Raw genomic sequence first — 288358 nt, forward strand, 5'->3', positions numbered from 1 at the left:
TCATTGATGATTATTCAAGATACACTATTGTATATTTTCTCACAAGGAAGTCACAAGTCTTCTCCAAGTTCCAAGAATACAAGGAAGCAGTTGAAAATAAACACAAGTTACGACTCAAAGCTCTTCATACAGATAATGGAGGAGAATACACATCAAATGAGTAAGAAGATTCTTGCAAAGCCTTGGGCATTCAACATGAGCTTATCACACCACATCATCCACAGCAAAATGGAGTTGTTGAATATAAGAATCATACTCTACTAAATGCCGCAAGAGCTATGCTATCACTAGCTTGTCTTGGAAAAGAATATTGGGAGGAAGCAATTGCTATAGCAACATATCTTCAAAACAGGTTGTACTCAAACTCTCTACACAATAACACTCCTTATGGATTGTGGTATGGTCACCCTCTTGACCTATCACATATAAATGTTTTTGGTTGCACTCCCTTTCTTGTAAATAAGGATCACAAATCCAAATTCTCTCCTAGAGCCACACAATTAATTTTTATGGGATATGGTGAGCCCCATGGTCATAAAGCCTATCGATTTCATGATCCACACAACAAGGTCTTCATTTATGGTAGAAGCGCCATATTTCATGAAATCAATCTCTTTCCCATAGGGTCTACCACCACACAACCTCAATCTCTGACACTTTATCCCATTGCCCCATTTGCCACCATCATCCAATTCAACATTCGACAATACTCAACCCGGGCCCACTATATCTTCTTCAACACAATCTTCTCTTCTTGTTCCCTTCCATCCATGTTCTTTAGCATACTCCTCTCCCTTATCCCATATAAATCATCCCACACCACCTACCACATGTGGACAAGCCCCAACTCAAATCAAATCTAACCTTAATCACTCCAGCTCACCACTGCAGGCACACGCTAGAAATTTGGTGCCTTCCTTTGCGTACAAACTAGCGCTAATCACACCTGTACTAGCTAAAATTGTGTTTGCTTCTTCTACCACACAACTATTGCAGCTCTTGCTTGAAAGAAGGTCACCATATCTTCAGGAATAGCTACCACATCAGCAGCACACGCTATCCAATAGCCGCCTTGCTGCTACTCCAGCTCATCCACACTCCACGACTAATACTCTCTCTCTCTCCCTACAATTTCCAGCTCACTACCAACATATGAAGAAGTACTTAAATCTCAGCATAGCAGCAACAAACTCCTGTCCTTCCATTCTCCCAATCACAAAATCCTACAGCCAAGTCAGTCTCTCTCAATACCTTCTCTTCTCAGAAATCTACTCTAGAACTCTCCATTGAAGGTCACACTGATCCAACATCCTCCAAACTTTGAAGGTTTGCTCGCATAGCTGCAATGTCCTCACTTTAAGTAATTCTTCTCCTACTGCTCTCATTGTAACCACTCTTAAACCTCCATCTCCAACTTTCCCTTCAATGCACATTACTCTCTTCAACTCTTCCGGCTCCGACACTGATGAAGTTCACTCCCAACCAACTCCTTGTTACAAAAGTTTACATGACCATCTCCAAGCCAACATTGCCCTCGAACAAGCTCGACACTCACCTCCACCACCATTTCCAAGCCACCAAACTGCCCTTATGTCACTCAAGCACTTCGAAGTCATGAAGCCTCTCAATGGCAAGTTGCAATGCTCAAAGAATACAAGGCTCTTCTTCATAACAACACTTTGGACATTGGTTCCACTTCCTCCTAGAGAATTGATAGGGGCAAAAAGCTACAAGTAATGATGGTACTATCGACAAGTATAAAGCCCGACTTGTAGCTTGTGGTTTTGAAGAAATTGAAGGCCTCCATTACGAAAGTACATTCTCTCCCGTAATATCTTTAACCTCCTTATGGGTATTACTTTCCATGGCTGCTCATTTCAAATTAATCCTTCATCATGTTGATGTCAAAACTGCCTTCTTACATGGTCACTTAGAAGAGAAAATATTTATGTCTCAACCCCCAAACTTTGTTGATCCAACATTCCCTACTCATGTTTGTTTATTGCATAAAGCTCTTTATGGCTTGCAACCAACAGGGACCAAGGCAATGGTACACTCGCATTCATTCTCACTTAATACACCATGGCTTTAGGTGGCTAGACACTGATCATAACATTTATATTCTTCTTCAGGGAAACACCATTATTATCCTAGGCCTCTATGTCGATGATATTCCCATTCTTACCAACTCTCCTCATGCCATGTCCAAAGCTAAATCTATTATATCCTCACAGTTTACTATAACAGATTATGGTCCTATGCATTACTCTATTGGCATTGAAATTGAACAGTCACCCACATCTATCAAAATGCATCAACATACCTACATTATGTCTATTCTCTCACGTTACTCCATGCTCCACTGAAAGCACTGGGATATCTTCAGTATCTAATTACTTATACCCGTCCAGATTTATCTTATGCAGGACATATTCTTTCCAAAGCCATGCAACAATCCACTTATGAACATTGGAAGTAGCTCAAACATGTCTTACGATACCTCAAGGCCACATCTCATGTGGGGATATGTTTTACAAAAGAAAACAATGATTTTCTTTTAAGAGCATATTCAGATGCAGATTGGGGTGGTGATCTTGCTACCTGAAGATCTCTCAGCAGTTTTATCATTATACTAGGAGGAGGTCCCATCTCATGGAACACCAAACAACAACACTTAGTAGCACTTTTTACTACGGAAGCTAAATATATGGCATGCAACATGGCTGCCTAGGAAGTTATTTACCTTAAGAAACTCATGGAAGATATCAGTTTTGGATATCAGCCTCATCAAACTCCCATCTTCACCGACAACAAACCATCAATCTCTGTCATTCAAGGCCCTAAATTAAGTCTGAAACTCCGCCATATTGATATGAGATATCATTCTATACATGAATTAGTTGAAAATTTCTATATCATCCTTCAATATGTACCATCATGTGATAATGCTACTAATTTCGTCACCAAATCAGTTTCCCACTTGAAGCATAAAATTATCATGCAAATCCTTTGCATGCTTTGATGGGGAGGGGAAAATAATCTAGTTGAATTGAATGTAATCCTTTATTTCTCTACAAATTTCTTATGGAATCCTTTTGAGCAGGGATGTAAGGATAAAAGTTTGGATAAGATAAGGATAAGCAAATATGTGGACAAAAGGATCCCATAGATATCCACTTTGTAAATATCTCTCAAATATTTAGAGAAGAAGCTCACCTACCTCATTTAGTGTACCATATATATATACAACTACTAGCAATGAAATGATCAATTGTAGTTCATTCCATTTTCTACATTGTCTCTATCTCTTTTATCTTATTGTGCACAATATCCTTTCATCTACAAATCCTCTAATTCCTCGTTTTCACTACATGTCCCCTGTCCTTCATCTCAAAACTCTTCTTGAGCTGACCTTTCAAGGCATCCAACTCTTTGTGAGCACTCCCAATAGTCAATATATCATTCACATAGAGGATCAAAATCATAAGGCTCCCATCACAAGCCTTTTTCGTGTATAAACAAGGATCCATATCACTGCAGGAGTATCCCTGTGAATGCATAAAGGCATCAAACTTGTGATGCCATTCCCTAGGTGCCTACTTAAGGCCATAAAGGCTCTTCCTCAATTTGCACATTAGGTGTTCCCTGCCATGTTCGAAAAATCCCTCAGCTTGCTCCATGTAAATCTCATCATGCAAGTCCTCATGAAGAAAAGTTGTCTTGATATCCATTTGATATAGATCTAAGTCGAGCTGACCAACCAAAGCGAGTGCCAAGTGTAGGGTAGTCATCTTCACAATAGGAGAAAAGACTTCATCAAAGTCCACACCATGTTCATGCTTGAAGTCCTTAGCAACCAATTTGACCTTGTATCCTAGCTTAGGATGTCCAGGGTACTTTTCAACTTGTACACACACTTGCATAGCAAAGCATGCTTACCACTAGGCAACAGAACCAAATTCCATGTATAATTTTTCTGCAATGAGTCATACTCTAACTGCATGGCCCTCTCCCAAGAGTGAATATCACCTTTACACATGGCCTTATCATATGTAAGAGGCTCATCTGTCACCATAACATAATCCATAGAGGGCTCAAACCGCACAAGTTTATGAAAGGGAGCAACGGATCGAAGGTTAGACTCGAGAGCTATGGTGGGAGAGCAAGAGTAAGAAAGGGAGAGACTAGAAATGGGAACTCCAATAGTCACAATGTGTGACCGAGCCTTCCTTTATTCAAACTATCACTAAAAGAATAAAGAATAAAGTGACGGTGATGGGCGCCCGCCACCTGCAGTGTGCAATGGCGGTGACTGTTAGTGTAGTAATACACGGGCGAGGGCGCCTTTACCCCCAACAACCTCCCACTTAAAGGAGAATCTGCCCCAGTGAGGAGTGAAAAGAAAAAGAAAAAAGACAGTACAACATGTACACATGTACAACAGGATGAGGAAAGAGGTCATCTCATCCCACGGCCATCATCAACCTCTTGAGGAAGGCAAAGCGCTATGTAGAGAGGCTTTTCGTGAGCAGATCTGCAGGATTCTGGTTAGTCGAGATCTTGACAAGATCAACAGACTTGTCCTCAACGGCCCCACGTATGAAGTGATACCTCACCTCAATGTGTTTTGTCTTCGCATGGAAGACCGAATTCTCGGCTAACTCAATAGCTCTCATAGAATCCAAATGCAGTGTAGGGATGGCATAAATACCAAGGTCAGCAACTAAACGACCCAACCAAATGGCCTCCTTGCAAGCCTCAGTGGCTGCAACATACTCGGCCTCTGTAGTAGAAAGGGCCGTGCATTTCTGCACCCTGGACATCCAAGAAACAACACCTCTAGCATAGGTGAATACAAAGCCGAAAGTGGACTTCCTACTATCTGCATGTCCTGCATAATCAAAGTCAGTGTACCCCACGACTCCTGTATCTTGGCTGCCATAGCATATGCACATACCTGCAGTGCCCTTCAGGTACATCATGATTCCCTTCACGACATCCCAATGCTTCTTGCCAGGTGTAGCCATATAGCGTACCACAACACCAACTGCAAAGGCAATATCTGGACGAGTGGCTATCATGGCATACATAAGACTGCCCACTGCGAATGCATAGGGAATCTTGGCCATCTTGGCCCTCTGCTCATCTATCTGTGGACAATCAGCCTGTGATACCTTCACATAAGAAGGTAATGGATAGCCAATAGGCTTTACGTCCTGCATGCGGAAGTGCTCAAGGACTTTATGAATGTACTCCCTCTGTGACAAGTAGAGGAGTCCCTGATGCCTGTCGCGTCTAATGCGCATACCAAGTATGTGAGTGGCCTATCCCAGATCTTTCATCTCAAAGCTCTTCTTGAGCTGAGCCTTAAGAGCATCTAGCTCATCATGAGTTTTCCCTGCTATCAGCATATCATCCACATAGAGCACCAAAATCAATAAAGAACCATCACGGGCTTTCTTCGTGTAAAGACACGGATCCATAGCACTCTGGCTGTAGCCCTATGATTGCATAAAGGCATCAAACTTATGATACCACTCCCTAGGTACCTGTTTCAAGCCATAATGACTTTTTTTCAATTTGCACATTAGGTGCTACCTGCTAGGTTCTACAAAGCCCTTAGGCTGCTCCATATAAATCTCATCATGCAAGTCCCCATGTAAGAAATCCATCTTGACATTCATCTGGTATAAATCCAAGTCAAGCTGAGCAACCAAAGCCAAGACGAAGTGCAAGGTGGTCATCTTAACCACAGGAGAGAAAAGACTTCGTCAAAGTCCACACCATGCTCCTGCTTAAAACCTTTTGCTACCAATCTAGCCTTGTATGCCGGCTTGGGGTGTCCAGGGGTACTTTTTAGCTTGTACACCCACTTGTATGGCAAAGCCTTCTTGCCCGTAGGCAAGGAAACCAAATCCCAAGTGTCATTCTTATGCAAGGAGTCTATCTCAGACTGCATAGCCCTCTCCTAGGAGTGACTGTCACCCCTGCACATAGCCTCATCATAGGTGAAAGGCTCTCCTACATCTGTAACCAAGACATAATGCATTGAGGGCTGAAATCTATCAGGTGGACATTTGTCTCTAGTAGACCCAGACTCTACTGCCTGCCCAGTTGCCTGTCCAATACCCTAACCATGAGCATCTGTTGCAGTTGTAGGCTATCCAACTGGCTGTGCGGGAGCTCTTGGCTCCTCTTGAAATATGACCCTGCGGATCTCAACAACTCTCTCAGGCTGGCTATCCATTTTGTCTTCATGGAAGACTACATCATGACTGTGGATGACTTTCCATGCCTACGGATCCCAGAGATGGTAATCCGTCTCGCCTGCATCCCCATAACCAAGGAAAATGCATTTGGCACTCTTAGGATCCAGCTTACTTCTCTTGTCCCTAGGCACATGGCAAAATGCCTGACATCCAAAGACACGGAGATGCGCATAAGAGGGAGGTTTTCCAGTCCATACCTCCTCTACAACCTGGAAATCCAATTCACTAGAGGGTGATCTATTTATGACATGCACAACTATACTAACTGCCTCAGCCCAAAAGCTCTGTGGTAGGCCTGCATGGCTAAGCATACTGCGTACACGCTCCTAGATGGTTCTATTCATCCGCTCAGCCAAACCATTCTTGGGGGGGTGTAGGGGGCAATCAACTGACACTTAATACCCCTCTCATCACATAACTACTCAAAAGCATGTGAGACATACTCAACCCCCATTATTTGTCCTTAGGCATTTTAGCCTATACTCAGACTGGTTCTTAACTAATGCAAGCCATCTCTAAAACACAACCAAGACATCGGATTTCAGCTTAATGGCATAAGCCCAAACTTTTCGTGAAAAATCATCTATGAACGTAACAAAATACTTTGCACCACCCATAGACTGACAAGGCATGGGCCCACAGACATCCGAATGTACCAATGCCAAGGGCTCACTCATGTGTGGCCTACCAGACTTCTTATGCGTAGACCTAGTCTGCCTGCCATAAAGACAATGCTCATATGAATCAAAACATGCATAATCAAGGGGCGGTTAGTACTGCAAACCAGAAAGCATTTTCATTTTCTTCAAAGACATATGGCCCAAACGGGCATGCCAAAGAGATACATGTGGGATAGAACCCACAGACAAAACATGTTCAAGGGAAGAAGCTGATACAATCAAGGGGTAGAGACTGCCAGCCTTGGCACCTCTCGCAATCACAAGTCTACCACGAGTGATCTTCCATGCAGAGTCTCCAAAACATACATGATATCCTGCATCATCAAGCTGTCCAGCTGACATGAGACTGCGTATCAAAGCAGGTACATGACGTACATCCTGCATAACAAAACTGTTGCCAAAACAAAACTGCAGCCTAACATCACCAATGCCCACAATATCAAGAGAGCTGTCATCACCCAAGCGCACCAAACCCGAAACAGTACAGTATGAATGAAACCACTCTCGACAAGGTGTCACATGAAAGGACGCACCTGAGTCCAAGAGCCAACACTGTGCATACATAGAGTGTATCTTTGTCATCTGCGAAGCACTAGAAGAAGCTGCTAGGATATAATCATCATCATCAACATTCTCAGGCTGCATAACATTGATCTCTTCAATTTTAATACTGGACTTTGCAGGTACTATGCTCCGATCAGAAGACTTATCCTGCACTTTGTCTTTCCCCTTATCTTTGCACCTTTCATTGCACAATTCATGGCATTGTGGCCTAATATGGCCCTTTTTCCCACAATTCATGGCATTGTGGCCTAATATGGCCCTTTTTCCCACAATGGTGACAAGTAACATCTGTATTCCTACCACGAGATTTGCTACATGACTTTCCACAAGACTTGGACCGAGATTTCTGAGAATCCCGTCCATGGCCAGTACCACTACCATGCTTTCCATATCCATCATTCCTGCCTCTAACTGTCATAGCATGAGACACATGAGAGGCATCCGAATTCTTACGGTTAACCTCTTCCTGCAGAAGAGCACTCTCAACATCAGATAATTTCAAGGTAGCACTAGAGGCACATAATGCAATGCGGAATACATCCCATGACTCATTAAGAGTACCAAGCAAGAAAAGAGGAGTGACATCCTCTGCAAAAGTGATGTCCTGCGAAGTCAAGTTCTTGAGTATAGCATGGAATTGGCTCAAGTGAGTAGACATAGTCACATTCTTCTTCATGCGTAGATCCATAAGCTACTTTAGCCAATACATCTGACTCGCTGGACTTTTCTTATCATAGAGATTTTTTATCTTTTCCCACAACTGCCATGCACTCTGTCCTTCCTCAAAGACATTATAGTGAACCTGTTCTTGAGAGACAATACAATAGTGGACTTGCATAACTCATCAAGCTCAAGCCATTCCTCATCTGGCATAGTTGCAGGCGGATGCCCGCTTAACCTCAAGGGTTTGATCTGCGATTTCTATACCAACACCTGCCAAATCTGGCTCTTCCAATAAGAGTAATTTGTACCATCAAGCTTAGTGATGTTGAAAATAGCATGATCAGTGGACGAACTCGCCATAATGCAGGCTGGAAGACTGTAGACAGTTCAAAACTGCTTGTTATTTACTATAGAAAATAACCAAAAAATCACCAAAATCGAGAAAAAATAGCGAAGAAAGTGGAACCAAAGCTGCTGCCCACCAAGTACTAGTGAAAGTACATCATTTCAGAGCGTTTTAGCATGAAAAATCCATGTCAGTCCATACATATATGCTTGCTGTAATAAATTTCAGATTTTAGTAAAAGAGAGCTAACAATGCAAAAATCGGATCCCAAGGTAATCAGATACTGCCAAGACCAAAGCCGGCATCATGCGGGCATAACAAATGCACATGACGATCAATAAGCATGAATCCAACACCCAAGTATGTCATACAAACATCTGCCAGTGAGTAGGCACATCCCCCAGGCAACGGGGCAAAGTGTTCCTGCCACTACCAAAACTTGACACAACTAGGTGTCAGTTCACAAAGATACGGATCGAAAACTGAGACTTAGCTCATAAGCATACAGTGGACCAAGACATATGATGTATCATCCCAAAAGGTAGGAAGTCCCAAAGTCTCAAGTGTTTGTAACTGCTCAAAAGCATGTAACGACTCAATGTATAAAAGTACCACCTGCTCAATGTCTGATAAGCATTCAAGAATGCTTCCACTGGCACAAAAGCCGTATGTACGAGCTCAAGAGCTCAAGCCAAGGCAAGACACAGTGCCAATGACATAAGTCCAAGACAATACATCAATAGTACATCCCGAACATGTAGGCGGTAGAGCATCCGTATGTAGCATCCATAAGCATGTAAGACATCACGTACATCCCAAGATACAACTCTGGAAAGCCAATAAATAGTTCAAGTAAGCTCTGAGAATCCAAGGTCAAGCCAAGACTGAGCTCTAGTAGCAATAGGCTCCAAACAATGTAACTAGCATGTAGTAATGGCATAGGCTAAGCATGTCAAAACCGATCAGACATAAGCAACATACATGCCATAAGTGCATCCAAGATGGAGCATCCAAATGCTTTGCAAAGTGAGATCAAGCTCAATCAGCAATCTCGAATCAAAACTAAGCTCTATGTCGAGTCCCAAGTGTCAATACATCACTATATATGCCCGAAACGTAGCCCGAAAAGCATAGGCATAAGTATACATTAGTAAAATGACTTCAGCCCAACTATGTACATCAGTGATTTACTGTTCAAAACTGAGAATTTCAGCACCAAAATCATCTCCAAATGGTTGCCAAACAATATGCATACATTCCCCTAACATCCACGCATCAAATGGGACCAACAAGGTATCAAATGACAATGCCAAACAAGCTGTAGCATCAAATGTCAGTGTAACACTGTCATAAACTGCCTGTGGACAGTTATGATAGTCCCAAAACACTGTTAAATCAGTCCAAATGCTATGCCAACACATCAACCATCAAAACCAAGCATCAAAGCATGTTCATATGCTCGAAATGGAGCCTTTCCAAGTGCCAATGGAGGGGGAGAGCTGCTGTTGTGACTGTCAATGCTGAAGACACACATGGGAGGGCTACATGATTCTGCCAACTGTAAATACTGGTTATGGGGCTGCAAAAAATGGTGGCCAAGCTTCGGAGGGGTCCAATAAAAGCCAAGGAAGGCCTCAAACAAGCTCCAGCAAGTCTTGTTCAAAGGCAAGTGAGATATGAAGCAAGGGAGCTTCAATAGTGGCTGCCCCAATCTTGTTTACAGCCTGTGAGACCTGAGAACTGAAGTAAATCCTGAAGAAAATGATCAAATACCTCTGATGTAATGCCCTGAAGGTGCCCAACAATGCCGGGAAGGTGCTCGGGAAGCCGGGGAGTGACGGGAGCTCGAAGGAGTTGGATATGGCTGCAGGGAAGGAGACCCAATGCAAGTAGGAAGTCGATGGGATGATGAGAATGCCACGAACCAAGCTCAAGAGTCGAAAAGCAAAGCTCTGATACCAGTTGAAAGGGAGAGACGGATCGAAGGTTGGACTCGAGAGCTATGGCAGGAGAACAAGAGCAAGAAAGGGAGAGACTAGAAATGGAAACTCGAACAGTCACAATATGTGACCGGGCCTTCCTTTATTCAAACTGTCACTAAAAGAATAAAGAATAAAGTGATGGTGACACGCGTCCACCACCTGCTGTATGCAATGGCGGTGACTGTCAGTGTAGTAATATACAGGCGTCTAGGCAGAGGCGCCTTTACCCCCAACAGTTTATGTCTATCTCTAGTAGACCACCTCAAAGTTGCTGGTTGTGGGGCCTATACAAGGGTTATAACATATGTATCCCTTTTGCTAAAGAGAATATCCAACAAATACATGTTTTTGTACTTTGGGATCCAATTTACTTCACAACTCATCATGAATATATACATAAGCAATACATCCAAATACTTTCTGATGGGACAGATTTGGCTTTCTACCTATAAACTTCTCTTCAGGTATCATACCATATATTGGAGCATCAGGGACTTGGGCCACTGGGGGATTAGCTACCTACTATTTGAAGGGGATGCAATGGCAGTGGAGAGAAGATACCTCATGTAGATGCCTGGAAGAGCTCGCGAAGGAGTGGCTCTGATACCAGTAGGCATCAGATAGCCATGAGTCATAAGCATTACAGACTCAAGAATTGTGCTGCCCTATTTCCAACATGTAAAAAACCTGTTGAACTGAGCAAAATGTTCCTCAATCCAAGATCAAATTGATGTCTAACGAAGAAGCATATATCCCCATATGTATAGGCAGCCACTGAGCACAAGTGAGCATCATCTGACCACCTCTACTGATTCCAAACAAGGAGCAGGGGGCTGCCCTGTATGATAGCATGTGTGCTGTAGATACTGTCAATAAATTGAAGTGGGGAGTGCTTATGTTAGTGGTAAGTCCAAGATCCAATGCTTAGGACACAATAGAGACATTGAAGTCCATTACTCATGGAATAAGAGAGCTGCCCAAGGAGTAAAAGTGGGAGGGGGGGCTGGAAAAACTCATGTGTTGCTGTAAAAACAAGCACAGATTTTGCGCAGACCTGCATGGGGGTATTCAGCACATGGCTGATCATCAAGGAGCCCAAGGGGGGCACCAATAAGGGCCAAAGATGGCCTACACAAGCCTCAACCAAGCCATGGTAGGCAGCAAGTGAGATAAGAGGGGAGGAGCTGCTAATGGAGTCTGAAATCAAGCTGAAATAGACCTGCATGCCATCACTTGATGAAGCCTCATGTAGATCCTTGTCCTAGGGCTGCTGTAGATGTTTGCCAAGGTCGGGGGGTGTTGCCAAGAAGCCAAAGAGGACTCCAAATCAAGCTAGGTAAGCAACCAAGCTCTCCAATGGCTACCACAAGCTCAAACCCTGCTATGAACTTGTGAGCTGAGAACTGAGTGAGAGAAGAACTCCCATACCTCGTGTCGATGTTGCCGGGAAGAGGCTAGGAAGCGCTTGTAAAAGAACCCACTCTGATACTAGTTGAAGGGGATGCAATGGCAGTGGAGAAGGAGAAGAGGAAGATGCGGGAGAGAAGAGCACACACAATGTAGGTGCAGTCCAACTGAATTGACAGTCTTATTGCACTATCATATTATATCTGAATAAAGAATGGGCGGTCATAGTGTACACGGGCAGGCCCAGAGGCCTTTTACCCCAACACTACCCTGCAGACTATCTAGCTAGCTGTACAATAACATGAGGTTTCTCATGAAAGATCACAATGTGGACCTCAATGACATGCAAAGGTTGCTTATGCATTTACTCCTCATGGAAAACAACATCATGGCTACGGATAACCTTTCGAGCCTGCGAATCCCATAGGCGATAGCCCATCTCACCTGCATCCCCATAACCAAGAAAGATACATTTCCTAGACTTAGAATTTAGCTTATTGCACTTGTCCTTGGGTACATGGCAGAAAGCCTCACAACTAAAGACATGAAAATGAGCATATGTGGGAGGTTTTTTAGACCATATCTCCTCTACAACTTAATAGTCAAGAGCAGTGCATAGGGACAATTTGATCAAGTGTATGATAGTAGTAACTGACTCAGCCCAAAAATGTTGTGGCAATCCTGCATGGCTAAGCATACTGCAAACTCGCTCTTCACACCTTATGTGTATAGTCATCAATGAAAGTGATGAAATGCTTCGCACCACCTAACAACTTGCAGGTCATGAGACTACATACATTGAAATGAATAAGCGCCAATGGCTTACCCATGCATGTCATACTAGACTTTTTATGCGTATTATATATTTACCTACCATATAAACAATGATCACAAGACTCAAAGCATTTATAGTCAAGGAGCGGAAGATACTGCAAATGAGTAAGCATTTTTATTCCTTTCAAGGACATGTGTCCGAGGCAACATTGCCAAGGAGATACATGTGGAATGACATCCACTATCAAAATATAGTCAATTGACCCAAATACAAGCAAGGCATAAAGAGTATGAGTGATGCCAGGAGGCATATTATACGGTGGATTCCATGCCACGGTGGATTCCGTGAGGTTTTACGGTGGATTCCGTAAACTTTTATCATCAGGCCTCATACACAAAGTGGATTCTTTGTGCGAGAAGTTGATAGGGACGCCTATCCTTTTCGAGCGTTTTGTTAATTTTATGTGCACATGGGTGATTCCGCAAAATACATATTAAATTAATAAACGTTTATGAGTTTAGAGTGCACACTCGCGATAAATTAAGGTTAGGATTGATTTCTAACAAATTAATTTATTTATGTAGCTGAAGACTGCTAGGTATTCACTTTTGTCAGTTTAATTGTATTATTTTACTAACGATTGTGAATGCTTCAGTTGATGTGTAGAGATAGCAGTAGTGGCAATGGAAAGCATTGGAGGATAGCATGTATTCGAGTTATTATCTATATTTTGATGGGCGCATACCTTAGGCATGGCGCCTATATTTTGTCGCACCTATTTATTAAGGCGTTGGATATTTATTTATTATTTCTGTATGTGCATGGGCGCACGATTTAGATATTTGTATTTGGACATTGTATTGGATATGCCTGACTTCTTGGGCGCCCGCCCATTAGCTTTATTTCTATTTGGCACTAAAGCAAACTCAAAAGCCAAAAGCATGCTATTTTGTAATTTGGGCTATTATTTGAGCTTGAAGATGATTAATACATAAAATACATGCTTTGTGGAGCACTCACACAAGGCATGGGGGGAGATTGCACCCAATTGGTCTCTTCTTCATGTCGTGCAAGTCTTCTACATTGATTTGTGTGCAAAAAGTAGAGTTCTTTTGTTCTTGGGGACCTTTTGACGCTCACTACGCGCGCTTACGGCATCCGATCTATGCATCAATGGTATGAGAGCGAAGCTGAGATCGAGAGCTTCCAATCGCTACCCATCTTGCACGAAGGCAGAGCTCCTGGAACGATCGAGCTCTACAATGAGTTTCATCGCGAACGGTCGATACGGGTGGATTCCTGGTGGTCAAGAACGTTTGTCTGCAGCTTCTAATAGCGAAGGACTGGCCTGAGGAGGCGCAAGATCACTCCTACATCTCCCTCTATAAGTAGTTTTTCCACAGTACAGTAAGCTTTACTTCCATAGACAAGAAGTTTAGAAGATTTATCTTAAAGCTTAAAAAGCTTATTATAAAGCTAAAGCCCCATAAAATTCAAGGACTGTGGTCGCGGCATCTTCTGAATGGAATCGGCGGCGCAAAAAACGCCCCCCCTCAAAATTCATCGATCAGCTTAAGTCCTCTCTTAAGCCTAAGTCACTTAAGCTTTAAACAAGCTTAATCACTCAAGTTCTACAAGTCTTCATACTTCTGCAAGTCCTGTAAGTCACAGAGGATCAAAACCGACTTATTTCAATTACTCCCATAAAGACTGTTCCTATGTAGAAGCACAGAATTACGGAATTGCTCCATCAAAGACTCTATTCACACACGCAGACTTGCTGAACCAGTTTTAGCACAAGCAGCAGGTCATACGCAGTTTCTATGAAGACTAGGAACACCGCAACCGCAAAAGACAAAGACCGTAAAAGCCAAACAAAAATGTATAAGCCTTGTATACCCGACTTTGAGCTACACTCATCCCGCTAATCAGATTTTGAGAGTGTGAGGTCTTTTGGATTTTTACAGGATGACAGAACAAAATATGGACGATTTAATGGCTGAAGGCAATCTTCCCGAACCTACGATGGAACAAAAATTGGATTTGATTATGATGCAGCTTGATGAAGAACGAAAAGCCCGACAAGATTTGCAAGTTCAATTGGCCAATTTGCAACGATCTACCATCGATAAAGATGGACCACAACCCAAAGATCTTATACGACATACCATCGATGCAACACTCGAAGCTCAATCCATCCGCAAAGAAACAAAGATAAGTAAAAGAAATTTTAAATTTCGTACTTTCAATGGATCTCGAGATGGAAAGACTGTACTTGCATTTATTAGTTAGTTTGATGATTACTTTCATTAAGAGACATACGTTGAAAAAGACAAAATTAAATGTGTCACTAATCATTTAGTCAATCGAGCATCTCTTTGGTGGACTGTGATTCGCAAGAGCATTGATTGTCCTACTACCTGGGAGAGTTTCCAAAAGAAGTTTTTGCAGAATTTCCTTCCTCCTCAATTCCATGAAAAAGCCATAAAGTAATGGGATCTTCTACAACAAAGAGATCGTGGACCTATTTCCCAATACACTGAACGTTTTTGGAATGCCTACTGCAACTACGCATGCTAGAAGACGTACTTGAAGCGACTCACAAACGCAAGTTTATGTCTGGCTTACTTGGACATTACTATGCTGAAGTTAATATGTTCAAGCCAACAACCCTTGAAGATGCAATTTCTTTGGCTCATGACACTGAAGACAAGATTCGAGGAAGAGACAAGCGTCCACAACAATTTCAAGCAAATGGTAACTATGGTTCCAAACAATTCAATTCAAATTTTAGAAGATTCAATCAAAGTCGTTTTCTTCCATCACCATTCCGTAAGTCTTGGACACGACCACCTGCTTTGCCATCAAATACCAATTCAAACCCTAAGCCATCCTCACAGCCCAATCCCAATATTCCTAGACTTCCTGCCATTGCCAACAATGTATCTAAAGCCAAACCCAGAGTTTGTTACAAATGCCATCAACCTGGACATCTAGTAGCCAATTGCCAATCGAAGAAACCACCTGTCCATATCAATTATCTTGGAGCAATGGAAGATGAAGAACGTGAGGAAATGCCTCTGACTTTACAGAAGATGAAGACGACATTACTACTTCTTCAGATACTTTGCCAGGTATGCCAACTCCACATTCTTTGTTGACAATGAAATGTTTAGTGCGTGGTAAAGAAAAGATTATTTTGCATAATGATGGTAGCACACATGATTTTATTTCTGCAAAGTTAGTGAAAGAATTGAAATTACAAACTGTTTCTACACATTATCGCATTGAAGCAGGATTCTTAGGTACAAGATATAATGGAACACAAGAGGTGCATAACTTAGAAATTAAAATTGGTGAATACACTAAACGTAGAAATTTCCTAGTTGTACCTTTGCAGTCTAGTGATATTATCATGGGTATGCCTTGGCGTCATCAGTATAATCCTGACATAGATTATTCCACGCATTCAATTAAAATTTATTTTCAAGGAAAACAAATTACATTGCATGGTATGCACGCATCTAATAATTTTCCACTGCTTACTCATACTCAAGCTAAACGTGCATTACGTAAAAATAGCAAATCTTATTTAATTTGGGTCAATGAACTTCAAGCTAAAGAAAAACATATGCATCCTAGGCATAAACAATTTCTTGCTCAATTTAAAGATTGTTTTGCTGATGATTTACCACCTGGACTACCGCCTTCATATCCTGAAGATCACAAAATAGATTTAATTCCTAGTACACAACCACCATGTAAAGCACCATATAGGCATAATCAAATTGAACAGAAAGAAATTCAAAATCAAGTAGAGGAATTGTTAAACAGAGGATTAATTAGACCTAGTAGTTCTCCATTTGGCGCACCTATTTTATTAGTAAAGAAGAATAATATTACTTATCGCATGTGCATTGATTATCGTGCCCTAAATAAGATTACTGTTAAGAATAGATATCTGATTCCTAGGGTAGATGATCTTATGGATAAACTACAAGGTTCTGCCATATTCAGTAAGATAGATCTTAAATCTGGTTATCATCAAGTGAGATTAGATAAATCTGATATATTCAAAACTGCATTTAGAACACAATTTGGACATTATGAATTTCTAGTGATGCCTTTTGGTTTAACTAATGCACCTGCTACATTTAGTCGAATGATGAATTGCATATTTCTGAAATATCAGTATTGTGTTATAGTATTCTTTGATGATATATTGGTATTCAGTAAAAATGAGAAAGAGCATTATGAACATCTGTCTTTAGTTTTCAAGTTGTTGAAAGATAATCAATTGTATGCTAATCCAGAAAAGAGTGAATTCTTTCAAACAGAAATTGAATATCTAGGTCATATTGTTTCATCAGAAGGTATTAAGGTTGACCCTAAAAAGATAGAAGCAATATTGAATTGGCCCATACCCAAAAATGTGCATGAGTTACGTTCTTTTCTAGGTCTTGCTAGTTTTTACAGAAGGTTTGTGCGAAATTTTTCATTACTTGCTTTGCCTTTGACTAAACTTTTAAAGAAGGGTATTGTGTATAACTGGACTGATAATCAACAAAAATCTTTTTATTTATTAAAACATGCATTAACCCATGCTCCTGTATTACAACTACCTGATTTCAATAGACCATTCTTTTTAGTAGTTACTGATGCTAGTGGATCTAGAATATGAGCTGTATTTATGCAAGATAATCATCCCATAGCCTACTCTAGCTGTAAACTGAAACCATTTGAACTTAAATCTTCTACATATGATAAAGAATTGCTAGCTGTAGTACAAGCCTTACGTCAATGGAAACATTACTTAATGGGTTCTGAGTTTATGATTAAGACTGACCAACAAAGCATTAGACATCTCCTTAGTCAACCCCAAATATCTAACAGACATATCAAATGGGCAGCTTTCATTCAGAGTTTGCATCCCCTTATCCAATATCAACCACGAAAAGAAAATGTAGTAGCTAATGCTTTAAGTAGAAGAATGACCATTCATAATATTTCTGTGATATCATTTGATTCCCTTCCCTATGAAAGATACTTATCATCAGGATATTACTTTTCAAGCTGACTGGAATAAATTAGTTGCAAATAACTGGATTCCTATTGATTCACTGTCTTTCAATAATGGATTCATGTTTTATGAAAAGAGATTATGTGTTACAGTTCCATTTAGATCTTTTGTTTTGAATGAGATTCATTGTCCTCCATATCAAGGTCATAGAGGTATTATATCTACTTTGCGTACATTGACTGAAGATTTTTATTGGCCACATATGGACACTGATGTATCTAACTTTGTTTTTGAATGTTTAGTTTGTCAACGAGTTAAAAGACATCATGGTAAACAGTATGGTTTACTAATGCCCTTATCTATTCTATCGCGACCATGGGAACAAATTTCTATGGATTTTATTACTAGTTTACCTAACACTAAAGCTAACCATGATATGATTTGGACTGTTATAGACAGGTTTAGCAAACAAGCATATTTCATTCCATGCAAGAAAACTTTAACTGCATCTCAAGCAGCTCAATTCTTTTTGAAAACTGTTTTTACTAATCATGGTTTACCAAAAGTTATTATTTCTGATCGTGATTCTAGATTCTGTAATAATTTTTGGATTACTTTGTTTGCTAACTTAGGAACAAAGATTGATTTTTCATCTGCATTTCATCTTGAAACTAATGGTCAAACAGAAGCTACTAACAGTACTATTTTAGATATTTTACGTGCCTACACTATTTCAAAACCACACACATGGGATACACATCTACATTTACTTCAGTTTGCATATAATAATACACTGCATACAGCTACAAAGAAAGCATCATTTGAAGTTATTTATGGTTATAGATTGCCTACACCTGTTGCATCTTTATCAAATAAATTTTAGACTGCTGATGATATTGCTAACATGCACGCTACTATTTTTGATGAAATTAAAGATATGATTGCCAAAGCCCAGCAATCATATACAAAACAAGCCAATAAGAAAAGAAATGCCATGAATTTCAAAGTTGATGACTATGTTTGGTTAAGAATAGAAAAACGTAGATCACAAAGTGTAGATAAATACCCAGTTGTAAAATTAGCACATAGATTCTATGGACCATTCAAGATCATTCACAAAATCAATGACAATGCATTTAAACTAGAACTACCACCACATTGGAAAATTCACAACACTTTTCATATTAGTTTATTACGACTCTTTAGAGGCCAATTACATGTACACCTTGTTTATGAAAACCCACTTTTGTTAGATGAAGAGACTGAAATCCTTGAACCTGAAGCTATTATAGATACTGACTTTATGACCACTGGAACTGGCCGTAGATATTCTAGATATTTGGTCAAGTTTAAAAACCATCCTGTTGAAGAAGCCCAATGGATGCACGCTAGAGACTTAAATGCTTTCCCCACTCTGTTAGCTCCACATTGAGCTAATAGCAATGGAGGACAATTGCTATCCCACCCCGAGTGTATGATGCCAGGCACGGTGGATTCCGTAAACTTTTATTATCGGGGCTCATACACAAAGTGGATTCTTTGTGCGAGGAGTTGATGGGGACGCCTATCCTTTTCGGGATCGGGGCTCATACACAAAGTGGATTCTTTGTGCGAGGAGCTGATGGGGACGCCTATCCTTTTTGGGCGTTTTGTTAATTTTATGTGTACATGGGTGATTCCATAGCGGGTGATTCCACAAAGTACATATTAAATTAATAAATGTTTATGAGTTTAGAGTGCGCACTCGTGATAAATTAAGGTTAGGATTGATTTCTAACCAATTAATTTATTTATGTAGCTGAAGACTACTAGGTATTCACTTTTGTCGATTTAATTGTATTATTTTACTAACAATTGTGAATGCTTCAGTTGATGTGTAGAGATAGCAGCAGTGGTGATGGAAAGCATTGGAGGATAGCGTGTATTCTAGTTATCATCTATATTTTGATGGGCACATACCTTAGGCATGGCGCCTATATTTTGTCACGCCTATTTATTAAAGCGTTGGATATTTATTTATTATTTTTGTATGCGCATGGGCGCATGATTTAGATATTTGTATTTGGACATTGTATTGGGTATGCCTGACTTCTTGGGCGCTCGCCCATTAGCTTTATTTCTATTTGGTACTAAAGCAAACTCAAAAGCCAAAAGCGTGCTATTTTGTAATTTGGGCTATTATTTGAGCTTGAAGATGATTAATACATAAAATACATGCTTTGTGGAGCGCTCACACAAGGCATGGGGAGAGATTGCACCCAATTGGTCTCTTGTTCATGTCGTGTAAGTCTTCTACATTGATTTGTGTGCAAAAAGTAGAGTTCTTTTGTTCTTGGGAACCTTCTGACGCTCACTACGCGCGCTTACGACATCCAATATGTGCACCAATCAGACTTAGCACCACATGCAATAACAAGATATCCACGGGTAATCTTGCATGATAAATCATCAAAAGAAACTAGACAACTTGTATCATCCAAAGTGCTAGCAGAGATAATGCTCTTCCTGAGAGTCGATACATGGCGTACATCATGAAGAGTAAACATGCAACAACGTCACCAATACCAACTATCCCCAATGCTAAGTTGTTACCCAGATGGATAGATCCAGTCAAACTGTGATAGGAGTGAAACCACTCCCTATGAGGTGTCACATGAAAAGAAGCCCTTGAATCTATCCATCAACATTGAGTACACCTTGACAAAGCATTCATCAGCAATGAAGTATCAAAAGAAGAAGCTGCAAGTATGAAATCATCATCAAAATCAATCTATACAATATTAATCTCTTCAATCTTAACACTGGACTTGCTAGGGACAATGATGCGATCATCACTTTTGTCCTGTGCTTTATCCTTGCCATTTTCTTTGCCCTTGTCTTCATGCATTTTATGGCATTGTGGCCTAATATGTCTTGCTTTCCCAAGTAATGACAAGTCAAAGAGGACTTATGACCACGGGACTTACTGCAAGATTATCGACGAACATGACATAAAGCGAGACTGCTTTCTGAGAGTCTCTGTTGTGGTGATCATTACCACCCCTTTCATTATTGCCTCTAACTGTCAAAGCATGAGAGATGCAAGAAGCATCGGCATTCTTTTTGTTAACCTCTTTAGTCAAGAGTGCACCCTCTACATCCTGCACAAATATGACCCATCAGTAGGTATGTTGGTACACATAGCAGTACAAAATGCATCCCATGATTCAGGCAATGTAACTAAGAGGAACAAGAGAAGAAGAGTGCCCTTGAATTCAATCCCATGTGAAGGTCCATGAGTTGCTTCAACCAATACATCTGAGAAGAAGTGGGGCTCTATTTGTCATAAACTTTGTGAATCTTTTCCCATAATTCCCATGTGGACTACCCATCGGAGACAACATTATAGAACACTCGCTTAGAGAGGGATAATATGATGGTGGACTTAGATAGCTCATCTAATTTAGCCCAATCATCTGTATCAATAAGTTTGGGCTTCACACCCTTATGTTTCAAGGATCTAACCTGCATTTTCTGCACTAAAACTTGCCAAATTTGGGCCTTTTAGTAGCTGTAGTTGGTGCCATCCAACTTTTCAATATTAAAAATAGCACTATCAGTGGAGCCACCAGCCATAATGAATGCAAACAAGTGCACAAATTGTCAAGGCAAGCTGTTGTAATTACTGTAGATAGCCCTAAAACCACTACTAAATCAGGTTGAAAACAAAGAGATATTGACCAAGTAATGAGCTATTCATAAACTCAAGGCAAATAATTGTCAAATGAAGGTGACTGCTTGCATAAACAGTGCAAGAAACTGCAAGTACAGCATGCTGAAGATAAAGTACATGAGCAAGAGATCAACGCAAAAGAGGGGCAATCATTGATATAAGATAAACTGCAACTGCTAGGGAATAGCTCCAACTAGCATTGAGTGAATATGCGACTGGCACTGAGAACTGTCAAAGAATTAGTGTGTTAGATTGAGATACATCCCATAGGCATAACCATCATGCATAGGGTGGTTCTCAGTGGTAACATAAGAGACCAACTAGAGGCACAATGGATTGAGTAATGTAACAGAGGCTCAGTACATAACCAACCAAGATACATACATCTCTGACAACGTCACGACAAAGATAGTTGCCGTCCCAAAAGTAATGTGAGATCAGCCCGCTATCCATCAACTGCGTACACATCATGACAAGAGCATGTGCATGTCACTAAGTCCCATGGTCTCAATGTAAGGCCCTCAAGCTCAACTCTGTAACCAAATGCTCAATGTAATATCCAAATGTCTAAAAGTGACTCCCATTGGAATGAAAGTCGAATGTGAGACAAGCAAACAAAGCTCAAAACATCATGTGGAAGGCATCCATACATCCAAGATCCAAGTAGCATACATCTGGGAGCATCCGACCAAAGTATCTTGCAAAGTTCTTACTAGAGCATCAAATAACCATACATAAGAGTGAATGACAGTCAATGTCAAGATTCAAAGCTCCAATCTTAGCTCAAAAGCAATCCAGAAGCATAACAAAGCATGTAACATGAACCATAAGTATCGGTATATCATCCCGAATAATTGGTAAGCACTCGGGAGCAATAGGCATATGCTTTTATTGATGAAATAGCATTCAGTCTTGCTTATTACAAGAGTTAAAAACCTCTGTAAAATTGAGCAAAAGAGTGCTCAAATCAATCCAATGCCATCTCAGTGTCTCACATCAATGCCACGTCATCCCCTAAGTATCAGGCATCAATACATAAGCATATAGAGATCTCGGGAAGCATATACGAGCTCCAATAACTAAGAAGACTTTGTTTAGACCTGTATAACAATATGTTTGCTGTTTATAACGGCAAGGCATGGAGGTTAGGAGCTTCAAGTCTCGATTAACCAATCACGGGGAGTATCGAGGATGATTGCCCAAGTGCCAAAGGCCACATGGGAGGTGGGATGAAGCTGGAGAAGGAGCAGGATAGCCAGGCGCAAATCACAATGGGGGTTGCTCTACTAATGGTGTTGAAGGCTTGGGGAAGCTCAATAGGTCCCAGGGAAGCCTTGGGGTAAGCCTCAGCTATCCCTGATAGTAGAAAGAAGTCAGGGAGAAGGTAGAGCTCAATGCATACCTCAGGGTGAAGAATCCATGGCTATCATTGAATTTGTGAGCTGAAGCTTTTCTCCACAAGCTGAAGCAATGTCGGGTTGAGCTCCTCAATACCGGTGCAATGGGTTTGATACTAGTTGAAGGAAGTGAGCTCTGAATTTGTGAGCTGAAGCTTTTCTCCTCAATACTGGTGCAATGGCTCTGATACTAGTTGAAGGAAGTGAGCTCTGAAGTGGAAGCACAGAGTGGAAGCAAGAGCTATGGTGGAAGGAGCAAGAGCAAGAGAGAAAGAGGTGCACAATGTGGGAACTCCAACAATCACAATGTGTGACCGGTCTTTCCTTTATTCAAATATCACTGAAAGAATAAAGAATGAAGTGACAGTGATTGGCGCCCACCACCTGCAGTGTATAGGTGTGCGGATATGTGGGTATTGTCAGTGTAACTAATACGTGGCCTCAGTTCAGCTATGTATTCTTGTTAAAGTCCATTTTTATTGCTTTTTATAAGAGAAACACACAAAAAACCCGCTCTTTATACCTATCAACAATGCAAAACCTAAACGGTAGGGCAGAAGAGGGGTTTTGATGCTGATTAGTAGCTGAAAATATATAAAATTCTGGTCTATTTGTTTGTGTATACCATATAGGACGTTTATGAATTAAGTTAAAAGGGGGTTAAGCCACATGAGAAGGCTCGGGGCTAACCCTTAGCATAGAAAGGTAGGTTTGCTATATGCTAAAGCTATTATGGATAACTAGAACAAAGATTTGCAACAACAATTGCTATTCAGTGAGGTACAATTTGTAACTTGCAAGAAGTATCTATCACAAGGGAGAGGAGAGATGACCAAGATTGACATCAATGTCCCACACCATCCATTATATTACATATGTTTGGCATTATATTCATCAAATGCATGTTCAACCTTAGCCTCACCATTATTTGTTTTAGCATCATCAACATGGGGAACAACGAGATGATTGTTCAATGCCATACTCTCTTGGAGAGAGAGAGAGAGAGAGAGAGAGAGAGAGAGAGAGAGAGAGAGCTTTGTCCTCTACCTCTACCCATAGAAGTACACCTGCACACTTGGGCTTGTGGATCCCTCCCCATCATTGAGCATTAGATTACGTGCATGCCTCCTGTCCTCCACTATCACCTTTTGAAGTTCCATTAGCTCCATTGGCTGAGTCACCTCCATAATTAGTGATGACTAACAACAACAAACTTGTCTAATAGATAGTGTAAGTCTATAATTGGTAACATTGGACAATTCAATTAGTTATTCAAAGCTATTTTGGATTGATTTAAAGCATGAACCCATGTTTTTTTACCCCTTATATTGTTTATCCCTACATATTATCTATTTATATACATTAATAGTGTTCGTAAGTGCACATTGTTGTAATTTTGACCATGTTGCTTTCCATAGTGCAATTGATTTATATCACACTAGCTAAATTTGTTAGTACATGGCAATTCTTTGGTTTGCTCCTTTGTAAATACTTTGCACACTTAATGATAACTAAACTGGATGGACACATCATGGCTTTGATGTTTGCATGCGAGGCAATGCTCAGGTGTACCCTATTGATGTACACATAACAAGTTTTAACATTTCTCCTTGTATGAATCCCCCATCTTATAAACTCTAGGAGCTTTGATAGTGCCTTTGATCGTGTTTGAATGTTGATTTTGCTACATGGGAATAGCATGGATTTCTACACAACCCTAATGTTTTGATCCCCATCACAAAACCACATACATTCTAGGTATAAGGTGGCTCCTTTGCATCCTACCAGAGCTCATGATGTCAGCAATACTACATGGGATAACATGTGAGATTCATGATATTGACATTAGTGCATGTGAATAATATGGAGTTTTCTCACATGGCACTACTACAAGGGAATAACATGGGGAGTTTTCCATAATGAAGAATCACAAAATCTTCTTGTGAGAATGCATGTATAATGCCAATTGTCTAGTCAATGATAAAAAGTGGCATGCGTCTAAACTCATTATAAGCATATGAGGGGGAGAGAGAAGGTGTGATAGAGCAAGGATCCACCAACACTTGAGTGCAAAGTTGTTCAAATTGGTAGAATAATGGGTACTCCTTAATATAATGTGCACATGATGAACCGAGTCATCGACCATCGTAAGGTAAAAGGCAACTATGCATAACAAAAAATTTAAGGAATGTGCATATGCTAGCTATGTTCCATTGTTGAGCATGCTATTCATTTTATTTTCTAAGCAATCACAAGTTCAAGGTTAAGCTCAACGATGTTTGTAGCCATTTGCGACACTATTTCCATTAGATAGCTATGCGATGGAAGAGTTTGTAAAAAGCCAAGAATATTCCACAAATATGCTTACTGGTGCCTTGTTTCCCTGTGATGTGTGCATTGTATCAAAGGGGGTACTCCCATGACACCACCAAGTTTCCCTTTGTGAGGAGTTTGAAGTTCAACTCCCCCATTCGCACGAGGTTTTTTTTATACCATGTGCAAGGCCCAAAATTGATGGATCTCATGCTTGCTTTTGGTTATTTTGCCCATGAAAATAAGTAAAAGAATTTCCATCTATCAAATGGCACATCTTGTTGAAGAGCATATTGCCAATTTGCACTATTGCTATAAATAACATACCTAAATTTCTAGATAGGAGGAAGCTTAGTCTAGATAAATGAAAGGCACTTCAAAAAACTTAGTTGTCAGATGAAACCTAAGTTCATATACTAAGTGCAGAGGGGCTTTTACCCAAAAATAATGTGGCCATGCCTAGGTGAAGACTTGTGCGGACCTTACAATCTAGGTTAGAAGTTCAGGGGTGCATATAGTGAAAAAATCATTTTCAAAAGAGAGAGAGAGAGAGAGAGAGAGTAGAACTTGCTGAAGCACACTAGCTTCACTTGCTAGAGTCCTATTTTTCTAGGACCACAAGTCAAGTTCCTTAGCGACACTCTCTCTAACTTGACCCTACCAGGTTGAATGGACCTAAGCGTGGCGTGGATCGTCAAATTTCACTTGTTTGAAAGATACTATCGAGGCTCAATATACACTTGTTGGTAGAGACTAGCTGCGTCGGTGGTCTGGGAAACGTGTGTCGTAGGAGAACATGGGTGCAAGTGACGGTTGCCACCCACGAGAGGCCCACGAACCCACCATTCATCTGCCAACCAACGAGCTTAAATAAACCAACAAGAGCAAGTAAAAGAAAACAAATAGGAGGAGGCCGGAGCTCTCGCTCAAAGATGAAACGATGCTAACAATTCGTTGAGTGAAGTGGGTCTTCGCCGAATTGGGAAATTGTGAGCTGACGTTCATCAGAAATATAAAAAGAAAATATGGGTAGCATTGTAAATTTGTAATAAATGTATCAAGCGAAAGAGTGGGATAGTAGTACATACTACAGAATATGTGGGTAGTATTGTAAATTTGTATTTGTAATTGTAATAAATGTATCCAGAGAGACAGTAGGACAGTAGTCCATCCATCTGTCAATTATTTTAACAAAATCTAACATTACGAAAGAGGAGTAGCAAATTGCAATACTAAATAAGTAGCCTAGTACCAGAGCTATTAATATGGGCCTGATGTCTCTGTCAATCGAGACGAATAATTAGTCGGAACCGAGATATTGGAAGCGGATATAGTCAAACATGTACTGTGGATTTGATCTTCAAATATAAAGGAGATAGAACATACTCAAGGAGGAAAATCGAAGAGCAGAGCAGAGTAGTTGCAGATCTATGAAGACGACACGTGGTGACGTGGGTCTCTCGCAATTGCGTAGAAGCTCTACACGTATGAAGTGGATTTTATCAGAAATATGTCAATGTAAATGAAAGTCTGTGTTTAAAACACCCAAAAAACATAAAAGAAATTAATCTATCCAGACTCCGGGAGGTAGGACGTAGCAGGGGTAGCAGTAAATCTATGGAAAGCCGCAAGAGGGTTTTTGAGAGTCTCTCTCAATTACGAGAAATCACTGAGAACACATGCTGGTCTTCTCTCTCAATGTCCGACTCCTGAGCTGATTGTGTGATCAACAACTGAGACAGGTCTTTAAAGAGGTAATAGCCGGGGTAGTAAATGTATGGAGACCACAAAAGGTCTCTGAGTCTCTCTCATTTATAGAGAAATACTGCCGACTGGGCTTTCCTCAGCTTCTGATTCCTGAGCTGGTTTTGTGATCAATAATTGGGACAGGTCTCTAAAGACGACGAAGAAAATGCAAGTGCTCAGAGCTTAAGTGTAGATCCTTTGGGTTTTCCTGGTTCGGATATTCAAGCCACATTGTGCGAAGGCTTGCTTGGGTCCTGCCCTGCTTCATCCATATCAAAATGGAGGATCCACTCATCGACAATCCCACCAGTAATAAACAGGAGATCTCTCAGAGCTCATCCCTCCTGTCCAGTGTTCTCCATATACCCTCTGGATCCTTCGTCTCAGGTGATAGATATCACAAGGCTGCCGCCCTTATTGATCTGGTAATGCTGCACAGTTCCCACATGTACATGGCCTCCATTGAAAATCATGAATTTTGGTCTATTTTTCATACGCCAATTTATAGAGAGAGAGAGAGAGAGAGAGAGAGATGTGGCTGGGTAAACTCCCATATAATAGGAGGACTGCACCAACCTTTGCATTGAAGTGGACTAAACCTGAACGAATGCTTTGGACAAAAGTATCATATGGCTGGGTAAACTCCCATATAGTGGAAGGACTGCGCCAACTTCTGCCTTCACAAGCAGGACTGAACTAAAGGCCAAATGAACCAATGTTTGTCACCCAAAACCTACATGTGATGCACAATAAGTGGCTGCCTTGTGCACTTTTGAAGATTCAAAGAAGTTACCCCCAGACTAGGTTGCATGAAGCTGCTGTATGAAGGTCAAAGCCTTCAGCCGCTGCCCCTCCTTTGTAGTCCTTAACCTTGCCCAAATGTGTTAGATAACGTGTTGCTGCAGAAATGGCGCCCTAGATGGTTCCATAGTTGCATTTGCATTTGCCACACCATAACAAGGTTTACATTACTGGTCACTGCATTGCATTCCAATTTGCCTTGCAGGACCTCCCAACTGACCAAACATACAAGTTTGCATACCTGGCTACATCCCAATGTTATGATACATGCCATTATGTGTTTTTTGCTCCAATGCCTTGCAAAGATTCGCTTGAAAACTTTGCACAGGTGGTCAAAAACAAACTTCATTATTATGTATTCAAACATTGCTAGGTGTACTTTAGCCATAGCCTTGAATAACGAACCACCCCCAAAGCCATGAGAGTGCGTAGCAGAAAAGAACAAGAACATGGAGTGAGAAGAGAAGACGGTGACAATGGGAACATAGTGGAATTGAAAGAACAAAACTAATTGAAACTAAAGGTACAAGTTTGGACTCCACCAGCCCCTACATGCAACAAAGAGTCCTAGTGAGGGTGCTAGACGAAGATAGGAGTATGATGACAAGAAAGAAAAAGGAGGGCTGGTTGAATGAATAGAATTGACATAGTGGAATGGGGGCTGCCATAAATAGGAGGTATGAAAGTTGGTGTCACAAGGATGTGGATTTTTGACTTAATGCTCATTGGACACTTAAGTTGGGATCCTTAAGTTGTGCACATGTGAGGTTAAGTTAAACGTGTAACACAGTGACAGATAATCCCAGCTTTGGTAATAGGGAGACATTGGTAGAAGTTGTGGTGGATGGGTGCTAGTGGGTGCCGAAGTTGAGGACATTGAATTTCCCATTGGAAATGACTCGTGGTGTCATGGGGGTTAGAGATTTAATTGAAAGTCGAGGTTGGGCATTTTTTAATGTTATTTTAATGACAACAGTGCGAAAAGGGCTATGTTGCTTGAATTCACATGTGGAGGTCTCGAACAAAATGGAATTTTGCCAAATTTCAAGTTTGGGGTGCATGCAAGTGTATCTTCCATGTTGGGCTCTTTTTCTCCAATTCTGGCTATTTGGGGCAGATCTCAGGGTGGAGAATTGTGTGATGGGCTGAGAGAGAGCAGCTGAACCATTAGGGACAGCAAAAAGACCTGATATATAGCACATTTTGGGATTGGAACAGCTGGGGGATTGCTGTGCAAGCATCTCTCTCATGGAAAAGTTGGAGGATTTTCTCTAATGGACTGCTTATCTTTTTCTCTTTCAGCAGATTTGAGTTTTCTGAGCCCTAAAGCACTGTTATGACTCTAAATTTTTGTAGAAATTAGGATTCCATAATTGTCTCAAGAAGCATGGCTTTAAATATCAGCAATGTACGTAAGGATTTGATGGACATTTGAGAGAGAACAATAGATCTGAAGAAGATTGCGCATTTACAATCAAAGTGGCTTGCATGCAAGAGGAGAAGACCCAATTTGTGCTTGGATGTGTTTGTAATCAAGGGGCAATTTCAGGATAATTGCTACTGGTCATTAATTGGAGCTGAATTTGCAGAATTTTCTCTCTTCTACCTCTTCTTTCTCAATTGATCTTAATGCATGTGCCATCTGGTAAAGAAAATCAAAGATTTGAGCCTGAGATGTGAACTTAATTGTGTTATGGTTGCAAGTTTTCTGATCTCAATGTGTAGCTAGCAAGGATTAGGGTTTGCATGGTGGCATTGGAATGTGTGCATGCGTGCCTTAGCGATTCAGGAAGGTTGTTAATGTAAATTCAGCTAGTGGATGGCAAAATAGGTGAAGATTCTGGATCTATAGGAGTGCTGATTTGCATGCAAAAATACAGGGGCAATTTATGGCTTGATGTTGTTGTTTATTTGGGACTTATATGCAAGTACTTCGGACTCAATTTGGGGTTTGATACGGCTAGTTGTTGGAGACTTGCATGCATGTGTTTAAGTCCCAATTTGTACCTAGTTGCACATTGGGTTAAGGGGCAAATTAAACTTGGTGGTTGTTGGTCACAAAGGACAGCTTATTATTCCAAATGTTTTTGGAGAATTGGCTTGATCAATTCTTAGTTGTACAATAGGTCTTTTGGAATTGTAATGTAAAAAGAAATACTGCAAGGAGCACCAATGTTTTGGGGCCACTCATGTTAATTTTCTTGAGAGCATTGTAGCCTGAAGTGTCGTAGAGCTGAATATTTCAGTTTTCATTTATTTTGTGAATTTATTGCTTGCTGAAACTCGTTGTAAAGCAGTGTATTTTAGGGTTCCACCACCTTTTTGCCAAGAGATAAGCTGGTTTTAGGTAGCCAATTGGCAAATCACTGCAGAAATTTTGGGGCTTTTCACATTGGTGATGTATTTTTGAGTCGTTTTGAGACTGGATAGTGAAATTTGCGTGGGATTTTTTAGAGTTTTGTATGCTTCAAATGTTGAAAAAGGGCAGCTTCTCTTGGTACATGTATTGTTGAATACTCATTATGCAGTGAAACAGTGTTAAATACAGCATTTGGGTCATTGCATTTGGAAATTTTGGTGATGTATTACTAAAGTGGGAGCTATCCTTAATGCAAATGTATTAGATTTGATTCGTGCATATGCTGTAATCAGTACTTGAGACTGAAATTTGTAGCTAAACATCTGCTTCTTGGACACCCTGGAAGTACAAGAGTGTGTACTTGCTGTTACAATTCAACAACCTTGCTATTGGCTGAAAGCATTCAGCCCTTTATTGCAGTTGTGTATTGCTGAGGATGGCTGGTAGTGCATCTACATCTGACACAAAAAATCTGTTTGAGATTCGTAAATTCAACAGCAATGCTTTTGATCTTTGGAAAGATCGTATGCAGGGTATACTCTTTCTAAAGGATTGTGATGATGGTTTAGAAGAACATAAGCCTGTTGCTTTGTCAGATGAGGGTTGGGCTAAAATGAATAAAAAGGCCATTACTTACACTAAAATGGCCGTCACAGATGATATCTTGGTTGATATAAAGGGGCTTGATATCGCCTATGTAGTTTCGGAGAAACTCAAGGCTACTTACGAGAATACAACTCCTGTCAATCAGGTATATCTCATGTGGAAGTTGGTCAACTTGAAGCTTGATGAGTCCAAACTTGCCTCAGAGCATTTGAATGCTTTCATTGGCATTTTGAGTCAGTTACAGGATGCAGGTTTGCTAGCTTTTGATCCTAAATTGAGGGCTATCTTCTTGCTCATGACCTTGCTCGATTCATGGGAAGCATTGGTTGTGTCATTGAGCAATAACCCCAACTTGACATTTGATGGTGTGCGTGGTTCTATTCTGAATGAAGAGATTAGACGCAAGGCAAGTGGGGAAAACAGTGGATCAGCCTATAATGTAAGAGGAAGAACTGAAAAAAGATATAATGTTGCAAATAAAAACAAAAATCCCAGCAAGAGCAAGGAAAAATAGCAAGACGTAACTTGCTATCAATGTGTTCGCAAAGGGCATAAAAAGCCCGATTGCAGGTACTTTAAAAAGGAGCAAGAATGTAAGAAGCAGGCTAATGCAAAAGGCAAAAAGAATGACAAGGATGACAGCTCTATCCCTAAAGAGAGAGAAAAAGCAAATGTGGTATCTAGTGTTGTTATTGAGGAAATAGAAGATGATAAAGATGTTGATTTACTGGTTGCATTTTCAGATCCGCTTGCTATGACAGTGGAAGACATGTATATCACTAAAACAGATGTGATAGATGCTTTGTTGTCAGCTCATGATGGTTTGTCATAATCGTGGATTCTTGACAGCGGTGCTTCTTTTCATGTAACTCCATCTCTGGAGTGTTTTTTTACTTATGCAGAAGGTAACCTTGGAAAAGTCTACCTTGGCAACAATCGTGCATATGATATTGAAGGGATGGGCACCATACACCTGGCTCTAGAAAATTGTCAGGAATTGATTCTTCATGATGTTAGGTATGTTCCTAGCATCAAGAAGAGCTCGCTTTCTGTTGGGCAGCTAGACAACAAAGGTTACTTCACTACTTTTGGTGGTGGTATGTGGAAAATACAGAAAGGATCTATGCTAGTCACTAGAGTTGGTAAAAAGGGGACTCTGTATTATCTCTACTGCAAGGCACTTCCTGGAAAGTTTATTGCAGTTGCTGAAGTACAGTCACACATGGAGTTATGGCACAAGCGTCTTGGACATATGAGCCAAAAGGGTTTGCAAGCACTCTCTTCACTTGGAAGAGTTGATGTGAAAAGCTCAAAGCTTGACTTTTGTGATGATTGTGTTTTTGGTAAACATGTAAAGAGTCCATACTCTCATGGAGCCTCTAGGAAGGCATGTATCTTGGATTTTCGATGTTTGCACCATGCCAATAAAAACTCATAGTGGTTTCTGTTATTTTGTGTCTTTCATTGATGACCATTCTAGGAAGCTATGGGTCTACTTGCTTAAGTAGAAAAGTGAGGCATTGGATGCTTTTAAAAGGTTTTATGCATTGGTTAATACTCAAAAAGGCTTAAAGTTAAAATGCATAAGAAGAGATAATGGGGGAGAGTATGTGTCTAAAGAATTCAATAAGTTTTGTGATGACAATGGGATTAAACGAGAGCTTATAGCTCCTTACAATCCATCATCTAATGGTGTGGCTGAGCAAATGAATCGCACGTTATGTGAGAAGATTCGGTGCATGCTGTCCACTGCTAATCTCTCCTAATCGTTTTGGGAAGAGGCACTTAAAACCGTGGTGCATATTTGCAACCGATCTTCACATCGTGCACTTGAAAGTGGCATTCTTGAAGAGGTTTGGTCTGGCAAACCTGCTTTATATGACCACTTAAGAGTCTTTGGCTGCGAATGCTATGTACATGTACCTGTTGATAGCAGAACCAAACTTGACATGAAATCTCATAGAGGCATCTTCATGGGTTATGGAGATGAAGGTGAAATGGGCTATCGAGTTTGGGTTCTAAGCATAAAAAAGGTGCTACGCAGCCGGGATGTGATATTTAATGAGTCAAAGCTGCTGAAAAATGTCACATCTAATGACTCAAACACAAAGAAAGTTAAATTTCAACATGATCAGTTACTTGAGCAGCCATCAGCCACTGAAAATTCAGCTCATTTTGATGTTGATTATGACAATTAGCATATCATTATTGAGCTAGCAGCAAGGGGATGTTGAACATCAGCTTGAGCACCAAAATTAGCATGCTGAAAATGAATTACAGCAGCCTGAAATTGTATTATAGCAACCTGAACATGCAGTTCAACAGCCAAACAATGAGGTCATTGACATTCCCTTGGATGTGGATCCATTACCTGATAACATAGATCATTGGGTAAGGTCTACACGTGTCAGAAGACCTATAGAAAGATTTGATTTTCTTTGGACTGCATTTTGCTCATAGATGAAGGTGAGCCTCTTACGTATAAAGAGGCTTTATCATGTGAGTTAAAGAAAAAGTAGGAGCTAGCTATACAGGAAGAAATGAAGTCATTGTATTAGAATGACTTCATCATGTGAGTTAAAGAAAAAGAGGCTTTATCATGTGAGTTAAAGAAAAAGTGGGAGCTAGCTATGCAGGAAGAAATTAAGTCATTGTATTAGAATGATACTTGGGATTTGGTTATATTGCCCAAAGATAGGAAAGCCATTCCTAACAAATGGGTCTATAAAATCAAATGTGTGGATGGCAAGCCCAAATACAAAGCAAGACTTGTGGCTAAGGACTATACACAAAAGGAGGGCATTGATTTTCAAGAAGTGTTTTTTCCTGTTGTCGAAATGACCACTCTTCGAGTGTTATTTGCCATTGTAGCATCTATGGATCTTAAACTTGATCAAATAGATGTTAGAATTGCATTTCTGCATGGTGATCTGGAAGAAGAGCTGTACATGAAACAGCCCGAAGGCTTTGTTATACATGGAAAGGAGCATTTGATATGTAAGCTTAAGAGAAGCTTGTATGGTTTGAAACAAGCTCCTAGACAATGGTATAAAAAGTTTGATGCCTTCATGCTCTCACATGGATTTAAAAGTAGTGCAGATTACTGCTTATATATTAAGAAGAATGATGATAGAAGCCTTATTATACTTGTGCTTTATGTGGATGATATGCTTATTGTTGGTAAGCATAAAAGCCAGATTAATGCATTGAAAAGGTAGCTGAATTTTGCCTTTTTTATGAAGGATTTGGGTGCAGCTGAACATATTTTGGGCATGCGTGTAATACGAGATAGAGAGCAACAACTCTTATTTCTCTCACAAGAAAAGTACATTAGCAAAGTACTTGATCGTTTTCTATTGGCTGATGCTAAGCCTCTTGTGGTACCTTTTCCTCCTTATCTTAAGCTTAGCAAAGCAGACTGCCCAAAAGATGATAAGGCAGCCAGTACTATGAAAAGTGTTCCTTATGCTTCAGCTTGTGGTTCCCTCATGTATGCTATGGTTGCCACTAGACTTGACATTGCTTATGCAGTGGGAGTTGTAAGTAGGTTCATGTCAAATCCTAGCAAAGCACATTGGGAGGCAGTGCAATGTATCTTACGGTACCTTAAGGGCACACAAAGAAAATATATTTGCTATAGCAAGGGTACGTTAGATCTGCAGGGGTATTGTGATGCAGACATGGCAGGTGACTTGGATACTCGCAAGTCTACTAGCAAGTATATCTTTACCTTATCGGGTGGGGCGGTTTCTTGGTGCTCTAGATTGCAAAAAATAGTAGCACTCTCTACCACTGAGGCTGAATATATTTCAGCCCACTGAAGCTTCAAAAGAAGAAGTTTGGCTTGGTCATTTGGTCAAGGATTTTGGGCTGCCCACCAAAACATCTGTACTTAGATTTGATAGTTAGAGCGTTGTATGCCTGGCTAAAAATGCCATGTTTCATGCACGTACCAAACATATTGATGTTCGGTATCATTTTATCAGACAGGTTCTGGATGATGGTCTAGTCACCCTGACTAAGATCAAATCACAAGATAACCCTGCAGATGCTCTCACTAAAAGTCTTGCAAAGGCTCAACATGAGCATTGTATTAGACTTGTGGGAGTTGGTTAAAGGTTCGCTTAGGACCTTTAAGTGGGAGGTTGTTGGGTGTAAAGGCCCTTTACGCGCTCTCTCGTGTATATATTACTTCATACACGTGAACTCACCCTAGTGGGTGTAAGTGTACCGTACCCTAAGTATTAATACATTCTTTTATTCTTTGTGTGTACCACAATGGTACACACCTATCCGTCGACTTACTCTCACTCTATCATTGTCAAACACTGTTCAGTTCTGAGTCATTGAGCTCCTCGATTAATGTGCCTGCTCTCAGCGCTCTTTCTCTATCTGCTTCCGTTTCAACTCTACACCTTGAATGTCCACAAGCTCGCCTGCTTAGAGGAGAAGGTGATGTCCCAGCAATGGAACCATGAAACTAGCGTTTGACAACCCAGAGGGCAGTGTACCCTACTTATGCACATTCAAATTACAGCAAAGCAATAAATTTTAGCACCTTAAAAAACTCTCACAGTGGGAGCTAGAATGCTTGTGGTCAAGAAGACGATACTAATTGGCCCCAAGCTTGGTGCTGTTTTTGGTATTTCTTTGTATTACACAAGGATTCTCAAAATTGGGATTTGCTGAAATTTCCAAGTGATCTGAACTTGTTTGTGGGAGCTAGAATGCTCCTGTCCAAGAAGATGATCCTGGTTGGTTCCAAGCTTGTTGCTTCTTCTGGTATTTATTTAAATTACACAAAGATTCTCCAAATTGGGAGACAAATTTGCTATGATTTGAACTTGCTTCTTCAATAATTCAGTTAAGGGTGCCACACTCAAGGGATAATCCTTGATAAAAATACAGTACTATTCCGTTAGCCCTAGAAACCCTCAGAATGCCCTCATTGTTTGAGGTGGTGAATATTCTAGGACGTCTTTGATTTTAGCTGGATCAATTGCAACCCCATCTTCTGAGGCCATATAGCCTAATACTCAAATTTCTTTTGGAAGAAGTTGGATTGTTATTCTTGGCATAGAGCTTATATTTTGGGAGTGTATCTAACATTACCTGTAGAAGCTTTATGTGCTCCTCATGATTATATTGTACGCCAATAGAAGCTTAATATGATGCCATAATTGATCTACCAATGTGCATTGACCTTGGCAATGTCATAATTCGAGGCAAACAAATTTTGGACCCATTGAAGGTCCATTTTTAGACTTTAGCCCACTAAACCTAAAAATGGTAGAAATGATTTTTTCCCAATATTACGGATCAGTCTCATATAGGGCATCTAGGTTTGACCTCTTGAACCATTTCATTGTTTTTGAGGTTTCTCATGACAAAATTGTCCCAAAATCAGTTTCTTTGTGAGACAGAAGTGCCTAGTAAGTGCTCCACTATTGAGAATGTTGAGAGCTAAAAGAGTTTGTTTGCCCTGTGGTAGCTGGATAATCTACCTTTCCATTGTAGTTGGATAGCGTGCCTTGCATACTTCTTGGGCTCCTTGGTGCAATGCCTATTAGATTCATAGCGGAAGACGGAACAGACGAATAGAAAATAGGAACATTGAAAAGCAAGACAAAGGTGATGAAGAACTCAGACTGATGGTGAAGGCTGAATACAAGAGTCTTGCACGCGCTACAATGTGTAACCACAATGAGGGCTCTAGAATGTGGGAAACTAAAAGTGGGAGATAGAATAAAGTCGTGGAGACTGATGGATTGTGGATCAACCAATAAACTAGCTATAAATGGACACACAACCTAAAAAGCCTAGAAAAATGTAAAGGGAACAAAAACATGGGTGGGCTCCTAGCTCCTAATGTCCCTCGTTGACTCAATTAGGGCTTCTCAACCAAGGCATGACCACGATTGCTAACACCCCCTCTTTGATCCTAGGTGTGCCTGAACTCCCAAGAAGCACAAATGAGGAAAAAGCAAAGGAAATGGAAGAGCCTTCGTAAGGATGCCTATCACATTGTCCATTGTAGGACAATACTCCATTTCCATCTCTTGATCCAAGATCCGCTCTTGAATAGTAGTAGTGGACCTCAATGTGCTTCATGCAAGCATGAACACAAAGTTCCTGATTATGGCAGATCGCTCTGAGTGCACAACAAATAACAAAGTTATGGCTCAAAGAGGCTGCCAAGGAAGATGGGACAACCACTGAGTTAGATGCTATGGTAGTTTGATTGTTCTCTCAATGCACATTTATCTCTGTGTATTTGGGTAGTGAGCTTTTATATTTGTCTTCTTGTATTTTTTCTCACAAAGCTTCTTGTCTTCTCTGGTTTTATAGTTATTTGGCCCCTTGAAGAACTTTCAATACTAATTTTTTTGTCTTGTCAATCTTTCTACTAACCATACTGCATTATGTTATGCTCAACCTTTGTTGTTTTTCTCTTGAGACACTTTGATTTATTTTATGATCAGTGTATAGTGTAATGCTGTGTATGTTACATATTCTCAATGTTCAACACCATTTTGTGGCTCTAGTTAGGTTTCTTAGGTTATCTGGAAAAAGGCTCCCCTTAGAAGTTTGGATTTTGCTATCTTTTGCAGGCTGAGGATGACGTTGGCTTATCAGCAGAAGTACTTGAATTGCCGAATTTTGAACAAGCAGTGCGTTTATATTTTATTGACATGAGGTTGAGCATCCTTTGGTCCTTAAATCTCACGGTTTTGATCCTTCTAAATTTTTTTGAGGTATGTATATATGCTGCTTTCCTTAAGTCGATTATCAAAAATGTTCATACGGAAGAAAATATGTGATATGCGTGGTCATTAATGCTACTCAAGATGCATTCTAGATGATTAAAATTTTAAATTTATTTATCTCCTATTGAGAAACTAAAATTATAGGCCTCAATTCACACAACATTATCATGCATTTGGGCCTAATTTAACTCCACAAAATGGCCCCAAAAAAGAATTATTTATGAAAAAGTCATTGTATCTTGGCAGTAGGAAAAATGCACAAACCACCTCAGGAAAAATGCACAAACCCCCCCCCCCCCCCCCCCCCCCCCATATAAGGACATGTTGTGGGCATCCATATCTATACTTCATTCTCACATTGTGCCAGCCCTCCATCACTCTCATCATCATCACGTTCATTGTTACCCTTTGTCACCGGCTGCTATCCCTCTCTCCTTGGGTTGTTGCCCACCCCTTGGAGCTGCCACTCTGTCCTGAGAGCTGCTTCCAGCCTCTGCTGCTGCCACCCCTGCTGCTGGTGGCACCATCTCATTCTCCTCTACTGCTGCCAGCCTACAAGTGGTGCCATCCAGCTGTCAGCTCTCCCAGGCAGCTGCATTGTAATGTAGGGCTACCACTAGGTCACTCTTGTAGTCCCTATTCCTTTCTCTCTCCTTCTAGGTGGCTGTGTTGTACACTCTAGAGCTGTTGCCCTCCTGCATTTTGTGCATCCTCCAGCACTTGACAGCAGTTGTCTTCATCCTTACCTTTGACAGTTTGTCGCCAGGCAATACATTGCTGTTTTGATATCCAGCCAGCTTCCTTGGTGTCTTCAGCCCTCTACATCAGATATCTACTTTGGCATTGGTGGTTTTCTGCACTCGGGATCCATTCACAGAGGATGACTTTTCGCCGGCACTCTCCCTTGGCTTGCTCCCATGAGAGACCATGGCTGTTGGACAGCCTTGGCTCCTTGTGCATGCATCATCTATACGTCTTCCTTTCATCAATTTCACTACTGCATTCATTCATTCATTAAATTCTTCTTCTCCTTTTGCGTTTTGCATTCTTGATTGAGTTCACTATATGCTAGTTGTGTTCATACACTCTTAGCGTTTTCTTTGCAAACCCTAGCATATCTGCACGTGGTGTTAGAGATGGTGTTCTTATAAAGAGTATCTTGCATGGCTATCATGAAAACCTTGGTTTGCCTTAGCCACTCATAGTAACTAACTCGTAAAATCTTAGATACTTTCGTATTGGGAGGCTATAGGATCTGGTTAGACCTCTTCTTCATTGGAGACCTTGAGGAAGCATTATTCTCACTAAGGAGGAAAATACATTATCTCCCTCTTCTTCAAGTCTATTAGATGTTGAGTAGATGATGGATGTGGAGTTCACAGAATACTCCCGGAGAGGGTGGACCAAAGTACACTCCTCAATCTTCTCTCTATACTCTTGCAGACATGATGGTAGGAGGTGCACATGAATCCCGACATTTAGCTAGCAAGGATGGTAACCTCTTAGTTTAGGAAAGACATGCTAGTTTTGAGATGGTTAGTGATCCGTCATCTTTGTCTTGGCCAAGCCCGGTTTTATTGGGTATTTCATTCACGCCTCACTTACGCCTACGCTCACATGGGAGTGTCGGTGATCGGTAGGACACTGGGGCACTTTTTACTCTCGGTAGGAGAGGTTTTTTCCCCAAACTTATGGTATTATTTCGTATGTGCTTATGACACACACTTACGGGCACTTACCGTGTTTAGGTGTGAACACCCCCCTACAACCCTAAGGTTTAAGGGTTGTACCTTGTACTTTTAGTTTACACTCTTTCAATCTATAGCATTGGGTGTCGTGCTTCACTCTCTACAATCTATTTTTTTCTGTGCTGAGCTTCGATCCTGCCGTCCTCTCTCACAGGTTTCGGGTTTGTATAATGCACTCGATTTATATGAGCCAAAACCCCTCTTTATTGCTCCTTTTGTTATGTAGGAAACAATTGTAAGTTAGTCCAAAGTATAAGAGCGGTTCCAGTATGTAAATGCAAAAAAAGGACCTGTATAAGTGAAAGCATGCATATAGGTCCACTTGCTACTTTACCCTTTGTTTCATTTGAGCATGTTATTGGTGCTACTCATTCACAAATCCCTTCTACCCCTCCTCATCAAATGCACATTTAGGTTCTTTTTCTCATGCTTTTAGCAGCTTATAATCACACTGCACTTATAATCACACTATACTGTTGCATTTTCCTCTTTAGGTCCTATCTCATCTTTGTCTAACATTGTAGGTTTAGGATCTTGTGTCTCAAGTCCAGGCTCTTTTGTGTTCCCCCATACTAATTTAGATCTGTCTTCCCTAGGTATTCAACCTCTTTAGGTTTAACCCTTTCTCCTTAGGTGAATGCTATTCTGCACCCTGATTTTACGTTGTTGGAAATGTCAACTATGCACACCATGCCTTCCATCTATCCTCAATTAAGTACACTTGTCTACCTTAGTGGGATTGTTTTGGGTATCCCTCTTTTGTCCCCTAGGACTTTACATTGGGCCACTTACACACAAGGATCTTCATCTCATGGTGCATATATCTACACTTCTTGGGCCATTGTGATGTAGGGGTACCCATCTCGTGCTTTTAGTGCCCCCATCCCCCCTCCTAGGGATAAGTTCAAAGGTCTTTGGGACCTAGTTGTTGATCTAGAGGCTATGCCTGATCCTTGACTTGCCAACACTGATCTTGTCCATCAATGAAAGGCTCACAATGCCACACTGAATGTCAAGTTAATGTAAGGGTACTATCCGAGTTTCATTCACACCTACAATACTTTCCTGCAGTGTTTGATTGATGGAGTCGTTTGATCGACTGCTGTGTGACAAGAGATCAAACCCGACATCAATCTCGATCATGAGCTCCGAGAGTTCTCCATTAAGGAAGGGGATGGTCTGAAAGTCAAGATGGCTGAATATATATACATTTGCTTACCAAGTGTCCATCATTGGATTACTCAAGTCACATGAAGATCCGGTCACATTATTCTTAAACAAGCTTCCACCTATCTATTTTCATTTTATGCAGCAAATTATTTTGTTCCTACGATTGCCAACTTTCTATGAGTTTGAATGCCAGCTGTCGTGTTACATGTGGCTTCATGAACAAGCTCACAAAATGATTGCTTCTTTGAGGGTGCTCTAGTGTCCAATTCAATAAACAGAAAACCTGGAGGTGGCAAGAACTCATAAAAGTGAAAGGCAAGTCCTAAAAAGGGTGACATTCAAAGAGAACCAAAGACAGTGGACCAATTTGGTGGAACATCTCTAAAAAGAATATATATTGCATTCATTGACAGCAGAGATCATGTGGATGAGGAGTGTCGTTCCAAGTGTAAAGAAGTGCTAGGGCACACAAAGAGAAACACAAAAAGTAGACAACAGTGGAACAAAATTTGTAGAATGCTAATAGATAATGAATGAATGTATATGATACAACGGGTGACTCAAATCTCAGTGCCTTGAGGCTTGGGGATGAAGTGAGCTGAGAATAGTGTTGTAGATGCTGAGAATAGCTTCAAGAGTGTGTCGTACTCATTATGGATCCCAAAATACAACAGCAGCAGGCCATGGAGGCTGATTATGATGTGGGCAGGCCGCAGCAATAGAGGGAGTGAAATACAATCCCATGAATAAGCCAAGATGTCATTGATGTCTCCACGCAGCAAAATGCAGGTATCATGCGAAAAAACAGCAGCTCCACGTGTGGCAGACGATGGCCATTGAGCGATTCAGCTGGCAGCCTGTCGTATGCATAAAATTCAGCCTGATCTGGTGAGAATGCAAGTACAGTGAGTAGAAGGTGTAGCTTTTTGATGATGGCGATGGGATGGCTGGCAGCAGAATGATGGTTTCTAGTCAATGGTGATATCCTCGAGGCAAGGCAGCAGTCAATGGATGTTGGCAGCAACTGAAAAGTAGGGTGGCAGCAGCTCTGAATGGGGTATGGGCAGCAATGGAGATGATTGATGGTTGTATACTGAAGGTTTGATGATAAATGATTCGGGATTGATGAGGATGCTCACGACATGCTCTATTTGTAGAGGTTTTTTGGGCATTTGTCTTATTGTTAAAAATTTAAAGCCCTTATTAGTTTTGGTAATTGGCATTTAATTGCTTTTTGGTGTTGTTTTAAGGAGAATAAATTAAGCACTATTGCACAATAATTTTTTATTAGTGCATACCTTAATTTTAGTACCTCAACACCCCCTCTCAACCTCAAAAAGGTCCCAAGATGGAGCAAGAGCTATTTCTAAACTCTCTTTTGTACCCAAGAGGTCCCACCCCAAAAACCAAGGCATTGGACCAAGGGTTTCTCGACGTGTTACCTAAGGAGTCAAGTACCTGCCATGATTGGAGAGGCAATGTATATCTTCTTTTGAGTTGCCCAATTTATTGGGTCTTAGATTTTGTTTGTTCTTCTTTTCATGTCAATATATGAACAACAACATATTACATAGGTATCTCCTATAAAAACAACCATTGCGAGGATGTATTTCAGTAGTGAAATATAGGAAAAGGAACATGGTGAGGTCGATGACAGCAAGATGTTGTAGAATTACCACTGTTTGTTTTTGAGTTTTGAGTTTTGCGTTTAGGGTTTGAGTTTTGCTTTCTGTGTCTGTGTTTGTCTCGTTGTGCTTCTGTCGTGGATACACTCTATGTTTCCTCAATGCAAATCCTAGCAGTGCCTCCACATTCTTCTTTACATGGTATCAGAGCTGGTGCTCTTATAAAGAGTATCCTGTGGATATTGTAGAGTGCTAGTCTTTGCACAAGGCACACAATACAACTCGTAACCGAATCATAATGTCATAGATTCCTTCTTCTCGTGACCCCATGATGTCTTATCAAGCTTCTCCATCACTAGAGGCCCTAAGGAGGCATTATGGACTCAGTGAGGAAGATGATACTCCATATTCACCCTCACCATCACCCTCTATGTTTACACCCATGCTAGATATTCTAGATTTCATTAACCTCACAGAGGAGGAGTTTGAGGAGTACCTACGCAACAAGTATGGACCGGAAGACATCGCTTCTTCCAGTTTTGCTACTCCTTGCGGACCGGTTGGTGAGGCTGGCCACCTTTTTGATCATGGAGGAAATACGACATTTGGGATGATTGGCGATCCATCTTCATCATCTTTGCCAAGCCCTGTGTCAGGTTCGTACAACCCTTTTGAGTCGTTCGAATCAAAACCCTCTCCTATTTTGCCTTTTGGTGTGTAGGATCTGGATGGTCACACTGTGGGACTTTGTTATAGGCATCCCCTAACACAGTTTCCTCTACCTTTCCTCATGTAGGTACATCTTTTCCTATTGGGACAGCTGTGATGGGCATCCCCCTTACTACCCTCAGCTACACACATCCCATGACCTCTCAGATGCAGGGATTTCCTTTCTCTACCTATGGTGCATCGTCACACTTTCCATGGGTCACTCCTATGCAGGGATTTCCATCCTCTGCTCCACGTGTCCCTATCCCTCCACCATGGGGTCCTCATGCGGCCGTAATGTCCAACCTTCCAACAAGTAACTAGAGTTAGGCTAACTTACTCTAGTCCCTAGTTGTCAAAATAACATGTATGCTCTGATACCATATCAAAATATGTGACGGTGCAGAGAGATAGTGGGGTTTGCGGGGAGAAACACAAAGTGTGTACAACAAACACTAAGAGAGAAGAGAAACTCAGAAACACAAGAAGAACATAGTGATGATGCACTGAATCATGCTATGAGAAGAAAAGCTGACATAGCGGAGCTGAAGCTCAAAAGATATCTGCAGTGTCCTGTTTGAATCAGGCAGTAGCACCTGTGGAAAATCTACACAGTGAGGGGAGCAAAATGCAATCCTCTGGGCAATGGGCTATCAAAGTAATCACTAGAAGGTGAAAGACAACTGTCAAGGGAGCACACCGCAGTTCTCTGATGCCGTCGGAGATGTGGAAGATGATCACCATCTGTCAAGGAAGCGAACTGCAGTCCTCTGATGCCTAGGAGTAACTTGGGCAACAAAACACAAATCCCAGAGTGTCGGAGTTTTCAAAGGAGAGTAGCCCAAATACTGGCGCCAGGTAGATAATGATGATGCCAGATGATAGAGGCTGAGCGAAGCTACAAAAATGCAGGTCCTAGCCTAGCAACCTTTGTGACAAAGGAGTGAGGCCAAGTGATGGAGCAAGAGCCAAGCTGCAAATGTGAAGAAGGGTGTGGAGGTATTGCTAGGGTTTGCACTGAGAAAACATAGAGTATACGACCACGACAGAAGCACAACAAGACAAACACAGACACAGAAAGCAAAACTCAGACCCTAAATGCAAAACTCAAAACTCAAACACAAACAAAAGAAGGGATAGAAAGAACACAACTCTGAAGTGAATGAATGTTGTAAATGAACGTAAGAGTATACAATGTGCCCAAGGGGAGAGTAGTGTGTCGTAGAGTGACGTCCACCTTCTTACTTCGGCTCACTCACTATCATTTTCTCTGGTTTCTCTCTTCTACATAGCTAGTGCATTTTCTCACATTTGTTATCAGAGAAGCTCCCATGCGGGTTCCGTTCAGCCATCACTAGCCAGTGCAGCTCCGCTTGAGGTCTTGCTGCCACCAGCCTCCTCGTGCTCTATGCGAGGAAGAGAATAGGTGTTGAAGATTGAGCTGTTGTCTATATAGCTGCCAACACCACCCGTCTGTGCTCCCTTGAGCCGGACATTTACTAGCTCAGCCAAGAAGCAACTAGGCAAGTGCTGCCTAGTAGCGCTCAGGCCACCGTCATAGGTCTCAGCCACTTGCGTAGGTCTTCAAGTTCACAGACGTGTTTTTTCAGCTTCTATTGCTCCCCAACAGCCACCCAGCTCAACCCAGCTCACCTAACATCTTCTAAAATAGTCGGCTACCATCTAATACCCGCATTTGGTTGTTAGGACGCTTGGCCCAGTGCTGTCTTTGGATTTTCTCCTCTAGTTGGTTGCCTAGGATTCGCCTCAATAGTAGTCATCATTTTGGAGAAATTTTAGCATCTTCTTCACGATAGCTTTTGAGGACCATGTTTTGTTCCCTCTACTATTGTTCTTCATCATTTGGTGTTTTCTATGACCGCACTACTGTTTGATTAGCTTGGACAGTGCACATCTCCAAGCTCTGATTGGTATCATTGACTTAACTTTGCTTACCTTAGTACCGGTCCTAGAGATGCAAAACCTTGCAGCTCTCACTTCATTGTATCAACATTCAACATGATTTATTGAGCATGATTCATTACTCCATTCTTCTTTTGTGTTTTTGAGTTCTTTGTCACAATGTTTGTTGTATGCACTTAGTGTTTGTAAGTGAAGGTGAATAAAGGGTTACGGGAAGTGCTTCTCCAGATTTTTCTTTATTCCACTACGTCATTAGGAAGATACCATTATCTTTTTCTCCCTTGCATGCTCCCTTTACAAGTTTGATATATTGGTGCTATGGCTTCTCTTCCAAAGGTGGAAGCACGAACCACTAGGTACACCTACTGTGGTAAGAATGCTCATTCGAGCAAAGACAGCAGTCACCCACCTTTGCTCCCTATGCTACTAGAATACCATCCCTAGGAACTCCTTGTGCCACCTCATTGTTCTAGGTGAGAGAGCTCGTTTTGCATTGGCTATTGAAGTTCTATGCTCAAGGCAATACGCTGCATATGACATGCACTAACCCCTTGTGATCAAAAGGAGGCTCCAAGACCTCATGAGGCGATAAGCCCTCTTTGAGACCAATGCAACAAGGTATAGCAGTTTCCCCCTCCTACTTTTAGGTTTGGTGGCTTCCATGAGCCTCAGCTTTGCAATTTGATCCATCAAGAAACAATGGTTGTTCACCACCACCTTCAGCTTCATAGTCCGCTCCGTCAAGAGAGAGGCTATTGTCCAACACTAGTGGCTCCATTGCAGTTGCACATTCCTATGTGTATGACTCCAGGGACATTGAGTCCAATGAGGGCATCGAGGAGATCATTTGTGATACCCTTCCCTCTGTTTTTGCATGGATCCATGCAATCCCTTCCTCCCATCCCTTATCTAGTTAGTTTTGGGAGGACACCTCTAGGTTCTGTCTAGCCATTGTTCCATTGCAGCCTCAAGTGGATTCTTTGGCACTATTGGTGGTCATTCTTTCTTTTGTCAGACACATCGGAGGTTGTGATTCATGATCTTTCAGATTTTCTCTCTCTTTTAGAGGGGGACTTAAAGGGGACTTGAGAGAGGGATCTTGTTCCTTTAGGTTTAGAGGGGGTCACTCTTCAGCCTTGGCCTACTTCTCTACTATTTAGGACATGGTCACCCAAGATTTATAGGTTTTGTCAAAATATGACTATTATGAAAGCAAACTAAAGAGACAGTAGGGTTTGCGGGAGAAACACAGAGTCTATATGACAAACATTGAGAGAAAAGAGAAACTCAAAAAACACAAAAGAAGAAGAATGATGAATCATTGAATCATGCTAAGTGAATCCAGCTGATACAGCAAAGCCAAAGCTCTGAAGATAATTGCACTGCCCTTTTTGAATTGGGCAGCAACACCTATAAAGTATCTGCACAGTGAAGAAGCGAAACTTGTCCTTCGGCAATAGGATATTGAAGGTTAATGCTGAAGGGTGAAGGAAAGGACAACCAGTTGTAGAGGGAGCGAAATACAACTATCAAGAGTTGTCACAAATGAAGGATATGCTGAGATCTCTTCGAGATGATGGCTGTTATCAAGGTGATTTGCTGGGCAGCCAACTAGAGAAGAAAACACAAGGATATCTGACGGAGATCTTTCCGTGTAACTGGCTGCAAACATGCGGTTGTTGGGCATCCCTTTAGGAGTAAAGAAAACACAAAAACGCAAGTATTTGATATAGGGCTGATAAAAAGGGTGTAACCTGCTGTAAATGGCCTGAATCTGCTGCAAACGAAGCTTGATGATGACGCCAGGTAAGGAGGGCTGATGCCAGATGATGTAGGCTGCAAAATGCTAGGTGGAGATGGATGCAGAAGCCATGAACTGTAAATTCCTCCTCGCAAGGTGTGAATGGTAGTGGAGAGGATGGAGAAAGGAGAGAAGAATATGGAAGAGATGTTAGAATTTTCCAATTTTGAGCAGTGCCCATGTAGTTCATGTGGTGTGGACACTTTATAAGTGTCAATTTAGTGTGTGTGTACTTAGTATCTTGACATTAAAAGTAGTGACAGTAGTGTTGAGAAACCACTTCTTTAGTTTACACACTTTATTTAGGTTTTCGCACTAACAACCCCAAAAAGGGCTGGTGTCCACATTTTGGCCACTTTTTCAGTGGCGCCCACACAATGGTGCGCCACCCTAGACAGCTTATGCCTATAAATAGGTAGTCACTTCATTCATTCACACCACTCTCTTCAGTCATTCTTCACTACCTTCTTCGGTCACCACCACCAATTTCCTTCTTTTCCCAATCCGTGTTGGAGCTTGACGGGGAGCTGAGAGTGAACGTGATGGATATAACACACACACAGAATAGAGAGAGTAGTAGAAAGGAGAGTGAGCATGACACCTTTGATGTTGGGTACAAAAAGACTAGTGTACCTCTTTAGGTTTTAGATAGATATATATGAAAGTACAAACGATCTAAGGGTGTGTTCACGCCCGTGCACATATAAAAGGCACGATAGCCCTTTATTCCCAACAACCTCCCATCTAAAGGCAATGTGCAAAGAATCAACTAAGTCTAGGTATGTACAAAGCTGAAATACATATATCTATTCAACTCCCATCATCTGTCGGCAATGAGCAAACCGCTCTGCTAGAAAACCCTTCGTGAGAAGATCTGCAGGATTATCATCTGTATGCACTTTGACAAGCTCAATGCTCTTGCTGTCAAGTACATCTTTAATGAAATGATACTTCACCTGTATGTGCTTCATCTTTGCATGAAAGACGGGATTTCGTGCTAGCATGATAGCACTTTGACTATCACAATGGAGAACAGGTAACTCTGTAATGCCAAGCTCTCCCACTAGACGTGAAAGCCATAAAGCCTCCTTGCATGCCTCAGTGACAGTCACATACTCTGCCTCTGTAATATTCAATGCAACACACTTTTGTAGCCTGGAGATCCAAGAGATTGCTCCTTCTGTGAAGGTAAACACATACCTAGAAGTGGACTTTCTGCAGTCCGCATGACCAGCATAGTCTGCATTCGTAAAGCCAACGACAGATGCCTTCTGCTTTCCAAAGCAGATGCACAAATCCTTTGTGCCTTTGAGGCATCTCATAATACCTTTCACTGCTTCCCAATGCTTTTTACTAGGGTTTGCCATGTATCTGCTAACCACTCCCACTGCAAAGGCAATCTCAAGACGTGTAGCAACCATAGCATACATCAAACTGCCAACAGCTGAAGCATATGGTATCTTGGCCATTTTAGCCCTGTCATCATTAGATGTAGGGCTGTCCTCTACACTGAGTTTCATATATGGAGGCAATGGAACCCCAATTGTTTTACCCTCCTCCATATTGAAACGCTGCAAAACCTTGGAGATATACTGCTACTGAGATAGATAGAGTAATCCTTTTGACCTATCTCTGAGTATTCGCATGCCAAGAATGTGATTTGCATCACCAAGATCCTTCATGTCAAAGCTGCCATGAAGACTTTGCTTTAGTGAGTCCAAGGCATGAGTATCCCTGCCAGCAATCAGCATGTTATCAACATACAGAACCAAGATAATCAGACTGCCATCTGCTGCCTTCTTGGTGTACAAGCAGTGATCCACTTGACTTCTATGAAAACCTTGAGACTACATAAATGTATCAAACTTATGATACCATTCTCTTGGTGCTTGTTTCAGCCCATACAAACTCCTTTTGAGTTTACATACCATCTTTTCTTTCCCTTTTGCCACAAATCCTTCAGGCTGCTGCATATATATGTTTTCATGCAGATCACTATGTAAGAATGCATTCTTTACGTCTATCTATATGAGCTCCATATCTTCAGCTGCAACCAAGCCCAAAATGGTTCTCAATGTAGTCATCTTGACTACAGGAGAGAAGACCTCATCAAAGTCAACTCCATGCTCCTACTTGTACCCCTTCACAACCAATCTTGCTTTGTACTTTGGCGAGGAACCGGAAGTGACCTTCATATTGTAAACCCATTTGCATGGAAGAGTTTTTTGCCCTTTAGGCAACTGCACTAAGTCCCAAGTACCATTTTTCTTAAGAGATTCCATCTCTGACAACATGGCTTTATACCATTTCCTGCTGTCTTGTCTGTCCATTGCTTCCTTGAAGCAAGATGGTTCACCACAGTCTGTCAACATGACATAATCAGCCACACTGTTTGCACTAGGAACGAATCTATCAGGTTGTCTAGTAGCCCTAGACGATCTCCTAATCCAATGATCATTGTTTGCTGGTTGTTGAGCCTGCAAATTTCCATTTTCAGCTTGCTGTCCTGGCATTTTAGCCTGCAAATTAGCATTAACAGCTTGCTGTCCTGGCTGTTCCCGCACATCCAGTGGCTCATCATTATGGGCAATGACTGGCTGATCATTTCCAGCATTTTTTTAGCGTTTGCAGGTTCATTTATAGCTGGTATTTGTTGCTGTACAGTGGGAACATTTTGCTGTCCAAAAGGTATTTTTTCGCGGAATACAACCCTACGGACCTCCTCAATCTTTTCGGGCTGTTTATGCATGCGATCTTCTCGGAAGATAACATCGTTGCTGCGTACTATTTTCCTTTTCTCGGGATCCCATAATCTATACCCCATTTCACCCTCGTCACCATATCCTAGGAAAATGCATTTACAGGACTTTGGCTCAAGTTTGCTGCATTCTTCTTTACGAATGTGCACAAATGCTTCGCAGTCAAACACTTTCAAGTGTGCATACGAAGGTGGCTTGCCCGACCACGCTTCTTGGGGAACTCCCTCCCCAAAGACCTGTTTGGTGACCGATTAATCAAGTGTACGGCTGTCATAACAGCCTCTCCCCAAAAACCATGAGGTAAAGCAGCATGTGACAGCATTGTACGGACCTTGTCTTGAATGGTCCGATTCATATGCTCTGCAACACCATTTTGGGGCAGATTATGAGGGGCAATGAGCTCCGTCTTTATCCCTTTGCTGTCACAAAATGCCGGAAAGGCCTTGGACACATATTCCCTACCATTGTCAGAGCGAAGACACTTAAGTGTCTTGTTAGTTTGATTCTCAACCAATGCCAAGAATTTTTGAAACTTGTCAAGCACATTGTCCTTGCTACGAATAGGGTAAACCCATACCTTCCGTGTAGCATCATCAGCAAAGGTGACAAAGTATTTATTTCCCCCTAAAGATAACCTTGGCATTTGACATACATCGGAATGTACTATCTCTAGAGGAGAAGATTTCAGCGAAAGAGACTTTTTATGAGGAGTCTATGCATGTTTACCATAAACACAATGATTACAATGCTCAAAATCAGCATAACGAAGACAAGGCAAGTAACCCAAACGAGAAAGTACTTTCATTCTAGTTTGACTCATGTGCCCCAACCGGCCATGCTACAAAGAAACACTTGGCTGCTCGGTCACGGCAACAACATGGTCCCGCACACTAGATACATGGAGAGGATACAAAGTATCACTTTTGCAACCTCTGGCAATCACTCTAGATCCCTTACAAATCTTCCACTTTCCATTACCAAAGGTGGTATGAAAACCATCGTCATCTAGCTGCCCTGTGCTAATCAAGCTCTTCTTGAGCTAAGGTATATGCTGTACATGCTGAAGTGTGAAGACAGAGCCATGATAAAACTACAATTGCACATTGCCAACACCTGCAATGTCACATGCATAGTTGTCCCCAAGTTGGACAACACCATGTCTACCCCCTGTATAGGCAGAGAACCACTCTCGATGAGGGGTTACATGAAAGGAAGCACCTAAATTGAGAATCCAGGTATGCATGTCCTCATCTATATCTGCAAGTAAAGCATGTGCACCAAAGTGTGAAGAGACCAAGAGTACGTCATTTCCACTGTTCTCATTGTCATGAGTGACTACATTCACCTCTTCAATTTTGGCAATGCTCTTCTTGGGTTGACCCTCTTTCTTCTCTTCCTTGCTATCATCTGTCTTCTTGCCCTTTCCTTTCTCTTTCTTCCATTTGTAGCAATCATGTTTAAAGTGACCCTTCTTACCACAATGGTGGCATTCAACATATTTATCACGTGATTTACTGTATGCCTTGCTATCAGATTTGCCTTTCTGCTATGATCTGCCCCTAGTATGCAAAGGACGAGAAGACTTACTAGATGCATTCTTCTGTCGATTCATTTCTTCCATGAGTAGAGCACTCTCTACATCAGCATACAGAAGGAGTGCATTAGAATTGCTGATAGCAGTCCTGAATGTATCTCGACTCTCTGGCAAAGTGCAAAGCAAGAATGTAGCCTTAAATTCTTCATCAATCATGAACTTCAAGGCAACCAGCTGGCTGAAAATGGAGTTAGACTCACTGAAGTGAGTAGACATTGCTATACCCTCTTTCATACGCAAATCCATAAGCTTTTTCAGCCAATAAGCTTTGCTTGCGGCACTCTTCTGTGCATACGGTTCTTCCATTTGAGTCCAAATAGCATAGGCAGAATCCAAACCTTCAATGTTAAATAGCAAGGCGTCAGAAATCGATAGCTCGATGGTTGAGCATGCAAGCTCATTTAACTCATCCGAGTCTTCCTGTTCCATATCTGCGGGCTTTGCCCCTTTGGTCTTAATCGGCCTTGCCTGCTTCTTCTGCAACAGGATACTATAGCACTGTTTTTGCTAGATTGCAAAGTTATGTGCTTTTTCAAGCTTCTTAATGTGCATGAGATGATTGCTGTCAGTGCTGCCAGCCATGATTTTCAGCCCAAATGTGACCAAAAAATTCAGCAAATGGAGGTCCAAATTGTCACTCAAGTGACCAAGGTACAAACAAGTACCAACCAGCAATAAATGACCACGTAGAAGTAGAAATTTCAGATCTGCAAATAAATTTTCAGAAGCACTAAACCTTGTGCTACAACACTCCACAGCTGATTACAGTTGTTCCAAGGACAAATACATCACATTACATGAGAAGTCTCAAATTTTAGCTGCAATTTCTGTTGTATATGCGCCCACAGGCACAAAATTTGACACGCACGGTCAAAAGCCCCAAAATTTTTGTGATCAAAGCATCAACCGTCTTTGACATGCATAGAATAGACCAATTTTTGCCAAAATAGAGCAATTTCAGCAAAACCTTCAAATTTTTCCAAGTGCTAGATGTCCAAATTGCATGGAATTAAACCTGCATGTACAAAAAATGACCAAATGGCGCACAAATTTTTCCCAAACAGCAAAAGCCCCAAATTGCACAGGGTCCAATGTGCATTGGGTAAATTTCAGTCCAATTCTTGCATGTACATTTAAAGCCCCAAATTTTGGAGGCAAAATGTTGCAAATTCCTGCAATTTCTGAGATAAATATCACTGTTGTGTCTTCCTCGCATCAAATCTGGACAAATCCCTAAATTTTTGGCAGAAATCTGCCCAAAACTCTGAATTGTGCTTGCATGCACGAACACCCACAAAGGAAAGGGGTAAAAGGGATTAAACAAAAAAGAAAAAAGAGCTGATTTTTGAGAAAAATATGACGGGGAGGGGGATCCGTTGACCCGCGGACTTGGGATGTGACCGTGCAGCTGGCAGTTGCCACGCGCTGGACCTGTCTCACACGCTGGAGTCTTAGGCGGCGTTTGTCTGGTGTCGTTCGTGCAATTGCAGACCTGGTCCACCTTCGCCTACTCTCCAACAACAGCTATCACTTGTTGCCTAGCTGCCACGAGTATTGCCCCATCATGCACAGCTGTTGCCGTCGCCTGCTCGTATGACCTGCTCGCGACCTATAAAGACAACGTTTTGATGTGTGTGCAATGTGACGTGGCATGTTGGCTTGCGACTGACTGAAAACGACGCTTTTGACCTACGCTTGACTAAAAATGATGTTTTTGACCTTTGTGTGACTGCACGAGCTGTCGCTTGTCTGTCCAGTGAAAGAACAATGACGAGCTCACCTGCACGGACTCCGAGAAGTGCGAACCCCTTAACGGCAGCTGTGATACCAGTTTGTTGGAGCCTGACGCGGAGCTGAGAGTGAACGTATGGATAACACACACAGAGAGTAGAGAGAGCAATAGAAAGGAGAGTGAGCACGACACCTTTGATGTTTGGTACAAAAAGACTAGTGTATCTCTTTAGGTTTTAGATAGATATATATGAAAGTACAGTTGTGCTAAGGGTGTGTTCACACCCGTGCACATATAAAAGGCACGACGGCTCTTTATTCCCAATAATCCCTTCCATTGCCCTCACACCCCTTCAAGAGGACATTGCAATTCGTGGCTCGTGGCCGCCTTTACCCTTCCTCTTTTGCTTCAAGTGCCTTGTTTCATCATCAGGCCTTGTGTTTGGAGCATCTTCCATTGGCATCACCATCATCTGCTTGGTGTCAACACCCTTCTTCTTCAAGCTTCACCTTCAGGTGCGTTTTTCAATCTGAAGGCCTTCTCCTTGCTTGGCATCAGCATCCTAGTCTTTGGTGATAGTCTCCATCACCGAGCCTCACTGATTTCATCACTTATATGTGACAGGGGCTGTTGGGACCTGCGTTTTTGCAGTTTGTCTCTTGCTCCATCACCTTGTGTCACTCCTCTGTGACAGAGGTTGGTGGGACCTGCGTTTTGCCAGCCCGGCTCATCCTCGATCATTTGGCGTCATCATTATCTACCTGGCGTCAGTATTTGGGCTGCTCTCCCTACGTCTGATAGCTCCGACACTCTGGGATTTGCGTTTTGCTACCCAAGTCACTACCTAGCATCACAGGACTGCGGTTCGCTTCCTCGATAAGTGGTGATCATCTTTCATATCTTTGACGACATTAGAGGACTGCGGTCCCACTCCCTTGATAGCTGTCTTTTACCTTTCAGTGATTACTTTGATAGCCCATTGAGTGGAGGATTGCATTTTACTCCCTTCACTGTGCAGTTTTCCCATAGATGTTGCTACCTAATTCAAATAGGACAGTGCAATTATCTTCTGAGCTTCGGCTCCTCTATATGAGCGTTTTTTCTCATAGCATGATTCAGTGCATCATCACCATGTTCTTGTGCTTTTGAGTTCTTCTTCTCTCTCAGTGTTTGCCGTACACACTGTTGAAGTGGGAGCTCATGCTCGACCGCCAAGGCCTGCCAAGGCCTACAGATCGCTTATTGTTTCAAGCGTTTTAAGTGTGCTCTAATGGCTATCTCTTACTTAGCTGACGCGCTTCCGAGATCCTACGAGTGTAGTGAGCTTACCTTGATGCCCAAATGAGTAGCCTCCTCCCTTGAGCACTCCGGTAGCTCCATGATTTGTGATACGAGCTTAAGCAAGCTCAACCCTCTACCTTCAAGCTCCATGCACCATAGCCACGTGCGCGAGACAAGAGAAGAGAAGAGGAGAAGAAGGGAGGAGAAGATGGAGAGCTTTTCCACCACGGTCCCTCACCCTCACACACTCACTCCCTCACACTCTCACACCCTCTTTCAAGTACAAACACAAGCACAAGCAAGAGGAAGGGAATAAAAAAAGAAGAGAGTTGTTGGGATAAAGGCCCAGTTTAACCTTCGTGTATAGTATACGCACATTGTACATGTGAATGCACCCTTACGTGCCCTAAGTATAAATACATTTTATTCTTTGTGTACCAACACATTGTTGGTACACTCATATCAAATCGTACTTCACTCTGCTCTCTCTCACTCCAGCCATCACACTCTTACGCTCACTCCTTCTCGAACTTCCGTCACTCTCAGCTGAGCTGCCTAACAATTGGTACTAGAGCTTAAGGTTCTGTGTAGGCAATCCCAACGCTTCCTAGTCCACAGACATCAGCAGGTAGATGACGGGCGTCAAGCGACAAGTAGTCCATAGACGTCAGCAAGCAGCCGACGGGTGCTAGGCGACACGATCGGGACCAGGCAGGCTACAACGGACCAACGGGGCATTGACGCAGTGCACAGTTGATTGGCTGTGCATGACGAGGTAGTAGTCGTGACGAGGTAGTTAGGCGACAAGGCAGACGTAGGCGCAACGTGACGGGGAAAGATCGGCGGCGGGCAGTGATGACGGCCGCAGGTCACCGGTAGATAGGCCACGCGACCTGCCTAACGGATCAACGAACCCCCACGTCAGTTGTTTTTTTTAAAGTAAAAAAATTTCCCCTAAACCTTTTCAATTACCACTTACTCTTGGCGAGAGTTTACGCGCTGGAGGCATAGGTCATAGTTCTGTGCAAATCTGGCCTGAAAAATTGGGGCTTCTCTCAGATTTGACATTGTTTATGCCCGTCAGTGATTTTCAAGTCAAAAATTGCAGACATTGCGTTTGGTGACCTCAATTAATTTGGGGATTTTGCCAAATTAGTCAGAATTTTTTGACATTGCATCCCAAAAATTTGGGGCTTTTCATGTATTGGCAAAATTTTGCTCAACTCGGTTAGATTGGCTGACATTTATGCATTTTTTGGACTTGAAATTTTGGGGATTTGTGTAGAATTTGGTAAATTTCTGCATTTTTGCCCATGTGGTGGGTGGTTCTTGTACAAATAACAAAGATTTATTTATTTCTGGTTGAGAAAAAACAGCAGTGTATTTTGCTGGTTCAGCTTGTGCTTCTGCAATTTAGTGCATTTACTCTTGTGTTCGTGATAAAATGGCTGCAACTTCTTCCAGTTCCAGACATCAAGAGTTTGATGGAAATTAAACGGTTTGATGGTCATGGCTTTGACCTTGGAAAGACCGTATGTAGAGCATTTTGTTCCTAAAGGATTGTGAGGATGCTTTGTAGGAAGATAAACCCGTACTAATGTCTGATGCAGATTGGGCCAGAGTAAAAAAAAAGGCTGTGCTTACATAAAGATGGGTGTCACTGATGACATCTTGACAGACATTAAGGGTTTAGATACAGGTTATGCAATATGGGAGAAGCTGAAAACTACCTATGAGATCACCACACCTGCTAATCAGGTGCATTTTAACGCGCGAGTTGGTGAATATGCGCTGGATGAGTCAAAGCCCAGCTGAGCACTTGAGTGCATTTATAGGGATTTTAAATCAGCTTAAAGATGCAAATTTGGACTTTGATGATAAGTTGAGGGCGATATTTTTGATCATGACACTGCGTGACTCTTGGGAGACCTTGGTGGTTTCACTCAGCAATAACCCCAATCTCTCATATGATGGGGTGAGGGGTTTTATCTTGAATGAAGAAATTAGACGTATGTCTAGTGGAGAAGGCAGCAACTCAGCTTATAATGTAAGATGCAGGGTTGAAAAGAAAAATGCAAATGTAGGATAGAGCAAAGGAAAGGAAAAGAATGACATTACTTGCTATCACTGTGGTCGGAAGGGCCACAAGAAACCTGATTGTAGGTATTACAAGAAGGAACAAGAGAGAAAAAAGAATGTAGGAGATATAAAGAAGAAGGAAGATAAGACAGATGCATCTGAGGCAACCAAAGGCAAAGAAAAGGCCAATGTGGCCTCTAGTGTAGTCATAGAGGAGCTTTCAGATACAGAGGCTGATGTATTATGTGCAGTTGATTATGATGCCCTTGTATGTCACATGCAGGATATGCAGATTACCAAGGCTGATGTGATTGATGCACTTTTGTCAGTTGATACTGGTGTCACTCAGACTTGGATTGTAGACTCTGGTGCCTCTTTCCATGTAAGTCCTTGCTTGGAGTGTTTTGCTATGTTTCATGTAGGCAGTTATGGAAAGGTGTATCTTGGAAATAACCATGCTTGCAGCATTGATGGGATTGGTATTGTATACTTGTCTTTAGACGATGTTCAAGAGCTTGTGTTGAAAGATGTCAGATATGTGCCTAGCATTAAAAAGAGTTTACTATCTGTTGGTCTGCTTGACTTGCACGGTTACACCACACTGTTTGGTGGTGGTTTGTGGAAAGTGAAAAAGGGTTCCATGCTGATTGTAAAAGGAACCAAGAAGGGCACTTTGTATTGTTTGCACTGCAAAGCCTTGAATGGCAAGTTTCTTGCAGTTGTTGAAATTTGCAGCCACTTGGAGTAATGGCATAAGAGATTAGGCCATATGAGCCAAAAACGACTTGATGTCCTTACCTCTCTGAAGAGGGTTGATGGAAAAGGCTCTAAACTTGATTTTTGTAACGAGTGTTAGTTTGGAAAGCAAATAAAAAATTCCTTTTACTCTGGTGTCTCATGTAAGTCCAACATGTAAGTCCAATGTCTTAGACTTAGTGCATTGTGATGTATGTAGTATATCTGTGAAATCGTTGGGCGGTGCTGTATACTGTCTCCTTTATTGATGACTGTTCCAAGAAGATTTGGGTATACTTGCTGAAAAAGAAAAGTGAAGTGTTTGCTGTTTTTAAAACTTTTCAAGCATTTGTGACTACTCAAACAGGCAGAAAGCTGAAATACTTGAGAACTGATAATGGGGGTGAGTTCACATCAACTGAATTCAAGTCCTTTTGTGACTTGCATGGTATTAAGAGGGAGCTTACAGCCCCTTACAGCCCTTCTTCAAATGGGGTGGCTGAAAGATATAACAGGACTTTATGTGAAAGAGTGCGGTGCATGCTATCCACTGCTCATCTCCCTCATGAATTTTGGGGAGAGGCACTCAAAACCACAGTTCACATTTGCAACTGCTCTTCAAACAGGTCCTTAAATAATGGCATCCTTGAGGAGGTTTGGTATGGCAAGTTGGCCTCATATGACTATTTACGTATATTTGGCTGTGATGCTTTTGTGTATGTTAGGGATGAGCTGAGGAACAAACTTGACCCAAAATCCACCAAAGGCATTTTCATGGGCTATGGTGATGAGGGTGAATTTGGCTACAGAGTGTGGTTACCTCAGTCCAAGAAAATTTTTCGTAGCCGTAATGTTGTGTTAAATGAGGCAAAATTGCTGAAAGGTACTTTAGCCTCTAATGAAGATATGAAAAAGGTGAAATTTCAGAGTTTGCAGCCACCTATTATTTCAGAAAATGAGCCTCATGGTGCTGTACCACAGGCTGAAACTGATGATCAGCCGGTTACTTTTGAGCCAGATGATGATGGAAAGCAAATAGGAGCACAAGGAGGTCACGGACAACAAGATAGGCTTGCTGATTATGAAAATGCAGGTGCTGGTAATGAAAATGAAGGTGCTGTACAACATGAACAACATGCTGAAAATGTCTTACAGCAGCCAATAAATGTTGAAAATAATTTACCTCCAGATGTAGGCCCAATTCTTGAAAATGTTGATCATTGGGTACGCAGGTCTACATGCGTAAGAAGGCAACCACATAGGTTTGACCCCTCCTTGCATTATGTGATGCTTACAGATGAGGGTGAGCCTCTTACATACAAAGAGGTCAAGTCATGTGAATTCAGCAGTAAGTGGGAGCTAGCTATGTAGAAAGAGATTAAATCTCTATATGGAAATGATACTTGGGATCTTGTGCCTTTGCCCAAAGGAAAAAAGCCTGTTCCAAACAAATGGGTATACAAAGTCAAGACAGTTGATGGGAAACCCAAGTATAAGGCAAGGCTAGTTGCCAAAGGGTATGCACAAAAAGAAGGGATTGACTTCCAAGAGGTCTTCTCACCTGTTGTGAAGATAACCATCTATGTGTGCTTTTTGCTCTCACTACTGTATTGGACTTAGAGTTGTATCAAATGGATGTAAAAACAGCTTTTTTGCATGGTGACATTGATGAGGAACTTTACATGAAATAGCCCGAGGGCTTTGTAGTTCTTGGAAAAGAGCAGATGGTGTGTAAGCTAAAACACAGCCTGTATGGGCTGAAGCAAGCACTACGGCAGTGGTACAAAAAGTTTGACACTTTTATGCTATCTCATAAGTTTACACGCAGCCATGCAGATCATTGCTTGTACATGAAAAAGGATACACATGGCAGCCCCATCATACTTGTTTTGTATGTGGATGATATGTTGCTAGTTGGGAAAAGAAAAACTAGCTTGGATGCTCTCAAAAATCAGCTGAAATCAGCCTTCTCCATGAAAGATTTGGGGAATACAGAGTATAGTTTGGGCATGAGGATTTGTAGAGATAGAATGCAGAAATTGATGTTTTTATCTCAAGAAAAGTACATTGAGAAGGTACTGGACAGATTTAACATGGCTGAAGCTGCCCAAAAGATGACGTGGCAGAAAATGCTATGGAGTCTCTTATGGATCGGCTTGTGGCTCTCTTATGTATGCTATGGTTGCTACTCGTCCAAACATTGCTCATGCAGTGGGAGTTGTTAGCAGGTTTATGTCAAATCGTGGCAAAACACATTGGGAGGCTGTCAAGTGTATTCTTTTATATATTAAGGGTACACAAAGAAAGTGTATTTGCTATGGGCAGGGTGCACTTAGTTTGCAGGGTTGGCGGAGTGCACTTAGTTTGTAGGGTTATTGTGATAAAGACATGGCAGGTGACTTGGACACTCGTAGGTCCACCAGCGGGTATGTCTTCACAGTTGCTGGTGGGGCTGTGTCTTGGTGTTCCAGGTCGCAGAACATCGTTGCATTGAGTACCACTGAAGCTGAATACATATCAACTACTGAAGCTTCTAAGGAAGCTATATGGTTGAGCAGACAGAGGATCTTGGCATGTCTATGGGTATTGCAATTTTGGGATGTGATAGCCAGAGTGGTGTGTATCTAGCTAAGAATGCCATGTGTCATTCACGCACAAAGCATATAGATGTGCGATATCACTTCGTCAGATAGATTCTGGAAGATGGTCAAATCATATTGACCAAGACTAAAACACAAGACAACCCTGCAGATGTTCTCACTAAAAGTCTAAGCAAAGCTCAGCACGAGCATTGCATACGACTAGTGGGAGTTGGTTAGAGTTTCACATCGGACCTTTAAGTGGGAGGTTGGTGGGAAAAAGGCCCGATTTAACCTCCGTGTATAGTACATGCACATTGTACATGTGAATGCACCCTTACGTGCCTTAAGTATAAATACATTTTATTCTTTGTGTACCAACACGTTGTTGGTATACTCATATCAAATCATACTCCACTCTGCTCTCTCTCTACAACTGTCACACTCTCACGCTCACTCCTCGAACTTCCGTCACTTTCAGCTGAGCTGCCCAACAGAGAGCTACTTTTGCCATATACCAAGAATGAGCTTCTCATTCATTTGAGTTTATATACAAGCTCTAAATCCTTTGGGCACCCATTCCATTTTTTACATGACCGGATATCTTGTCAAGGTCCTCTTTTCCTATTCCCTTCTATTTACCTTATTCCTTCACCTATGCCCGTCTAGATTTTAGAATTTGCATAGGAGGGAGCTTGACACTCTTTTACAAAATTTTAGGGGTGTCTTTCATTTAAAAATGCGCCTTCCGTCTTTTGTATTTTTCCGAGGTTGCCTTTGCGCCTTTTGCATTTTCTCCTTCTTGTTGACTTTATTGGGTTTGCATTTCGGAATTTTCTTGTGGATTTATTTTTGCTTTTCTTTTTTCTTATGCTATTCTAGGGTAAACATTACCTCCCTCCTAGTCGAGTGTCAACCCCATGGCAGTTGGAGGTCTTTGTTGATGAGAGCTCGGTGAGTTAAAAGGTGGTGGTGTGAGCAATGATAGGGCCTTGTGGGGATTGGTCATGGAAGAGAAGCTTATCGAATGATTGAGGTGGTGGAGGCTGAGGATACGTTCGAGTGGATGACGGGGCCTCCGAGGTCGGTGGTTGGTCACCTTCGTCTTTACTTGAAAGGAAAAGAAAACTGCATTGCCTAGGGGGTGTGTCTACCTTACTGTGGGGTGTGATGTGTTCGTGCTAGTGGAAGTAGGAGTTGGGTCACAGGCAAGGTCACAGGCAAGCCTGGGTGTTGTTCCACACTTGAGGACCGAGTTTGTGCATAAGGGAGGGGCGATGGTGAAGCTTAGGGAGACAAGTCTGACCATAGGTGAGTGTGACCTCCCTAGGTATGTCCTGTCCTTGATGTGTCCTAAGCGTGAAGTGGGGAATCAAAAAGGAGCTAGGGGGTTAGGGACAGAGCCGGCCGACCGAGGCCACCGGACGCATCTAACTTGAGGATCCCTAGGTGCAGTGACTATGGCGCACATATAGTGAGTTTCTTGCTTTCTCTTGTGATTTTCTTCTCTGTTTTCTTACTCTTTTCTTTTCCTTTTTTTTTTCTTTTTCCTTTGTCCTTTTTTTTTTTGTGAAAGTAACGAAGAACTAATCTTTATCATCATGGTCATGAGAAGAAGTTGGGGGCTTAAGGGACTTGCTAAGAAAGCCTTTTCCTTGTATATATCCTTTTAGGTTCATTCTAACTTGGAGAGGAGTTGTGGACAAGAATGGGTGATTGCACCTAGTAAAGTGGGTGTCGTTCATGTCCTCTAAGAGGGCCATGCAAAAGAATGGTCCATGGCTCTTCTCCTTTTTGGACTTTCTCTGCTTCTTTTGTTGCGAGTTGATCCATGGCTTCTTGGATTTTGTCCATCCGCCCTGTCAGCTCTTCATTTTGCACAATGAGGAGTTTGTATTGTCTTTGTAGGCCAATGAATTCCTAATGCTCTTCCTCAAGCCCTTTTCGCCACTTATTCTCTTCTTTGGAGATTCTTTCGCCTTGAGCTCTGCCTTCAGCTCACTTATCTCTTTTTAATAGCGAGCAACTTGGTGAGTTTTCTCGAGTTGGTAGGTTGCTAGTGTCTCCTTCTCAGCCTCCAACTTGGTTATTGCTATCTTCTTATCCTTCTTTGCTTTCTCTAGTTGTGAGAGAAGCTCTTTGACGTATTCATTGTAGCCTATGGAAGGCGGCATGGTAGTGGGGATGGAAGTGGTAGAGGTCTCTATCTTTTGCCTTTTAGGGACTTGTTTTGACTCGGCATCTACAGTTGCCAGTCTCTTAGTTCCACTCACTGGGGTTCCTACACTTACATCTAGGGCTGTCTCCTATGCCTTGTCCACCAGGAACTGCACCCAGGCCATGAGATTGTTGGCATCTACCTTGGGTGTAGTGCTTTGGGTAGTTGTGGTAGCTGGGGTAGTCGGCACGAGAGTGGGTGAGATTGGATGAAGCAAGCCCTTGCCCTTGTCTTTTGTCACTGGGGGTGGTATGATGTCTGGCACTTGGGCACTAGTTCTTGGGCCTTCTCCTCTAAAAGGGCTCATGGTAGTCAACTCCTCCCTGAAGCGCTACTCTACCGGCTTACGGATGGCCCTAGCCATGTCCTCATCTTCTTTCCTCCTAAGCTCGTCGGCCTCTTCATTTGTCTTTCTTTTTCTCTTCTCTTCGGCTCTCTTGGATTCCTCTCCTATCTTCTCCAATTCAGCTTTTTCCTTTCTCCTTTCTTCTTCAGTTTTCTTCGACTCTTTTTGCGCCTTTAGCAAGTCGGATTTTTCTTTCTTCCTTCTCTCTTCTTCAGCCTTCTTTTGGGGAGTTTTTTTCTTCTGCTTCTTAGCCCTTTCCTGGCTAGATTGTGTCTCGTGCTCTTCTTCCTCACTCACAGTTCTCTCGCTAGATTGTTCCTGCTCATGGAACAATGACCTGTTGGGTGTCTCTCCAACTTGTTCTTCACCTTGCACCTCTCCTATTGCCTTTTGGATGATGGCTGTCAATATCCCACCAAATCCTATGGTTGAGGCCTCGGAGGATGACTTCTTTCTTGCCTTGGAGGCGGGGAATGTCCACCTGTGGCTAGTGCTTTTGCTGAGGTTTTGATCGTTTTTCGCACAAAGCCATTCAAGTTCACTTCGTCTAGGGATTTGACTGCAATGCTTTCTAGCATCGGTACGTTGATCCTGCTCATTAGTGCGTTGTACCTTTGACTGGAGAACAAGGCATGCATCATCTTCGCTTGCAATTGGACTTTCGGATCTGGGATATCGACGAGGTTGATGCCATCATTGGTGTGGATTAGAATCTTGTCCATTCCTAGCATGTTATACATATCCCTTTTGGGCCGTCTCTCAACTTTGTTGGCCAAGCCCAATGCTCTCTCCACCAACTCGGAGCTCAGCTCAATCTCCACCTGGCGGGTTTCCTCTCCTTGCCACACAGTTACAGTGCCGCGGTTCCTGTTAAAGGTTTAAAGGAATTCCGCGCACTTGCCGTAGTCCACTGGTTGCTCGACTTTCTCCACATACTTTTGCAGATTGCATTGCTCCACAATCTGTTTCACGGCCTGTTCTTCCATGGCTACATCTTCCAAGTTCAGGATGTGCCTGATCTTGAATTGTTCCTCTTCCGAGAACGGAAGTTTGCTGCTTTTCTCTCGACTTGCCATTGTGGATCCCTGTCATAATACCACAACTCACCATTAGCTTTCTTAAGAAAATTCCTTGCAGGAAGATGAGTAGAGAATGATTATGCACTTATAGAAAAATGAAATGCTTAAGTACAGAAATAGAATTTTTCTTCAAGTAATCCGTAAAATCCAAAAAATCCATGAAATTTTTTCTTAAAGTATGTTTTTTCACCTTACTCCCTCCCCCCTTGGAAATGAGAAGAATCCTTCCTAGGATTAGAGGTTGAAGGGTTAAGGGCAGTCAGTGCACATTCACGGTGCTTTACTTCTGCATAAGCCAAGTGTAGAATTGTGGGTTGTATTCCAAGTAGGCGTGGCAGTCCATCTCGAAAGGTTGAATGCCAACGTGTGTTATGTATGTTAGGACATCCGTTAGAAAGTCATCAGAGGCGATTCGGCTAGCAATATGTAGTTCCTCTTCAGTCACGACGCGGTCTAGGTAGGGATGGGTGAGTTCATGATCATTTAAAGTCCGACTGCGATGGGTGATGGCTAAGACTCTTAATGAGGTAGGAGCCGTGTAAGCTGGATCATACTCTGAGGTTTTGATTGCACGTCTTTGCTCGGCGTTGGTCATAATGCGGCAGTTCTCTTGTTCCCATTGGAGTCAGAGAGCATACCATTTACGCAAGAATGTAGACTCAGTGTTGGTTAGGGCTTTTAACGCTTCTGTCACAACTCTATAGAAACAGAATTTGTATCCTTTTTCATTAATTTGTCTATATAATGATTTATTAAATTTGTTTCCTTTGCACTAATTAGATATAAATAAAAGTGCATTGGAGCTGGCCACTGATGAGTGGTCACAGGTTATGGTGGACCCACGCGGTGGGTTCGAGAAAAGATAGTTCACACTTTCACCTATATGGCCCGATTGGGCGCCTGTGACCAGAACTCACGCATATCAGGGTTAGACTCGCACACAGAAAGGATTGATGCCTTGAAGTGTGGGCTAGATTTGCCAGAACAGATAGTTACAATCAACAAGATGACATGATCATGAAATGCTTGTACAATGTGCATGTGTGGACTGAAAGCTTGAAATGCAAATTTCTTTGCATAGGAAAGTCACATGAAGATTCTGATACTGTTTTTGCGATGTATACGGAAAAAGCTTTCATACGACACCCATATTGGGGGGGTCCCTAAATTTTAGGAGGTCCCTAAATTTTAGGAGCCTCAAATTAGTCTAAAAATGCTAGTCCTAAAAAATAGGGATGACATTCTAAAAATAGTAAATTCTGTACCCTGACTGTGCTTACTAAATTTGGTTGTTTCTATTCTTGACAGTATTTAGCCCAAAAAGAAAGGCCATAGAGAAGAGACAAGTGTCAAGACACTTGTCACACAAGTTTCCAAGTGTCCCACCACTTGTCACATCTCATGACATGTGGATGGACACTTATCTTGTGCTACTCCACTTTCCCCTTTTATACTAGCTCTTCCCTCTCCTATAAATAAGAGCTCGTTTTTCTTCGTTCAGTATCATTTTTCTTTGCTGTAAACTCATGTACAACACCCACAGATAGCCAGAAACTGGCCCCATCCATCCCCCACTTCTCCATTATCAAATTCCTCCATATTTCCTCTTCTATCACTGCTGTTTTACATGACAACAAGCCTGTAAATTCATTACAGCACCTCCTTCTCGAGCTCTTTCTTCCATTTTAGCAACAAGAAGCAAGCCCTATCCATATACTGCTAATCAACGATGAAGAAAGGCTGATTTTCCCTCTTTCTTCTCTCATACTGTAAAGAAATCAGTTCTTATCATTGCATAATAGATAATGCATGTGTGTTTGTACATCTTTGCATAATCTTGTGAGAGTGAGAATTAATTCTCCTTACTCTCAGGTTGATTGTAATTGAGCTCTTCCTTAAGGGACTTGGGTTGAGCAGAAATACATTCCTTCGGGGGGGGGGGGGAGGGGGTTTGCCCATCTTCAACCCTCAATCTTGTCTCCATTACTTTTACATTTTCATGGCTGTAATTTTGTGAGTAATTTTTATTTTCAGCTTTAAGTGTTCATTCTCTTTTGTACTAAATCTCGAAAACAAGTGAATATCATAATTGTTAAGCATACTACGTTGTTCGGGGCGTTTACAGTAGTATCAGAGCTTTGGCTCGGTCCTCACCCCAACACTGGTAGTGCTTACAACTATAAGTTTGTTTGTTTTCAGCCCTTGCATTGAGTGCTTGAGCATATTTTTCTTAGAGTCTCAATGGATCAGTCGAGTGCTATCCTTCAAGCCATTCAAAGTCTTAGAGAGGACAATCAGCAAATTCGTGAGCAACTTCTCAAACTAGAAAAAGTTGAGAATCCCAAAGAATTCAAGGAAAGAAGTTCATCTGCTTCAAGGAGACAAAGCCATACCAATGAAAGGAGCCGATCAAGAAGTTCAACTACTTCTAAGAGGCAGTCCCATTCTACTTCAAGACAAAGAAAGAGATCGCGTCGAAGCTCATCCTCTTCTTCAAAGTCATTTGGCGCCTACTCAGATGGACCCTCTTCTAGTGGCGAAGAGTCACACCCTTCTCGTGGAAGACCTCATCATCGTCAAAGGCGTCGACATTCTTCACCCTCGTCTCCATCTTCATCCCCATCAAGCAATTCATCATCTTCAATCTCAAGATCCGGGCATGGACGAAGGCATAAGAAGAAGAAGAAGACTAAGTCACTATCTCAACTTGAAAAGAAGATCAAGTTTAGTATGTATGATGGTTCCCAAAATCCTGATCTTCTTCTGAAGTTTATTCCTCAATTTCAAATTTTGTATGGTCGTGACAAGTATAAAGAAAAAGAAAAGATTAAGTTTGCAGCTTTACATTTGACTGACTTAGCCCATACTTGGTGGACGGGGTTGGAATATGATCATGCTGCCCCAAAATCATGGCGGTCCTTTGTTCGCATGATACAAAGCCAATTTCTTCTTGTTCATTTCAAAAGAGATGTAAAAATGGAATGGGATCGGCTTTGGCAAAGGAAAAATGAGTCACTTGGTGACTATACCAAGAGATTTTGGGAGCTACTTTTGAAGGTCCAACATTTCAAGAAGATCAGCAGTTCGTAAAAGCTTAGGAAGTTTCAAGGAGGTTTGCATATTAAACTTCGTACTGCTCTTAATCATTATCATTGTTCTAGTCTCAGGGAACTCATTGACCATGTTGAGACATGGGAAATGGAGCACAATGGCAACAAATCATTCCAAAAGAATGATAAGAAGAGAGTAGCTGATTATGAGGAGTATTCAGCCCCAAATGAAAGACAAAAACAGCGGCAAAAGCAGCCATCAAATCAAAAGAAGATGAAGCCCTATGCACCTTCTAATGCTCCTCAATTTCGCTCCAATCTATACCCACAAAGCAACTTTCCGAAGAAGAAAAGCAACGCTTCATGAAAGAAGGGAAGTGCTTTAAATGTGGACAAACAGGCCACATAGTGAAGCAATGTCCAAACAAAGGACAAAGCAAGGTTTCTGACAACAAGCCTAAGTCGCCAGTGAAAATCAATGCTATCAGTGATATAGTTGCAAACACAACTCACACTCCAAAGATGCGCAAATTATTAAAAGCTTGGGGACAGTTGCAAGGTAAGCAAGCACTATTCTTGATAGATCTTGGGGCGAATGAAAATGTCATTTCCTTGTAATTAGCTAAAGAGCTTGGATTAAAGAATGAAGAGATGGACACTCCGGCAGAAGTTCGCCAAGCTTTAAATGCCGATGAAGGTGACACAGTGAAGACTGTGACACCCTACATTGGCAAGCTCAAGTTTCAAATTCAAGGCTACAGTGACGAAGGTACCTTCTGTATCGGAGACCTTGATGGTTGCGATGTGATTCTTGGCATGCCTTGGAATCATAGAGTAGATTCAACCATTTTCTCTTAGAAAAAGAAGGTAGAACTCACCAACAAAGGCAAGAAGTACAAGATCCAAGCTGGAGTTTCTGGAGATACCATACCAATGGTAAGCCATATGCAAGTCTCTAGAGCAATTAAGGATTGTGTTCAATGTTGTTTGTTTTATGTCACTGATGTAAAAGATAATATGAATGCTGAAAACCAAGAGCGACTTCAGCTCTTGGAAAAGTATAAAGATTGTTTTTCGGAAGATCTTCCTTATCAGCTTCCCCCAGAAAGGCCAGAAGACCATCATATTGATATTATTCCGGGCAGTTCTCCTCCTAATATAGCACCATACCGTGTGAGCCGTTCTCAACAAGAAGAAATCAGAAAGCAAGTCGAAGACCTACTCAACCGTGGGCTAATTAGGCCAAGTAGCTCACCATTTTGTTCACTGGTTCTTCTTGTTCAAAAGAAAGATGGCACATTCAGGATGTGCATTGATTATCGAGGCCTCAACAAAATCACTGTGAAGAATCGGTTTCCTATTCCCAGAATTGACGACATTTTGGATCGTCTAGGAGGCTCAAAGGTTTTCAGCCGCATTGATCTAAAGAGTGGTTATCATCAAATTAGGGTAATATCACAAGATGTACACAAAACTGCTTTCCGTACATCATACGGTCTTTATGAATTCTTGGTGGTTCCTTTCGGATTAATCAATGCACCAGCCACCTTTAATCAAATGATGGAGCGTATCTTTAGAGAGCATCGACAATATGTCGGTACTTTCTTTGATGATATTCTTGTCTTTAGCAAGAATGAAGAGAAGCATCATCGGCACTTGGAGATTGTTCTACAATTACTTCAACAAAATCAACTCTTGGTAAATGGTAAAAAGAGTGAATTTTTCATGCATATAATAAATTACCTTGGGCATGTCATCTCTTCTGAAGGGATTTAGATGGATCCTGAAAAGATCAAGATAATCCAAGAATGGCCTCATCTTCATGATGTACATGACGTGCTATTGTTTCTTGGCTTATGCTCTTATTACCGCAGCTTCATCAAGCATTTTGCACATATGGCTTCTCCACTTCATGACCTTACAAAGAAGAAGACCTCTTTCCAATGGAAGGAAAAAGAGAAGGCAGCCTTCACAAGGCTGAAAACAGCTCTTACTTCTGGACCGGTTCTTATCATTCCAGATTTGGTAAAACCATTTGTGTGGAAGCACATGCTTGCGGTGATTGTATTGGTGCAGTGCTAAATAAAAAAGGCCATGCCGTAGCCTTTGAAAGCTGCCGTCTAAATGATGTGGAGAAAAGGTATGGCATATATGAAAAGGAGCTCTTAGCAGTGGTTCATGCTTTGAAGATATGGAAACATTATCTTTTAGGCAATGAATTCCTTATTAAAACTAATCATCAGAGCTTGAAGTATTTCAAGACTCAAAAGCATTTGCAGGAGAAACATGCAAGATGAGAAAATTTCTTGTCTATGTTTCATTTTCAAATTATGTACACTCCAGGGAAACAAAATGTAGTTGCTGATGCACTTTCTAGAGTGCCTCGCATTGCAACTATTACAGTGGCTCATCATGAAGATTTTCAAACGATGAAGAATACTTATGATGAAGATACTGATTTTGCAGCAATTTGGTCAAATTTACAGCAAGGAGGTTCTCATCCAGATTATTCCATCAAAGACGGTTACCTTCTCATGAACAATCGCCTTTGTGTCACTCTTCCTGTTCGACAAAAGGTGCTTAAAGAAAGTCATGAACCCCCTTATGCAGGGCATAGAGGGAGGGCAGCCACTCTAAGTGCAATTGAGCGCTACTTTTATTGGCCAACATTATGAAGAGATACACATAACTTCATTGAGGCTTGTCTAGTATGCCAAAATCCAAGTATGATAGGCAGAAGACTCTAGGATTGTTGCAACCTCTTCGAGTGCCCAAAGATCCATGGGAATCTATCACAATGGATTTCATCTCAGGTACTCGAAGAACACCTCAAGGTCATGATATGATTTGGGTCATAATTGATCGATTCAACAAGCAATCACATTTTATTCCATGTCATAAAACATTGAAATCTGCACAAGCTGCAAGACTTTTCATTCAACATATCTTCAGATTACATGGTATGCCTTCTGAGATCATTTCAGATAGAGACTCCAAATTCACAAGTAACTTTTGGCGTGCTTTATTTGAGAATTTAGGAACCACTTTAAAGTTCTCAGCTTTTCATCCTCAAACTGACGGCCAAACAGAGATGATGAATCTCACTCTTTTGGATATGTTGAAAGCTTATGTTAGTGAATATAAGTCACAATGGGAGAAATATCTTCCATTATTGGAGTTTGCTTATAACAATATAGTGCACTCATCCATAGGGAAAGCTCCAAATGAAATAGTACAGGGTAAAGTGATTCCTCCTCCAATTATTCGCACTAAAGATAAGATTTTTGCTGCTGATGAGTTTGCTTCAGATTTAAAAACAGCAATGGATCAAGTTCGAGCCACTATCAAAGTTGCCCAAGAGAGACAAAAGAAGCAAGCAGATAAACGAAGAAGACCTTTGGCTTTTGAAAAATGTCAATATGTCTTGCTAAAGTTTGATAAAAGCAGGCTCAAACAAGGTTCCGGTCAAAATTTATCTTTTCCAAAGCTCTCTAGTAGATACTTTGGACCCTTCAAAGTGATTGAGAAAATAAATGAAGTTTCTTATCGACTTAAGCTTCCTGCTCATTGGAAAATACACAATGCTTTTCATGTAAGTTTGCTAAAACCTTATATCGGACCAGAACCAAAGGAACCCATTACTGAAGATTCCCCAGAAGTTGAAGAAACAGAGCAACTCTTGGAAGGTGAACATATTTTGTTTCACAAGGATCGAACCATGAGAAGTGGCTTTGTGACATGAAAATTCTTACTAAAATTCAAGAATCTACCCACAACAGATGCACAGTGGGTAGATGAAAAATTCATGAAGGATTACCCAGGCATTCTTTAGCCATATCAAGAAGCTTTTCAGCTGAGGACAGCTGAATAAAAGCCAGAGGGCTGTCACAACTCTATAGAAACAGAATTTGTATCCTTTTTCATTAATTTGTCTATATAATGATTTATTAAACATGTTTCCTTTGCACTAATTAGATATAAATAAAAGTGCATTGGAGCTGGCCACTGATGAGTGGTCACAGGTAATGGTGGATCCACGCGGTGGGTTAGAGAAAAGATAGTTCACACTTCCACCTATATGGCTCGATTGGGCGCTTGTGACTAGAACTCACGCATATCAGGGTTAGACTCGCATACAGAAAGGATTGATGCCTTGAAGTGTGGGCTAGATCTGCTAGAACAGACAGTTACAATCAACAAGATGGCATGATCATGAAATGCTTGTACAATGTGCATGTGTGGGCTGAAAGCTTGAAATGCACATTTCTTTGCATAGGAAAGTCACATGAAGATTCTGATACCGTTTTTGCGATGTATACGGAAAAAGCTTTCATATGACACCCATATTGGGGGGGGGGGGGGTCCCTAAATTTTAGGAGCCTTAATTAGCCTAAAAATGCTAGTCCTAAAAAATAGGGATGACATTCTAAAAATAGTGAATTCAGTACCCTGACTGTGCTTACTACATTTGGTTGTTTCTATTCTTGACAGTATTCAGTCCAAAAAGGAAGGCCATAGAGAAGAGACAGTCATACAAGTTTTCAAGTGTCCCACCACTTGTCACATCTCATGACATGTGGCTGGACACTTGTCTTGTGCTACTCCACTTTCCCCTTTTGTACTAGCTCTTCCCTCTCCTATAAATAAGAGCTCGTTTTTCTTCATTCAGCATCATTTTTCTTTGCTGTAAACTCATGTACAGCACCCATAGATAGCCAGAAACTGGCCCCATCCATCCCAATCATCATCCCCCACTTCTCCATTATCAAGTTCCTCCATATTCCCTCTTCTATCATTGTTGTTTTACAGGACAACAAGCCTGTAAATTCATTATAGCACCTCCTTCTCAAGCTCTTTCTTCCATTTTAGCAAAGAAGAAGCAAGCCCTATCCATGTGTTGCTGATCAATGATGAAGAAAGGCTGATTTCCCCTCTTTCTTCTCTCATACTGTAAATAAATCAGTTCTTATCATTGCATAATAGATAATGCATGTGTGTTTGTACATCTTTGCATAATCTTGTGAGAGTGAGAATTACTTCTTTTCACTCTCAGGTTGATTGTAATTGAGCTCTTTCCTAAGGGACTTGGGTTGAGCAGAAATACATTCCTTCGAGGGGGGGGGGGGGAGGGGGGGGGGGATGTTTGCCCATCTTCAACCCTCAATCTTGTCTCCATTACTTTTACATTTTCATAGCTGTAATTTTGTGAGTAATTTTCATTTTTCTAAGTGTTCATTCTCTTTTATATTAAATCTTAAAAACAAGCTAATATCATAATTGTTAAGCATACTACGTTGTTCGGGGCGTTTGCAGCTTCAGTTTCCTAGGTTGTGGCAGAGATCGTGTACGTGTCATAAGATGTGATGAGTTGTCGTTTGCATGCTTGCTCGCAAGAGATTTCGTTGTCGATTAACTCTTTAGCTATCGTGGAAGCCTTAACGAATAAGGATTTAGATTTCTCTCGGGAGCAAGGTAGCGTACACACTTGAGTTGGCGTACACACTTGAGTTGCTAAAGGCTTTTCTAAAAGACCTAAGTCTAATCGGTCATAGCTTTTAGCAAGCATAGCGAATGTAGCATCTAAGCGTCGAATGCAAGTGACCAGGTCATCCCCCGTATTCTCAACTAAGTCCGAGGCCAAGGTAAGCATAGATTGCCGCTCGTAAGAGGGTTTAAGGCTTGCAGGAGGTTGGGGTTTGACTGGACTATATTGCCCAGCAGCTGATGTCTACGGCTTCTGTGTATTCGGAGGGGTCGGTTTAGATACTTGTTCAATAGGCGTGGTTTGCAATTTTGTTGTTGTGCTGCTAGATGCTTGTGAGGCTCTGGGAATACTAGCAATGCTAGGTTGAGGTGGTTTGGAGGTAGCAAGTTGCGTGTCCAGTGGATAGACTTATTGAGGCTCTGCAGGCTTAGTGGATTTGGGCTCTATGGGCTTTGCAGCTTGAGTCTTTTGTGGCTTTAGATTCTTAATTGTTGTGCTGTCTTGTTTAGATAAGTTTGAGGGTTGCGCTTGAGTAGTGCCCTTGGCAGTCTTGGCTTTAGGCACCCATATGTTGGTATTGCCCTCATAATAGCCTCGTGCTTGCAATAAGATTTTGAAAACCCAACGTGGCTTGACCGTGCGTCGATGCCTATAGTGCCTTTTTTACCTCCTAGATCTTGAGAATGAGTTTCTAGCATTGCGAGATCGTGTCTGCTTATTTCTAGGTGGCAGTCCTCGGTGTTTAGGTACCCATTTGAATTTGGGCTCATTGGCTTTGGTTGCACTCTCGATCGCTTGCTGGCATTGAGGCTTGGTGGGTTGTGACAAGTCACGACCCCCCTCCTTGGACTTGGTTGTAGGTTTCTCTATTGGTGGCTTTGCGGGCTTTGGTGTGGCTGCGCTGCCCTTGCTGAAAGCTGTCACTATGCCTACATTGCCGATGGCAAGATGAATGCACTGTGACTCGTAATCGACATTGCAATGTGTTTGCTTCTTAAATGCGCGTCTGAACAGCGATTCCTTACTGGCTTTCTTTGTGTTTGGCAACACATAAAAGACCATGGATATGCTCCCAGACTCGATAGAGACTACGACTTTGCACTTTCCCAAAAGAGCGTATGATTGACCCCCAAATGGGGTGAGTTTAGCGTTCGTGGGTTGTAGTTGCAGTTGCAGTTGACCAATTAGAGTCCAATGATCATGAGTTAAGATATTAAAATCGGCTCCCTTATCCATCAAGGCATCGAAGGTATGCGTCTGTTGGGCAGTGATCGTTATGCGTAGGTAAGTAGGTGCTACTGCTTTCTCATCTTTGTCCTCAATCTCTGTGATTGTGGCAACTCGTACGTTTATAGGGGACTCTAGCATCGGAGGCTTGTGGGATGGATGCATGGGGGGGTAGCACTTCTTTATGCGGCTACCGTTGAAGAAGCCTATGCCCACTCCGTCTAGGGTCTCGAGCTCTACATTGCTGGTCCGGCTAATGGTGCGGACTCTAAAAGGTCCTAATCGCCTAAACTTCATCTTCTGTTTACGGGCTTTCACTGAAGTATAACAACACTAGGTCGCCTTGGTGGTCGAAGTCTCGCTGCTTGACGTGCTTGTCAAACCAGCTCTTACGTTGTGCCTATTTGCAAATTAACGCATGGGTGGCTAGAAGTTGACTCTCTGATGGGCGTTCTAGCTTAACTAGGCGTTCGGTCCATGCCTCCTTTCCATCCCATCTCTCTTGGATGGCCACTCTCAGGCTAGAGACAGAGAATTCTACTGGTAGAATGGCTTCAGTTTTGTAGGTTAGCTTAAAGGGAGTCTGCTCCACAATCATTTTATAGGCTGTTTGATAGGCCCATAAAGTTGCCATCAGCTTGTTTTTCTAGTCGCTGCGAGAAGCAGAGACTACCTCAGTCAAGACATTCACTAAGATCTTATTTGTGGATTCATCTTGGCCGTTAGCTTGAGGGTAGTAGGGTGAAGATTTTCTATGGATGATTAGGAAGGTAGACAGGAGGTGGGCAATTACTTCGTTGATGAAGTGGGTGCCTTGATCATTGACTAGTTCAATGGGGCAGCCGAATCTTGGCTGTGGTCCTAGCATTGCTTTTCCTAGTGGCTCGTGCTTTTGCCCACTTTGTGAGGTAGTTTGTGGCGACTATGATGTACTTGGCCTGTGAATATTGTGATGCAGGACTAATCGGCCCAATGAAGTCAATCCCCCATTTTTCGGATGGTTGTCTTGTGATGATTGGAGTGAGCTCCATCTTGTCCTTGCGAACAGGGACCTTGGTTCGTTGGCACTCATCATAGTGCTTCATGAATAGTGCTACATCATGGAAGAGCGTGGGTCACCACAGTTGAGACTGTAGCACCTTGCGTGTTGTCTTGTCTTCGCTGAAGTGTCCTCCTACGATCCCATTGTGTGCCTCCGCAAGTATGTCATGCATCTCATGTTCGCACACACATCGTCGTAGTAAGCCATCTTGTCCTAACCTATAGAGCTGATCGGCTACCAAAAGATAGGGTTGTATCTTGTGGATAAGTTGCCTAAGCCGTGCCTTCTCGATAGGTCTTTTGAGTAGTCCGTGCTCTAGTACTTGGACTATGTGATCCGCCCAGTATGGTGTCAAGTCGGCTCTAAACAAGTCCTTTTCGCCAGATAGGTTGAAACGATGCGCATCTCGTAGCATCCCATCAAGCGTTAAGCGTCAGACTTGTGGATTAGGGTTTCGACTGTCAGACCCCACGCTTCTTGTTTACACGCCGTAGTTGCACCCCTTATCTGTGCACCTACAGTCTCCTGTTGTCTGCAGATCGCCCACATCAGAGACAGAGCACGCACGTGAGAGTAGGATGTCAGTGACAAGGTGCAGTGTGCAGGGACTACCCTGACGTTGCTGTGCCTGCACCCCTTCCTATTGCACGTGTCTCGTTTGTCCTACGCCCCTCTTGTCTGGTTGCCCTGCCTGGGTGCACACTGCCCTGGGCCCAGCAAACGACTTCTTCTGTGCAGAATTGCAGGGGGGCTGGATCCGACAAGACCTATCATCAATTCATCAGGCACCAACCCCTCGCTTTGCAGCCATGGACACTTCCTCAGCCTCCTCATCCACCCTTGCAGCCTTCGTAAGATTCCTTGCACAAGCAACATCCATCTCCCCTTCCCCCGCACAACCCCAACCGGCAGACCAACGGCTATACCCTGCGCCAACAGACCAGGAAGCACCCGCACCACTTGCACCACTGACACATGGAGCTAGCGTTTCGCCCGAGATTGCAGCTGGTCCTTCCTTATCCCCAAGAGGTTCCAGTGCAGCCCCCCGCATACACTTGGCCGATGCCTTCCCACCGATCCGCTTTGCTCCGGACACAGAGCTGGCACTTAGGGAGAGAGTGACAGCCCTAGAAGCATCATCCTTGGCCTATAGAATGGTTGGAGATTGTCCGCCTATCCACAGTCTTAAGGACTCCATCCAGTCTGCTCTTAACGGCACCCCAGTCAGGATCGTGGTGCCCCTTGGAAAGGGATGCTTCAAACTCTAGTTCAGCTCACCCAAGTAGATGGAGGCAGCGCTTGCTACCAGCCCGCTTGATGTGAGGACCTCAGTAGCATATTTTGATAGATGGATCAAGGGCCGGGACTATTCATTGCTTGGAGATGGCACTGACATCACCATCTCCTTTCCTGGCCTTGATGAGTATTTTACGCCATACCTTTCTTAGATTGGCAGTGCATTCAGCCACGTCATATAGAGGGATAGGACTTTTGCTGACGCAGTCTCAGAAGGCCCACATAGATACCCATCGGTCCGAGTGATAATACGCACAAAGTCTTTGCAATGCCTTCCCCAGAATATTAGAATTCCCTCCACTCACGGGGGCTTTCTTATCTAGCCAGAGTCTTATACAGGCCTCCCTGGTCAGTGCTTTGCTTGTAGGATGATTGGACATCTTGCAGCTGAATGCCCCAGGACATGCCGACGCTAGACTCCCTTCAGGGATGAGGGAGATGGTAGACCTGAGACGCGTTAGAGGAGTGGTGCAGAGCGCCAGAGATGGCGCAAGGCTAGACAGAGGAGGAGACAGCGCCAGTGAAGAGAGCGCGCTGATGAGAGGTAGAGGCACGAGGGCCTAGAGCCAAGATGGTTGAGAGTGATCAGGGACCTCAGGCCGTCAGCCCATGTAGAGCCATTGCAGCCCCCCACTGCTCCCATAGACTCTCCTATGGATGCCCAAGAGCCAAAGGTCCCACAGCCACCGATAGGGGCAGCACTGCAGCTGGATGTGATTCAGCCCATGGAGGCAGCGACACCAGTAGCTTCTCAGGAGCTACAACAGGCTTCAGATATGCCAATGTCCCCCAGACCATTGCTCCATCAGGTTGAGCTTCCCGAGCTTAGCCCATCTCAGGTACGACACACAGCAGGCAGGGGAGGCCGTGATAGCCCAGGACAGTGAGCAGGAGGTAGAGGACTCAGATGCCTACTCTGAGGACTTCCCCCCATTACACCCCGCAGCAGGGATAGCGGAGAGGACACACGATCGGGTATATACTAGGAGGCAGCAGAGGCAGGCATGGACTGCACAGCCACGCCGGTCCGAGAGGTTGAGACACACTCCATGAGGATACTCTTATGGAATGTACGAGGCTTCGGAGGTCGTCACTTTAGGCAGGGCCGGAGCCTCATGCGACAGGATCTGCACAAAGCTCTAGTAGGAGGATCGATTGATTTTCTGATGTTACAGTAGCACCATCTTTTGGCAGACAGGATATCCCGATGTTGCGGGAAGCTATTGCCAGGTGAGAGTCACAATTACTGGGCAGCAGCTGTAGGTGCTACCGAGATACAGGCTGGAGTATGTATATGTGTTGGGGAGCAGTGGACTCAGTCGCTACAGGGCTGGGGTATTCTGATTCCAGGGAGAGCCATGTGGGTCTCGGTGAGAGTGGAGGAGGCACTCATTGGTTTGTTGGCCATTTATGCCCCGAATGGCCAACGAGACAGGAGACAGTTTTGGACCACCCTCAGTCAGTCTCTACCACAGGTTGATCACTGGATAGTAGGGGGTGACTTTAACATGGTGGAGGCTCTTGAGGACAGGAGAGGCAGATGCACAGAAATCATTAGGGGAGGAGAGCAGGCTTCTTGGGAGGAGTTCTTATTCCAGATTAGAGGCCAGGACCCATGGTTCATAGCAGAGTTTGGCAGGACCACAGGCTCACTTCAGTTCTCCAGGAGAGACAGGGCGATAGGAGCCAGGACTTTCTCCAGGATTGATCGATTTTATGTGGATGACTGGGCCTGCGACAGAGGCGGCCTTACAGGCATTATACCTGGCACGACCCTCTCGGACCACTCACCGATTCAGATACTTCTTCTTGAGAGAGTAGGGGGACCCCATTCGAGTGTCAGGATTCCAGAGCACTTGTTTTATGAGGATGATCTTAGAGAAACAATCACACAGTGTTGGAGATCTAGACCCTTCTCAGCTGGACGGGCAGCTAGTGACTTGGATGAGAGCCTACAAGAGATTAGTTCCCTCTTCAGAGAGGAGGCCACAAGGAGGAGAGAGAGCCTTCTAGAGAAGGAAAGAGCTGCTACGGCATCATTGGTTGCCTTACAAAGGGAGGAGGAGAGATGGCCAGGATGCAGATGGATAGTTGAGAGGATGCATACCGCCAGGGCAGAGATTGATTCCATGAAGAAAGCTAGATGAGGGTACATATTTCATGCGAGAGCCTCTTTTTGGACTCAGTCTGGGGACAGGGTTAATAGGGATTTTTTCCACACCACAGGGCCTAAACACTCTAGACAGGGTGTTCGGAGACTCAAGAGAGCTGATGGATCCATTGCACAGGGCCCTCTAGAGGCGAGACAGGTGGCCACACAATACTATACATCCCTACTAGGATCCACCACTAGACCCCTTGGATATGAGAAAGATAGAGAAGCAGTTTGGCAGAGCACGCAGAGGGTGGTTACAGACAGGATGAGCAGAAATCTGATGGCCCATTTTACAGAGGAGTTGGAGGAGGCACTTCGGGCACTACCCTCAGGCAAGTGTCTAGGGGAAGATGGACTGGATAAATCCTTCTTTGTGAGCTACTGGGATCTTATAAAAAAAGGCCTTCACTCAGCCTTTCAGGAGATTATGGCATCAGGGACTATGCCAGAGAGACTCTCTAAGGGGCTGATTCATCTTTTCCCGAAAGGAAGTGGAGATAGATTGGAGATCACACAGTGGAGACAGATCACCTTGCTTGGAACTGCCTATAATATCCTCGCAAAGGCGATTAGTCTCAGGCTGGCCTCATTGATGCCAGATATTATACACCCCACTCAGACAGGATTTGGTTGAGAGTGCAGCATCTTGGACAACATCTTCACCTTCTGGGAGACCACAGCTTTGGCTAGATCCAGGAGACAAGACCTTATTGTACTCCTTCTCGACTTTGAGAAGGCATATGATTGCGTGGATTAGGAGTTCCTGGAGGGCACAATGCTGAGGATGGGCTTTCCAGAGCAGTGGGTCAAGGGTGTAGCGGCTCTCTATTCTTCAGCACATAGCCAGGTCATGACTAGAGGAGCAAGAGGAGATAGATTCAACATCCATAGATCAGTTAGACAGGGATGTTCACTTGCTCTGTTCTTGTTTCTATTTGTAGCAGAGGCCATGAGTTCCTTCTTGAGAGATAGATCTACAGGTATTAGAGGCATCAAGCTACCCATCCTTGAATTTGAGGAGCTTCTTGATGTGGAGTTTGCTGATGATACAACAGTTTACTTGGATGGGAATGAGGGCAACTTTAGAGCCTTTGTAACAGCCATGGAGACATTTTGCAGAGCATCAGGAGCACTAATTAATTGGCACAAATCCTTTGGATTTTGGATATGCGACACTAGACAGCTAGAGTGGCGACCACATGAGGATTTCACATGGGTTTCCCACGGGACCGTTGTGAGGTATCTTGGATGCCATGTGGGGATTGACATTACCTCAGAGGAGCAGCTGGCACCCCTCCTTTTGAGCATCAGATAGAAGCTTTTGTATTGGAGCTCGGCGAGACTCTCGTTGGCAGGAAGAGTAGTGGTTGCCAACCAAGTTCTTCTTTCGACCATGTGGTACATCACTTCTTGTTGGGCATTCTCTAGGTCGTGTATTGGCCAGGTGAAACGCCTCAGCAGGAACTTCATTTGGTCAGGAGGAGATGGGAGTCCAGCCAGAGCAAAGGTGGTTTGGGATGTCATCGTACAGCCTAGATCCAGAGGAGGATTGGGGATCATAGACCCAGATAGTCAGAGCAAAGCCTTATTGGCCAAGCTCATTGTTAGGGGTCTGCTTCCAAGAGAGGAGCCCTGGAAGAAACACTCGATGGGGAGGCTAGAGGACTTGACACCTATACATGGAGGACCATGGCAGCCCAACATTCACTGGATATTTCAGGAGATCAGCACTAGAGATTTAGGGAGGAGCTTCGAGGTCAGATTTGCAACTGCCATTATTAGAGCTTGGAGATTTGTATCTCCAGGGCTCCACTAGCTCCCCCCGACTACTATTGAAGAGAAGAGGAGACAGCCTCTTCTCTTTAATCATTATTTGAGATTAGAGTCAGGCCACACCATTCATCGGCAGCGGACACACTTATCATGGGGGAGATTCTCTTTATAGGTCGCTACATCAGTGGGGGAATGGTTTGCATTTTCAGAGTTACCACACGAGACCCAAAGGCAGAGATTACATGGTCTTAGGGGAGCCAGGGCTATGATTGAGGCCGTGATGGAAGGGGTTCCACCAGATTGGCAAACTGAAACATCTTCCTCTCAGACTTGGATTGGTCTTTTCTTTAGAGGGGATATCCTTCTAGCAGTCATTGCATCTAGCAGAGACAGGACATTCACTTTCACAGCTGAGGAGGATGGCCGTCTCTAGCGAGAGGACCTTGACCTTACAGCTCTCAGTGGCTACTCCAGGCAGAGAATCAGAGTAGTGGCACACTTTCAAAGAAAATGTCACATAGACCGAGACCCAACCACTTGTCTTATAGATGGATGGAGATATTGGGCTTACCAAAGGAGGCCTCTACAGAGACTTCAGTGGGATCTAGGAGAGTGGGTGTGGAGGGATTCCTTCCTTGATAGGCCATCCGACATCCCCTTCTTTGGCTATACTACTAGATTGAGACGGAGGATACAGATGAGCAAGATTAGAGCATAGCTTGCAGCCATCCCTCATTGGCATAGAGAGGGAGTCTCAAATGAGTTCCTATACGACTTTTGGAGGTGGCTACATGAGAGCTTCAGGTTGAGGAAGATATCTCTCTTTCTATGGCTTCTAGCCCATAGGAGTTTAGCAGTTGGCACTTGGCTTGGATATAGCAGGGACCCAGTAGCTTGTGTGCGATGTGGTGAGCCAGAGGAGACACAGAGACATTGCCTCTGGGACTGTCCTAGAGCCCAAGAGATTTGGAGGAGAGCTCTTAGGATAGTATTCCATGGTACAACAGAGTCCATGGTGGCGACATGGGGGGCTGCAGCTTGGGTCACAGACAGAGGTCCAGCTTGTGGCTATGAGGACACTCAGGGGAGCATTTCTTTTCTCATCATTGGACAACATCTGAGCAGGATCCCTACCCCAGACTACTCACAGACACAGTGGACTCAGGGACATTGTCATAGATGGGAGCTGATTTCCAGCATTATAGCTTGGTACATATGGACTGTGAGATGTAGCCAGGTCATTGATCTTCAGGATATACCCATTGGGGAGTCTTTATTGAGGATTTGGACAGAGATAGTCCATGCGCTCCATGGGAGATGGGAGAGGTTGCAGGGCAGCTCTGAGAGGATGAGGAAGAAAAGAGAGGCTTTCCTTAGGATTTCGGATTCAGACACCTTCTTTCACACTACTCCTTAGATGGTCTGGCACTTTAGCCCACCAGATTGGTTGTTTACACAACCATTGTATCTTTGATGTACTTAGTTACTCTTCACAGAGTTTCTTGTACTTTGTATTTACCTTAGGGGAACTTTCTTCAAGGTGTTATTAATAGATTTCTCTTTTCTTGAAAAAAAAAGATGCGTATTTGGTAAGTCGTCTACTATACCCTGTCCAGTGGCTTCTCCCGTGGGGGTATGCGGAACATGTGATCAGCCATGTAGTGCTACTTGCCTTTGCGTACAACCACGGAGAAGTCGAATTCTAAAAGCAGAAGTAACCATCGAGCAATGTGTTCTGTAGTGCAAGGTTTATTCTTACAAGATAAAGCAAGGCTTGATGGTCAACAAAGAAGGTGAAAGGTGTAGCCAGAAGACAATGTCAAAATTTCTTTACGGCAAACACCATGGCCAAACCCTCTCCCTCAGTCGTGGAATAGTTCATCTCGGTATCCGTGAGCTGTCTGCTAGCAAAAGTCACAGGATAGTCTAGGTTGTGTTCTCTAGGCTGACACAAAATAGATCCCACGGCAAACTTTGAGGCGTCAATGTGTACGTGGAAGGTGATGGTCCAGTCTGGGGCTCGTAGAATGGGTGCAATTGTCAGAGCCTTTTTCAACTCTTCGTATGCACGTTGGTATTTCTCAGTTTATTCAAATATTATCAACAGTTTGTAGATTGGTCTAGTGATTAGGGCATAGTTCAACACGAATCGTGGATAGTATTCCATATGTCCTAGGAAACACTGAACTTCCTTGTAGTTGGTTGGTGATGGAAGGTCGACAATAACCTTGACTTTCGAGAAGTCGGTGGCAATGCCGTTCTTGGACACCACGTGCCCTAGGATGCATCCATGTTTCACCTAGATATGGCACTTACGGGGGTTCAATGAGAGATGATACAATCTACATCGTTCAAAGACTGCACGGAGTTTGTCTAGGTGTTGCCTCCAACTTGAGTGAACACACAGATCATCAATGAATGCTTCTGACTCTCGCCTAAGCATGTCCTTGAAGATGGCACACATGAGCCGTTGGAATGTGACTGGTGCGTTTGTTAGCCCAAAAGGCATGACTATGTAGACGAAGACACCCTATTTGGTAGTGAATGCGGTCTTATGGCTGTCATTGGAGTGGACTTGCACTTGATTGTAACCTGAGAAGCCGTCCAGGAAACTGTAGGCTTCTTTGCAAGCCACTCTCTTGAGCATATGTTCAGTGTACAGTAGTAGATAGTTCTCTCTCTTCTTAGCAGCGTTTCTTATAATTAACACACACTCTGATTTTTTCGTTTTTCTTTAGGACGATTACAATGGGCGAAACCTAGTCCATGTGCTCAATTTTATAGATGAATTCCACTTTTAACAGCTTGTCTATCTCTTCCTTGATTGCATGAGCATGCTTTGGGTTCATAGGGTATATGGTCGCTACTTGATCGGCGTTGCGTTTGGTATCATGGGAATATTAAGTCACTACACTCAGTTCCACTTCTTTCAGCTCATCGAGGGACCAAGCGAATATGTCTATGTACTCTTCTAGCAGCGCAATGAGATCTGCTTCTTCCTGCGGTCTAGGTCGTCAGCTATGAAGACAGGTTGGGGCTTCTCTCCTTCCCCAGCCAAGTTGACCTGCTTGACCTTGGTAGGCCCTTCTACGGGTTCCTTCGCTTGTCCTTGCCTCTTGGCACCCAGCACTAGCAATCCTAAAGTGATTCGCTTCGATTTCCTGGTCCTATCCTACTCTAAATGCAACAAAAATCAAAGCTCAAGTATTGAAATGATTTATCCTCTTGCCTAATTATTAAAAACTCAAAATACTTACTTGCTTCGAAGATTAAACTCCCAAATCTCCTATCTACATCAAGTATTGGTTTGGGGATGAGACCCTACTTTGATGCTCGATTTGAAGCGTGCAAGTGCTCAAGCTTAAATCCGTTAGTCCCGGCAATGGGATCAAAATGAAGTGGGAGCTCACACTCGACCGCCAAGACCCGTGGATTGCTTATTGTTTCAAGCATTTCAAGCATGCTCTAATTGCTATCTCTCACCTAGCTGACACGCTTCCGATCCTACGAGGATAGTGAGCTTACTTTGATGCCCGAATGAGTAGCCTACTCCCTCAAGCACTCTGGTAGCTCCACGATCCCTTATGTGAGCTTAAGCAAGCTCAACCCTCTACCTTCAAGCTCCATGCACCATAGCCGCGCGCACGAGATAAGAGAAGAGAAGAGGAGAAGAAGAGAGGAGAAGATGGAGAGCTTTTTCACCATGGTCCCTCACCCTCACACACTCACTCCCTCACACTCTCACACTCCCTCTCTCAAGTACAAGCACAAGCACAAGCAAGAGAAAGGGAAGAAAAGAAGAAGAGACCTACTTTTGCCATACACCAATTCACTTTTTGAGTTTATATAGAAGCTCTAAATCCTTTGGGCACCCATCCCCTTTTTTACACGACTGGGCGTCCTGCCAAGGTTCTCTTTTCCTATTCCCTTTTATTTACTTTATCTCTTCACCTGTGCCCGTCTAGATTTTTCAATTTGCACAAGAGGGAACCTGACGCTCTTTTACAAAATTTTAGGAGCGTCTTTCATTTAAAAATGCGCCCTCCGTCTTTTGCATTTTTCTAAGGTTGCCTTTGTGCCTTTTGCCTTTTCTCCTTCTTGTTGACTTCATTGGGTCTTCATTTTGGAAATTTCTTGTGGATTTATTTTTGCTTTTCTTTTTTCTACTTGTCTTGCATTGGGGTTAACAACTCTGTTTCTCCTTGCAAACCCTACTATCCCTTTGCAATGTCATATATTTTGACATGGTATTAGAGCATACCTATTATTAGAGAGCTAAAGACCTTGTTCATCAAAGAAGGCAAAGATAGGTTGCGGGTTCGGCATCATCTACTGATTTCCCCCTTTATTTATGCTGCATCACCAGGAGATAGAGATACGCTTCTCTTTCTCTCCCACCCACCCACCCTTTTACAGGTTGACACTCTGGTTTATGACTTCTCCATAGGCAGATGGACAGATCACTGAGTGCTTCTCTTCCGGCATCACTGGAAACCCCACTGATGCTTGCTACAATGGATCTTTGCTCCCTACCTTGCCAAATTATATGCGTCTACCCCTAGGCACTCATTGTGCCACCTCTTTCTTTTGGGCCACAGTTTATTCTAGGCCATAGAGTTTATTTTGCACCAACTTCTAGATTTTTATGCTCAAGGCAATAAGATGCATCTGATGTGCACTAAACCCTTTTGAGCCATAGGAGGATCGATTGGTACAACGGCCTCCTCGTGATCGCCGCGATGCATTATTGAGGTTGCTTCTACTTCTTCTAGGGTTTGATGAATGCTACCTCAACAACTCACGGTTCTGCAGCTCGCTCCCTTGAGAGAGAGTGATAGTTGGACACCGTCTCCTTGGCAATCTGCTCCTTCACGAGATAGTAGCTATTCAACCCCTTCCATTACTTTATCTCTACAGTTTGCTTCACTGAGAGACTATGATTGTTGGCTACCCTTGGCTTAGTCTTAGCCTCCCTTTTTCCCACCCTTGACTACTGAGGTTTGAGAGACCGCCTTTGGGAGTTCTTCGACATCTTTGCTACCCTAGATACCTTCTTCGGCACGACCGACATCACTTTCTTTGTCATTTGATGATTTGGAGTCCTTGGTCCATGAGTTTTTAGATTCCTTCTCTCTCATACAAGGGGATTCAGAGGGGGCTATACTCTCTTTGCCCTCAGAAGGGGCTTCTAGTTGTTTGGCTTTAGAGGGGGCCCCTACGTCTCCACCCTCTGGGGGAGGGGGGGGGGGCACCTACTCATCCTGAAGTTTGTCACCCTCCATTTTACTCTTTGGGGATGGCTGTCTTTGAGCAGTCATTTCTCCTATTGATACCTAGGATCTTCAGAGACCGCCTAGATTGGGGCCTTAGAGGTTTAGCCGCGACTTGGTGACGAGGCCTTTGAATTCCTTCCAGCATGGAGTTACGGAGCTAGTGGCTTCTTTCCCGAGGTGGAGTCAGGTTCTACACTTCATCCCATCTGCTATTCCTTACTACACGTTACCTTTTAGGTGAACATCTTGGATCTCCGGGCTCCTCTACATCTTCTTATCACTCTTTGCTCCTCTTTCTTCATCCCTTTTTGGGCGTGAGAGGGGGTGTTGAGAAACCACTTCTCTAGTTTATACACTTTATTTAGGATTTTGCATTGACAGCCCTAAAAAGGATTGGTGTCCACATTTTGGCCACTTTTTTAGTGGGCGCCCACACAATGGTACGCCACCCTAGATAGCTTATGCCTATAGATAGGCTGTCACTTCATTCATTCACACCACTCTCTTTAGTCATTATTCACCACCTTCTTTGGTCACCACCACCATTTCCCTTCTCTCCCCAGCCCCTTCCACTGCCCTCACACCCCTTCAAAAGGACATTGCAGTTCGTGGCTCGTGGCTGCCTTCACCCTTCCTCTTTTGCTTTAGGCGCCTTGTTCCATCATCAAGCCTTGCATTTGGAGCATCTTCCACCTGGCTTTACCATTATCTGCTTGGCTAACACTTCTCCTTGAGGCTCCACCTTCATATGCATTTTTCAGTTTGGAGGTCTTCTCCTTGCTTGGCGTCATCATCTCCAGCTTGGCATTAGCATCCTAGCCTTTGGCGATAGTCTCCATCACCGAGCCTCATTGATTTCAATACTCGTTGTCAGAGGGGTTGTTGGGACTTGCATCTTTGTAGCTTGGCTCTTGCTCCATCACCTGGCATCACTCCTTTGTCATAGAGGTTGCTGGGACGTGCATTTTTGCAACCCGGCTCATCCTCCATCATTTGGCATTATCATTATCTACCTGGCGTCAACATCTAGGCTGCTCTCCTTGCGTTTGACAGCTCTGACACTCTGGGATTTGCATTTTTCTGCCCAGGTCACTCTTAGGCATCAGAGGATTGCAGTTCACTTCCTTGACAGCTGGTGATTATCTTCCACATCTCCGACGGCATCAGAGGACTGTGGTTTGCTCCCTTGACAGCTGTCTTTCACCTTCCAGTGATTACTTTGATAGCCCACTGCCTGGAGGACTGCATTTTGCTCCCTTCATTGTGCAGATTTTCCACAGGTGCTGCTGCGTGATTCAAATAGGACATTGCAGTTATCTTCTGAGCTTTAGCTCTGTTGTGTCAGGTTTATTCTCATAGCATGATTCAATGCATCATCATTGTGTTCTTCTTGTGTTTCTGAGTTTCTCTTCTCTCTTAGTGTTTGCGATACATAGTTTGTGTTTCTCCCTACAAACCCTACTGTCTCTCTACACCGTCACATATTTTGACATGGTATTAGAGCATACATGTTATTTTGACAACTAGGCTAGAGTAAGTTAGCTTAACTCTAGTTAGTTTTTGGAAGGTTGGTTAGGTTAATTCTTTAGATAATAAATACTGCTTCCCTCTTCCTCGATTTGTTGACTATTAAATGCTTCTTATTCTTGTTAACCTTATATTAATACTGCAGATGCCACTTTGGTGTAATGGATCAACTACAGGGCCATGTGGTAACCGGCAGGACTATTATCTAGGAGAGTTACCATATCTGACTAGACAACAATCTCTTTACATTGAGGTATCGATGAAGGTTTTCTTGTTATAATAGAAAGGTTTTATGCATTGTGAAGATTCCTAATGCCTTAAGTCAGGACTATTTAACCGTCCCCATTGGAGAGTGGTCAAACATTTTATCTGTTGTACTATTTCTGATTCTTCTCTGCAGACTGACACACACGCTTTTTTTGTTCTAAATGTATGCTTTTCTTGGGTGTATGGGATTCTCAACAGATAGCAACATGGATCATTCTTGGAACCCATACATTTTTTCCTATAATTTATTTAGGAAATAGCATTTTTTGGAAGAACCGCGTTAATCTACTGAAGGTATTTGGAGCTATGGTCTTATGTTGATTAAGCACTCTGATTTCAAATACAAGTTTGATGGTCTCAGATATTGCTTTTAGTGTAGTGTTCTTAAATTTTTGCTCTTTTCAAAGTATAGTGTTCAACACTTTGAGTTCTTCACATTTGAGCTTGGTAAGTAGGCTTTGGTGAGGTTGAGAGGAACATCATTATTTGGTGAGATGGCTGTGGTCAAACAAAAGAAGGTTGTACCTTCTGTCTTACAGTTTTGCAATTCTGATGTACAACTGTGCAAAGAGCCTATAATGGTCTTTCAAGGATTCCAGTCCTTCATATTTCAGCTCTGTAAATAGACCATGGTCGTTTTGGAATAAAACATCATTATGGTGGTGCAATGGATGTGTATAGCATGAAGTTGTACCTGCTTTTTAAAAGCTTCACATACTGGATTTATAACTGGCTGTCAAGAATAGTATATGTTAAGTGACATGTCAACAGAATAGGGCATATATCTGTGCTTAACATGTGATGTCAATAGTTTAGATTTTGTTCAACATATGTATGTTGTTGAAATAACATAATGGTTCATGATAGTTAAATTTGAGGCGTGTCTTTTTTCCCCCCCTTTCAGGTGTGCTTATGGGGACTTTTGGGAGTCGACATTTTGGTTTATGCACTTTATGCAATTTCATCTGGACCTATTGAAGCTCTCCCTTTTCGAGTTGCACCATACCTTAGAGTATTTATTCTTATTATTGATGTTAGGTATTATGACTTATATGTCACATTTTTCTTTATGTTTCTGTACTGGGAGGGGCATAATCATGTGCAGGTACATGAGTGCTTGTGTGGGGTGTGGAATGATTTGCAGATGTAAGGACCTGATTAATTTTCATAAAGAAGCAAATATATATGCCTTTGAATGGAAATACACGCTTATGCAAGGCCTTGTGTTGGAAATGGACAGAACATAAGCTTGGATTGGAAGCCACTAAAAAATGGGTTGGAAGGCCTTGTGTTGGAAATGGACATAACAAAAGCTTGGGTTGGAAGCTGCTAAAAAATGGCTCAGAACAGTCAGAAACAGTTCAATGGCCAGAGTTAACCTTTGGAAGCTGTCCTTAGATCAAAAGACGGCAGTTTTCTTTTTAAACTTGAGCATGAAACGATTGCTTCCATCCATGTTTCTTTTTCCTCCTTTTAATTATTTCTTTCCATTGGATGACTGCTTTAGGGGTTTCTAGGGAGGCGCTGATAGTGGATCCTCTCAGCTCTTGTACATACTGACTCTCTGATGTCTCATATGTTTGTAGCCTAGATAAAGGCACCTCATGTGGCAACCCATTGGGGCCAGTAGATTTATGTGTGGGGGTGATGGCCCACACATGCCATGTGTGGAAAAGTCCTCTACTAGTGCCCTGAATATTCTGCAGATTTCACACTGTGCAGTCTCCTAATAGCCTGCTTGAGGTAGGTAGGTAGATGGGGAGGGAGAGAGAAAGTCATGTTAATATCCATTAGATGCCAACAATACCCATGAGACAAAAATGGTGTGTACAACTGATCCATCGTATGCCTTGTCATGGAAGCCTCCCCAAAGTAGAGGTGTGCTGCTGCTCTATTGCCTTGCTGCATCTTGCTGTCCAGATGTAGCAGGCAATGATGCTACCAATGATCTCCCATCTGTGACAATGGCCTATTGTCATCTTTGTCCGAAAAAATGCTACCAATGATCTCCTATCTGGGACAATGGCCTATTGTCAATTTTTTTTTGAGAAAAGTATGGAAAGGGACAATGCTCTGCTATTGGTCTCATATCTGATAAGGCATACTCTCTTGGTACATGGCCAACTTCCAAGGATGTTACAGTTATCGTATTCCTCTTGGTTGTTGTGGTTGAATGGTCTCTTACACATGGGTACCTTTTACCCTCGTGCTGGGAAGGGTTTTTGTCGTGTAACTGCTTGGAGAGTACTTTAGTACCTTAGAGATATTGTGTACTTTCACTTCCACTGAGTATGTCTGTGTCAGCGTTCTGTGTGTGTGTGTGTCTGTGTAAAGGGTAATTGTATTAATCACTAGAAAATTACAACAATCACAAATAAACTAGATGGATGGCACAGGGACTGAAGAAACTACTGTATGCCAAGAGACCAAATCATCCCCAGGAAGAACACTTGCATACTAAATGATACCGAAGTGCTAGTGAAGGAGGTCTCTCAGACGAGCAATGTGACTTTGCACTCCGAATGGGAATAAAAGTTGAAGGCGTTTTGGGTAGTCCAATTATGCCAACAGCCCCAGAAACATAGGAAGTGAAACATAGTCTTCATATATGATAATGCTCCATCTTTCTATCGCTCTTTTTATTTTTCGTAATCAGTAATTATACTGTATCAAATGACAAAAAGAGTACAGAAGTCACATGAGTAATAGAGTACAAAAGTCACAACAAAGAAGTACCGGAAATTGCCATATGCCAAGGAACCAAGTCTCCTCCTTGAAAGAAGATCAGTGTGCTGAATAAGATCCAGCTGCCAATGTAGAAGACCCTTCGGCCTAGCAAGATGTCTTTGAACACTACAAGTAGAATTAAAAACAAAAGCATTTTGGGTGACCCAATTGTGCCAACAGTCGCAAAATTGGAGAAAAGATCCAGCTGCCAATGTAGAAGACGCTTCAACCTAACAAGCTGTCTTTGAACACTAGAAGCAGAATGAAAAACAAAAGCATTCTAGGTGACCCAATTGTTCTAATGTAGAAAATTCTTCAGCCTAGGAAGATGTCTCTAAACACTAGAAGCGGAATAAAAAACAAAAGCATTCCGGGTGTCCCAATTGTGCCAATAGTCCCGAAATTGGATAAATGAAAACAAAATCTTCATGTGTGGTTGTGCCAGAGTGGGGTATTTGGGCTTACCCTCCAAATATTAGACAAAAGGGTCCAGATTTTTCCGGCCAAAGGGCATGAAAGAAAGTGATGGTGAGAGGATTCTGCATTGGTGAGAGAAAAAAACAATTACCATTATTCGATGTTTTGAAAGGGCCAAGGCAAGGGGAAACCCACCAACCATCACATGCCAAAGGAAGACTTTACATTTATATGGAGTCTTGTTGAGCCAACCCTCCACGACAGTCGGTTTCCAACAAACATGAGATTTATGTAAGCCCCAAATAGTATTGGTCTTAGTGACCAAGCCAATGGTGGTCCTTTATTATAAGATGATACACTTGGTTAATGGAAGCCTTTTCAAGATGGAGCTGTCCACAAGATCCCAATCCTGCCATGGAGGATCAAAATCAAGGGCAGGGTTGGGCTTGGGCTACAATACCATCAAAAGCTGGTCCGACAGATCCCAATAACCTTCATGGGTCCAAAAAAGCCTCCTAGTAGTGCGGAGAGACATCAACCCATTGTGACTCACTAGAGTGACATCAAGAACAGAAGATAAGCCTAGACGTGCCATACGATTAAATTTAGGATGGTCCTCTTGTTTCCCATCCCATGAGAGCAGCATTGATATAGCCAACGATTCCATTTGCAAAGAATTAGTGAGCAAGTGATCCTTTGCAGGATGCCACCGCACCTTTTGAAGAACCAACTTGCATGAGTAGACTAACTAAGTCACCAGGAAAGAGGAAGATGATGAGAAAGGGGCATCAACATTCAGGACATGCCACTAGAAGTTGTGAATGCTTGTATTACCGTGCACCGCAACCTCATCTTCTTGAAACAAACAACCTCATCTTCTTGAAACAAACGGGCAATAAAGACCCAGGGGTGCTGATCAATGTGCACATAGCATGAAAGAAAGACCAATGAAGAGCAACCATGTGAGTTTGCATATTCAGAATAGCCCCACCACCCATACTTTTAGGGTTGCAAACATGGCTCCAAGAGATCCAAGAGATATCGTCATGCAAAGAGTTCTTTCTCCATAGCATAAAATGAATGTGTCTAGTAAGATCCTTCAAGGTAGAGGTAGTCCAAGGCAAAAGCGGCAAAAAATAAGTGAGGGTAGGTAGCACGATGGACTGTGACACTCTTAAGGCACACATGGAAAGGCCAAGCTTGCAATTTCTAGTAAACAAACTTGGCTTTCAATCTATGAGAAATCCATTGGAGCAAGTGCTTTGGCTGAATATCAACGCCCAAGGGATAACCAGATGCCTCACAACATTACCACGAAGAATTAGCATACCTTGTCATTGTGATTTAGTACAGCTAATGAGGGAGGATTTGAGAGCATTAATATGAAGCCTAGAAGCATGTCCGAAAAGATTGTAGATGTCCAATGCCTTGTGGAGCTTATCTAGTTTTTCTTTGAGAATCATAAAAGTATCATTTGCTAATGATTGGCCAACAAAATGCTAGCCAAAAGGAAGAGAACACCAGCCTACTATCATGTGTCCAGAAAATGAGATAACACGGAGAGGACCAGATGGGTCAGCAAGGCAAAGAACAAGGGGCTCAAAGGGCAGCCTTGTTTGACTGAGCATGCAAGAATGAATGACTTAGCGACCCCACCATTCAACATGACCTGCGAAGGGGCATTTGAAATAGCAGTGTATATCAAACAAGACATGCACGGACCAAAACCTTTAATCCATGATGTGCATAAGTTCGACCACGAAAGACCAATCCAAGTAATCAAAAGCCTTTCTAAGATCCAATTGAATGTTCAATGAGCATGACTTCCTACTTAGAGTGCTCGGCATACTCAGAGAGTGCTCATTGAATGTTCAATGAGCACAACTTCTTGCTTAGAGTGCTTGGCATAGTCAATGCCCATCTAAACATTCAACACATTATGTAGGATATTCTTGCCCTTGATAAGCTCATGCTAATTAGGGTGCACAATGCTAGGGAGATGTTATGGAAGCGACTAACCATCAATTTGAGAAGATCTTATATATAGATACCATCAAAGAGATTGGTCCTCAATATTTCAACATTGAGGGTGAGGGTACTTTCAGGATCAGCTTGATAGCTCTTACCTTCCATGATGCAGGCATGATTCCAATCTCCCAAACCTACTGGCACATGGTTGTGAAGGGTTTCAGGAAGATCACATGCATAAACAGCCCGAAAAGACTAACAAAGTCAGAAGGGTTGTGTTTTGAGAAGAGATGCTTGTAGGACAGTAAAAAGTACCCACTATACAGCAGCGAATACCTGCTGTAAATGACCCTATAAATGTAGGGAATGATGCTGAAATTGATTACAAGAAGTTACCCATGATATACCATAGTTTCACCAAGAAAATGTGCCATTAGAACAGCTGGAATAGGCAAGATAGCATGTTGAACCATTTGAAGAGTAAGCTGTTAATGCAGATTTGCAGGTTGAACAGCCAGCAAACACCGATCATTGGGTTCATAGATTGGCCAAAAATACAAAACAACCAGATCGGTTTGTTCCTGGTGCAAATTATGTCACTAATTATGTCATGTTGACAGATTGTGGTGAACCTTCATGCTTCAAGGAAGCAATGGATAGAGAGGATAGTGAGAAATGGCATAAAGCTATGCTATCAGAGATGGAATCCCTAAAGGAGAATGACACTTGGGATTTGGTGCATTTGCCCAAGGGGCAGAAAGTCCTACCATACAAATGGGTTTACAAGATGAAGGCCACTTCTAGTTCCTCGCCAAAGTATAAAAGCACGACTTGTTGCGAAGGGTACAAGCAGGAACATAGGATTGATTTTGATGAGATCTTCTCTCTTGTCGTCAAGATGAATACTTTGCGAACCATATTGGGCTTGGTTGCATGTGAGGATATGAAACTCATACAAATGGATATAAAGACTGCTTTCTTACATGGTGATTTGCATGAGGTCATATTATGCAACAATTAGAAGGTTTTGTTGCAAAAGGGAAGGAAAAGATGGCATGTAAACTAAACAAAAACTTGTATGGGCTGAAAGGTACTGTGTGAATGGTATCATAAGTTTGATACATTTAGGCAATCTCAATGATTTTAAAGGAGTCAAGTGAATCACTGCTTATATACCAAGAAGGCAACGCATGGCAACCTTATTATGTTGGTCTTGTATGTGGATGACATGTTGCTTGTTGCTGGTAGGGATGCTCATGCTTTGGATACATTGAAGTAGAACCTACACAGCAGTTTTGACATGAAGGATCTTGGTGAGGCAAATCACATTCTTGGCATGTGTATACTCAAGGAAAAATCGAAAGGTCTTCTTTATCTGTCACAGCACGAGTTGTATCCAAGATTTTACAGCATTTCAATATTGAATGGAGCAAAGCAATTGGCATACCATTGCCTCCATATGTGAAACTCAATGTAGAGGACAGCCCTACATCTGATGATGAAAAGGCTGAAATGGCCAAGATTCTGTATGCTTCAACTATGGGTAGCTTGATATATGCTATTGTTGCTGCACGTCTTAACATAGCATTTGCAGTGGAAGTGGTTAGTAGGTACATGGCATATCCTTGCAAAAAGCATTGGAAAGCAGTGAAAGGTATTATGAGACAACTTAAGGGCACAAAGGAATTGTGTATCTGTTTTGGAAAGTAGAAGGCATCTGTTGTTGGCTTTATGGATGTTGACTATGTTGGTCATGCTAACTGCAAAGAGTCTACTTCAGGGTATGTATTCACCTTCACAGGGGAAGCACTTTCCTAGATCTCTAGGCTAAAGAAGTGTGTTGCATTGTCTACTACAGAGGCAGAGTATGTGGTTGCCACCACTGAGGCATGCAAGAAGGCTTTATGGCTTTCACGTCTTGTGGGAGAGCTTGGCATTACCGAGATCCCTGTCCTCCATTGTGATAGTTAGAGTGCTATCATGCTAGCATGGAACCTCATCTTTCATGCAAAGATAAGGCATATATGGGTGAAGTATCACCTTATCAAGGATGTACTTGACAGCAAAAGCATTGAGCTTGCCAAGGTATATATAGATGATAACCTTGCAGATCTTCTTAGGAAGGGTCTTCCAACAAAGAAGTTTGCTCATTGCCGACAGATGAGGGAAGTTGGATAGTATATGTACTTCAGCTTTGTACATACTTGGACTTAGTTGATTCTTTTTCTCAACGTTAAGGCACGTTGCCTTTAGGTGGGAGGTTGTTGGGAATAAAGGGTCACCATGCCTTTTATATGTGCATAGGTGTGAATGCACCGTTAGCACTTGTACCTTTATATATCTATCTCAGAAAACGTAAAGGAGGTACACTCTATTGTACCCACACATCGTGCATCTCTCTCACTCTACTTCTCTCTATTGTTGCTCACATTTTTGTCTCTATTTGCCATTGCCATTGCTGAGCATTGCATCTCTACTACGTATCACTCACTTCATGGCGGAAGGCAACTAACTCTTTTCTGTTGGAATTGTTGGCTGTGTTAAGGCTGCTCTCTTGGGATGGAAAATATGAGGATCAAGTGGCACGTTTGGGCTTGGCTTCTATTGCAGATGCAATTGTGATGAGTTGCAGTGTGTTGATGTCTTTTTGCATAGCTAGGATGCTATTTTGGATCCCTCATGGCTATTGTGATTTATAGGGCCAGATTGAGATGGTGTTGAAGCCGAGATAGCCCTTTCCCACTCTTGATTTTGATCGTCCTTCGGAGGATTGAGATTTCACGGGCCGTCCTTGGGAGGAGTGAGATTTCACGGGCCGGCTCAATCTTGAAAAGGCCTTAGTTAATCAAGTCTATTATCTCATGATTAAAGATCTTCAATGGATAGTCACAAAAGCCGATTTTGTTTGGGGCTTGCATAAATCTAAGGCTTGGTGGAAAATGACTCTGATGGAAGGCTAGCTAAACAAGGCTTTGCTCAAATGCAAGGTCTTTCTTTGGGGAGTGCTGGTTGATAGTCTTTCCCTTGCCTTGGCCCTTTCAAAGTGCCAAAATCTCCAATTGGAATTGCTTCTTTTGCACTGCTAGTGTGGAATCAACTTGTCATAGATTTATTTCCTGCCTTTTAGCTAGGAAAATCTAGACCCTCTTGTTAGGTATTTGGAGAGGTGTGGTTGGCCCATCGCTGTGTCCCTTTGATTGGGTTTTTGCTAAAGCAAAATATCCCACTACGGCCACATATAAAGATCTTATTTCACTTTTTGAGATTTCGACTGTTGGCTTGGTCTCTAATTGTGTCACAGATTGCTTGAGGAGTGCAACAAATGACGCTTTTTATTACTGAAAATTCATTTGCAGATCTGAAAATTTCTGCAATCTTGGGATTTTCATTGCTGGTTGGTATTCTTGTGCATTGTGGTCACTTGTGTCATATTTGGGCTTGCCTTTGGTGATTGGTTAGTCAATTTGGGGCTGCAAATTATGGCTGGAAACAGTGACATCAGTAATCTTTTGCACATTAAGAAGCTTGAGGATGCCCATAATTTTGCAATCTGGCAGAAATAATGCTATAATGTCTTGGTGCAGAAGAGACATGTAAAGCCCATCAAAACAAAGGGAATCAAACCAGCAAACATGGAACAAGACGAGTGGGATGACTTGGACGAACTTGCTCGCTCTACCATTGAGCTCTCAATGTCAGACAACTTGCTCTTCAACATTGAGAAGCTGAATTCAGCATATCCAATGTGGCAAAATTGTATGCTCAGAAAAGTGCAGCCAGGAAGTCTTATTGGCTGAAACTGATGGACTTTCGCATGAAAGAGGGTACAGCCATGCCTGTATATTTGAATGAGTTTAACTCAAATTTCAGTCAGCTGATTGCTTTGGATTTTCATATCGATGAAGAGTTCAAAGCTACCTTCTTGCTGTGCACCCTACGTGAAAGTTGGGATACTTCGAGGACAGCTTTGAGTAATTCAAATGCTCAATTGTTATACTCTGATGTGGAGAGCTCTTTGTTGATGGAAGAACTCAATAGGCAGAACAATTCAGCAAACAAGTCTTCAAATGCATTACACACTAGAGGCAGATTTAAGCATAAGAGCAGTTCTGAAAATAGAGTACGTAGCAAATCTCAGGGATGGAATGCGGAGTGCCACCATTGTGGCAAAACGGGGCACTACAAAAGGGATTGCTTTCAGCTAAAGAAATAAAAGGGCAAAAACAAAAACAATGAAGCCAACGAGGCTGAAAACAAGGACAGCCACCCTGTCAAAAAGAGCAATGTAAAAATAGAAGAGGTTAATGTAGTCACTCATGATAATGACAGTGATGGTGATGTACTTCTAGCTTCTTTTTTGGATACACATGCATTGATTGCAGATTTTGAGGATGACATTCACTCTTGGATACTTGATTCAGGTGCGTCCTTTCATGTCACACCACATCATGAGTGGTTCTCTGACTACAATGGTGCAGTATGTGGTGTTGTCCACTTGGGGGATAACTATGCATGTAAAATTGCAGGTATTGCCAGTGTGAAACTGGAATTTCAGCATGGCTCCATGTTTGTGTTGCATAATGTGAGACATATACCTCAGCGCAAGAAGAGCTTGATCAGCACAGGGCAACTAGATGATAAAGGCTATCACACCATCTTTGGGGATAGCAAATGGAAAATATGTAAGGGCTCCCGCATTGTTGCGAAGGGGTCCAAAAGTGATACTCTCTATCCTTTGCATATATCTAGTGTGCGTGACCATGTTGTCGCCATTACAGGAGTCAATCTGGAATGAAAGTGCTCTCTCGTTTGGGTTATTTACGGTGTTTGAGATATGCTGATTTTGAACAGTGTGATAATTGCATCTATGGTAAACATGCTCAAACATCACACAAAAAATCTCTTTCTCTAAAGTCTTCATCCTTAGAGTTAGTACATTCAGATGTATGTCAAATGCCAGGGTTATCTTTAGGGGGGAAGAAGTATTTTATTACCTTTGTTGATGATGCCACATGCAAAGTTTGGGTTTATCCAATCCGTCACAAAGACGACGCCTTGGTTTAATTAAAAAAATTCCTGGCACTTGCTGAAAATCAGACAAGCAAGACATTAAAATGCCTTCGCTCTGACAATGGTGGGGAATATGTGTCCAAAGCCTTTCAAGACTTTTGTGACAGCAAAGGCATTAAGAGGGAGCTTACTACTCCTTATAATCCGCCCCAAAATGGTGTTGCAGAGTGTATGAATCGGACCATTCAAGACAAGGTTTGTACAATGCTGTCACATGCTGCTTTACCTCATGGTTTTTGGGCAGAGCCTGTTATGACAGCCGTATACTTGATTAATTGATCACCCAACAGGTCTTTGGGGGGGGGGGGGGGGAGTTCCCCAAGAAGTGTGGTCAGGCAAGCCACCTTCATAGCACACTTGAAAGTGTTTGGCTATGAGGCATTTGTGCACATACGCAAGGAAGAACACAACAAACTTGAGCCAAAGTCCTGTAAATGTATTTTCCTAGGATATGGTAATGAAGGTGAAATGGGGTATAGATTATGGGATCCCGAGAAAAGAAAAATAGTATGCAGCAATGATATCATCTTTCGGGAAGATCGCATGCACAAACTGCCTGAAAGAACAGAGGAGGTCCGAAGGGTTGTATTCCGGGAGGATGTACCAATAGGACAGCAAAGATTGCCAGTTAGACAGCAGCAAATACCTGCTGAAAATGTCCCTGAAAATGCAGGGAATGATGCTGTAAATGATCAGCAAGATCTTGCCCATGATGTCCCACAAATTCAGCAAGATCATGTGCACCTGGAACACCCTGACCAGTGATACAGCAAGCTGTTAATGCAGATTTACAGGCTGAACAGCTAGTAAATATTGACCAGTGGGTCCGTAGGTCGACCAGAGTGCAAAAACAGCCAAGTAGATTTGTTCCTGGAGGAAACTATGTGGGTGATTATGTCATGTTAACAGATTGTGGTGAACCGTCATGCTTCCAGGAAGCAATGGACAGATAAGATAGTAAAAAATGGCAAAAAGCAATGCTATCACAGATGGAATCTCTCATGAAGAATGGCACTTGGGATTTGGTACTTTTGCCAAAAGGACAAAAAGTGCTACTCTGCAAATGGGTTTACAAAATGAAAGTCACTTCTGGTTCTTTGCCCAAGTACAAGGCATGCTTGGTTGCTAAAGGGTACGAGCAAGAACATGGAATTGATTTTGATGAAATCTTTTCTCCCGTAGTCAAAATGATTGCTCTATGAACCATCTTGGACTTGGTTGCATCTGAGGACATGGAACTCATACAGACGGATGTAAAAACCGCCTTCTTACATGGTGATCTGCATGAGGAAATCTATATGCAGCAGCCTGACGGTTTTGTTGCAAAGGGAAAAGAGCACATGGTATGTAAACTCAACAAAAGTTTATATGGGCTGAAGCAGGCACCACGTGAATGGTATCACAAATTTGATACATTCATGCAATCTTAGGGATTTCATCGTTCTCAAGTTGATCACTGCTTATATACCAAGAAGGCAGCAAATGGCAGCCTTATTCTCTTGGTATTGTATGTGGATGACATGCTAATTGTAGGCAAGGATGTTCATGCCTTGGACACCTTGAAGCAGAGTTCACACAATAGCTTTGATATGAAAGATCTCAATGAGGCAAATCACATACTTGGCATGCGTATACTCAGAGATAGATCAAAGTATCTGTTACAGCAGGGGTATATTACGAAAGTTTTGCAACGCTTCAACATGGAGAGGGGGAAAGCTATTGGTGTACCATTGCCTCCATATGCGAAACTTAGTGCAAACGACAACCCTACATTAGATGATGGTAAGTCTGAAATGGCCAAGATACCTTATGCTTCAGCTGTTGGTAGCTTGATGTATGCTATGGTTGCTACACGTCCTGACATTGCATTTGCGGTGGGAGTAGTTAGTAGATACATGGCATATCCTGGCAAAAAGCATTGGGAAGCAATAAAGGGTATCATGCGATATCTTAAGGGCAGAAAGGATTTGCATAGCTGCTTTGGTAAGCAAAAGTCATCTGTTGTTGGTTTCACGGATACAGACTATGGTGGCCATCCTGACTGCAAGAAGTCTACTTCAGGATATGTGTTTATGTTCACAGGAGGAGCAATCTCTTGGATATCTAGGCTGCAAAAGTGTGTTGCATTGTCTACTACAGAGGCAGAATATATGGCTGCCACAGAGGCATGCAAAGAGGATTTATGGCTTTCACGTCTAGTGAGAGAGCTTGGGATTACAGAGGTTCCTATCCTCCACTGTGACAGTCAGAGTGCTATCATGCTAGCATGGAATCCTGTCTTTCATGCAAAGACAAAGCACATACAGGTGAAGTATCACTTCATTACGAATGTCCTTGACAGCAAAGTCATTGAGCTTGTCAAGGTACATACAGATGATAATCTTGTAGACCTTCTCACGAAAGGTCTCCCAGCCGAGTAGTTTGCTCATTGTGGCAAGATGATGGAAGTTGGATAGTATATATGTCTTTCAGCTTTGTACATACATACACTTATCTGATTCTTTCCTCTACCTTCAGGCATGTTGCCTTTAGGTTGGAGGTTGTTGGGAATAAAGGGTCACCGTGCCTTTTATTCTGTTGTGTGGTAGGGCCTCCGCAAGGCCCTAATTCAGAGCCCCCCAGGTTGCCAGGAGGAGATAGATCGCCAGCCGGTGATTTGGAACCCCCAGGGACGGGACACAGATTGGCGAGCTGAGGAGAAGGGAGATTGATGCAACGATATCTCAAGAGTGGCTTGATCCCCTGATACGAGAGTCAGTAGAGCTTAGTGAGGTATGGGCCGCCAGATTTTCACCAACATGTATCCCCCTACGGGTGACAGGTAGAGTGGGCGGCGCCCCCTACGGGACTTTCTTCACCGTGCAGGAGGGGGGGCGTGTGGTCACCTTGCGGTTGGACCCTTATGTGTTCTGGGAGGAGTTACGAGAGTGGTACCTCTGGATATGGGAGAGCAGGCCACTTGATGAGCTAGAGTGGGACCCTGGAGAGTGGCTATGGCTGGCCATTGCGTTCGCCAAGAAGCCATCGAGGTTCTTGGAGTATACAGCCAAGATAGGCAGACGTGTACTGATGTAGGAGGACATGGACTGAGCGCTTTCGTGTAGCAGATACTGGGCGGAGCATAGCATCACGGATGCCTTCCGTCGGACTTTCTGGCGCCGCCTATGGGACAGCTGGAGGCCGAGGAGGGTATCGAATTTCTTATGGCTTTTGGCACATGGAGGTCTGGCGGTGGGGAGTTGGCTAGCCCAGATGCAATAGGATGGAGGGTGCAAATGTTGCACACAGCAGCTTCTGGAAACTCCAAAGCACTTCCTTTGGTCGTGCGAGATAGCACAGCTCATGTGGAGAGGAGCATGCCGCACTCTCCGCCGTCTGGCACCCATCCTTGGATGCATCTCGTGGGGAGCTTTGTGCTGGCAGGCAGTTAGCCAGGGTCATCACCTTTTGTATGAGGCCGAGATGTAGGACATGATTTTCATCATTGAGGCCTTGCGCAGTGGTCATCTTGGAGGCTTTACCCAACCGCCAAGTATTGGAGTCCACAGCAGACCGCTTTGAGGTATGGGAGATCGTAGGAAGTCTTATTGGATGGCACATCTGGAAGGCGCGATGCCAGGAGGTTTTTGGCGGAGATAGCCTCTCATTACAGGCGACTTTGGCAGAGCTCTGGACCTCCATCATCCACTCTCTCCGCAGACGGTGGAAACAGGTGTAGGGCGAGTCTCCTGCTCGTCAGGAGCTCCGTTTACACTTCATGCAGACCTGGGGAGGCCAGGACCGGCTCTTCATGATGGAGGCAGGCAACTCCAGATGGTGATACACCCCCCCTCCATGGCTTCTTGCCTCCATCCCCCCGATACCGCCTTGAGAGGCTTGTATACATGATGTATTTGTGACTTTGCATCATATCCAGCTAGTCTGTTGAGCATGAGCACTCTGTTGTAGTCAAATTTTTTGAGTAATATAATTAGCCACACTTTATTTGCAAAAAAAAAAAAAGCATCTCGTGTGTCCCGAGCCTTTTGTGTTGCTAATCTTTGGGGAAGTGGCTGAGCTAGAGCTGGCCTTTGACTATGTCTTCCTGGAGGAGATCTTGCAGAAGCCACAACTCCAGGATGGACTTCTTCACCACTAACATAATCCCAAAGATTTTTTGCAATCAGCACATTCTTCATCATGAAAGACCATAGAGAATAATTATTGCCGTCCAATCTATCCTCCTTGGATTCATATGTGAATACATCACTCTGTCCCTGATTGACCATATTAAATGTCACTGTTTCAAAGAACACAAAAGCAAGAGCTAAAGCTGGAACAACTTGGAAATTTGGAAATTTTCAGAAATTACAGCATGCACCATGCTGTAATTATCAAATTTGTGTCACACTTTGTCAAAACTGTCAATGTACATGCTATCCAGTGCATAAACAGCGCTCAGCAACACAACCAATGCAAAAGGCCCAAAATTTTGCTGTCTAGAATACACGATTTCAATCTATTTCAGGCTGAAGCGGTAGTACATGTGCTAGTGTCTGCAGTAAACCCAAAAGCCCCAAAATTTTTGGCCCACTTCCCAAGAAATCTCTGCAATATGTGTGTTCAAGACACGTCCAGGAGCAGAAATAGACTGCCTAGGCAAAAGCCCTCTGTTGTAATTCAGATTTTTGAATTTTAAAAAAATGTGTCTGTGTTACCTCTAATGCTGAGCTGGTAGAGGGACAGTTTGGTGGCGTAGACTGAACCAGGGCAGAGTTGGGCAGTGGTGGGCTGCAAGTGGGCTGGTCAGTGCTGTAGGTGGGGGACCAGGAGGCAGACAACGCCACACACAGAATGTAGGCGGCGTTGCAAGTGGCAACGGCGCTGGGAACAGGTGGCGCACAAGAGGTGGACTTGCCGCAGGAGCCAGTAGAATAGGCGGAGTTGACTAGGAGGTGGGGGAGCTGCAGCTGGCGACTGGTGGAGCTGACGGGCGCTGCAGGTGCCAACAGCCCTTTGGGCAGTGCGCTGGTGGCACTGGCGCTGCTGGCCAACTTCTGGTGGCACGAGTGACCCTGCTGGCGGTGGTGGGGGGACTGTCTAGTCCATGGGCTAGAAAAGGACGAGCTGAAGCTGGAGCTATTCTATTGCTTTGATACCAAATGTGAGATATGGAGGATCGAAGCTCAGCTGAGAGTACACAATTGACAGTGGAGAGTGAGAGAGTGAAGACATAGCATGACTTCCAATGCAATTCTCAAGAGTATAATGAAAGTACAAAGTACAACCTTTAGACCTTAGGGTTGTTAATGTGTGTTCACACCCGAAAGGTGTAAAACACGATAAGTGACCGAATTGTGTAACATAAGCACATAAAATAGAAGATAATGTAACTAGGGGAAAAAATCTCTCATAAGGAGAGTAAAAAGTGCCCTAGTGTTCTATCATGGAACACCGACATTCGTCTGTGATTGTAGGCGTGAGTCAAACCCAACAACGCCTGGCAACAAGGATGGAGACGGTGGAAGGAGAGAAGAGAGGGATGATGGTCTCATGAAGTGAGTGAAAGAAGTAGATGAAGAATGTATAGGAGCTGCCATATTATATATAGGCATGAATAGTCTCAAGTCTCGCCCACACTGAAGTCTCTCGTACCGCGCTACGACACTCTCGGAAGGCCCTAGAAAACCTTTTTGGGGCTGGAAAATGAAACCAAAAATGGGAATGGAGAAGGGAAACTGTACAGAATGATGTGGTTTCTTAGCACTATTACCATAACTTATCATACTGTACCATATTGTATTTTCCGTACGTGACAACCATGATGCAGATTGGTATGATTTTTCACTCCAGCTCTAAAACTATATATTTGCATCGGTTTGCATTAGTTTGCATCAATGTATGATCATCAAAGATTGATTATCAATTGCTTATTTTCAGTTGATGATTATCAGTCCTTAGTGGTATCCAGTTGGTTTTGTGGACAATAGTATTTTTTTGGAACGCCATTGATAGTTCAACCATGGTTTATGCTCAGTTAATTGACTAGAATAGTTGAGATATGCTAATGAAAGATGCATCCTATTGGTTTCTGGTAGAAGTTTTAGATTTTTTACGACTCTTATGTTATGGTTTTTCCGGCTAGAAATTTTCAGCAAGTGTTTGGCATGAGCATGGTTGAGCAATAGCAGTCGATGTTGTTTTGACTTTGATGCCTTTTGGGAAATTCCAATGCTATATACTTTGCTTTGGCAACAAATAGCAATGCAATCAAGGACCATTGCAAGGATTCCAAGGGTGAGGTCTCCCTTGAGGATGTGAAATTTTTGTGCTTTGCTTAGCATTTGATTAATGAGTTAATCAAATATGCAAATGTGACTTGCACATGTGAGGTGCAGGTTAGTTATCTCACAATGTGGGACCTAGGACCCCCAGATATTAGTTGGTACCAAAGGCAAAAGCTGTAACAAGTTATACCCGGCACATATGATGGCATGGGTGGAATCAGCAAACTGCAGGTGGGAGCCATTGAGAAATGATGGCAACTGCAGTAATAATGATGCGAAGGGCTGCTGGCTGTAGATGTCAGCTTGCAGATGATGGCAGATGTGAAAATATAGGTGGGCAGCTACTCTCGGATAGGGCGACAGTTGGGCAGCAACCAATAGACATGGGTGGCAGGTCTAGCTGGGTGGGCAGCAGCTCAAGGCAGCTCCAAGGTAGGCAGCAGAACCTCCAGTTGGGCAGCCTTCACTAGGCATGGGGGGGAAGAAGAGGGACAACATTCAGTGAGTGAATGGGGGAATGATCTCAAAGTGAGAAATAAGGAGTGATAGTGGGATGCCCACAACATGCCCTTTTACAGGGATTTTTGGACATTTGTCCTACTATGTAAAATATAAGCCTTAAGGATTAATGCATGTAAATTGAATATTATTGCTAGCTTGATTTTGGTTGCTCAAGACTCCCTCTCAAGCCAAATTGTAACATATATGGAGTCCATGGGGGAAAATAAGTGTATGCAACATACATATCATGGGCCAGTCAGTCAGTACTCATAAAGCAAGCCTCCTCATGTCTGCTTGATATCAGTACTGTGTTGCGACTTCTGCTTGTATAGAACAACTTATCCTCTTGACCCTCTGGTCCCTCCCAAGTCCTTGTAGCTGTGGCTGAGTACCACAAGTTGACTGCCATGACCTGTCTATAACCTCCAACCCTGATAGACGAGTTCTTGGTATTTGGTGTGTGATGATGTGTCTTTATTATTGAGTTTGATGTGATCTCCCCTCTAAAGGTCTCCTCAAACAAGCTCATGTTTGCCCACATTGCTCTAGTCATTAGTGTAGTTCAAGATTGTGAATCTTGAACATGTCTGATAGTGGTGCCTTGCCATGGGCACGTCTATAATAATGACATGACTCTATGTAGACTGCCCACTTGCCCACCTTGTTGGTCTGGATGAGACTTCAATAATCCATGGCACACACTTTTGTTAGTGTTAGGTCATGCTGAAGGTAGATCTTCCTCGCCCTCCTCCGGGTTTATTATCATTTGGGGACTGATTTACTACATCCCTATTTATGGTCATATATTAGATATACACCATGTCATTTGATTTCTTTTGAAAATTGATAGTATAAAGAAATCCACAAAAGTGATATAAATTTTCTCCTGCACCCCTATTTTTAACTGCTTCAAATAGTTTGTTTATATGGTTCCACTATTAATTTATTGACAACATGAGCTGTTAAGTCCCAAGTATTCTACCATCTTCTATCAATGGGCACATGTGGATCTGCATTTGATCCATATCTGGTCTTTCATGTGGTCCAGCCAAGCTGCTTGTATGATCGAAGTAGCATTGTTGCCTTGCTACCTCAAACTATATCCTTTCATCTCAGAAAGACCTTCCTAGAGCCATCAAACATTTTGCATGCCCATAGGCCATGCCTTACACATGAACTCAACCCCTTATCCTTCTTGGACTATGAGATTGGAGAATGTCTACAACAGGTCATATGTCATTGAGCTGGAAGGCTGCCTGATCTTGTAAATTTCTGAAAGAGGAAGCCACACAGTGGTCAGAAATGCTTCTAGACGGTTTTGTTGTTTTATTGGGCTCCCAAATTATGTTGACAGTATTTCCATATCAACACATTATAGAATCACTAATTATTGTTAGAAATTATGTGGGAGGGTGGAAGGCACATACCATCGGATAAAATTACATTAATGATCTGTAGCTTGGTTTGTGTAGATTAATTATTTCACCTCCATGATTAGATTTTCATGCAAATTAGGCTGGGGTCCCTCAATGGGTGAAGAACTGGCATGCTGTTGCTTATTTCATCTTCCCGCTTTGTTTGTTATTCAAATTAAGCTCAGGTCATCCCAACAAGGAAAGGACTGGCCTGTCATAAAATCGGTTCACTAAACCCTTTAGGAATGATCAAAATGCATGTGTAAGTGTTTCTGAGTTAGAGTGAATCATGGATGTGCATGCCATTTTTGAAAATTATGATGCATATTCCATCATACTTGGTAGTGTTTGTGCTGTTCATGCATGCAGAAATAGTCAGCCATATACTCTCAGGCTGCAACCATAGTAGGGGTTTAATCTAGATTCTCTTCCATATAGTGACTGGCTGCTAGGTTTGCTGGTAGCTGGTAGTTATCAGGCAGAACGAATTTGTATTCTCTTTGCTTCATTTTATTGGCTCTTCAGTGCTCTGGACCGTTTTGACAGAGGGAGTTCAACAACAAACTGAGAATATGTTATCAGTATTGTCTTGGGAAGCTGCTTTATAATTTCAACACATTAGATGATCATATGACTTTCAGATGTTTCACTTGAATCACATGTTACTGGATTCTTTAAGAGTTTCACCTTGAGCTTACATATATCAAAATGTTCTGACCTTGCTTGTTGAGGTGGAGCATTTTAAATGCATTGTCATATTCTTGGTACTAGAACACCCCCATACCAAGGGCATAATTATTCAGGTGTATGAATCTTGCAGGGCTCTTAGAGAAAATGTCAAGACGATGGTTGCTTTAACAAGGGTTTTGGACATTGTGGTAAGCTTCAGCTCAACATGCTTTAATTGCACTTGGATATGCATGAATTGAAAAATACTGGAGGGGTTTTTTCTTTCTTGCCATCTAAATGACCAGTACAAAGTTTTGCAAGTCTGTTAAATCTTTTCAAGTTTCAATATTTTTGTGTGTTTATGTTTCAGTAATGCCTTCATAAAAATTTGAAGTTAAGACGAAGTTTGTGTAGCTCATCTTTGTGTGGGTGGGCTTTCATATTGCTGTCACAAGTAATAATTTTGATACTCGATCTTCCTTAGAAGCTGTCACTCAAGATCATGAACACACCTGCTTTTCCCATTTGTATCCTCACGTGTTTCTCTTTACAGTCGGTTACAACAGTCTATGCTCTGCTATCATGAAGAAACTTGCTCTGATACAGTGAAAGAATGAATAGAAGGAGAACTATACTCCCTTATGTACAGAAAGCAAAGAGGTGCATAAAAGAACACAAATGACTATGACATGGAAGAGATATACATGAAGTAAGGCAGCCTGCATTGAAGTGTGGTGTAGATAGATAAGAGTGTGAATGCTAGTCCAAGTGGAAAATGGTGATATGCCATACAAGAGAAACAGGGTGTGTGCCTAGCTGATGTGGGCAAAAATAAAGTAGTCAATGACCCAGAGAAGAAGTCCAACTCTTCGTAAAGAAATACTCGTCTTTAGATAACAAACACAATCGTACGACAAGGCATTGATTGATAAAAGAGCTCAATAGGTTTAGGATAACTCGGAGACAATGAACGCTCAAGATGAATGAAGAATAATGAATAAATACAATGCTCATGCAGTAAACAGATTTGTAGGGTGTATACAAAACCTTGAACTCTTGTGTCTCTAGGACTGGGGCAGGGAGAGTGAGCTAGAAAGTGTGCTGTCCTCTGTACGGATCCCAAAACGCAGAAGACAGCCCCTGAAAGTGTATGGCAACAGCAAATGCAGATCTATAGAGTTTGGATCAATGCTGGACTGGACTAGAACACCTTGAATAGTGGGCAGCAGGCTAAAATGTGTCTGAAGAATGAAATTGACAGCTGCAGACTGTAAATGCAGCAGTCAAGCTGCCCCTAGAGAGATGGCGATTGCAAAACAACTGCAAATGCAGCCAGCTGAGGGTCTGGATACAGCAAACACAGCTATGTGAAGCCTTTTTGACATAAGGCGATGGCTAGCAATAGTGTGAACAGGCTGGAAAATTGCCACTTGCAGCAAATGCTGGATGTAGAGGGCTGTAGACTCTATTCACTAGGTGCTGAAGAAGAGGTGGATCTAGGTTGCTGCTGATGGACAACAACTTGAACCGAGATATCCACTAGAAGGGGTGTGGACAGCAGAGAACTGGGCGCCAACAATTTGCAAAATAGGAATAGGCTGAGTGGTGGGCAGCCTGTCTGTTTATAAATGAATGGATCCTCCCAAATTAGGGTTTGGTTTATGGGACATAGATGCTCTAAGAACGCATTTCTTTTTAATGAAGTTTGGTAATTTACATGTTTTGGGGCTGTTTTAAATAGCTAATCAGTTGATAATGCATTTTTAGCTCAACACTCTTAAACATGCCATACATGTTCATAAGACTCAAGGAGGAAGAATGCCTTTCACATGCTCAAATGATGCGTTGCAATGAATTGTTTCCATTTGCCAAAATAGTCTACATCTAATAAATACATAGAATGATATTTTGTGCATATGCATTATTCCCACCCTCATACAAGATTCCACCATGTGGATGATTTTGAATGTTCCAATTTTCCTAACGCTTTGTACTTGGTTTTTACCTTGGGACACTTTGTTCTGAGGTCTGTTAATAGAATTTTTACTTTTCTCTGAAAAAAAACGTAATAGAAATATCTATATACTTGGGTCACACAGTCATTTTTACCAATCCGGAAGATTATGTGCAATGTCTTCCAATAATTGTGGAGGTTTGCAGTCCATGTTTTGTCATTTTTTAGAGAAGGGATGAGTCACCTATTATATATGCCATTTGAAGGATAAGTAAAAATTGCATAAAGCAGTGCATTGAATGATGTTTTTCTATCCTACAAATTATTCTGACATCTTATCATTGGTTAATGGTCTACTTTGGGGCAAGGAGCCATGGAAGAAGCTTATGATAGGGAGGCTTCAATCTATCACACCTATACATGGAGGACCATTGTAGCCTAGCATTCACTTCATTTTTCAGGAGATCAGGACCAGAAACTTAGGGAGGAGGAGCTTTGAGGTTCGATTTGCAGCAGGAAATATCAAAGCATGGAGATTTGTTTCATCTTGCCTTCATTAGCTACCATCGACTATAACCAAAGAGAGGAGAAGGCAGGCCCTTCTCTTCAATTACTATTTGAGATTAGAGTCAGGCCACACTTTCAGGCAAAGCACTTACCTATCTTGGGGGAGGTTCTCGATACATGTTGCTGTCTTAGTGGGAGGCTCGAATCGTGATTGCATTGCAGGAGCTGTAGCAGGAGATTCAGAGATAGAAGACTACAAGGTCTTAGGGGAATCAGGGCTATGATCAATGCCATGATAGAGGGAATACCTCCTGATTGGTGGATGGATACAGATACTTTTTAGACCTTGGACGTTCTCTTCACAAGTGGAAATCCTTCTAGCAGTCATTGTGACTAGTAGAAATAGGACATTCACTTTTATGGTTGAGGAGAATAGTTGCCTCCAACAAGAGGATTTGGATCACACAAAGCTTACTAGGATGCTCAAGACAAAGGATTAGAGTAGTGGTAGATTGCGAGAAGAAGTGCTACATTGATGTAGACCCAGCCACCTGCTTTGCACATGGTGGAGATATTGTGCTGATCTAAGGAGACCTCTTCAGAGATTATAGAAGGGGTCTAGGAGAGTGTGTGGGAGGATCCATATAGGCCATGCGATGTTAGGGAGGAGGATTTAGATTAGTACAATCAAGGCACAACCAACAGCCTACTCCTATTGGCACAGACAAAGCATCTCAAACCATTTCTTATTAGACTTTTGAAAGAGGCTAGGTGAGAGCAAGCCTAGGAAGATATCCCTTTCCTATGGCTATTACCTCCCAGAAGCTTAGCAGTTGGCACTTGTCTTGGATATGCCAAGGACCTAGTGGCAAGCGCAAGATTTGGCGCGCTAGAGGAGACACAGAGACACTGCCTATGGGATTGTTTGAGAGCTCAAGAAATATGGAGGAGAGTCCTTAGGATGACATTCCTTAGAACAATTGAGACCACGGTGGCAACTTAGGGGGTTGTTGCGGTCATAGATAGAGACGCGATATTTGCCTATGAGAATGTTTAGGGCAGACTTTCTTTCCTCATCATTGGACAATATTTGAGTAGGATCCTTGCTCCATATTACCAGTATTATGGCCTGGTACATCGGGACTGCAAGGTTCAGCCATGCTATAGACCTTTAGGATGTATCCACAATAGAGTCTTTTTAGGATTTGGATAGAGATTATCTGCACTCTTCCTGGGAGACGGGAGAGGATGTAGGGTAGATTTGAAAGAGTGAAAAGGAAAAGAGAGGCCTTTGTGTGGGCCTGGGACTCCAGCACCTTTTTCAATACTGTCTCTTACATGGTCTAGCATTATAGGCCATTAGATTTATTGTTCGCACAACCATTGTATTTGTAATGTACTTAGATACTCTTTGTAGAATTCCTTGTACCTTGACTTGAGGGGGATTTTCTGTGAGATGTTATTATTGGAATTTTCTTGGAAAAACAAAGACCTTTGCCTACAGCACCAAGCTGATTCATCCTTGCAAACTTTAAACAAAAAATTTGATCAGGCATTTTAGGGAAAATAAAAGCATCATGTCAATCATGGGAGACCAGCGTTTCCATTTGGCATTCAAAGGACCCCTCTATCTTACCAATCATTATAATAGCCATGTAAGAACTTAACCATTGTTTAATATACATTGACTTGAGCTATCTTATAAAGCCCAAAAGCAATACTCTCCTTAAAATTTTTGGTCATTATTGCTAATGCAACTTTGTTGAATTATATTCAAAGAAACCTGGTCACATGATTTACACATTTCTTTGTCTTAATGATTGGAATGTTCGTGAGGATCCAACTTGCACATGAGACATGGCACAAGCCATATGCAGGGTAAAGAACATGAAGGGAATGAAGATGAGATCATCTCCTAGCGAGAGAGCCAAACGGGATCACCTCTGAGCTTGGAAGCTAGCAATGCACAAAGTCCAAACCATGTCACAAGAGTTGGTGTCATATACCACTATCCCACAATGTCCCAATATATAGATGCATCTATCTATGGCCAAGACTCTAAAAGTGGTGATCACACAATGATGTGCACAATAGGGCCTTGAGTCCTATAAATAGGACTCGGTTGGCCCTAATTGTAAAGTACCTTTAGTGCATTCACATTAGCACTTTATGACCACAATGACCAATACTACTGGTGCCCATCTAGAGTTCCAAGAATATGGCACTTTTCCACTTATGAATTAAGGCTGTCCTGAGCAATAACTTAAGGGATGAAGTGGGGAAAATAACTCTTCAATGAATATTTTGACTGCCGAGTTGCCTCTACCTCCAAGTAGTTATTGCATTTTACTGAATACTTGGAATAAATGATTCGATGGAATAGTTTAGAAATTAGTTCTATAGTCAAGAACCAATTCAGGTTTGAGTGGATTGTAATGAGCAGTATCTTCGAGCTGCAGGACTTCTTCAACAGGGACAATTATGTTACCTTTATATAGTTGTTATTTCGAATGACTCATGTGGAACACTAGATAAACTCTGATGTTTGGAGGTAAATCCAACTAGTTAGACATGTTACTAGTCATTGGAAGGTCCACAATGCCTCGACGGTAACTAATAGCATTTTCCGGTTGTTAATGAACCAGGCTTCCTTAGGACTTTAAGGTGAACCCACGTGCCCTCTTGGAGCTCTTTAGTAGTACGGTTTTCATTAGCATAAAATGTAGCATGATCTTGGCCTATTTTAGTGCTTTTCTTTGCAATCATCAACATCTCTTGCATATTGTATGAGAAGTTGAAAAGAGGTTGCATTTTTACTCCCTTGAGCTAGATGACAATCAGTGGTTTCGGTTCATAACCATTTATCAACATATACGGGCTATAACAAATAGCTGAATGCTTAGCACTTTATTAGGAATCTCAACTTGTGGAAGATAATACTCCCAATAAGATTGTTTATGGAAGACGTGTACATAGTATGTCCTCCATGGTCTAATTGGCTTGCCAATTTGTCCATCGGTCTGAAGACACTTTAAGGATGACATGGATAATTGGGTCTCCAACCTTTGGAAGACCGCTTGCCACAAATGGATAGTAAACTTAGGGTCCTAGTCTTTGGCTATTTTTTTCAAGCAAACCATAAAGTTAAAACAGGTGATCGATAAATAGACTAGGAAACTTACGGCTTGTAACTATGGTCTTTATTGGAATGAACGAGGCCATCTTTGTCAATTGGTCTACCACTATGTGTCATGATGCAGATTTGTACAGATGAATCCTACCACAAAATCAATGGAGATATTATGACACTTTCTATAAAAAAATTATAAAGTATGTAAAATCCCCACTTGTTTGCACAATTTAGCTTTATTAAGTTGACATTGGAAGCACCCATGCATGTAAGGCTCCATCAAAGTCTTCATGTGTAGCCAATAAAATAATTGGCTAGCCAAGGCGAAAGGCAGGTGCATCATGACATTCATACAAAATCATCTTTCAGGTATCCTGATCTTTGGGCACACTTCTAATAGGATTTTCACTTTGGTAGCTTTGCAAATAAGCATACTTGCCTTAAGAGAGAAGACGAAATGCAAATGATTTAGATGATCCTCCAACAACTTACTAGAAATAAGTACGTCATGAAGGGAACAACTATCCACTTTCTAAGTTACAAATAAAACAAATTGTTCATCATCAACTTGAAAGTTGTAGGAGCATTTGTTAACTCAAAAGGTAGGATCGAAAATTCAATGTCCGTATTGCATACGAGACACAATTTTAGGGACATCCGCAAGAGCTATCCATATCAGATGGTATTTGGACGACTTGATCTTGATGAAGTAGCACAAACCACAAAGTTGATGAGTAAGGTCATCCATATGAGGTAACAAACATTTATTTTTGATGTTCACCTTATTGAGACCTTTGTAATCAACACAAAAGCACATCATGCCATCCTTCTTTTGCGCATCCCATAGAGATTTGTACTAGGTAAAGAAACCCTTTCGCTAGATAGTCTTGTAATTTCCTAGCTATTTTAGAATGTTGATATCATATTTACATTAAATTTCCAGCTATTTTCAATGGTGATATCATATTTGCATTAGATTTGGCGATCTCAAAGGGTGGACAACCCTGGAGAACATAGAAACGACCATTAGAGACTTGAAGAAATTGCATGAGATTTATTGTCTATACTAGTAAAAAAAGCATGGTTTATCAAGGATGACATCCACGTGGCCTCATGATAAGGTTGAATAGAAAGATTAATCTAACCTAGTTTTTTCCCTCCTACTTTATGCATGATGGGTTTTGAGGTGCTATGCCCACCACATTGAACTCAATTTGATCCTAGTAATTGACACACACTTTAATCATCCAATCTGGTAAGATGTGAAGCCAATTAATGAGTGTGTAGATTCCATCCAATGTCTTGCCAATGGAACCAAATGTTTGAGGCAACGGAAGCTCAGCATTAAGGGACATGGATGAACCTATTTAGTGATTTAAGAGCTTCTTCACACTCATTCAATATACTATTCTCAAACGATCCAAATGATCCACACCTGAGATCTCTGTATAATAGACATGACAACAATCAAGAAGAAAGAAAATTGAGTAGAGCTAACACCGCAATAGATTAGCCGTTTGTAGTATCAATATCATTTACAAGGTCATGCATGCCAAATATAGTGTTATTCACAAGACAACCAAGGAATTACTCACATTGAGGAAACAATCCTCTCTTCAAAAATCAAGAGACATAAGAGGAGCTTCAATGGTATTTATTATCAATGCCTTGGAGCTCATCTTCACCTTTTTATTTTGTGATAATCCTTGTCTCCATGAAAGAGGCTGGTCTAGTGGTACACAAAGCAGCAACCTCTTAATGATCTTTGCTTCAAGTCACCTTGCATTTACCTTCCTGATTCGATGAATTTGGAGTCGAGTGATGAGAAGTTTCTCTATTGTGGGGGCTTTCTTTGCCTCAAAGCTAGAAGTGGCTCGATGGGACCACTTGTCGATTGGCCATCCTCGTTGAAGATGTTTGTGTGCGTTTAGATATTCTCCAACAAGTTCAAAGGTTGTAAAGTACCTTGTTTTGATACTCTAGTAGTAGACCAAGAAAAGTAACCTGAATAGAGCAATGCTTATGCATTGTCCAAGGCCTTCATTTGTGCAAGAGTGTTGGGTATTTCACTCACGCCTCACTTATGCCTACGCTCACATAGGAGTGTTGATGATTAGTAGGACACTTGGGCACTTTTTACTCTCGGAAGGAGAGATTTTTTTCCCTAGACTTATGATATTATTTTGTATGTGCTTATGACACACACTTACGGGCACTTACCGTGTTCGGGTGTGAATACCCCCAACAACCCTAAGGTTTAAGGGTTGTACCTTGTACTTTCTGATTGCACTCTTTCAGTCTATTGAATTGGGTACCGTGCTTCACTCTCACACTGTCTACTGTTTTCTGTGCTGAGCTTCGATCCTGCCGTCCTCTCTCACATTTGGTATCAGAGCATTGGCTCTGCTCTGCTCAGCTCCACTCAGTCTTTGGGAGCTTCTGGCTTAGTCCAACACTATTCCCTATCGCCACTGCCTCACCAACAGCGCCTCAGTGGAAGACCACACCAGCTCTCTGCAGCAGCTCGACTTGCTCCTTGGAGCTGTCTAGCCAGACACTTGCTGTCCCGCCAGTCCAGACTACACACGCTCCGCTCGTCAGCAGTCACCTCGCTTGGACCAGCGCCTGCCTGGACCAGCCCCCTTGTTTTGCGCCCACATGGGACGTCCCGCCCGACAATCCTCACGTCATCAGTCGCACGCCCCGCCAGTTGTCGCCAGTCGCCGCTGTGCCCGTCAACCGTCGCTAGCTCGGTCCGACTGAAGCACCCGTCTGAAGCGCTGCCTGTACCCGACTGGACCCGCCTGACACTTGCCGACGGATTTGCGAGAGTAGTCAACCCGTAAATTTTTTCTGGTAAATGTTTTTTTTAAAATTTTAATTTCCAGCATCAATTTCTGGAAGTAGGGGTTCCTATGCAACAAGCACAGCATTCGGAAACGTGTTTGGGACACTTTGGATGCAAATTTTTTGGGCATATTCATAAAAAATTTTGCGGCTTTCATGTTTTTTGAGGACATTGGCATACACACTGCAGTTATAGTCACAGAAAGACTGTTTTGAACAAATTTGAGGCAGGAAATTTTGGGGATTTTGCTGGTACAGTGTTGTTGAACACTGATTGCACATTGAATTGTGTGCATTAAAGACAGTTTTGATAGAGTGCACCTCTGCATACTAATTGCAGAAAGTTATTTCCTACAATTTTTGGTAAATTTCAGATTTCCAGTTTAGTTCCGCTTCGACATTGCTCTTTTGCCTCTTTTGGTAATTGATTATCATGGCAAATCAGGGAGGAGATGTTTTCACCTATGTATCCAAGGAGGACAGATTGGATGGAAACCCTAAACTATTCACTTTGGTCCTTCATGATGAAGAATGTACTTGTGGCAAATTTTTTTTGGGATTATGTCAGTGGAGAAGAAGCTAGACTTGGAGTTGTGGCTCCAGCTACTCCTCCTCCAAGAGGACGTGCACAACGGGCATCTCAGCCTGCTCCACTTCAGCCACTTCCCCAAAGAACAGCAGCTCAAAAAGCATGGAATACACGGGATGCATAGCTTTGTCGCTGATTGCATTGGCAGTTCAACGGTCAATCATCCCCCACATTTGTTTAGCAGCTTCTTCATGAGAAACTTGGCTAACTTTGGAGCAGATGTTTGCAGGCAAGAATAAGACTCGCATCTTTTTCTTAAAGAAAGAGCTAGAGATATTGAAAATGGATGGAGGTGATTCTAATCAGGATCACTTGAACAAAATTCAGGACTTGTGTGAGCAACTCATGAACGTTGATGAGTACTATTCGGATGCATAGATGATATCTACCACTTTGAACTCATTACCTCCTTTATACTTGGCTTTTCATATGGCCTTAAACCTCACCATGAGGATTGCCGCACAGCCAATCACTTTTCTTCAGCTAGTGAGTTTGCTTCTAGAGGAGGAGCAAACAAGAAGTAGTGGTGTGGATGCTATAGCCTCTGAGCAGGCTTTTATGGCTAGAGAGAAGGGCAAAGGTAGCCAAGTGAAGAATGCTCCGTAGAGTTCTGGGACTTTTGGCACATCACAGACAAATAAAAAACAAGGAGGCATGCAAGCCAAAAAGGGTAAATGCCATTATTGTAAGAAGCCAGGCCACTACATCACTGAGTGCAGAAAGCGCATTGCCAAGGAGAAGGAGTTAGGAATGTCTATTTCTGATGCTCCTTCCACTGCTACTGAGTCTGTGTCCTTTGTTGCAGATAGGGACTATTGTTTTTACACATGCAATTATGACACTTCTTGGGCTGATGGAGCATTTAGCTCTACTGAGAATGGAGGCACTTGGTTTTTTGACAGTGGTGCTTCTAGGCATAGTGCATCTCGCAGAGATTCATGTGCTTCTGTTAGTGCTGCTCCAATTGGCAAGTCTGTATAGTGTGCCAACAATGCATCATACCGTGTTCGAGGTATTGGGGAGATTGTACTCACAGTCATTGATGGCTCTATTCTCCGCCTACAGGATGCTTTACTTGTGCCAGGCATAAAGAAGAATTTGCTCTCTATTTCTTCTTTGGCACGTTGTGGATTGCAGGTCACATTTGATGATGACAGATGCATGGTGAGAGACAAAGAACACATGACTTTGGTCTTGATAGGCACTTTATGTCATGGGTTATACGAGTTGGATGCTCTTTTAGTTGATCAGTCAGTGTATTTGACATCCACTCTTACTCCTGCTATGATACAGGCAGAGTTATGGCATGCTAGGATGGGGCATTGGAACTTTGGCAGCTTGATGCTTTTACAACGTACGCAGATGCTAGATGGATTACCTCTACTGGAGAGACCTTCTGAGCACTTGTGCAAATGATGTATTTTGGAAAAAATGCATCTCTTTTCATTTTCCCGTGATGTTGCTTTTAGAGCAACAGCCAGGTTGCAGTTAGTACATTTAGATGTATGTGTGCCTATGCAGACAAAGTCATTGGGAGGATGTTACTATTTTGTGAATTTTATTGATGACTTTACTCGATTTTGTTGGGTCTACTCTTTGGTCAAAAAGTCAGAAGTGTATGATGCATTCTTGGCTTTCATTGCACTTGTTGAAAACTAGTCTGGTTGTAAAATTAAGACTCTCCCTTTGGACCGAGGGGGGGGGGGGGATACATGTACTCTATGCTGAATTATTTTTTGAAGCAGAAGGGCATTGTCCATCAGAACATTACTGCTTATACTCCACAGCAGAATGGGATTGCAGAGAGGAAGAATCGGTCACTCATGGAGATGGCTAGATGTATGCTGAAGGCAAAGAGCTTGCCTCGCAGTTTTTGGATGGAAGCAGTCATGCGTGCTTGCCATGTTTTGAACAGATGCCTCACCAAAGCTTTGAAGAAAATTACACCTTTTGAGGCTTGGAACAGCCGGAAACCTTCTGTTGGACACTTTCGTACCTTTGGGTGCCTTGCATATGCACATATTCCAAAGGTGCTTAGAAAATAGTTGGATGACAAGGTTGTCAAATGCATTTTTGTGGGTTATAGCAGTGCAAGCAAAGGCTACAGACTCTATGATTTTGTTTTTAAAAAGGTGTTTGTTAGTAGGGATGTATTATTTGATGAAAAATCAGAATTGTCCTTGGTTGGTTTAGACACATATCAGGGTGCCCGTGATGTATTTGAAGGGCTGCTGCCCATTACGTTTGGTGATTCAGCTGGAGTTTCAGCAAGTGAACTTAATGTTCAGCCAGCTGCTCCATTGGAAAATGCGAGAAATTAGCCATCGGCTGATTTGAATATTCAGCAAAGTGCTGAAACTGAAATTCAGCAAGAGCTTATGCACAGTCAAGAGGCAAGACAAATGCCTAGATGGTATTTACAGACTATGAAAGATAGTCATCTAGATGCACCCATGGCTGGTCGTACTAGAAGGCAAGCTCGTATGCTTGATACTGCACATACCATGGAGTTTGTTATGGCAGCAAGTACCCTTGATGAAGAAGAGCCTGAATGTTTTGAAGATGCACAACAGAGTGTGCATTGGATGGCAGCAATGAAATCTGAATTGGATTCTATCACTAAGAATCAAACATGGGATTTGGTATCTTTGCCATTTGGGAAGAAAGCCATTGGAACAAAATGGGTCTACAAGCTGAAACGGAATGCAGATGGATCCATTGACAAATACAAGGCAAGGCTTGTAGCCAAAGGCTATGCACAGAAGAAAGGCATTGACTATGAGGAGACATTTGCTCCTACTTCCCGCATGGCGACCATCAGGTCTATGGTTGCTTTGGCTGCTCATTATGGATGGACTGTGCATCAGTTGGATATTAAAACTGCATTTTTACATGGGGAACTTCATGAGGAAGTATATGTACAGCAACCCATTGGTTTTGCAGTTGAGGGCTTGGAACACTTGGTTTGCAAGCTGAAAAAAGCTTTATATGGTTTGAAACAAGCTCCTAGAGCTTGGTATGCAAAGATAGATGCTTTCTTGGTTAGCCAAGGGTTCATAAACAGCTCATCTAAGTCTACCCTTTACGTATGTAAAGAGGGGGGATCCATGCTGATCATTTGTCTTTATGTTGATGATCTTTTTCTTACAGGGACACATGCTGATCAGATTTCAGCATTTAAACAAAATTTGCAGCAAACTTTTGACATGTCAGACTTGGGTTCTTTGCATTATTACTTGGGCATTCGGTTCATGCATGATACTAGAGGTATTGGGTTATCACAGTCAAGGTACATTGGTAAACTTCTTGAGAAGTTTGGCTAACAGGATTGCAAGCCAGTCTGTAAACCAATGAAACTTGGACTAAAGCTGTCATTACATGATGACAGTGATTTGTTTGATATACACTCATATGCTCCAACAGTTGGATGTCTTATTTACTTATGCAACACTAGGACAGACATACAGTTTGCAGTTTGCGCCCTTAGTACATACATGCATCAGCCACGCATGTCACATTTGCAAGTTGTTAATCGTGTCTTCCGTTACTTGCAGAGTACTAGATCTCTTGGATTGCTTTATGCCAAGGGGGGACCACTGCAGTTACATGCTTACAGTGATTCTGATTGGGCTGGTGATTATGATTCACGTCACTCCACTGGTAGTAATTGTTTCTTTCTTGGTTCGTCTTGCATATCTTGGCTTAGCAAGAAACAGTCCACTGTTGCCACATCCTCATGTGAAGCTGAATACAAGGCAGCTTTCATTACCACAATTGAATGCGTATGGATTAGACGTTTGCTAGCTGATCTGGATGTATCTATTACGGAGCCTACTCCTTTATTCACTGATATCAAAGTGCCATTGCAGTGGCACGGAACCCAGTGTTTCATGTACTTATGAAACACATTGAGATACATTATCAGTTTGTCAGAGAGAGGCTACATGCAGTTGATATCAGCCTTGTCTATTGTCCTACCACCACTAATGTGGCAGACATCTTCATCGAAGCTCTTCCTTGTGAAAAAATTGAAGCATTTCGCCATGCTTTAAATTTGATCTCCTTTGGTGGCGGATGATCCTTGGACTCTTGATCACTCTTGACTCCACGGGGGTTTGTTGGGTATTTCACTCACGCCTCACTTACGCCTACGCTCACATAGGAGTGTTGGTGATCAGTAGGACACTGGGTCACTTTTTACTCTTGATAGGAGAGGTTTTTTCTTCCTTAGTCTTCAGATGCTTCGCAATACGTGAGCCATGAGTGGTTGGATTCCCTTTCTCTCTCAAACTGGGATTCAGAGGGGGATTTTGATCCAGAGAGGGACCCTATGTGTCATGCAGTTCTTCCCATACCACCACCTTTCACTTTCGAGGAGTGGCTCTCCTTTGAGCAGTCATTTCCTCTACTCATACCCAGGATCTAGAGGATCTACCTTGATTGGGGCCCTTGGGTCTTCAGCAACGACTTGGTGGCTAGGCCTTCGTATTCCTTCTAGCATGGAGTCACGGAGCTAGTGGTTTCTCTCCCGAGGTTGAGTTTCGGGTTTTACAGCTCATCCAGTCTCTTGACTATCTTCAAAGGTCTTCTTTCAGGTGGTATTCTCAGATTAGAGGGTGGATCTTCTTCATCCCTTGGTCATCATGGAGCCACCTCCCAAGATCGAGGACGGGCATATCCTTATGGTTCCGGGTACCACATAAAGTCCGACATTCCTCTTATGCATTGCATGTTTTCATCATCTTTGTACTAGGGCGCTTGGGCAAGTGAACAATTTCCCCACGAGGGACATTGTCCAAGTGGCACCTACTGCATGAGCATTCTTCAGTATGTAGCATTACATCTGCACCTCACTCTTCCCTTGTTCCCCTTTTTGGGCCTAAGAGGAGGTGTTGGGAAACCCTTAACCTTCACCCGCTGTTTGCGTTTTTGCGTTTTTGCGTTTTGGGTTTAGGGTTTGCAGCCCCAAAAAGGGGCGTCATCCTAGACTGACTGTGCCTATTTATAGGCCACTCTCTCATTGATTCCTTACGGCTGATTCATTCAGTCCGTCACCTCTTCTCTCCAGCCTCTCCACTACCTTGACACCCCTTTAGGAGGACATTGCGGTTCGTGGTTCATGGCTGTCTTCATCATCTTCCTTGTGCTATGACACCCTTGTTCCCTTGTATCACATTCACTCCATGATTCAGATCTTCATCACTCCATTCATCACAAATTCTTCTTTCTTCTCTTCTCTTCTCCATGTTTGCTGAGTTCACTCCGTGTTCCTCCCCGCAAACCCTATTGTCTCGCTGGTACGTCATCTTTTGACAATGGTTGCAGGTACAAATGGAATATTCGAGAGTGCGAAATTCCTCGAGTAGCAATTGTTTTTCTCTGAGCTATGCTTATAGAGTTGTGATAATGGATGAATCAACATCAAATATAAAGGAAGAAGAACCTTTTGGACCAGAACCATGCCTATGCTAGGACCAAAAGAATTTAGGCATCCTCCATGCATTGGGATTTGCTCATGAGGCGTGCCTCAAAGAGAGGTGAGTCATGAGAGGCCATGGTGATGAAAGAGAGTAGTAGTGCTGAGAGCAAGGAGAGAGCGTGAGTATGGGTGAGATAGAGTGAGAGAGGAAGAATTGTTTCAATGTGCGAGTGTCTGTACTGATTCAACTGGACCTGGAAAAGGCTTTTGACTATCTGGACTGGTCTTTCGTTGCTGACCTTATGTCTGCTATGGGCTTTGGTGCTCGGATGTCTCGTCTGATCTACACCATTAGTGTTGCGGCGTCTTCGCGAGTCATGCTGAACGGAGGTGTTACTGAGCCATTTGTCCTTGCCCGTTCTGTCAGACAGGGGTGCCCTTTGAGCCCTTTATTCTTTGCCCTTGCGACACATCCAGTTCTTTCCATGTTATCACATATGGCCGCCTCTTCCCAGTTGGCCGGACTGTCGCTTCCTACAGGACAACACTTCATTAGCCAATCCCTGGCGGATGATACTTTTATGATTTTGCGTGCGGACAAGGATAACCTTCGAAAAGCATTGGATGTTTGGGGTCTCTTTGGGCAGGCGTCAGGCCTTCGTATCAATGCCCTCAAATCAGCCATTCTAAGCTGCACGGAGTCGGATTTGCAGTCCTTGGACTGGCAGGGTCTGGTTGTTCCTTGAGGTTCCATTGTCAGGCATCTTGGATACCCTTTGGGTATTGATGTTCCCCCAAAGCAGCTTTTGCAGTGGATTTCTCAGAAAATGGTGGCCAAGTTTATGTATTGGAAGTCTCAGGCCTGGCCTTTTCATGTTCGCCTCAAAGTAGCCCAGATAATTATGTTGCCAATGCTCATATATTTCTTGCCATTGTTGCCTTGGACTCCTACGACTCTGAATGCTCTCACTCAGTCTATTCGCTTCATGCTATGGAAGAAGGACTCATTGCATGCAGGTATTTCCTGGATCTCGTGGTCGCATGCGTGCACCCCCAAACGCATGGGTGGCGGAGCTATTTTAGATGCCCAAACTCACATGCAGGCGCTTCGTTGGTCCCTTTTCCGCGCCATGTGCTCGGATGATCATCATCCGTGGGTCGCTATCGCCCGTTATTTCCTCGAGGGCCATGGGCTTCGGCATGGCAATACCCAACTCCGGAGTTCTTGGTGGCACGTTCTTAATGCTTATTCGCGGTTTTCCAGTTCTTCTTCATCGCTGCTTACTCATTTGGTGTGTTCCTGGAAACACGTCCTTCAAAAGGCTCAGTGGCACCCAACGGAGGATCGCTTGGCTACTAACTCTTTTCAATTCGAATTACTGGCAGTCTCGCGTTTACTTTCGTGGGAAGGTAAACATGAGCTTAGACCACAATTCACTCGGATGGCATGTTTGGGCTGGTCTTCAGTTGCGGATGCCACCCTTGCCAGTCGCAATGTGCTTATATCGTTTCGTACTGCTCGGAGGCTTTTCAGGATCCCTCATGGATATAGGCCTTTATGGGAACAGCTTTTGACGGTGCTCCAGAGCAGACAACCCTTCCCTGCTCTTGCTTCGGATCATCCCTTGCAGGATTGGGACCTACAAGGCCGGCTGCATTTGAGCAAAGCTTCTGCTAACCAAGTGTATCATCTTCTGATTAAAGATAATCAATGGCTAGTTACTAAAGCGAATGCTTTATGGGGATTGCGTAAATCCCGGTCATGGTGGAGGGCAACTGTGATGGAGGGCTGGGTCAACAAGACACCCTTTAAATACAAAGTCTTTCTTTGGAGAGTGATGATTGGGGGTCTTTCTCTTGCCTCGGCTCTTTCCAAGCGACGAATCTCCAATGGCACCTGTTTCTTTTGCACCACTACTATGGAATCCGCTCGCCACCGATTTCTTTCTTGCCCCGTCGCTCAGACAGTCTGGTTATTTTTGTCGGCCGTTTGGCGAGGGGTGGTTGGTATCACACTGCGCCCCTTTGATTGGGTTTTGGGCCAGCCCAAATACCCTACTCCCGCACAGCCACATATGAAGCTCATGTATCACTTTCTTCGATACTGGGGCTGTTGACATAACTGGACCATTCGGAATGCTTTTCTGTTTGACTCCGCCCATAATGTTCAGCGGCATATTGTGAGGCTGAAGGGCCTCTTGTATTGGCAGTTAGCTCTTCTCCATCGTTCTAATTTGCTCTCTACGGTGGACTTCCGTCCTTGGCATATGGCAATTTCCTCCGCATCCTTGCCATGAAATTGTAACTTGTAGTACTTAGCACCTCTTCACATGATGGCTTGGATTGTCGTCATGTATCTTGTAATCAAGTAATCTTGTATTTTTTTCGTAATTAATACAATTACCTTTTACAAAAAAAAGAGAGAGAGAGAGAGAGGGAATTACGTTTTACGAGAAAAAAAAGAGAGGGCATTACGTTTTATGAAAAAAAAAGAGAGAAAGAGAGGAAGCAGAAGATGAAGGAAGAGTACTCCATTGACTGAAGAATGCTGATACAATGATGATGGACTGCTGCACACGGCCCAAAGTGTTAATGAGGGCACCATATTAGACTGGTGACGATGGTAGTATCAAGCACGGAGAGTCGGAGTGTGCACTTGCAAAGGGAAGACCGAAGACTGAAGAGTGTGTGTGTGCCAAGTTTTTTTTTTTTGGGAGGGGGGAGGGGTGCTGGGCTATAAATAGCCATAAATGCCCAAAATTGGCCGACTTGTACAAGGGGAGTCCGTAAGTGCTGGTCACTGAAGAAAAAAATGCCAAAAAAATAGGGGTGACCCCAAAATTTTTTTAGATGACAATGACAATGTCTAGCAGGTGTAGCAAACTGTGGAAAGCAGTAACTGGCCTAGGAATGCACACATGAAGCGGAAAAATAAACAAAATGCACCTAAACTAGTAGAGCTCCTGTGTCTCCGTCAAACTTTGACAAGAGCTCACAACCAGGAGATGACAGACTAACATAACTAACATAGGCAGGCTAACATTTAGATCTACCTTCATCATGGTTCTCGGCACCACACAGAGAACTGACATCAAGTTCCTCTTCCTGCTTCGGCATCAAGATCCATGGCTGAGAGGGGGTTCCTACACTTCCTTGGAACTGGTTAAGAATGGAACTTCAGAAATGTCATTATGACCTGTAAGCTGTTTGTTGACTTTCTATTGACTATGGATAAAAGAGATTTCTTTAATGATTGACATAGTAACCATGGAGGGTGGGACGATTGCAAATGTAGTTATTTTCGTTGTTTCAGAATCCCAACAGTGGGGCCTCTTTTTAATTCTGTTCTTTTGTTTATGCTGTTTTATGGAGTCCATTGCTGCACCGTCCAGGGCATTATTATAAAAGTTGGAATGTTTTTGATTCCTTGCTTATTATTGAATTGACTAGGCATCGGAAAGGCTTAGATGTGATATTTCACTTGTTTATACGATTTCTGGACGTAAAGAATGACAAATTTTCATGTCCCTTCTACAGGCCCTTTTTGTAGTCTTCCTTTTATTTTCAAGCTGCCTAGCTTTTGTTCTCTTTGAAGACACTGAACAAGGAAGAGAGGTCTTCTCAAGTTATGGTACCACACTGTATCAGATGTTTGTTCTATTCACGACATCAAACAATCCTGATGTATGGTTACCTGCATACAAGTAAGCTACCTTGATGCCTCATTTTAAATTGATAATAGTAGCCTCAATTATTAGTTTTCCTACACTCTATTTTAACAAAAACTTTACAGTTTTTCTTTTCTCTCTGTATAGCAAGAATGTTACTGATGGTAAAGTTAATGTCTTGGAAATCCAGTAAGGTGCGGAGACAACTTTTTACTGAGAGAGAATTAGTTTGAGAAAACATGCCCACCATCAACATATGCATCATGATTGTCAGGTGGAGCTCTGCCCATGAGTGAAAAGGTGGGTGAAGCAAATTAGTGAGCCCATTTTCTCAAGTGCTTCAGGATACAAATAGCCGACATCTCCTCTTTTTGCTAATTGATTTGAGGATGCTATTGGCATTCAGGGCAATCAGGCATGGTCCCTTTCACAAACTGTTCAATGTATGAGATTGTTTTGAATGTTGAAGTGTTTCAAATGTGGGGAGTCAGCCTGATTCAGCCCTCCCTATCCCATGTGGTGTTGCTACTTGCTTTGAGCGTGAGCACATCACTACCCTATTTGGAGCTGCTCATTATTTCTTAGTAATTCGTCACCAAATTGCCAAAATTTGTCACCAATCATCATCTATTTGGGTTTTTTCTTGGAAGGTTTTAATTTCACTCCAATTCCACCACCAAATTTGGGGCTTTTTATTGAATTGGCCAGATTTTGCCCAAATTTCACAAAAAATTTTGGACCTTTCAAAAAATTTGGCATTCTTTATTGAAGTTGAGTCCAATTCAGGTGTGACATTCACCATTTTTCGGCAACATTCAATATCATGTGGTAAAGATTTCAAAAAATTCTTCTAATTTCTCTTCAATTTCTTGATAAAATTTGGGATATTTCACAATCGAACTCAATTTCAGCCAAATTTCTTTGTAAAATTTGGGGCTTCTGAAATTCAGCAAATTTCATCAACTTCAAATAGTAGAGTTAGTTTCAGTTGGGTACTAGTTTAATCCAATTTCTTCAATTTCTCTTTAATTTTTGGGAAAATTTTGGGGCTTTTGTCGAGTTTCACCTTTGAGGAAAATTTGAGTGTTTTTCCTCAAATCACTTTCTTCGGTCTGGACGTACGCAAAAATCATAATAATTGGTTTGTTGGTCTTGTTTTTTCCCGACATTGAAGAAAAAATCTATTATTATGTATTGGGCGAATATTCTCAAAGTGTACTGTTGTTCCCATAATTGGAACATCCTCAGCCAATGACTGCATTGAAGCATTTAGTAACACTTCTATCCGTAATTTGTCACTCGAGGATTATTTTCTTTCTTCCTCTGGAAATTACTATTTTGTGGCTAATTTGCAGTCATGGCCTATAATAACAATGATTTATTGGGCATGCTTGGTGCCAATGAGAGGCTCGATGGCATCAATCATCCCATGTGGGCATATATGATGCAACATGCTCTTGTTGTGAAGAATTTATGGAATATTGTGAATTGCACTGAGGGAAGGCCAGCCTCTCCAACATCGACACCACATCTCGCCTCACATTGAGAGGTGGTTCTCATGATGCCCAATCATCTTTCTCTTCCACACTGGGCCCTACTCGAGCAAATTGGATGGGATGGCCGAGATGCCCAAGGGCATCCCCTAATTGTTCTTTTAGTGGAGAGACATTATCTCACACATCCAATCATGCAAAACAGCCAAGAAAGCATGGGATCAGTTTGCTTCCTTGTATCAAGTGCGCAATGAAGCACAAGTTGCTTACTTATGTAAGCAATTGAAATATGTCTGCATGGAAGGAGGTAACATGGATGCCTATCTCATTGGCATCAAAGATCTTGGAGAACAATTGTTACATATTGATGATGTAGTGCTAGATAATCAGCTTGTTTCTATTACTTTGAATGGTCTACCTGAATCATGTTAGGATTTTGCTACTACTTTGTGGTTGGTAACTATGGGCAGCCAAGTTACCTATACCTTCGACCAGCTTGTCTCTCTTTTGTTTAAAGAAGAATAAATCAATCTCAACTGCAATGCTACTTGTAAAAATTTGCTAAGTAAGGGGAGACAAATATGAGGCTCAAGTGAAGCCAATAGGATAGTGGTAACAATACTAATATAGTGACAAAAGCATTTTGAAAAAGTGATTTTTATAGATACAAAAGCGTTTTTCCAGATACAAGAGGTCTTTTGTAGATATGAAAGTACTTTTAGTATTGATAATATAGTGAACTCTTTAATATGGAAAAAAACTCCTGCCATCGCGTCGCGTCTGCTATCCCGCCTGCCCCCTCGCCATCGCCATCGCCATCGCCATCACATGATCCCCCATCGCCATCACCATCGCCTGCCCCCATCCCCATCGGCTGCTCCATTGCCATCGCCATTGCTTGCTCCTATCGCCATCGCCTGCTCCCCCTCGCCCGCCCCACCTGCTCCTGGCCGCCGCCAACCTGCCTGTCGCCTGCTCCTAGCCGCCGCTAGCCCCCACCCGTTGCCTGCTTTTGCCCTGAAGCCCCCCCAACCGTCGCCCCACCTGCTCCTGGCCGCCACCAGCCTGCCCATCGCTTGGTCTTTGCCCTGCAGCCCCCCGGCCGCCCCCCCACCTGCTCCTGGCCGCCGCCAGCCCGTGTCGCTTGTTCCTGCCCTACACCCCTCGGACCTATTTGATAGACCCACCACCCGCCCGGGGACCTCCCTCTAGTTGTTCCCTCCCCCCTGCAGCAACTCCCCCCTCCGATAGCACAGCAGCGTGATAGGTAGGTTCTCAGCAGGGACGCGCAATGGAAACCTCTGGTCAGACGTTGGCGCATTTGGCGAGTCCCCCCTAGTCAAACACGTTGCACATCATCCTCTTTGAGGAACATCTCTTAGCCGTCCGCGCCACATTAGTAGTTGAAAGAAACAACGATCTTTGGTCAGGTCGTTGGACACCCCCCATCGAGGGCCCAGTTGCGGAATCGGCTCCACTCCACGTTGCGCATTGGCACAACGCAAATCGCGGAGGCAGTGCTCATGGGTCAAGGAATATTTATGGTTTGACTCACCTTTGCGGACGCAGCTCGTGAGTTAGTGGAGAGATCGCCCTATGCCTCCACGAAGGGGGCCATTTACATGGTTCCCTGGTATAGCGGCTTCATAGTGGAGACATTTGCGCTCCATAACAGATTTCTCAGACATCCAGTCACCTTACTTTTCCCCAGATTGGCGGTAGAGTACTGCCAGTTAGTGGACGACTTTGGATGGTTCTTTGGCATAGTTCTTCCTGCCTCCTTTGCGGATGTAGTGACAGCTACAGGAGTTCCAAAGGTACGAGTGGCCGTGAAAGACACAAAGAGTATTTCAAAGTTCCTGGAGATTGAGGCAGGAGGTCACTCCTTTGGGCCTGGTACACTGCCTCCTCCTAGTGATGGCCTGGTACACCGCCTTGTGTTGGTGCTTCTCCTCATCTTGCGTAGTGCAGCTTCGCCGCCTAGTGCGGAACTTCCTTTGGTCCGGGTCAGACGGCTCAAGGGATTCTAGGGCCAAGGTGGCATGGGCAACCATCATACGGCATCCGTCAGAGGGAGGGCTTGGGATCATAGACCCAAAGTATCAGAGTATGGCCCTCTTGGGCAAGCTAGTTGTCCGTGGCGTCAGATCAGAAGGGAAGGATCTTCACGTCAGCCCAAATCCCTACCCCCTACTACCCTACCCCCCCCGGGCCCCCCCAGATCACCTTTCCTACGCAGCTTGCTCCGCGTGTGGTAGGGCCTCCGCAAGGCCCTAATCCAGAACCCCCTAGGCTGCCAGGAGGAGATAGACTGTCAGCCGGTAATTTGGAACCCCAAGGTCGGAAATCGGGAAGGGGCACAGATTGGCGAGCGCCCCCACATTTAGTGGGCTGGTTGGGAGGCTTGCCCGGCTCGTACCATCAAGACATGGCGAGAGGTGTACAGGATGGACGAGAAGGTGTTGCAGCGAGTGTCAGGCGGCCAGAGAGGAGTAGAGTTGAGGAGAAGGGAGATAGACGCAGCAACACCTCAGGAGTGGCTTGCTCCCCCAAACCGAGAGCTGATAGAGCCCGGAGAGGTATGGGCCGCTAGGTTTTTACCACCAAGCACCCCCCTATAGATGGGAGGTAGAGTGGGCGGCGCTCGACTTGGGTTCTTTTTCACCGTACAGGAGGGGGGGTGTCTGGCGCGGCTGATGGGATCAGGTGCAGGTCGATTCTAGGGCTTGTCAGGAGCTTTGATGTCATTTCATGCGCACTTGGGGTGGCTAGGACCTGTTTTTCATGATGCAGGCAGGCAGCCCCAGATGGCGATACACCCCCCCTCCATGGCCTCTTGCCCCCATCCCCACCAGACCGCCTTGAGAGGCTTGTATACATGATGTATTGGTGACTTTCATCAGCTCTAGCTTGTCTGTTTAGCATGAGTACTCCGTTGTAATCAGTTTTTTTGAGTAATATAATTAGCCACATTTTACTTGCAAAAAAAAAGACCCCTTCACAGAGAAGGAACTAAAGGAGGCTTTCCACGCACACGACGGGCAGAAATGCCCTGGAGAGGATGGCCTTTCCAAGGCCTTCTTCACTACCTATTGGGAGGTGGTGAAGGACCCCCTACTGTTGGCCTTCCAGGAGATCTTTAGCTCAAGATGGATGCCAGGGAGTCTATCGATTGGTCTTATCAATCTCCTCCCCAAAGGGGGAGACTGGTTGGAGCTATCCTAGTGGAGACTGATCACCTTGTTGTCAGTGACCTATAAGGCACTGGCCAATATGATTGGTAGACGACTCCGCCCTGTGCTTCCAGACATTATCCATGATACACAGACAGGCTTTGTCCGGGATAGGAGCATCCTAGACAATGTCCTCACCTTCTTTGAGGCGACGGAGTTGGCCTAGCACAGTGGTTTGGATGCTAGGGAGTCTATCGACAGGTCTTATTAGTCTCCTCCCCAAAGGGGGAGACCGGTTGGAGCTATCCCAGTGGAGACCGATCACCCTGTTGTCAGTGGCCTATAAGGCACTGGCCAATATGATTGGTAGACGACTCTGTCCTGTGCTTCTAGACATTATCCATGATACACAGACAGGCTTTGTCTAGGATAGGAGCATCCTAGACAATGTCTTCACCTTCTTTGAGGTGACGGAGTTGGCCCAGCACAGTGCTCAGGTATTGGCGGTACTACTCCTGAATTTTGAGAAAGCCTATGACAGGGTTGACAGGGACTTCTTAGAGGGTACCATGGTGAGGTTGGGCTTCTCCCACGCATGGATCCGTGGGGTCTTTGCACTTCACAGATTGGCTACCAGCAGGGTTCTCATAGGTTGCAGGTGAGGAGAGGAGTTCCGGTTGGAGAGATCCGTCCGGCAAGGCTGCCCTCCTCTGGCCCCGTATCTATTCCTACTCTTTGCAGAGGTGATGTCTTACTTCCTCAGGTCACGTGTGAGCGGGTTACGTGGCCACCGAATTCCGGTGAGAGGAGATCGAGCTGCTAGGCTCAGAGTATGCAGATGATTCATAAAGTTTAACTTGGGAATTATTAAAAATTTTCCAGAATTTCGCACCCACAATAATTTCCAACGAAGCCCAAGAGAAAAGGAGTCTTTTGAAGCGAGTCAAACCTCCGAAATTTGACGGGAGAGTTGAGAATGTGGAAGCCGATGTAAAAATTTGGATCAAATCCATGGAATATTATTTTATGCGTAGCAGGTACTGGGCGGAGCACAGCATCACGGATGCTTTCCGGTGGATTTTTTTGGCGCCACCTATGGGACACCTGGAGGCTGAGGAGGGTATGGTATTTCTTATGGCTGTTGGCACATTGAGGCCTGGTGGTGGGGAGTTGGCTAGCCTAGATGTAGAAGAATGGAGATTGTAAACGTTGCCCACAGCAGTCTCTAGAAACTCCAAAGCATTGCCTTTGGTCGTGTGAGATGGCGCAGCTCGTGTGGAGAGGAGCATGCCGCATTCTCTGCTGTATAGCAAAGCCAGTGAACATACAGTAAATTAATTAATAGAATAGAAACGAGTCTAATTGAGAATCAAGATAAGGAAATACTCAAATGTATGATGATAATGAGCAAGTATGAATGAAAGTGAATCAACATTTTACTTAAGAGTAACAATGAGCTGATTCATTGTAACTATCCACTGTAGCTCAAACAGACCAATGAGTTTAATGGCCATTACAAAACTCTCCAAATGTTCTCTATGAGTTCTTCCACTTATTGTTTAGTATATTAGCTATATATAGAGCTGATTCAGTCATGAGAAAAGATAGCTAAAGTTTCTGCTAACTTTCAGGTAAGTAATAGCTTGAGTGGACAGACTGGACACCCTAATTTGTAGGAGCCGTAACTTTTGGTACAGAACTCCAATTTGGGTGATGAAGTAGTCTAAATCTATCTAGGTGAGCTGAACTTTCCAAATGAATAATAATAATAAGATTCCGAGGTTGTTAGAATAAGTTATTTCAGTTCAGGTAAAACTGAACAGTTTATTACAGCATGTAAATACAATTCACGTGCTAGTTGAAGTGGACTTTTGATACTTTGACATTCCCCTCAAAATCAACTTTATAGCTAATGAAGACCTGAAAACTTATCAATCATTTCCCCTTAAATGTAAAGGTCTTTCTTTAACTTAAAGATTGAGTCTTTGCTGCTTGAAGATTTATCCTGGAAGTGGATTTGTGAAGATGCCTGCAGTCAATTTCTGGAGGAGATATGCTTCAAAATGACTTCATGAGAGAGAACCTTTTCACTCTTTTAGCCATAGTCCAATAGCTTTTTGTAGGTGCCTACATGAATTGACTCAGCTTGCTAACTGCATCACTAATGTCTGGCCTTGTGATAGTAAGATGAGTCTCCCACTCACCTTTCTATACAATGTTACATCCTTCAAGAACTTTGAGTTAGTTGCATTTTGCAGCATTTCAAGTGATTTCCATCGGTGTCAAAACTGAGTTAGAGTTGTCCAATCGAAACTTCTATAACAAAGAAGTAGCAGATTTTTGTTGAGAGATAAAAGTTTTTTGTTGAGAGATAAAAGTAGCGTGAGTTGCATACTCTTCATACATTGCATTAGACCACTCTGTTTTGCTGATTGCATCTTCATAGAACAAAGGTTTCTCTTCTTGCATGACAGAGGTCATCAAGGCAAAGTTAGATTGTTGAAATCCATTGTCTTCATTCTTGGTATATGCAAGCCTGTTAGGAGACTTAGGTTCTCTTTGAAATCTCCTCAAATTGGGTGTTTGGGCTGATTCTTTAGTAGTACCTTGATTGCTATCCAAAATTTCTTCAATGAGAACTCCATGTGAGTTGGGAGCTTCATGAGCTCGCTTCCCACCTACAGAACCATCATTATTGAGTTGAAGGTTTTGTCTCTCATTAAAGAAGACATCTCTATAGATAAAAAAGGATTTCTTTTGTGGATCATAGAGCCTATAAGATTTTCTTATCTCACCATAGCCAAGAAATATGTATTTTCTTGATTTCACTGCTGTTTTATCTGTCTTATCGAGGAATATGAGAATAGTATATACATCCAAACAATTTCAAATGATGAACTTTGGGTTGTTAGCAGAGTATTTGTCAGCTCATGTGTGAGTCTGAGCTTGATTTGGGCTGGGCATTTTTATTAGGTATTTTAGGTATTTTTTTGGTGTGGCATTTTATGCCAGTCGAGCATTTTATGCACCAGTTGGCCAGCATTAATGCTGGCTGACCAGCATTTATTGCTCCCCACTTTTTAGCCTATTTATACTCAGTGGTTCCTCCTCAGTCAGTATCATCACCTTCACCATCTGCAGACTCTGTGGAGAGAGGAGCCAGTGCCAGTGCCAGTGCCCACGCAGCCAGTGACTCACTGTTGTATGCGACTGTCTCATGTTCAGATATATGGATTCCATTTCCCATGCATACATTTGAGTTCTCATCTGTATCGTGTTCTTTTCTTTTCTCTTTTTGTCTTGTGTTTCAGCAGTTTATTTCAGCACATGTTTATGCTTCCACCGTTGCTCCACTTCTGACATGGTATCAGTTTTCAGGATTTGTGTTTCTGCTGTGTTTTATTGCTGATTTCAAGACTGTTTTCCCCTTTTCTGCTCAGGCGGCTGCTGCTCAATACAGGCGACCTGTTTGACCTGCGTTTTCTGCAGTTTTACCATCACCTGCTGCCTCCGCACCCTCTGCTGCCTGCGTTCTCCATCAGTAGCTGCTGGCGACAGTTTTCTACCTGTTTTTTCTGCAGTTTACAGCCTGCGTTTTGCTGATTCAGCATCTCTCGTGGCTGGGTGACTGTTAATTCAGGCTGTTTTTGCTGTTTTTGGCAGTTTTTGACTGATTTTTTGCCTTTCTGCAGCAGATTTTGTCTTCTCTTGATCAGATTTTGGGTTATATTGCATGCGAACTCTCATTTTCTGCAGTCTGTGCTTGTGTTTTGGCTGTGTTTCCTCTCTAAATTCCATCTCTTCTCTACTTCTCTTCTTATCCTCTCCATATGGCTCCTCCGTGCACTTCCACTGATGATAAGTTACATGGACCTGATTATCTCACATGGAGTGCTGTCATGAAAGCTTGGTTTGTGCAGAAGCGGTTATGGTACATCATCTGTGGAGCTATTCCTCGACCTCTCCGTCCATTTCCTCTTCGTGACGACTCTGATGAGGACAACCATGAGGAAGCGGTGCTCACATGGGACTCGAACGATGCTCGTGCTTACTCGGCGTTGCTTCGGTGTATTTCTAAAGCGGTCTTACCGGCGGTTACCTCCTGTAGGACATCTCCTGAAGTATGGCAGAAGTTGTAGCAGATGTACGAGACACCTTCCACCATGCGGGCAGTCACACTTTATGGCCAGCTCCAGCAGATGAAGTTTGAGCTGAAAGATACTATTCAGTCTTTTCTTCTTCGTGTTATGCAGGTACAGGACCAGCTTCAGCACATGCAATCTGCTCTTCCCGAGGCGCATCTCGTCGGGACGGTTCTCTACAAGCTCCCCTTGGAGTTTGATGGAGTGGCCAATGCTTTGCGGGCGCAGACATCATTGACTCCTGTGAGTTTTACACTTATGACCTCGATGCTTCTTGAGCATGAGACATCCTTGAGATTACAGGGGCGGCTTCCGGCACATTATGGAGACGAGGATTATGTAGCTTCAGAGAGGGGTGACGGGAAGAAGAAGTTGAAGGCCCAATGTTACCACTGTGGCAAGAAGGGACATTTGCAGAAGGACTGCAAGACGTTAGCGGCTTCCAGGAAGGAGCAGAAGACGAAGCGGGATGTTGACTCTACCGATGAGTTCTCTCCTTCATCAGACTCCGACTCCGATCCTCCGCCCAAGGTGAAGTCCAAGGTGCGGGAGGGATTCTCTTCTTCGGATCGCGGGAAGGGCTTGGTGGCCCCTTCCTCGGCTGCTTTCTAGTGGTGGTGATGAGGTCATCCCTCACGACTCTCTTGTGCCAGAGAGGGAGTGTAAGCGGGTGTTCAAATGGGGCAGCCGCGCCTCATCTATACTTTTATACAGGTGCACAAGTTCCAGAGAGGGACGTCCTTGACGCATCGACTTCAGTCTGGCGGAATCAAATCCTAGAGCTGGGATTGACATCCAGGTTCATGATGAGCTGGTTATCTGACAGAGAGCAGGAGGCTTTCATCTGGAGCTCACATGAGGGGACACTTTGGCGGTCTGGCCACAGGCGGGGAATCCATGGTCACATATATTCAGGGGCATTTTTGACAGGATGGTCTTGTATGCTACTGCGAGACATTGGTGATGGACACAGAGACATGCTATGATCTTCTCTATTTTCAGGTGTTTGGTACGATCGACATCGACATCAGGTTTTCTCCGAGGCACCTTGGTGGTGGCTTGATCACCCACTGCTTGGGTATCCATGGTTCTACTTGGTGGTTCTATAGTTTCTGATCCCTTTTCATTGTACTATTGTATTGTATCAGATCACCCATGATCTGAGAGAGGGTGTTAGCAGAGTATTTGTCAGCTCATGTGTGAGTCTGAGCTTGATCTGGGCTGGGCATTTTTATTAGGTATTTTAGGTATTTTTTCTGGTGTGGCATTTTATGCCAGTGGAGCATTTTATGCACCAGTCAGCCAGCATTAATGCTGGCCGACCAACATTTATTGCTCCCCACTTTTTAGCCTATTTATACTCAGTGGCTCCTCCTCAATCAGTATCATCACCTTCACCATCTGCAGACTCTGTGGAGAGAGGAGCCAGTGCCAGTGCCCATGCAGCCAGTGACTCAGTGTTGTATGCGACTGTCTCGTGTTCAGATATATGGATTCCATTTCCCGTGCATACATTTGAGTTCTCATCTGTATCGTGTTCTTTTCTTTTCTCTTTTTGTCTTGTGTTTTAGCAGTTTATTTCAGCACATGTTTATGCTTCCACCGCTGCTCCACTTCTGACATGGGTTTCCTCTTGAAAAGTTTCTCATATGGGGTCTTACCATGTAATGGTTCAGTTGGTGATCTATTACCAAGGTAGGCTGCTGTGTTCATTTCTTCAGCCCAATACATGTTAGGAAAATACTTTTCCACAAGCATAGATTTTGCATACTCCACAAGTGTCCTATCTTTCTTTCTACAATACCATTTTGTTGAGGTGTCCATGGGCATGTCAGCTGCCTCAATCACAGGATGTACCACTTTAGGTTTAGATAATATATAGAGTAGAAGAGTGTAGGGGTGCATTCACGTCCGAACACCATAAAAGGCACGGTGAGCCTTTATTCCCAACGCATTAGAGACCATAAGATTGTGCATTTTGCTTTCATGCGTGGCCAATTTTATTGTATAGTGTCTAGAGGCATTTCACGGACTAGAGTTTATGAGTTCTTGCCCAGCATGGGTAATCTAAGTTATTGCAAAATACCTTTTTTCAACATATGTTCTTTTTTGGTACAACTTCTAGGCAAACAGTGTTTAAGAAATCTTCATCAAGGATTATTCCTTTAAGGCAACATCCCTGACTAATCTCTTAAAGAAAACCACCCCAATTATATGGGCTGTGAAACACAGAGAGGGTTTGGATAAAGTCAAGGAATGTGTAACAATAGCTCCATTGCTGAAACTTCATGCTTTTAACCAAAATTTGAAGTGATTACCGAAGCAAGTGGACACATTTTCCAAGAGGCACTATTTTTACTGCTAGAGGGATGTTATTCTTAAATAGTTCTCCCATATGAATTAGGGTGCATTCTCATCAAGGGAGGGGAAGAAGGGCTTAAATGGTTCTCCCTTGGGTAGAATGTTGACCAAGATGTTTGTCCTTTCGAGTGTGAGCTTAGTGATTCTACTAATGGATCATTCCTGATTCCATAATATACACATCAATTGACACTAAGATTTTAGTAGTTTAAGAATACTTTCTAGCACTCTTTTTCATAGTGGAGCATCTATGGAGTATCCCTTAACTATTTATTTTTGCCACACATGCCCTAGAGCTAGTTATCATTATTCATACCTTGAAGCTATGGAGACATTATCTATTGGGAAGAAGGTTCACTCGAGTGACAGACCACAAGAGCCTTAAGTGGATCTTCACCCAGGCTGATTGAACATGAGGTAAAGAAGACGAATTGAAACTTTGCAAGAGCGTTTAATTTTAAGATCAAGTTTAGACCGGTAAAGGAGAATGTTGTCATAGATGCCTTTAAGTTGTTACTTTGCATGCCACATTTCATCTCTCAAATATAGTAACCTAATGGTAGTTTGGCTAAATGGCATAGCCTCCATTCTTTTGTGGCCATAAACCGTGCCACTTGTTACTTTGCATATAACATGTCATTTGTCAAATAATAAAATCATGTTTGATTGGACAGATGGCCTAAAGCCCATTTTTTAATGTCTTGATTATTAAGAAGCCTTTGGTTTCTTCATTAAAATTGTATCCTTTACTTCTTCTATCTTTCCATAGCTCCCAAATCCACAAGGTGTATCCACACTTTTATATATATGCTTGTAGTTGTCAGACCTTTGACACAAGCATGCATGTCCTTTCTCAAAATCTTTCGCTTCATGAGCTCTTCACCCTTTTCGCACCACCACTTCAATTGCTTCGACTTCTTATGTACCTTGTCCTCTAGCTGTCCTACACTCCACTCTCATCTTTAGACTAGGATGATCTTACTCTCTTGATTAAGGTGTTCATTGTCCACCACTACTCGGGGCTTTGACGTGGTCTACCATGGCTTAGGACTTACACATAGTCTAGCACCATTTAGGGTGTAGACTTCAGATGTTTCCGTACCTCTTAAGGTTAATGTACCACCACAAAGGGTCATCATCAAAATGCTGAAGTATGCTTTATTAGATCCTAAAGAGATTTGATAGTAGTTGTGGTCTACCAATATAGCAGTAATTGGGGCTTAGAACTCATCCATATTTCTACCACTTGGCATGTCTTAAGGTATACACTTTAATGCCCACCACACAATGGTTATGCTTAAAATGCTATAATACGTTTTATGAAATCTTGAATATATCTACATTATTATCCAATGCATTGGCTAGGGTTAGTTGTTTAGCTGAAAACTCTTGATAAATTGTGTGCATGCAGCATCAGAAGATCAGGATTAGGTTATAGCTCAAATCCTAGATATTGACTTGTGTGCGTTTTGGGATGGGTGACAAAAAGTGTGTGGTGTCCTTTTTACCTTTTTCAGGACATCTCTGTAGCCATCAATGCATCACTGTCTTTGGCTTCATAAAAATAGTCATCCGGATCAGTACTCCATCTTTGTTCAATGCTTTTTGATATAAAGTATGTTCAGACTGAACACGGGACTATTTGTGCAGAGCTATAATGCAACAGGCTTGATTCATATAAAATAGAAGGGTGTGTCAGGGCTGCCCTAACTTGGGTGTGACCTTTTCATGACAGAATTTGTTGGGATATGCCAAAAGCAACATGGATGGCTGGAGTGTTGTCAGCAGTGTTTCTTGCCCTGGTTTGGAAGGGGAGTGCATTTCAGCTGTTTCTAGCCCTTGGAGCATGACTCCCATCTCCAGTTTAAAAATCTTATAGGTAGAATTGGCAACCTGGATAAATTAGAGATGGGAAAGTACCAGACTATAGAGTAATACTTGCCATAGGGATGAGCAATACGAGACATCTTGAACATAGAACATAGCTACGATGCTAGAGGCACTTAAAAGAGCCACTAAGAAATTATAGGGAGGATGAGTGTACCACAAAGTCTTTTCTGCTTTTATGCTGGACCCTTTCCTCTTTGTAAGAAGAGGGGAGGTAGCCTTTGGGAGCTAGAGCATTTCTGTCACTGAAAGGAGGTAAACTAACATTTGAGATGTATACCTCTCTCCGTAGAATGGAAATAAGGCTGTTTAAAAGGAAGCAGCTGCACAGCAGCAAAGTGGCAAGATTTGAGTGAACTAAAGGAGGTAGGTCTTGCCATGCCATTGCTTTGAATCATTTCAAAAGTTGATTTCCTTCTGGTCTTTTATTCAGAGCGTCTAGAGTTTTATATCCATTTATCACTTGAATCTTCAGGGCCCTGCGTTCTTCATGTTTGTTCTTCATCCTGTACATTCTATTTGGAGTTTACTTCATTACAAACCTTATTTTGGCCGTTGTATATGACAGCTTCAAAGAGCAGGTGATATCTACTCATTATTTGTTTATGTATGTTAGTATGCCAATGCAAGTAGGTCTGCCCTGTACCTTGCTAAGTACTTTCCTGTTTTTTTTAATGTTACAGCTTGCCATTCTTGTTAGAGGTAGGAGATTGAAGAGAAAAAACATTCTGTTGGCAGCTTTCAACCTCCTTGATGTTGAGGTGATTGTTAGTTCTCTTTGTTTATTTGCAATAGAAAGCTCTTTTGAGCTGAAATATATCAACTTAGTGATGCAAACGTGAACTGTGTTGTAACTATTGCCCTGGTACTTGGGCTAAACAGCTATCATATGTCATGAGTATGTCAGTCAAATGCCTCTGGAGTCTGGCCGCCTGCCAGGAATATAAGAGGTAGCATGTATCGAATTGGATAGACAAACATCTTCAGTAATGGCCTATGGCTATGTGAAAGAAATATAGATTAAACACTTCAGGGATAGTAAATAGCTCTCAATTGAAAATTTGATACAAGTTGTACCTGCATAAAAGAACTTTACCTGAACTCTAAGGGAAGAGCAAATCTTTCTCAACTGAATCTGCAATACAAAAACCTACGAGGTCTAAATGAGAATAGTGTTTCATCATGTCAAGTCTTGTTAATGACCTGCTATACTATATGCAGTTCTAGACTGACCAAGTAGTTGGCTGCAAGTGGCTTAAACAGTGTGAGCGGTAATAGTTTGAGATCTAGTAATTTCTGTAGCTTCAATGCTTCAGTGTGTCTAATTTGGCAAGCGGTTAACGTTGCTATGAAAAATCCCATGTGTCTTGTTTTTCTTGGTTATTCATAAAGTGAGGGACATATCCCTAAGTATACCTGCTTAACCCCATCCCTAATTCCACATGTGGCACAAAGGCCAAAATCTAGAGTTGGAATCTAGGAAGATCATGTCCAAGGTCCCACTAGGAAAGCTACCCAACTTACATAAAAGTCCTATGGCCCACCTTTGTGGGAGAGTCTATGCTCGACCTTGTAAGGCTTCAAGGGGCCCACAGGACTTTTGAGTTCTCAAGAAATTTACCCACTTCTTCCAAAAGAATAAGAAGATCAAATCCACACCAAGAAAGAAGTAATGGTCTCCAACCATGATGGGATCAAAACCCCACCACCTAGTGTTGCCAACTTAATGAAAAAATAGCAGTAAATTGGACTCACACAACAGAAAGAGGTTTCAAGGCGCTCATCCTAGCATTCAAAACTCTAAACATGGGTTTGGATCCCAACAAGTTGAGTAAACCTTGGAATTGGAAGTGCTAGATCACTAGAAAGATGCTGAACTTGCAACAGATGATTTAAGAGGTGGTTGATCAAGATACACAAGGGTAAAGATGATCCTCTTGAACAACAAAAGCTCATTGATATGATAGCATGGACTTTAGCAAGATCTAACTTGAATTAGCATAGAGTGGTAATGACCCAATTTAACACTAATTACAGCAAGCTTAAAATTCACTAATGAATAGTCCCTAGTGCCACCACTGACACTTATCGGTCAAATAAATACCCTAGGCCAAAATTGAAACTAGGCACCACTTGGTACTTGTCTGGTATAACTTATTACAACTTTTGCCTTTGACACCCACTGGCAACTTGGGGTCATTGACCTATCATTGTAACTAAATTGACTTGCACAAACCATGTGCACCTCACATTTGTACACTTGATTAACAGCTAAATCAAATGCTAAGTAAATCATAAAGAATTCACGTCCCCATGACAGACCTCCCACTTGAAATCCTTGCAATTGTCTCCGATGGCACTGCAATTTTGTGAAAAGCACCCGTTGCCACTATTGGAAATACATGATGGTGTCATAGTCAAACAAAATGTGCACCTATTTAAGGGATGCATTGATATGCCGAAACCCAAACCCAACACTGTGCTGACCGTGAAGTGGCAGGGCATATTTGTCCCCCCTCTCTCGCCCCCCCCCCCCCCCCCCCCCCCCCTTCCCCAAGCCCCGCCAAAACCCCCCCACCAAAACAAAAAAACCACCCCATTTATTTTCTCGGATGGGCCAAACTACGTCTTATTTCTCTAGAGTTCCCTGTTTGGCAAATGGATACTTGCTAGGTGGAGATCATGAGGGACTAGGTGTGTGAGCATGTCTCACAGTGGCTTGGAGAGAGGGCTCAAGTTATCTCTTGATTAGTGACTAAGGTGCACCATGGACATTGAGTAGTGGATGGATGCAAGGATCCCATACCTCAATATCCTCCTCCGTACCTTGCTGTAGTGGAGACTACTATTGGACATGGTGAGTGGCCATTTGCCTCTAGGCTACCCAATACTACCAAACCTTAGAGGTGTGGTTGAGAGCTTGGCTTGTGGAGGCACTTGTAGTGGTTGAGGGAGTGAACATTACCCCTTTCCCTGTCCTTGGTCCACCATATGAGAGTGTTGTTTGCCCTCCAAGCCTGCCGTGGGAAGCAATTGTATATGTTACTCAACTCCATTTCTTCTTCATCTTTGACTATGGAGCATGTGCCTATTTAGTAAACCCTATATTTTTCACATGAGCTTACACCAAGCATCTTGGAATGTGAATAGCCTCCATTATAGTGGGCAAGAGGTCCCATGAATGCTAAATGTCTGGCAGGAGGTGCAAATAGCCCTTGTTGGACATATCGATATTCTACTTTGAAAGGAGCATAAGCTCACACCTCCCCCTCCCCAAGGCTAGCAGGGTGGGGAAGGTACATTTGAGTAGGCCACACACCTACTAGGAGTACCCTATTGGTACCCACAGCAAGAGTGGCAGAGTATGTACTTTGATTGGCATGAGGCTTCTATCCTATTTCTAGGACCACAAGATGATTCTGGCAAGGAGAGTCCTATGGGATAGGCTAGACATTGGGGATTCTTGCATTGGGATCCTCGAGGTCTTTGCACCCACAGAGTTTCACAGGTGTATGGGTTTCTGGTTGGAGATTGTGGCTAGCTTTCCAAAGGCTGGCTCTTGGTTTATTGGAGGTAACTTCAACAACCTCGCAACCTTAGAGGACTAAGCATGGACTTCCAGGGCATGGTAGATGAAGAGCATGAGGTATGGGAAGCCTTTACTTAAGGAGCCCATAATGTCTAGAGGGACCTGACATTCTGGTGATGGTTCCCTAGATTTGGCTAGGTGCCATATTCCTAGAGTGGTTGAAGAGGTTCTATGGGGGAGTGGGTTTGCACATGGGGTGGGCAAGTGGACTAGTTGGTAGAAAAGCAGGTCATATTCGGCCACAGTGTCATAAAATGCGCGAGGACAAGTGCAAGGGTAAAGTACAGGACAAAAATGATGATCACAACATTGTCTCCAGCAAGTCTAGTATTAAGGTTGAAGAGATTAATGTCATGCAGATTGATTTTGATAATGATTTCATACTTGCAGCATCTTCTCTTGATACTTCACAATTGACTAATGCTTTGTCACGATATACTTAGTGTTGGCTGATAGATTCAAGGGCTTCCTTTCATGTGTCCCCTCATAGAGATTGGTTTCACTCCTATCACAATGTGACTGGATCTGCTAGTTTAGATAATGACTTGGCATTAGAGATCGGTTGTATTGGTGATGTCCAGCTGTAGTTTGGTTTAGGTAGCGCGCTCACTCTTGATGATGCATGTCATGTACCGGCTCTTAGAAAGAGCCTTATCTCTACTGGCACTTTGGATAAAGCAAGCTATATTGTCTCCTTTGGTGATTCCTCATGGAAGATTACCCGTGGGAATCTTGTCATTGCACGTGATGCTAAGTCCAATACTCTCTATCCCTTGCTTGTATCCGGGTTAGTTGACGATATTTTAGTAGTGGATGCAGTTCCACATGTATCTCTTTGGCATCGTCGCTTTGGGCACATATCCTTGAAAGGAATAAAACTGTGTCCCCATTTGCAGTATTTTTCACCTCTTGACTACAAATTCTGTGTGTCTTGTGATCATTATTTATATGGTAGATAGACACGTAATACACATAAAAAGTGTGATATGATACGCATGGGTGACTCTTTGACTCTTGTTCATTTAGGTGTATGTGGTCTCATGCCTTGTAAGTCGTTAGGTGGTGCGAAGTATTTCATTACCTTCATTGATAAATATACACATAAGGTCTAGGCATATCCTATTAAGCAGAGATTAGAAGTCTTGGCTACATTCCATCGTTGGCTTGCTTTGGTTGAGAACCAATTTGAGAATAGGCTGAAATACCTTAGTTCAGATAATGGGGATAAGCCTTTGAGCAGTTTTGTGAGGAGAGGGGTATTAAGTGTCAGTTGATCGCCCCGTACACCCCACCCCAAAATGGTATGGATGAGCGTACGAATAAGATGATTCAGGAGCAAGTTCGTAGTATGCTTAGCCAAGCAGGCTTACCACAACACTTTTGCGTTGAGGTAGTTACTACTTTTATACACTTGATTAATGAGTCCCCATGTACTGCTGCTGGTGACTATCAACTGCTGCAGAGGAGGTATGATCTGAAAAACCTTTCTCATATGCTTATTTGCGTGTCTTTGGTTGTGAGGCTTTCTGCCATGTTCCCAAGGACAAGCACAATAAATTGGATCCTAAGTCTAGGAAATGCATCTTTCTTGGTTATGGAGATGCAAGTGAGATGGGTTATGGCTTATGGGATCTGCAGGCTCGAAAGGTTATCCACAGGCATGATGTTGTTTTCCATGAGGAGAAAATGCATAAGCAACCTGAGCATGTCGTTGAGGTCCGCAGGGTATATTTCAAGAGGAGCCTCCTGTTACTGTGTAGCCAACTCGGCAGCGTGCAACAGCGGTTGATGCTCTAGTGGCCCAAGTCCCTGATGCTCCCCATGATGCACAAGCCCCACAGCATGTTTTGAGGCAGCCTACTAGGGATAGACAACAGCCTGTGCAGTTTGAGCTCTCTATGGATTATGTTATGGTGCGATAGATGTTGGTGAGCCTCTTACATATGATGAGGCCATGTGCAGAGGTGGTACTCACTCTTGGGAGAGAGTCCTACAGTCAAAGTATAACTCACTACAGAAAAATCATACGTGGGATTTGGTTCCTTTGCCTAGCAGAAAATGTGCTTTGCCATGCAAGTGGGTGTGCAAGTTGAAAAGTATCCTTGGATACCCTAAGCTGGCATACAAAGTGAGATTGGTTGCTAAGGATTTTAAGTAGGAGCATGGTGTAGACTTTGATGAAGTCTTTTCTCCTGTTGTGTACTGCCTTTGGTTACTCAGCTTGACTTGGATCTTTATCAGATGGATATCAAGATAGCTTTTCTCCATGGGGACTTGCATGATGAGATTTACATGGAGTAGCCTAAGGGCTTTGCCGAATCTAGCAGGGACCACCTAGTATGCAAATCGAGAAAGAGCCTTTATGGCCTTACGTAGACACCTAGGGAATGGTACCACAAGTTTGATGCTTTTATGCATTCACAAGGATATTCCTATAGTGATATGAATCTGTGTTTATACACGAAGAAGCCTCATGATGGCAGCCTTATGAATTTTCTCCTCTATTTGGATGAGATGTTGATTACTGGGAGTGCACATGATAAGTTGGATGCCTTGAGAGGTACTCAAGAAGAGTTTTGAGATGAAGGACATGGGACACAGATCTCACATATGCTTGGGATGCGCATTATGCACAATCGCTTGAAGGGGCTCCTTTACTTGTCATAGAAGAAGTACATTCAGAAGGTCCTTGAGTGGTTTTTATCTACAAAACGTTAAGCCTATTGACTATTCTTTATCTTTCCATATGAAGGTTAGTCAGGCCAATTGTCCGCAGTTTGATAAAAAAAAGGCCAAGATGGCCAAGATCTCTTATGTATCCACAGTGGACAGTCTGATGTATGCCATGATACCCACTTGCCTTGACATAGCATTTGAAGTGGGAGTTATGGTATACTATATGGCTACACCTGGCCGATGGCATTGGGATGTCGTCAAGGGTATCATGAGGTACCTGAAGGGCAAAGCAACTATATGCATATATTATGGTGGCTAGGATACAAGAGTTGTGGGGCACATTGACTCTTATTATGCAGGACATGCAGGCAATAGGAAGTCCATCTATGGCTATGTCTTCACTTTTGTTGAAGATGTTGTTTTTGGGATGTCTAGGGTGCAGAAATGTAGGGCCCTATCTACTAGAAAGGCAAAGTATGTTGTAGCCACTGAGGCTTGCAAGGAGGCTCTTTGGTTAGACTGTTTGGTACCCTTGGCATTTCTGATGAGGTCCCTACACTGCATTCGGATTCTATGAGTGCTATTCAATTGGCCAAGAATCTGGTCTTCCATGCGAAGACCAAGCATATTGAGATGTGTTATCACTTTATTAGAGAGGTCTTTGAGGACAAGTCCATTGAGCTTGTCAAGATCTCAACTAACCAAAATCCTTTAGATCTACTCACTTAAAGTCTCTCAGCAGAGCGTTTTTCCTTCCTTGGGAAGTTGATGGGCGTTGGATGAGATGACGTCTTTCCTCATCCTATTGTACTTATGTACATTTGTACATTGTTACCTTTTTCTTGTTTTCTCCTGACTAGGGGCAATTTCACCTTTAAGTGGGAGGTTGTTGGGGGTAAAGGCGCCTGTGCCTAGCCACTCGTGTATTAGTTACATTGACAGTACTTCTTTATTCTTTCAATGACATTTGAATAAAGGGAAAGCTGGTCACACATTGTGACTGTTGGAGCTCCCACATCTTGTATCTATCTCTCCTGCTCTTGCTTCTTCCACCATAGCTCTTCCTTCCACTCCATGCTTCCACTTCAAGGGCTCACTCCCTTCACGATGTATATCCTAGGGAGACCATCTACTAGGAGTAAGTCAGCTAGCCCTACCACCTACTATCCGAGGCTAAGATGCATGATACAATCTTTATCATCAAGGCAAAATCTTGTACTATGGTTGGCTTAGATGCATTGCCTAGCCGCTAGAATTGGAGTGCATGGCATCACACTCAGATGTTTAGGAGATTATTGGGAGCCTTATAGGGTGTCAGATGTGGAAGGCATGTTGCTAGATGATTTTTGGTGGTGAGGGCCTCTTAGTATATGTGACCTTGGTAGATCTCTGTATATCCATTATCCACTCACTTTGTAGCCGTTGGGACTAACTGCAGGGTGAGTCTCAAGTCTGTTAGAGGGTTCAACAGTAGTTCTTACTTACTTGGGATGGCATGGCATGTTTTTCATGATGCAATCAGGCAATCCTAGGTGGTAGTACACTTGTCCTTCATGGCCTCTTTCCCCCATACCCCCAAATAGCCTTGAGAGGCTTGTACATTTGATTATTTTGAGATTTTGAGACAGCTCCAGCTAGATTATTGAGCACATGTACTTCTTTGTAAAATTCTTCTAAGTAATATAATTAGGCACTTTTTTTTACCACAAAAAGAAAAAACTTTTGTCATGGCACATAGGGAAGAAATAAAAGTAGGGTAAACTACAAAAGGTATTTGTCCAACCACATGCAATGAAGTTGGACAAGTGGAAGGAGACTAGGATACTTGAATAATAATGTTGATAACTTGTTTTCACTCCTATGTGTGTTTTGTCTTGGGATAAAATTTGCAAAAAATAGGAATGACAAAAGTTGGTGGAAATTATTATAATGCCTCGTTTTAGCTACATGGCCAAGCCTTGTCGAAATAAACAACGAAGTAGAGAGACAATAGGGTTCGCGGGGAGAAACAAAGAGTGTGTACGGCAAACATTGAGAGAGAAGAGAAACTCTAAAAACACATAAGAAGATGACTATGAAGCATTGAATCATGCTATGTGAAGAAATGCTTATACAATAGATCTCAAGCTTAGAAGATGACTGCATTGTCCTTTTTGAGTCAAGCATCAATATCTATAGGGAATCTACGTAGTGAAGGGAGCCGAGCACAATCCTCCGGACAGTGGGCTATCAAAGTAATCACTAGAAGGTGAAGGGGAGTTGTGGGGGGAGCACGAAGTGCAGTCCTTAGATACCATCAGGGATGAAGAAGATGATCACCGATTGTCGAGGAAGCAAATCGCAGTCCTTTGATGCCAAGAAGTGGGCTAGGCTGCAAAACACAAATACCTGGGGTGCATGAGCTAGGAGCTGACAGCACAACATATCACCATCGAGGTTGTTGGGGGTTTGGATAGAAAATTACCTGTTCAAAATCACATATAAGAGTGATTCAACATTTGTGATTCTAGCCTCTAGATCCTTCAAGTTTGAGCTCCTGTGCACTATGAAACCGAGCTAACCTCTGGCTTTGATACCATGTAAACTTTTAGAGGGAGAGAGAAAGACACAAAAATTTGAAACCCACACAGAGAGTAGAGTACTATCATGTTCTTCTCTTTATTATTCATAACTCATGGAAGGAGTGAAGGCAGATTGCAAACGCAAGTACCAGCAGGCTGTGGGATGATGGCAATGTGCATAGGAACGTTTGAATCTAAACATAGAAGCCAAGATGATAGCAGGTGTGGGAGAGGTGACGCCTGATGGTGGAGATCTTCCTAGAGTGCAAAGCAAGCCTATGTCTTGATTCCAGATGTAGGGGAGATTATGCTAGGTGGAGATGGTGGAAGGTAACCATGAACTACAATGTCCTCCGGTAAGGTATGAGTAGTAGTGGCGAGGAGAGAGAAGGGTGTCAAAATGACAGAGAGAGTGTGTGTGAAATGATGCGAGAGATGATATAAGAATGAGGGGAGAGGTGGCCTACAAGTAGGCCCCTGCTAGTCTAGGGCAGCACCCCGCTATGTGGGTGGCCACTGATAAAGTGCCTAGAATGAGGGCGACAGCCCTTTTTGGGGCTGTCAATGTGAAACCCTAACTGAGATGACTATACTGAAGAAGTTGTTTCTCAACAGGCCTTACCTTCTTCATTCCATCCCCTCAAGTATGACCAAGGCTAGGAGCATGACTAGGACTCAATTTGGTCATCCCAACCCCTCACGTATACATGCTAAGCTATCTCATTACTACATCCTTTTGAGTATATGATCACTCAGCAGGAGGTAGAGTGGACCACAAGATATTGTTAGGAGATCATATACACCTCAAAGGCAGATGGAACAGACTACAGGGTGATTTAGAGGGCGTCTGGATGTAAGAGGTATGTGTAGAAGTTTGTGATTCAGGCACCTTCTTCCATCTTATCAATCCTTTCATGGTTTGACATTATAGACTGCTTTACTGGCTCTTCTTACGACCATTGCACTAGAAATTCTCCCTTGAGAGTAGGGAGACACCTATCTCCTTATATGTTATGTTCTACATAATTTAGGATATTTGCTTTGTGTTCTTTCTCAACCATGTTTGTCACTGTAGTGCCTTTAGTAGAATTTTGTGTGTTGTGCAAAGAGAAAGAGGAACCTGAGAAAATTGAGGCGATGTTCGTCACTGCAGTGTTGTCAGTAGAATTTGTGTGTTGTGCAAAAAGTAAGAGGAACCCAAGAAAATTGAGGAGAAAGAAAGGGTTGCAGACAGGTATGGCAGAGAAAATACAGGCCTAAGCTTTCAAGTGAAAGGCAGTGGGAATATCAGCCAGGAAGAGAAAATTGCAGTGAGAAAAGAGTTGGAGATGGTGAGCAGAGAATGGTAAATGCAGCAAAGGTGGGTATGTGAAAACTGCTCTTAGTGGGGAAAAGGGAAGCAAGGGTTTACAGGCAGAGACTAGGTGATCAAAGAAGAAAAGCAGTGGGCAGAGAACAGCAGATGGGAGACAGAGTGGGAAGAGAAGCAGGTTGTAGTCACAGCTGAGCAGAGGATTACACATGATTTATGGAGAATTCACATATCCAAATTGGAAGTTGGAACACAAATCATGTCCTTCATGTACAATGTGCTCAGTTTATTTCGCAAAGGCATTGTGTGTTTATGCAAGTTGTGCTTGCAATTTTAACCTTAGAACCTTTCATGTGTTGTTGGAAAATGAGTCCTTTTGAACTTTTTGATATTGGAACTTGTTTATCTGTTGAATTCTATGGAGTGCTTGATTTGGAGTTGGTATTGGTTACAACCTGGTTATCCAACATCTCAGTAACTTTGTGGTTTATTTCATCGCAGAGGCGTGGTTACTTGGATGTTGGGCAATGTGTGTCTCTTTTCAAAGCATTGAACAAATACAGGTGTTTTTCATACAAGGGTGAACAAGCTGTCACCAGCCTTATATTTGAGATTTTCCTTTTCTGAAAATAAAGTGAGGCTAATTATACTGCTCAGAAGAAAGTTTTATAGTTAAGACATCTCAATAGTAAGGAGTGAAGCTTCTACCAGCGCGCCGCTGCCCTCACTCCCGTACCCTCGTCAAACTGCGCCCCCGCTGACTGGCCATCGCGCCTCCCCAGTCCCCCCCCGCCCCCCTTCTCGTCATCAAGCTGCACCTCCCCCTCCTTGCCATCACATTGCGCCCCTCCCTCCTCGCCAACACGCTGCCCCCCCTCTGTGCAGCCCCCTGCCCTGTGGCTACCGCCATCACGCTGTGCCCAGCCCACCCCCCCTGCTCTGGCACCTCCCCCCCGCCCCGGTCACCCCCCACGCCCTGGTACCTGCCCCATGCCTGATCCCCACCCCTCCCGGCCCTGGTACCTCACCCGCGTTCTCTCCCGTCTCCTCCACCCTGCGGCCACCTGCCTACAGGCCTCCCATTCCATCATGCGTGGCGCCCGGCGCCTCTATCGGCATCAGAAAACAGAATCTGTGGTGCACGGCGCCTCTATCGGCATCAGAAAACAGAATTCCTTCCCCCCCCCCCTCCCGCCTTTTTCTCTTCGCCATCGCCCTCCCCCCGGTTGCTCCCTCCATTTGCAGCAACACTCCCCCCTTTGGTAGTATAGCACTGTGTTTGGTAGGTTCTCAGTAGGGATGCGCAATGGAAACCTCTGGTCAGACGCTGGTGCATTCTGCGAGTGCCCCCCAATCAAACACCTTGCGCGTTGTCCTCTTTGAGGAACAGCTCTTGGCCATCCGCGCCACAGAGCAGGAGCTTTAAGAAACGATGATTTTTTAGTCAGGTAATAGGACACTCTCTAGCTAGGGCCCAAATTCGGGATTGGCTCCACTCCACACTGCGCATTGGCACAGCGCAGATCGTGGAGGCAGTCCTCATGGGCCATGGGATCTTCATGGTTCATCTCACCTTTGCCGACGTAGCTCGTGAGTTAGTGGAGAGCTCGCCCAATGCCTCCATGAAGGGGGTCATTCACATGGTTCCCTGGTACAGCGGTTTCACAGTGGAGTCATTTGAGCTCCACAACAGATTTCTCAGACACCCAGTCACTTTACTTTTCCCCGGACTAGCGGTAGAGTACCGCCAGTTAGTGGAGGACTTTGGTTGGATCTTCGGCACAGTTCTTCCTGCCTCCTTCGCGGATGCTGTGACAGCTGCAGGAGTCCCCAAGGTACTAGTGGCCGTGAAAGACATAAAGAGTACACCCAAGTTCCTGGAGATAGAGGCAGGAGGTCACTCCTTTAGGCAGCAGGTCACTATGACCGGGCAACCAGGGCAGTGCCTGCGCTGCCATGACTTTGGGCAACAGGCAGCAGATTGTACGCGCTTCAGAGCCAAGGCGGCTGCATTGACAGGCCCACAGGTTAACGCTGACGGCTTCACACCGGTCCAGAGACGATAGAGAGGGAGATGGCAGGGGGGCCGCAGCTAGCTCCGCAGACGCAGCCTTGACAGCAGGGAGTAGGAGGGCGAGCGACGCCCCCTCGGCTGAGCACTCTACAGCCCAAGCCCCCCCCCCCCCTCGCCACACACCTTTGACCACCCCACCATCCCTCGGTCTTCTTCCCCCTTACCACCTCCCCTGCCGCTCGCACTAGCAGTTCTCCCCCTCCCACACAGCCACCAGCTCATTTGCCCCTGCCGCCCGTCACACTTTCCCGAGATAGGCACAGCTGTTGGCACAGGAGTTCTTCCGCACTGGCCCATGGTCCTACCTGAGAGTTGCAGAGCGCGAAGAGTTCCCACTACCTCTAGAGGTGGGGATCTTCATGGTTCGTAAGTCAAGGAGCGGCAAGGTCCATCTACTAGCACCACCGGATGGACCAAACTATGCTTTCTTCTTTCAGTCCTCTCACTCAAGGGATTGGACGACGACACAGATAGAGGAGGGTTTGAAGAGTCAAGTGGAGGACCACATCTCCCAGTGGATGGGAGAAGGACTAGCACTGTTTGCACAGCAGTGGCCTGGCTGCATGATGGACATTAATTGGTGGGCTGGTGTCGAGGTCCCACACTTGAGCATTATCTTTCGAGCCCCTCCACAGTGGAGAGCTCCGCGGGATGTGATCGAGTGGCCCCTGGCACAGGCGGCCCGCTTCTACCAGTGTACAGAGTCACGACTCTCAGCATGATTGATAGATGCATTGATAGTACCACCTGGAGCATCTATCAGCCCTATGGTCCGGCCGAGGGCCACCATGGGGGATTGGAGTTCACAGTCCAGACCTGTGGCAAAGCGTACTTGCATGCCCCATAGTTTCTCCTCCTCATCAGCAGCCTCCACACTGAACAGATGCTGTTTGGTCAGTCACAGGTTTCCCCATGAGCTTACACCTTGCATCCTGGAATGTGAACAGTCTCCACTACAGTGGGGCACGTGGGTCCAGAAAGTTGATTGTTCGCTAGGAGCTATAGCCTGCCCTTGCAGGACGGATCGACATTCTACTTCTACAGGAGCACAAGCTCATGCCACCCAGGCCCAGCGGGTAGGAAAGGTACTCCCGGGCAGCTCGCGCACTTTCTGGGAGCACACCGTAGTTGCCCACGGCAGGAGTGGAGGCGTTTGCACCTCTATAGGCCCGAGTCTCACCGCCTGCGTACGAGATCACGGGACAATAGTGGCAGGGAGGGTTATATGGATCAGACTGGATATTGGGGACTCATGCCTTGGAGTCCTCAATGTCTATGCCCCTACGAAGGTCAAGGCACGTAGCAGGTTCTGGGTGGAGATCGCAGATGGACTCCCAGAGGTGGACTCTTGGATTGTTGGAGAAGACTTCAACAACTTGGAGGCTTTGGAGGACTAGCAGGGTAGAGGCAGAAACTACTAGGGCGTGGTTGGGGAGGAACAGGAGGCATGGGAGGTCTTTCTACTAGTAGTAGGAGAACGTGATGCCTGGAGAGACCCTGCCTTTCATAGGCAGCAGAGGTCACTGGACTTCTCTTAGGGATACAGGCGCCTAGGTGGAGTTCTGCTGGAGCGGTTGGACAGGTTTAATGTGGGAGAGTGGGGAGGCTCTCATGGAGGCGAGATTGGGCAGTTGGCGGGTACCACCTTGTCTGACCATTGCCTGGTTCTCCTGACCTTGATCCCCTAGGATCTACCCTAGACACATGATCCTGGTGGATCCCTGACTCGATCTATAGGAGGGAGGAGGTGACGAGACAGATAGAGCAGATTTGGAACAGGGAGTGGGGCACGAGGGACCGGATCGCAGAGGAGGTTGCAGAGGTCCTAGCTGAGTTGAGCAGGATCTGCGAAGAGGCAGCCATACATGCCAAGCAGCAGAGCTGGGAGGAGGAGAGAGCATTGCGGCGGGACTTTGCAGCCATGCAGAGATTATTACAGGAGGCACCAGGGGATCCCACCCTCCACGGACAATAGGAGGCATGTATGCGAGCAGCCATTGCTGGCCTAGAGGACAGACGGTCGGAGTTCTCTTTCGGCACCTCAGCAGCGTTCTGGGCGCAGAAGGGGGATAGATGTGTAGGGAGTTTTTCCAGATGCAATAGCCTCCCACCTTAGGAGAGGAGATACACAGCCTTCGAGATCAGTATGGGAGGACTCATTCTAGCCGAGACGAGCTGATGGAGATTGCCACCGACTACTATAGACGCCTTTTCCAGCAGGAGACAGCCTGAGCTAGAGGGCAGCGATGCAGACAGCAAGTCTGGGATAACATCCCGTTCCTCGTCACAGAGGAGATGGGACGCTCCCTTCTAGCCCCCTTCACAGAGAAGGAACTAGAGGAGGCTTTCCATATACAGGACGAGCAGAAATGCCCGGGAGAGGATGGCCTCTCTAAGGCTTTCTTCAACACCTACTGGGAGGTGGTGAAGGATCCCCTAGTGATGGCCTATAAGGCACTGGCAAAGATGATTGGTAGACGATTACACCCTGTGCTTCCAGATATCATCCATGACACACAGACAGGCTTTGTCCAGGATAGGAGTATCCTAGACAATGTATTCACCTTCTTTGAGGCGATAGAGTGGGCGCAGCATAGTGGGCAGAGACTGGCCGTACTATTCTTGGATTTCGAAAAAGCTTATGACAAGGGGGATTGGGATTTCTTGGAGGGCACCATGGTGAGGTTGGGTCTCCCACAGGCTTGGATTCGTGGGGTCTCCGCACTTTACAGATCGGCCACCAGCAGGGTTCTCATAGGTGGTAGGCGAGGGGTGGAGTTTCGACTGGAGAGATCGGTCCAGCAGGGCTGCCCCCTGGCCTTGTACCTGTTTCTACTCTTTGCAGAGGCGATGTCTCATTTCCTTAGGTTACGCGTGAGTGGATTACACGGCTTCCGACTTCCTGTGAGAGAGGAGACTGAGTTGTTAGACTTAGAGTATGTAGATGATACATCACTCTACATAGAGGACGATGAGTTGATGCTGGAGAGAGTGAGGCTGGCTCTTGAGGTGTTTTGTTCTGCAGCGGGAGCGAAAATCAACTTGGCGAAAGTCGGTTGGTTTCCTCACAGACCCCGACTCTAGCACGGAGTGGGGTGTCCACCTGGGATTTAGATGGCTGAGCAGAGGGTAGACCGTTCATTACCTAGGGTTCCAGGTGGGAGTTGACATCACTCTTGCCCAACAGTTTCTTTCAGTCCCAGATTCTATTTGGAGAAAGCTGACCTACTGGAGTACGGCTCTCCTCTCACTAGCAGGCCAAGCCTTGGTGGTTAATGAGGTCCTCCTAGCGACGGCCTGGTACATCGCCTCGCGTTGGTGCTTCTCCTCGTCTTGCGTAGTGCAGCTTCCCCGCCTAGTGCGGAATTTCCTTTGGTCCGGGTTAGACGGCTCTAGGGATTCTATGGCCAAGGTGGCTTGGGCGACCATCATACAGCATTGGTCAGAGAGAGGCCTGGGGATCATAGACCCAGAGTATCAGAGTATGGCCCTCTTGGGCAAGCTAGTTGTCCGTTGCCTCACACCAGGAGGGCAGACATGGAAGGTCCTATTGCAGGAGGGTCTTCAGGACTATAAACCGAGGCTTAGCGGTGAGTGGAGGCCGTCCCTGAGATGGATCTTCACATCAGCCCAGATCACCTTTCCTGCGTAGCTTGCTTCGTGTGTGGCAGGGCCTCCGTAAGGCCCTAATCTAGAGCCCCCCAGGCTGCTAGAAGGAGATAGATCGTCAGTCGATAATCTGGAACCCCCAGGCCAAAGATCCGGAAGGGGCACAGATTGGCGAGCGCCCCCACATCCAGTGGGTTGGCTGGGAGGCCGGGCCTGGCTCGTACCATCAGGACATGACAGGAGGTGTACAGGATGGTGGATGAGGAGGTGCTACAGTGAGTACTTGGCTGCCAGAGAGGAGTGGAGCTGAGGAGAAGAGAGATAGACTCAACAATACCTCAGGAGTGGCTTGCTCCCCCGAGGCGAGAGCCGATAGAGCCCGGGGAGGTATGTGCCGCTAGGTTTTCACCAGCAGGCATCCCCCTACAGGTGGCAGGTAGAGTGTGCGGCTCTCCACCTGGGATCCTCTTCACCGTACAGGAGGGGGGGTTTGGCCCTTGACAGAGGGTAGCAGGATGAGGGGATAGTTGTCCTTTCATGGAGGAGGGTGATTGGCCTTTAGGGGAAGACATGGCGGCTGAACCCTTTTGTCTTCTGCCAGGAGCTTAGGGAGTGGCGCCTTTGGATCTGGGAGGGCAAACCACTTGATGAGCTGGAGTGGGACCCGGGAGAGTGGCTATGGCCGGCCACAGCAGTCGCCAAGAAGCCACCGAGGCCCTTGGAGTACACCGCCAGGATTGGTAGACACGTACTGATACAGGAGGATATGGATTGGGTGCTGTCTCGTAGCAGGCACTGGGCGGAGCATGGCATCACTGAGCCTTTCCGACGGACTTTCTGGTGCGCCGTTGGGATAGTTGGAGGCTTGGCGGTGAGAAGTTGGCTTGTCCAGATGCAGGAGGGAGGTTGTATCCGCTGCACACAGCAGCCTCTAGAAACACCAAAGCACTGCCTTTGGTCATGTGAGGCGGCACAACTTGTGTGGAGAGGAGCATGCCGCATCCTTCGCCGTATAGCACCCAGCCTTGGATGTATCTCATGGGGAGCTTTCTGCTGGCAAGCAATCAGCCAGGCCGCCACCTTCTATATGAGGCCAGAATGCAGGACACGATATTCATTATCGAGGCAGGGTTGTGCGCAGTGGTCGGTTTGGAGGCTCTACCCATCTGCTAGGTTCTGGAGCCCACAACAGACCACTCTGAGGTATGGGAGATCATAGGGAGTTTTACTGGTTGGCATATGTGGAAGGTGCGGTGTCAGGAGGCTTTCGGCGGAGAGAGACTTTGAGTATAGGTGACCTTGGTAGAGCTTTGGACCTCCATCATCCACTCCCTCCGCGGCCGATGGGATCAGGTGCAGGTTGAGTCCAGGGCTTGTCAGGAGCTCCGATGTCATTTCATGCGCACTTGGGGCGGCCAGGACCTGTTTTTCACGATGCAGGCAGGCAGCCACAGATGGCGATACACCCCTCCTCCATGGCCTCTTGCCCCCATCCCCCCCAGACTGCCTTGAGAGGCTTGTATACATGATGTATTGGTGACTTTCATCAGCTCTAGCTTGTCTGTCTAGCATGAGTACTCCGTTGTAATCAGTTTTTTTTTAGTAATATAATTAGCCACATTTTACTTGCAAAAAAAAAAAAAACTGCTCAGAAGAAAGCGCAAAGAAGTACTAGTGCTCAATGACCTAGTGTAGCTATAACTTGAAATCATGTGATTAGGACCTCTCAAGGCGTCCAAGGGAATGGGGGAAGGAAACCAAGGTGGACTGTAACATTACAGGAGGTTGCTATCTCATAGTGTTAAAAACAGGCTATGGTCATCCTGGTGTGAAGGATCAGTGTCAAAGTCTTGTTGATGCCGAAAATCTCCCAGAAGACACTCTCAATACCCATGAAGGCAGTGGCTGATGTAGGAACAAAGCTTTGCCAAGATGGCATATACGGTAGGGCTCCTTTTGCTGAGTATGGGTTGGCAAGAGGCATTCACCTTGTGAGGCTCCAACTAAGCTCACATACCTCCCATCATGATGCCAATGACTCTAATACTTGCTGACTGCAGGCAGCAGAACCCATCACAACACATGAACTCGCATCTATCATGAAGATCATGTCCTGCATCTCCACCTCATAGCATAGATGTTACCCCTTGACTAATTTCCAGCTGAAAGCTTCCTATGTGATACATCCAAGGTTGGGCTTTATTTGGCAGAGGATCCTACAAGTCCTCTCTCACCAGTTGAGAGGCCTCACATTGACCGTAGACAATGCTTGGGATGGCCATGCACTACCAGGGCAACATTTGCAAGCCTCATCTTGTTGCATCTATACCAACTAGCTGCCTGTTGCAAGACCCCCATAGACCACTAGCTAGAGGAAGAAGGAGACGTGGCTGCCAGGTGTCCCCTAGATCTCTCCAAAAGGTATGCTTGAAAGATTTTATGATACTCTGTTATGCTCACTACCAGCTCAGGTTGGGGGCCCAGTCTATATCATCCTGCGTCAGTATGTCCATAAATCCGTGTCATGTTGGATAAGAAACTGAAATGTATGTAACTAAAGAGGCTGGCCAGCTCCACTCTCTCGGGTCTCAAATTCCAATCCAACTCATCCAAGGCTTGAGCCTCCCACATCCCCATTTGCCACTCGTGAATGTCCACCTAAGCAATGCGTGGATCTAGTTTCCATGACTTTCCCTACAGCCCAATGATGCATATCCTCTGCCAAGCAAGGTCAGGGAAAGCTAGACCTTACTGCTTTTTTGTTGGAGGTTCTTGTTTACTCTTGCATACTTTCACTCGGGATGCATATGTTTCTTGGCTCAGCAAGGAGCAGACAGTGGTGGCACCTGCAATTGCAAAGGTGAGCACAACAAAACTTTAAAGCATCATTGGAATGTATGGCTTCAGCATCTTTTGGCTGGTCTACATGTAGTACAACAATCACCCCCTCATATCTATAATGATAGTTAGAGTGCATTATCACAAGGTTAAGGAAATGCTCCATGCTAGAGAGATCCACTTGGACTACGTCCCTACATAGAATCTCATGGTAGATGTGTTTAAAAAGACTCTTCTGAGAGAATTTTTTGAAATGTTCCACAAGGCATTAGCCCTACTAACAGTTGTGGATTCATTTGCTATACTTCGTATAAATTCACATCATTCAAGACCACGACATGTACCCATGATACCTTCAATATGTATCCATAGTACAGACTTCTTCAAGGATTTGGATAGAGATCATCCATGCTTTGTGGAGGAGATGAGAGAGGATGCTGGGTGGCTTTGACAAGATGACGAGGGAGGAGAAAAGAGGCCTTCCTATGGACTTGGGACTCCACACCTTTTTCCATCTGCCCTTTAGATGGTCTGGCATGATAGGCTACCAAATTGATTGTTCACACAACCTTTGCGTTTGTGATGTACTTAGCTACACTTTACAAAGTTCATTGTAGTTTGTATTTTACCTCAAGGGGATTTTCTATGAGGTGTTATTAATAAAATTTTCTTTTCTTGGGGCAAAATACCGAACTCGTGCAAAGGCACCCAATTTCAACTCAAAAGGTTTGTCAAACAAATTTCATATCTTCCATCTCTACTGCTATAGATGGAGGTGTCTGTATATCCACATCCCATACTATGCAAAATCTATTTATGGGTTGAGAATGACAAATAACTTGCACCATGGAAGCTATCCATAGTGGAAGTTCTGCCCATTCAATCAAGACACTTCAATGCATATTAGGCAATTATGTCTCATCAAACTCTGATAATCCTTGTTTAGAGACCAATGAAAATATTGTTTTCCAAAAAAGAGAGGAGAGAGGTCTAGCAGTTTTTTTAAATAGCTTCTGGATGTTGAACTTTATAAAATCACACAACGCGAAATACACACCTTTTATAACACATCCTCTCAACAATGAATTTATCCATTGAGCAACATTGTTTGTTAAAACAAGTTTTTTAGGAAAGCTAATGATTGTAGTTGTGTGTGATATCTATGAAATTGTGGGAATAAGGGTAGAATGGAAAACGTGTGTGGAATTATTTCAATTGGGGGAGCATAGGTGCACAACCAAAAGATGCAATTCCTCTTCAAGCATGCTTATTTCCAAATAAAAAAACTCTACCAAGCATCACCATGGAAAGACGTGATTTGAGAACCGTGTGCATACACACATACACACGCTTATTTAGAATTATTTTGCCATGGTGTATGATCTTGGGAACTTCATCTAATTTGTGACCACCTTTCTGATGCCTATCATACTTGTATTATTGTGCATGCTAGTAATTATAGATTAAAGGAGGTTTAATGTTGAGTAAAAGTTACATTGCCTCTTCTATTTACATCTATCATTGAAATTCTTATTCTTTAGTAATGGTTTCAATACAAGATTGTTACCTTTTGGCATGGTTACTTGCACCTTATTTTCAAGTCTTGTGTAATTTATTGACTCATATCTTGGTTTAGGAGCTTTTTAAGGTTTTGTGATTTGGAGGAGCATGCAAAATCCTACCCTGGCCAAGTTGCATGTCATAGTAGGTTCTGACACTAGTAATATGTTATGCAATGTTTTGGCAGGACTCTACCAAAAATTGAGGAAGAGAATTTTGAGACAGTATTTTATGCAATGGATGACAGTGGTGACTTCAAGGTTTGAGTATATCATTTTCACAGATTTAAACGCATAGAATGAGAGTGGTGATTTATATCTCTTATGAAATCAGCTTTGTTTCTCTATGATTGGGGAGCTCTATGAAAGGGCAAACCACTCACCTTTGCTTTCATTTCATCTTTATGTTTGTATAGTTTGGTAAATGAAGGCATAGAAAATAAGGAAAGGGCTTACAAAAATGTGTCAAAAAACAATCTAGTGAAAGAGAATGTACTATAGGTTCCAAACTGGAGTTTTTGTTTGACAATGTCACTCAAATCCTTGATGCTCCATTCAAAAAATTTTCCCCATATCAACAACCATGTGGAGTTGGGTTATACTGGTTGAGGGTTTCATTCTTTTTGCCCCCACCATAAGAAAATTCTATTAATAGCACCTCAGAAGAAATCCTTGATGTAAAATACAAGGTACTTAAAAGGCCCTATAAGGGACTACTAAGTACGTCATAAATATAATGGTTGGCTGAACAGCTAATCTGATGAGCTGTAATGTTAGATCATATGTGTCTCTAAGTGGAATTACTATCCTACACATGGGCCATGAAGTGTAGGCATGCTATAGACCTTCAAGGTGTATTCATAGCGGAGACTCTTTCAAGGATCTGAATAGAAATCATCCATGCTCTGTGGAAGATGGGAGGGGATTCAGTGTAGCTGTGAGAGTATGAGGAGAAGAGAGCCCTTCCTATGGATGTAGGACTTGGGCATCTTTTTTTATATTGCCCCTCAGATGGTCTGTTTTTTTTTTTTTTTTTTTTTTGCAAGTAAAATGTGGCTAATTATATTACTGAAAAGGCTGATTATAACAGAGTGCTCATGCTCAACAGACTAGCTGGAGCTGATGCAAAGTCATGAATACATCATGTATACAAGCCTCTCAAGGGGGTTTGGGGGGGATGGGGGCAAGAAGCCATGGAGGGGGGGTGTATCCCCATTTTGGGCTGCCTGCCTGCATCAGGAAGGACATGTCCTGGCCGCCCCAGGTGCGCAAAAAGTGAAAACGGAGCTCCTGACGAGCTCGAGACTCGCAGGCACTCCCTGCCAAAAACCTCTTGACAGCGTGCCTTCCAGATGGGCCATCCTGTAAGACTCCCTACGATCTCACGGCTGTGTACTCCAAGAACCTCAGTGGCTTCTTGGCGACCGCAGTGGCCAACCATAGCCACTCTCCAGGGTCCCACTCCAGCTCATCAAGTGGCCTACTCTCCCATATCCAGAGGCGCCACTCCCGGAACTCCACCCGGAACACATAAGGGTCCAGATGCCAGGTCTTCCCCTGGAGACCAACCACACGAATCCTCCTCCAAGGAAGGACAATGATCTCCTCATCGTGCTACCCTCTATCAAGGACTAAACGCCCCCCATCCTCCACGGTGAAGAAAATCCCATAGGGGGCGCCGCCCTCTCTACCTGTAATGATTTCCGCAAGGAAAATCAAAGGAGTAGGATAATGAGGATAGGAGGAACTCTAAATAGGGCCTAGAATTATCTAGCCTAACAAAACTCGACTTACGCGAAAACTCTAAATCCTAGAGGATTAGGGTAGGGTTTCGTGGGGAAAATAATAGGAGGCTAGTGCCTATTAAAGGCAAATTGCAATTCCTATTGCAAGGTAATCGAGGGATGAAGCGTAGAGTACTCATCCATGAGTAGGAGGACTTGTACCTAGAATACCACTCACGCACGAGAGGAATGGATGATAACACCGCGGTTTCGATGCAAACGCATCATGGCTAATCTCTCCAAGGCAAGAAACATCCGACGGTTGAATGCTAAGGGGGATATTTGCTGGTGGGAATCTAGCGGCTTGCACCTCGCTAGGATCCAACGGCTCTCGGATTGAGGGGTCATGCCACTCCTGAGGGATCGTTGCGTCAATCTTCCTTCTCCTCAACTCAGCTCCTCGCTGACAACCTGATGCCTGTTGCAACACCTCCTGATCCACCATCTTGTAAACCGCGCGTCACGTCCTGATAGTATGAGCAGGGCCAGCCTCTTATCCAGCCACTGGATGTGGGGGCGCTCGCCAATCTGTATCCCGGTCGGATCTTTGACCTGGGGGTTCCAGACCACCGGTTGGCAGTCTATCTGCTCTTGGCATCTTGGGGGGCTCTGAATTAGGGCCTTGCGGAGGCCCTACCACACACAAAGTAGGCTGCGGAGGAAGGAGGATCTGGGCGGCGTGATCTGGGTCATCGTGAAGATCCATTTGAAGGATGGCCTCCAATTACCACCAAGCCTTGGTCTGCACTCTTGGAGACTCTCCTATAGAAGGACCTTCCAGGTCTGCCCTCTTGGTGTGAGGCCACGGACTACCAGCTTGCCCAAAAGGGTAAGGCTCTGGAACTCTGGGTCTATGATCCCAAGCCCTCCCTCTGACCGATACCGGATGATGCTCGCCCACGCTAGCTTGGCCCGAGAATCCTTGGAATCGTCTGAGCCAGCCTAGAGAAAATTCCGCACTAGCCAGCAAAGCTGAACTATGCAGGATGACGAGAAGCACCAACACGAGGCAATGTACTAGGCTATCGCTAGGAGAACCTGGTTGACCACCAGGGCTTGGTCCACTAAGGAAAGGCGGGCAGTACTCCAGTAGGTGAGCTTCCACCTGATAGAGTGAAGAACTGGAAGAAAATGTTGGGCAGGAGTGATATCGAGTCCCACCTGGAACCCTGGGTATTGGACGGTCTGCCCTCTACACACCCATCTGAATCCCAAGTGGATGCCCCACTCCATGCTAGAGTCTTGGTCCGTAAGAACACCAACCGACTTTCGCCAGTTGAGTTTCGCTCCAGCTCTAGTGCAAAACACCTCCTGAGCTAGTCTCACTCTCTCCAGCATCAACTCATCATCCTCTATATAAAGGGAGGTATCATCTGCATACTCTGAATCTAACAGCTCTGTCTTCTCCCTCACTAGAAGCCGAAGACTACGTAGCCCGCTCACACGTGACTGGAGGAAGTAGAACATCGCCTCTGCAAAAAGTAGGAACAGATACAGGGTAAGAGGATAGCCTTGCCAGACCGATCTCTCCAGCCTAGACTCCTTCCCCCCTTCTGCCACCTATGAGAACCCTGCTAGTAGCCAATCTAAAAACTGCAGAAACCTCGCGGATCCATGCGTGGAGGAAGCCCAACTTCACCATGGTGCCCTCTAAGAAGTCCTAGTCGACCCTGTCATAGGTTTCCAAGTACAGTCAATCCCTGACCACTGTGCTGGACCCACTTAGTCACCTCGAAGAAGGTGAAGACATTGTCTAGGATGCTCCTATCCTGGACAAAACGTGTCTCTGTGTCATGAATGATGTCTGGAAACACGGGGCGGAGTCGCCTACCGATCATCTTGGCCAATGCCTTACAAGCCACTGACCCAATGCCTTATAGGCCACTGACAACAGGGTGATCCGTCTCCATTGGTATAGCTCCAACCGGTATCCCCCTTTGGGGAGGAGACTGATAAGACCTGCCAATAGACTCCCTGGCATCCGTCCTGAGCTGAAGATCTCCTAAAAGGCCAGCAATAGGGGGTCCTTCACCACCTCCTAGTAGGTAGTGAAGAAGGCCTTAGAAAGACCCGGGCATTTCTGCCCGTCCTGTGCATGGAAAGCCTCCTCTAATTCCTTCTCTGTGAAGGGGTCTAGGAGGGAGCATCCCATCTCCTCTGTGATGAGGGACGGAATGTGGTCCTAGACGTGCTTTCTACAGCATTGTCCTCTGGCTAAGACTGCCTCCTGCTGAAAAAGGTGTCTGTAGTCATCAGTGGCAATCTCCATCACCTCATCTAGGCTAGTGTGAATCCTCCCATATTGATCACGGAGGCTGTAAATCTGATCTTCTGAGGTGCCAGGCTGATGCACCTAGAAAAACTCCCTGCACATCATGTCCCCCTTCCGCGCCCAAAAGACTGCTTAGGTACGCAAGGAAAACTCCGAGCGCCTATCCTTGAGTTTGGCGAGGGCTGCCCGTGCGCACACCTCTCATGCTTGGAGAGTGGGATCCCCTGGTGTCTCTTGGAGTAGTCTCTGCATGGCTGCTAGGTCTCGCCGGAGTGCTCTCTCCTCCTCCCAGCTCTACTGCCTGTCTTATAGGGCTGCCTCCTGGTAGATCCTGCTCAGTTCGGCTAGGACTTCTGCAACCTCCTCTGCGATCCGGTCCCTCCTGTCCCACTCCCTAGTCCAGGGCTGCTCAATCTGCCTCCTCACCTCCTCCCTCTTGTAGATTGAGTCAGGGATTCAATAGGATCGCGTGTCTAGGGATGAAACTGGAGCATCAAGTGTAAGGAGGACCACGGGTAGTGATCAAACAAAGTGGTGCCAACCAAATGCCCTACTTGGCCTCCACGAGAGCACCCCCACTCTCCCACGTAGAACCTGTCCAACCACTCTAGAAGAGCTCCACCCGGCCGCATGTATCCCAAGGAGAAGTCCAGTGATCTCTCCCTCCTGTGGAAAGTTGGGTCCCGCCAAGCATCACATGCTCCTACTGCGAGGAGGAAGACCTCCCATGCCTCCTGTTCCTCCCCTCTCATACCCTAGTAATCTTTGCCTCTGCCCTGCTGGTCCTTAAAGGCCTCCAGGTTGTTGAAGTCTCCTCCAACAATCCAGCAGTCCACCTGTGGGAGTCCTACTGCAATCACCACCCAAAACCTGCTGCGTGCCCTAACCTCAATAGGGGCTTAAACATTGAGGACTCCAAGGCACAAGTCCCCAATATCCAATCTGATCCATAAGACCCTCCTCGCCACAATTTTCCCGTGGTCACGTACACAGGTAGTGACGCTCGGGCCAATAGAGTTGCATACGCCTCCACTTCTGCCATGGGCACCGATGCAGTACTCCTAGTAGGTGTGTGAACTGTCTGGGAGTACCTTCCCTACCCGATGGGCGTGGGCGCGGGTGAGCTTATGCTCGTGCAGAAGTAAGATGTTGATCCGTCTGGCGAGGGCAGGCTGCAACTCTTGCCGAAAATCAACTTCCTGAAACTAGGTTTCCCACTATAGTGAAGGCTATTCGCATTCTAGAATGCTAGATGTAGACTCGTAGGGAAGCCTGTGACTGACCGAACAGGCATCTGTTCGGTGTGGAAGCTGCTGATGAAGAAGAAGAGCTATGGGGTATGCGAATAAGCTTTGTCGCAGGTTTGGAAGGTGAACTCCATTCCCCCATGGTGGTTGGGCAGACCATGGGGGTAATAGATGCTCCAGGTGGTACCACTAGGGCATCTATCAGCCAGACTGAGAGTCGTGAATCTGTACACTAGTAGAAACGGGTAGCTTGTGCGCGAGGGGCCACTCGATCACATCCATCGGTGCTCTCCACTAAGGAGGGGCTTGAAAAATAATGTTCAGATGTGGGACCTCCACTGCAGCCCATTAGTTAATGTCCATCATGCAACCTGGCCACTACTTGGAAAAGAGTGCTAGTCCTCCTCCCATCCACTGGGAGATGTGGTCTGCCACCTGGACCTTCACCTCCTCCTCTATCTGTGTCATCGTCATGTCTCCTGAATTAGAGGTCTGAAGGAAGAAAGCATAGTTTGGTCCATCTGGTGGTGCTAGTAACTGGACCTTGCCACTCCTTGACTTGTGAACCACGAAGATCCCCACCTCCAGAGGTAGTGGAAACTCTCCATGCTTCGCAACTCTCAAGTAGGACCACGGAGAACTGTGGAAGAAACTCCTGTGGTAACAACTGCCCCTGTCTCGGGAAAGTGTGACGGGCGGTAGGGACAGATGAGCTGGTGGCTGTGTGGGGAGGGGGGGGGGGGGCTAGGTTGCTGGTGAGGGGAGGATATAGGCATATGAGGCTCGTCACCTCATGTGGGAAGGAGGGGGATGGGCCGGGTGGGGTCACTGTACTGGGTGAGGATCAGCGGGACTGATCGGCGGGGGAGGAGGAAGATCGAGGGATGGTGGGGTGATCGGTGGTATGACGCGGGTGTTGGGGGGGGGCGATGGCCCTATAAGGGAGAGGCTGTGGGCTAGGGTCGGGGCGGGATCCATGGGGGGGGGGGGGGGGTGGTGGGTTTGGGGGCTGTGGGATCTTGGGGGTGGTGGGTGTGGGGGCTGTGGGATCTTGGGTGAGGTAGCTTGTGACACCTCTGTGGGTGGTGGATGTGGAGGTCTCTGATCGTGCCGGGTGGGACGGAGCTGGGAGGGGGGCGGGGGGGGGGGGGGGGTTTGTGGGGTGCTTTGCCGGGGGTCCGTCGCTCGCCCTCCTGCTCTCTGCTATCGTGGATGTGTCTGAGGGGCTGAGTGTGGCCCCCCTGCCGTCTCCCTCTCTGTCGGCTGGACCCGTGTAAAGCCGTCAGCGTCCACTTGCGAGCCTGTTGGTGGAGCCGCCTTGGATCCGAAGCACGTGCAATCTACTGCCTGATGCCCAAAGTCATGGCATCGCAGGCACTACCCGCCTACCTCAATCTCTAGAAACGTTGGTATGTTCTTTGTATCTTTCACAGCCACCCGTACCTTTGGGACTCCTGCGGCTGCCACTGCATCCGCGAAGGAGACAGGAAGAACTGTGCCGAAGATCCATCCAAAGTCCTCCACTTACTGACGATACTCTACCGCTTGTCCGGGAATAGTAAGGTGACCGGACGTCTAAGAAACCTATTGTGGAGTGCGAATTCCTCCAGTGTACCTGGGAACCATGTAGATGACCCCCTCATGGAGGCATAAGGTGAGCTATCCACTAGCTCACGGGCTGCGTCCGCAAAGGTGAGTCGAACCATGAAGATCCCTTGACCCATGAGAACAGCCTCCGCGATCTGCGTTGTGCCAATGCGCAGCGTGGAGTGAAGCCAATCCCGAAGCTGGGCCCTAGATGGGGAGTGTCCTACAACCTGACCAAAGATCGCAGTTTCTTTCAGCTCGAGCTCTGTGGCACGGACGGCTCAGAGCTGTTCCTCAGAGAGGATGATGCGCAAGGTGTTTGATTGGGGGGCACTCGCAGAATGCACCGGCATCTGACCAGAGGTTTCCATTGCGCGTCGCTGTTGAGAACCTACCAATCCTGCTGCTGTGCTATTGGAGGGGGGGAGTGTTGCTGCAGATGGAGGGAGCAACTGGGGGGGGGGGCGATGGCGAGGAGGGGCAGGAGCTGATTTCTGGCGGTGGGGAAGGCGCCGGACGCCACGGATGGCCGGCTCACGACAGGAGCAGTGCGGGTGGGGGGCCTGCCGGCGGACAGGGCCGTAGGGCGAAGGAGGCGGGGGGCAGTGCGGGGGGGCGGTAACAGGCGGGGGAGCAGCGCAGGAAATTGCCTGGCAGGGGGGAAGGCGCAGCGTGCGATGGGGGTAACAGGGCGGGTGGACGGGGGGGGCAACCTGGGCACGAAGGCGGGGTAGCAGCGTGACAGGCAGGAGCTGTTCTCATGGTCTGGTATTATAGCCCATTAGATTGGTTGTTCACAGAACCATTGTATGTTTGATGCAGTTAGAGATGCGGGGGGTTGTCATGGAACAGGCTCCTAAGTTTGTCCTTGGTACAAGAGCTGGGGCGGTGGGCCAAGTACATCTCATGGTGTCATCCAATCCAGGTGACTTCTCTAGTGTGAGCAGGGCCGTGTCCGACTAAAGGTGCTAGGTCATTGTGCAACTCTAATATCCTATGCCCTCTATAGGAAAACCCCTCTTGGTCTCATGATTCCTTTGTTTGTATTTCCCTGAATCAGTGCTGCCTCCTGATAAAAATCTCTTAGTGCTATCTGTCATACTCCCATGTATCTGCCACTAGTAGGGATGCTTTGACTCTCTGGATGTCCAGTATATAGCTGCCCAAATATCTGGTTCGGTGTGCTTGCCATCCACTATATGGTCAGGTGCCCTTCGATACCTCTCTCATGTTTAGGCATATGCACTACATTTGCATAAGAATTGGTCCTCTGTCTCTACCTCCTCATGGCATAGTCTGCATATCCTCTCCTCCCTGGGACTTGTGAGGCTCTACCTATCTCTATTTCAAGCTGATGTGATGAAACTGTGAGCTGGACTATGGCAATTCCCATGGCCTGTGGCATGTAACATTCCATGTACAAGGGTTTGATGATCAAGCCATCCTTGGTGAGGCTCATGAAAAGATCTCAGTAGTACTGCATCTTCATGGGAAGAGGGGTCGGGGTATCATACAGCTCATGTATGTGTCTCTCCTATCTGATGATCATGTTCCTCTTTATCTATAGGAGTTGGACAAAAGGTGAGTCAGGGTGATACTAGAAGGGGGGAGGCTTGTCCTATCATATCTAGCAAGTAGGTGCTCCACATGGAAGTACCATGAGCTTTCACACCCCTCACGGCGCATCTGTCAGGAAGCCAGTAGTGCTCTCCATGGTAACCTGTTGAGGGTCATGCTCTGCACTTTGTATCAAAGTGATTATCTGAAGGAGAGCCTCTGCCTCCATAGGTGGTGCAGCAAAATGTGCTCTAAGAATCCCATGTGCCACACAGGGTTTGTTGTGTATCATCCATGACATCAAAATAATCTGGGGCCACTCTATCTGTGTCCAAACTAATGTGCCTAGGCCTACAGCTTAAACCACTGCTGAGTACATAAGAGCTTGAGTAACTAGGCTATCAAATAGTCACTGTTTGGTATATGGCTCTTGTAGGTATGTCTGGTGACATTCTCTCCAAAAGCACCAATGATGGGCATCCTCTGGTGAGTCGGTCCTATGCTGCCTATGCCATGTAAAAGTGACCTGACATGGTAGTAAAAGTGACAAAATAAATGAGCTCACCACCTCTACTAGCTGCTCATCCAGAGTGAAAGATGATCTCCTGTGAATCCACACAGACACACACACACACATGGAGAGAGGCCAAAGCAGCCTATGAGACAAGACCCAATACAGTGGGTAGTAATCATGGGAGATCAAGGTGTACTATGTTAAGTGTAATACGTGATATACAATGCAAATCAAAGTGCAAAGTGATGTATAATCCAATGGCAATGTAGGGATAATAGGGGTGGGTGGATGGAGCAGTCAATGACTAGCTATGTGTTTGAATGATGAGCTGGTATATGTGCCAACAATACAACCATGTGGGACAGTCCCATCTAACTCCATCCAGTCAATATTGATGGGTATCATAAATCATACATTCATAAGAATGGTCTCTCAGCACTATGAGGTGCTAATTGTATCGTTGGCAGATCTCCATCATCTCTCTTTGCTCTAATCTCTTTGTTTGATATCCTTGCACTCTCGGTTAGCATGCAACTCTGATCTCCTCAGCTCTCTGGAGTGTCACCCCTCTCTATGTGGGGGCTGTGTGTGTGGCCACTATTTGAAAAATATTAGTGAGTTGTGATCATCTCCCCCCTTTGCCTGGTGCCCCCTCTCTTTGCAGCAGCTTTCACCTCCGGACAAATAGCAACACGCATGGAAGGTCCTAGGCAAAGATGTGCAATGGAAACCTCTAGTCAGCACAGGTGCTCCCCAATCAAACAGCTTACATGTTGCCCTCACTGAGGCACAATTCTAGTCTCTATATGCCTCAAAGAAAGAACTGGAAGAGACCACGATCTTTGGACAGGTCGTAGGTCACTCTCCATCCAGGTCATAGCTTCAAGATTGGCTCCACTCCACCCTGCACATTGGCACCTTGCGGGTCGTAGAGGCTAGGCTAATGAAGCAAGGTATATTCATAGTTCACCTCACTTCAACAGATGTAGTGCAAAAGCCAACTCCGTGATTGTATCTTCGAGGGGTGTTATTTACTTTGTTCCTTGCTAGAGAGAGATCACAATCCCAAACTTTGCTTTTCGTACGAGGTTTCCTAAATATCTCATTACTCTCATTTTCCCTCGGCTGGTAGTGGAGTACCAGCAGCTGGTGGACTTTGGGCACCTTTTCGGCACGTTCCTTCCCCCCCTCCTTTGCTGATGCAGTGATGGGGGTGGGGTCTCAAAGGTATGGGTGGCAATATCGGATCCTAAGAAGATCCCTAAGTTCCTAGAGATTAAGGCAAGAAGTGACAACTTTAAGCAACATATCATAGTGACAAAATGGCTTGGGCAACGTCTTTGTTGCTATGAGTTTGGGCATCATGCAATGGAGTGTGCACACTTTGGGGTTAAGGCCATGAAGAAGGAGATTGCTTAGGCCGAGGATGATGCCTTCACTAGAGTGTAGTGATGCAAGGGTAGGAGGAAGACAAGCCCATGGTAGGCGATGTAGCACGAGGAGCCTCAGCCGAGGGCAATTTGTTTTACTGGGGCACCCTGTCAACAAGGATCCCCACAACTCTCATCTCTGCCCCTTCTTTCAACACATCACCCACCCCTCCCATTCTGTCACTCAAAAGCCGCCCCCCTGCCCCCAAAAAAAAAAGACCCCCTTTTATTTTTTGCAAGTAAAATGTGGCTGATTATATTACTCAAAAAAGCTGATTACAACGGAGTGCTCATGCTCAACAGACTAGCTAGAGCTGATGCAAAGTAACAAATACATCATGTATACAAGCCTTTCAAGGTAGTCTGGGGGGGATGGGAGCAAGAAGCCATTGGGGGGGGGGGGGGGGGGGGGGGGGTGTGTGTATCGCCAACTAGGGCTGCCTCCCTACATCACGAAAAACAGGTCCTGGCCGCTCTAAGTGCGCATGAAATGACAACGAAGCTCTTGACGAGCCCTAGACTCGCCTTGTACCTAGTCCCATCGGCCACGGAGGGAGTGGATGATGGAGGTCCAGAGCTCTGCTAACGTCGCCTGTAGTGAAAGTCTCTCTCCGCCGAAAGCTTCCTGGTACCGCGCCTTCCAGATATGCCATCCAGTAAGACCCCCTATGATCTCCCATATCTCCGAGCGGTCTGTTGTGGGCTCCAGTACTTGGCGGATGGGTAGAGCCTCCAAACCGACCACTGCGCGACCATGAGTCGATAATGAATATGGTGTCCTGCATCCCGGCCTCATATAGAAGGTGACAGCCCTGGCTGACTGCCTGCCAACAGAAAGCTCCCCATGAGATACATCCAAGGTTGGGTGCTATACGGCGAAGGATGTGGCATGCTCCTCTCCACACAAGCTACGCCTCCTCACATGACGAACGGCAGTGCTTTGGGGTTTCCAGAGGCTGCTGTGTGCAGCACTTACAACCTCCCTCCTTTTGCATCTGGGCAAGCCAACTCCCCACCGCCAAGCCTCCACGTGCCACCAGCCATAAGAAATACGACACCCTCCTCCGCCTCTAGCTATCTCATAGGCGGTGCCAGAAGGTCCCTCAGAAAGGCTCCGTGATGATGTGCTCCGCCCAATGCCTGCTACGTGATGGCGCCCAATCCATATCCTCCTTCATCAGTACGTGTCTGCCAATCCTGGCAGTGTACTCTAGGAACCTGGGTGGCTTCTTGGCAACTGTAGTGGCCGGCCATAGCCACTCTCCTGGATCCCACTCCAACTCATCAAGTGGTCTGCTCTCCAAGATCCAAAGGTGCCACTCCCTGAGCTTCTTCCAGAAAAGATAGGGGTCCAGTCTTCATGTCTTCCCCTGAAGGCCCACCACTCGAATCCTCCTCTACAAAAGGGCGACTATCCCCTCATCCTGCTGCCCTCTGCCAAGGGCCAGACGCTCCCCCCCTGAACGGCGAAGAAAGTCCCCTGCAGGGCGCCGCCCACTCTACCTCGCATCTGTAGGGGGATGCTTGGTGGTGAAAACCTAGCAGTCCATACCTCTTCGGGCTCTATCGGCTCTCGGTTTGGGGGAGCAAGCCATTCCTGAGGTATTGCTGCTTCTATCTCGCTTCTCCTCAACTCTACTCCTCTCTGGCAGCCTGACACTCGCTGCAGCACCTTCTCGTTCACCATCCTGTACACCTCTCGCCATGTCCTGATGGTACAAGCCAGGCCAGCCTCCCAACCAGTCCACTGGATGTGGGGGCGCTTGCCAATCTGTGCCCCTTCCCGATTTCCGACCTGGGGGTTCCAAATCACGGGCTGCCGTTCTATCTCCTTATGGCAGCCTTGCCACACGTAGAGCAAGCTACGTAGGAAAGGTGATCTAGGGGGGGGGAGGGGAGGGGGGTGATCTGGGCTGACGCGAAGATCCATCTCAGGGACGGCCTCCACTCACCACCAAGCCTGGATCTACAATCCTCAAGACCCTCCTGCAATAGGACCTTCCAGGTCTTCCCTTCTGGTTTGAGGCCACGGACAACTAGCTTGCCCAAGAGGGCCATACTCTGATACTTTGGGTCTATGATCCCAAGCCCTTCCTCTGACCAATGGTGTATCATGGTTGCCCATGCCACCTTGGCCCTGGAATCCCTGGAATCATCTGACCTTGACCAAAGGAAATTCTGCACTAGGCGGCGAAGCTGCATTATGCATGAAGAGGAGAAGCACCAACATGAGGCGATGTACCAAGTCATTGCTAAGAGGACCTGGTTAACCACCAGGGCTCGGCCGGCTAGTGAGAGGCGAGCCGTGCTCCAATGGGTCAGTTTCTTCCGAATAGAATCAAGGACATGAAGAAATTGCTTGGCAGGTGTGATGTCGAGTTCCACTTGGAACCCTAGGTACCGGACGGTCTGCCCTCTGCTCACCCATCTAAATCCCAGGTCGACGCCCCACTCCATGGTAGAGTCCGGGTCTGTGAGGAAACCAACCGACTTTCACCAGTTGATTTTCGCTCCCGTTGCAAAACAGAACACGTCAAGAACGAGCCTCACACTCTCCAGAATCAACTCATTGTGCTCTATGTAGAGTGTTGTATCATTTGCATTCTCTGAGTCTAACAATTCAGTCTCCTCTCTCACTGGAAGTCGAAGGTCGCGTAATTTGCTCACATGTGATCTGAGGAAGTGAGACATCGCATGTGCAAAGAGTAGAAACAGGTACGGAGCCAGGGGGCAGCCCTGTCGAATTGATCTCTCTAGCCGAAACTCCTGCCCTCGCCTTCTACCTATGAGAACCCTGCTAGTGGCCGATCTGTTAAGGGCGGAGACCCCGCGAATCCAAACCTGGGGGAATCCCAAGCTCACCATGGTGCCCTCTAGGAAATCCCAGTCCACCGTGTCATAAGCTTTTTTGAAATCCAAGAGTAGTATGGCCAGTCTTTGCCCACTGTGCTGAGCCCACTCTGTTGCCTCAAAGAAGGTAAATACATTGTCTAGGATGCTCCTATCCCATTCAAAGCCTCTCTGTGTCGTGGATGATGTCTGGAAGCACGGGGCGTAGTTGCATATCAATCATCTTTGCCAGTGCCTTATAGGCCATTGACAATAAGGTGATCGGTCTCCATTGGGAAAGCTCCAACCGGTCTCCCCCTTTGGGGAGAAGACTGATAAGGCCTGCCGAAAGACTCCCTGGCATATGTCCTGACGTGAAAATCTCCTGGAAGGCCATCAGTAGGGGGTCCTTCACCACTTCCCAGTAGGTAGTGAAGAAGGGCTTAGAGAGCCCATCCTCTCCCGGGCATTTCTGCCCATCCTGTGTATTGAAAGCCTCTTCTAGTTCCTTCTTTGTGAAGGGGGCTAGGAGGGATCGTCCCATCTCCTCTGTGACGAGGGATGGGATGTGATCCTAGACCTGCTGTCTACATTTCTGTCCTGTAGCTGAAGTTGTCTCCTGCTGGAAAAGGCACATGTAATAGTCGGTGGCAATCTCCATCACCTTATCTGGGCTAGAACGAGTCCTCCCATACTAATCCCGAAGGCTGTGTATCTGCTCCCCTGCGTTGCGAGGCTAGTGCACCTGGAAGAACTCTGTGCACATCGTGTCCCCCTTCTGCGCCCAGAAGGCTTCTGAGGTTCGGAAAGAGAACTTTGAGCGCCTGTCCTCTAGGTCAGCAATGGTTGCTCGCGGCGCACCTCCTATGTGTGGAGGGTGGGATCCCGTGGTGCCTCTTGTAATAATCTGTGCGTGGCTACAATGTCCCGCCGGAGTGCTCTCTCCTCCTCCCAGCTCTGCTGCCTAGCCTATATGGCTTTCTCTTGGCAGATTTTGCTCAATTCGGCTAGGACCTCTACAACCTCCTCTGCTATCTAGTCCCTCCTGTCCCACTCTCTGGTCCAAATCCGCTCTATCTGTCTTGTCACCTCCTTCCTTCTATAGATCGAGTCAGGGATCCGACAGGATTGTGTGTCTAGGGCGGATGTTGGGGGATTAAGTGTCAGGAGAACCGGGCAATGATTGCAAAACGTGGTGCCTGCCAACTGCTCAATCTCGCCTCCACGAGAGCCTCCCCACTCTCCCACATAAAACCTATCCAACCGCTCCAGTAGGACTCCACCTAGTCGCCTGTATCCCTAAGAGAAGTCCAACGATCTCTCCCTCTTGTGGAAGGAAGGGTCTCTCCAGGCATCGCGTGCTCCTACTACCAGCAGAAAGACCTCTCATGCCTCCTGCTCCTCCCCAGCCATGCCCTGATAGTTTCTGCCTCTGCCCTGCTAGTCCTCCAAACCCTCTAGGTTGTTGAAGTCTCCTCCAACAATCGAGGAGTCCACCTCTGGGAGTCCATCCGCGATCTCCACCCAGAACCTGCTGCGTGTCCTAACCTCCGTAGGGGCATAGACATTGAGAACTCCAAGGCACGAGTCCCGAATATCCAATCTGATCCATAGAACCCTCCCTACCACTATCGTCCCATGGTCTCGTACACAGGCGGTGAGACTCGGGCCAATAGAGGTGCATACGCCTCCACTCTTGCCGTGGGCACCTATGGCATGCTCGTAGTGAGTGTGCGAGCTGCCCGGAAGTACCTTCCCTACGCGCTGGGCTCGGGTGGGGGTGAGCTTGTGCTCCTGTAGAAGTAAGATGTCGATCCATCCGGCAAGGGCAAGCTACAGCTCCTGCCGAACTATCAACTTCCTGGAACCACGTGCCCCATTGTTGTGGAGACTATTCACATTCCAGGATGCAAGGTGTAAGCTCATGGGAAAACCTGTGACTGACCGAACATGCATCTGTTCGGTGTGGAGGCTGTTGATGAGGAGAAGCTATGAGGCATGCAAGTACGCTTTGCCGCCGCTGGTCTAGATGGTGAACTTCAGTCCCCCATGGTGGCCCTCGGCCGGACCATAGGGGTGATAGATGCTCCAGGTTGTACTATCAATGCATCTATTAGCCATGCTGAGAGTCCTGACTCTGAACACTGGTAGAAACAGGCCGCCTGTGCCAGGGGCCACTCGATCACATCCCTCGGAGCTCTCCACTGTGGAGGGGCTCAAAAGATATGCTCAAGTGTGGGACCTCGGCACCAGCCCACCAGTTAATGTCCATCATGCGACATCCGGTGGTGCTAGTAGATGGACCTTGCCTTTCCTTGACTTATGAACCAGAAAGACCCCCACCTCTAGACGTAGTGGGAACTCTCCGCGCTCCGCAACTCTTAGGTAGGACCATGGGCCACTGTGGAAGAACTCCTGTGGCAACAGCTGTGCCTGTCTCGGGAAAGTGTGACGGGCGGCAGGGGCAGATGAGTTGGTGGCTCTGTGGGAGGGGGAAGACTGCTGGTGCGAGGAGGATGTAGGTGTGTGTGGCTCATCACCCCCTGTGGGAGGAGGGGGGGTGGATTTGGGGGGGAACACCTGAGCCGGGTGCGGATCACGGGGGGTGCTTGGTAGGGGTGGTGGTGGGGGGGAGGAGGATGGAGAAATGGTGGGATGGATGGAGGTGGATGGCGGTGTGGGGGGGGGGGATTGGTGGCCCTGGAAAGGGGGGGTTGTGGACAGGGTTAGTTGGGGGGGGGGGGGGGGGAGGGGCATGGGATGTGGGGGTGGTGGGTGTGGGGGCTGTGGGATCTCAGGTGAGGTAGTTTGTGGTGCGGGTGGTGGATGTGGGGGGCTGCGGTCGTGCCGGGTGGGGCGGGCAGGGGGGTTGTGGAGTGCTCTGCCGAGGGGACGTCGCTCGCCCACCTGCTCCCTGCTGTCGAGGCTAGGTTTGAGGAGCTGGCTGCGCCCCCCCCCCCCCCCCCCCCCCCCCCCCCCCCCCCCGGCCGTCTCTCTCTTTGTCGTCTCTGGACCCATGTGAAGCCGTCAGTGTCCACCTATGGGGTTGTGGGCGGAGCCGCCTTGGCTCCGGAACGCGTACAAACTGCTATCTGATGCCCAAAGTCGTGGCAATGCAGGCACTACCCTGGCTGCCCCATCACAATGACCTGCTGCCTAAAGGAGTGCCCGCCCGCCTCAATCTCTAGGAACTGTGGGATATTCTTGACCTCTTTCACTGCCACCCGTACCTTTGGGACTCCTGCTGCTGTTAGTGCATCCGCGAAAGACGCGGGAAGGACAGCGTCGAAGAGCCATCCAAAGTCTTCCCCCAACTGGCGATACTCTATCACCAGGTCGGGGAAATGAAGGGTGACTGGGTGCCGAAGAAACCTGTTGTGGAGTGCAAATGCCTCCACAGTAAAGCCACTGTACCAAGGGACCATGTATATGACCCCCTTCGTGCACGCATATGGTGAATTGACAAGTAACGTGCGAGCTGTGTGTGCCGAGCTAAGCCTAACCATGAAGATCCCTTGGCCCATTAAGACAGCCTCCATGATCTGCGCTGTGCCAATGCGCAGGGGGAGCGAACTGTCGGGGCGGGGGGGGAAGACGGATAGGCGGGGCGCCGGTGGCCTGTCGCAAGCCGTCGGGGCGAGGGGGGGGGGGGACTTAGCGTGGGGGGGCGAGCTGATGTAGCAGGCACTGACGATGGCGCGATTGATCCGGGCGGGTGCGAACAGACGTGACCGGGGAGGCAGCTTGCGACGTGACAGGCGTGAGCTTTAAAAAAAAAAGACCCCCTACAACCCTAGCCATAGCAGTCCACCCCCCACTTGACCACTATACATGCACCTGCCACTCCAGCCACTGCGAGCACACCCAGTCCCTCCCTAGCACATTTGTAGCCTCCCCCCATAGGGTGTGATGAGCCTCATACACCTATGTCTTCCCATGGACATCAGTTGAGCTGCCCTTCATAGGGTGCATCTAGCACCTCTCCCCCTACAACTAGCCACACCTTTCAATCACATGCCAACATAGGGACCCTTGGATATACATGAGAGTGGTGGGTTGCAGAGATTTCCCACTGCCTCTAGAGGTGGGGATATTTGTAATCTACAAGTCATGGGTGGCAAGGCACACCTATTGGCTTCTCCCGATGGGCAAAACTATTACTCCTCCAAACTATTGACTTCTCCCGATGGGCGAAACTATTACTCCTCCAAACTTCCCAATGTGACAGCTAGATGCATGGCCAGATGGAGGTGGTCCTAAGGGACCAAGTATCGAAGCATGTCTTTTAGTGGCTTGGAGAAGCACGTCTGGATGTACTACAGGAGTAGTGGCTAAGGTGCATGATGGACACTAACTGGCAGACACGAGTAGAGAACACCTCAATATCCTCATGCATGCCTCACCGCAATGGATACTACTGATGGATGTGATCAAATAGCCATTTTGATGAGGCTACACGTTACTACCAAACTTGTGAAGTGCACTTTTCAGCCTGGCTCTTGGAGGCCTTTGTAGTGGTTCAAGGAGTGACCATCATCCCCTCCTCCATCCTCAGACCACCATGGGGGAGTGGATTTCTTCCTCTAAGCCCACCGTGAAGTGTCACTGCATGTTCCACAACTCTTTTGTCTTCCTTGTCTTTGACCATGCTGAACAGGAGATTGTTTGGCAAACCCTAGAGTTCTCTTTGGAGCATATGCCTAGCAGCTTGGAATGTGAACAACCTCCATTATAATGGGGTGAGGGGTCCCATGAAGCTAATATGCCTAGCAGCTTGGAATGTGAACAACCTCCATTATAATGGGGTGAGGGGTCCCATGAAGCTAATAGTTAAGCAGGAGTTGCAACTAACCCTGGCTAGATGGACCAATATCCTTCTTCTACAAGAGCATAAGCTCTTCTCCTCCTAGGCCAATAGGGTGGGGAAGGTTCCTCAGAGTGTTTCCCATACCTATTGGCAGTACTCTATTGGTGCCCACAGCAAGATTGGTAGGGTTATGCACTTCCATTGGCCTGTGTCTTCTATCATGTGTGCATAACCATGGGATGAATTTTGCAGGAAGCCAAACAACAAACCAACAACCAATTGTATGTAAAAGCATTTTGGATGTTGTTCGATCAACTGGGTTATCGATCAATGTAAGTGATCAATAGAAATTTACATCTTGCATAGTTATATGAGACCTGAATATATGTCTTCTTAGCTAAAGTGTTGAGTAAATTTTACATAGAATCGCTCTTTGATTCCAAGGGGAGAGCAATATGCAATGGAAATGTTATATCGTCTATTCTTGCATAGTTTGGAAAGAATGCACTTATTCTCGAAGTCTCGATACTAGTCTAGGGGAACTGAACTTGGTGGAAATAAAACCTTTGGGTTGATATTATATCCAAACAGGACAGGAAGCATTGTAAAAAGATATTTTCTTCAAGGAAATGTTTGAGAAAGAATTGCTTTACACTTTTTTTGTGTCGTGAAATAAAGATGTGTAATAAATTTGTGCTAGAAGATAATCAAAGAAGTTGTTTTTATATGTCAAACCTAAAGTGATAGGTAATTAGGTAATAAAAAATACTTTATCGAGGGAAGTGTGGATGGATTGCTAAAGTCGGACTTTTGGATTGTTGGAGGCTTCTTCAACAATTTGGTGACCTTTGAGAACTAGGAAGACCATGGTCTTGACTTCCATGGGATAACAAACAAGGACTATGAGGCTTGGGGGGCTTTTATCTTTGCTATAGCAGCCCATGATGCCTAGAGGGATCCCGCTTTCCACAGGTGGGATGGAACTTTGAACTTCTTCTAGGGCTACAGGATGATGGGAGGTATCCTCCTCGAGTGGCTGGACAGGTACTATGTGGGAGAGTGGGGTTGCACATGGGGAGGGTAGGTGGATCAGCTGGAAGAAGCCACCCTTTCAGATCATGCTCTAGTTCTCCTGAGTCTTTATGGTGGATGCCTCCAGTTCAGTCCTTGGTCCTTGCTCTTGTTAGAACCCATACTTGACCTACAAGCGAAAGGAGGTGAGGAGACAGATCATACAGCTATGGACTAGGGAGTGGTGACAGCGTGGAGGGATTGCAAAGGAGGTAGCAACGGTCCTGGGAGAGTCAAGTAGGATTTGTTAGGTGGTACGCCTTGAGGCTCGACAATAGTGTTGGGAGGAGGAGAGGACATTTTGGTGTGGCTTAGCAGCAATATGGAGGCTACTATAGAAGGCTTCTGGTGATCCCATCATTCACACCTAAGGAGCTGCGGGCTCGGACGGCTCTTGCAAGCCTAGAGGACAAAAGGACAAAGTTTTCTTTCCACACCCTAGCCATCTTCTAGGCCCAGAAAGGGGACACCATGTCCAGAGAGTTCTTTCAGGTGCACCAGCTGCACATCTGGAGGGACCAAATTTGCAGCCTTTGTAACTATAACTCTAGTATTGAGTGGGGCATCCACTTGGGTTTTAGATGGCCAAGTAGGCATAAAACTATCAAGAACCTTGGTTTCCAGGTGGAATTTGACATCATGCCAGTCGAGCAATTCATCTTGGTGGGGGACTCCATCTGGGCAGAATTTCCTTTTGACCAGGTCAGATGGGTCAAGGGATTCCTATGCCTCCAGAGCCATCATTTGTCACTGCTTTGAGGGATGCTTGTGTATCATTGATCCAGAGTTCCAGGGTGAGGCCTACTGGGCAAGCTGGTGGTTCGAGGGCTCACTCGAGGTGGACAGACATTGAAAGTTCTCCTCCAAGAGGGCTTTCAAGAGTGCTGATGAGTGGAGACCATCCTTGAGGTGGATCTTCACCTCAAGATAGACCATGCTACCCAGATCATTTTTCCCTCGCAGCTTGCTATAGGTCTGAGAAGGTCTACATAAGGCCATGGAGCAGGGGCTTCCAGCATACCAGGAGGAGATTGTTCAACGGCCAGTCATTTGGAACCCATGGATCAAAGACTCTGATAGGTGACAACTAGGAGAGTGCTCTCATTGGTTTGTTCTTCAAAGAGGAGGCTTTGAGGAGGAGGTAAGGCCTTCTAGAAAGGGAGAGGATTGCTACAGAAACATTGCCAGCAGTTCCAGGGGTTCTGCAAGAGCTTCCTATAGGAATCAAATTTAAGCTAAGAGTGAATAGAGAGATCTTCCATAGTATGGGATCAAGACACTTTAGATAAGAATGTGGAGACTTAGGAGAGTTGATGGATTTGTAGCACAGGGCCCTTGTGACATTGGACAGATGGCTATGTTTTACTACATAGCCTTAGTGGCATCCATAACGAGACCCTCCGGTTATGAGGGAGATAGAGACATAGTTTGGTAGAATGCCAGGAGGGTGCTCACTAAGAGTATGAGCAGGAACCTGATGGCTCTTTTCACAGAGGAAGAGCCTGCAAAGGCACTTGTGCTCTTGCCTTCAGACAAGTACCCTAGAGATGATTCATTGGACAAGACTCTCCTTGAGCTATTGGGACCCTCTCAATGCAAGCCTTATCACAGCTTTCGAGCAGATTATGGTATCAACAGACACAAGATAGGCCATCCAAGTGCTTAACTTACCTCATTTCCAAGGGTAATGGTGTCATATTGGAGATCACATAATCGAGATCAACCACTTGGCTTGGAACTTATAAGATCCTGCAGGCAATCAGCTTTCAATTGTTCCCTTTGATGTCAAACATCATCCACCTTACTTAGGTTTTGTTGAGGAGCATAGCATCTTAGACAACGCCTTCATCTCTCAAGAATCCACATCTCTTGCCATTTTGAGAAGGTGCATCAATAAGTAGATTGTGAACTCTTGGAGGGCACCATGTTGAGGATGGGATTCCCAAAGTAGTGGGTCAGAGGATTCGCTTCTAGAAGGTGGTGATCTACCTATGGGATGTGCAGCTTTACATGTGAAGTGGGTGAAATGTGAGTGGATGGGAGCAAGGAAGATCTTAGTAGCGGCTGCAGTTTTAGACAATCAATTCATATATATGTACAGGGATGCCTTAAACTTCTGAATCATCATGTCTTCTTAAACTTCCAAATCATCATGTCTCCTTTTCATTAGCTGTGGGGATTTTCATATGTACTGTGTATGAGTGGGAGCTCTGTACTTGTTTACTCGAGTTCCTTGTGGATTTCCTCTTATAATGGAAATTTTAAATCTTATCTGACTAAAGGAGAATCGTAATTATCTGGTTGATCTGGTCTATATTCGGTGCTCTCTTACTTTGCTACTTCTTAATGCAAAAGTCATTCTGAGCTGCTTAGTGCGGTAACATACTTTGTCATTGTATTCCAGATTGATATGGACGAATTTGAAGAGGTTTGTGAAGACATAGCATTAAAGTTCCCTAAGGTGCCTGAGGTAATAAATTCTATTCTTCCCCACGTCCCAGTGTGTATACAAGACAGTTTTCTTAGCAGATTTTCGGAGTTTATTCATTCTTCTTTGCAAAAGCCTAAACAATTGGAGATGAGTATTAGTTTACAATTTTTATTTTTCTCTTCTGGAGTTCATTTTGACAGGCTCAGAGGGGAAGGGAAGGGCCTAGGAGAGAGAGAGGGTGCTTTATTCTTTTCTGTGCTTTCTTTTCCTTTGGGGGGGTAGGGGTTGGGGGTGAGGGGGGGCACTATGGATGAAGGCGATGCGGTGGGGTGGTGTGGAAGATGGTATGAAAAAGAAGAAAGGAAGGAAGAAGGGGGAATCGGGTTTTAAATTGTTGCGTTCTTATGACCGGGTGATAAATCTGTAGTATAAAAACAAAGTGTCAGCGTAAACTGATTGCACCATTGTTTGTCTCTAATGCAGCCATCCTGGTTTGCAAAATTTCCAAGCTGCTATGACTCATATTTCAGTGAAAAATTGAAGCAGTTTGTAAAAAGCAAGACTTTCGAATACATCATATTTGCGATGCTCCTTCTGAACTTAGTGACCATTGTGATCGAGACCACGGTGAGCACTTGTTATCAGCTCTATTCAACTTTCTATCTGCTTCACACTTCTACGTTAGGGTTTTGACTTTTCAACACCACTGTTTGGTTAAATGAGCATATGCTTTTGGAAATTTTGTGTAGCCAAAGGACTATACAGGAATACACACACTTCATTTTAGGTGTTTTTCATTTCATAGTCTTCATTTGAGAATTTGAGGCTTCTTGTTTTTCCTTGTTCCAATTTTCTGCATTAGTTGACTGAGGCAGGAATAGTATTAATGCCAGCTTATTCATGCACATTCTCAAATTTGGTGAATCACTAGTCTTCTCAAACCAAACACAAGGGCCTGAAACCATGTCTCAAAATTAACCTGCACCTTTACAATTTTGGCTCTGGTTTTAGCCTGGAACATAACACTTAATTTGTTCCTGATTGTAGCTTGATCTGGAGAATAATTCTGGACAAGAGTTTTGGCAAGATGTTGAGTTTGTTTTTGGTAAAGTGCCCTGCTACCTTTAAACATTGATCGTATTTTTCAATTCATGAATTCAGTACCACAGTGCAGTAGTGCTTTCTAAAGTATCTTGTTTTATTGTCCTGAAGCATTTTCCTGCCTAAATCATTGGCTGTACAAAGTATCACTTATCAACATTTTGGGCTTGCTATGCAATGCATTATGCACTTCTTTTAAAGGGATCAATTTCAGTAGTACTGTTCTTAAGACCAATAATTATTGGATTCATGAAGTAATTTTTCATTCTCTTAATCAGAGAATTTACTGTGTTTCTCAATTTGACAGCAGAGAGTCAATTTTTAGGAAGGGTGACTTAATTTTGAGTCTCCTGGCAGACTTTCTTCCCCTTTCCTCTTCATCCTCTCAGAGCCACCCTACAGCCTCTCCCATCTCCCCTGGAGAGTATCAATGATCTCTAACCAAATCCTCGAAAGCCTCCATAGTGGTAATAGCCATAGGAAGAGGGATATCTTCCTAGGCCTATAGATGCAGTCTAGCCTTTTCAAGAAATCTGATAGGAAATGATCAGAGATGTCTGGTCTGTGCCAATGGAAAGTGGTTATTGGCTGTGCTTTAATTGTGTTCAGCTGAATCCTCCTCCCCAACCTGGTAGTGTAGCCAAAGGCCACATTGCATGGCATATCAAAGAATGGATCCTTCTAATCCTTAAAGGGGCCTTTGCTGATAAGCGTAGGATCTCCATCCATTTATGAGACAGGTTGTTGGGTTCAAGTTGATGTACCCCCTCTCTTCTATCTAGAGCATCCTATGAACTGTGCATGATCCAAGCCCTCTCTTTGAAGGCAACCATCTTTCTCCACTGTAAAAGTGAATATCACGTCTTTTCTGGTTATAGTGACCCCAAGGAGGATGTGCCCTCTCAAGAAGAGACCAGTCCAGGTCTAAGAAGTGGATTTGTCTATCCTCCACTCAAGAGGTACTTCCTCTATCATGGGCCATGGACTCTATCATAGCTTTGGCTTCCTGGAGGCCTTGTAGTCTCTGCCTCTCAATCTCCTACAGTATCGTAGCTTTGGCTTCCTTGAGGCCTTGTAGTTTCTGCCTCTCAATCTCCTTCAGTATCCACTTGTCTAGAGAACCTCCAAGTTCAAGAGTGTGGCCCATTGCTTGACTCTGATTGCAAATAGTGAAACTAAATCATCTCTAACCAAGATATTAGCATGATGTATGAGGCCAAGCTGCCATTGGAGAAGTCCCTTAAGCTTCACAACATTGAATGTTGAAGAGATAGATATATAAATCCAGACTCACAAGGATGCCTCCATGACCACATGTCATGTTTCAAAGCCAAGGCTAACATAGTATCCCATGCTTGACACTTTGGACCATCCATAACAGAGTGAGGTGAAGTTGCCTGATACAGAGATACACAAACATTGAATTTACCCATAACAAGCCCTTGATGGGCCATGGAAAGTCCTTATAAAGAATACCATAAAGTCCTTATAAACGTAGGTGGAACTGGCCAATAGGTGTTGCTTGTGCTTCAGTGTGCAAAAAACATCCCAATCACTGGCAAAAACAATCCTCCACAAGTTGTACTACTTACTGCCCAATGAAACCCCTTTGACATTCCATAAAGCGAGTTTCGTGATGAACAAAGAGAGGAAGAACTATTGAATCACCACTTTTCCTTTTAAATCTGCAGATTGAGTGGCCTGAGATCTCTCTATTTCACTACGAATCACATCCACAAGATCCTCCCTCTGCAATCCAACAATAGAAGCATGGGGATGGAGTTGATGGTGCCGAGCACGAAATGCATCTTGAGAGGGCAATAGCCTGCTTCGAGCATCAAACCTCAAAGTAGAATCCGAGGCAAATTCACCTACCACTGCAGTTGGAGGCAAATGAGATGATTGAGGTTGAGGTTTAGAGTAGATTCCTTTATCCATGCGTTGAAAGGTTTGTGTGACCGAGTAGGATGCGGCTCACCAGCAAGCCCACCCTGAAGGGAGTCTGTATTACGACTCTTTGCAAACCAAGAGGCACAAGGAGAGGAACAAATTGTTGCGACATAGCTTGGGGTTGACACTCCCCCATATCCACCTCAAGATACAAACCACGTTGCAAGACATCTAGAGCATGATCAAATGCAAAGACAAAATGACCCAATTGTCCACATTTGAAACAATGTCCTGCAAAAGTTCCCCATTTTAGCTCAAAAACCAATGTATGCAACCTTGACGCTCAAATCAAATTATATTAGGCCAAGGTTTTCCAATATCCCAAAGCATGCTCTATTTGTGTTTTGGGAGGGCAAGCAGGCCTCCACCAAGACTTGACCAAGAGACCTCAATACAAGCAGAAAAAATGGTCAAAAGTGAGAAGGGAAATTAACCACTTCTACCTAGATGGGGCATGCCTGCTTGAGAATATCCTAAGATTCCTCCATGGGCCTCCATGGGATGGCATGAACAAACTGACCATGCTGCATTATCCATGCCCGAGCATCCAAAGAATGAAAGAGAATCTGGAAAACCCTTCAGGGCCATCATAAATCTCCTCTACAAGAGGGGCCGGCACTTGCCCTGAAGTATTGGTCTAACATGCCTCATCATTTAATAGCATTGATTGCAACCATGCTCTAATACTCATAATAACTGTTTAGACTATGGAGGCCCGGATCAATGACTTGAAATAGGATAGACACATTGAGGATGTTATATCGACTTCACATAAAGAAAACCAATGACTTGTAGAGTCTATCACTAGTTTAATTTCATTACAACAAGAGCTCTATCAACAAGCCATATGCACAGTATATTCTAGAAGCACTAAAAGCTCTGTTGGGTCTTGTTATATATACCCTAGCCAATCTTGACCATGGTAGAGAACTTACATTTTGGACCTTTGACCCCAACCAAATTTAGAAGGATTGATCAGGTGTGTGACATTGACTATAGTAATCAAGAGATGAGAGACATACATCTACTACAAATGGAGTCTTTTGAATCAAGCAACATACAACTTCAGTCTCTTGTTGAAGCATATGTTGCTTTAATGCTACTTGAAGCTATGGTATCTCTGTCTAACTATATGGATCCTTTGGATTTTGATGAACCTAAGGAGGGAGCTGAAATAGAATCACAAAAGTTTTGAGTATTATGATTGAAGTAGCACCTAATGCTCAAGAACACTGTAAGAGAATATTACAAGTGCACATATCAAAGGAGTCCTTCCCGTAAACTAAAAGATGGCTGCCCTCTCATGGAAGGCAGCAATCTTCTGTGATACTATTTCTAACCCCATGATAGCCACCAGAGGATCACCATCCAATAAAAAACTTGCTTTTCCTTCATTCTCACATGCATAATCATTCATCAAATTATTCGCATTGGCAAGCATATATTGGAAAGACTCATTGGACTACGAGCAAGGCTTACTCGCAACTTGTTGAGACATCTCACCTTGGTACATGTCCCCCTACCCCTACAAAGGAGGGAAACTACCTTGCTACAAGGGTTCCAAAACAATCATATATTTAGGAGCTAGCACTATATCTTGTGACGTTTTCTCGCTTCATTGCCTTTAGTGTCTTCGAGAATATCCTCAACTTGAGACTATGCATCCAAATCCAAATCACCTTAAGCTTCTACCCTAGCCAATCACTGATTGTGAAAATCTATATTGATGACACAAGCGGTGTCCATCTCTGCACTTATGCAGCAGTGCACAAGTGATATATATCTGATAAACACGGTCCACCCACCTCTTTATTTGTTACTAAGCTAGCACACTCTACAGGCTAGGCACGAAGCAAGAAGGCACAGTGCAAACTGCATGTGAGCTGCAGGTGCCCTATTGGGGAAGAGGCCAGGCACAAAACAAGTGTAGGGAACCAAACAAGTGCTGGACAAGTGGCTGTGGGGTCTCAGGATGCGCTGGAGAGGTTGCACTGTATCCTGCAGATGGCTGAGAGACAGGACCCTTCCCCAAGAACACGCGACCTCTGTGGCTGGCAGGCAGCAAGCAGGCCTATAGGAGTCACCCTCTATCTCGATCATTGATTTGCTCTAGGTCTCGGTCACATGCTGTGCACAGGGGAACAAGAATGCCCAGGGACAATGGATGTGCACAAGGGAAGCATGTGCCGCACAGGGCAGAAGTGTTCAGCAGGCGTGTAGGCTAGTGTTGGACACTCCATAGGCAGCAGTTGACCCTGAGTAGTTCTTTTTTTTTGTGAAGATAATTGAATTAAGTAGCAATATTTACATCAGACCATCAGGTCAGCTAAGAAAAAACAGACGCAAATGAAAGTCTACCAAGACTCGTAACACAAAAATATCACACAGAAAGGACAGCTGGTGTGGAGCAAACAATATCTAGCCAGGGAAGAGCAATGTCAGGAAGAACCAAATCAGCTAAAACTATAGAGGAGATTTGCGATAACACTAAACCACGAACATCAGCCACATGACCATGGATGCGCGACCACCTAAGATCTTGCGAGCACACAACACATCCCCAATTGGAAGACCCCTAATAAGCAACCTCCACATGAACACTTTACCCTGATAAGGAACCTTAGACTTCCAGAGTTGGATGAATCTTTTCTAGCACTTCTTTTTGCTATCTCGAATATGCCATAATTTGTTAGCCTTTCTAGTGACCCATCTCTTGGTCTCTACCATCTGATGATATATCTAATTAGTTGACCTTTTCTCAAAATCATAATGAAGCACAAACATCCAATCTTGTCAGGGAGATGATGGCTATAATGCAGGCAAACGAGAGAACCTCAGAAGTCTGTCCTTTATGGATGACCAAATGTCATGATATCCTGGAGGCACCCGAAATTGCTGATGAATATGCCGGAAAGAATAAAGACGGGGCTGCCCAGGAATGACACCACCATGGATTGTTTGCAACCCCAAATGAGCCATCGGATTAAACTTGTCTCGTTGCAAATCTTTGTCAGGCCAATCCAACAACCTGGAGGTAGCCAGTACTTCTCCTTGCAGTGAATCCTTCTCCTTATGAAAATCAAGAGGGCGCCAAACTGCAAAACGTAACATCTCCTACCAAGATGTAATCAAATTTGAAAGGAGAAAAGACTATGAGACCTTAATAGGCCTTGTGGAATTAAGCATTGTGAGATGTAATCAAATGAGAAAGGAAAAAAGACTCCGAGACCTTAATAGGCCTTGTGGAATTAAGCACATGCCACCAAGAAGCATGAATAACCGTGCTACCATGAGAGATGCCAGTCCTTTCTATGAAAAATTTTTCAATATCTGACCAGGGATGATTCTCTACACATAGTGCTTGCAAAAGTGCTAGTCTCAAAGCAGCCATATGCAAATTAACATCCAATAAAGCTGCTCCCCCCATCCTTTTAGGAGTAGTCACATGTTGCCACGATATCCACACCTGGCCCAAATGATTAATCCCCTTTCTTTTTCCACAACATGAATCGGATAGGCTGAGCCAGTTCCAAAAGAGACTTCTTAGTCCAAGGAAGCAATGGCGGGAGAAACGAGATCATACTGATCATGATGCATTGAGCAACTTTAAGTTTCACATGAAGAGGCCAGTCTTGAGATTTCTAGTACATGAACCGATCATGAATTCAGGATGACATCCAATCAAGTAAGGCACTGGGAGCTACATCCACACCAATAGGATAACCCAAGTGTTGGGTTATATCTCCCTTAGAAATCACAACTCTATGCCAACCCAAAGCCTGCAAATCTTGCTCCGTACAAGAAAGAAATGTAGATTTCTGAGCATATATATGAAGTCTCGATGCCAAAGCAAAAATATTCCACGCAACCAATGCCCGATTAACATTAGTGCAATCAGCCTTAAGGAACATAAAGGAATCATCAGCCAAAGATTGATCCAAAAGTTGGGCACCACCGGGAAGAGACAAACCAACAATCTCACCTTGATCGACCAACTTATCCAACAATGAGAGCATCAGGTGAGTGACCAAAGCAAATAGCAAAGGGCTCAGAGGGCAGCCTTGCCGAAGAGACTGAGACAAGGCAATTTCATTGGTGATCCCTTCATTAAGTGCAATATGAACCACAGCATTGTGACTAATGGTATCAACAAGAGAAATCATGCGAGGACCAAATCCCATGATGGACATTAGCTACCGCAAGAAAGACTAGCTAACATGATCAAATGCCTTTTCAAGATCAAGCTAAAGCATAACAACGTGCATAATCAATCCCTAGTTGAACATTGAAAATGCTATGCATTATATTCCGACCCTTAATGAAACCATATTTACGTGGATAAACCAAGTGCGGAAATACTTTCTGCAATCTGTTGGCAATGATTTTAGAGAAGATTTTATACAAAGAACCCATAACAGAAATGGGTCTTCATTGTTTCAAAGAGATCGAAGAGGGAACCTTAGGCAATAATTGAATGATAGCAATCTTTCTGTCTAAAGGCATCATATAAGAATTCCACACTTGCTGACACACACGAGTTAATGAGTCCTTAAGCTGCTCAACATGGGTTGAAAACAGCTCATTAGAAAGCCCATCCTAGCTAGGGTTTTTCCTTCGAGGCAAATGGGATAGCACATCTTCCACTTCATCCTCTGAAATATCAGCCTCCATCAAATCAATCCATTCTGGCTTAACCTGGTTACTAACCAAATCACAAATGTATCAACGAGTAGAGTGAACAACATCTTAAAGAATCTCCTATGGACCCAACAAAGATTTATAAAAGTCAGCGCACCTTTGAATGATGGAAGTAGGATCAATCACCATAACACCTTGCTCATCCAACAAACGCACAATATTTTCCTGAGCGTATTTTTGGCGTAAACGAGAAAAAAACTGATGAGATTGATAGTTTTTATCATGCAAAGCTTCCACTCGGGCCAGCAATTTGTATCTAGCATAGTCCTCCTCGTGAAGAGATTGAACTCTACATTTCAACCATTCAATGCATGTGAGCAAGTCATCAATAGTATCCCCTGACTGATACAGAGACAACGAGTGGGCCAACAAAGATTGCACATGCTGCAATTTAGCTCGTAAAGAGCAAGCATGCTGAAAACATTCCATAAAGCAAGTCTCATAATAAATCGTAGAAAACAAAACTACCGAATTACCACATTCCCTTTTCTTTTAACATCAATAGCTTTAGCTTCCTGAAATCTCTCCATCTCAGCACGGATCACATCTACGAGATCTCCCCTCTGCAAACTAGCAATCGAAGCACGAGAAGGAAACTGTTGTTGTTGATAATGGAAAATATCCCGAGGAAGCACAAGCCTCCCACGTGCATCAAAGCGGAAAGCAGAATAAGAAGCCCTTTTATCATCCGCACCAACTGCAGGAACACGTGAAGATTGAGGTTTCATATAAAACCCCTTATCTCTGCACTGAAAAGTTCGAGTAATAGGGTGTGGAGGTGGGTGAGCAGGAGTTGAACGAGATTCCTATCTAGCATTACGTCTAACCACAGTGACCCAAGAATCATCTTGAGGAGGCAAATTCCGACCAACCGAAAGCGATGCACGCTCAATACCAACTTGGGAAACATCCTTCTTTAAGTAGTTCTCTCTCTCTCTTTCTCTCTCTCTCTCTCTCTTAATGGGTGGTTAATATTAATTACGAAAAAAGTATAAGATCACAAGATTACAAAGTCTGGGATGGCCCTAGGATATCATATACAAACGAGATACAATGGAGTCAACAAACACAAAAGGACGAGTATACAAGATGCACCTCGAGACTCAATATGCCATCGTGCATAAACTCGCTTTACAAAAGATCAAATAACTAAACGAGTACAAAAGTCATGGGAAAGAAGTAGTAGAGATTGTTGTATACCAAGGAGCTAAATCCTCCCAAGGGAGGAGATCAGCTTGCTGCACAAGATCTAATTGCCAGTGTAGAAAACCCTTGAGTTTGGCCATGTGTCCGTGGACACCCAAGGCGAAGTCAAAGACTAAAGCATTCCGGGTGATCTAATCATGCCAACAGCTTGAAAATCTGAAAAAATGGAACAAACACTTCATATGTGGCTACACTGACGAGGGATATTTGGCCTTGCCAAAAACCCAACCAAAAGGGCTCAGTAATAGACCAATAACCACTTGCCAAATATCTATCAGAAGAGCCCAAATTTCTCTAGCCAAAGGGCAAGAAATAAATCTATGATGTGAAGATTCCACACAAGTTATACAAAAAAAACAATTGCCATTTGAGATTCAGCACTTACAAAGGGTTGAAGCAAGGGGAAGCCCACCAATGATCACTCTCCAAAGAAAGACCTTACATTTGAATGGGCTCTTGTTCAACCATCCTTCCATCACTGTCATTTTCCACTAAGACTTGGATTTATGCATGCCCCAAATTGCATTGGCTTTAGTAACCTTGTCCTTAATCAAGAGATAATACACCTGGTTAACTGAAGCCTTATGAGGACAAAGACGGCTAGCAAGTTCCCAATCTTGGCCATTGTTGTCTCCATATGTTGCATGGCAAGGTTTGTACCGTATGAACCGTATGATACGTACGCATACGGATTTGTATGATAATTGTGTACATATTGGGCCACCATTTCTAGAGTGTTTCAAAGTCTAATCCTGTGCATTTTTTTGGTGTCACGAGGACATGAAATTTTAAGATGCTTTAATCTTGCTAATAACATTTGATTAAGTTATTAATCAAATGTGCAAGGTTATTTAGCACATGTGATGCACATGGCAGTTATTTCATGGTAACAGGCCAAGGACCCTGAGGATGCAGTGGGTGTCGAAGGCAAAAGTTGTAATAAGTCATGCATGAGAGGTACTAGGTGGTATCCAGTGTCTAATTTGTGCGTAGGCTAATTTATTGGCCACTAATGTCGGTGATGATATTAGAGACTAGGCATTAATTAACTAGTTAATGCGAGTCTAAAGTTCAATAATTGCTTAGGGATACTTGGGAGACAAATTGGCCTAGCCAATTTAATTATTGGCTGTTAAAATTAGTTTTTTGAGCACTAGAATAATTATTAAATTATTTTTTTAGAATTAATATTCTGAAAATTAATTTAATAATTTGGACAATGCTGAAAAATGAGATTAGAAGGCTATCACTTGGCAAAGCTTTCCCATACAAGTGGGGAAAACGTTTTTAGGGGCTGGTGGAAGGCTATTCCAGCCATTGTGAGAGAGAAGGAGGCTGTTAGAGAGCAAGGAGAGGTTGTTGATGTGATTTGCAGCCACTAGGGATCAGTTCTATGGCATGTGACAGCAGTTTGGAGCCCTCTGGGAGTAGGTGATAGTAGCCCAAGGTCCTTCTGGTGTAAATAACAGCATACAGGAGGAAGCAACAATCTTTTTGGTGGTCCTAAGCAGTAGATGACAGCATACAAGAGGAGACAAGAGTCTTTTTGGTAGTCCGAAGCAGGTGACAACAGCCCAAGGTCCTTCTGGTCTTCAAGAAGGAAGTCTGGTTTCATTTGCCCGTTCTCGCCCATGTGCCACACTTTGGAGCCTATTTGGCATTGCGACTTGCCAAGTTACCCATTGCCACCTTGGATCCCATGCTCTAGCCTTGAATGCTCTTTTCCACACTCTTGAGTCTTCTCTCTTCCTTCACTTTGGATCCCTCTCTTCTTCCACTCTCTTCTCTAGCCTATAAAAGGTGCTCGTCCCCTCCATCCTTCCACACCAAATTCACAAGCATCCTCATTGCTCAAGCCTCTCTCTCTTTAAGCAAGCCATCTATCCCACCCCCTCTCTCTTCCTTCACTTTGGATCCTTCTCTTCTTCCACTCTCTTCTCTAGCCTATAAAAGATGCTCGTCCCCTCCATCCTTCCACACCAAGTTCACAAGCATCCTCATTGCTCAAGCCTCTCTCTCTTTAAGCAACCTATCTATCCCATCCTCTCTCTCTCTAACTTTCAAGCCTCTCACTCTCCCTCTCCTTCTAAAGGCTCAAGGCTCAAGCCTCTCACTATCCCTTGGGTCTCCCTCTATCAAGCCTCTCGCTCACTAGTGACTCTCCCTCTCCATCAGCATCATGATTCGTGAGAAGCATGAGGCCATTAATTTGCATGCCATCCATGTGGAGACGGACATAAAGAAGTCCCACCATTGGATGTGTAAGTATCACGGGAAGCACTACACAAGTGGTGCGGCACGATTTCTCCAACATCTTTCTAAGACGAGGAGGCAAGTTGTTCCATGCAAGGAAATCCCTCATAATATTGTGGATGAGATTCTCTCCAAGATGAGAGGAGGATTTACTAGAGGAGGAGGTGACGTATCGGCACCTATATCTATACCTACTAGCAAAAAAGTATCAAATGTTGGCGTATCTTCAACAGACGTGGGTGAGGCCTATACTATTGGTGGCAAGGGCTCCACATCTACATCCGGATCCGAAAAAAGACAAAGATTGGAGGCTCATATGGCACCAAAGATCCTCTCTCTCTCAAGCTCCTTGTCATGTGCATGGATTGGTTACCTTTCTTAGAGAAAGGAAACAACTTGCAAAGATTGAAATTGCATGCACTATGATTGAGTGCAATCTTACATTTAGTGTCCTAAAGCAAGAGCAATGGAAGAAGATAGTAAAAGCCATTGCCACTATGGGTCCATGTGAAGAATGGACCAGTCTCATATACCATGACATGAGGATGAAAAAGATTGATGAAGAGAAGGAGAGGATTGATAGAGCCCTTGATCCTATTCGGCTTGCATGGACAAAATATGGTTGCTCCATTCTCACCGACCGATGGAGTGATTGTAAGAAATGGGGTATCATCAACATACTCCTCTCATGTACACTCGTGACGCTTTCTTTTTGCGGGCTCTAGACATCGACAAGAGGGGGAGGAAAATGACAGGCTCATTCATCTATTGCCACATTCGGCAAGCTATCATTGAGGTATACATTGTCTATTAGATTTATTTCACTTTCTTTCATTATTCATAATTATACCCTCTCTCTCTCTTTTTTTCGTAAAAGTTAATTGTATTAATTACGAAGAAGGTACAAGTTTTCACGATTACAAGATACACGATGGGTCTACCCCATTGTGTGTAAAGAGGACACTATCTCTTTACAAGAACCAGATGACCTAAGAGGTACAAAGTCATGGCAAAGATGCAGAGGAAATTGCCATATGCCAGGGACGTAAGTCCTCCCGAGAGAGTATGTCAGAGTGTCGGAGAAGATCTATCTGCCAGTACAAGAGACCCTTAAGCCTAGCAATATGCCACTGAACATTATAGGCGGAATCAAAAAGAAAAGCATTCCGAACGGTCCAGTTATGCCAACAGCCCCAATATCGCAGAAAGTGAAACATGATCTTCATATGTGGCTGTATCAGTGTGGGGTATTTGGGTTGCACGAAAACCCAATCAAACGCGCGTAGTGATAAACCAACCACCGCTCGCCAAATGGCTGACAAGAATGACCAGATTTTCTTAGTGATGGGGCAAGAAATAAATCGGTGATGGGCAGATTCCACACCGGTGGTGCAAAGGAAACAGTTGCCGTTGGAGATTCGGCGCTTGGAAAGGGCTGAAGCAAGCGGAAGACCACCAATCATCATCCTCCAAAGAAAGACCTTATATTTGAAGGGTGTCTTGTTCAACCAGCCCTCCATCACAGTTGCCCTCCACCATGACCGGGATTTACGCAATCCCCATAGAGTATTAGCTTTAGTAACCAGCCATTGATGATCTTTAATCAGAAGATGATACACCTGGTTAGCTGAAGCCTTTTCTAAGTTCAGCCGGTTTGCCAAGTCCCAGTCCTACCAGGGACGATCCGAAGCAAGGGCAGGAAAGGGTTGTCTACTCTGGAGCACCATCAACAGCTGTTCCCATAAATGCCTGTATTCGGGAGGGGAGGGATCCTGAAAAGCCTCCTGGCTGTACGAAAGGATATCAAGACATTGCAACTAGCAAGGGTGGCATCCGCGACTGAAGTTAATCCCAAACGTTCCATGCGGTTGAATTTTGGTCGAAGCTCATGTTTACCTTCCCACGAAAGTAACCGCGAGACTGCCAATAATTCCAATTGAAAAGAATTAGTAGCCAGGCGATTCTCTGCTGGATGCCACTGAGCCTTCCGAAGGACCAGTCTCCAGGAACATACCAAATGTGAAAGCAGTGATGAAGAAGGATTGGAGAACCGAGAATCGGCATTAAGAACATGCCACCAAGAACTCCGGATTTGGGTATTACCATGCTGAAGCCCGTGGTCCTCTAGAAAATAACGGGCTATAATGACCCACAGATGATGATCCGAGCACATGGCGTGGAAAAGAGACCAACGGAGTGCCAGCATATGAGTTTGGGCATCTAAAATAGCCCCTCTACCCATGCGTTTGGGGGTGCACGCATGCGACCAAGAAATCCAGGAAATGCTTGCACGCAGGGAATCCTTCTTCCATAACATGAAACGAATAGACTGAGTAAGAGCATTTAGTGTAGTAGCAGTCCAGGGCAGCAATGGCAAGAAGTATGTGAGCATTGGCAACATAATTGTCTGGGCTACTTTGAGGCGAACATGGAAGGGCCAGGCCTGAGACTTCCAATATAGAAACTTAGCCGACAGTTTTTGTGAAATCCACTGTAGCAGCTGCTTTGGGGGAACATCAATGCCCAAAGGGTACCCAAGATGCCTGACAATGGAGCCACGGGGAATAACCATACCTTGCTAGTCTAATGACTACACATCCGACTCCGAGCAGCTGAGAATGGCCGATTTCAAAGCATTGATGCGAAGATCGGAAGCTTGACCAAAGAGAGTCCAAACATCTAATGCTTTGCGAAGGTTATCCTTATCTGTACGCAGAATCATAAAGCTGTCATCAGCCAAGGATTGACTAATGAAGTGCTATCTAGAAGGAAGCGACAATCCAGCCAACTGAGTAGAAGCTGCCATATGAGATAACATCGAAAGAACTGGATGAGTCGCAAGGGCAAAGAAGAGAGGACTCAAAGGGCACCCCTGTCTGACAGAGCGGGCAAGGACAAATGGCTCGGTAACGCCTCCATTTAGCATGACTCGCGAAGACGCCGTAGCACTGATCGTGTAAATCAGACGAGACATCCGAGCGCCAAAGCCCATAATAGACATAAGTTCTGCAATAAAAGACCAATCCTGATAATCAAAAGCCTTTTCCAGGTCCAATTGAATCAGCACGACCTCCTGATTAGAATACTTTGCATAATCAATCGCCAGTTGCGCATTTAATACATTGTGGAGAATGTTTCGGCCCTTAATGAATCCATATTGGAGAGGATGCACAATGGCAGGAAGATGCTTGTGGAGCCGATTCGCCATTACTTTGGAAAAGATTTTATACATAGAACCCATCAAAGAAATTGGGCACCAATGTTTCAACATAGACGGCAAGGGAACTTTTGGAAGCAGTTTAATAAGTCCTTTCCAGGAGGAAGGCATGATCCCCGTTTCCCATACCTGCTGAAACAGAGCCTTCAATGGTTTCTCCAGTTGGGTAGCAAAAACCTCAAAGAACTCATTGGTGAGACCATCCTAGCCAGGACTTTTATCCTTGGGCAAGTGTAACAGAACATCCATAACCTCTGCCTCACAAATATCTGTCTCCATGGTAGCTTGCATGTCCTGCGGAACCTGATTGCGGACCAAATCATAAAAAACTGAACGGGCATGAGTAATTTGGCCTAAAGGGGGAGAAGTGGAACCAAGAAGGTCGATGAAATAATTCCTACACATATTCACAATAGTTTGCGGATCAAGGACCATTTGACCTTCTGCATCCTAGAGTCTAGTCATATTCTCTCGCGCAGGAGTGGCATGGAGAGCTCGAAAGAACTTATGAGTCTGACAAGCACTATCTTGCAAAGTGTCCGTCAGATGTTGCAATTTGGCCTACTGATAAGATTTCAACTGAAACTCTTTAATAAGATCGGCCACACGCATTGCCAGTGACAGCAGAAATTCATCATCTGGAGTGTCCACCAGTAGTGAACGAACCAAAGCCAACAGGTCCTCCGCTGCTTGTCGACGCCGGCGACAAAGAGATGCATGATGGATCCCATACTGTTAAGCAACCCGCTGGACATTAGAAAGCAATCGTTCAAATGAAGCAGTGCCCTGAGAGGAGAAGTCCAATAAGAATCTATCAATCAATTGCTGCATATAGCCCTGAAAGTTTGCATGCTTCAAATAAGATGAGTTGAAATGCAAAGGAAGTCTCTCTAGAAATTGCTTATAAGGTGCAATGGGTTGTGTAAGCAGCTCAAGCTGTAGAGGGAAATGGTCCGACAAGGCATATTGCTGCAACACTTTCATTTCGAGCATCTCAGGAAGGAAATCATCATTCTGCATGATGTATATGCGGTCCAACCGCAACCATGTTGTTGCATACTGGGCAGAATGGTAAGTAAACCCTGTAGAAGAAGGGTGTAGCCAAGACCAGAGATCTTGCTTAAGAACGGCAAGAGCCAACTCATGCCACGTACGACTTTCCGGCGCATCCATTACCGAATGCTCTGATGTGGACTGCGAAGAATTGACACACATATTGAAATCCCCCATAAAAAAACCCCGTCTGCCAAGAGACAAGGAAGTTTGCAAGGTATGCCAAAGCTCCCGGCGAGATAAAGGATCATTCGGAGCATAGAGCCCAAGTAACCATAAGATCTCTCCTTCGAATAAAATTTCAATCACCACAAAGCGGCCATGTACATCATTTTTAATAAGAGCAGGCTGATATTTTTTATGGACAATCATGAGCACACCAGAATAATGCATGGCATGTATCCCTGCATAAAACAAACGAAAGCCATGGCAATCCAGCACTTTTCCTGCTTCTCCATGACTCTTGTGCTCAACAGCACACAAAACATCCCACTAATTCTCATGCAAGACAGTCCACATGGCATGTTGCTTGTGGCGAGAACAAATTCCTCGCACATTCCACATGGGTATTTTCATGTATATTCAAAAGAAAATCAGGTATGAGGCACAGCTTGCCTCGATTTGACCTTTTCTGCAAGAATGTCTAGGACTCCGTCATCCAAAAAATCAGCCAACACGGCGAAAGAGTTCGGACGACCAGATTTGGAGGTAGACGGCATATCCGCTGTCTTGGGGATGGAACGGGGATAACGACGATCCCCTGGAGTAATGACTTTACCTCTAGTATCAAAAGCCAGCTTAGGAGGTGGACCCTTTGGACCATCCGAATACAATCGCCTTGTGGGTTATTGACGGGGAGCAGCAGAAACCATAGCAGGAGCAGAGTGTTCGGAAGACAACATCTCTTTCCTACGCATATAAGTACGCATGGAATCTTGTGAGGCAGTCGGCGGTCTAAGAACAAAGGCAGTTTAGTCATGAGAGCAAGACGATGCGTCTCAGATTTCAACAGCACCTCAAAAAAGCCTCGGGGCCCAACAAAAATCTCTTCCACACATTCCCCTTGTAACAGACTGTGCAGCCATTGGCGAATACGGGAAAGCTGTGGTATCCGACCAGTGAAGAAGAGAATCACGGTGCGTTCATAGAACACGGAAAAGGAGCACAAGACATTTTTCGGGTCCACAATGGCATCCAAAACATCTTCAGTGGGGTAGAATCAGAAAAGACTTCCTAATTATATTAAGCATAATCGCCAAGCAGAGTGTTAGCAAACTCCAGCAAATACTCCCAGTCAACCTCCTGAGAGTCCACAGAATCAGAAGCAACCTGAGCATAGGAACGATCCTGATGATCCATTGTCTCTTCTGAAGTATGCTTGGTGCGTTTGCCCACAGGCTGGAAGTCAGGACCAAGGGGCATCTCTTCTGTGCACGGAACCATATCCTCTGGTTCCTCGTTATCAAAATCCGGACCAAGAGCTGCCACTATTTGGTCTATAAAAGCCAGATCCAGGCCAGCCATATTGTATTACTGTGTATGCCGGTCAGGGGCCGAGTGAAGAGTTGCAGTCTCTGTCTGACGCTATTTCTTTGTACAGATCAGTGGGCACTCTGGCCGAGACGCTCTCTCTGACAACCGACGGGCGTAGGGTATACCCTCTCTCTCTCTCTCTCTCTCTCAAAGTATTGTAATTTGTGGTTGTAGGTGGGCCCCTCAAATGTGGTGCAAGTTGTTATCAACAATGCATTGAATTATCGGCACATGGGTCATTTGCTTAAATCCAAGTTTCCTACCATTTTGTGGACTCCATGTGCAAGTCATCATTTAGACTTGCTCATGGAAGACCTCAAGAAGCTCAAGTGGGTGAAGAGGGTGGTCTACAAGGCTACATCAATTGTCACCTTCTTCACAGTAAAGGTAAAGGTGCTTGTGATGTATTGTGAGCATGGCACACTTGAGTTGAAGAAGCCTTCTTCAACTTGGTTTCCTTATATGTAGTTGCTGCTGGAGTGCCTTTATATGAGGTGTGGTCTGCCTTGCACGGCAGAAAGTAGTGTCCACTTCATGAAATGAGTGGAATGAGCATGAGATAGAGAAGACCAAAGCCATGTAGCACTTGTGCCTCAATGAGCAGTTTTGGTAGAAAGTCCATGCCATTGTTATTGTCATGACTCCCTTTTATAGGGTGTTATGTATGAGTGAGTGCAAGGGGTCCACTATATTTCTTCTCGTTCACTTGTTCAGAGCGGCACTGGTGGAGGCATGTGTTTGCACAGTGATCACAGAGACACAACGTGCACATGTTCTAGAAATAGCAAAGAGGAGATGGGCATGGATGCATAAGGCCATCTATGGTTTTGCAGCATTGGTATATCCGTCCTACAAGTCGCCGGCGGTCATAAACAATAAAAAGTTCCATTCGGACCAGCTTACATATTTGACTTGTGTCCCCGTGGATGACAAAAATGCAGTGCTAGAGGTGGTAGGATGCTATGTAAATCATAGAGGACATGTGGCTTTTGCTTCTCCCACTTGTTGGAGGAGTTACTTATGAAACCTTTATTTTGGTGGCAAATCTTTGGATATGCACTAGAGACCCTTCGGCCCTTGGCCATGAGAGTCCTTACTTAAGATTCCTCTTTGAGTGCACATGCGAGAAACTAGAGTGTTAATTCTCTCATTCACATGAAGATTCACAATCAGCTTAGCACACGATAATTAGAGCGGCTACTCTATTGTTGCACTAACTTACACATGATGAGGACTATGATGAGCATGAATCTAAAGCAAGTAAACACTTAACCATAAAATTTAATGTTTGTTGTTTTAAATTTTAAAGTTTCTACTTTACAATTTAGACTTTAGCATTTAAAATCTTATGTGCATTGTGTAGGTGAATATTGATACATTCAAGTTGAAGGGCGACACTCTTCCGAGTGTACATCAAGAAGTGGATGAGGAGGAATGATCTTTTTGTAGCTCTATAGAGAGCTTATAGCAGCCTATACTCCTAACACTTGTAGTGAGTGTGCTCATGGGTGAGGAGTTCAAGTAGGTGGTAGCAAAGGGCACGGTTATTCGGTGCCCTCTGACACCGAGAAGGGGTGGTTCAAGTAGCTTGTAGACATATGTGAGGCAGGGATCGAGAAGGGGTGGTTCAAGTAGCTTGTAGACATATGTGAGGCAGGGATCTAGTAGCTCGCATCCTATGCCTCATGATGGCATCCCCCCCTTGCCTACACAACCGGCACTTAGGGAGGCATCATTTAATGATGATGGTAACCTCATCAGTGAGGATGAGTATGAGAGTGTCTCATCATCTGATGCCGAGGAGTTATCTTTAGACTCTCTTGATGAGCACTTAGATGGTTCTGATGAATGATGATGTTGATGATAGTGATGCCTCATCACAAATTCATAGACCTCTCTCTTTTTTGTATCTACTATCATTGTATCCAGATTCCACTATGATCCATCATCCATGCATGTACCAAACTCTAGTTGTATCGCAGGTTGCACAACGCATGCAACCATGAGACCCACCCTCATGTATTCATCTTATTTTGTAATGAAATGGCTATTTTCACTTTAAACATGTGTTCTATCATTTAGTGATTTATAGTTTTTTTAAAATTCAAGTGAATTTTCTCTCGTACTAATATCATATCATATCTTATAAAATCATAAGGTACCATTTAGTATTGTATTTTATTGTACTGTACCGTATCATACCTTTTGTACTTGATAGCTATGAACTTGACAAGGGCAATCCGAGTCAAGTGCAAGAAAAGGCTGCATAGGCTCCATTAACCTTTCAATCCGGCCCCATATATTGCGGTATCCACAAGGAATCTAGAAAAGTCTCTTGGCCATACGAAAAGATATCAGCCCCCCATGCCCTATCAAAGTGGCATCTGCAAACAAAAGACAAACCCAAACGTGCCATATGATTGAACTCCTTTTTTGAAAGGAATTTTACTCTAGAGGATCCTCTTTAAGATACTAGCAGACCTTCCAAAGAACGAGCCTCCAAGAAGAAACTGAATGATTCACCAAAATGGAGAAGGATGTGGAAAGGTGAGCATCAGAATTAAGAACGTGCCACCATGATGCTTGTATGCTGGTGTTACTATGTACAATATCTCGGTCTTCTAAAAAAACGTAGACTATAAAGACCCAAGGATGACGATCAATACACGTTGCTTTGAAGAGTGGCCAATAAAGGGCCACCATATGGGTCTGTACATCCAAATCTGCCCACTACGCATGCTCTTTGGGGTGCACACATGGCTTCAAGAAATCCAAGAGATATCTGCATTCAAGGAGTCCTTTTTCCACGACATAAAACAAATATGTTTGCTAAGTGCATTCAAAGAAGCAGTTTCCCAAGGTAGAAGTGGCAAAAAGTAGGTAAGCATGGGTAGGATGATGTCCTTGGCTACTTTGAGGCATGCATGAAGGGTCATGCCTCTGCTTTCCAATAGATAAATTTTGCCTCCATCTTTCAGGAGATGCATTCCAGTAAGTATTTTGATTGCTCTACTCAGGATGCAGGCAGTTGGTTTTTTGACAGTGGTGCTTCTAGGCACATCACATCTCACAGAGATCTATTTTCTTCTGTTGGTGCAGCTCCAGTTGGCAAGTCTATACAGTGTGCCAACAATGCATCATACCTTGTTAGAGGTGGTATTGGGGAGATTGTTCTCACAGCCATTGATGGCTCTATTCTCCGCCTGCAGGATGCTTTGTTTGTGCTAGGTATAAAGAAGAATCTGCTCTCTATTTCTTCTTTGGCACGTTGTGGATTGTAAGTCACCTTTGATGATGACAGATGCATGGTGAGAGACAAGGAACACATGACTTTGATCTTGACTGGTACTTTATGTCATGGGTTATATGAGTTGGATGCTCTTTCAGTTGATTAGTCAGCGTACTTGGCATCCACTCTTACTGCTACTATGATACAGGCAGAGTTATGGCATGCTCGGATGGGGCATGTGAACTATGGTAGCTTAATGCTCTTACAGCATACACAGTGCTAGATGGATTACCTCTTCTGGAGAGACCTCCTGAGCACTTGTGCGAAGGATGTATTTTGGGGAAAATGCATCGGTTTTCGTTTCCCTGTGATGTTGCTTTTAGAGCCATAGCAAGTTATAGATACTGCATTCAGATGTATGTGGGCCTATGCAAACAAAGTCATTGGGTGGATGTTACTATTTTGTGACTTTTATTGATGACTTTCTCGCTTCTACTGGATCTATTCTTTGATGAAAAAGCTAGAAGTGTATGATGCATTCTTGGCTTTTGTAGCACTTGTTGAGAACCATCTGGTTGTAAAATAAAGACTCTCCGTTCGGACCGAGGGGGGCAATATTTGTCCTCTATGCTGAATTCTTTTTTTAAACAGAAGGGCATTATTCATCAGTTCACTACTGCCTATACTCCACAGCAGAATGAGGTTGCAGAGAGGAAGAATCAGTCACTCATGGAGATGGCCAGATATATGCTGAAAGCAAAGAGCTTGCCACTTAGTTTTTGGATGGAAGCCGTAATGTGTGCTTGCCATGTTTTAAACAGATGCCCCACCAAAGCATTAAAGAATATTACGCCTTTCGAGGCATGGAACAGCCGGAGACCTTCTGTTGGGCACTTTCGTACCTTTCAGTGTCTTGCATATGCACGCATTCTCCAAATACTCAGAAAAAGTTGGATAACAAGGCTATCAAATGCATTTTTGTGGAATATAGTAGTGAGAGAAAAGGCTCACACTCTATGATCCTCTCTCTAAAAAGGTGTTTGTCAGTAAGGATGTACTATTTGATGAAAAATTAGAATTGTCCCTTGCTGGTTTTGACACATATCAGGCTGCCCGTGATGTATTTGAAGGGCTGCTGCCCATTTCATTTGGTGATTCAGCTGGAGTTTCAGCAAGTGAACTTAATGTTCAGCCAGCTGCTCCATTGGAAAATGCGGGAAATCAGCCATCGGCTGATTTGAATATTCAGCAAAGTGCTGAAACCGAAATTCAGCAAGAGCTTATGCACAGTCAAGAGGCAAGACAAATGCCTAGATGGTATTTACAGACTATGAAAGATAGTCATCTAGATGCACCCATGGCTGGTCGTACTAGAAGGCAAGCTCGTATGCATGATACTGCACATACCATGAAGTTTGTTATGGCAGCAAGTACAGTTGATGATGTGAGGAGCCTAAATGTTTTGAGGATGCACAACAAAGTGTGCATTGGACGGCAGCAATGCAAGCTGAATTGGATTCTATCATTAAGAATCAAACATGAGATTTAGTGTCTTTGCTCTTTGGGAAGAAAGCCATTGAAACAAAATGGGTCTACAAGCTGAAACGGAATTCAGATGGATCCATTGACAAATATAAGGCAAGGCTAGTAGCCAAAGGCTATGCACAGAAGAAAGGCATTGACTATGAGGAGACATTTGCTCCTACCTCCCGAATGACTACCATCAGGTCTATGGTTGCTTTGGCTGCCCATTATGGATGGACTGTGCATCAGTTAGATATTAAAACTGCATTTTTACATGGGGAACTTCATGAGGAAGTTTATGTACAGAAGCCCATTGGTTTTGTAGTTGAGGGATTTGAACAATTGGTTTGCAAGCTGAAAAAGGCTTTATATGGTTTGAAACAAGCTCCTAGAGCTTGGTATACAAAGATTGATGCCTTTTTACTCAGCCACGGGTTTATAAATAGCTCATCGAGTCTACCCTTTACGTATGTAAAGAGGGGGGATCCATGCTGATCATTTGTCTATATGTTGATGATCTTTTGCTTACAGGGATACATGCTGATCAGACTTCAGCATTCAACAAAATTTGCAGCAAACTTTTGAAATGTCAGACTTGGGGTCTTTGCATTATTACTTGGGCATTCGGTTCATACATGATGCTAGAGGTATTGGTTTATCACAGTCAATATACATTGGTAAACTTCTTGAGAAGTTTGACTTACAGGATTGCAAGCCAGTCTGTACACCAATGGAACCTGGACTAAAGTTATCATTAAATGATGACAGTGATTTGTTTGATATACACACATATGCTCCAACACTTGGATGTCTTATTTGCCTATGCAACACTAGGCCGGACATACAATTTGTAGTTTCAGCCCCCCTAAGCAAGTATATGCATGAGCTACGCATGTCACATTGGCAAGCTATTAAGTGTGTCTTTCGTTACTTGCAGGGTACTAGATCTCTTAGATTGCTTTATGCCAAGGGGGGACCACTGCAATTACATGCTTACAGTGATTCTAATTGGGCTCGTGATTATGATTCACGTCACTCCACTAGTGGCAATTGTTTCTTTCTTGGCTCATCTTGCATATCTTAGCTTAGCAAGAAACAATCCACTGTTGCCACATCATTATGTGAACTTGAATACAAAGCAGCTTTCACTACCACAGTTGAATGCGTATGGATTAGACGCTTGCTAGCTAATCTGGATGTATCTGTTACGGAGACTACTTCTTTGTTCACTGACAGTCAGAGAGCCATTCCAGTGTCACGGAACCCAGTGTTTCATGCACGCACGAAACACATTGAGATACATTATCACTTTGTCAGAAAGAGGCTACATGCACATGATATCAGTCTTGTCTATTGTCCTACCACCAGTAATGTGGCAGACATCTTCACCAAAGCTCTTCCTCGTGACAAATTTAAAGCATTTTGCAATGCTTTAAATTTGATCTCCTTTGGTGGCGGATGATCCTTGTACTTTTGATCACTGTTCACTCCAGGGGGGTTTGTTGGGTTTCACTATTGCTTGCACTTACAGAGAAGTGTCGGTGATCAGTAGGACACCAGGGCACTTTTTACTCTTGGTACGAGAGGTTTTTTCCCCCAGATTTTAATGTGTTCTTCCGTATGTGCTTATGTCACACACTTGCGGGCACTTATCATGTTCGAGTGTAAACACCCCCTACAACCCTAAGGTTTAGGGGTTGTACTTTGTACTCAAGTTACACTCTTTCAGTCTATTGCATTGGGTGTCGTGCTTCACTCTCGACAGTGTCTAGTGCACTCTTAGCTGAGCTTCGATTCTCTCTCTCTCTCTCTTTTTTTTTCGTAAAAGGTAATTGTATTAATTACGAAAAAAATACAAGATTACTTGATTACAAGATACATGATGACAATCTAAGCCATCATGTAAAGAGGTTCCAGTACTACAAGTTACAAAGTCATGGCAAAGACGCGGAGGAAATTGCCATATGCTAGGGACGTAAGTCCTCCCTAGAGAGCATGTCAGAATGCTAGAGAAGATCTAACTGCCAATACAAGAGGCCCTTAAGCCTAGCAATATGCCGCTGAATATTATAAGCGGAATCAAAAAGAAAAGCATTCCGAATGGTCCAGTTATGCCAATAGCCCCAATATCGAAGAAAGTGATACATGAGCTTCATATGTGGCTGTGCCGGAGTGGGGTATTTGGGCTGCCCAAAAACCCAGTCAAAGGGGCGTAGGGTGAAACCAACCACCCCTCGCCAAACAGCCGAAAAAAATAATTAAACTTTCTTAGCGATGGGGCAAGAAATAAATCGGTGCCGGGCGGATTCCACAGTAGTGGTGCAAAAGAAACAATTGCCATTGGAGATTCGTCGCTTGGAAAGAGCTGAAGCAAGCGGAAGACCACCAATCATCACTCTCCAAAGAAAGACCTTATATTTGAAGGGTGTCTTGTTCAACCAGCCCTCCGTCACAGTTGCCCTCCACCATGACCGGGATTTACGCAATCCCCATAAAGCATTCGCTTTAGTAACCAGCCATTGATGATCTTTAATCAGAAGATGATACACCTGGTTAGCAGAAGCTTTGCTTAAATTCAGCCGGCCTTCTAAGTCCCAATCCTGCCAGGGATGATCCGAAGCAAGGGCAGGAAAGGGTTGTTTGCTCTAGAGCACCGTCAAAAGCTATTCCCATAAATGCCTATATCCACGAGGGATCCTGAAAAGCCTCCTAGCTGTACGAAACGATATTAGCACATTGCGACTGGCAAGGGTGGCATCCGCGACTGAAGATAAGCCCAAACGTGCCATCTGGTTGAATTGTGGTCTAAGCTCGTGTTTACCTTCCCATGAAAGTAAACGCGAGACTGCCATCAATTCCGATTGAAAAGAGTTAGTAGCTAAGCGATCCTCCGCTGGATGCCACTGAGCCTTCTGGAGGACCAGTTTCCAAGAACATACCAAATGAGTAAGGAGCGATGAAGAAGAACTGGAGAACCGCGAATCAGCATTAAGAACATGCCACCAAGAACTCCGGATTTGGGTATTCCCATGCAGAAGCCATGGTCCTCAAGGAAATAACGGGCTATAACGACCCACGGTTGATGATCCGAGCACATGGCGCGGAAAAGAGACCAACGGAGTGCCAGCATGTGAGTTTGGGCATCTAAAATAGCTCCTCCACCCATGCGTTTGGGGGTGCATGCATGCGATCAAGAAATCTAGGAAATACCTGCATGCAATGAGTCCTTCCATAGCATGAAACGAATAGACTGAGTAAGAGCATTCAGAGTCGTAGTAGTCCAGGGCAGCAATGGCAAGAAATATGTGAGCATTGGCAACATAATTGTCTGGGCTACTTTGAGGCGAACATGGAAGGGCCAGGCCTGAGACTTCCAATACATAAACTTAGCCACCGTTTTCTGAGAAATCGACTGCAGAAGCTGCTTTGGGGGAACATCAACACCCAAAGGGTACCCAAGATGCCTGACAATGGAGCCACGAGGAACAACCATACCCTGCCAGTCCAAGGACTGCAAATCCGACTCCGTGCAGCTGAGAATGGCTGATTTGAACGCATTGATGCGAAGGCCAGATGCCTGACCAAAGAGAGCCCAAACATCCAATGCTTTTCGAAGGTTATCCTTGTCCGCACGCAAAATCATAAAGCTATCATCAGCCAAGGATTGACTAATGAATTGCTGTCCAGTAGGAAGCGACAATCCGGCCAACTGGGTAGAAGCTGCCATATGAGATAACATCGAAAGAACTGGATGAGTCGCAAGGGCAAAGAAGAGAGGGCTCAAAGGGCACCCCTGCCTAACAAAGCGGGCAAGGACAAATGGCTCAGTAACACCTCCATTCAGCATGACTCGCGAAGACGCCGCAGGACTGATGGTGTAGATTAGACGAGACATCCGAGCACCAAAGCCCATAGCAGACATAAGTTCAGCACAATGAAAGACCAGTCCAGATAGTCAAAAGCCTTTTCCAGGTCCAGTTGAATCAGTACGACCTCCTGATTAGAATGCCTTGCATAGTCAATTGCCAGTTGTGCATTTAATACATTGTGCAGAATGTTTCGGCCCTTAATGAAACCATACTGGAGAGGGTGCACAATGGCATCTCACAATACTGACACAAACATCCAATCACACCAGCGAGAATGTGTCTGTAACGCAGGCAAAGGATAGAACCGCAAAAGTCTATCCTATATGGCCGCCCAAATATTGTGATATCCTCTAGGCACCCGAAAATGCTGACGAATATGCCAAAAAGAATAAAGGCGGGCCTGCCCAAGTATGACACCACCAAGGACTGTCTGCAACCCCAAACGAGCCATCCGATTGAACTTGTCTCGCTACAGATCTTTGTCAAGCCAATCCAACAACCTGGAGGTAGCCAGTACTTCTCCTGCAAGGAATTCTCCTCCTTACGAAAATCAGGAGGGCGCCAAACTACAAAACTTAACATTGCGTGCCAAGATGCGATTATATGAGAAAGGAGAAAAGACTGGGAGACCTTAATAGATCTTGTGGAGTTAAGCACATGCCACCAAGAAGCATGAATAAGTGTGGTACCATGAGAAATTCCAGTCCTTTCTATAAAAAATTTGCAATATCTGTCGAGGGATGACTCTCTACACATAGTTCCTGCAGAAGAGCTCTCTCTCTCTCTCTCTCTCTCTTTTCGTAAAAGGTTCTCTCTCTCTTTTTTTTTTCCGTAAAAGGTAATTGTATTAATTACGAAAAAAATACAAGATTACTTGATTACAAGATACATGACGACAATCTAAGCCATCATGTGAAGAGGTTCTAAGTACTACAAGTTACAAAGTCATGGCAAAGACGTGGAGGAAATTGCCATATGCCAGGGACGTAAGTCCTCCCTAGAGAGCAAGTCAGAATGCTGGAGAAGATCTAACTGCCAATACAAGAGGCCCTTAAGCCTCGCAATATGCCGCTGAACATTATAGGCGGAATCAAAAAGAAAAGCATTCCGAATGGTCCAGTTATGCCAACAGCCCCAATATCGAAGAAAGTGATACATGAGCTTCATATGTGGCTGTGCCAGAGTGGGGTATTTGGGCTGCCCAAAAACCCAAACACTCTCTCTCTCTCTCTCTCTCTCTCTCTCTCTCTCTCTCTCTCTCTCTCTCTCTTTTCGTAAAAGGTTCTCTCTCTCTCTCTCTCTCTCTCTCTCTCTCTCTCTCTTTTCGTAAAAGGTTCTCTCTCTCTCGCTCTCTCTCTCTCTCTTTCTCTCTCTCTCAGAATCTGTGCTCTGAATCTGATTGTGGCCTGCCCTGGACTTATACCTCAGTCTCAAAACGTAGTCGAGACCTCTCCTCAATCTGTGCCCCAAATCTAGCTGTGATCTTCCCCTGAAGCTGGTCATGGCCTGCCCTGAAGTTATGCCTTGAATCACATCATGATCTGCTCTGAATCTGCACCTTGAATCAGGTCGTGAGCTGCTCTTAAATCTACACCTTGAATTTGTGCCTCAAATCTGCACCCCTGCCTCAGCACTGGTCATGACCTCTTCATGAGCCCTAAAGTAGGATATTTCACCTTGCCAAAGACCCAATCTGATGAATGGAGGGAAGGTCCCACCACATCCCTCCAAATGTTAGAGAGCAGGGACCAGATCTTCTTGGCCAATGGGCAGGAGATTAATCTATGACAGGAAGATTCCACACTGGTAGTACAAAGAAGCAGTTACCATTTGAAATGTGGCGCCTGAAGAGGGTGGAGGCAAGGGGTTGGCCACCTATGAGCATTCTCCAAAGAAAGGCTTTGCATTTGAACAAGGTCTTATTAGGCCATCCTTCCATAACAGTCGATTTCTACCATTCCATGCGTTTGTGTAAGCCCTAAACAGCATTGGCAAAATAGGTATCCTCTATGAACAAAGGAGATCTTGATAGTTTGAGGAAGGGTGTCAGTAAAATCAGGAGGAACAAAGCAATTTCATTTATGCATTTTCTTGTAATCATGTATGGGCATCTTGGTTTTTTCATTAATGAAGTTAATCTTTTTTTTAGTATAGGCTGGGTATACGTTGTTGAGATGTTGCTGAAGATATATGCTTATGGATTCTCTGCATACTGGCAAGATGGCCTCAACAAATTCGACTTCACCATTACATGGATAATAGGTAAATCTTTATGTGCAGGCTCAACTTTGGAATTTTCGTCTAACATTGACTTTTATTCAATGTTTTTCAAATGGTTTGCTTCCATAAGCTTAACTTTTATGCAAAAGTAAGCCTTGCATGTCCTCCTACATCCTCAACTTCTAGTTTGATGTGTTTTTTTCATTTTCAAAGAGCATGACTGTTCTTTAATCCACCGAATGTGTTTTCTTTTGCAGTTGTGGGAGAGACTTTGACATTTGCTCTTCCAAACAGTGTGCCTATCATTTCCAATGAAGAATGGTAAGATGTACACTGGAATGTGAATTGTGCCGTTGGATATGATCATGAAGTCTAAACTTTAGTGCTCTCTTATATTTGTGAGCTATCTTGCTGAAAATATGCTGGCTCTTGATTCTTTTAATTCTCTTCAAATGCATCACAGGATCCGTTATCTACTTATAGCCAGACTTCTTCGTCTTATACGCTTACTGTTACATGTCGATCGCTACAGAGTTATCATAAGCACCTTCTTAAAATTGATACCAAGTCTCACTCCGTACTTGGGCTTAATATTTTGTCTAATGTGCCTTTACTGCACACTTGGTGTCCAGGTAACTCTTACCTTTATTCAGTATATTCAAGATCTTTCATTTGTTATCTTTCAGCTTCACCCTTGTGTTCTATTGTTTCTGATGAGACATAGTTTAAGGAACGGAACCACATTTGCTGCCAGTTCATGTGAAAAGCTTTATTTTCAGTTTTTTTGTGGATGTAGGTGCATAGAAATGATAAGCTGTTTTCCATAGAACATACTGAGTTGCACAACTCTTCAATCGATCTACAAACAAGTGGAAAACAATATCAGTTCTCTCAGTATGAAAAACACCTGCCCGTCGCATCACTTAAGCTACTCGCGCCCCGACTGATTTGCCGCGCCACGCTCGCGTGATCCATCGTGCCAGCCCCGCCTGTTCCCTCCCCGTCACCATCGCCAGAGCCCCCCCCCTTGCCTGCGGCCCGCTGCCCCCTACCCTGTCCGTAGCCCTATCCTTGCCGTGCGTCGCCTGTCCTGTCACCCCTCCTACCTGCGCCCCCACCTGCCTGGTACCTGCCTTGTCCGTTGCCCCCTGTGTGCGCCCCTGCCTGTGGCCTGCTGCACCGGACCTGCCTTCCCCCCTCCGCTTGCGGCTGAGTGGTGCGCTTGCCTTGCCAAACCCCCCCCCCCCCCCCCCCCGGTGCTGCCCCCACCACCTCCGCCCTGCAGCTCACGGCCCCGTTTGGCAAATCCACCACCTGTGCTCCCCCCCCCTCCAGTTGCTCCCTTCCTCTACAGCAACTTCCCCCCCAACCGGTAACAAAGCAACGTGATAGGTAGGTTCTCAGCAGGGACGCGCAATGGAAACCTCTGGTCAGATCCCGTTGCATTCTACGAGTGTCCCCTAGTCAAACACCTTGCGCATCGTCCTCTCTGAGGAACAGCTCTTAGCCATCCGTGCCATAGAGCTGGAGTTGAAAGAAACAACGATCTTTGGTCAGGTTGTTGGACATTCCCCATCGAGAGCCCAGCTTCGGGATTGGCTTCACTCCACGTTGCTCATTGGCACAGCGCAGATCGCGGAGGCAGTCCTCATGGGCCAAGGGATCTTCATGGTTCGACTCACCTCTGCAGACGCAACTCGTGAGCTAGTGGATAGCTCACCCTATGCCTCCACGAAGGGGATCATTGACATGGTTCCCTGGTACAGTGGCTTCATAGTGGAGACATCTACGCTCCATAACAGGTTTCTTAGACATCCAGTCACTTTACTCTTCCCCAGACTGACGGTAGAGTACCACCAGTTAGTGGAGGACTTTGGACGTCACTTCGGCACAGTTCCTCTTGCCTCCTTTGCGGATGCAGTGACAGTTGCAAGAGTCCCAAAGATACGAGTGGTCGTGAAAGATACAAAGAGTATTCGGTCAGTCACAGGTTTCCCTATGAGCTTACATCTTGCATCCTAGAATGTGAATACTCCACTACAGTGGGGCACGTGGTTCCAGGAAGTTGATTGTTCGGCAGGAGTTGTAGCTGGCCCTTGCTAGACGGATAGACATCTTACTTCTGTAGGAGCACAAGCTCACCCCTGCCCAGGCCCATGGGGTAGGGAAGGTTCTCCCAGGTAGGTCACACACTTACTCGGAGTACGCCATCGGTGCCCACGGCAGGAGAGGTCCAACCGCGTCCATGTAGTTGCACACTGTGCCGAATGGAAAGTAAACCCTGTAGAAGAAGGGTGTAGCCAAGACCATAGATCTTGCTTAAGTACAGCAAAAGCAAACGCATGCCACACCCGACTTTCCGGAGCGTCCATCACTGAATGCCCTGAAGTGGACTGTGAAGAATCAATAGACATATTAAAATCCCCCATCAAAAAACCCCGTCTGCCAAGTGACAAGGAGGTCTTCAAGGTATTTCAAAGATCCCGGCGGGATAAAGGGTCATTCGGAGCATATAGGCCCAGCAACCATAAGATCTCTCCTTCAAATAAAACTTCCACCACCACAAAGCGGCCATGTACATCATTTTTAATAAGAACCGGCTGATATTTCTCATGTACAATCATAAGCACACCAGAATAATGCCCGGCGTGTGTCCCTACATAAAACAAGCGAAACCCATGGCAATCCACAACTTTTCTTGCTTCACCGTGACTCTTGTGCTCTACCGCACACAAGACATCCCACCGATTCTCATGCAATACAGTCCACATGGCATGTTGCTTATGGTGAGAACAAATGCCTCGCACATTCCACGTGGCTATCTTCATGTGTATTCAAAAAGAAAATCAGGAACAAGGCTTCACTTACCTCGATTTAACCTTTTCTGCTAGAATATCAAGGACACCCTCATCCAAAAAATCAGCTAACACGGCAAAAGAGTTCTGACGGCCAGCTTTAGAGGTAGACGGAATATCCACTGTCTTGGGGATGGAACAGGGATAACGACGATCCCATGGTGTAATCACATTCCCTCGAGTATCAAAAGCCAACTTAGCGGGTGGGCCCTTTGGACCGTCGGTATACACTTTCCGAGTAGACTAATTACGGGGAGCAGAAGGAACCATAGTACGTGCAGCATGCTCTGAAGACAACATTTCTTTCCTGCGCATATACGTGCGCATGGAATCTTGTGAAACATTAGGCCCAGTAGTCGCCAGGCTAGCATCAACCTTTTTGCCTTTTTTGGGACGTGTCTCTACCCAGTCATTGCCACGGGAATCCAAACCGGAAACAGGTTGTTTACCTTTATCCAGAACTTTAGGTGGCTGGGTTGCATCCTGTGATGGAGCATCAAGCACCATGTCTTCCATAGGCAGCATAACATGCTCATCATTTGAAGATGGTTGCTTCTCTGGGCATTCGGCCATAAAATGCCCCAATTTTCCACACGAAAAGCAGTGTCCTGCAAAGTTGCCCCATTTCAAACGAAAGTGCAAAGGATGCATGCCAGAGCAATTAATACGAAGCCATGCCGGCCTTTTCCTAGCAGTGTCCATAACATACACAAACGGTTGCGATTCATGGCCCTTAGGCTCGGGGGGACCAGAACAGTTCCCACAACGGCCATGGCATCCTTTAACAAAGGCCAATAGACAGCCGGGCAATTTTCCACTTCAACCCACACCGGGCATTCACATTGAAGCAGGCGTTGAAAGTCTGCCATAGGGCGCCATGGCGCAACATGGACCAAACGGCGATCAAAGAACAATGGCAGTTTAGACAGAAGATCAGCCCGATGCTTCTCAGATTTCAACAGCACCTCATAGAAGCCTCGGGGCCCAACAAAAAATCTCCTCCTCAACTCCCCCTGTAGTAAATGGTGCAGCCATTGGCGAATATGGGAAAGCACTGGAATCTTGCCAATGAAGAAGAGTATAACAGCATGGTCATAAAACACCGAAAAAAGAGTGCAAGACATTTTTCGGGTCCACCCTGGCTTCCAGAACATCTTCAGTTCCAGAGTCAGAAAAAGCTTCATGATTATGTTGGACATACTCGCCAAGCAGAGTGTTGGCAAACTCCAGTAAATAATTCAATAACATGTTTAGGAATGACAGAAGCATTCAGGCCTACACTACAGAGATCAAGAACATAACGCATCAGCTTGCCACCATTGGATCTTCAGTGTCTGAGGATGATATGATTGCAGTGACATTGAATGGACTTTGCAAAGAGTATAAAGCATTTGATACGTCTATTTCTATGAGAGCTGAATCCCCTGATTGGGATGAGATGATTGCTTTGTTGTTGCATGAGGAAGTTAAGCTTGGGCTGAATACATGTTCTAGTATGTCTCAAAGCAGAGACATTGTTCTTTACTCTAGCCAGTGTGGTAGAGGTGGCAGAGGCCGTGGCTCTTTTCGAGGTCAAGGAGACACTAGAAATGTTTATGGACAGCAACAGTAGAATCCTTGGCATGGCACAAATACATAGGACCAGTGTGGATCTGGAGGCTTTAGAGGTAGGGGGAGATCACCCCATGGTAGAGGTGGTGGATCTGGTTCCTGGCAGTCAAATGATCAGCCAAACAGAGATAAGGACTGTCATTACTACGGCAGATATGGACACATTGCAAAGGATTATTACAAGAAGCAGGGAGATATGAAGGCAAAGGGTAAACATTGACATATGCTTGGAGCGTTTGCCCGCAGGTTGGAAGTCCGGACCAGGGGGCATCTCCTCCGTACAAGGAATCATATCCTTTGGTTCCTCTGTATCAGAATCCAGACCAAGGGCTGCCACCGTTTGGTCGACAAAAGCCATATCCAGACCAGCCATATTGTATCACTACTTGTGCAGGTCGGATGCAACGCCCGGAGCTCACAGAAGACAGATCTCTTAGAAGACAGAAACAGCACAGGCCTCCCTCTCTCTCTTTCTCTTACTGTGTGTCTGCTGTATCACAGATCTCTGTCTGCTGTGATAGAAATCTGCACCTCTGTCCAGCCAGAAAGTCTCTACATAGGTCGAATGTCCAGTAGCAGAGCAGATATGTTGGCGGTGTAATCCCAAGGCAGATCGACTGCTGGATGCAGAGCAGGGCAGCAACACAAAACCAGGGCAAACGGAATAGCAGACGTGCAGGAGCAGAAATGAGATTAGAGCCACCGTCTGACTTGCCTGCAGGTCGTGGGCTCTCACTCGCTCTTTCTCTCTCTCTGTGGGTACTTACAGGTCGACATGCAGAAGCAGGGACCCGCGATGACGTGGTTTGAAGGTCGACGTGCAGAAGCAGGGACCCACAATGACGTGGTTTGACTACGCACAGGAAGATAGGGCGACGTTCAACGGCTTGAACAGGAGGAGAGACAGGACGCAGGTCGAGGTCGAGCGTGTCACAGTCCTCAATTGTCAACATAATAGGAACAAGGGCGTGGCCTCCGCTCATTCACTCTCTCCCTCTCCCTGTGTGGCTGCCTCAGCCTGTGTCCAGAAGCGGGGCAGAATAGCGCAGGCGCAGGCCCGTTCGAGCCAGCACACGAGGTCAGGTCGCTGCAGCAGAAGGGTCACGGCAGGTCGCCGTCCGTCTCTCCACCATCTCTCTCTCTCTCTCTCTCTCTCTCTCTCTCTCTCTCTCTCATGAATAGTTGGAGTAGAGCGAACAATATCCAGCCAAGGAGCAGCAATGTCAAGAAGAACCAGATTAGCTGACACCATAGAGGAGATCTGCCATAACACTAAACCACGACACGGGCCACATGACCATGGATACCCGATACTGAATCAAAAATGAAGGCATTCCGAGTTCGCCAAATATGCCACAAGGCTGTCCATCTAAGGAAATGGAAAAGGCAGGAATAATCTGAGTGCAAAGAGGATGTAGAAGTCATCTTTCCCATAATCCACGGACAAACTGATATCCGGTGCTGAGTTTCCACGGACCACACACAGGAAACAAAACTCCAATTTTGTCTAGCAATAGGGCAAGAGACAAAGAGATAAAGCATTGTTTCATCACATATAATGTAGAATACACAACGACAAGCAGAGATCTTGCGGGCACACAACACATCCCCTATTGGAAGACCCCCAATAAGCAACCTCCACATGAACATTTTACCCTAATACGCAACCTTAGACTGCTAGAGCTGGATGAATCTTTCCTACCACTTCTTTTTGCTATCCCAAATATGCCATAATTTATTAGCCTTTCTCGTGATCGATCTCTTGGCCTCCACCATTTGATGATAAATTTGGTTAGCTAACCTTTTCTCAAAATCATCAGGTTTCACAAACTTCCAATCACGCTAGGGAGACAATGGCTTTAATGTTGGCAAAGGAGAGAACCTCAAAAGCCTGTCATATATAGACAACCAAATGTCGTGATAACCTCGAGGTACTTGGAAGTGCTAACGGATATGCCGAAAAGAATAAAGATAGGCTTGTCCAAGAATGACACCATCAAGGACTATCTACAACCCCAAAGGAGACATTTGATTAAACTTATCTTTTTGCAAATCTTTATCAGGCCAATCCAACAATGTGGAAGTAGCTAGCACTTCACCTTGCATCGAATTCTCCTCCTTATGAAAATCAGGAGGGTGCCAAACTGCAAAACGTAACATCGCATGCCAAGATGCAATCAAATGAGAAAGGAGAAAAGACTGGGAGGTCTTTACAGGTCTTATGGAATTAAGCACATGCCACCAAGAAGCATGAATAACCGTACTACCATGAGAGATTCTAGTTTTTTCTATTAAAAAATTTGTAATATCTGACCAGGGATGACTCTCTATACATAGTGCCTGCAAAAGAGCTAGCCTCAAGGCTGCCATATGCAAGTTAACATCCAAGAAAGTTGCTCCCCCTATCCTTTTAGGAGTAGTAATATGCTGCCACGAAATCCATACCTGGCCCAAGCGATTCCCTTTATTTTTCCACAACATGAATCGGATAGGTTGAACCAATTCGAGAAGAAACTTCTTGGTCCAAGAATCTCTCTCTCTCTCTCTCTTCGTTAAGATAATTGAATTAAGTAGTAAATATTTACATTAGACCATCAAGTCATCAAAGAAACTGACAAAAGTCTACTGAGAATTTAATACAAAGAAATCACACAGAAGGACAGCTGGAGTAGAGCGAACAATAGCCAGCCATGGACCACCAATGTTAGGAAGAACCAAGTAAGCTGATAGCATAGAAGAGTACGCCATATGCCACAGGGCTGTCCACCTAAGGAAATGGAAGAGGCAGGAATAATCTGAATGCAAAGAAGACAAAGAGGGCATCTTTCCCATAATCCACGAACGAGCTGATATCTAGTGCCACACACGAGAAACAAAACTCCAAATCTGTCGAGCAACATGGCAAGAGAGAAAGAGATGAAGCAATGTCTCGTCACATGTAGTGGAGAATACACAACGACCAGCGAAGATCTTGCGGGCACGCAGCACATCCCCAGTTGAAAGACCCCCAATAAGGAGCCTCCACATGAACACTTTACCCTGATACGGAACCTTAGACTTCTAGAGTTGGATGAATCTTTCTTGCCACTTCTTTTTTGCTCTCCCGAATACGCCATAATTTATTAATCTTTCCAGTGACCCATCTCTTGGTCTCCACCATCTGATGATATATCTGATTAGCTGACCTCTTCTCGAAATGATCACGAAGCACAAACATTCAGTCACGCCATGGAGACAATGGTTGTAATGCAGGCAAGGAGAGAACCTTAGAAGCCTGTCTTGTATGGACGACCAAATGTCATGATATCCACGAGGCACCCGAAAGTGCTGATGAATATGCCGAAAAGAATAAAGATGGGCCTGCCTAGGAATGATACCATCAAGGACTGTCTGCAACCCCAAACGAGCCATCCAATTAAACTTGTCTTGCTGCAAATCTTTATGGCCAATCCAAGAACCTAGAGGTAGCCAATACTTGTCCTTGCTGGGAATTCTCCTCCTTACGAAAATCAAGAGGGTGCCAAACTGCAAAACGTAACATCTCTTGCCAAGATGCAATGAAATGAGAAAGGAGAAAAGACTGGGAGACCTTAATAGGGCTCGTGGAATTAAGCACATGCCATCAAGAGGCAATAATAAGCGTGCTACCATGAGAGATGCCAGTCCTTTCTATGAAAAATTTAGCAATATCTAACGAGGGATGACTCTGTACACATAGTGCCTGCAAAAGATCTAGCATCAAAGCAGCCATATGCAAATTAACATCCAATAAAGTTGCACCCCCCATCTTTGTAGGAGTAGTCACATGCTGCCACGAAATCCACACCTATCCGAAACGATTCCCTTTCTTTTTCCACAACATGAATCGGATAGGTTGAACCAGTTCCAAAAGGGACTTCTTAGTCCAGGGAAATAAACGCAGAAAAAATGATATCATACTGATCGTGATGCATTGAGCAACTTTAAGTCTCACATGAAGAGGCCAGCCTTGAGATTTCCAGTACATGAACCAATCATGAATACGGGATGACATCCAATCCAGCAAGGCACGGGGAGATACCTCCACACCAATAGGATAACCCAAGTGTCTAGTTATATTTCCTTTTGAAATCACAATTCCATGCCAGCCCAAGGCTTTCAAATCATTCTCTGTATAAGACAACAGTGTAGATTTCTCAATATTAATATGAAGTCCCAATGCCATAGCAAAAAGATTCCATGCAGCCATTGCCCATTAACATTAGTGCGATCGGCTTTAAGGAACATAAAGGAATCATCTGCCAAAGATTGACCCTCAAGTTAGGCACCACTGGGAAAAGAGAGAAACCACTAATCTCTCCTTGATTAGCCAACTTATCCAACAATGAGAGCATCAAGTGAGTGACTAAAGCAAACAAGAAAGGGCTGAGAGGGCAGCCTTGCCGAAGAGGCCGAGATAAGGCAATTTCATCCGTGATCCCTCCATTAAGTGCAATACGAGCCACAGCACCCTCACTAATGGTATCAATAAGAGAAATCATGCGAGGACCAAATCCCATGGTAGAGATTAGTTGCCGCAAAAAAGACCACCTAACATAATCAAATGCCTTCTCAATATCAAACTGAAGCATAACAACCTCCTGGCCTGAAGCTTTGGCATAATCAATTCCCAGTTGAACATTCAAAATGTTGTGCATTATATTCCAACCTTTAATGAAACCGTATTGACGTGGATGAACTAGGTGCAGAAATACTTTCTACAATCTGTTGGCAATGATTTTAGGGAAGATTTTATGTAAAGAACCCATAACAAAAATGGGTCTCCATTGTTTAAAAGATGTTGGAGAGGGAACCTTGGATAATAACCGACTGACGGCAATCTTCCAATCTAAAGCCATCATACTAGAATTCCACACTTGCTAACATAGGGGAGTTAATGGGTCCTTATGTTGCTCAACATGGGCTGAAAACAGCTCATTAGGAAGCCCATCCCATCTAGGACTTTTCCTTTGAGGCAAATGAGATAGCACTTCTTCCACTTCATCCTCTGAAATATCAGCCTCCATCAAATCAACCCATTCTGGCTTAACCTGGTTACTAACCAAATCGCAAATATATCGGCGAGCAGAGTGAACAGCATCAGAAAGAATCTCCTATGGTCCCAACAATGATTTATAAAAGTCAACACACATCTGAATCATGGAAGCAGGATCAGTCACCATAACACCTTGCTCATCCATCAAATGCACAATATTTTCCTGGGCATATTTCTAGTGTAGATGAGAAAAGAATTGATGAGATTGACAATTATTATCATGTAAAGCTTCGGCTCTGGCCAGCAATTTGTATTTTGCATATTCCTCTTCTTGAAGAGATTGAACCGTGCATTTCAACCATTCAATGCATGTGAGCAAGTCATCAGTGGAATCCCGTGACTGACACAGAGACAATGAGTGGGCCAACAAAGATTGCGCATGTTGCAATTCAGCTCATAAAGAGGAAGCATGCTGAATACCATACTGTCGGGATAACGCTTGTGCATTATCCCTAAAAACAGCCCATGCTTCCATCCCTCTAGATAGGACCCTCTAGCTAAAAGAAGCAATCAGTTGCTGAATACATTCCAAAAACTGATTTTATTGCGGAAAATATTGGTTGAAACGAAGAAGCAAACGGGCAAGGAGAGCCTTAAAGGCATGAGCAAGTCTGTGGGTCAATTCCAAGACCAAAGGATAGTGATCTGACAACACATGCTGTCCCTCCACCCACATGTCAATGACTGCAGGAAAAAAAGAATTGCTCTGACAAATATAGATCCTATTCAGTCTGGCCCAGGTGTTTTGATGCTGAAAAGAACAGAAGTATATCTAGACTGTGACGAATACATCCAGGACCACATGTCTGTTTCAAAGACACACCTGCCAGAGCATCCCAAGTCTGTTGCTCAGGACCATGTGCGGTGAAGTTGCCTAATCTGCCGCAAATACACATGCATTAAAATCACCAATAACAAAACCTTGACAAGCCATGGCAAGGCAGCGCAAGTCATCCCAAAGTTGATAGTGTTCTTGAGCAATAGAAGGAGCATACACGCCCACTAGCCACAAAACCTCTCCCTTATATAAGATGTCCAGTATCAGAAATCTACCGCGAGGGTCCTAAGAAACCAAGGATGGTTGCAGGGAAGATCTAACGGCCAACATAACTCTAGATTTGTGTGGAGCACGACCACTGAAAATGACTGCATATCCCTTATATACATAAGAAGATCTTGCCAAAGCATGTTCTTTATGCTCCACAGCACAAAATACATCCCAATTTCCAGCTAACACAACTTTCCTTAACCAATATTGCGTACTGCCCGAAGAAATACCTTTCACATTCCACAAAGCAATTCTCATGATAAATCACTAAAGAGAAAACTATTGAACCACCTCTTTCCCTTTCCCTTTCCCTTTGACATCAATAGCTTTAGCTGCTAGGAATCTCTCCATCTCACTTATTTCATTCAATTTATATTTTATTCATTTTATTTATCGCAAATGAAGATGCATACATGACATTTAGAATGGTGTTGAGGAAAGTGCGATGCTCCATTCTTGTCTCCACGGCCTCTATCACCCTACTCTCTGCTAGCACTCTCTTGCTCTCCTCATGGGCTAGACGGCTTGCCAAGTCTTTCACTCTTTCGTCGCTTTTAGCTACCCACTCTTCAGCTCTTTGCTTCATTTCTTCTAGACTCTCATTTTGTCTTTTGGCTAAAGCCACCCTTCTTGGCTCCTACTCTTTTCACATTTGGGTAGCTTTTTCTTTCTCCTCTTCCACGTGCTTCATCTCGCCTTTTAGCCTTTCTTGCTCTTTCAGTGTGATAGCATCCTATTCTCCATTTCCTCCATTTCTTTACGATGCTTTTCCTCTTGGTGAGCTTTTGAGGTATCTTGTGCTGCAAGCCTATCCGTTGCCTCGTCTATCCTTTTCAAGTGCTCTCTTAATTCCTCATGTTGTACAATAAGGAGCTTATACTCTCCTTGTAGCCCTATGATCTTGTCTTTCTTCCTCGAACCTTTCTTGCCAATTGTCTTTTTCTTCCTTGGCCTTGAGTTCCTCCTTTAGCTCATCTTTGGACAAGAAAAACCTCTTGGTTAGAGTGTTGCCCATAAATGATGTCCATCTACTCATTTAGTATATTATGCAAAACTTTCCTACCCCTAATGAGCCCATACTGATGGGGATGCATAATGGAAGGGAGGCACTCATGAAGACAATTAGCCAAGAACCTTGACAATTTATTGTACATAGACCTCATCGAGGAAATTGGTTGCCAAAGTTTGTGCATTGAAGGAGAAGGGACTTTGGGGATCAACTTGATAACCCCTTCCATCCAAGATGCAAGCATTAGTCTAGTAGCCCAAAAGGTGGGTGTGAGCTCTATTGCCATCCATATCTTGGTTTCTTGCAAGAATTTGGTTTGCTGCATTACCTCTATCTTTTCTTGCATTATTGTGTATTAGAATGACAAATGCTTTCCTTTGACCATGACTGGGGAATCTCCAATATCGATGAAGGGAATGGCTTTGCACACCTTTCTTTGTATTATCTCATGTTGCAAAATAAACACATCTTTCGCTCTCTCTTCATTCTCCAGGACCTGGACCTTATTCCATCCTTCATCCAAGCCCCCTACTCTGATTCAAAATCATTCCAATCATGGGCTCTTGGAGCATCCATGAGAGAATGCAAAGAACTACCATTAGCAAACCTACCTTGCCAAGACAAAGACCAGCCCGAAGGCGTTCCATAAGGATCGGCAATACAAGGCATCATTAGGAGCAAACACTCCTACCAGCCATAAAAGCTCATCATGGTGCATAATCTCAATCACCACAAAGCAACCATGCACATCATCTTAAGTAAAACGGGATGAAATCTTTCATGAACAATCATGAGGACACCAAAATGTTGCATCGCAAAATAGTTTATACCCATGACAATGAACAAGCCTACTTGCTTCTTTATTATTCTTGTACTCCACCACACACAACACATCCCACTCATTTTCATGCAAAACATGCCACATATCATGTTTCTTGCTACAAGAGCAAACACCATGAACATTCCAAGTGGCAATCCTCATGTTCAAACCATAATGCTAAGGTGGATCTTGCCTCGATTTCACCTTAGATGCCAATGCTTCAACTACCCCATCATCCATAAAATCTTCCAGCACAACAAAGGCATTGTCTTAAAGAGCCAATTGTGGATAACAACAATCCTAGGGACTAATCACCTTGCCTTTTCTATTAAAGGCAAGATGGGCTAGAGGATCCCTAGAGCAATCAACAGATGCTCTAGTATTTCCAAATCCCCAGTGGCCAGAAGAAACCACTTCAATAGTAACATGTTCAAAAGAAGACTAGAGTGAGCAAATCAAAGTCCTCAAGAGCTGTCAGAGATAAAGGGTATGCTGAAATTGCTCCGAGATGATGACTGCTATCAAGGCAATGGCTGGGTAAATGGCCTGAAACTACTGCAAATGAAGCTTGATGATGACACTAGGTGAGGAGGACTTACGCTAGATGATGTAGGCTGCAAAACGCTGAGTAGAGATGGATGCAGAAGCCACAAACCATGATGACCTCCTTGCGGAGTGTGAACGGCATTGGAGAGGACAGAGAAAGGAGAGAAGAATATGAAAGAGAGCAACAGTGTCGGAAGGAATGATTGTGTGCGATGAAGAATAAGGAAAGTCAGTGCCGTATTTTTAGGCAGTGACTGTCTCAAGTGGTGCCCAACACTCTCAAGTGGTGCCCACTGAAGTCTCTCAAGTGGCTCCCCAGCTCTCTTGGGTGGTGCCCCAACACTAAGTAATGATTCAAATAAAGCCTTTTTGGGGCTATAAATGGAAACCAAAATAGGAACAAAGTAGGGGAAATGTCCTGAATGACTTGGTTTCTCAACACACGTTATTGTGTGATCACCACTCTTGGACTCTTGGTCCGCCGAGTACACTAGGATGATGTGCACTGCTGGTATGGGATGTCAGGACGTGGTCGTGACTTGTAGTGCTGCTAGCTCACAAGCTGAGAGCCTGTTTGGGTTTATGGCTGGGAGGTGTGTCTGATGTCCAGTCCTTTATATTCATGGATATAGCTTGTGTTGTGTCTTGTGTGTTTGTTGAATTCTAGGAGGCATTTCACCCACCCAACAATGCTCTTCCCACCCTCCCCACCTCGCCCGACCCCCCATGGCCAAGAGGCCCCTCTCTCACTCCCGGCTTCTTGTTTGAAAAAAGAGCTGATCTCTTACAAACACTTACACAAACCACTAGCTGCCCTTCAGCTAAAAAGGGCCTTGCCCCCCAAATTATGGTAATGGGCCTGCTATGATCCTTGTCGTAGTAAAGGTGATCAAGTATCTTGACACTGGTATTGGGCCCCCAAACTTCCTCCAAAAGAACTAGTTGCAATGTTGTTTGATCTGACACTGAGCTTTCACTACTGTTTTGGCTAGTTTAGTATAAAGGTTTGGTTCTAATGGTGTTTTCCTCTGCATGCAGCTATTTGGTGGATTGGTGAACAATTACAATAGCACTTTACAAGACACTGAGCTGTATGAAAATGAGTATCCTTCAGTTTTGCACATCGGGAAATCAGGATAATGTACCTGTTTTAACTTGGTTTTGTATCATCTAGAGCAATCTTGTCCCAATGAATTAGTTGAGGAATTTCTACTTTACCTCTCTCTTTTCTAGCATTTTTAAATGTGATATGATGTTCTTGTGCATGCTTTGATATATCCCAACTTCATTTTTGGAAAGGGTTAAGTTTTGTAGAACTATCTTTCTAGGAAGTGTTTTTTTTTTCCAGTAAAAGCAACACTTTCTTCAAGCTTATCCTTCTATTCTAGGTTATAGGTATCGCACCTGATTGGATTTTTCTTGAGCCAAATGTATAGGACTTTCTCCCTTGACAGGAACCAGCCTTGGAAACTGTCCTATCTCGTCTTTATTTCCCTGTTTTGGTTGACTTGTATTTTATCTCTTTGCCTAGGCTCAGATGGGTTTAATAGAGACTTCTTTTGTTGGGAAAAAACTGCTGTTGTACCATCAATTTAATTGTGTGCTTTAATAACATGTCAACTTTGATACTTGCATTTCTGGCAGCTTTTTCCATTCAGAATCGCAAATGTTTTGGTATTACCAACCACCTGATTGGCTGTTCACTGAGACCTTGTAATATACTTTACGAGTTTCATGCATTATTGAAGTCCTAAGGAAGTTTTCTATGAGGTGTTTATTAATTGATTTTTTGCTTGTTTGGAAAATCAAAACCATCAACATGGATTATTTATCTGCTCTGACTCGTACAATAGATACTTAACTCTGCTAGCTATCTGGTTCATAATTTTAATGACTATCCAACTGGCATGGTGACACTCTTTGAGCTTCTTGTCATGGGTAATTGGCAAGTTTGGTTGGAGGTAAGTCGTTCTTAATTTTCATAACTTGTTCTGCCATTCCTGAAAACATAGATTCAATATTCATTCCTTCTTAGGTTCTTGTGCTGAGTCTATTGTAGTGAAAGGTCTCTATGCATTTATAGTCTAGTCTCTTTATTATGATTTAGTGTCAAAAGAAAAATGGAAAATTGGAGCTGTACCTCTTTCTTATTTTCTTTCTAGAACTGTTCATAACTTAGGCTTTGCTTCTGCATGAAGCTGAACATTTGAAAATTTAAGAGTTTTGCATCCCACAAATGGGTTCTCAAGCTTTGAAGTATGAAAACCCTACTGAATATGTCTATTTTCCATTGAAATGTTTATTTCTCATTCTTTAGATTCCATCTTGAAAGTTTGATCCCAAGGCACTCATTTTCTGTGCAAAATGGAGGGGCTGGAATGGCACAGGCAATGCTGATTCTTTTTGTTTATATATGTAACCTCTTTCTTCTTACTGAGTGGTTGTTTTTACTCTGTCTCAGATTTTCCTGCGGTTGTATTGTCTGCCCCCCACCCCCCCTTCGACATGCTGCTCCAACCCTTCCATCTGCTGCTCAATTCTTCTCTCTGCTCCCTCTTCCCCATATAGCTCCTCTGCAGCTTCCTGTTTGATCTTTCCAGCTTCTACTCCTTTCCATATTTTGCATAGTGATCTTTATTTGATTTTAGCAGCTGTTTGGACAGAGGATCAAGTCATTGGACACCATGACAAGCAATGGTACATTTGTTCTAATATTTTATGATCATACTTAGCATCTTTTGTCTCAGGAGAGGAGACTTCTTTGAGCTTGGATTCATTAGAGTGGTTCTAGAAGACCAAGACCTTGGCCAAATGCTGCATTCTTCCAATACTTGGCCCATCAAGGAAGGAGGACTCACATGGAGAGTTGTAGGATCTGGAAGGCAAGTTTGCTTTATAACTAACGGCTGCCTGTAGGGAAACTACATGTAGGCACTGCCTAGCAAGAGGCCATTTGCCACTAGGCTATTCTAGATGCTGATATCATTGAAAGATCCAAAGGTATGCTGGCCTTTTTAGGACTTTGGACAGGAAACTTTTTTTTTAAATCTAGGAGAGTGATTTTGGGAGATGCATTGCAGGATTGTGTCACAGACGGGAGCTCATTGGCTGGCATCATTTCCTAGTGTACATGTATGGCAAGATGATGTAAGGCTACAGAGAACTGGCATAATTTACAGCAGAGCAGCCAGTATAAGACTGAGGGGAGTTGTATGATGGATGGGAGCAGATGGAGACCATCGGTGATGATGATCTCCCACATGATTCAGAGTATGTCATCAATGGGATGCACGATCAGCTAGATTAGTACATCTTCACACTAGTTGGGATAGAGACCAATCGATATGAAGTTGCCCCCTTGCCCCTAAGGACCGGATCTGCCAGTTATCTGAGCTGGAGCTAAAGATAAAGAAGCACGATATATGTTGCTGGCTAGTATTGAATGAGATCGAGGGATGCTTTCATTGCCTTTTTCAGGATGGTTTTGCCCCTCTGAAGAGAGTGATGGATTTCTGAGACCAGCATTGCTTGGGCTCTTCCTCATTGAGTTGTGCAAACACAGATTACATTCTATGATTGAGACAAGGGAGTAAGTCAAACATACTAGTCAACACATTCTCACTGACACAGCAGAAGATCTGGGTCAAACACATGCCCCATGATCCATTGAACCAAGGCCTTGGTCAAGATACCATTAGAGATTCCAAACGATTTTCGTGTGGCACAATAACACAATGGCTCTCTCTTAAAGACAAAAAGAGAGAGAGAGAGAGAGAGAGAGAGAGAGAGAGAGAGAGAGAGAGTCTTCTGGGGCCAAATTTGGCCTGTGAGACAAAATCATGTACAATGTTGATTGTTATTGGACATCAAAATGTGATGTGCTGGAGTATGGTCAGTGATATACTGTAAAAGAAGCCAAGGTGGTGTACAAGACAAATAGTGCTCATATAGGGATACAATGGGAGGATGAGATAGTACATATCTATATATGTGGCTGAATGATACTCATATATCCAGTCCCACCCAATCAAGATCACTGGGTAGAGTATGTCATACATCCCAAATGAATTAGTATGGGGGTAGCATATGCACTAGATCCTCAACTCTGTGAACTGCTACTCATCTCGCCGCAGATCTCCCCCATCTCTCTCTGATGTAGTGTATGTGTCTGGTACCCCTGTATCCTCAGGCGGCATGCTGCTCTAATCTCCTTTGCCCTCTGAACTATTACCCCTCTCTATGTAGGTGCTGTGTGTGTGGTCACTATTTGGAAGAAATCAATAAGTTGTGACTGGTGCCCCCCCTCTCTATGTAGTGCTAGCCTGTGGTCAATGGCTACTCGCCTTTCATGTGGCATGTATACATCTAGGTAGCTAGGTCTCTCAATGAAGCCATCCATGGTAGTCTTCATGTAGTAAGACATCTTCAAGGGGAGAGGCTACTTGGGTGATAGCCATGTCTGTTGTATGTACAATTCGTAGAGACCCTGTCACATGACCAAGTTCATCTCCGTGTGGGAGAGCAGTATGAAGGGGAGTCAAGATCATACTGAAAGGGGGGGATATGGTCCATGTCAATCCCATATCCTGTAAGCCACAGCTCGACCTATGCATACCATGAAGTCTCCAATCTTGCCTAAGTTAGCTGCCTAGAGGCCTAGAATTCCCTCCTAGGTAGTCTATCCAGATGCATGTCAGATACTCTATGTATGAAGCTAATGTTCTGAAAGAGGGCCTCCATCATCATGGGGGGTGCAGCAAACTCGGCTCTAATAATCTCATGTTGTACTAATGGTTTGCTGCAAATCATCCGTGAGAGCATAATGACCTATGGTCTCTCAAACTATCCATAGGTATGCAGCCAAGCTAGGGGTCCAAATAGGTGCACCATACATCATGGCCGGTGTGACCAATGTGTCAAACATCCATCTCCATGTGCGAGGCTCCTAGAAGTGTGTGTGGTGGCACTCTCTCCATCATGACCGATGCTGCGTACCCTTGTGTGGGTCAATCTCTGGCTGCATGTGCCATGGTGACTCTCCAAGAAGATGTAGTGAAAGTGATCCCTAAGTAGACATATGAGTCCACAACTTCCACCTATCGGGCTCCTAGAGTGAAGACTGATCTCCTCCTCGTTGGGGCTGATGTGTGGAAGATCAAGATCTTGGTTTTTCCAAGATTAACTATCAATCCACGCTATGTGAGATCCCAACACCCCAGTAAAGGAGCTCACTCATCAATACAGTGAGGCTCTACATGCAACAGTAAGTATAGCATTTCCAGCCCACACACAATCTCCTCTGGGATGATGCCTCATAAGAGTTGGTTCATAAGACGGCATGATCTTCACAAAGATCAAAGGTCCAAGCCCCATTCCGAATGAGAATCCTCTCTTCCCCACTCACATCGATCAGAGCAGCCCTCTCCTCCTCCCCCTCTATATGTCTCCCATAGGGCCCTTCCTTGTGGCCCTCGAAAACCTATGACGGAACCTTCTATTCATGTGTCTGTTCTTCCTTCTCTCCCCAAAGAAGACCATTTGGACAGATCAAATAACTCCTATTGGTCTTGCAAAGCAGAGTGTATCTGGACGCCTTCGATATTTGGGGTTTTGTCACTACCACCATCCCAGCCGCTACCACCCCAGACACTACATCTCCTACTGATAGGCGTCGCGATACAGCATCAGGTGGCATCACAATTGACAGAGCTACAACGTTATGTAGAGCACGACGCCCTAGAGTACCTGTTCGGCAACATAGGCATGCCCATATGCGTCACATTCACATCACGATTGCTCATTACAGAGGCAAATTGGTTCGGTGACTCAGTCGGAGGTAGTTTGCAGAGTCTTGGTGGATTCCATAAACTAAGGGGGAAATACTCTACACTCTTTTTTATCTTTTTAAACTTAGTTTTTTCCAACTTTTTCAGTTTCCATACTTCTCATTCCAATCTACCATGTAGACCTACACATAAATTTTATCTCTTCTTCTCTGATGAGAGATGATGATACCAATTGTATTGATTATGGTCTCATAGGCCATTCTGGCCTTTTAGAGACGTTAATAGATCTTTCTTTCTTTCTTTCTTGCTCTCTCTCTCATGTGCGCGTAAAGGATTATTATATTAATTATGTGAAAAGTATAAAAGTCACAAATAAACTAAACATGCAGCAGAGGAACTGAAGAAATGGTCGTATGCCAAGAGACCAAATCATCCACTGTGTTAAGTGTCCTGCAGATCACTTTTTCAGGAAAATTATGCACGTAAATGCTGTCAACTATGGATGTGGTAGGAAATATTCCCTTGGATGTCCTCATTTCCACAAGCTGATCCTCTATCAGTTACCCAGGCAACTATGGACTCTTCAGAGTCCATGAACAGCCTAAAATATGAATCTGGATCAATTCCAAATGCAAATATTTTTTGAGTTTCCTCAATCACCCCAATTTATGGACTCCAGGTGTTGATTGTATGCATGTATCAAAATAATGTTTTGTTTCTTAGACATAGTAGTGAGAGCTTTCATCTAAGCTTCTTTTTCAATTGTCATTTAAAATTCTTTTGACATGGTCCTGAATGATTTTCAAATTCCTTGCTCAGTAACACTCTGCTTTGGAATTTCTTTTAACACAAAGTGAGGGTTTTTCTAACAAGATTAATTATCCATATCTTACTGATGTTTTCTGCAGAGCTACGTCGCATTGACAGGCACATGGTGGACCTCAATATACTTTATCAGCTTCTATGCATTGGCTATCTTGTTCCTTCTAAATCTTGTAATGTCACAACCCTTCATGTCAAATGCTTTTATGTGGTTTGGGTCAGTATTCTAGGACAAACACATACCTCTTACTCTTTTGTTTTGATGACACAGGTTGTAGCATTTATCTTGGAGGCTTTCTTTGCAGAAATGGAGATGAGCAGCTCACCTGTTGAGTTGAACAATGTTCATGCTTCTGAGGTGGGAGCATGTTTTGTCATCATTTTTACCTTGTGAACGACAGTATAAGAAGTTTCAGAATGAGAATTTTGTGTAACCATCTTAGCAGCTAGTAACCACCATAAAGCACAACATAATCATACACAAGAATGAGTGTAGTTGGCCACCAATCATTGAAGTCCCCACATAACTGACTGATTATGTTTCCATTGTGCAAGTATTTGCCCACTTTGCCAGGCATATTTACCATCTACAAAAGTATGTTGTCTCTCAAATCATGCAGTAGGCTATACCTTCAACAAGAGTGAGAATCGGAGAAATTATTTTAAAATTGCTAATGAGCATCAAGAATTTCAGACGTGGGAGAAGGTGGCACAGCAAAGACATTTTCCAAATGTTGATTATACTCTTGTGCCAATTGCTGCTTAGACAGATGTATATACATAAGTATATATACATGCATAAGTATGTATGCTTGTGAACACACATTTTTATGTAAACAAATATACATCTGTAAACATATATGTGCATGCATTTATAAGAAAGCATGCAAATAGATACATATGTGCATGCATTATGAATTGAACATCTTTTAAAGATTTGTCTGCTGTTCCATTTGTATGAGAGTACTCATACTGGCAGATTCTATAGGTTTGGGAACCTAGCAACCTGCTGTTTGTCACTATATCTTGTGGGTATTGGTAGAGTGATTAGCTCTGTTCTGCAACAACTTGAGAATAAGTATTGTACTCGCATTGATCATGAACTTCAACTTTGTGCAGCTGGGAAGAGAAAAAGACATTCTTCGTAGGGCTCATGAGTAAGACTTCCTACTACCAAAGGCCTTGATAGTTTTAATATGCTTTGGACTTCAGATATTTGTTCAAATGGTTGTGTACTGCTTTACTCCAGTTGTTCTTTGTGGTTATAGTCTTGTGTCATACACCATGATTGTATGTAAGAATTATTAAATAGGTAGAAACCTCAAATTTATGGGTTCTGTGGATGGTTTTTAAGTTACGTAAAATACGTTCTTTTTGAACCATATAAATAAAATATTTCCTCTAAGCTTGTTTTGCAGAATAGCATTCTCCTATTCTATCAATCAGTTATCTATGATATATGCCTATGGTGTTCAGATGTCCTGACTATGTTGAGGAAGAATAGATTGTCTTTGCAGGCATCCAGAACCCTTCCCCATTCTCCTTCAGGCCAAGATAAATATCAAGATGGCTCCCTCACATGTTCTGTCACATGGTGACAATCATAAGGATCCATGATTGCCTTGCCTTATATCCACACAATGCATACTGCTGTGTTAGTCATCTCAGTGATATGTGCATCACAAAGACTGTTATTGGACATTTTTATATAATGTCAAAAGGATGCCTAACAGACTGGTCCTTCCTAGCCTATCTTATACTGGAAGAGACCTCCTAGAAATGATCCATCCAAAGTGGCTCCTTGGAAGTTGGCTATGAGGAAAAGCTAGGAACAAAAGTTTGTGTAGATTGAGAAGGAAAGAGGCTAGAAAAAGAGAAGAAACAAAGAGAGGATGATGAGAAGAGGGCCAAATGACTGTGAAACCAAAATGGTGAGTACAAGTGGTCAACAGTATGTCCCGTCATGGATAAAACATTCTGCCATGACCAGCAGCATGCTTCACACCATCAGCAGCTCTTCCACAACCAGAAACTTATGCCATCAGTCCCCCGTCACAACCAGCACTTCCTGTCGTGACCAGCTGAGTGAGCAAAAGGAGGCAACTGCTGCTGTTAGGATAGCAAAGACAAGGGACTGCTTTTGAAGGGTTGGTACCTGCTGGGCGACTGCTGTTTTAGGGTTTCTGATCAGCTGCTGTTCTGAACAGACTGTTTTTCAGTCTACAGCACAAAAAATGTGAGTACTTTCCGGATCTTGGCATCAATACAGAGTTCATTGACCAGGTTGTGGGGGACAATGAGATGGATGAGGATGAGGCTGATGCAACAGCTGCAAAGCTGGTAATGAAGTGCAGTAAACATACTGACAATGCTTTGATGCATGTGTCTGCCATACTGCTGTCAGTAATGCCTCAGATATTATCGTATACTCAAGCTGCAAGTCAGTCTAGTGTACTAGAGGAATCGGACTTGGAGCATTTAGAATTTGCCAATAACACTCTTGGGGAATATGTGGAACACAATTGTAATGCACTACAAGGCTTTGATGAGGTGGATGTTCTCAATCAGCATGTGGATACCAAGAAGGTCTTGAGATCCTTTGCCTATTGTCATGAGGAGGGTGTCATCTTGTTTTTAATTGCTTGTTTTCCATGGCTTTCATAGATTGATCAGTGGTTGCATGCTGTCATGCAACAAGAATATATGGGCAAAATCTTTGTGAGGAGGCTTTGCTCTTGAGCAAACTTTCGTTGTTCTTTGATTGGCAGCTGGCTCATCCGGTGCCATGGATGTCTATGGCTGATTTCCAGAAGCCAATGTCCGATCTGGGTGGAAGTTGAAGCCTACGTAGCAATCTATTAGCCACTTCAGCCTGCCAAACCCTAGAACTCAACCAATAATTAAGCTAAAATTTCTGGAGCATTCTTAATGTAAGCCGATCTTGCACAATTCCCATGCGTGCCCACATTGTTCACAAACAAAGGAATTCCTCGTGATAAAAGCTGCAAGAAATGCATTTTGCTTCATGACGATGAAGTGTCCAAATAGTGGAAGAAGCTTGAGATCTCAGAAAAGAAGAGAGGATCTGAGCCCTAGGTGCTATTTAAACCTGTTTTAATGAGATTAAGGTCAAAACAGCAGCTATACCTATTGAGAAGGAGATTTGCATCTGTCCAATGGATTCCCTATGATTGGAGGAGAAGTTTAGCTGCTGTTGTGACTCCATTCATGTTGTCATCACATTCCCCATTGTTGAAATCTGCAATTTCTGCAGCAATACCTAATTGTGCAGCCATCTAACATGGCATTTTGGGGGGGGGGAGGAAAAGAGAACCTTGTTCCTATTGCCTTGCCCTTATGCCACATAGCTACTACACTCATCCACTACATATGCAATGTCAAATCCTTCATTGTGTTGGTGCAATGGTCCCCATACGCAAAGCTTGGGATACTATAATCGGCACTCTTTTTAATTAGAAATCTTTGGCAAATTTTAATTATTAAAAGTTCTTTTACATTTCTCATGTTAGTAATAGGTATGGTCTTTAAGTATCTATTCACCATGGTTTGGGATGCCATTACACGTCAAATCTTGAAGCCTAGAGATTGGCTCTAGTGGGATTATGGCTATTGGCTTACAAGAAATGCCTTCCTTTTTATTCAACATTGGGCATATATTTGCACGTGGCAAGGATCCATGGGAGCACTTGGGGTGATTAAAAAAGAGAACCTTCAACCATGGTTTTGGATAGTCAAGCTAGAGTGGCACACGTTAGCCTCTCCTTGAGGTTTAACAGCATCACTTACATTTGGCCAAAAAAAAGCCTTATATATACTATAATATATCGAATATTACAAGAGAAAGGGGGCGCAAAAAAGGTTGGAGGAGTGTCCATCACATGTGAAAAGGATTCATGGGAGCTCTTGGGGTGATTAAAAATAGAAGCTTCAACCATGTTTCAACTAGTCAACATTAGCATCTCCTTAAGGTTTAAGGAAATCGCTTACATGGGATCTACACATTGGCAAGACAGCCTTATGTACACTACAATATATCGAATATTATATGTGCACGTGCATGTGTGTGTGTGTCTGATAGAGAGACAAACAGACAAGCAGACAAAGCAGGGGGACTTGATTCCTTGCCACACAGCAGTTTCTTCAGCTCCTCTGCGGGCTATCTAGTTCCTTTGTACTTTTGGTCATGTTGTATCTTTGTACTCTTGGTAATGCTATATTTTGAGATTATGTGTTGGTAATCAATACAATTACCCTTTATGGAAAAAGAAAAAGAGAGCAAGGGAAGGACCAAACGAGTGCGGCTCGATTGGTTAAGTTGAACGTGTGGTGACCAAAAGGTCTTGGGTTCAACTCCTATATTCTGCATGGCCATTTAGTATAGATGTAGAAAAAAGGGAGATTTTAATTGGAGTTAGTGGGTTGATAAAATAAGTGGCTTACCACTAGGGTAGCCACTTGATTATGGGGGGAGGGGGAAAAAGAGATCAAGGGAAAGGGATGTGATGTACTTGCGCGACACTCAACCCCCTCACTCACTCAATACAAACAAAAAAAGAGTACACGAGATGTGAATGCTCTTGTGTTGCTCAAACAAAAGAATGATGCATAGTGTCAAAGTGCAACGAATGTGGAAGCATATGATTAAATTGAAAGAAAATGAACACAAGAGAAGAGGGAAGAAATCTGCAGTAGGTGAATGCTGAAGTGAAGAAGGTAGATGTGTACATGGGTTGTCGAATGTATCTCAGCGAACCGATCTCTTTCTCCACCCAAAAAACCAAGTGAGAAATGACCGGGGCAGGTCAGCCTATAAATAGGCCAAAAAATGGGGAAAAACTGATCAGGTCAGCCAGTTAAAACTGGCCAATGCTACAAAAAAGAAAATTGCTGAATAAAATAATCACAATAATTCTGCGCAGAAAAAATGAACTGCTACATGCCATCCTACGTGGCTTGTTTGTCCTGCCTAACTGCCCAAAAATGCTGGAAATAACTTGGCAACTGCATGGAGCGAGCTGTCCAACCTGTAAATAGGAAATGTGTAATTGTGCCCAATAGTACTAACTTTTGGTCAGCCAGCTAGAGAAGAAAAAGCAAGAATATCTAATGAAGATCTCTTCATGTAAGTGGCTGCAGACAGGCGACTGTTGGGCCACCCTCAAGGAGTATGTGATGTAGGGCTATTAAAGAGGATGTGACCTGCTGTAAACGGCCTGAATCTGCTGCAAACAAAGGCTGATGATGACACTAGGTGAGGAGGGCTGATGCTGGATGATATAGGCTGCAAGACACTAGGTGGAGATGGATGTAGAAACCATGAACTATAATGTCCTCCTCGCAGGATGTGAACCATTTTGGAGAGGATGTAGAAATGAGAGAAGAATATGGAAGAGAGTGAGAGAGTGTTAGAAGGAATGAATGTGTAGGATAAAGAATGAGGGAATTCAATGCCATATTTATAGGCACAGACTGCTGTCTCGAGTGGTGCCCCAACTCTCTCGAGTGGTGCCCACCACTGAAGTCTGTTGGGTGGCGCCGGGACACTAAATAATATCCAAATAAATCCTTTTTGGGGCTGTAAATGGAAACCAAAATATGAATGAAGTAGAGGAAATGTATTGAATGACTTGGTTTCTCAACACCTCCTCTTAGGCCCAAAAAGGAGTGAAAAAGAGGAGTGCGAAAGAGAAGAAGATTAACCTGGGGAGCCCAGTGTTCCACCTATAAGGTAACATATAGTGAAGAACAATAGACATAATGAGCTGATAGAACCTGAAACTCAACCTCGGGAGAGAAGCCACAAGCTCAGTGAGTCCATGCTAGAAGGTATATGCAGGCCGAGCCACCAAGCCATGGCTGAAACATCCAAAGCCTTGAACTAGGAAGAACCTGTAGATCCTAGATGTGAATGGTAAAAAGAGAATGAGTAAATATATGAGGAAATGGGGGATAAAATGTAGAGATGTCAACCACCCCAACGGTTGTCAACAAGGTGCATGAAGAACCATAGGATGAGAGAGGACCCCCTCCGAAGCCGAAGAAATGGGATCCCCCTCTAAAGTTCCCTTTGAGAGAGAGGGATTCAAGAAACTCACGGATCACGGCCTCCGAAACACTAAAATACAAAGAAAATGCCTTTGACAGTGATGAAGAAGGGATCTAGGGCTCCAATGGAATAGAGGCTAGGTATCCCCCAAAGGTGGCCTCTCAAACCTAAGTAGAAGAGGGAGTGGAGGGGAGGGGTATCACATAAAATCTCCAAGGACTTAGTGTGCATCGGATGCATCTTATTGCCTTGAGCATAATACTCTAATAGCTAATGCTACAGAGCAATCTCTATGGCCCAAAGGGAGATGTACACAAGGAGTGCTGGATGGTAGATGCAATGTGCTTCAGTGGTGTCACGAGCAAAGGTTGAAGTCAACAATCTTCGGTGATATGACCATTCTTGCCATAGTAGGACCACCCAGTCGACTATTCATCAGGAGAAGCCATAGCACCACAGTGTCAACCTCTAAAAGGGAGGGTGGGAGGGAGAAGAAGATAAGGGTAACTCCTAATGATATAGCAGAAATGGGGGGGTAATCAAAAGACGTTGCCACTCCTGCAACGTGTCTTTGCCTTCTCCAAAGCAGAGGATCTTCTTGGCTCTCTAAGCTCCTTTGGCTCTGATACCATGTCAAAATATGATTGTTGTGAAAGCAAACCAAAGAGAGTAGGATTTGCAAGGAGAAACACAATGTGTATGGCAAACACTGAGAGAGAAGAGAAACTCAAAAAACAGAGAAGAAGAATATGAATGATGAATCACTAAATCATGCTAAGTGAATCAAGTTGATATAGCATAGCCAAACCTTTGAAAATAACTGCACTGTCCTATCTGAATCAGGCAACAACACCTATAGGGAATCTGCACATTGAATGTAGTGAAATGCAGTCCTCCGGCAATAGGATATCAAAGGTAAATGCTGAAGGGTGAAGGAAAGGACCACCAGCTATAGAGGGAGCCAAGCGCAGTCCTCAAGAGTCGTCAGAGATGAAGGAAATGCTGGAATCTCTCCAAGATGATGGCTGCTATCAAGTTGACTGTTGGGCAACCAACTGGAGAAGAAAACGCAAGAATATCTTATGAAGTTCTCTTCATGTAAGTGGCTGCAGATAAGCGACTACTTGGCATCCCTTCAAGAGTGAAGAAAACACAAAAGCATAGGTATCTGATGTAGGGCTGATAAAGATGGTGTAACGTGCCGTAAACGGCCTGAATCTCTTGTAAATGAAGCCTGGTGATGACACCAGGTGAGGAGGGCTGACACTAGATGATGTAGGCTGCAAAACGCAAGGTGCAGATGGATGCAGAAGCCACAAACCATAATGTGTTCCTTGTGGGGTGTGAACAGTAGTGGAGAGGATGGAGAAAGGAGAGAAGAATATGGAAGAGGGTGACAAAGTCTTAGAAGGAATGAATGTGTTGGATGAAGAATGAGGGAAGTCAATGCCACATTTATAGGTACAGACCATCTCGAGCGAGTGGTGTCCCAACTCTCTCAAGTGGTGCCTTGGCTCTCTTGGGTGGCACTGCAACACTAAATAATGATCCAAATAAAGCCTTTTTGGTTTTGTAAATGGAAAACAAAATAGGACTGAAGTAGGGGAAATGTACTGAATGACTTGGTTTCTCAACACCACATGCATCACACTGCACAACAAATGACTTCCTAAGAAGTGGAAAGGGCAATGATTATTATGATGTAACAGATACCATGACATCAGATGGGTGCCCTCTGTTCTGAATAGGCCATTTATTAGATATGACAGTGAACACCCTGGAGTCAGCATTGGAAAAGCATTATTTGAGGACCCCTCATCAGCCCAGACCCTCCCACCCACCACTGGTGCCAGCTGCTGATCCAGAGACATCATTGCTGTGTCCAGAAGACTTATTTAATTTCTACTCCTCACATTTGATCCAAGTTTTGACCAGTCAGCCCTAGCTCATGTATGAATATGGTTCACCCATTTGTTGTGTGTGATCAAGTTTCTGAGATTTTTCCTAAGTTGAAGGCCATACATTGATCTTACCAGCTACACGATGTAGCACCAATCCCATCTGGAATAGGATAAAATATGGGTACAACTTGTATCCATCAAACCAGTTAGATTGACATTAAGACAACTGTTCCTTGATGGAATTTTTCCATGCATGATAAACCCTTTAACACGTATTTTTCTGAGTTGTGGTTCGTGAAACTCACACGTATTTTTCTGAGTTGTGGTTCGTGAAACTCTGGAGGATTGCTTTGCCATGTACCATTTCTAATGTTTTCTTTTTCCTTACCTTTTTTGGGTTACATTCCAAAACTTCACTTCTACAGAATGTTTGAGATTGTGTGGTCTTGTTATGCAGGGCAAGAAGTAATAATGTGGAGGCCCTTCTTAACCACATGCTGAGTGCTGAACTGGAGAAGATGCAATGAGCTGTGTTTCCAATGGATCCCTAATCTGTTGTTCCTATGGATCATCAAAATATGACAAAAAGGGTTCTTAAAATTGAAACCTACATTGGTTGTGGAATCTTCTCCATGGATTTCAAGGAATCATGTTTATGCACCGAGATGTTGGAGGCCTTCACCATTGAGTTTTGTGCATGGTAGGTGAGGAGCTAGCATAGGTTTCTCCTGCAAGGGTTATTCACACGTGATTTCAATCATCAAGCATATCCTCAAGAGTAAGGCGGAGTTGTGCAAAAGGGATTTGAGTTGAGTGTATTATTCTTCTCCAAGGTAGGCCAGGACCAAGGTAGTGTTCCAAAGTTGGTCTATGGATGGTTTCTTTTGTGCATTAGCATCTCTGTTCATAATTGAGTTTATCGAGTTTGCTGGCATTTCCAGCATTGTTTGGGTACTTGTTCATGAGAGAGTAATGGCTCTATGGTGTTTGCTGACATTTCCAGCATTGCATCAAAAGAGTGTTCATCAAAAACTGAGGTGAATTGTTAAATTTTAAAAATAAAACCTTGAACTTTTTTGAGAGAAGGTTTTTTAGAATTCAGGGTATTTAAGTTATAATAGGACATCTGAGAAGAAACCTACTACTAATAGTCAAGAGTGCGAGGTCTTTGTATCAGCTCCGGAAAATGTTTTCTGTGAACACTGCACCCAAAGTAGGACCTTTGCCTATCCAACTCATTCCCTTTCATATCTGAGCTGCTGCTCATCGATAAATTTGTATCATTGTTTAGTGAAAGTTTGGGAAGCTGTGCATTTTGTCTTTGGTGTAAGAACTTCTCTGATCCTTTTCTCAATGTTAAGAGCAAACATGAGGTTGATACACCTCGGGAGTTGAGTTGAAGGGAAGGACATATGTATTGAAATATGTTGATGGTAAAATTTTCTCAGAAATCATATATGCTTGGCGTGTAGTAAAAGAGCTTGTAAGTTTGAAGGAAGGTTCTATGAAAAAGGGCAACAATTAGCTCACTCAGGTGTCACATTAACATTACCACTATTAAAGTGCCATACTCACCAACCTAAACTATGGAGTAAATAGAACTTAAATGGTAGACACATTTAGCTTGCGGATTTTTGAGGTAGACAACATGGGTTGGTGAACAGCATGCCATGCATGACAATTCATATTATGCTCTTCCACAATGTTTACAGATTGATAAATGTTCTTTGAATTATTTTGTGGCACCTATTGGACGTTATAGGATGTGTGATAATGCAAATACTTCATAGCTTTGATACATAGCTTTGATATATTCTATGGTGCCTAATAGGCACTCTTAAGATGTGTGTTTGTGCCTTATTGCCACCAACATTTGAAGATGGCCATGTTGTTCCAAATATGGAAAGGGCATTGAAGCAAACAAATGATTCCTCCAACAAAGGGAGCTATTGATCTAAGCTCAACTATAGCCCATTTATGTTGGACCATGATTAACAAAATTGATCTTGATTCATTATGTTCTTTAGACTGTTTCTATCCTCTAAGCAAGGCTATGAAGAATACCTTATTTGTAACATCACAATAGAAACCACAATGAGTACTTGAAGATAAAGGGCACACCTACATCTCAAAATAAAAAGGATTAAGTGCAACTAGAAAACCAGATAAATAGGTATAGATACTAAGGGCCCAAATAGAGAGATCTAGGGTGATTTATGTTTATCCAAATCTTATAGTTTTGGACTTTCAAATCATTTAATTTCCACCTAAGATGGTCCCCATCAAGCAAGGGCCAAAGGTATTTAAAGAAAGAAGAGAGATGATCAAAGAATATGCTTAAGAGGTCGAGGGTCAAGAAATGCTTTCTTAGAAGCCCATAAACCCTATGCAACTTGGTAGTAAAGAAAACCTTGCGTATTAAAATAAGCCCGTAGTCCAATGGTGAGGTTCTTAAGAAGTCACGTGATGTTGATATTACCCCTAGAATGCAAGTTCCAATTTATTTTGATATTTGATTTTATTTCAGTCATCAAAAACTCACCTTCAAAGGATGCAAATCCATCTTTGATCATATGGAAAGGTGTACAACTTTGGATATCCTTATCTTATTCTCAAATGTTACACACCACCTCTAAATACAAATGCCCCAACAATGATGAGCTTTGTAAATCCTTCTGTTTAAAACTTTGGGATGAACTTGTAGACAAGGTGGGCATGTTGATAAAATGGTTTCCATGATTCCATAAGTTCCTTGATGAGATTTTCCCCTTTTGTGAAGCTAGATATCCTTTGATAATATTCTCCTTTTGTGAAGTTGGAGAGTAGACAAAAGCTAAAAACTAGCATCTTGACATTCTATTTCTAGATGTTAGACTAAACTTCTCTTGCAAGTATATAAAGGTGTAGTGAAAACATATATAAGTGAAACCATATATATCAAATCACAAATATTTCTAGGAAGTCTTAACACCATGTGGAACAATTTGAAACTAAATCTCTTATCCCATTTTAAATGTTAAGGACAAACTAGAAGACAAAATTCCTCAAGAGTAAATTGGAGAGAATATATATTCCTTGCTAGACATGCGCCTCAATAGACTTTCGAGATGAAATGGAAAACAGGTTGATCATAATGACAAGCATGCACTATCACACATGAGCATTGCCCTTTTCTTGAGAGAGAGAGAGAGAGAGAGAGAGAGAGAGAGAGAGAGAGAGAGAAACAGACAGAGAGATGGGGAGAACCTTTTATTTGATTGATATACATACCCTTTACAAAAAAAGAACACCCTTTTTCTATAATCTTCTAAATAAACTCTCCTTTCTCAAAAAGCAAGATATCCACACATTTCAAGGCTAAGCAAACTACATAATTGAAGTTAATAGCGTGTGATTTTTTAAGGATCTACACCACCTTTGATTGCACCATTGTATAAGCATAAGCCCTGAAGCCAATGCTAATAAAATGTTAACTTGGAAACAAGTCGATTGTAATAATAAAATGTTTCCATGGTGTCATAAAATCCTTAACATTTTCTCCTTTTGCAAAGCTAAAAAGTTGACAAAAGCCAAAACTAGCCTCTTGCCATTGTATTTTTAAATTTAATAATGGAGTTTACTAATCCACTTCTTGCCATACTAATTGAAGGTATCAATACAGAAGACAATATCCCTTAAATGTTAGTAGTTCTCACTTCACATGGGCTTCCTTAAGAGGTGGCTTAGAGGATTTCCTTTTAGAATGCAAATATTCACAGCCATATATTTGCGTGTGTCGAAGAGTTGTTGCAATATATTGTGATTGGTGCATCAAAGTTGTCCTTCAATCCCTCCTCTAGATTCTTGTGCATAAGGCAATGAGCATTTTATATTAGATCATTGTAATGATCCCTTATATGCTTATTTTAAAATTTTCTTCTAGTAACATGTTTTAAATTATTGCTACTAGTTTGTGTCATTTGTCTTATGAGAAGCCTCTTGAGTATCCTAAAAGGAATGGTCTCTATGTGAGTAGAAGTGTCATTTCATCCACTCATCGAGATCCCAATTTAAGTGGCATAAAAAGGATAGTTCAAGAAGCCATGGAGCTAGCTAGACCAAGCATTCTAAATCCATGAAGAATAGCAACTATCTAGGAAAAGGACTCATGAACCAATGTTTCTCAATTGAACTAACTACACTAATCAACTTTACATGTATGCCAATGATAGGTCCAACTATTCATCTAGAAAAGTAAAGGTCTAACAATTCATCCACATGTATGCAAATAGTAGATTCAACTATGCAGTAGCATTTGAATGAGTATCTTCTCAATAAGGTTACTTATTACAAGTTGTGCACCCACTTCCTAAATCATAAACATCTCTCAAATGGGAAATGAAAAAAGATAAAAGATAAAAGAGAGAAAATGCTCCACCTTAGAATCAGTGCATGCACATCATTACATCTAGGGGTGGTAAAGTTAGAGACACTAAGTGGCGTGACAAATTGGCTCCATCTCTAACCTGCTACCCCTTTTTTCCCATTGCATAAACTTAAGGCACATGAAGGGCTAGATTTTCTAGGCTTTCTCGACCAACCTATCATCATAAGCATAGCACCACACTACCAACTAGGTCCTCAGGTGTGTGACAATACTCCAAGCTTGCTTGGAGTTTAACCCATCTCCTAATTGCACTTGCATAAGCACATTTGTCACTATATAATCAAGATAGTCACACCCTCAAGGAGAGAACATATTGTTGCAAGTACCTTTGAAGACTCAACATTACTACCCTTCAACACTAGTGGCCTTCGTTCCTTTCATTTCCTTCATCTCTTCTATTCTTTTTAAAAAACAATGCACCCAATATACCCTTCAATACAACAACACCATCAATCAAGTCTCTAGCATCAACACGAGGAATTCGACAAAATAGCTGAGTTCCAAATAATACAAGCCTAGCCTAGTTTTCTCTTTGTGTTTAACTTCAAGTTCCCACATGAGCTCAAAAGAAAAGTATCTATCTCCACAATCAATCACCTCATCAATATAGGTGTCTTCAAAATTGGAAGATAGGTTTCCAAATAGACAAATAAGCTTTTGTCAACACTTGCAAAGATAGAAAGACTTGGTACACAATATATACTTTGAGTTGCAAGGACACATATGGAAGGAAATCAGCATGGAGATACAACATCCTAGATACTAATTATTATTTGCCTTTTATAGGGTCACTATGAAGAGAGAGCCAATATGATATGATATCCCTTTCCTTAGCAACATGGTATTTAATTTTATCTAGAGATACAGGTTAGATACAACTTCCCAAATATCTCCAACATGAATGCCAAGGAGCCAAAAAGTACCTACTTGTTTCAGCCAAGGGACTTGGTACCATCCTTCATTGCTTTCATCAGGATTTTCCTAACCACATGCAACTACTTGAGGCTTCTCACTACTCAACTTTGATAAAAGCTCATAGTCTATAAGTAACAACTACCACTCCTATTCTTTGATGTCAATCCTAGAATTGGCCACAATGACATGGCTTGGCTCAATCATTACTCATCTTTCTAGCATTATAATATTTGGAGTTACTAGAGGATATGACAATGAGCCAATTTTCACATTGCTCTCAATCTCCAATCCAAACGTAAATAGTAGTCAAGGAATACTTGATGTGAGCCTTGCCTCGCTCGAACCCTACATCCACTCTTTGAGAAACAAAAGACCAAAAAAAGAAGAACAAATGTGAATAAAAATAAAAATAAAAATAAAAGAGTAAATGTTGCTCCACCATAGAATAGGTACACATATGATTAAAACACCTAGGGTATCTCAAGTTAGAGATGCCTAATCATTTTGGCCAATTGGCTTCATATCTAATCCCCTAGCTCATTCCTCACCACACAATTCAAGGCATATTAAATGCCACACCCTAGGCTTGCTTAACAGACCTACCACCCTAAATTTCACTACATCTACCCTTCCACCAATTGGGTCTTCAACTTTGTAATATACCTAGGGATTCGTGGCTTGCCTTGCATCTCGCAACAATCACATATTGCACATCACCCATCTATGTGCATGATTGGTTAGGCACAGTCCCAACGGAGAGCACATTTTCTTCTTATAGTAGGTGCACCTCAAAGGATCCAAATAACCCAACAAAGAAAGCCATAGCACTTCCCCTCATCAATAGCTATCTTGCTCACCCATTATCTCCTTGCCCCAACATGCTACTTCTATTAGTATGTGCCATAACTCTAGCACTCATGTAGGAGGGTATATTGTGAATCCCAAAATGGTAAAGGTCATGAAAACAAAGAAAAGGAAGATAGTCAAAGCTAATCAATCCAATGTTCAAAGGAGCCCATGAAGTCTTGCAAGTCAAGAGAAGCAAATGTGAAGCTAAAAGAAGCAAGTTGGAAGCCTAGTGAGGTGCCAAAACATGCTAGAATAAATATTTAGCTTTTGGAATTTATCGTAGGTGCTAAATCTTAAACAAGACATCTCAATCAAATTTTATCCTACTAAATTCATTTTGATTAGGCAATGAGAGTTGGGTTCACTCTCATGCACATTGTAATTGCATCCTAGTGAAAATTTAATCAATGCATGCATAGACTTGCAAATGTGGATCTGCAAAGCAAGTCAAGTAGTCATATAATATCAGTGGCGTGCCATTCATCTACCATGGACAACCATGAAGACCAATGGGCATGTAATGGAGTAGATTACTAGATGTAAGAGAAGAGAAGAGAAGGATTCAGGTCCTTTGCTTGTGAAATCTTGCGTATATAATGTGCCAGTTAAATAGGGATCCAAGAAATGCATCACCTTGGATAGTGGCCCAAATCCTTCTATGACCAAGCAATGGAAGTGTTGTCAAATCTCATAGTACATTAGGCATCTGCAAATGTAGTGCTCCTTTGTCTCTGGCTGAGCTAATAGAGCTAGAAAATCTTGTCCTCCAAGGAAAGGGATTATGTGCCATATCTACATGTCTCAATCAAAAGCTCGTGTGAGGATGTACTAAGTTGTCTAATGGCACATTGTACACCATGAGACAGTTATGCATCCATGTATCTTAGGCAAACAACAATGCCATTAGGGGATATGTGTAGAAGATGCTTCAAATAGAAAGCCATCTTCATCCCCAAATCCTCAGTTAGTAGGTGTCACCCATGTCCTTGCTATGTGTACCTGAATAATATCCATCCTAATGATGCTATTCAACTCCTCTCAAGTGAGCTCTGAGTGAGGGAAATCCAAGCTATACTATAGTGGTGGTGGGTGGTGATTTGTGTAATCCATGTAGCCATAACCATGCCTCTGTCCAAGCATACCAGAACTTAATATCCCCTATAATGCTAGTTGTCTAGATGACTTGTCTCAGCAGATCCAAAGCCTATGCAAGAAAATCACTGTCTAGAAGAGGGCCTTTGCCACTATGGATGGTGCTTCCATCTCTACTCTGATAATCTCATGTGTTACATAGGGCTTACCCCAAATCATCCATGAAATCATCAGTATGCAAGGGGTCTCTCCATCTGCTCTCATCCCTCATATATCTCCTTTCCCCTGGGTAATGGTGGTTGATTGTGTGTGGCTCTCTTCATGTGGTAAAGGCTCGATCCCCATCTTGGGGCCCCATACAGAAGTATTGGTGTGACCAAAGTGTCGAAGAGCCAAAGCTCTATCCAAGGCTCCTAAAACTATGTGTGTGCACACCATCTCTCCATTGCCCCTAGAGCTACATAGCCTAGTATCTTTGGACCACCTCCACTATCTCCTCTCCATATGTGAAATGGATTACTGATCACCAAATCCATTGGGAGGAGGTATTAACACCATAACCTTGGTTTTCCCCCCAGGTTCATTGTGACATCCCTATCCTAACAGAAGGTCTATAGTGCATCTAGGTGGCACTGCAATCTCTTTGGTGTGCTAGAATGAGGACTACATCATCGGTAACAATAATATGGGTATCAGTTGCTTCTCCAAGCAGCCAAATCCCTCCCCTCCATGTCCATCAATGTAGTTTGATATCTCATCAATATAAAGGTCAAATAGAGTAGGTGAGAGTGGGCATCCCTATTTCACTCTAATTGTGATGGTGATCTCCTTGGACAACCCTCCTGTTGCTCCTGCCCATCCTGAAACATATGCATATAGTGCTAGTACCCCCCATCTTATCTCCATTAGGACCTCGAGCTCCTATATTATGTGTGTGGGTGGGTGGGTGTGGGGGGGGGGGGGGGGGTGGGTTTGGGTGTGGCACAAAAATTGAGAGACCAAGGTGGAGAATCTCACTATATCTTTTTTCTTCTCTGTTTCTCATCATCGCATCTAAAGTCTAAAACAACCACAACCATAATGTGAGAGAAAGACATTGAAAGAGAGAGTGTTAGGGAGAGTGTAAGGGAGAGATTGAAGGACTAAGGAGAAGAATCTTCATCTCCATTCTTGCAAATCGATTTTTCATTCTCCTTCTTTTTTACACTTTATGGAAACTAAGTAGAGACAAATCTAATAAGAGGCATATTTAGAGCTCCAAGTAAGCATCATTAGGATTGTGAGGCCATCAAAACTTCTTTCAATGGATTGGACTACAATGAGGAAAGTGAGTTTTTGGTGAGTCTACTACACCTTCAAACTCTCTATTGTTCTTTTGCTTACATGTTTTTGAGTAAAGAAAGCATAGTTGGTTCAAAGCGAGCATACAAGTAAGCTACATGAGAGATAGCTTGAGTTATAAAGAGAGAGTGGAAGCTTGAAACAATGAGAGTCCCACCAATTTACCTTTTTGGAGCATATAGCATTACATGATCATGGTCAACCTTGCCAATACAACATGTACCATGTATGTTCTCACTGCAAAAGGGATGAACCCCTTGTTAATTCTATCTTCAACATGCAAGCTAGCCATCAACATCTCAATATCTTTTAACAATTCATCGAGTCTATGTGAACAAAATATCTATCTCTTTAAATCATTATTTTTGACTTTCCAATTTCAAAATTGCATGATTTTTTCAATATCAAGGGCTTAATACATGTTTATCTTTATCAATGTCAAAGCTTCACCTTGTTTTTCATGAAAATCATCCCATCAAGAATTTTTGACAATGCAAACAAAGATGTAGCCTTGTGTAATGAAAGGAATCGTCTCTAATGAAGAAGAATCTCCACTAAAACAACAACAAATTCAACATATTAAGGAAGAAAAATCAAAGGCAACTATGGTCGTTCATCCCTCAAGTCAATGGAATGCAAAAATCAAAAGCTAATAAACGAAGCAAGAATGAAAGAGCAGTTTCCAACCATCTCTCCAAGTTCTATGCTATTCTTGAAGAACTTACCTTCAAATCAAGAAGCCAATATTGAGAATAAGAAAACTGAACATCAAATAGCATCAAGTATGCAGTCATCTGAGTTGTACTCCAAGGCATTTATCTCTTATATATTCACACTGAACTTCATGTTATCATGCACCATCATAAGATGGATCCAAAGCCCATCAAATGCATCTTTCTTGGATATGGTGATGCAGGTTAAATGGGCTATCACCTTTCAGATCCGCAAGATCAAAAGGTTATCAATAGCCATGATGTTGTGTTTCATGAGGATAAGATGCATAAGTAACTTGAGTAGGTGGTTGAGATACGCAAGGTGATCTTTCAAGAGGATCCTCCTATTATAGTACAACTAGTCCCAGAAAGATACTCTATAGTAGTAGATGTGGAAGCATAATGCTCACTTCCATTTTTGCATTTTTGTTAATTTATAAACAAAAATGGAAAATTTTTTGCTAAATCTTATCATGAAATGCAAAATCTTATAAACAAAAATGGAAAAGTTTTAGCTAAATCTTATCATGAAATGCAAAATTTTGGGCCAAGTGTTTTGACACTCTAGTAGTGAAAACAAGTAAAATGATAAATTTCGTGAACACTACTCAAGTGTGAAGACAAAGTGGTTATGCCCTTAAAAGACCATGTAGAAATTTTAGATTTCAAGCCAACATTGAAATGCTTACACTAGCCACCAACCATGGCATTTGACAACATGGATACTATGAGTCTTCATTATCACCAATCAATATCGGAGACCAATAGGAATATTAAAGTCCAATACAATGGACTGTTGGGATAAAATGAAGTGATCTTCAAAAATAGTAATTAAAAGAGCCAACATACCAACCTAGTAGCTAAAAGGAAGAGGAGCCATTAAAAAGAAATAGTTGCATCAACTCAAGTCTTACTTCACAACAAGGAAGACTCTAGGTGGGCCTTTAAAGTCAAGATCATATCCCTTTTATAAATTATTAAAGGCCTTTGCTTTGGTAGTTAATAAAAAATATTGTAATAATTAGTATTACTCCTTAATATTTGGCTTGATATGTTTTCAATCTCAAGTTTGAAGACAAGTGTGATGATAAGTGATACCATCATCACACCATGTGCTATCCAACTATGAGATGCTCTTTAACCATGACAAGGGAGTGTGTTGGAAGTAAGCTCTAGTCAGAGGCATAAGGACAGATTGGATGTTAGCAACTCCTTTACCTTCTATCTCACTCGTACTTTTCCCAAAGCCAAGAGAATAGGAATGTCAAAACTTGTGTGTGAATTAATACAATTGTGTGAGAAAAGTATAATACATGTGAACAAGACTTTAGAGTGGATGAGATACTACTTACTGCCAAAACTAGTGTGAATGATTAATACTACATTAGAAAAAAATAATATGTGATTACATGCCTTTAGACTAGAATCTGATAGACAATGTCTAAGATATTTTGGGCAAAGATATGGCCTTGTTTTTATAAGAAAATGACATTTACTCTCATTAATAAACTCAGTTCATTTTTTTTCAAGTGTACTTGGTTCTTTCTATATCTATGTTCCTCTTGCTCTCTCTATGTATACATACAAGCATACATGTATGTATGTATATATGTACGTATGTATTTATGTAGACACACACAGACATACAGATAGAGATGTCTATGTGTGGTGTGTGTATACATACATACATACACACACCACACATAGATATCTATGTGTGTGTGTTTGGGGGGGGGGGGGGGGGGGGGGGTGTCTATGTCTATCGAGTTGTGTGTAGAATAGGCCTTTGCATATACATATGTATGTGTGTACATATATAATCTTACGTGTCTTGTATGTATATACCAACATACACGTACACAATTACTTTGACCACTATTGTTAAATATACTTATATTGATTTTGGTAACATGACAATCTTAATTTCTTATTGGTTTTTGTATTAGCTTTGCCATAACTTTTATTATTCAACTCACAAGATTTGATAACTACAAAATAAGTTGTCAATCACTCTTGCAAGCTAGACCGCCTCATCAAGGATCATCAAAGCTCAAAAAAATGCTAGACAACGCCCAAGAACTTCACATTAGCAACTTTGATTTCAAATTTTAAGCCTTCCTTGCTTAAGATGTTAGTTTTACACTTTCAAGAGTGGTTCTATAGTTCTTTCACCCTTAATTCTCATTCAAGGTTTTCACGATTGCTTTAATGGTGATCACAAGTTTTAGGTTGGATGAATTATTGCTATTTTAAAGGTTTTTCTAAGCAATTTTGGTTGTTCCTTTTTGTCATATGTCTGCTAGTTCCAGCTACGGGGTTCTCTCAAATCATGTACGTGATTTCTTTGCCAATGTAGTCACTTGCATCACTAGGTTAAAAGGTAGTTGCACTCTCATTCTTAAATGTTTCTCTCAAGGTTTTGGCCGTGTTTCAATGTAAATGCCTCTTCTTCTCAAATCCTCCCTCAAGTCTCAAGATGGCTAGCACTCTTCTAGGTAAGGTTTTCATGACTTATACACAAGGTCAAGTTCAAACTATAAGGCCTAATCAAGAATTCATGATTAGTGGGGTGTGATGATCACAAGAGTGCTAGTCCCTTTCCACTCATTATCTTGTTGCATTGAGGATACTAGTTGAGCCATTTATGGTAGTTCTCAGCCCCATGAAGGATATGTCTCCATTCTACCTTGTTAGAAGTGGAGCAATGATTATGAGCTTTTGGGACTTCATGGTCAGCAAAAACAATGCCTATGCATGATTATGTATGGTCAACAAAAACAATGCCTAAGCATGTTTTATTAGGGGAACTGTGTACTCAAAAATGGCCCTTTAGCTTAAGAGTTAATGACTCTCCTAATGATAAGAGATTTGAGGTGGTCTATGGGAGAGGGGGTGGTGTGCACATTTTATCCACTCCCTTTTTTCCCTTGTCCCTACCACTTATAGGCTTGTCCCCCTATGTTCCTCCCCCCCCTTTTACCACCCCATGTCAAGTGGATCCCACTAGGTGTCTAAAAAGATAAACCAAATTTTGAAAATCCCCCCTCCAAAAATTCATTTTTCCTCCCCACAACCTCTTCTTATGACATGTATGGTTTAAAAATGTATTTTTTTGTGTCTTTGCAAGCCATACTTTCAGTTTGGTCATTCTCTTACCTCCATTCCACAAATCTTCTCATCTTTCTATCCCCACACAATCATAGCCACACAACCCTTAGCTTTTCCCAGCCATAGTCACATAGCACCCAATATCTCTCTTTCTTCTGAGCATAGCCATTTCCATAGAGCCCCCATATTCTCCCAGCCATAGCCACCTAGCACCCAACTTCTTCTCTTCCTTTCATGGTACTTTTATTTCTTCCGTTCCACAAAATTTCTCATCTTTCTATGCTAACATGGCCATAGCCACATAGCCCTCCTTACTTTCATTACTATTCCAAGGGCATCTACATGTCCGCAAAGGTGAACCCGTGATTCCATATTTACTGTCTATGTACACAATAAAAAGTATGAACATGGAAAATGGAAAGGAGCATTGTTCAAGAAGGATTCATGGGTCTACATACAACCTTTAATGATAGAGCCTCATCAAGTTCTTCATTATGGTGTACTAAAAAATCATTGGAAGGATAGAGTGCTTGGATTTCAGGAGGCCTAAGATGGTGGTCTTATTACATCAGTTCAACATGTGTATGATGTGAAGGATTTGAAGCGACTTCCTAGGACTACTCAACAAGTTTTCCCCTCAAATTGTAAGTCACTACTTTTATGTTCTTAACTTCTCATATATTTTTGAGGTTTCTACTTCTTCTCTCTTGTCAAACATTTTTCCTTCAAATCTTGTTGAGGACCAACACAGATGGGCTTAGCTCTCTATCTTGAAGGCCCTATTAAAAGTGCTATGTGCAACTACCATCACCTCGAATGCACACAAGACCATTCTTGTTAAGGAGTTGGTGAAGCACGTATTTGGTACATGCCTACGCAAAAAGATACTACATGCCATAGGGATTGGCAAAGCTACAGGAGCTAGCTAGGCCACCATGCGCAGGAGAGCATCAAGGTAGGATTGCTACCAAAGACCAAGAAGAGACAAAAGCAAGTCCATGAGAAAATCAAGCACCTGAAGATGGTCTAAAACTTGTACTAAACTCTAGGATTCTAACCAAAGTCCTATAAAGGAAAAGCCCTTTACACTTTGTACTATAATAAAATTATATTTTATTACAATTTATCTATCAAGCATATTGTCTATTTTTTAGCATTCAATTATAATAAGATTGAAGGATTTTACAAACCGATATTACATGATACCGGTATGCATATTTTCAAAGTATACACAAAAATATAATTAAAAATTATTAGTCAAAAATTTGTGATTCGACAGACCAATTGGTTTGGTTTTGGCCCAAAATTATCAAAATGGCCATTAGAAATTTGATCTGAGTTGTTCAAGAAGCCTTGGATGCTATGGCACATGAATGGACAAGGTGTCGTCCTACCTATTCACGCATTGTAGCATCCAGGGCTTAATTAGACATCTCAGATTTAATTTTTGGTGGCATTTTTTATGATTTTGGGCTAAAACTAAGCCAATTGGCCTATCAAACCACAAAATTTTTATTGACAAAATTTTTAAAAATTTATTTTACTTCATTGCTTGTATGATGCATGCTAATTTATCATTTGGCAAAGCAAAAAGGTCAACTAGACTTAATTATCGAGTTCTCAATTAACGTTGTAAATTTAATCATTACACCGTCATGCACAAATACAATATGAGACATTTGAGATACAAATTATAAAAAGCAAAGGTGTTTCATTACATATCAAAGTTCACAAAGTACATTACATTACAGGTGTGTTACAAAAACTATAGGCCCTTGGTAGCTCTAATCTCTCTCCCCTCTTATCTGTCTAGCTAACAACATGGCGCTCTGCATGATGGTCACCCCCTTGGCATGAATTATGCAAAGATATGCGTCCTCAAAAAGGGTGACAAGGTACGCTTCTATAGCTTTTTGGATAGCCTCCACTGCAATCCCTTGCATCCAAAATTAATATCCATAAGAGTAAAGGATTTCCTTTACTAAGTGTGGAAAGTCCGCTTTCTTGATCAATAGGTCCGTGCTCTTTTGGTACTTGTTGAGGATCTCCCTAAGAGGAGCCGCTAGGTGATACTTCTTCCTCTGCTTTAGCCTTTGCCCTGGGACTCATCTCGTTGGATCTCGCCATGGTTACCATCCTTATGCTTGTTGGGCTTAAGGTTGGGGCTCGGGTGGGGGTTGCTTGGTAGGGACTAATTTTGGAGTGGAAAGGAGGGGTATCATAGGAGGAGAAGGAGGAGGAAGTTTTTTGGCTCACTTTGTTTTTAGCTTGGGGTGTCGCATAAGACCCTTACCACATGTTGAGTGCCCCTGGGTTGCATCTCCACTAGCCTTTTGCCATTTTATCCTGTCCTGGGGGCTTTGCAATAACTTAGTAGACCATATTCACTATCCCCGAAAAATGTAAGCAACGAAAAAGTAGAACTGAAAGGTGGCTTTAACCTAGTGTTAGGATCATTAGAATACAAGGAACCATCCACCCAAATATCAATATTTTTCTTTCTCTCTAAACAATATTAGGAAGTAGTTGTTGCATCTAGCCCACGCTTGCTATAAGGAGACTTTGTAATAGCATACTCTTCATCTACACGAACATGCAAATCTACCTTTCTCTTATGATTGCTTATGTCCCTAAGTGGTTCCATTAGAGCAAGAGAGAAAATGGAATAGATTAAGTTTTCATGGGATAATATTGATTTGGAAGCGCTAGAGAGTAAAAGAGAGCATGAAAAATGCTTTGATATATATATGACATGGTTAGGTGCTATTAGAGATGAAAAAGACTATGTTTTGAGAAAGGAGAAAAAATGTCACTTTTTTGGGTCAAAATTGGTCCACCCTACTAATGTGTCAATTAGAAGGAGTAGTGGAGCATAAAGTAGGTATGTAACTACATCTGCAAGGTCCTATGTATCACGTGTGGGTATTAAAAAATATGAGTTGATTTTGAGTGTCTTCAATGCAAAAAAGTGTATAGAAAATGAGTATATCAACTTGCAATATGATTGGGTACCTTTTGAGAAAAAGAAACCTATTTTCTGTTAAAAAAATTAAAGTCATTTTTTGGGGCAAAAATAAATCGAAGTTGCTGATGTGGCACTTTTGGAAGAGTGGTCGTCCCTTCTTGGAGGATGAGCTAATGTAGAAGGTCTTTAATGCAAAAAAATATATAGAAAATGAGTATTTCAACTTGCAATATGATTGGGTACCTTTTAAGAAAAAGAAATCCAATTTTTGTGAAAATTTATAAAAAGTCATTTTTCGGGGGGGAAAAAATCCGAGTTGCTAATGTGGTACTTTTGGAAGAGTGGTGGTCCTAACTTGGAGGATGAAAATGGCTAGTTACTAGGGTGAAAAGAAAGGGAGATCCCCCTCCTTTCTAGGTAGGGTACACCACAAAAAGTGAGTGGAGCCTAGGAATGTGGGGGACTAGGGGACAAAAAGGTATGCAATAATAACCATTGAAGAGGGACTAATCCAAGATTAAAGATTCCTAATCAATTTCTTATGAGGCCCTTTTTGAGTCCATATTCCCCTAATGGCCAAATTTCCTCAAGTTGTGGGTACTATATTGGTTGTATTTGGCTATTATACAAGGGTTCATGGTCCTAAAATTGGAGACCTAAACACCTCGAAGGAAGTTTCCCCTAGCCACTTCTTACAAAGAAAGAGCTACCTTTGAGTTCTCGAGCTAGTGTAACTTCTACCTACAAGACTAGCCCTTGTCTAAGATGTCAAGACTTTATGAATGAGTGGTTGCAAATATGGTTCCTTTAGCATTGTCCTTTAGGCATTAGTCTTGCTTCATTTTTTATGGTGCCTCCCAAGAGTAGATGCAAGGATGAATTCTTGTTATGCTAAGCTCCTTCTAAAGTTTAAGTAGGTGGGTTTCGTGGCTACAGCCACTCAATGCCTTGTTGATATGCCACTCGCTTATCCTGTAGCAGTTTGACCCTACCATCGTGTAATAGATTCTTATTTGATTGGGTTTCTAGGATGTGTGCTGCCATATGGCTCACTCATTAATTCCCAACTTAATTCCCTTGGTTTCACACCTCAACACCTACCCAACTAAGAGTAAGGAGTTCGACTCAATGTCCATTTACACTAGTGTTCAAAGACTGCCGATCAAAGGGAGTATCCTATGGGTGCCATTCTCGTGTTGGATTGCATTCCCCTTAGTAGATTGTGATACACATCTAAGAAGTGGTTGGTTTTTACTCGCATTAAAGTCTTATGGGCTTGGAAAAGGTCTTATTAACTTGGAGATGTCACGAGTCAACTTTGCTTCTTGGTTGCAAGTTCAAGGAAAACAATGTGTACACATGGATGAGACTATAGAGTTTGAGGTCATTCCCACAAGAAGGTGCTCCTAGTGAGGTATGTGTGTGATATAAGTGCTTCAAGAAATCTATACATGTTGCATGTGCTCCTAACACATTTGGTGACTTAACCCGAAGTTGGAATAACATGAGGAGTTGGTGTATAGTGTGTGTAACATGTGGCTTGTGCTACTACTAGTATGCATTCTCTAAGCTATGGATCTTAGAATTGCCTACCCTAGGTTCATATGTTTTAATCTATTTATCCTATGTGTGTTCCCTAAAGATGTGTGACCTTGTGCTTGGGGTGCAATTGTATTGTGCTAGATGAGAGTGGGGATTCTAGTAATTGTGAGGTGCTAAATGTGTAGAGTGATGGTTAGTGCACAACGGGCTCTTACTATGTCCTCGTGCACCATTGGTGCTCTTGCACTGTCATGCACTCTACTATGTACTACACTCGTACATGTGTACTCGCAATGCTAGTCATGTGTGCATGTGGACAAGGCTACCTTGAGTTCCCAATTTGAAGTTAATGATGTGATTGTGTTGAGTGTAGCGCAGGGAGCAGCATAGGGAGAGCACAGGGAGCAGCACAAGGAGTAGCACAGGGAGCGGCATGAATTGTCACTTCAATTGAAACAACATGTGACTCTCTCTCTCTCTCTCTCTCTCTCTCTATGGGAGCCGAGCGGCCAGGAGCAGGCAGGCGGGCCATCGGTAGGCAGAAGTCCAGGAGCAAGTGGGCCACTACGGCCGCCGGCAACCGCATCATCGTTGGCATCGTTATCATCGGCATCGTCATCATCGGTGTCATCATCGTCATCTTCATCATTGTCGTTGTCAACAGCCAGAAGCAGGCAGATCAGGTGAGCCAAAAGTGGGTGGCCGTATCATTTTCAGCATCATCGTCGGCATCGTCATCGTCATAGGGCCGCCAGTAGGTCACCGCCGAGTCACTGCCGCATGGCTAAGCTACCATGTGGAGAGAGAGAGAGAGATTGGGGTGTGTGTGTGTGTGTGTGTGTGTGTGTGTGAGAGAGAGAGAGAGAGAGAGAGAGAGAAAGGGGGTGATGAGAGGTTAGAGAGGGAGGGAGAAGGGTCGGTGAGAGAGTGTGTATGTGTGTGAGGTGGAGAGAGAGAGAGAGAGAGAGAGAGAGAGAGAGAGAGAGAGAGAGATGGTAGGTTGGTTTTGCTCGCTACACTTTAATTTGTTATGTTGCTCTTTGTTGGTGTTTTGGTTGCATATTTGTAATAAGCTGACGAGTTTTGTTTACAAGGTTGATCATTTGGGCAGTTTTTGACAACTATTGTCCAGGTGGGTGATCTCTCTCTCTCTCTTTTCCGGGTTGTAATTTTATTTTGTTATATTTGTTAGTTTCTTTGTTATTGGTTTAGTTAGAGAGAGAGTTTTGTTTATATTAGTGTCGTTTTGTTAGTAGGTTAGTTGGTTTTGTTGGTAGGTTCGTTATTAGTTTCTTCTTCTCTCTCTCTTTTTATGTTAGTATCAATTTTGTTAATAGGTTAGTTGGTTTTGTTGTAGGTTTGTTATTAGTTTTTATTTCTTCTTCTTTTTCTTTTCTCTCTCTTCTCACATGTCTCTCTCATTGCTCCTCTCTCTCTCTTCTCACCTCTTTCTCTCTCTCTTTCTTCTTCTTCTTCTCTCTCTATCTCTCTCTCTCTTCCATTCTTCTTCTCTCTCCAACTCTCTTTCTTCTTCTTCTCTCTCTCTCCTTTCTTCTTTTCTCTCTTATTCTTATTCTACCTCTCTCTTTCTCTCTTCTCACCTCTCGCTCTTTCTTCTTATTCTTCTCTCTCTCTCTCTTTCTCTCTCTCTCTCTCTCTCTCTCTCTCTCTCTCCCTCTCACTCTCTTCTTCTTCTTCTCTCTTTCTCTCTCTCTCTCTCTCTTCTCACTTCTCTCTTACGCTCTTCTTCTTCTTCTTCCCTCCCACCCTTCCTCTCTCACTCTCCCCCTTCCTTCTTCTCTCTTTCTCATTCCTCTTCTCACCTCTCTCTTTTTCTCACTCTCTTCTCGCCTCTCACATACACACACACACACACTCTCTCTCTCTCTCTCTCTCTCTCTCTCTCTCTCTCTCTCTCTCTCTCTCTCATTCTTCTTTTTCTTTTTCTTATTTTCTCTCTCTCTCTCTCTCTCTCTCTCTCTCTCTCTCTCCTTTTTCTTTTTCTTCTTCTTCTTCTTCTTCTTCTTCTTCTCTCTCTCTCTCTCTCTCTCTCTCTCTCTCTCTCTCTCTCTCTCTCTCTCTGTGGAACTTACTTCTTTGAAAGTTTAACTTAATAGATTTTTGACAATGTTAACGCAAATGAATCGCCGCATAGGCTCATCTTCTTGCATTGAACAATGCCCTTGATGTGCAGCGCTTACTTCTTTGAAAGTTTATCATAATAAGTTTTTGGCAATGTTAGCAAAGGCTTCTTTGCCATAGTTTGCTTGGTATATGCAATTTCTACAAGACTTCTAAAATAAGTTGTTTGATGAAAATCTCTATTCTGAAATACATTGTCTATCTCTTGTAAATTATAAAGCTATTTTTAAACCATGTTAATAGTCTCTTTTCCCCTCTGTCTCTCTCGATTGCTACTTTTGTGACCTAGCCTTGAAGTTCTTTCATGTACTAAAGCTAAATTTTAGAACATTTTCCTCATTGAAAACTAGTGCATTAAATACTGTGTTTTTCTCTTTCACTAGGGGACCTATCATGTGGATACAATTATGACTAGAGTGCTCTCATTACGTAGTTTAGATACAAAAAATAGTTGAAGCTTAAAGGTGTTGAGACATAAAAAATGACGATAACATGCTTTGCTATAATCCAATGAGGCAAAAAAGGAATGTTGCAAGGTTTTTAAAAGTGAAAAAGTGATGTCGCACTTGAAAAGTGAAGTTAAGGTTTGTGATTGAATTTGTTGTTGAGAAGTCATATACTTAAACTCTACCACTACATTCTTAAATAATGTATTGCTATGTTGCTTATGCTCATTTCTTTTTTAAGGATTGAGTCTTTAGGTATTCTAGAAGTAGGTAATGATACACCCATGAGTTTGTAATTGTTATGGCCTCTCAAGACCACAATAGAAACACAGGAAATACCAAATTGCCTGAAATATCCCTACTGCTTAGTAGACAACTTTTTCAATCGACTTACAACCATATTAAACATTTAATATTTAGAACCAAGGTATAGACATAAGATACATATTATAATCATCCATAAAATACTACTCTCCTGAAAAATATCAGTCAGATTAGTATTATCATGATTATTCTTGAATGAATAACTTAACACAAATACCATTAGTTTTCAGAAGACCAAGACAAATTAATAGAATAAGGCATAAGAAACCATATCCAAGCATTGTCCTAAAGATCTTCTTATTTTCACAACCAAAAGATTTGAAAATATATAACTAATAATACCCATGACAGGTGCCATCCTTTCAGATGAAATCATATAACATCCAAGGTTACTTTACATATGTTGATCCCATGAATCTACATGCTTACAAGTACTAAGGTGAAAATTACTAAGGTAGATAATGCAATTTGAGCTCTAACACCTGGCACAACCTAATGGATAGTTGCATGGTAGCCATGACATGAACCCACATATCCCTTCATCCAAAGTGAAATACTATGAAACCATTTCAAAATACCATGCCATGGCTAGGAACCCATTAAATATAATGACATACATAGAATATCATAGAGAATGAAGATAGAGAACCATAATTGAATAAGTAGAACACTAGTCCAATGACAAAGAGTAGTTGCATTGATCAAGAAATATGTCGATGATACTCCAATATCTATATCATAAGCAATGTATGACAATGTACAACACAACTTGAATCTCAAACAAGAAATAGCATCACAAGAAATATGCAAGATAATCCAAGAAAACTTGCAAAAGAAAAAAATACAGAACTTGAACTGCATCTGCATCATCATCTTCCAAAACTTCAATCTACATTATGTCACCTGCAAAGTGTTGCTTGGTATCAATCCAAAGTGATAGAACATGTATCTGCTAACTTTTAGGTATATTTTTAGGTTCTTGAAACTTTTGATCTTCAAGTTGTTATAGTAATTGTTTTTTTTAAGTTTATTATAGCACTTCTTGTTGCGTATCATGCATTTTAAAATGTTGCAACACTTCCCATTGTTGGTGCAAGAACTTAGGAGGTTGCAAGAATTCAAGTTTCTACAATCCATCCTATAATTTTGACACTACCAGCAAACAAGAAATTATTGCTATATTTAGCTTTCGATTTATATGATGAGTTTGGCATCCTTCTTCAAGGTAATTCTATGCTGACAGATTGTGTAATCAAAGCCTTTCATGTTAGTGTAATTCCATGCAAATATATCTTGAAACTCCTTGCATAGCCTTATGAGATCTTGTCTGAATGCCTCCTCAACATATATTCTTACTTTGGTGGGTTTATCCTCTTCTTCCTCATTCATGTTGACCTCCCGTACTTCATCCTCCACCACTCTTGCAAACCTTCTCATAGTATGTTCATATATTTGATTAGCCTGAATAATAGCTTTCTATCCTTTTTCATCCTGCAAATTTGAACTATCCATAAACTCGTTCTTTAAAATTTCCTAATTTTCAAATTTTCCTTACTACCTAGATTTAGGATTATTGATTCCATGGTCCTAAACCACTTTATACTACTCACTTCTTGACCTATCCTAAAATTCAAACCACTCCTGATTTACAAAAGGATCTTTAAGATACTGTCCTGACAAGTTTCGATCTATAGGTTGAATAATTTGTTGTCCAGAAACTCCATTTCCAGGACTTCTGGGCTGCTCCCGATACCCTTGAATGATGCTATCAACATCTATGTTAAACATGGAACCATTGAAGGATTTTCTTGAAGAAATAACTCCTCCTTATCACCCTCTACATCATGGAAAGCAGCAATGGTAGATATCCTTCTGTCAAGCTAGAGAGTAGACAAAAGCTAAAAACTAGCATCTTGCCATTCTATTTCTAGATGTTAGACTAAACGTCACTTGCAAGTATAAAGTTGTAGTGAAAACATATATCAAATAACAAATGTTTCTAGGAAGTCCTAGCACCATGTGGAACAATTTGAAACTAAATCTATTATCCCTTTTTAAATGTTAAGGAAAAACTAGAAGACAAAATTCCTCAAGTGTGTGAATTGGAGAGAATATATATTCCTTGCTAGACATGGGCCTCAATACACTTTTGGGATTAAATGGAAAACAGGTTGATCATAATGACAAGCACGCACTATCACACACAAGAGCATTGCCCTTTTCTTGAGAGAGAGAGAGAGAGAGAGAGAGAGAGAGAGAGAGAGAGAGAGAGAGAGAGAGAGAGAGAGAGAGAACCTTTTATTTGATTGATATACATACCCTTTACAAAAAAAGAACACCCTTTTTCTATAATCTTCTAAATAAACTCTCCTTTCTCAAAAAGCAAGGTATCCACACATTTCAAGGCTAAGTGGACCGCATAATTGAAGTTAATAGCGTGTGATTTTTTAAGGATCTACACCACCTTTGACTGCACCATTGTATAAGCATAAGCCCTGAAGGCAATGCCAATAAAATGTTAACTTCGAAACAAGTCGATTGTAATAATAAAATGTTTCCATGGTGTCATAAAATCCTTAACATTTTCTCCTTTTGCAAAGCTAGAAAGTTGACAAAAGACAAAACTAGCCTCTTGCCATTGTATTTTTAAATTTAATAATGGAGTTTACTAATCCACTTCTTGCCATACTAATTGAAGGTATCAATACATAAGACAATATCCCTTAAATGCTACTAATTCTCACTTCACATGGGCTTCCTTAAGACGTGGGTTAGAGGATTTCCTTTTAGAATGCAAATATTCACAGCCATATATTTGCTTGTGTCGAAGAGTTGTTGCAAGATTTTGTGATTGGTGCATCAAAGTTGTCCTTCAATTCCTCCTCTAGATTGTTGTGCATAAGGGAATGAGCATTTTATATTAGATCATTGTAATGATCCCTTATATGCTTATTTTAAAATTTTCTTCTAGTAACATGTTTTAAATTATTGCTACTAGTTTGTGTCATTTGTCTTATGAGAAGCCTCTTGAGTATCCTAAAAGGAATGGTCTCTATGTGAGTAGAAGTGTCGTTTCATCCACTCATCAAGATCCCAATTTAAGTGGCATAAAAGGGATAGTTCAAGAAGCCATGGAGCTAGCTAAACCAAGCATTCTAAATCTATGAAGAATAGCATTTATCTAGGAAAAGCACTCATGAACCAATGTTTATCAATTGAAATAACTACACTAATCATCTTTACATGTATGCCAATGACAGGTCCAACTATTCATCTAGAAAAGTAAAGGTCTAACTATTCATCCACATGTATGCAAATAGTAGATTCAACTATGCAGTAGCATTTGAATGAGTATCTTCTCAATAAGGTTGCTTATTACAAGTTGTGCACCCATTTCCTAAATCATAAACATCTCTCAAATGGAAAATGAAAAAAGAAAAAAACAAAAAGAGAGAAAATGCTCCACCTTAGAATCGGTGCATGCACATCATTACATCTAGGGGTGGTAAAGTTAGAGACACTAAGTGGCTTGACAAATTGGCTCCATCTCTAACCTGCTACCCCTTTTTTCCCATTGCATAAACTTAAGGCACATGAAGGGCTAGATTTTCTAGGCTTTGTCGACCAACCTATCATCATAAGCATAGCACCACACTACCAACTAGGTCCTCAAGTGTGTGACAATACTCCAAGCTTGCTTGGAGTTTAACCCATCTCCTACTTGCACTTGCATAAGCACATTTGTCACTATATAATCAAGATAGTCACACCCTCAAGGAGAGAACATATTGTTGCAAGTACCTTTGAAGACTCAACATTACTACCCTTCAACACTAGTGGCCTTCATTCCTTTTATTTCCTTCATCTCTTCTATTCTTCTTAAAAAACAATGCGCCCAATATACTCTTCAATACAGCAAGACCATCAATCAAGTCTATAGCATCAACACAAGGAATTTGACAAAATAGCTAAGGATTCCAAACAATAGAAGCCTAGCCTAGTTTTCTCTTTGTGTTTAACTTCAAGTTCCCACACGAACTCAAAATAAAACTATCTATCTCCACAATCAATCACCTCATCAATATAGGTGTCTTCAAAATTGGAAGATAGGTTTCCAAACAGACAAATAAGCTTTTGTCAACACTTGCAAAGATAGAAAGACTTGGTACACAATATATGCTTTGAGATGCAAGGACACATATGGAAGGAAATCAGCATGGAGATACAACATCCTAGATACTAATTATTATTTGCCTTTTATAGGACCACTATGAAGAGAGAGCCAATATGATATGCTATCCTTTTCCTAAGGAACATGGTATTTTATTTGATCTAGAGATACAGGCTAGATACAACTTCCCAAATATCTCCAACATGAATGTCAAGGAGCCAAAAAGTACCGACTTATTTCAGCCAAGGGACTTGGTACCATCCTTCATTGCTTTCATCACGATTTTCCTAACCACATGCAACTACTTGAGGCTACTCACTACTCCACTTTGATAAAAGCTCATAGTCTATAAGAAACAACTACCACTCCTATTCTTTTATGTCAATGCTAGAATTGACAACAATGACATGGCTTGGCTCACTCTCTTCTCATCTTTCTAGTATCATAATATTTGGAGTTGCTAGAGGATATGACAATGAGTCAATTTTCACATTCCTCTCAATCTCCAATCCAAATGTAAATTGTAGTCAAGGAATACTTGATGTGAGCCTTGCCTCGCTCAAACCCTACATCCACCCTTTGAGAAATAAAGCACCAAAAAAGAAGAACAAATGTGAATAAAAATAAAAATAAAAGAGTAAATGTTGCTCCACTATAGAATATGTACACATATGACTAAAACACCTAAGGTATCTCAAGTTAGAGATGCCTAATCATTTTGGCCGATTGGCTTCATATCTAATCCCCTAGCTCATTCCTCGCCACACAATTCAAGGCATATTAAATGCCACACCCTAGGCTTGCTTAACAAACCTACCACCCTAAATTTCACTACATCTACCCTTTCCACCAATTGGGTCTTCAACTTTGTAATATACCTAGGGATTCGTGGCTTGCCTTGCATCTCGCAACAATCACATATTGCACATCACCCATCTGAGTACATGATTGGTTAGGCATAGTCCCAAGGGAGAGCACATTTTCTTCTTATAGTAGGTGCACCTCACAAGATCCAAAGAACCCAACAAAGAATGACATAGCACTTCCCAACATCAATAGCTATCTTGCTCACCCATTATCTCTTTGCCCCAACATGCTACTTCTATTAGTATGCGCCATAACTCTAGCACTCATGTAGGAGGGTTTATTGTGAATCCCAAAATGGTAAAGGTCATGAAAACAAGAAAAGGAAGATAGTCAAAGCTAATCAATCCAATGTTCAAAGGAGTCCATGAAGTCTTGCAAGTCAAGAGAAGCAAATGTGAAACTAAAAGAAGCAAATTGGAAGCCTAGTGAGGTTCCAAAACATGCTAGAATAAATATTTAGCTTTTGGAATTTATCATAGGTGCTAAATCTTAAACAAGTCATCTCAATCAATTTTTATCCTACTAAATTAATTTTGATTAGGCAATGAGAGTTGGGTTCACTCTCATGCACATTGTAATTGCATCCTAGTGAAAATTTAATTAATGCATGCATAGACTTGCAAATGTGGATCTACAAAGCAAGTCAAGTAGTCATGCAATGTCCATGCCATGCCATTCATCTACCATGGACAACCATGAAGACCAATGGGCATGTAATGGAGTAGATGACTAGATGTAAGAGAAGAGAAGAGAAGGATTGAGGTCCTTTGCTTGTGAAATCTTGCGTATATAATGTGCTAGTTAAATAGAAACTCTTCTTCTTGTTTGTGCAAAATTGAGATCTCTTACTTCTTTATTCTACATTTTTGCTTCCACCATAGCCAAAGCTTGGAGAGAGAGAGAGGCACACACACAGACACACACACACACACAGAAAATAGAGATAGAGACATAAAGAATGAATGAATGTTATATTAGCGTCTACAAAAGGCCAAATTTTCCTATGAAACCAAAATGTTACATCTAAAAAGTCTGAAAACTTCCCAACTTCCCAAAATAGTTGTCACGTCTTATGTATGACTAAATAAATGGAAACTAAATAGTAAACCATACATAGCTAATGAGTATAAGATGATGTCTAAGCCAGATTGTGCCAGAGGCACTCACATCCCACGTTGTCTCTCATGCGTCTATCTAGCATAGAGAAGCTGAGCGGTGGGGTAGGATCCCCAAAAGTTTGTATATTATCCTCTGTATCTACGAATTATGCCTCCTACGAGGGTGTGGACCAGCTGGGCATGGGCGAGGGACTCTACATCTCTCCATGGATATGCCTAGGGTGGGCTTCATGATGGGGCCACTAGTCAGTCTAATGAGAGCTCTGTAGTGGAGGGAGTAGTCGATGCTTTATAGAAATTCGTGAGTGTGCATTAGTGTATGTTGCTCCATGTCTCTGCTCCTAGATCCATAAGAGATGCTCTCTATGATGGTGTAGCTCTAGTAAGAAGAGACCATCTCTGATCCAAGAAATGCATCACCTTGGATAGTGGCCCAAATCCCTCTATGAACAGGCAATGGAAGTGCTGTCAAATCCCATAGTACATTAGGCATCTACAAATGTAGTGCTCCTTTGTCTCTGGCTCAAGCTAACAGAGCTAGCAAATCTTGTCCTTCAGGGAAAGGGATTCTGTGCCATATCTACATGTCTCAATCAAAAGCTGGTGTGAGGATGTACTAAGTTGTCTAATGGCACATTGTACCCCATGAGACAGTTATGCATCCATGTATCTTAGGCGAACAACAATGCCATCGGGGGATATGTGTAGAAGATTCTTCCAATAGAAATCCATCTTCATCCCCAAATCCTCAGTTAGTAGGTGTCACCCATGTCCTTGCTATTTGTACCTAAATAATATCCATCCTAATGATGCAATTCAACTCCTCTTGAGTGAGCTTCGAGTGAGGGAAATCCAAGCTATACTATAGTTGTGGGAGGTGATCCGTGTAATCCATGTAGCCATAACCATGCCTCTGTCCAAGCATATTTGAACTCAATATCCCCTATAATGGTAGCTATCTAGATGACTTGTCTCAGAAGATCCAAAGCCTATGCAAGAAAGTTACTATCTAGAAGAGGGCCTTTGCCACTATGGATGGTGCTTCCATCTCTACTCTGATAATCTCATGTGGTACAAAGGGCTTACTCCAAATCATCCATGAAATCATAAGTACACAAGGGGTCTCTCCATCTGCTCTCATCCCTCATATATCTCCTTTCCCCTGGGTAATGGTGGTTGATCGTGTGTGGCTCTCTTCATGTGGTAAAGGCTCAATCCCCATATTGGGGCCCCATACAGAAGTGTGTGACCAAAGTGTCAAAGAGCCAAAGCTCTGTCCAAGGCTCCTAAAACTATGTGTGTGCACACCATCTCTCCATTGCCCCTAGAGCTACATAGCCTAGTATCTTTGGACCACCTCCACTATCTCCTCTCCATATGTGAAACGGATTACTAATCACCAAATCCATTGGGAGGAGGTATTAACACCATAACCTTGGTTTTCCCCCAAGGTTCATTGTGACATCCCTATCCTAACAAAAGGTCTATAGTGCATCTAGGTGGCACTGCAATCTCTCTGGTGTGCTAGAACGAGGACTACATCATCGCAACAATAATATGGGTATCAGTTGCTTCCCTAAGCAGCCAAATCCCTGCCCTCCAAGTCCATCAATGTAGTTTGCTATCTCAACAATATAAAGGCCAAATAGAGTAGGTGAGAGTGGGAATCCCTATTTCTCTCTAAATGGATGGTGATCTCCTTGGACAACCCTCCTGATGCTCCTGCCCATCTTGAAACATATGCATATAGTGCTAGTACCCCCCATCTTATCTCCATTGGGACCTCGAGCTCCTATATTATGTGTGCGGGTGTGGGTGGGTGGGTGTGTGTGTGGGGGGGGGGGGGGGGGTGGGGGGGGATTGAAATTTGAGAGACAGAGGTGGAGAATCTCACTACATCTTTTTTCTTCTCTATTTTTCATCATTGCATCTGAAGTCTAAAACAACCACAACCATAATGTGAGAGAAAGAGATTGAAAGAGAGAGTGTCAGGGAGAGTGTAAGGGAGAGATTGAAGGACTAAGGAGAAGAATCTTCATCTCCATTCTTGCAAATCGATTTTTCTTTCTCCTTCTTTTTTACACTTTATGGAAACTAAGTAGAGAAAAATCTAATAAGAAGCATATTCAAAGCTCCAAGTAAGCATCATTAGGATTGTGAGGCCATCAAAGCTTCTTTCAATGGATTGGACTATCCCTTCATTTAGAGTGAGATACTATGAAACTATTTCAAAATAGCATGCCATGTCTGGGAACCCATTAAATATAATGGCATACATAGAATATCATAGAGAATGAAGATAGAGAATCATAACTGAATAAGTAGAGCACTAGTCCAATGACAAAGAGTAGTTGTATTGATCAAGAAATATGTCGATGATACTCCAACATCTATATCATAAGCAATGTATGACAATGTACCACACAACTTGAGTCTCGAACAAGAAATAGCATCACTAAAGAAATATGCAAGATAATCCAAGAAAACTTGCAAAAGAAAACAAAACAGAACTTGAACTGCATCTACATCATCATCTTCCAAAGCTTCAATCTACATCATGTCACCTGCAAAGTGTTGCTTGGTATCAATCCAAAGTGATAGAACCTATATTAGCTAACTTTTAGGTCTATTTTTAGGTTCTTGAAACTTTTGATCTTCAAGTTGTTATAGTAATTGTTGTTTTTGAGTTTATTATAGCACTTCCTATTGCATATCATGCATTTTAAAATGATGCAATACTTCCCATTGTTGTTGCAAGAACGTAGGTTGTTTCAAGAATTTAGGTTGCAGGAATTCAGGTTTCTACAATCCATCCTATAATTTTGACACTACCAGCAAACAAGAAATTATTGCTACATTTAGCTTTCGATTTGTATGATCAGTTTGGCATCCTTTTTCAAGGTAATTTTATGCTAACAGATTGTGTAATCAAAGCCCTTCATGTTAGTGTAATTCCATGCAAATATATCTTGAAACTCCTTGCATAGCCTTATGAGATCTTGTCTTAATGCCTCCTCAACATATATGCTTACTTTGATGGGTTTATCCTCTTCTTCCTCATTCAAGTTGACCTCCCGTACTTCATCCTCCACCACTCTTGCAGACCTTCTCATAGTATGTTCATATATTTGATTAGCCTGAATAATAGCTTTCTATCCTTTTTCATCTTGCAAATTTGAACTATCCATACACTTGTTCTTCTCAGTTTCCTAATTTTCAAGTTTTCCTTACTACCTAGATTTAGGATGACTGATTGCATGGTCCTGAACCACTTTATACTACTCACTTCTTGACCTATCCGAAAATTCAAACCACTCCTCATTTACAAAAGGATCTTTAAGATACTGTCCTGACAAGTTTCGATCTATAGGTTGAACAATTTGTTGTCCAGAAACTCCATTTCCAAGACTTCTGGGCTGCTCCTGATACCCTTGAATGATGCTATCAACATCTATGTTAAACATGGAACCATTGAAGGATTTTCTTGAAGAAATAACTCCTCCTTATCACCCTCTACATCATCCAGCAAACTAATTTTTTGTGGATACAAATCCTAAAGAATAACATCCTAACTTGGAACATGAGAAAATGCTAAATGAGTATGCAAATCGGCAATTTCATTGTCCTTCTATAAAACAACTTTCTCAAGAGCATTTTGATCATCTCTTCGATGCTTACTAGCTTGGAGCCATTCACGTGGTATGGAAGACAGTTGTTTAAATTGTGCTTGCATCAAACTGCTATATATTTTTTTAGATAACCATTTTTGTATTTTATTGTAGCCAAAATATGGGCTCTAATAGAATAAATGTGCAAAAAATAAAAGAGGTGGTAATGGGGATGAGGAATGCATATTGCTAAATATACAAGAGCTACAAGGATTCAAAGAAACGTGAAGACTACTTCAAGTTCATTAGACTTTAAATATCTTGAGACCGATATGAATGAAATGATGGAAATGCATACAGGTCTATACGCGTGTGTTGATCTTGCACTTGCTATGTACTCAATGGAGTTACACGAAAGAGGCTAAAGGTTTGCATGGTGTTGTATATGAGACAAAGAACACCTAGAGTGTACTTCAGCAAGTCTCGACGACAACTAATCTAGGTGGTGAAATAAGAGAACTTTTGACAATGATTTCTGAGACAAGGAGGTTAATGAACCTGCTGGTGAATGATATGTGGGCATTATTCTAAGAACCTGGAAATGACCACGAGCCTGTGATTTGCCAAAGGGGTTATCAATTGTCATTCTTGCAAATTCATATGAATGTTAGTAGGTTTAATACTTGTTACAACAGTTGAGCCATCAAATGAACGATCACAACTAAGGAGGAAGATTTGCTTATGATGAAGCTTATAAGCTCATGTTGTCTTGCATATTTTAATGTGCTTGGGCTAGCACTTTTTTGTGATAATATATGCTTCTTTTTTGTGAATCTTGCATGGAATTTTCTAAGATGTGCAATGCTTTTAATGTAATAAAGCATATTTGAGTAAACTGTTACATACAATGTGATGTCTCTTTCTAGAGGTTTATATGGAGCAATTCTAATAATCCAGTGATGGCTAATATATGGCCTAATTTTAATATTTACATTTGATATTTGATATTTGATATTTAAATATACACGATACATTTAATATACATGTACAAAATTTTGAAAATCAAACCATGCCTTTGACAAAATTTATTGATAATGATTTCTATGGTCCCATGTTTACTTTGTTTTGTTTGTTAGTTAGAACAGATCAATCATGCATGTGTTTATAACTAAATTGTATCTCACCGAAAAGGCTCTCTCTCTCTCTCTTATTGAAAATTAAGCCATGCCTTCGATAAAATGTGTCGATAATAGATTATGTGGGAATCCAATCAATATGGGGTCTTCGCATCAAGCAATTGATAGAGACTATGTATTGTGTGTTCATAGGGATGTGCTTAGCTCCACAAAGTTTAAATGATGGTATATTGCCAGGCTCAAGGCTCAAAGAGGGGTCTTAGGTCATGACAAATCCATTCATAAGGATGTTCAAAACTCGCATCATCATCAAGAGGGGTTTTAGGTCATGGCAAATCCATTCACAGGGATGTTCAAAACTCGCATCATCATCAAGAGATTCCAAATGGTCATTGTGAACTAGGCCAACAAAGTTGGCTAATACTTTACCATCAACATCACATGGATGTAGAAAATCATGTGAATAGTTGGTCAACTGTTACTAATATTTTGACATTTAACTCCCAAAGAGGGGTTTTACGTCATGATAGATACATTAGAGGATGTTGCTAGAGGATACACAATGTTTGGAATAGGGCTTTTCATGTTGAAATTGCAAGGGCTACAATGAACCAGCTCAACGACAATTGGGTGTGGATTTGACTAATGCTTTGCCATCAAAACGAGCGGTTGCAATGGTGGTCGAAAACACACATGAATGTGGAAAATCATGTGTTTATTGAGTCACATGTTAATCATGTTTTGATGTTTAACTACCAAAATGGAGGAAATCATAATGGAGTGGTTTACAGAAGTGTGTCTCACCATGTTGAAATCACAAATATGGATAATGAGCTAGTTGAATAGCATGTTGATATAGATTTGACTATGATGCATGTTGATCATGTTGTGCCTAATATTTTAACATCAACAACCGATGGTTGTGATGTTAAGAATCACCATAATGTGGAAAATTCAGTGGAGGTGATTAATGAGTCACATAATAATATTGCGATTTTTTATCCTTGAAATGGTGAATTGTGCTCCATTTTGCATACTTTGCTTGCAAAATGAATGTTCATCCAAAAACAATGGTATTGCTATTACAAGAGCCAGATATGCATTCCATGGTCTGCTCCAATTGCATCAATACATCTTCTTGAGCATCAAGTACGGGCTAATGTTGTAGAAATTTCACAAATTTTGCAAAAGTCCCAAATTTTTGGATCCAAGAGTGCACAATTTCCAAGAAATTGGCTCAAACAAGCAAAAATTACACTTGCATCTAAAAATCCCCAAAATTTCTAAGACAGGTGCACTCAATGTTTGCAATTTATGGATCAGGAGTCACTGACACATGTGTCTGGTACCAAATCTGGGAAAAGCCCCAAATTTCCAGGCTCAAATTTGTACAAACCTAAGTTTTGTGTCCCAGGGCATGACCTCCATTTAGAGGAAAGAGTTTTAAAAAAAAGATTTTGAGGAAAATAATGGTTTTAGCAAAGAAAAAAAAAGAAGAACCACAAAATGACACGTCCGTTGACCTGTCAGGTCTGACAGCTGATCCGGCCACGTGACTCCTGTCGATTGCCGCGCCCGTCAATTGCGCATTGTGCCGTGGCCCCTATCGGCTGGCGCGTGTCAACTGCGTGCTTCGTTTGCCTGCACCCAACTCTATCGACTGGTTCCCATCAGCTACATTGTTTGCCTATTGATGTCAGTTACCTGTTCGCCTACTGTAGCCTGACAAACTGTTATGCCTATTGGTCCTAATGGTGACGACTATACTATCACCAATGGCTACCGGTCACGATTGCATGCTTGCATGAGCCATTATCTCTGAGACCAGTTTGTAGAGTTGAAGCGGAAGCAAATAGAGAGAGAGAGAGACAGAGAGAGAGAAAGAGAGAGTAGAGAGCAGGTGCATTTATCGAGGTGCTCAATGATCGAGAACTGAACACTGTTGAATAGTGAGATAGAGTGAGAGTGAGTCAATGGATAGGTGTGTACCATTGTGATACACACAAAGAATAAAAGAATGTATTTATACTTAGGGTAAGGTACACTTATACCCGCTAGGGTGAGTTCACATGTGTGAAGTAATATATACACAGGAGAGAGTAAAGGGCCTTTACACCCAACAGGGGATGCTTGAATTGCAAGGGATATGCTGAAGAGTGATGATGAGTATGCTATGTGCTTGGAAGAAGCTGCCTTCGTGCAAACCGGTGCTCAACTCTGTACTTTGTTTGTTGCAATTTTGGCCTTCTGTGAGCCTACCCAACTTGGCTAACTATGGGAAAGTTTTTTGGTACTAATGGTATTGGACATCTTGTATAGATTGCAACTACAACATGTGCACATCTCTCCTAGTGTCCTAGAGCACGAGACCTTTAACATGTCTTTGTTATATCTTCAAGATCCTTTATGCCATATAGGAAAAAGACTCTCTGATTTTTATGGGTTTCCAAAACCTCATCAACCAAACTCTCAACTACATGCTAACCCCCCTTTGCAGCAGGATGAATATGAATACAACACATCAAAACAACATATGGTTTCTAAATCTATGGAGGCAATGTCAAATGAGGGACAAAGAATTTCCTTTAGTGAAGTTATGGATGCTATCGATGCAAATACTAGGGATATATTTTTTCTCGATGGCCCCGATAGGTCTGGGAAGACTTTTTGATATAAATGTTTACTTGCAAAGGTGCACAATGGTGGTCCTATAGCATTGGTAACTACATCATGTGGCATTGCTGCCTTGCTTCTACTTGCGGATCATCGTACAACTCACTCACAGTTTAACATCCCAATAGAATTATATAACCAGTCCACCTATAACATTCATGTTCAAAGTGACCTTACTCAATTGTTGAGACAGTTGAGCCTTATTTTGTTGGATGAGGCTCTCATGACCCATCAATATGTCTTTGAAGTAGTTGAGAGATGTTACTTCCATTGAAGACCATGGTTGAAGTCTGGTATTTGGTAGTTTAGGCTTCAAAAAGAAAGTCTTGCAAGGAAGTAACAGATGGCACCTCAAGAGATGAAGAAACCGTCAAACAAATCTTTCCCAAGACAATAGAGGCATGACCCCTGACAGTGGGCACTATAAGCCAACTCCAAAAAGAAGCAAAGTCTTTGCCAATCGGTGAATACTTCCTATCTAAACTAGAATTGACTTCTAAACTCACCTCTGACAGTGAGATAGAAGCATGTTGTTACATGGTCGTAGAGAGCAGAGATAGAAATTGACGCAAGGTCAGAGACAGAGATAGAGACAGAAGGAGAAGCAGAGATAGATGCAGAAGCAAAAGCATAGGATACAATAGAGAGTCTGTTCTTCTCTTACAGAACCCCCATAGAGGCAAAAACAGAGTTTGAAGAGGACATTATAGAAGAAGACTATGAAAGCAAGTTGGAAGAATCTATCCTACTAGTAGAAGGCACAAATGAGGAAGAATTTCCAGAAGCCGCAGAAGCAGAAGATCCCATGCTGTTAGCTAGAATGACTCTGGTACCCTTTGGACTTGGCTAATGAGTCACGTCATATGCAAAACCTCTATAAGACATGGATTAAGTAGAATAAGCCTTCCTTCAGCAGTGGATCTTGTCGCCCTAGTCCAGCCTTCTTAAGAGAAGATGATGAGGATGCACCTTGCCTCCAACAACCACCATTGCGGTAACCCAAATAGAACTCAAAATATTCTTGTTATGTGACATTCTTGGATACTTCCTCAAAAGACAATCCTTGATTCAAGAGATAACTAATCCCCAAATCACACCCGAAATAGTTATGATACCATTTCAACTTCCCAAGGAGCAAATTTAATTCCCACTGAAAGAGGAAGTCAGTTCTAATGGAACCTCAGAAGAGAAAACTACTCCCTTGAAGGAGTCAGATCTCTACCCAGAAGAAGTCTGCGGGACCTTTATTTGAGAGGTGGAAGGTGACAAGAAATTAACATTTGTGGACGTTGATGGTACAAAACATTGTGTGAAGGTGGGAATCAGCCTCCTGAAAGAACTATCAGTCATGCATGACCTCTTAAAAGAGAATCTGGACATGTTTGCATGGTCATACAAAGATTTGAAGGGGATTCATCCTACACTGTGTCAACATCACATCAACCTAGAGCCTGATTCCAAGCCTATGAGGTAAAGAGACAGAGGCACATGAATCCAAATTACTTTGCGCTCCTGAAAGCTAAACTAATAAAGCTCCTTAAAGATGAGTTTATCTATCCAATGGCTAATAGTGAATGGGTTTTGCCCATCGTGGTAGTACCAAGAAGAATGGAAAGCTGCAAATATGTGTGGACTTCAGAAATCTAAACTCTAAGACCAAGAAGGATCATTTCCCTATTCCTTTCACAGACCAATTGTTGGACACAGTGGGCAGGCTATGAACTCTATTCCTCTTGGATGGATTCAGTGGATACAATCAAGTCCAGATCGCAGAAGAAGATCAATCCAAAACAACATTCACAATAGAATGGGAAACCTATGCTTACAGAGTGATGCCATTTAGGCTTTGTGATGCTCCTGCTACCTTCCAACAAGTGATGATGGCCACATTTCAAAACCATCTGAATGACTTAATTAGATGTGTCTATAGCCTAGTTCGTGAATATCGAGGACACCTAGAATAGTGCTTTGACAAATGTCGAGAGTATGGGATCTCTCTCAACCCCGAAAAATGTATATTTGGAGTCTTGTCAGAAGTTCTTATGGGCCACATTGTCTCTCATAGGGGATAGCAACAAACCATGCAAAGATTGAGAAGATTGGAGCCTTAACAGTGCCAATTAACCTCAAACACTTGAGGGGATTCCTTGGCCATATGGGATACTACAGAAGATTCATTGCACATTTTGTGAAAAAGGCAAACCCCTTGCATAAGCTCTTGAGGAAAGATGTAGAGATTACATGGACCACTAAGTGTGACGAAGCATTCAATACTCTGAAATAGTGTCTGATTGAAGCACCCATTCTATAACCTCCTAATTGGACGAAGGAGTTCCATGTGCACACTAATGCATCCATTGAAGGAATAGGAAAAACCTTATGCCAAAAAGGCTCCTCGAAGTTAGATCAACATATCTATTATGCAAGCTAAAAAATAACTAATAGAGAACAAAACTACATAATGATGGAGCTCGAATGCCTAGCCATAGTGTCCACCTTCTTGGAGAAGTTTCGACACTATCTACTATCAACGCATTTCAAATTCTATATGGATATGAGGCCCTGTTCTTCTTGATGAACAAAGAAAATGTGAAGGGAAGAATGATGAGAGGGCTCCTTCTATTTCAAGAGTTTGATTTTGAAGTGGTTACCAAACCTAGTCATTCCCACGTCTTGGCTGAATCATCATCTATCAACAAGAATTCCTCAAAGCGACGAAGAGATGCAGGATGACCCAATCCTTCCTTATGCTCCCCTCTTTCTAGTAGATATTGTAACCCCATGGTACGTAGACATAACCAACCTCCTCACAATGCAACATTATCCCCTTGGTATCTTTAGCAGTGAGAAGAAGAAGCTTATGCTGGAATCAACCCCCTATAACCTGTTAGGTGGCACTTTGTACAAGAAAGGAAAAGATGAAGTACTGCACAGATGTATTGTAGGAGGAGAGGAGATTGGAATCGTGTTAAAAGTATGCCATGACAAGCCCTGCAGAAGACACTTTGCAGGAGAAGTGACAACTAGAAAGGCCTTACTTGCAAGATATTGTGGCCAATCCTCCACAAGGATGCCTATGATTACTACAAACCTTGTGATACTTGTCAGAGAATGTGAAATCCTACCAAATACAATGCTATGCCACTGCAATCCATCCTTCTCCTAAAGCCGTTCGAGAAATAGGGGATCCATTTCATTAGCCCCATTGATCCGCCAACTAGATAAAAGCAAAACAGATACATTTTGGTCTGTATGGACTACGTGACAAAGTGGTATGAAGCTAAAGCCCTAAAGCAAGATGATGGAAATAGTGTGGCTTTATTCCTATATGAGAACATCATCATCCTTTTTGGCAGTCCCCTAGAGATCATAAGTGATAGAAGCACTCAATTCCTACAAGATTCTCCATTGCAAGTCCACGCCTTATTATCCCGGAGCCAATGGCCAAGTCAATGTTACCAATTGTATTATTTTCTCTCTATTCTGACAATAATGATTGCTACACATCGCCTTGATTGGGACAATCGACTTACAAAGACCCTCTAGGCATATAGAACCTCCCATAAGGCTGTTATAGGATAGACCCCTTTTCAACTAGTGTATGGTACAGAATCCATGTTCCCTGTTGAACTAGAGCTACCCTCTCTACACGTGGCTATCAAAGAATTCCTGGGTGATGAAGAGTCCATGTAGTATCATCTCTTGCATCTAGAATTTTTGGATGAGACTCGCAGGATGGCCCTATAGTGTATGGAAGCCATGCAAGCTTGACAAAAGGCCTATCATGACAGCTTCATCAAGAAAAATGAGTTTAAGGAGGGTGACTTAGTCCTTGCTTGTGATTCAAGATTCGAATAGTTTTCAGGAAAGCTTCAACGATGATGAATGGGACCCTATAAGGTACTTTCCATCAACCCTAATGGCTCTATCCAAGTACAGACTTCAGATGATCCCTTCCTGATTAATGGCCATCGCCTTAAGAAGTATCACCCTCCTTGGGGATCCTGACAATTACCGTCGATAGTCCCTTCATTCTTTGTGAGTCAATCGGTAATGCTTTGCCTATTTCTCCCGATAGTCCTCTTGTTTATCTTGTTGAGGTGGCCTCGTTCTTCTAGCTCCTCACAACCACCTTCCACCCCAATGTTGCTTTATTTTCTGTCTGATCCAGCATAGGTGGCAAGGATGGTTCTGATACTACATGGTATGCCTAACATTCTTCTTTTTGAAGGAAAAGAAGAAGAAGAAGAAGAAACAAAGAAAATATATATATATCAGTCATGGGAAAAAAGGACTTCAGTCCTTGTCATGCCGACCTATTCTTTGAGAAAAGGTGGAAACAACAACAAAAAGAAAAGAAAAACAACAACAAAAAATAAAATTTGTTATGGGAGAAAATGAAAAAATTCCATGTCATAAAATGGCCTCATTGCAAGAAAAATGTGGTACACACCCTTGGACGGGAAGCTGGCTGTGGAAAAGGTACTAACATCTCGTAGTCCAGAATAGTTGAATCCATCATCGATCTTTCCAAAGCAATTCCAAATCCACCTCCCTTGGTGTGTTGAATCTTGCAACTCCGTCACTCCTTCTAACTCATGTAGCAGATGGCAATTCCCATATGCAATCCAAGTACTGGACTTGTCAGCTACCTCCCTAGGTACAACTCTTTATCAACCAATCCGAGTTAACATCACCAACCAACCAAAGCTGATCTTCATCGACAACCCTTGAGTGATGTGAGCTATCATCCTAACCAAATGGGGATGTGGGTATGGGTTTCCCTTTGTAATCATCAACAGAGCGTGAGATAGAGGGTGGGGTGAGTGACCAATCCTTGTCCTTTATATCCAACAAAGAGGTGAGATGTGTGAATGGAGTGTTGCATGTATGGGTTGGGCCTCCCAACACACAAAGCACAAATTTTTTCTATGCATGACACTATAAGGCTCCTTGGCCTTCCTTCTCACACTGTATATAGACACTGGCAGGATGCACTATTGCACCATCAATTGCATACAAGGCATATATCCTTCGCACAAGTGACAGTGAGGCTTACATCAATGGGTGCGAGGAACTTGGTTACCCTCCTATAATCATCAACAAAGCGTGAGACAGAAGGGGAGCTAAGCGTGATTGATTTTCCCTTTATCAACTAAGATGTGAGGATTGAGGAACATTACGACCATTGGAGATAGGTACATTGTTAACCCTTAGACAAACAAGGTGGAAAATCTGAAAAATCTAAAGCAGAAGACAAGGCCAAGGCAAAAGTGAAACAGAAGACAAAGGCGTACTAAGAAAAATATGGAAACACAAGAAGTGCAAAAAAGTCCTAAATCAAGGAGAAATGTGCACAAGAAAAAGCGCAAGTCAATACTTTTGTAAAAGAGTGCAAGGCACAACATGATTTATTTTAAGAGCGTCATCTCTCACCCGTGCAAATTGTAAAGGTAGATGGGTGGTAGGAAGAAAGCTAGGAAGATAGGAGGACAATGGGAAAAAGGGCCTGCCGGTGGCCATGTAAAAAAGGGGATAAGGGGATGACCACCCAAAAGGGATTTAAGGTTTTGTATATAAAGTTGAAAAGTGAATGAGAAGCTCATTCTTGTGTGTGGCCAAAAGCAGCTCTCTTCTTCTTGCTTGTTTAAGCTTGTGCTTGAGAGAGCGAGTGTGAGAGTATGAGGGATTGAGTGTGTAAGGGTGAGGGACCGTGGTGGAGAAGCTCTCCATCTTCTCTTCTCTTCTCTTCTCTTCTCTTCTCTTCTCTTCTCTTCTCTTCTCTTCTCTTCTCTTGCTTGCGGCAATGGAGCTTAGAGCATGGAGCTTGAGGATGGTGCTCGCTTGAATCTTGCACTTGGATCGTGGAGCTACCAGAGTGCTCGGGAGAGGAGGCAACTCAATCATGCATGGAGCTAAGGTCACTACACTTGTAGATAAGGATAGCGTGTTGACTATGTGAGAGGTAGCCAGTAGTGATCAACTTGAAATGCCTGAACAATAAGTGTTCCGTGGGTCTTGGCAGTTGAGCTCACCTCTACATTTTGGTTCTATTGCCGTGACAAATGGAACATTTTGGTTCCATTGCCATGACAAATGGATTCAAACCTTGACTGCTTGCACACTTTGAATCGAGCATTGAAGTAGGATTTTCCTCAAACCGGTGCTTGAGCTAGATAGGCAAGAAGCAAGGAAATTTGAAGAGATATTCGATCTCCTTAGCAAGTAGGTTTTTGGTTTTTTGGATTTGGAAAAGCAGGTTGGATTAGTGTAGATGTTTTCTTTGTGATGTGGATGCATTAGAGTAGGAAAAAACAAAGAAAAAAATAGGCATTAGGGTTTTTGCTGCCATAATAAGGCAAGAGGGTCTGATTTGCTTGTCGATTTGTATTTTGGAGTTTATTTGCTATTCCAGGTATGCACAATCTTTCATTAGGGTCTATTCTTACATTCTGGAAGTTTGGTTGACCCCTCATGACCAAAATCGTTAAAAACGAGTGATTTTCGTCATCACTAAAAAATTGTCTGCAAGAATCGGACACTGTTACCAGAGTCTGATTCCTAGAATCGGACTCGGACAGTCCAATTTTTGGACTCGAACCAACCCATCATGTTTGATCAGGCATACCCTATTCGATTTTGAAAATTGGACATCCTAGAATCGGACATGAAAATTGAACTATCCAAAATCAGACACTTCAAATTGGACACTTGTCAAGTCGGATGTCCGATTGCCAAAATCGAACACACGAAAATCGGACACACAAAAATAATGAAAATCGGACATCCCATAATTAGACTTCTGACTCCCAGAATCGAACACCTGTCAAATCGGACGTTCAATTCCCAAAATCGGACACACAAAAATCGAACCACCAAAATTGGACCAAACCCATAATCAAACGACCCATTTGATTGGCCGAGACGTCCAATTCTGATAATTGGACTCCTAAGAACCTATGAGAATCCCACAGAAAATTGTTAAAATCGGACAGGTGAATAGGATACAAATGTGACACATCGAACCCTTGAAACCGACCCAAAGACCATATAGAGCTGAAAGCACATCATTGATCTATCCCTGGCCTAAAATCTAGAGCAAGTAGTTCAAAACTTAGCTATGAACAGTCCTTCAAATCACCCCCTCCGCACCTCTCCCAAGTAGGTTGGAGAGAAAACGCGCACCATGATAGGTCCTCCAAATTAGATCCTAGTGTAGTAATGGCTTTGCACAAGCATAGATTCTCACTTGCAAAACAACAACCAAAAGTCCTTACCCGAACAAAGATAAATAAAGACCCTAGAACCTCAATGGGCCAATCTAGCCAATAAGGGCAAAAAGCCCACACCACAAAAACATGTATAGGTTGACATTCTTGACGATAGATGCACCTTGAATGGCACTGCACAGATGACCCAAGACATCAGTGGAGAATCCACATCTGGTTGTGCAGTTGGGGACTCAAAAGCATGTATCAAAAGGATTAAATTTATAAGCCAAGATCTGAAAGATGAAGATATAGTACCGCTTGCTTATCTTAGGGTCAAACTCGCTACAAAAAGAGAGCACTGTGTCGATGCTCTCATCGATGAAGGAGCTGATTTTAATATCTTAACCTATGAAGCATGGGCCCTACTAGGCCAACCAAAGCTCACACCAAACTGATGCAACTCTTAATCCTTATGGGAGACACCCACAATCACTTATAGGAAAGTGCAAAATCCTTGTAACAATTAAGATTGAAAGCTTGCCTATCCTATTCCATGTTCCTCCAAATAGTGTTAATTGTGAAAAGGAAACCCTCCTAGGACAACCCTTCAAAAGGGCGACGAAGTGTGAGGCTGACTATGTAGCACAGAGGATACACTTAACACTATCAAGTATGAGGATAATCACAACCTTTAGTAAGGGTGACCTCATCAAACCTCGAGGAAAAGACAAGGAACATTCTAACATACCAAGCAAGCCTAGTGATGAGAGCAAGGACTTGTTGAAAGAGTTGATACAAGTGCATGTTGAATAGAGAGAACTAGTGAGTGAGGCTATGCTTGAAACAAGAAGGTCAGGAGACAATGCCAAGAACAGGCTTTGGACTTACAAATATCATAGAAGACCACAAAAGAAGCCCAATCCTTACAAACGAAGGTATTGATAGAGAGCCACCAAAATGCCGTGATGGATATCCAAAGTGTTGCTATATGCTCAAGGGTATTACATAGGTAACCAATGGATTTGGGTGCCAAAACCCCCTGCTAAACCACCTCTGTTAGTTGAAGGCCACATCATATCAAAAGCAAAGAAGCACATGAGGAAATCTACACAAAAATCCAAGCCTTGAGTCAACAACATTGGAGTGAGTGAGCCCCTCATGATTGAAATCAAGAAACCAAACATGATTGCTCGAAAGGTAGATCCACAGCCTAACGTGCTTAATAAGCAGATATTAGATGTAACTATCGGGTGTGTATAAAGACCACTAATGCCTAAGGAGCCTTTGACTTCCCAAGAGGATGATGAGCACCACAGGTGCAATGTTGCTCATCATAAGCCTGATTGCTCAACAAAGCAAATGGCAGAATCATCAAACAACAACGAGCAAATCTTCCAGCCAGTGCCAAGTCCACCTAGGAGTCCTAAACCTCTTACATCCTCCTTCCCTAGATGGACACAGGAAGCATAATAGTAGTCATCAAGTGCAGCTTCTCAATCCCAATCTCTATCTCCATCTGATCTTCCAAATGTCCAAGATGCGGAACATGACACCACCCTTTAAAGCTCTCAGCCTAAGGATATGCCTGTGCAATCCACTGTAGCTAGCTCAACTGATGCTTGATCTACACAAGTGAATGCTCAAAGGGCAAGAAAAGATAGGACCATTTCCAATCTGCCTAAGGACTTGACACCGCAGTCAACTAATAGTAGTCGGTCCATTGAACTAGCTGCTAGTACTTCCAATTAAGAATCACAACAGTCGCAGCCTTTGGCCATGATGATGCCCCTTGCAGAATGTGTCCTTAGTAATTCACATGCAGAAGAGGTGTCACAGCCAACATCCTTGACACCTCCACCACTTTCAAAGAACCTAAAACCTAGGCTTGAGGAGAAATCTCTTGAAGATTTGGCCAAAGAGATGGTGCATCTGACCAATGAACCAGAGATGAAGTGCATGATGAAGCTTGATCACAAGCTAATAGCCATCACACGTACATACGTCCATGTGGACATGGGAAGGCCAACACCAGAGCATACGAAGCTCATAGCCGAACCCCTGACTTGGGATGAGCAACAACATGTTTGCTCCCGCTATGTAGCTATTGCTAAAGAAGTCATAAAGGACATCCCAAAGGCCACATCTGGAGAATTGTGCTTGATACCCTCACTCTATATTGCTCAATGTGAGACAAACAAGGAAAAGCTCAAAGCAATCAAATTAAAAGGGAAAGGACAAGGCAAATTTGTGCAGAAATGGTACTCCAACCAGAGTTTGGCAGCCAAAATTGGCCACCAACTAATGGCGCTTGCTGAGCAAAGGAAAGCCCTTTGGACATCAAGACATGATCCCATATACGTTGCCCTGACCTCATTAAAAGTGTTGGAAATTGTCCATGAGGTCCAGCTTTCTGCCACTGTCCAAAAGCATCCCTTATACAATAAACTACTTTTAGAAGAAGATCTACACGTGGCTATAGCAGGCTAGGAGTAGGAAGCATGGTTCTTAATGTTAGTGCATATGTCTTTTGCCTCACTCAAGACCCTGCAATCCTAGATCTCTATGCTTCCCATCAGTACAACTGTGACTTCTATAGCTGGTTCCATCCAATCCTACATGAAAAGAACCTAAACTATCTCTTGGTTCTACGCTAGAGTCACCCAAACCTCCAGAGCAAGAGAAAAAAAGCTCTAAACACAACACCCGCTCTGATAAGAAGCAATGGAGGCATGTTCCAATGGGTAAGGACAAGAGTCTAGACAAATGCCTGACCAGGAGCAACTGCCAATGCAATCGAATGAGGAGCTAAACGAAGGGGAATTAGCTAAAGAGCTAGACTCTCCAAAAAGAGAGGCAGTTGTACCCTCACAACCTAGCGAGGCTATTCAACAGGCCGCAACTATGTCCCATGAGGACACACTAGAGAAAGCGAATGTTGAGACCCAACCAAACGTATCAATGGCTAACCTAGTTCAGGGTCCTAAGTCTTCAAGGGATACACCTCGATTCCCTAAGAAAAGAGGAGAAAACAACAAAAACAACAATGACAATTACAAGTGGTTATAGATGCCAAGAAGATTGAGGCCAAGAGTGCTAAAGAGCTGAGAAATAAAGCATCGAGTCCACCCACCACCAAGGAACCCATTGCCATCTCTCCTAACAGCGGTGAAACCTCAAACACATCTGTGTGTTCTGATAAGTCAAAGCAACCATTACCATCAATGGTTTCTTGCAACACTCAATCTACCAATAGCAAAACTTACATTGACCAATCAAGAGTGGATACAACAATGTCACAACAGGTTGATAGAACTCTACCAATCACATTTGAGGGAAATCATGGCACAATAGCAGCAAAACCTCAAGAGAAAAAACATGAAAACCCCGATGACATAAGCAATCCTAGCATTAATCAATCTTTCTCATCTACGCTTGAACCCCATGATAGATGATTTTTTATGTCGAGAAGTGCTTAAAAATAGCTAAAAATTCCGAATTTCAGGGGGAAAATAGACTTTGTCGAAGGCGACGGTTGCAATCGGTATGATTTTAAGCGGCAATGCCCGAAAGTGCTTAAAAGACCCACTAGATGACAGCTGGTGAATTTTCATACTTCTTTGGCATGTTAGGCGAGACCTTGGGAGATGCTTGGCAGTGTGGCACTTCAAGACGGACTGCCAAATTTTTCAGACTTCGAATTGGACACCGAACGCGGAAGAGGGAGTGCCCGGGAGGCCAAGACCCAAAAGGGCAAGTGGGAATAGACTTTAGGGGGGGCAAAGGTTATGCCTTTTGGGGGCTCCCTTTGGGGGCCCTTCAATTTTTGAAAATTGTGGGGGGTGGGGGGTGCATTTGTTTTTCACATGCTGATCAAAAGAACGCGCCATGGCCACGTTTGATGGAGAGGGGGATTGGAGAGCCTGCAAACAACCCCCCAACTGATCTCATGCTTGAGATGCACTCTATCTTTGCTCCCTATCGCTTGCTTCCGCACGTCGAATGGTTGCCTGGTTGTGGAGATGCAGTTTCAGTCTTTCTCTCTCCTCTTTTTCTCTCTTGCATAGAGGCACTTCATGTGGAAATAATCAAGAAGAGAATCGGGAGATGGATGCTTGTCCGGGAGGCATCAGATTGTTCCAAGAGGCTGAGGAGGTTGAAGGCTGAAGATCTATGCTAAAATCCATAGCTGGTTGGTCAATACACAATCCCAATTAAATATTCAAAAAACGCAAAACACAAAAAAAGACAGTATGCTCTATTTTATGAAAGAATTTTGTTTGTTTTTTATCGTTCATGGTCTAAATGGTGTGCACATGGGCTGAAATTTTATTCAAATGTTCCTTGCATTATGTTTGAGGGCTGCAATCACTGTTATGCATAACGTCTAATGGGACTGAAGCATGAGGCTAAGCCTCAGTTTGGCCCTTTTTTTTGTGTTAAAGTGCGTATTTATTGCTTTTACATACAAAAAATGACATAAAAGAACCTTTACACTTATGCCCTGCAACAAAATTTAAACAGTGAGGGGGAGGATGATGTTATATAACTGTTTAATCGCTAAAATAATACAAATTCTGATTTTGCTCTTTATGCATAACATTTAGGATGCGGTTTATTTGGAAATAATGGATTTAGTAGCACGAGGTTTGCCTTGGTGCTAGGTTCCGACAACGAAGCATTGCATATTAGCAAAAATTCATTAAAAGGGTTGTTTTTGCACAATACATAGACTGATTTCAAACCATAATTGTTTGTGCACAATAAGGCATCCACTATTGCATGAATCATATACATGGTATCTATTCCTAACATGCATAGCAATTGGTTGAAGTATAAATGACCCACGTTGGAGAGAGTAAGGCACCCAAGCTGTTGGTCTAGACGGTGGGTTCAAGGGGACAAGTAAGTGAGGATTGGTACATTCTTGGAATGAATGTAATATTGGTACCAAGAGCGGAGTTTGTTTCGTATGTGTTATATGTGTTAGCAATGCATCGAGGTAAAATAATGATGGAAATAGGCAAAACCCTAAATATCTGAAAGACAATATATGAATATATGAAGGTGTATAAAAAGTGTCAAGAATCATGTGTTGGGGGGATGTGCTTGAGCTGTTATGCCAAACACACACTGTATACAATGTACACAAAGTATAGATAAGATACAACATAAAGGAAAGTGCTTTTCTAAGTCGAACAGTGCATAATCAACTACACTAATAGATTGGCGTTATATCTTTGCCAGCTGTAGGTAGGTGTAACAAACTAAATATAATAAGTGATAAGTCAGTGGCCATGTGAGTATCATAATGACCACCAACGTGCTAAGTGTAGATGTGCGGACTCATCTAGCCAGGCAGTCCATCATCAATGTCCGCACGTATTGAGCTTGCCATCTCAACACTCCCCCTCAAGCTCAATTCTATCTCTGCAACTCCAAGTAAGCTTCGGAACTTTCGAAGCTTCTCTACACCCAATGTCTTTCTGAAAATGTCAGCTATCCGATCTTATGTGCTGACATATACCAAGTCAATCTCTCCGACAAGTACCTTCTCTCTCACAAAGTGGTAGTGCACCTCAATGTGTTTTGTCCTAGCACGGAACACTGGATTTCTAGCTAGTTGTATGCTGCTCATGTTGTCACAATGAATGACAACTAGACTATCTCCCTGCACGTCCAAATTACCTAATAACTTTTGCAATCATACCACCTCACATGCTGCCATAACGGCACCTCTATACTCAGCCTCTGTACTCGATAAAGCAACTAGAGATTGCTTTTTGCTGCTCCATGTAACTGTTGCACTACCAAGGGAAAACATGAATCCAGTTGTAGATCTTCTGTCTGACATGCTACCAGCCCAATCTGCATCTATGTATCCAAAGACCTGTACGTCCTTACCTGCCTCATAAAAAAGTCCATAATGTAAAATAGACTTCACATACCTCAATATACATCTAACTGCATCCAATTGAGGCTTTCTAGGTATCTGCATAAACTGACTGACAAGCCCAACAGCATAGCTCAAGTCTGGCCTTGTGATAGTCATGTAAATCAAACTCCCTACTATCCTTCTGAACATAGTAGGGTCTTCTATCTCATCCCCAATGTCAGCACTCAACTTCACATTTTGTTCCAATGGTACTGAAAGAAGCTTACATGCTGTCATACCATACTTGGATAACATATCAAATCCATACTATTTTTGGGACAACCATATGCCATCATCACATCTGATCACCTCAATATCAAGAAAGTATCTTAGCTCACCCAAATCTTGCAATTCACCATGCAAGAAGGCATTCTTAATATCCATTTGCTGCAAACTCCAACATTTGGCTGCTACCAAGGCAATCACACACCTAATAGTTGTCATCCTAGCAACTGGACTGAATGTCTCTTCATAATCTATGCCATATGTTTGAGCATAGCCTTTTGCAACCAGCCTAGCCTCATACCTGCTAACTAAACCGTCTGCATTGTGCTTGACTTTGTAAACCCACTTACAGCCAATAGCTTTCTTACCCTTAGGTAAGGGTACCAAATCCCAAGTCTTATTGGCTTCTCATGCATCCATCTCCTCATTCATTGCTGCATCCCAATGAGCATGACCAACAACATCCTCAAAACAAGTGGGCTCAACATCCTCAACTAGTTTCACCATATAAGCATAATGGTAAGCTACATGACCTTCAAAACCAAATCTTTTAATAGGATATCTAATCCTGCTAGATCCGCGTACCACCAGATCACTCAGTGGAGCCTTTACATTACTTTGAGCTCTCTTTACGCCTAGTGTCCTAATTGAAGGGATGCCAAACTCATCATCCAAACTCTTCAAACCACTAGAATCTCCATCAAATCCCAAATGATTGGTAGATACATCATTACCATCCAACACTTTCTTCTTTCCTTTGTCCTTCCTTGCAACACTTATAGATCCACCTGAAGATGTGGGGCTACTCCTTAGTCTCCCAAACCAAGGGCTCACTGTAGGTATAGTACCAGATGATGTTTCTGGTCCACTAAGACTCAGTTATTCTTGTTTATCTTTCTGCACATAACTATCCTAATCATTATCATCATCCAAAACATCACCAGCAAGTGTATACCAACTTCCCATCTCATCAAAGATAACATCCCTGCTCACCTTAAACTCGCCTATAACAGGGTTATAACAGCGATACCCTTTCTGCTCTAAAGACTACCCAATAAAAATACACTTTTCAGCCTTTGGATCAAGCTTCTTCCGTAGCTCATCTGACACATGAACATATGCAACACATCCAAATACCTTCAAGTGCGATACATCGGGCTTCTTGCCAATAAAGCATCCTTCAGGAGTCATCCCATGAACTGCAACTGTGGGAGTTCTGTTCATAATGTAGACAGCAATATGGATAGCCTCAGACAAAAATGTTTGGGCATATTCTTTTCAGCCATTAATGCCCATGCGACTTCTGCAATATGCCTATTTTTTCTTTCTACAACCCCATTTTGTTGTGGGATATACCTGCAAGTAAATTGCATCTTTATCCCATAAGTCCTCAAGAAGCCAGTAAACTCATTAGAGAGGTACTCTCCCCCTCCATCCGATCTCAATCACTTCACTTTTAAGCCTGTTTCTATTTCAACGACTGCCTTAAAAGATTTAAAGTGCTCAAACACATCACATTTTTCCTTCACAAAGTATACCCATAACTTTCTTGAACAGTCATCAATTAATGTGACAAAGTATTTGATAGATACATTCTATGTAGGTCCCCAAACATCTGTATGCACTACATCAAGTATTTTTCTACTCACTTCTTTGTCATGTGAGAAGGGTTGTCTTACTTGCTTACCAAACTGGCATGCTTTACAGACTTTATGCAATTCCGCAACTCTAAATGAAGGCAACCCTGTAACCAATCCTCTGGACTGCATTAATTTCAACCTTTACACATTTGCATGTCCAATACGTTTATGCCATATTTCAATATCTGCAACTACTCCTTTTCCTTTAGCATACATAGTAGCATCCATTGCAGGAATTCCAGCATCTAAAGTGAACATTCGGCCAACTCTACTTCCTTTTGCGACCAACCTGCACTTATCATTAAAGTCTTCTACAAAACAACCTTTTGCATTGAATCGGACCTGCAACCCCTACTCTACCATTTGACCAACAGACACTAGATTTTTTGTAATTGATGGCACATGTAATACATCTATTGGACTCTTTGTCTGGCCATCATACAAGGACAAGGGAACCTTTTCAATGTGTGAAATTGGGTGGTATGAATTATCACCTGTCTGCACATAACCTGGATTTTGTAAGTCTTACATCTCTCCAAACCATTCAACATGACTGTTCATATGATTAGATGCACCTGAATCGACATCCCATACATCATCATGTGTCCCCTTTCTCGTAACTGCATTCATCATACGCTGCATAATAAACAGACGCTCATTTTTGTCTTCATTCTGTCATGAAGACGATGTATAGTTTCCTTGCTGCAATTTACCACTGCGAATATCATCCTTCTTAGCATAACAATTGGCTGCAATATGTCGTTTTTTGCCATAATAATGACAAACAATAGCAGAATTTCCAGAGCCTTTGTTTTGCCATCCATCTCTTCCTTTTGGAGATCCCCCTGCCTCTAAAATTTCCTCTGCCTACAGAAACCTGCATTTCACCAAACTGTTGATTGAACATGTTTTGTTGGTTATCGCCAGCACGTCCCATACCACGGCCTCTTGAAGAGGATCTACCACATCCCTTTCCTGAACTCGAGTAAAATGCTTGGATCTGTTCACCATTTCTTTCAGACGAATCACCCTGCATATTGATCTCTTCAGTAATCATGAGAGAGATCAACTCATCAAAATCTAGACATGGCTTCCATACATATACTGAAGTAACAAATGATTTCCATGCCTTCTCATTGTTAAGGCCACTCAGAATGGATGAAACCAAATCATCATCATCCAGTATTGCATCAATTGCTATTAAAGCATTTGCAATGCTCCTCACCTTCAACACATACTCATTAACAGACATTTTCCCTTTCTTCAAGGCATTCAACTCTTGCTTGAGTTGAATCTTTGGTGCCTTTGTATTTACTGAAAACATGCTCTCAAAAATTGTCCAAGCTGCATATGAAGTTCTTGCATTCCTGATATGTCCCAGCATAGTATTATCAATGATTGCAAATAGCCAGTACATCACCTTTTTATCTTTCGCACACTAAATCTCACAGCAATCTAAGATTTTTGCTCGACCCTGCTTCCGGTGTGCCTCCACAAGCACTATCCAAGAGAGAGAGTGGAAGAATGGGAGAGCTTCTTACCCGTTGCTTGCTTGCTCAAATCTTGCTTCTTCTCCTTCACTTCAGCCTTCCAAATCAGCCTTTCTCAGTGGCACGACTCTGATACCATGTCAAGAATTGCATGATGGGGGGATGTGCTTGAGTTACTGCGCCAAACACACACTGTATACAATGTACACAAAGTATAGATAAGATACAACATAAAGGAAAGTGTTTTTCTAAGTCAAACAGTGCATAACCGACTACACTAATCAACTGGCATTATATCTTTGCCAGCTGTAGGTAGGTGTAACAAACTAAATATAATAAGCGATAAGTCAGTGGCCATGTGAGTATCATAATGACCACCAACGTGCTAAGTGTAGACGTGCGGACTCATCTAGCCAGGTGGTTCATCATCAATGTCCGCACATGTTGAGCTTGCCATCTCAACAAAAAGGGGTTCTAATCCCTATAAAAATGGAAAAGGAAAGAAATAAAAATCCTTGAGTTGTTATTTATCGCATTGCGAAGGCCTGGTAGGTTCCTGGGGATGAGACAAGACTCGAGGCCAATGCCTTGTCTTCCGAGGGGTGGCATCTAGCTTAAAAACAAAGAATACAAGAAGGTTGGAGCGAAAATAAAAGTGAGCATTAGAAAAGGGTTCAGTGTCGCCTTGCAAGGGCTTGGTAGGTTCTTGGGTACTGAGATAGGACCTGAGGCCAATGCCCTGTTCTCCTTGGGTCACTACGCTCAACTCCCTCCTTTTTACACGCCCAAGTATGGAAAATAAGAGGCTAACAGAGCAATGTGCTAAAAGAAACTATTTCTTGATTAGGCTACAGGAGTCCTTGCCTAGTAGAAGCTCCTAGTTGAGTTGTCCTTAGTTAGATAGGTAGTTCAGACTGCCGCTTAGGATGACCTCTTTGATAGTTCTTTTTAGCTTAGCTATGTTGCAACAGTTGGTTAGTAACTAGCTTTAGGCTTTCTGTCAGATTATGCTAGGCCTACTCCTAGTGGAATCATGCCTTGGTTTTGATAGGGGGTAGGGTGAGAGTTGTGATGTGTTTTGTTGTGTCTCTATTTTGTATCAGCTTGATGCTCTTTGTGGTTGTGTTTATGTGTAGATCTGTGGGATTCGACAGGCTGAGTCGCCCTATCTTGTGGTCGCCAATGACAAATGATTTTTGATGCTGAGAAGTGCTTAAAAATAGCTAAAATTTCTGAATTTCACGGGAAAAATAGACTTCGTTGAAGGCAGTGGTTGCAATCAGTATAATTTTAAGCAGCAATGCCCGAAAGTGCTTAAAAGACCCATTAAACGAAAGTTGGTGAATTTTCATACTTTTTTGGCATGTCAGGCGAGACCGTGGGAGATGCCTAACAGTGTTGGGACTTCAAGACGGACCGCTAGAATTTTTCAGACTTCAAATTGGACACCGAACGTGGAAGAGAGAGTGCCCAGGAGGCCAAGATCCAAAAGGGCAAGTGGGAATAGACTTTAGGGGGGCCAAAGGTTATGCCTTTTGGGGGATCCCTTTGGGGCCCCTTCAATTTTTGAAAATCGTTTGGGGAGGGGGGGGGGGGGGGTTTCATGTGCTGATCAGAAAAAGGCGCCATGGCCACGTTTGATAGAGAGGGGGGTTGGAGAGCCTACAAACAACCCCCCCAATTGATCTCATGCTTGAGATGCACTCTATCTTTGCTCCCTATCGCTTGCTTCCGCACATCGAATGGCTGCCTGGTTGTGGAGATGCAGTTTCAGTCTTTCTCTCTCCTCTTTTTCTCTCCTGCATAGAGGCACTTCATGTGGCAATAATCAAGAAGAGAATCGAGAGATGGATGCTTGTCCGGGAGGCACCGGATTGTTCCAAGAGGCTAAGGAGACTGAAGGCTGAAGATCTATGCCGAAATCCATGGCTGGTTGGTTGATACACAGTCCCAATTAAATATTCAAAACACCCAAAACATGAAAAAATGCGGTATGCTCTATTTTATGAAAGAATTTTGTTTGCTTTTTATCGTTCATGGTCTAAATGGTGTGCACATGGGCTAAAATTTTACTTCAATGTTCCTTGCATTATGTTTGAGGGCTGCAATCACTGTTATGCATAACCCGTATTGATTTACAGCAATTATAAATTTTCAAAACCCGAAAAAGTACTAATTTTGATGGAAATCGATAGTTTCTTTGATTTTGAGTGGGGAAAAAATGAGTGGACATGGGATAAAATAAGGAAAAATACTGATTTTCAATTCCAATGATCAAGCATCATAAAAAAACCAGAAATGACCTATTTTCTATTAAAAATAAATAGAAAAATAGAGAAAAAAGAGAAAAATGGGTTTCTTGCGTTTAAAAAAATGGAAAAATAAGATCTATGTATGTGAATGTCTAACGAGGCTGAAGCATGAGGTTAAGCCTCAATTTGGCCCTTGTTCTTTGTACTAAAGTGCGTATTTATTGCTTTTACATACAAAAAATGACATAAAAGAACCTCTACACTTATGCATCGCAGCAAAATTTAAATGGTGAGGGGGAGGATGATGTTATATAACTATTTAATCGCTAAAAAAATACAAAGTCTGATTGTTCTCTTTATGCATAACATTTAGGATGCGGTGTATTTGGAAATAATGGATCTAGCAGCACAAGGTTTGCCTTGGTGCTAGGTTCCAACAATGAAGCATTGCGTATTAGCGAAAATTCATTAAAAGGGTTTTTTTGCACAACACATAGACTGATTTCAAACCATAATTGTTTGTGCACAATAAGGCATACACTATTGCATGAATCATACACATGGTACCTATTCCTGGCATGCATAGCAATTGGTTGAAGTATAAATGACCCACGTTGGAGAGAGTAAGGCACCCAAGCGGTAGGTCTAGACGGTGGGTCCAAGGAACAAGTAAGTGAGGACTGGTACATTCCTAGAACGATGTAATATTGGTACCAAGAGCGGAGTCTGTTTCATATGTGTTATATGTGTTAGCAACGCATCGAGGGGCCAATCCCCAAGGTGTAGGAGGGTCACAGTGGGGTTGTGACAATCAGCCGAGGGGTGCCTCCTGTGTTGTTCTACGTGGTGAATTACACCAAAATGTGTAGGGTCTCCCTCTGAGGAGTCTGAGAAGGTTAAGGGTTGGACTATAAACACGATACAAATGCAAAATGTATGTACGATGGCAGGGCAATGTGTCCTGTAGTCACTCCTGACCGTGAGGTCGTGGGGTTGTCTTGTGCATGTAAGAGGTTCGGCTAGTGCTATAGCCAGTGCCGGCCGATTTTAGGTCCCATCACCCTAGCTATGCTAAAGCCTAGGGAAACTCCCAAAACGTTGCATGAGATAGCAATTGAGAAAGCTCTCATTAAACATAGAAGTGTCACAGAGTGCTTGATTGAGGTGGATGCTAAACTCAAATTATTCACACGTGTCTACGTCCTTGTATACATAGGCACACTCCCTAGGGAGTAGCTTGAGGAATACTTGCCATATCTGCTATCCTAGAAAGAACAGAATATCTTAACGAGCATTATGACAAGCTCCTACATGAACGCATGCAACTCATCTTTGATGAGGAGGCCGATGATCTACGCTTAACTGTGACATTCAATGAAGCACTTTGCCAACCAAATCTCTTAGAGATAGAGAAACTAAAGTGAAAGTAGGAGGGTCGAAGTCAATTTGAAAAACATTGGTTTGAAACTTAGAGGAGCGATTGGCCTAATGGCAGTCTCAAAGAGACCCAACCTATGTGTGTGGCGCCAACTTCCTTTCGAGTAACTACCATTCGGGGTATGGACTTAGCTGGAACTAGCCAAGAGAACTCTTTGGTCAATAAAATTCTCATTAAGGAGGAGCTACATGTTGCTAGTAGACTTGGACAAGGTACCATGCTACTCGATGTTGCAAAATATCTGTTGTTATTGAGTAGGTTGCCACAAGTACTAGATGTGTGTGCCATGCTCCAGTACAATCCTAAGTCCTACAATTGGTTTTTATCCTCATAAAGTGACATGGATTTATAAATGTGTATATAAATAAACAATGAGTTTTGTGATTGTGTATAGATAATGCCAAAAAAGCAAACCCAGCACACACACAAGCAATGATAATCAAGCGCAGGTGATATGCATCGAAGGCAACACCAGGGGATTCAGATAAGTGATGTCTCTTTGAGCTACAACTGTCCATTATAATTGAAGCATATGACTTGCATGTACTCTTATAAGTTGCCAAGTGAATGCAAGACGACACAGGTCTCTGTACGAAAGCATTCAATGTCCAAGTCACCACAAGACCACCAACCCCACAAAGAACTATTATGGAGAAAGCGACAAAAATACCAAGAACAAAGAGCCATGACAAAAGCCCCGCTTGCTGGAAGAGAAAATCAACCCTGCAGAAAGCACACATTGCATTTGAGCATGGCCCAAAGCATAGTCATTGGCTACTCTCTCTTTCTTGGCCAAACTCTACATCTAGGGCAAGATTAAGGTGGCAAGCTCCCATTCACAGCGGAAGAGCAAGCAAAGTATGGCTTGATGATAGAAACGGGGGGTTTCAGCCAGTTTACATTCAAGCTCACCCTAAACCAAAAAGACGCCATCATGGAGGAGCCAACCGCCATAAAACAACTCTTGGACTAGTGCAGTCTATAGAAGTATGTAAAGAAGGTCGAGCACGCTATCGATTATAGCAAGTGTGCCAAATTTTTGAGGAGCTTCAATGTTGAAAGAAACTCTGGCATAGTGACAATAAGAAGAGGAGAAAAATCTCGTCAAGTAGAGGTGGAGTGGAGCCCTGTGATGGTGGAGAAGGCCCTAGGTTTACCACATTAGTAGGACTGAGAAATGCCCAAGGAGGGATATGCATAACATGCTGGGGGTGAGCCGTCACCAATCCAGGAACAAGAGGGAGACATAGTCCACAAGGAACAGCAAGACAACATGGAGAGAGTTACTAATAAAAAGAAGAATGAGCAACCATCTCAACAACAAGAGAGCGAGAGGAGAATCCATGAGCAACAAGGCTAAAAAATTGTTAAGTTAAGCGAAAAGGAAATATCACACTCTCAAAATCCCCATTAGAAGAACTTGATCCACCTCCAAAGAAAATAGAGCATTGGAAAGGGTGGAGGAGAAATTGAAGAGATTAGAAGAAGAGTGCAAGAAAATGCCAGAAGAGGA

At 43.2% G+C, this 288358-nt stretch overlaps 1 protein-coding gene across 2 annotated transcripts; it reads left to right on the forward strand.

The window, feature by feature from the left end:
• The first annotated feature begins 26281 nt into the window (after positions 1-26281).
• TPC1 (two-pore channel 1) lies at positions 26282-234592 on the forward strand. Of its 2 annotated transcripts, XM_087683337.1 has the most exons (25): positions 26283-26613; positions 26706-26882; positions 27019-27299; positions 37252-37395; positions 85758-85865; positions 86078-86173; positions 86784-86917; positions 105064-105121; positions 122896-123062; positions 136558-136663; positions 136766-136843; positions 146722-146783; positions 156489-156561; positions 177803-177868; positions 178313-178456; positions 178877-178934; positions 205617-205724; positions 205940-206003; positions 206146-206314; positions 219684-219748; positions 220516-220606; positions 225340-225426; positions 225525-225611; positions 226373-226410; positions 233679-234592. In XM_087683337.1, the coding sequence occupies exons 3-25, from the start codon at positions 27153-27155 to the stop codon at positions 233746-233748; spliced, it is 2220 nt and encodes a 739-aa protein (XP_087539463.1). In that variant the 5' UTR covers positions 26283-26613; positions 26706-26882; positions 27019-27152; the 3' UTR covers positions 233749-234592. The 2 variants fall into 2 exon arrangements, with proteins under 2 accessions (XP_087539464.1, XP_087539463.1); XM_087683338.1 differs by lacking the exons at positions 26706-26882; positions 27019-27299 and having other exon boundaries at positions 26282-26613.
• The last annotated feature ends 53766 nt before the right edge of the window (positions 234593-288358 follow it).

Source organism: Lygodium microphyllum, chromosome 8 (assembly GCF_053477565.2).
Source record: "Lygodium microphyllum isolate KBCC chromosome 8, Lygodium_microphyllum_v1.1.10, whole genome shotgun sequence".
NCBI lineage: Eukaryota > Viridiplantae > Streptophyta > Polypodiopsida > Schizaeales > Lygodiaceae > Lygodium > Lygodium microphyllum.

What these genes read in the sequence shown, in the direction of transcription:
- TPC1 (XM_087683337.1), top strand. Translation starts at nt 27,153, where the DNA reads ATGGAGGATCCACTCATCGACAATCCCACCAGTAATAAACAGGAGATC. An exon ending in AGTTCCCTAAGGTGCCTGAG is followed by an intron (nt 177,869 to 178,312) that starts GTAATAAATTCT and finishes TCTCTAATGCAG; the next exon opens with CCATCCTGGTTTGCAAAATT. An exon ending in AGATGTTGAGTTTGTTTTTG is followed by an intron (nt 178,935 to 205,616) that starts GTAAAGTGCCCT and finishes TTTTTAGTATAG; the next exon opens with GCTGGGTATACGTTGTTGAG.